Genomic DNA, 280554 nt, shown 5'->3' with positions numbered 1-280554 from the left:
TGCTGCCCTGCATAAGAACATAAGAACATAAGAATGGCCATACTGGGTCAGACCAAAGGTCCATCAAGCCCAGCATCCCATCTGCCGACGGTGGCCAATGCCAGGTGCCCCAGAGAAGGAGAACAGAAGACAATGATCAAGTGATTTATCTCCTGCCATCCATCTCCTGCCCTTGTTATGAAGGCTAGGGCACCATACTTTATCCCTGGCTAATAGCCATTTATGGACCTAACCTGCAAAAATTTATCAAGCTCTTTTTTAAACCCTAATAGAGTCCTGGCCTTCACAGCCTCCTCGGGCAAGGAGTTCCACAGGTTGACTGTGCGCTGTGTGAAGAAAAATTTCCTTTTATTAGTTTTGAACCTACTACCCATCAATTTCATTTGGTGTCCCCTAGTTCTTGTATTATGGGAAAAGGTAAATAATTTTTCTATATTCACTTTCTCCACACCATTCATGATTTTATATACCTCTATCATATCGCCCCTCAATCGCCTCTTTTCCAGACTGAAAAGTCCCAGTCTCTCTAGCCTCTCCCCATATGGAACCCTTTCCAAGCCCCTAATCATCTTAGTCGCCCTTTTCTGAACCTTTTCTAATGCCAATATATCTTTTTTGAGGTGAGGAGACCACATCTGCACGCAGTACTCAAGATGTGGGCGTACCATAGTTTTATATAGGGGAAGTATGATATCTTTTGTCTTATTATCGATCCCTTTTTTAATAATTCCTAACATCCTATTTGCCTTACTAACTGCCGCTGCACACTGCGTGGATGTCTTCAGAGAACTATCCACTATAACTCCAAGATCCCTTTCCTGATCTGTCGTAGCTAAATTTGACCCCATCATGTAGTACGTGTAATTTGGGTTATTTTTTCCAACATGCATTACCTTACACTTACCCACATTAAATTTCATTTGCCATTTTGCTGCCCAATCACTGTTTGCTGAGATCTTTTTGTAGTTCTTCACAATCCCTTTTGCTTTTGACTGTCCTGAACAACTTGGTGTCATCTGCAAACTTTGCCACCTCACTGCTTACCTCATTTTCTAGATCATTGATGAACAAGTTGAACAGGATCGGTCCCAGGACTGACCCCTGGGGAACACCACTAGTTACCCTCCTCCATTGTGAAAATTTACCATTTATTCCCACCCTTTGTCTTCTGTCTTTTAACCAATTCCCGATCCATGAAAGGACCTTTCCTCCTATCCCATGACCAACTAATTTACATAAAAGCCTTTGGTGTGGGACCGTGTCAAAGGCTTTCTGGAAATCTAGGTATATTATGTCCACTGGGTGCCCCTTGTCTGCATGTTTATTAACCCCTTCAAAGAATTCTAATAGATTAGACAGACACGACTTCCCTCTGCAGAAACCATGCTGACTTTTGCCCAACAATTCGTGCTCTTCTATGTGCCTTGCAATTTTACTCTTTACTATTGTTTCTACTAATTTGCCTGGTACTGATGTTAAACTTATCGGTCTATAATTGCCAGGATCTCCTCTAGAGCCTTTTTTAAATATTGGTGTTATATTGGCCGTCTTCCAGTCATTTGGTACCAAAGTGGATTTAAAGGATAGGTTACAAACCACTGTTAATAACTCCGCAATTTCACATTTGAGTTCTTTCAGAACCCTTGGGTGAATGCCGTCTGGTCCTGGAGACTTGTTACTATTCAGCTTATCAATTAATTCCAAAACCTCCTCTAATGTCACTTCAATCTGAGTGAGTTCCTCAGATTTGTTGCCTAAAAAGGCTGGCTCAGATTTAGGAACCTCTGTAACATCTTCAGCCGTGAAGACTGAAGCAAAGAAATCATTTAATCGCTCCGCAATGGCACTGTCTTCCTTGATCGCTCCTTTTATATCTTTATCATCCAAGGGCCCCACTGCTTTTTTAGCAGGCTTCCTGCTTCTAATGTATTTAAAAAACATTTTACTATTGTTTTTTGAATTTTTGGCTAGCTGTTCCTCAAACTCTTTTTTGGCTTTTCTTACTACATTATGACAGTTAATTTGGGAGTGTTTATGTTCCTTTCTATTTTCCTCACTAGGATTTGACTTCCACTTTTTAAAAGCTGCCCTTTTCTCTCTCACTGCCTTTTTAACATGGCTGTTTAGCCATGGTGGTTCTTTGTTAGGTCTCTTACTGTGTTTTTTTATTTGGGGTATACATTTAAGTTGGGCCTCTAGTATGGTGTCTTTAAACAGTTTCCATGCAGCTTCCAGGGATTTTAGTTTAATTACTCTACCTTTTAGTTTCTGTTTAACTAGCTTCCTCATTTTAGTGTAATTCCCCTTTTTGAAATTAAATGCCAGAGTGTTTGACCGCTGCGGTGTTCTTCCCAACACAGGAATATTAAAAGTTATTATATTGTGCATCCCACCCATGCCCCCATCCAGACCACCTCCCCACCTCCAACCCCCCCCCACGGCCCTGCATCCGACCCATGCCCCCGTCCAGACCACCCCCCCCACCTCCAACCCCCCCCACTGCCCTGCATCTGACCCATGCCCCCGCCCAGACCACCCCCACCCACCCACCTCCAACCCCCCCCACTGCCCTGCATCTGACCCATGCCCCCGCCCAGACCACCCCCACCCACCCACCTCCAACCCTCCCCGCTGCCCTGCATCCAACCCATGCCCCCATCCAGACCACCTCCCCACCTCCAACCCCGCCCACGGCCCTGCATCCGACCCATGCCCCCGTCCAGACCACCCCCCCCACCTCCAACACCCCCCACTGCCCTGCATCCGACCCATGCCCCTGTTCAGACCACCCCCACCCCCCGCCCCACCTCCAGCCCCCCCCACTGCCCTGCATCCAACCCATGCCCCCGTCCAGACCACCCCACCCCACCTCCAACCCTCCCCACTGCCCTGCATCCGACCCATGCCCCCGTCCAGACCACCCCCCCCACCTCCAACACCCCCCACTGCCCTGCATCCGACCCATGCCCCTGTTCAGACCACCCCCACCCCCCGCCCCACCTCCAGCCCCCCCCCACTGCCCTGCATCCAACCCATGCCCCCGTCCAGACCACCCCACCCCCCGCCCCACCTCCAACCCCCCCGCTGCCCTGCATCCGACCCATGCCCCCGTCCAGAACACCCCACCCCCCGCCCCACCTCCAACCCCCCCGCTGCCCTGCATCCGACCCATGCCCCCATCCAGAACACCCCACCCCACCTCCAACCCTCCCCACTGCCCTGCATCCGACCCATGCCCCCATCCAGACCACCCCCCCACCTCCAACCCCCCCCCACTGCCCTGCATCCGACCCATGCCCCTGTCCAGACCACCCCACCCCACCTCCAACCCCCCCCCACTGCCCTGCATCCGACCCATGCCCCTGTCCAGACCACCCCACCCCACCTCCAACCCCCCCCACTGCCCTGCATCCGACCCATGCCCCTGTCCAGACCACCCCACCCCCCCGCCCCACATCCAACCCCCCCCACTGCCCTGCATCTGACCCATGCCCCCGTCCAGACCACCCCGCCCCACCTCCAACCCCCACCGCCCCGCATCCGACCCATGCCCCCGTCCAGACCACCCCGCCCCCCGCCCCACCTCCAACCCCCCCCCACTGCCCTGCATCCGACCCATGCCCCTGTCCAGACCACCCCGCCCCCCCCTCCAAGCCACCCCCCACTGCCCTGCATCCGACCCATGCCCCCGTCCAGACCACCCCACCCCCACCTCCAACCCACCCCCCACTGCCTTGCATCCGACCCATGCCCCCCCACTGCCCCTGTCCAAACCACCCCTCCCCCTCCACTGCCCCACGTACAACCCCCCCCACTGCCCTGCGTCCGACCCATGCCCCCCCACTCAACCCATTGGCCCCACATCCAACCCACCCCTCTCCTACTGCCCTGCTTCCAACCCATGCCCCCCGCCATCCAAACCATCCATGACCCACTGCCCCCATCCAACCCACCCCTCCCACACTGCCCCACCTTCGACCCCCCCCCCCGCACTGCCCCCCTGTCCTAGGACTCCCCTTGGTTAGCAGCATCCCCAGGAGGCTACACACCCCACTGCTAGCCTGGCCGGAGAGGATCTGACCGGCTGGCGCTTGCGGCCAGTCAGCAAGTGGTGGGGCTTTGGCTGGGCGGGGTGGGGGTAGGGGTCTGTTCAGCCTGCGGCAGATGCAGGCCCTTGTTTTGCAGATTGCAGCCTGAGTCCGCACCTCAGCAGAAGCCACAAGGTCCCTTGGGGGTCCCCTGCAGCCAGTGCTGCTCCCAGGCAATCACTGGTGTGGAGGGGGGGGGCAGGAGAGGTCCCCAGCCCTGGTGCCCTGCAGAAGTGCCAGGCATGGTGCGGGGGGCAGAGTTTACCCAGTCTGGGGGCTGCAGTGGGGTGCAGAATGGGGGGGGGGGCAGGGTGGAGCCCAAGGGATGGGGCCGTGGGCGGCAGCGGGGCGGGGAGCAGCCCCTCGCTTGCTCCAGGCCAGGGGAGCTCACCTGGTCTCTGGGTCTGGCTGAAGCTGGTGCCCTGCTGAGCACTGTTGCACCTGGGGACGCCTGCTGCTCCCCTCAGCCCAACTCAGCACGAAGGCCACAGCTCCCCACGCAGCCTCCGAAGCACCAGGCCCGTGTCTCCCGCCGTGCCCGGCCGGGTGGGCCCCATGGCCCTTGACCCCCGGGGCCTTTTGCCCCAAAGCGCCAGGCTGACCGTGCTGCTGCAAGGCCGGCACCGGGGCCGGAGCCCTAACCTGGCCACCCACCGACCCACCCCTGCTCCTGGGGCCCAGGGCCTGCTCTCCGGCCACCTCTCCCCTGCCTCTTGCTCAGCGGCTGCAGCTCTCGCCTGGCTTGCGTCACCCCTGAAGTGCTACCCAACAGCCGGTGCCCTCAGCCATGCACAGCCCCCTTGGGGCTCTGCCCCCCACCCCATGCCTGCACCCAGCCCCACTTACAGCTCCAGGCTCTTCCCCCCGCCTGCAGCCTGCAAACACTGGGAGGTGCCCCTGTGGCCCACCGGGGGCGCGGGGGGGGGGCACGGACACCCACACTGTTCATACGCTGGCCTCCGTCACAGGCTGTGTGGCCTCCTGCCCACCCCGGCCTGGCCACTGCCCCCGCGCTGGCTGGGATCAACGGTCGGTCCTGCATTGCGGGGCTGATGTACTGTTGGGGTGTGGCCACCAGCCAGGCTGAGGGGCCAGCGTATGCCTGGCCCTGTGGCTAGGAGACACGGGGTCCATTCCCTTGTGGCGCCGAGCCCTGGGCCACCGCTACCTGATGTCATCGGACAGGACACCCCGATGTGTTTGCTCCGGCCGGCGCGGGAGAACGGGCAGCAGCCGGTGCCCAATCTCCACCTGAGACCAGTCCCTCCTGCCCCAGGCCTGGCCGGGCCAAGGCACGGCCCTCTGGGCCAGCTCAGCCGCACACGAACGGCCTGGCTGGGCCACGGGACGTCCCCTCCGCTACCCCCCAAGGCAGAAGGCCGGGCCAGGAGCGTGGCCCCCCTGCACCAGCTGGTAAACGCAGGTGCTGCTGGCAGGCGGGATAGGCGCATGCTGGTCCAGGCTGTCGCCCGTGTGGCATTGGGGGCCTGCCCCACGCCTGCACAAACCCCACAGCTGGTTCGCTGCCCCAGGCTGCAATTGGCCTCAGCCTGGGCCCGCTGGGCGACACAGCCATCATCAAAGCCCGGGACGCGGCCAGCTGGGCTGACGGCCTCCGGCCCACGGGCAGGGCTCTGGGGTGCCGAGCCGTCACCTGTGTGGCGGGAGGCGCTTCGGGCCACAGAGCCCAGAGGGAACCTGGCACCGAGGAGCTGGGGAAGGGGCGCCTGGAACAGAGCATGGTGATTTGGGTGGGGGGGGTCGGCGGTGGGGGTCACACCTATGTCCTGGGCCCCCCCCGTGCCTGCCACTGGCCGGAGCCTGTGCCCTGCTCCTGTGGCAGGCTCACCCCAGCCGCCTCAGCACCAGGTGGGGTGCCCTGCTCAGACACGAGCTCCTCCCCTGCCCACGGGGCTCCCACACGAGGCCACGGGGCTGCCCCTTGCACAGCCCCATGGCACACAGAGGCGGGGGGCAGGTGCACGCGGGGGATTTCAGCCTGGGAGACCAAGACCAGGAAGCCCAGTTGGCCCCTCTAAGCTGAGCCTCACCCAGCCCAGAGACGTGCCCCCAGTTACCTACACACCACAGAGGGGCCCAGGCTTCCCAGCGCGACCCCCGCCCCCCCAAGATGGAGACGCCTGGCGGCCCTTGGTGAGCACCTCCAGGGCTTCAGCCTCCTCCCTGCTCAACTGCTGGGCTCTGCTTCTGGCCAGCCCTGACCCTCGCACTGCCTCGGCTGAGCCTCCAGCCCCATCAGCGGGTACCCACCTCGGGGGCAGCTCTCCCGCCGCAGAGGGAGGGTGGGTACAGGTGGCTGGTGCGGCTCGGCTGACTGTGCGGCCATGCTCCGCGGCCCCCTCGCTGGCCAACGTGGCTCCCCCCTGCCCAGCTCCCTCGGCAGTTTGCCGCCGGGCCCCTTGAAGTGCACGTCAGTTGGGTACCAACGCTTGGGTGAAACCAGCGCTCTGCTCAGGGCCGGGGTGAGCTCCAGGGGCAGAGCCATGGCAATGTGCTCCAGGACAGCCTACAGCTTCCTCCAGGCCTTCAGCTGGGGCTCTGCCTGTAGGACCATGCGCTGCTTTTCCGTATGGCCACAGCAGGGACCCGCTCTTGCGGGCACGTGGCGGCGGCGGAGCACTATGGGGTGGGTGGCTCATGGAAAGCTGCAGGTTCAAATCCCACCGCTGCCTGAATCTGGGGCTGCAGTAGGTTGGTTTGAAGTGTGCTGTTGCTGGACTTTCCTGTTCAGTCTGGAAACCATTTCAAAGGCCAGTGTGGTTATTGGCCCCCAAATATTGCGCCGGGGCGGGGGGGGCCATGTGCAGTGTCAATGAAAGCTGATGATTACCTGACTCTATGTAGGCTACTGGTGGGTCTGTCTCGTGTACCTAGGTAAAGTCATAGATGTTTAGCTCTGCAGCGGTGTGAGAAATGTCTCAGTGCTGAGGTTCACAGTGGGAGGTGGGCCTCCACCCCAGCCAGGAGAAGAGACCGAGCAAAGGCCCAGATGGCCGACACTCATTTCGTGATGGTGGGTTTTCCTACTGGGACTGCAGTGAGTGGAAACTCAGCACAATGACCCTCCTGGTCAGGTGGTGGACCAAGGCCCACGGAGAAGAGAATTTTCCCTCCGCATATGGAAAAGCTGTAAGATGGGCCCTGGCAGCGACTTTCTTCATTCTTCAGTCTTCACCAGTTGAGCCTGGCTGGTCTGGGGGCCCATCCCTCACAGGGACGATGGGGATTTAGCAGTGTCCAGCTTGGCTCTTTTTTGCTCATGGTCTCCAAGGGTCCGCATCCCAGCATGTGGCCCCCGGCAGGCTGGATCTACAATGTCCCAATGACTGAATCTGTGACCTGAAATGCACTTTCAGAGCTTCTCAAGATTCAGCAAACAACACTGCCGGCTGCATCAGCCGTTATGACAGCTGCATGTGAAGTATTGCTTGACCAATTCTCTCTAACCCTGTTTTCTTTTGTATTAACAAACCCTGAGGTATTAGGGCTAAGGATCTGGCTTTTGCGTGGCTTTTTGGGTAAGATCCACGTATATATTGACCGGGATCTGGGGCTGGGCCCTTTGGTGTCTGGAAGAATCTATGTGATATTGGGTGAAACAGACTTAAAAGCCTCTCCCCTTAAGTTGGGGGTTGTTGATCTGGACGGGTACAGCAGCGGAGAAGTCTGTGGGTTTGCTCGTGTGGCTTCTGGCTGGCCATAGGGGCTGCCAGATGTGCTGTGGTGGCTGGTTACATTGGCCTTAGTGAGAAGGAAATCCCAGTCTGGGGCTGCAAGTAGCCTGGATGTTAAGCAAAGGTACCCTGGATTGATCTCTCCAGCCGTGCCCAGAAACCCCGTCCTATTACTAAGTGGCCCTGTCTTGTTCCGAGGGCCCAACCTGAATGCATTTTCCAAGTGGCCTGCACCTCTCCCGGCCTCCCCATGCCTGCACCCGGCCCAGCTCAGCAGCCCCTAGTTACTGCAGTCAGCTCTGCAGTGGGAGCTGAGGTTTGACTGCAACAGTGGCGCTCTCCCATTGTCCCCAGGGTGCAGCCCACCGGCCGCCTTGGTGCAGGGCTGCCTGGTGCTCCTGGACACAGGACCCTGCATTTGGCCCTGCTGAGACACACGCTTCTGAGTCAATGGAACCTCCCAGCTACCCTGAGCATCGTCTGCCCGCCTTGCCAGCAGCGAGCTGCCATTTCCTTCCCGCACATCCCTGGAGCTGAGCGCCCGGCCCTGAGGATTCCCACCAGACGCCCCCGGCTGGCAGGGCCGTGCTGACCGCCACTGGGGACCCGGGAGCTGCCTTTTATTTCAGGGGTGACGGAGTTTGGTGGCAGCTGGTTCAGCAGGTTTTGTGCCTTCTCTTCGCCACAAACTTCAGCTGCTCCCAGGCTGTCAGGGCCGGAGGACACCGGGAGCCGTGGGAGTCAGGGGACGAGGGACCAGCTGCATCTGCAGGAGGGTGGAGGTGGGTGGTCCCTGGCCACATGGCCTCTCCCTGCCCCTTCCACGGCAGCAACAGACGTGCTGAGAATCAGCCATGGGCTTTGCTGCTTCCTGGACCAGTCACCAGCTCCCTGCACTGGGGTGCAGGGGTGGGGGGCTGGCTATGGGATGGTGGGGGTGTGGGCAGCACCCCAGCCAGCACTGGGCTCCAGCAGGGCAGGGTGGTACCAGCCAGCCCCTTCTGCACCCTGGCACTGCCCATGGCTTTGCATTCAGAGTTGGGCTTGCAGAGGGCAGGACAGTGGCACTGGGGCAACAACAAAGAGACGCCTCCGCCCCCCCCGGTTCCCAGCATGGGGATCTGCTGCCTCCATCCGCCCTCCAATGACAGCAAGCCAGTAAATCCCCTTGTGTCTCCCAGCCCCGCAGGCTGCAGGGGAGTTGGGGGGGAGACACTCTCCAGAGCCCTGCCCCAACCGTGGAGTGTCAGCCCCAGAGCTGCTACCGCTGGGCGAGACCCTGGGGCTGGCAGGTGCCCAGGGGCCTCGGTCACTGCAGAAGTTGGGCTCTGCCGCCTGCAGCCCCAGAAGTCTCCGGCGGCCGCAGGCGGATGTCCTACATCTCCCCAGGCAGGCGGGACACGAGCCAGGTGCCCAGACCCGGGGCCCTGCCCCACGCTCAGGGGCCTGTGTGCTGGGAGAGGGCCCTGGATGCCCCAGGGCCTGCTGCGTACCGAGGGCGAGCCAGGCCTGAGAGCCTGGCGCTCTGAGCCCATGACCCTCCCTTTCGGCCAGGGGACGCTGCAGGAATAACCCCCCCAGGCTCTGGGCTATGCAGCATCGGGGCAGGGCTGCACCCCCTGGGGAGGGGCGGTCGCCTTCTCCCAGCCCAGCCCCCGGGCCACCCCCTCCCTCCCGATCCCGCCGAGCCACAGCTGCCCCGGTGGGCACAGGCAGGACCCACGCCAGCCCCTTGTCTCACAGGGCGGGCGGCTGGCAGCCGTGTGCGGCTTTATTGGGTGCTGCTCCGGCGCAGGCAGCGTGTACATCTGGCCTAGGACCAGTCCCCGCTCTGCCCCCGTCCCGTCCCATGGAGCGGTTCTCCTCCGACGGCCTCTTCCACGGCAAACCAGCCCACCGCGGCAATGCTGAGGGTCCCGTCCAGCTTCCACTGCCCCCTCCGGTACACCGGGGCCAGGAGCAGCCCCCCTGCTCTGGATCCTGCTGTGGAAGCGGCGGGTCAAGGCATATGCAGCTGCCTGGAGCGTTGGCCACGTACCTGCCTTAGCAATAAATTATCTCCCACTGGCCCCCGGGCCCATGAGACCCCACCAGAGCCCAGGCCCGTTCTCTGCCCAGCCCTGGAGCCAGCCGGGCCAAGCCTGCAGGCAGGGGGAGAGCAGAGTACGGTGGCGGTCACGCCCGGCCCTCTCCACGGGGCGTGCGCCCCAGCCGGCCCCAGAGGAGGGACGCGTCCCTTACGAAGAGCTCTCCCGTGTCGGTAAGGAGCCAGGCGCCGCCGGGCCCGGAACCAGCTGCTCCAGTGAGTCCGTCCTTGGGCAGCCGTCCGGAGCCCTTGCCTGGCTCCGCGCGAGTCAGCCGTGCGGCCGGGCACGCGTGGCCCAACGGGGTGCTCAGGGCACCTCCCTGCCGGGCAGCGGGCTATAGAGTTCGGATGGCCACTGGGTAGAGCAGGGACATGTGCTCGGCCCCCTTGATGGGCAGCTTGTGGCTGGTGTAGTGGTGGATGACCTTGGGCACGCTGTCAAACAGGGGGCTGTTCTGGCCCAGCACGTACTTGTTCTCTTGGGTGCGGGAGAGTTTCATGTGCATGAAGCCCTGGCTGCTCCTGCAGGGAGAGACAAAGCCGGGATTAGCCGGGGGGCGGTGCCACCCTCCCTGCGCTGCCCTCCACCCAGCTTAGCGCCAGCCGGGCCAGCGGGCGGCTGTAGGGCAGGGGCATGGGGCTCCGAGAGCTGTCGCATTGCACACACAGAGCTGCAGCAGAAGGCAGGGTTCAGGCAGAAGCCGCACAGCCTGGCTGCGTCCCAGCCCTCGGCGGCCAGGCAGCCGCAGGGGGCATGGGGGAGCAGGACTGCACCCGGGACCCGGGGCCAGCTGGGCTGTCCAAACCTGCCCGTTCTTGTCCGGATCCCTGGGGGTCTAAGTCTTTCTGGTACCTCCCCACAACCCGCTGCTCCCTCTGATTGGCTCACCGCAGCTGCCAGCGGCCCCACCGGCCGGAGTGCTCCTACAGGCCATTGGACGGCCCTGCAGCAAAACCCCCTGGGCCCCGCCCAGTCGCCTCTCTCAGTTTTTCCGCCCGTGTGCGGAATCAATATTGTTGCACGCGCCAAGAGGCGGGAGGATGCGCACCACCAATACAAACGCAGCTGTGGGGGCGGCGCTCGTCTGCTGGGCGGCCCCCCCACGGGCTCAGCTCACAGGGGATACTGCTCCCTACTGACAGACACACGCTCCCTTAGCACTCAGGGCGCTCCGGGGGAGCCGCCTCCCTGAGGCCCACCTACGAGGAACCCCCAGCTCCGTCCTGGGCAGGGCGGCTTTTCTCTGCACCTCACCCTGCCCCGGGATCAGGGCCTCTCCCGTCTCTGCTTCCCCTCTGCAAATTGGCAGCAGCCTCCCTCAGGCCCTGGGCCGGGGCCGGCTGAGCCGCGTGGGAAGAAAACGCCACAGCTGCCGATTCCAAGTGACGGGCTAATGGCCCTGTTGCTATTAATTTGCGTCTCCGAGGAGCGCCACAGCCTGTCTGCAGCGTCTGGAGCGCACATTACCGCCAGATATTGATAGCTTTCCAGCAGCCCCCGGCGGCTGGGCTGAGCCGGCTCTGCTCCCCAGCCCGGCACCTCCCCCAGCCGGAGGCCGTGCCCGCCCGGGATTGATGGCTGCATTAGCGGAATGGGTTTCAAATCCATTTGCCAGCTGGGGAGCGGAGCCAGGCCGGCGTGGGGGCTGGGCTGCTGCAGGGGGAAAGCTATGACCAGCAGCTCCGGAGGCTGCCGGATGGAGATAGTCCTCGTGCGTGAGGGCAGACACTGCGTGCAATACCCTCCTCCTCGCACGAGGCCCCGTGCGGTGCACTGTTGCACCAATTGCACCATGCAGCGGTTGCCGGTGCTGTTGGACTCTCTGCTCCTGCTATGGCCTCAGTGCCCGGAGCCAGGGAGGCTCCCAGCTCCCACTGAGCCAGGGCCGCATCTCCCAACTGAACGGGCAGCAATGAGCCACCCCGGCCGCCCTCCCCCGGCGCTTGGAGCCGGGCGCCAGTCAAATGGTGCGGCCGGCTCTGGTGTTGGCGTGGGCGGTGCCGCTTCCCCAGGCAGCCTGTGGTCCAGGGCCGGGGCAGTTAGATGGGGTGGGAGCTGAGCCGTGGGAAAGTTTGCACAGGGCCCAGCGCCCAGGGCCGGGCTCTCCGAACAGCCCGTTTCCGCTGATGGGAAATCCAGCTGAAGCCTCGGCAAGTGCGTCCAGTGCTTAAGCGCCCTGCTGCAGTCTGCACCTGCCCAGCCTCCGGCTCCAGCCACCCGCCCGGCGGCGGCCAAGCGGCCACTAGAGCCGAGAGCCCACTGCTGACTATTGGTTTCCCACCCCGGAGGCACTTCCAGGCTGATCAAGTCACCTCCTTACAGGGGCGACGCCTGGGGGGATGCACAGAGGGTGCCCCTCCCCTCCCCCCCCGAGCCAGCCCCCGGCACTCATTGTCAGCGCTGTGCCGAGAGCAGGAGCCCGGGGGCCTGGGCGGAACCGGGGGGGGGAAGAGGTCGGAGCAGGGCAGAGGCTTCCAGCCAGTGCTGCCGATGGAATCTCCGCACCACCCACGCCTGCTCCCGGCAAACAGACGGAGACTCTCGGGTCAGCCAAGCGCTGTCAGGCAGGTGTCTATTCCTTCGGGCACTCCTGTGACTCTCAGCGCTCTCCAGTTCATTAACCTCCCCCTCGAACAGCAGGCCCCAGCGTTCCCGCTCCCTGCTCCCAGCCACGGGTGGAACGACTTTTGTTACGTGCGCCAAGGCACATGTGATGTGCACCACCCACGGAACCACCTGCTGCCCCCTGCGGGGGCTCTGCTAGTCAGCTGGGCGGCACTTGACTCCCACCACGACCTCCGACTCCTTCGGCGAGTCGTTTCTTCCGTGCTGCAGCCTTTGCCCCTGGCTGCATCCCTTTACATGGAGACCCATTAAAAACACACCCTTTGCTCCCAGCCAATTCACCAAGCGATCCAGATCTCTGCGAATCAGTGACCCGTCCTCTTCCGTCCTTCCCCCTCTCCCAGCTTCCACGCCCTCTGCAAGCTTCACCACGGCCCCCTTCGATGGTTTTCTCCCAGGTCATCGATACAATCGTTAAAGGCACAGGGCCAAGAACTGATCCCTGCGGGATGCCACTGGAAACACACCTGCTCCACGGTAATTCCCGTTTTGAGAGCCACCAGCTATCCAGTCTTTAATCCACTTAATGAGTGGCACATCCATGTTACATTGCGCCAGTGTTTTGATCCGAAGGCTATGGGGCAATAAACCGTATCTCTCCCAGAAGCCTATGTCAGCATTAATAGCTTTATCAACCACACACAGTCTCATCAAGAAGAGATATCAAGCTAATCTGACAGGATCCCTCTTCCATAAACCCATACTGATTTGAATTAATTACATTACTTTCCCTTTGCTCATTATTAATCAAGTCCCGTATCAGTCACATCATTAGCTTGTCTGGATCTATGCCAGGCTGACAGGCCTGTAATTACACAGGTCATCCTGTTTACCCTTTTCAATACTGGGTGCAATATTAGCTTACTGCTGCCATTCTCCAAGATGTATAGCAAGTCAACATTAAACGTCCAGCAAGCCCCTAAGTCAACTCTTTTCAAACTCTTGGAAACAAGGTATCTGGACCTGCTGGTTTAAAAACGCCTAACTTTAGCAGCTGCTTTCTTACGTCCTCCAGAGATACTACTAGTGGAATGGAATGAGAGTGTTCTCACCACTGCATGAGGAGCCTAAACTGTGCTTTTCTCTTCCCAGAACAGAAAAACGTATTGAACACTTCAGCCTTTTCCGCACCATTATTGATAATTCTACCCTAATAAGGGACCAATACCACCGTCAACATTCTTTTGTTCCAACTACTGTTTTAAAACAACCACTTTCGTATTGTCCTTAACGCATTTGGCCATAGAGCTGGAGTGGGAGACCTATGGCCTGAGGGCCGGATCCAACCCGCAGCCTCTGCCTGGCAGCTCTGTCCCTTGCTCTGGCTTGCAGGCTCCGTCCCGGTGGCTCTCATTGGCTAGGAATCCCACCCAATGGGAGTGGTGATGCAGAGCCACCTGTGGGTTGCCGCCCCGGGGGAGCTGTATCAGATTGGTGCCCACATCTCCTGCCTCCTCCCACGCTGTTCCTGCACTCCCCCCTCCCACCCAGATCCTGGCACCCCCACGGGCCTCTCCCACACCGACCCCCTAATTTTGTGTCGCACCCCAGAGCCTGGAGGGGACACAAAATCTACTAGCCCCAGGCAATCCAGACATGGGGGAAGCCCTGAGCTGGACCACAAGGGGAACCCTGGCACCGTGAGTTGCATGAAGTGACTCTCTCTTTTTATTTTTCCACTGATCAGGGGCCACGTTCATGAGGGCGGTTTTCATTTTTTTCGTACTCATTGCCCAGCGGCCACAGAGCTTTTTTGCAGTGGGTCAGTGGCCCCCATCCCAGAAAAGGTTCCCCACGTCTGTTTTCCTGTCTCTCTTGGCTTCCCTTATCAATTTTCTGTCATTCCTAAGTCTGTTTTCATTTCTATCAAATGCTTTTTCTCCCCATTTTTCTTACCCCAGCCTGCTCCTTAACTTACGTCCGTTTTCTTTTTGATGTAGTCAGCTCTAAAAGTACGTTTCTTTGTTTTTCACAGCTCCCTTCTCTTCCCCTCTAAACCAGGTTGTTTTTTAAACCAGTTCAGCCTTCTTCCTCAACTGTGGGATTGTGGCTTTTGGAGCATCTAGTCGGGTGTTTTTTTTAAAAAAAAAAAAAGAGCCCCAAGTATCCGTCTTATTTTTCTGCTGAGATTCTTCCTCCCTGCTGGTTTGGCTCATAAGTGTTTTCAGCTCTGTGAAAGTATTAACACACCAAGTAAATCTGTTATTGGTCTGGACTCTGCTCTGCTTACACTTTAGAAATGGGATCAGCTCACTATCACTTACACCTAAGTTTTAGTTCTGTGATCGCTTTCTCTTTCAGTGTCAGGACGCGATTTAGCACAGAATTCCTTGTGTGGACTGCAACATTTTTTGGGTTAGGAAACTGTCACCTACCTCGTTTAAAAGCATGTTTTAGTGCCGGACCAGTGTACGTCACTCAAACTGAAGTCCCTCGGGGTGACCGAGTGTTTCCCGACTCAATGGGGATGAGGTCTAAGGAGCTGGCCATTCTGTTCCCTAGTGCAGTGATGTGGTCTGTAGCAGACACCAACTAACACCCTACTGCGTGCTTTGCCTGTCAAGGCATTACCCCAGAAGCATTCGGGGTCATTTTCTTCCAAGTTATCAGTAACTCAGAAACGGGTGTTGGGGCAGCGTGCCACTTCCCCTCCCCACGCCCGCCCCACCCTGTTGGTCAACTTGATCCCTCCTGAACAGGTTATAACCACTCAGGTTAACGTTGCTATTGGGTGACTCATCCCACTAATCAGTGATGCCAACTACTGTCAAAGCTGTGTCACCAACGAGCAATTCCAAATCCTCTCGCTCGTTTGCCCTTTGGCAGGGAAGCCCTCCCAACGGGCCAGCATCGGGTATTTCAGGTTGCTCTGCCCTGACTCCTTCAGGGTGATGGCACCAGAGACCAGCGTTCCCTGTGAGCTGAGCTTTTGGACAGCCACCCAGGAGAGATTCAGGTGCTGCCCAGCTGGTTAGCAGAGCATCCCCAGCCGGCAGCCTGGGTTTCTACTGGCGGTGCCCATCCGCACCTGCCTGCCTGCACATAAAATTTACTCCACACATGGATGTTAAAAATGAAGCGGGAACATCGTCAGAGACCCTGAGCGCATAGGACATGCCAAGCAGCCAGGCCTGACCGCCAGCAGGGAACAGGGAACACCTCCTGCAGTCCTCAGGGAGGCCAAGGGATGCACAGACCCCAAGCTGGCCGTTCTGCCCAGGGCTGCCTGCAAGGGAGGGAACTGAGCGCTTCCACGCTGGGCTATTAAAACACCGCAGCCGGCTGTCACGAGACCGCCAGACTGGGTCGGAGCAAAGCTCCTTCTAGCTCAGTGCCCTGTCTGCTAACAGCAGCTAGGGCCTGGTGCTTCAGCAGGAACAAACGGAACAGGTATCCCTTGTCCTCCACTCCGGACATCTGCCACTTAGCGGCGAGGGACACCCAGAGCACAGCATTGCATCCCAAGAGCATAAGAACAGCCACACCGGGTCAGAGCAAAGGTCCACCTAGCCCCGTCTTCCGTCTTCCAGCAGCGGGCACTGCCAGGTGCCCCCGAGGGAGCAGAACAGGGAACCAGCAAGCGAGCTCTCCCCTGGCACCTGTTCCCAGCTTCTGACGAACAGAGGCTAGAGACGCCCTCCCTGCCCGGCCTGGCTAATAGCGCCCGCGGGTTCGTTCAGCGAGCTCTTTTCTGAGCCCTGTCGAAGGCCCGATCGTCACAACCTCCTCCGGCCAGAAGTTCCACAGGCTGCCTATGCACCGCGTGAAGAAAATCTTCCTTCTGTCAGCTTCAAACCCGCTGCCCACTCACGTCATTTGGTGACCCCCCCGCCCCCCAGCTCTTACGCGACCGGAACAACTTTTCCTGATTCACGTCCTCCGCCCCAGTCATGACTTTCTAGGCCTCCATCACTTCCCCCCTTCGACGCCTCCTTGCTAAGCTGAAAAGTCCCAGCCTCACCCTGGACCACCTAGGACCCGAACCCAGTTTTACTTCACCACCTCCTGCGGCAGTGAGTTCCCCACTTCGCTTGACTCTGCTGCTTGCTTAGGCCACCGGCTGGCCCCCGGTGTGCGTGTTATGTGGAGCACCAGTAACACCCCCGTATTCTCTTCCTCCACCCCAGGCTCTAGGGGACACAAGGAAAGCCAGCAAGCCCCTTCATGAGGCAGGCTGCTCCCACTCCAGCCCTGCCCCGGGCTGCCTGAGAGAAGTTGCTGTGTGGGCCCCGTCCTGGGCAGAGCAACAAGCAGAGCAAGGAACAATGGGGCCAACTTACCAAGGGCCGTGGGGGGTTCTCCATCACTGACAACTTTACAGTCAAGACCGGATGTTTGCTAACGCTACCCGCCCTGGCTCCCTCTGCACCCAGCACAGGGCTGGTCCCTGGCACGGCTAGGGGGGTGAGGTGGTACAACTCAAAGGCCCGCAGAGGGCAGGGGGACGGTTAAAACGCTGTGTGGGTCCTTGCAGCTGTACGAGTGTTTGCACACCCTGTTTGTCTCCATGGGGACGTCTGTGCCCGTCACAACGAATCCTCTTTCGTTCCCATCACCTGCTTTACTGAGCAGCTTGTCCTCTGCCCCCTCCCTTCCCATTACACCCAAGCTGCCGCCTCCCCCGGCACCCTGTCAACGCAGCACACATGGGTCTCAGGAGCAGCCGGCCTCGCTCGGCCTGCAGCGGGCGTGCCTGGGAGCTGGACAGAGGGCCGGCGTACCCCAGGGGCGCTAGGCGCTGCTGTTGGTGTGTGTTCAGAAAGCCTCTTCCTACAGCAATGAAGCTGCAGCTCCCCCGGGAGCTCCCCGAGCCTTGTGCCGATGGCTCCCAGCCACCCAGATGGTGCCACCAGGGGACAGCTGCCTGCAAAGGGCAAGGACAAGAACACAAGAAAGGGAGAGAAGAGCACAGCCTCCCCTCCCTGCCTGCAGCCCGGAGCCTGCCGCCTCCCAGCGCAGAGGATGGACTCAGCCTGATACGCAGCAGCAGTCTGGCCAGACCCTGGCCCTGCAGCCCCCGGGCCCAGCCCCGGCACCTGAGTGGGGAAAGGCTGCTAGGCTCCCACGCTGCCTGGCTGGCCGGCCCAGCCCCACCCGATGGCCTGGCCGAGCACACTCACTTGAGGGACAGGGAGAAGTCGTTCTTGCTGGTCTCACTGTTGCGCACAAGGTAGCTGGCCTCCTTACACAGCCCCAGCAGGGTCTCAGCGTCCGTCCGGCTGATTGCCCCGTGGTACCAGCTGTCGGGGGAGAGAGAGGCCGGCTCAGGGGCACTTCCCTGGGCGCAAAGCACCAGGCTGCCACGTCTAGCCAGGGAGCAGCGGGCGGGAGGCGGGAGCCAGTGGCAATGGCAAGCAGGCCCAGCGTCTGTGGGGGGCTCCGAAGCACGCGGGCGCTGTGCCGTGAACCTGCCGCGGGGCAGGAGATCTGGGGGGGCAGCGGATGGGGGGCTCCCGGCGGCCGTGGGCCCGGCTCTGTGCTCGCACAGCTGGGAGAGGGCTCGGGGAGGCGGAAGGGGGCGGGCTGCGGCTGCGGGGCTTCCCTGGAGCAGAGAAGAGCGTGAAGCAGGGCTGGGCATAGAACGAGGGGGCTGGGCAGGGCGCCGGGATCCCAGCAGGGGCAGTATGCTGCGGGGAGGGCAGCAGCTGTACACGGGGCAGGGGAGCACCTCAAGGAACCCACTGTCAGGTCCCCTCGTGCGGGCTGGGGAGCGAAGGGAGAGCGTGACCAATGCTGGCCTGGCCTGGCGGAGCAGCAGGGGGCTGGTGGTGACCCTGCCGGGTACAGGACTCACCACTGGCTCTCCAGAGGCAGGGTGGGGTTGATCCGCTCGCCAAGGGCCAGGCTGGGCTCTGGCTTGGGGGTCGCACTGAGGTGTCTGTGCGCTGCTCGGGCTTTCTCCTCCCTGCCGGGCGAGGAACGGCCGTGCCCCAGCCCCTCACACTGGCCTGGGAGAGACAGACACAGCGTCAGGGGGCAGCTGGCGCGCCCCAGGGGCTGCTCGCCCGCACAGCCACTCGGGGGCCCTGAGCCGAGCCGAGCCGAGCCGCCGGTCCTGGGCTCCGGGGCACCCCCCTCGCCGGGTGCTGCGCTGTGCCTGGGGCGGGGTGCGGCTGGCACAAAGGGGGAAGTGGCCAGTGCATTAGGGGCCCAGCATCCCACGAGGCCTCTCCCAGGCGCCCGGCAGAGGGACGCGGGACATAGTCCCAGTGCAATCATTAAACTCTCCAGAGCTCTTCATGGAGGTTTCCTGCCCACTGCGAGGCCCCAGGCGGGCAACCGGGGCAGCGGGCAACTCTGCCCGCCTGGCTCCCCTCAGAGCATGGGCTCCGTGCCCCAGGCTGGCCAAAGCCCCACAGACAACACTGGTCTTACCCAGCCCTCCACTCCTGCGTTCCCAGGTAGCTGAGCTGAGCTGAGCAACCCCTCGGCAACGCCTGCCTGGACCCCCGGCCAGCTGAGCTCCCCACAGCCCCACAACACCACCTGCCTGGACCCCCGGCCAGCTGGGCTCCCCACAGCCCCACAGCAACACCTGCCTGGCCCCATGGCCACATGAGCTCAACACAGCCCCACACAAACACTCACCTGCCCCCCTCAGCCAGCTGGGCTCCACACAGCCCCATAGCAATCCACACCCAGGCCTCTGGCCAGCTGAGTTCCGCAAAGCCTCACAGACGAGCTCCCATGGGGAGCTGGCTCCCTCTTCTCTCCCGCTCTTCACTTTCAGGGCCCGTCACCCTCTACCCCCACCTGGCTGTACTGCTCATCCAGCTCCTGCTGCCAACGGGCCTCCATCCCCACCTGGGACACTCTCAAACAAGCCCTTTGGTGACCCTCCTTCTTTGGAGTTTGTGACAGACTCACCCTTCTCTGTCCACGCCCTGCACACACACGCCTGTGCCCGAATCTTTGCACCAGCTTCCAGGGTAGGATCATAGAATCATAGAACGCTAGGACTGGAAGGGACCTCGAGAGGCCATCGAGTCCAGCCCCCTGCCCTAACGGCAGGACCAAGCACTGTCTAGACCAACCCTGACAGACATTTATCTAACCTGTTCTTAAATATCTCCGGAGGTGGCGATTCCACAACCTCCCCAGGCAATTTATTCCAGTGTTTGACCACCCTGACAGTTAGGAACTTTTTCCTAATGTCCAACCTAAACCTCCCTTGCTGCAATTTAAGCCCATTGGCTCTTGTTCTATCCTCAGAGGCCAAGGAGAACAAGTTCCCTCCCTCTGCCTTATGACACCCTTTTAGATACCTGAAAACGGCTATCATGTGCCCCCTCAATCTTCTCTTTTCCAAACTAAACAAGCCCAATTCTTTCAGCCTTTCTTCATAGGTCATGTTCTCTAGACCTTTGATCATTCTCGTTGCTCTCCTCTGGACCCTCTCCAATTTCTCCACATCCTTCCTGAACTGCGGTGCCCAGAACTGGACACAATACTCCAGCTGAGGCCTAACCAGCGCAGAGCAGAGTGGGAGAATGACTCCTCGTGTCTTGTTCACAACACACCTGTTAATGCATCTCAGAATCACGTTTCCTTTTTTTGCAACAGCATCACACTGTTGACTCATATTTAGCTTGTGGTCCACTATAACCCCTAGATCCCTTTCTGCTGTACTCATTCCTAGGCAGTCCTTTCCCATTCTGTCTGTGTGAAACTGATTGTTCCTTCCCAAGTGGAGCACTTTGCATTTGTCTTTATTAAACTTCATCCTGTTTACTTCAGACCAATTTTCCAATTTGTCCAGATCATTTTGAATTTTGACCCTATCCTCCAAAGCAGCTGCAACCCTTCCTAGCTTGGTATCATCTGCAAACTTTGAAAACTCACCATTTCGCTGGTCAGTGTCACCTGGCTAAAACAGGCGTGTTCCCCTGCATGAGGCTGATAACTCAACTAGCACGAAACTGCTCACACAAGGCTCTCTTGACCGAAAGAGCACGTGTTTGCCTTAATTTGTATTTAAACAGAGCCATCAGATGGGAACGGGAAGCTGAAGAAGCTCAAACCAGGTGAAAAAAAAACCCCAGCAGGGAACATCCTTCCACACTGACTCTTTGTGTCCTAGTGCCCAGCAGGGGATGTTTTTCAAGAAAGGGGCTGAAACAATAAACAGCTGGGGGCAAACACCCTAAAAACGCCTCCCCCTTGCTAGCCGTTGCATTCTCTGCACCCGAGAAGACAAAGGTAATGGCCGTTTTCCTGAGGGGCGGGGGGGAGGGCGATTTCTGACCTAAAGACTTTGATCAGTAACCTGTCTGGAAGCATATGGTAAGACACGTTGCTTAAAGCTAACATAGTTTGTTAACTTAGGCACTACTAAGCATTTTATCTTTATTTTTCTTGTAATTTCCTCTTTAATTGTTATGCCTCACAACTTGTACACCCTTAAAACATCTCTTGCTAGTTAAATGGTTTGTTTTATCTCATATTGGTTGGTTAAACTGCAGTGTCTGGGTAATTATTTCCTATAATCACAGCTGGTATAGCATTTCTCTAATGGAATACAAGAGCTAAAATACACACGCAGTCCAGCAAATGGCTGGGCCACACAGGACACATCCGGGACCGTGTGCACGTTGGGCTCACCCTGCTGCATAACCAAGGCTGGTGAGAGCCCAGCTGTGGCTGGCAGGCTGCAGAGACACAGGGACATTCAGGGTGAAAGGCTGTTTGTGAATGGCCCAGCTGGAGGCCACCTCGGCAAGGCACTGCAAGGCACCCAGGTTGCAGGGTAGGAGTGACACAGCGCCCCCCCCGACCCCAATCTGGACTGAATCCTAGTATGTCACTGTAATTCCCCGTAAACATCCCCAAAGCTTCCCTGTTATCCACCTTCAAATCCCTCCTTCACTGTGACGCCTACAGAAAACTAGACAACAGCCAGGCTATGGTGTGTTAAACTCACTGCCCAATCCCGTCTTAGCGTTTCCTTGCGCTCCTGTCTGTTCTCTGCTCTGTTTCTATCCAAAGTCAGACAGAAGTGGGGGAAAGGGAGAAGATGGACAGCAATTCATTGGAATTCAGGAACGGTAGAGAAGTGGCAAAGGACGCTAAGGGTGTTAGGGAAAAATCCATGATTGACCATGCTAAAGACAGTATGTTTTTCATACTAGGCTAGTTGCAATGAAATTCTAGCACTGGTAGGGGCCCGCTGCTAGCTGGAGATGGGAACGTTCTTTACAATGAAGCAGAAGAGGCACAAAAGTGTTCAACAAATATTGCAGCTCTCTATTTAGAAAGAAACAGAATGACCGAATACTTTCTAGTCCATTAGTAACCTAGGAGGAGGTTAGGCAAAATATATATAGTCCTGTCTTGAGTGCCCAGACTGGACTAGAGACCACTTGAAGTCCTTTCCACTCCTATGATTCTACACTTTTACTAGGGATAACCATTAAATTAGCAGGTCTGGAGCACTTGAACCCAAGAGTTCGAAAAGAACTGGCCGAGGAGATCTCTAGCCAGCTGACCTTAATTTGTATTCAATTCTGGAATACTGGGGAACACCAGGAGAGTGTTCATGTTGTGCTAATATTCAAAAATGGCAAGCAGCGTGACCCATCTAATTCTGAGCTGGCTAGTACAGAAAAATGCAAAGATAGGTATCAAAGAATGAGTGGAAGCCACACCTACGAAAGGGGGGCTGTATCCTAGAAAGCAGTGATTCTGGAAAGGATTTAGAGGGTCAGAATGGACAAGAACTGAACGTGAGCTTCCAGTTGATGCCATGGTGATGAGAGCTAATGCAACCCTGGGATGTATCAACAGCGAGCTGTGAGCTGGGTATTGACTTGTGCCTTCCCGCACTGCATCAGTGAGACAGACACTGGAAGAGCACGTCCAGCTCTGGTGCCCACATCTGACAAAGGGTTTGGCAAAACGGGAGCTGGTACAGAAAAGAGCCACAGAATTGACTCAGGAGTGGAGAAAACGCTGCTCAAGGGGAGACAACGACCTCCAACTTCTTATCAGAAAGAAGACTGGGCGGCGACTGGATTATGGTGGATCAGGACCGTCCCCGGGAGACACGGCAGCGGAAGGGCACGAGAACCCAGCAGACAAAGGCAGAACGAGGCCCAAGCACATACCCACCCACCTATGACAATGCCCCTGCCTCCCCCACACCGTGCCCTCCCCAGAGCGCCGAGCCTCCCCCACCCCCGCGTCCGTGCCACGCTCCCGGGCTTCCCGCCTCCCCCGCACGCCGTCTCATTTCCAGGTCGCATCCTCACCCTCCTGCCACCCGGGTCCGGCTCAGGATCTGGGGCACCACGCATATGGTTTCCTCCAGGTTGGGCTCTGTGCCAGGCAGCACGGGGACACGCTCTGTGCTGAAGCAGGCCCCCGTCGGGCACAGCCCCACCGCAGAGCGCGGCTGCCACGCTGCCCAGGCAGGGAGCTGTCAAGCAGCATCTCAAGCTCTTGCGGGCACTGTTACGGCTGCCCTGGCAGCTCCTATCCCACACTGCTGCTGCTGCCCAGCCTGGAGAAAGCCGGGGGGCAGTCAGGGACCTGGCCTGGCTACCCATGCCCTGCACCGAGCAGCTTCTCCACTGCTCCCTGGTGGAGGAAGCGTGTGGCCCTGGGCACCGTCGAGGACAACTCACCGTTGGTGTCTTTGTGGTCGTGCTGCGGCTGGCTGGGGTGCACGGGGGCGGGGCCCTCGTCGGCGGAGGGGTTTCCACCTCCGTCGAGCTGTCCCACGGGGGGAGGCCACGGCAGGTCTTTGATCACTTTGATCTCAACTGGACAGAGGCAGCAGAGAGAGCGAGCGTGAGCCGGCGCGGAGCCGTCCCGGCACCGCGGGGGCGGGCAGGAGAAGGGTGGGGAGGGCGGGGGGCAGGGGAGGACAGCCACGTGGCCATCCTGAGGCCCCAGGTGCCCGGCCTCCAGCTCCCACCTGCAGGCTGGCGCTCCCAGGCTGGCCATCAGCAGCGCCCAGATGGAGCAGAGCGGAGGCACCTGATCTCGCTGCTGCTGCGGCAGAGGCCGGGCGCAGGGGCTAAGGAGGAGTTCTGCTGGGGTACAGGCCTCAGCACCCAGGCCTGATGCACCCTCCGGCTGGCAGCTGCAGCTGCCCTGAGACAGACCGGGGCGGGGGCTGGACTCGATGACCTCTCGAGATCCCTTCCAGTGGCCTATGATTCCCTGATGGGGTTGGTGAAACAGGCAGGACAGCCGCTAGGTTACATACTCACTTATTTACCCACCCTCGGCCCCACTTCACGAAGCACCAGCCTGAGGAGCGAGACCCCGGCCTGCGCAAGCTGTTAACTCTGGTGCCTAATGATGGCCACAGACTGCTTCACCGCTGGCCACCCGCTGCCAGGCCAGCTCCATCAGGAACTTGCACCGAGGCAGTGAGGCTGGGCCCGGCTGCCAGATGGGAAGATGGCAGGACAGGGCCGTTGAGACCACCCTGGCAGCGCTGGGGAGGGAGGAGAAGCCCAGGGCTGTGGCAGGAGGAGGCTTGGCACTGGGGTCGCAGTGAGACGCCTGCTCTGCTCGTGCCCTGGGAGTGGGCCGGCTGCAGGCTGCGGACAAGGAGCGGGTGTCCGCCAGGGAGACGGGCTGCGTGGACCCAACGGTGCCAGAGACGAGGGGACGGGGTCCTCAGCCAAACCCAGGGACGCGGAGGAGTGTCCAGCAAAGCCAAGCGCTGAATCGGTGTGGCCGGTGCTGAGCCCCGGCCCCGTACCCCGGGCGCCCTGTGACGGCGGGTGCCCTGTCGAGGTCGCCCCAGGCTCTCGCCCGGGCACAGCTGAGCGATCCGTCGCAAGCGGCCGGACGAGCTGCGAGTGCTAACGGGCCGCCCGGATCTCCCATCGCCCAGCACAACCGCGCTCCATCTCCAGCAGGGAGCTAACCGGGGGTAGGGGGGGATGACACAAAACTGAGACTCCCCAGGGCAGCGGCTGCAGGAGCAGGGCAGCCCGGGATGGAGGCTGTGGAGGTCCTGAGCCTGCGGGTCGGGAAAAAGGGACCCATGCAAGGCGCTAGCAGGGCCCCGGGGACCTGCCACTCCAGGGTCCCTGACCAGCCAGGCAGGAGTCGGTGCTTAGGGCGACCCAGAGCTGACACCCACGCACCACCGGCAGGCTTGGCTGGACCCACACGGCCCTCCCTGGGGATGGGGTTCCTGGAGCCCGAGATCCAGCGGGCTACTGGCAGGATGAGGCCTCTCCAGCCAGGCCCGGGCCCCCTCGCTCACCTGCGAAGGCCTTGGAGATGCGTTCCTTCTTCCACTCCCAGGGCTGGTCGTACTCCTCCGGGGGGCGCTCGTCGTCCTGGGGCAGCCGCGACTCCCGGGCCCGGGCGCAGGCGGGGCGCTCGCCCTCCGGGGCCGGCCCGTTGGGCACCGGCTCATAGGGGGTGTCGTACAGGGGCAGCGGCTGGGCCGGGGCCTCGAGGGAGCCCTTCTGGCGGATCTCTGGGGATGGGAGAGGGGAGAACGCCGTCAGGGCCTTCCTCAGCCCGGCCCCCGAGGGGCAGAGCCCCCCGGCCCTGGCTGTAGCCAGAGCTTGCAGTGCAGTGCCAGGCCCAGAGACTGAGACCCACATGGCGTGTGGGGCACAGGGGAAGCTCTATTGAACAAGACGGACTCTCAGAGCCTCCGAGCACACAGGGGAGTACTGGAGACGGGCCACGCTCAGGTCCCATCCTGTCCCCACGCCCACGCTCCAGCCTGCCAGGCCAGGAGCCCTGGACACCTCCCCAGTAGTACCCCAGTACAGCTGCTCTAAGCCAGCGTCTTCATCCCAGCCGGAGAGCTGCCCCCCGGGCTGAAGCAGGAAGGAGCTCAGTGGGCTGGCTACGCGGCCGGCACCGGCATAGGTCTGAGCTCGCCAGGGGCTAACCCGGCTGGCCCCCCCGAGGGGCTGCCCAGGGCTCCCTGCCAGCCGGCTGCGGGTCACTGCACCCGAAGGGAACTTGCCGGGGCTCTGCTCAGAGTGAGCACCAGGGGAAGGTGGGAGAGGGGAGATGCCCCTCACCTGCTCTGAGCGGCACTGGGCGGGTCAGGGAGGCGGATGGACACCAATGGAGAGAGCTGCTGGCACAGGGACGAGCCCCGGAGAGCCCAGAACCCCCTGTTCCCCACGGGGCCGAGCCACGGAGAGCCCAGAACCCCCTGTTCCCCACGGGGCCGAGCCACGGAGAGCCCAGAACCCCCTGTTCCCCACGGGGCCGAACCACGGAGAGCCCAGAACCCCCTGTTCCCCACGGGGCCGAGCCACGGAGAGCCCAGAACCCCTGTTCCCCACGGGGCTGAGCCACGGAGAGCCCAGAACCCCCTGTTCCCCACGGGGCCGAACCACGGAGAGCCCAGAACCCCCTGTTCCCCACGGGGCCGAGCCACGGAGAGCCCAGAACCCCCTGTTCCCCACGGGGCCGAACCACGGAGAGCCCAGAACCCCCTGTTCCCCACGGGGCCGAACCACGGAGAGCCCAGAACCCCCTGTTCCCCACGGGGCCGAACCACGGAGAGCCCAGAACCCCTGTTCCCCACGGGGCCGAGCCCCGGAGAGCCCAGGGCCCCTGCTCCCCACGGGGCTGAGCCACGGAGAGCCCAGAACCCTTGTTCCCCATGGGGCCGAACCACGGAGAGCCCAGGGCCCCTGCTCCCCATGGGGCCGAGCCACGGAGAGCCCAGAACCCCTGCTCCCCACGGGGCTGAGCCACGGAGAGCCCAGAACCCTTGTTCCCCATGGGGCCGAACCACGGAGAGCCCAGGGCCCCTGCTCCCCATGGGGCCGAGCCACGGAGAGCCCAGAACCCCCTGCTCTCCACGGGGCCGAGCCACGGAGAGCCCAGAACCCCCTGCTCCCCACGGGGCTGAGCCACGGAGAGCCCAGGGCCCCTGCTCCCCACGGGGCTGAGCCACGGAGAGCCCAGAACCCCTGCTCCCCACAGGGCCGAGCCATGGAGAGCCCAGGGCCCCTGCTCCCCACGGGGCTGAGCCACGGAGAGCCCAGAACCCCTGCTCCCCACGGGGCTGAGCCATGGAGAGCCCGGAACCCCCTGCTCCCCAGGGGGCCGAGCCCCGGAGAGCCCAGAACCCCCTGTTCCCCACAGGGCCGAGCCACGGAGAGCCCAGGGCCCCTGCTCCCCACGGGGCCGAGCCACGGAGAGCCCAGAACCCCCTGCTCCCCACGGGGCCGAGCCACGGAGAGCCCAGGGCCCCCTGCTCCCCACGGGGCTGAGCCACGGAGAGCCCAGAACCCCTGCTCCCCACGGGGCTGAGCCATGGAGAGCCCGGAACCCCTGTTCCCCACGGGGACGAGCCACGGAGAGCCCAGAACCCCCTGCTCCCCACGGGGCCGAGCCACGGAGAGCCCAGGGCCCCTGCTCCCCACGGGACCGAGCCACGGAGAGCCCAGAACCCCCTGCTCCCCACGGGGCCGAGCCACGGAGAGCCCAGGGCCCCCTGCTCCCCACGGGGCCGAGCCACGGAGAGCCCAGGGCCCCCTGCTGCCCTGGGGTACAGCAGGTTGTGTGAACAGCAGCGCCGTGCGGGGGACGCAGGCGGTAGCTGTCCTGCTCTGCCTGGCCCTGGGGAGGTCTCACCTCTTCCGGGCCACGTGTTTTAGGAACAACGAGGACAACTGCTAGCGGGTGCGGAGAAGAGCTGAGAAGCGGCCAGGCTAGAAACCCCGAGCTCTGCGGGAAGGCTCTGAGCCCGGGCCAGTTCCCTCTGCGGAGGGAAGACTGAGGGGTGGGGGACGGGCTGGCGGCAGGGGGACCTGGACCCATCGCTCCGTGTGGCCTGGAGGCAGGAGGAGCCATGGGCTGAACGTGCAGGGAGGGAGGTTCAGAGCAGCAGCCAGGGAACCCTCTCGGGGGCTAAGGAGAGGGAAGCTCTGGGAGGTGGCGGAGGGCCGGTCCCGGCGGCTTTCCCTGCTCTGCCGGGGGGACGAGGTGACCTCACGAGGTCCCTCTCAGCCGGGTGTTTAGGACTCTAGGAATAGAGGCTCAGCCTAAGAGCCTGGGCAGGCCTGGCGAGGCCACAGCCAGGGACCTGCGGCCGGAGGAAGCTCTCTGCCTCGTCTTCCCAGTCCCCAGAGAGCCGCCGCCCGAGGCAGGCGCCCACTGGAGCTGGCCGAGGGCACCCAGCCGGGAGCGCCCCCTCTTCTCTGCCGCGGCTCCTGAGCCCAGACCTGGGGGCTGGCAGCAGATTCCCTGCTCCCCTGCAGCCCAGGCCGGAGCGTGGGCAGCCCTGGCTCTGCTCCGTGCGGCACGTGCTGGTTTCCGGGGGTTCACGACGCCCGCCCGCGGCCCTCGCGCTCTCCCTGAGGTCCCGCTCTGGGCGTGGGCAGCTGTGGGGCAGGCGGGCGCAGCTGCCCCGCTGGGGCCCGAGAGGGGCTGAAGTTCACGCAGGGAGACAATCCTGGACCTGCTGACGACGCTGCCAGGAGCCAGGCTGCAGAGCAAAGCTACCCGAGTGGAGGTGGTCCCCGGCAGAGAGCCAGGCAGTGCCCGGGGCAGGGCTCTGCCAGGGAGGAGGAGGGGACCTGTTAGCCTCCCCATTGCAGGTTCCTCCAGCTGCAGGGGTGTGTCCTCAATGGCACCCCCATTTCTCCCCCTCATTGCCACAGGCTCACACCGGCACACGGCTCTGCCCCGGTGACTCCCGCCAGGAGTCCTCCAGCCACCTGCACCCCCCGGCACGACTGTCCAACCACCAGGCCACCCCTCCAGCCCACCGGGCCAGGCTCCGGGCTGGGAGCGGCAAAGCAGTGACCCAGCCCAGCAGATGGCGGAGTCCAGAGCCAAGGGACAGGCTTCGGGTCAGCGGGATGAACAGGGATGTGCCAGAAATGATGCTGGACTGGAACCAGGCAGGCCAGAGCCCACGTCCCTCTCTGCTCTGGCCCCGGTCCCCGATACAAGCCCGGTGCTACAAAGCTCCCTGAGCCGCAGGCTCCCACGATCCCGCAGGGCAGACGGTGCTCCCCATCCGGCACCCAAAACATAAGTACGCGTCACCCCCCGTGTGTCATGGCTTGCTCACAGAATCACAGAACCCTAGTGCCAGAAGGGACCTCAGGAGGTCATCTGGCCCAGCCCCCTGCTTCAAGCAGGATCTACCCCCACTGAGTTGTCCCAGCCAGGACCTTGTCAAGCCGGGACTTAAAAACCTCAAGGAATCCACCACCTCTCTAGGCAACGCATTCCAGTGCTTCACCACCCGCCTGGGGAAAGAGTTTTTCCTAACATCCAACCTACCCCTCTTCTTCTGTAACTTCAGACCAGCTCCTTGTTCTGCCATGGGACACCACTGAGAACAGCTTCTCACCCTCCTCTTTAGAGCTCCCCTGCAGGGAGTTGAAGGCTGCCATTAAATCACCCCTCAGCCTTCTCTTCCGTAAACTAAACAAGCCCAAATCCCTCAGCCTCTCCTCATAGGTCTTGTGCTCCAGACCCTTCATCATTTTTGTTGCCCTCCGCTGAACCTGCTCCAGCAAATCCACATCCTTTTTATACTGGGGGGCCCACAAGTGGACACAATATTCCAGATGTGGCCTCACCAGCGCCGCATAGAGGGGAACAACCACTTCTCTAGGTCTGCTCACAATGCTCCTCCTAATGCGCCCTAATGTGCCATTTGCCCTCTTGGCTACAAGGGCGCACTGTTTACTCATATTCAGCCTTTCATCCACCATAACCCCTAGGTCCCTTTCCGCTGTACTGCTGCTGAGCCAGTCAGTCCCCAGCCTATAACAACGCTTGGGATTCTTCCATCCCAAGTGCAGGACTCTGCACGTCTCCTTGTTGAACCACATCAGATTTCCTTTGTCCCAATCCTCCAATTTATCCAGGTCACTCTGGATTCTCTCTCTACCCTCCGACGTCTCTACCTCTCCCCTGAGTTTTGTGTCATCTGCAAACTCATGGATGGTGCAATCCAGTCCCTCATCCAGGTCATTAATAAGGATGTTGACCACCACCGGCCCCAGAACCGAGCCTTGTCGCACCCCACTTGAAACCGACCGCCATCCAGATACTGAGCCATTGACCACTACCTGTTGGGCCTGACCGTCAGCCCAGCCGGCCACACGCTCCCAGCCAGGGCATCCGTTACGCCCACCGAGCAGGAGGCATCGCGAGAGCGCTGGTTCCCCGCATGGCGCTGGGCCCGGTTTGGATGTGACCCCTGGAAACAGTCATCCATGCTGCTTTGCCAGCCTGCGTCCACACAGGCCCCACTGGCAGCCTGCTCTACCCACGAGACGCCCCAGCCTCAAGGGGTAACTGCAATCACCAGCCCTCCCGAGGAGCCAGCTCGCTGCCTGAGCTGGCACAGGCGCTCGTTTACTGAGAAACACGGGCCGACGCTTTGGAAACAGACGACGCGACCAGACGGAGGAACAGATGCTGGGCCGCTTGCCAGGACGAGAATTCGCCCTCCGGGTCCCAGCCTTGCTCTCCCACTGCAGCTCACTGGCGCTGGCACGAAATCATCCCCCTTCCAGGAGCAGCACAAATGTTCCCAGCCTGCATGGGCCAGGGACCCCCTGTGTGCAGTGCAGAGACGAAGGGTGGAACACAGGCTCACCCCAGCTGGGGCATCTCACCCACCCAGAGGCATTTCCCACCAGCTGCAGCCGGCCTAGACTGGAGCGTCTCCAGGGGCCCGGGGGCCTCCCGTGGGGGGTGGCCCCATGGCGGCGATCGACAATCCCTCCCCACGTTGCCCTACCGCGGGCGTGGCGAAGGTCTGCGTCCCAGCGCCCAGCTGGGAACCCAAGGGGCTATGGGCTGCAGCAGAAGGCACACGGGGCGTTTGTGACGGAGTCCCACACTGCACCAGCAGGTCCCCCCGCAAGGTGGGAAATCCTCCCAGAGTGCACAGAGCTTGGGAGCAGCACTTAGCAGCCTGGGACTCCCCCACCCTGCATGATCCCAGCAGTCCCCACGTGCAGCGGCTGAGCAGGGCACATCCGGTGGCCTGGACTCTACCCTTTGCAGCTCTACCCATACACCACCCCAGGGCAGCTCCCCTGCAGCTAAGGCAGCAATGTCAAGGGCCATTCTCTCATGGAGCTCCCCTACCTGCCACCGCAGGGGTTGTGCAGGGCGCGCCGGGCAGCATGGATGAGCCCCGGGCAGCGTGAAGACGGCCAGTGGGAGCAGCCGGAAGCCGGCAGAGCTCGGCAGCACCACTCCCTGGCACAAAACGCTGCTCTTACCTGCCATCATCTTCTGGGCCTCATAGGGTTCCATGTACCCATCATTTTCTGCCACCTTCTCCTGCCCCGGCTGGCCGCTGCCTGCTTGCTTGGCATCGAAGGGATCCGCGTAGTCCTCCAGGACAATCACCTGCCAGCAAGGAGCAGACAAAAGGGTTAGATGCAGAAGGATCCTGCCCGAGCCTGCCCCGCTCTGCCTGGCACGGACATTCCCCAGACAAGGCCAGGGGAGGCTACTCGGACCTTGGGCTGGAAATCTCCTTTATACCAGCACAGCAGCAGCCTTAAGACCCTCGCAGACCACAGGCCAGTGAGCTGCTGAAACGTCCGAGCCAGTTCCTGGGAGCTGGGCAGCTGCCCTACCCGGGCTGTCCTTTCTCTGCCGAAGGTCATGATCAGCCCCGGCCGCCATGGGACCCAGCCCAGAACGAGTGGGGTGTGTCGTATCGCCCCTGCTGCCGGCACAGGGCTCCAAACAGCTAGCCCACGGGGAGGTGGAGAGCCAGGGGCTGGCCTCACATGGTCAGCCTCCGGCACAGCTCCCCCAGCTGCAGGATTTCTGTGCCACGGAGGAAGCAGAAAGGCCTCGGAACCGCCTGTCTCCTGCCCAAGGGCTGGGTCCCACTGACTCCAGTACCCGGCCGGGGAGCCCTGCCGGAGAGAGGAGCTGGCCCACGTCGTCACCTCTGACCCAGCCCCCAGGGAAGTCACTGGCTGTACTCCCAAGGCCAGGATCTCCCCATGGCCCCCAGCCCCGCAGGGTGAACGTCTGGAAGTGGGTGTGGGGGCCCTGGCCGCACCGGGGCTCCTCACCATGGGTGCAGCTGAGCGGGACGGGGGGGCTAAACCCAGCCCCAGCGCAGAGCAGGGCCAGCCGGAGGCACGGCCCGGGTGGGCAGCACAGTCAGGGATGAGAGACTTGGAACGCAGCTGACTAAGTGCTCAGCACACCAGGGAGCTAATGGGCCAGGGACCAGGAACGCCCACGGGCCCCCTCCAGCCTCTGGACAGATGCCGGCGCCGGCAGTAACCAGGTGCTCGCTAAGGACACAGGCGGCACAATTGCCCCGGGGACCACCTGCCTGCCGCTGCCCCAGGGCAGCTTCCCGGCCTCCCCCGGGGACAGCTGGGAAAATCGCTCAGCGCGGTCGGCCCGGAGTCATTACACGCAGGTCTGGAAAGACGCGTGCGCACGCGTAAGCCCCACACCCCTTGCGTCCTCCTGCACAGACCGGGGGGTCCAAGCAGCCCCACGGCCAGACCACTGCAAACCCCAGTCAGGGGAGGCGGCAGATGCACACAGCAGGAGGTCACGGATCCCCCCAACGGGTGTTTTCTAGGGCTCCCCCCAGCCCCGGTTTGAATAGCCCACGCGAGCGCGTGCACCACCTGGGTCTGAATGGGCAACTCAGCACAGCAGCAGAGCCTGGGAATACGCTCTTTATTTGCACCCCCGCAGAGCGGGAAAGGCGCAGGGGTGGGAGCCGCCAGCCCCAGCGTAATGGATAAGGCAGACCAAAGGGAGCCCACGGGGGGCGGGGGGGGGGGGTCCTCAGAAAGGCAAGAGCTGGCAAGACAGCCGGGAGTCAAATTACAGAGCCGGAGCCGAGGAACCAGACAGACAGAGCCTGGCCAAGGGCTGTCCGACCCGCCCCTGAACGGCGAGAGCAGCCAGGAGAGAGGGGATTTACTCAGGGTAACGGGATGGACTTAATGCCGGGAATTAGCAGGGGCTGCTCTGTGCCGGGAGGGCGTGAAGGAACCCCCGGCTTGGGACCCCTCAACGCCCATGTCCTGCCCCGCTCTCGGCTCAGAGCGGGCCCCACCGTGCCAGCCCCTCAGGACGCACTGCGAGACCCAGGCCTGCTCCGGACACAGGAGAGGGAGGGGTGTGAGGTGGGAACTGACGGGTCTGTTCCAACCCGGGCCCTTTAGACCACCTCCAGCCTGGGAGCCGGCCCTGCCACGCAGCCAGCCCCCTTGCCCCACGGCTGCAGGGCCCACGCCAGCCCGGGCACAACGCCGACCTGGCTCGCTCCGGCGCCAGCCAGGAGGTACGTGGTCGCTTCGGGAGACTGCTTGGATTTGCCACGGGGCCAGGCAAAGCCGGACCACTCCCCAGGGTCGAAGGTGGGAGCCTCGCAGGTGGGCTGAGCCCAGGCCAGGGCTCTGAGCTAGGAGTCCGGTTTCCTGCAGAGCCTTCCTCCAGCCACACCTGGCCATCAGGACCACAGCCCCCTCGACCCAGTGACCAGGCCTTGGAGGAGCCCAACAATAAAAGTCACCATCCCTGGGGCCAAGAGACCACACAGCCCCTGAGCCTAGCAGGCCCCAGAATCAGTCTGAACCCAGCCTTGCTCCTAACCTGTCCCACCTTCCCACACCACCTCCCACTCCAGGGACTGCGCCCCCGTCCTCCCTGATAACCCCACTGCCCCCTGCAAGCTGCACAGAGCAGTGTCTCCCCTGCCCTGCCCTGCCCTGCCAGCCCCACTGACCCCCAAGCACAAGGCTCTTCATTCCCACCGCTTAGTTTCCAGTGTGCACTGGATCGCCTTTGGTACAGGCACTGCGCCGTCACCCCACCTTGCTGTGCACTCTGTATCTCATGCGATATCGGCACTGCACAGTCACCCCTTACCCATGGGGCGCACTGGATCGCCTGCGTCTGGGCACAGTGCAGTGCCCCAGCCCTGCAGCACTCGCTGGATCGCCTGCGTCTGGGCACAGTGCAGTGCCCCAGCCCTGCAGCACTCGCTGGATCGCCTGCGTCTGGGCACAGTGCAGTGCCCCAGCCCTGCAGCACTCGCTGGATCGCCTGCGTCTGGGCACAGTGCAGTGCCCCAGCCCTGCAGCACTCGCTGGATCGCCTGCGTCTGGGCACAGTGCAGTGCCCCAGCCCTGCAGCACTCGCTGGATCCCCTGCGTCTGCGCACAGTGCAGTGCTCCAGCCCTGCAGCACTCGCTGGATCGCCTGCGTCTGGGCACAGTGCAGTGCCCCAGCCCTGCAGCACTCGCTGGATCCCCTGCGTCTGGGCACAGTGCAGTGCCCCAGCCCTGCAGCACTCACTGGATCTCCTGCGTCTGCGCACAGTGCAGTGCCCCAGCCCTGCAGCACTCGCTGGATCGCCTGCGTCTGGGCACAGTGCAGTGCCCCAGCCCCGCAGCACTCGCTGGATCGCCTGCGTCTGGGCACAGTGCAGTCATCCCACACTACAGTGTGCTCCGCATCTCCCGCAATATCAGCACTGTGCAACGATCCCAGCCTCCTGGTGCACACTGGATCCCCTGCAGAACCAGCACTGCACAGTCACCCCAGCCCTGCAGTGTGCACTGGACCTCCTGTGATGTGGGCACTGCACAGTCACCCCACACAGCAGTGTGCTCTGCATCTCCTGCAATATCAGCAGCGCAGTCACCCCAGCCCTGCAGTGTGCACTGGACCTCCTCTGATACAGGCACTGCACAGTTGCCCCACCCTGCAGTGTGCACTGCGTCTCCTGCGATATCAGCACTGCACAGCCCCTTGGTCCCTGTACATAGCATCTCTTTTGTTCCAGAATTTCCACTTCGGCCTGTTCTCTCCCTAGGGACCTGTGTTCAGAGGACACCCGGGGCCGAGGCCCCTGGGGGGCTGCGGCACCGTCCCACGGCCACTTGCTGCGTGACGCAGGCCTGGGCTAGTCACAGAGTCGCATTCCTTCGTTACAATCTGCTTAAAACAAACCCATTTCCTCCCTCCTGTCCTGCAGCCAGAGTGACAACAGCCAGGGCCTAGGAACACAGCAGGAAGATGAGCCAGGCCCCGGCTGGGTAAACCTCTCACGCTGGCCACACTGAGCCAAGCAGCTCCTTGCCCTTGCCTCCCGCCCCGGCCCAGCTTCCCACGGGATTCAGCCCCCTGCCCAGAGCGCACCAGGACAATCGCCTCAGTGCAGGAAGCGTGCGACTATGCATGCGTACCGTCATGTGTCCCAGCAGCAGCGTAGCAAACCGTAACAGAAAGGGAGGTTGACAATTAACTGTTCTTACAAACGACGTCTCGCGTTCCTCCGGTGTTTTCCCCGTGGCTAAGCCCAAAGCCCTTGGCAGGGAACAATCAGCCGGCGTTCTGCTCACAGCCCCTTCTGCCGCAATGCGCCCAGGCCTGGGGAGGGGCCCGGGTGCGCTATGGCTGCACACAACAGCCCTGAGGAATGGGGCCACAGAGGAGACGCTTGCAACGCAGCCTCCCGGCCAAAAGCCGTCAACTGGAGCTGCGGCAGCGACGGGCTCCGGATCGAAAGCATCTGGGACTCACGCCGCCCTTACCCCTAGACGCGGACGTCGCCGGAACCAGCCCCCATCGGCCTCGTGGGTGAACACCTGGCAGCTTGACACTGTTTACCGATCTGTTCCCAACCCTCCTCTGACGACACCTCAATCTGGGACAGTTCCTCAGACTTGTCATCTAAAAACAACGACTCCGGTTGCGGGAGCCTGGCTCTGCGGGCAAAGAATTCACTCAGCAGCTGCAACCGCCAGGAGGGCACCTGTAGCACCTCCACCTTCCCTTGGCCCCGGGGGCTGCTGGGCCGGCTTGCTGCTTCTCATGGCCTTCAGCGTTTCTGCTCTCAGTTTTTGTCTTTTGCTAGTTACTCTTGTCCGGCTTTTCTTGTTCTTTGGCCTGCCTGACTACACATTAAACCCCCCCATTATCTGACTCCCTCTTACCCAACAGTCCGTTTCATCCCGCACCGCCCGGGACGGATAATCTCCAGCCCGGAACGGCTGGCAGCCTGCCCCGAGAAGCCAGCTCAGCAGCGGCTACCCCGTGGCAGACTGCAGTCCACCCCAGGGAGCCGGCCAGCTGCCCTGCAACTCATCCTCTGCCCCGGCTCCCCACTACCTGACGGGTTTTTTAGTGCTGCTTTTTGTTGGGTTGTTTGAGGGGCGCCTTTAATTTTCTCCCCTTTTAAATTATCTTCAAGCCGCTTCCGTGCAGCTTGGGAGCAGTGCGCCCTTGTGACTGCTCCTTTCAATTTCCATTTAACTAGCCAGGAGCCCCCACCCCCCGAAGTTAAATTGAATTACATTACGGCCGCTCTCACCTAATGGCTCAGCTCTTGTCCCTCCTCTGTCATGGCAACTTGGACCGAGATCCACGGTTTGCCTCATGCTTTTGGCATAAAACGCCCTCTGCACGCCACCTCCAAGCAGATGGGCAGAGCGAGACGGAGACAGCATTGCTAGAGTAACAGCCAGGGCGCATTGTTAGCTGCCATCAAAATAATGGGTTCTGCCTTCTGCTGCGCCCTCGCACAGTTACAGCTGACAATGCCCCCCTGGGCAGAACCGCTGTCGTTATCTTCCTCTTAATTGACTTTGCAAATTACAGCTCCCACCCAGCCCTGGCAGCAGCCTCCCTGAATGTCCAGCCAACCAATTCACCCTGTTCAAGAAGCACTTCAGGTTCCCCTGGGAGATGTGAAAAAGGACCCCCCGCGGGAAGCGAACCATTGACCCTGGGAAGGCCAAGTTGGGTTTGCAGCCAAGCACCTGGGCACAAACAGGCCACTACTCCCCCTGCGACTCTGGACCTGTCCGCAGATCAGCCTCCTCACCGTCAAACTGCAGCTCGCTCGGTGCCCGAAGACACGTCCTGCTTTCCGCGCCCTCCTTCTGAAGCCTGCTCCGGGGGATCCCTCTCCCGACTGCTGCCGCCACCAGACCGCGAGGAATAGATCGCTGTCCTCAGCTCTACGCCGCAGACAGGGAGACAGGCCTAGGGCTCTGGAAACCTGCTGCCCACATCCGTTCTCCTGACCTGGTCAAAAGGTCATCAGGCCAAACCGGGCCTGGGGTGAACCCGGGGGAAGAGCTCCTGGAAGTGGGTGAGTAAAGCAGGCGCCTGTGGGACCAGAACTCAGGTCTCTGGAGCCTGATGTTCCACCATCTCCCCTGGGTGGCCATGAAGAGTCACCTCCAAGGAGCACCCCCAAAGAGGCAGCACCCTGCGGCTTTCCCACGGGCCTGGGCTCACTACTTACAGCTGGGGCCGGCGGGGGAACTGTCCAGGCAGCCGTGCAGACTTCTGATCCCCGGCACGTGCCCAGACCCTCCCTCGCTTTCACAGCTCCAGGACTGACCCTGACTCTCGCAATCATCTGCCTGGTCACCACCACCGTGCGACGGCCTGACTTGCAGGCACCAGCCCAGCCATGCCTGCTAGGCCAGACTGCCAGCGCCCCAGTCTCTAACACGAGCGGCGCCGGGGTGGTGCAGAGTCTGACGAGGCTCCCAACGGAAGGATGCTTTGCATCAGCATTGGGGTCCCGGCAGCTGGGAGTAACAGAGCAACAGCCGTTACCGGCGCCCAGCCCACAGGCTCCATTCACCAGTGCCTGCAGAAGCCAGGCTGTCAGCCCCGGCTGCACCAGGCATCCTGGGGTGGGGACACCACAACGTCTGCTCTCTCGGGGACCCTGGAGCCGGGCCATGCAGGCAGGAGCCCGCACGGGCAGGGGGAGGGGCCCGTTGAAAGCTTGGGGAGCTGAGGCTGATCTCAAAGCCGCTCACCCCCACCCTGAGCTCCGGGCAAACACCTGCACGCTGTCTTGGACCAAGAACAGCTCTGCTGGGAGACAGGGGAAGGATACATTTCTCCTGGGCCACAGCGCACAGGGCCCACTGCAAGGGGAATGGAATATAAAAAAGCCCAGCATTTTTTAAAAATCATTTATTTTCTCATTTAAACGATAATAAGTTTTTCCTTTGAAATAGAAGTCTGTTTAAAATGAAATCGGAACTTAATACAAAATACGGTTCGGCCTGAATGTCTTATAACCTCTTAAAACGTGTAATTAAAAATATATAGAGGTATATGTGTATATATCCTGAACCCACCAGACCCTGTGAAAACACTAAGTTAAAAGCTGCTCTTCTAGCTAAAGAAAGAATCAAGCAAAAAAATATAAAACCCTAACTTTTGAGGTTGAGCTTCATAAATAGCGTGCTACAGGTCAGCCTCACTCGTATGTTTCATTTTCAAGAGATTACAGCTAGAGGAGAAATTTTAGCTCCAGTCACTTTCACTCCGCCTATCTGAACATTTCTCAAGGTTGACCTCAATTAATCAGTTTAATTCCCTGACTGCCATTAACCCCTCGGTTCCCCCAGCCCTTCTGCTGTAAACGTGAAATGTGCTTGATAAGAGATGCTGACGTAGTCAAAACCCAGAAGGTCGTGTTACTTAAAAATATATATTTGATATACTCTGCTGTGTGTTTAATGGAACTCGTTACCATCCCAACGCATAAGCGATTTACCATGTCCTAGCATATGAAACTTTTTTTTTAAAAATGCAAAATATTAAGCCATATAATTGCTTAAATCGATGGAGACGGTAACAGAGTAACTCTTCTAGCTAGTAAGAAGCTGTGTCAAACCCAGCAGAAAGGCTCTGTTTTGCTGGAAGTCGACACATTTGGACAACTACAGCGACTGAGGGGCGGGCACCCCTCTTTAGAAAATAACTTTATACCAGTAACCAGCAGGCAGATGGAAAGGATGATTTAAATCCACCCAGCCTGGCCCTCTGCCAGCGAGCTGAGCTAGCTCTCTGAGAACGGCCAGCCTCTGGCCTGCATCAGGAGCCAGGAAATTTGCTGTTATTGTTCTCTGGCAGCTCAAAGCCATCCGAGGAGCAGGCAGCCTACGGCGATGCTTCCGAAAGGCTGGGCTCCCGGCAGCTCCAAGCAGCTCAGCTCACCGCTAACTACAGGCTGGGTTTACCGCAGCTGCTGGGCTCTGGGACCGCGGCCCCAGGCTCTGGGACCATGGCCCAGGCTCACCCTCTCAGAGTTGGAGCAGGGCAGGGCAGGGTTGGGAGGCACGTTCCCCAGCCAAGCCAGAAAATGCTAGAGACAAGCAGTTTCCAGTCCCTGCAGAGGATGCATCACGGGCAGGGCAGAGCCGAGGACGCAGGGCTAGGGGAGCTGTGTGCAGAGAGAGGAGAAGGGCTGGCCGGAGGGGGAGCTGGTCCTTTTGCAGTCAGCAACACAAAACCCTGCAGATCCCTGGAGGCCCACCCCAAACCACTAGCACAGCAAGGTGGGGAGACCCACCAGCCCCAGGACACGTGTGCACAGGACATTGGGGAAGACACAGGGGCTGAACCACACTCCCACCGTTAGAAGACGGTGAGGAAATATACCGACTATGTACTATAGCATGGAAAGAAGGGAAGGCACCTAACGGCTGGACAAGATCCATGCTAGCGACGACCCACAAGAAAGGAAGTACATTGGAGTGCAAGAACTACAGAACGATTGCCCTCGTGAGTCATCTAGGCAAGGTGCTGGTGATGATACTGAGGGAGAGACTGAGATCGCCGATAGAAGAACATCTCACAGATGAGCAAGCGGATCCAGGAAAGACAGACGTGCCATGCAGCAGATCTTGGCACTAAAACGGATAGCGGAGAAAGCTCGACGACGGAACAAGAACGTATGCGCTTGTTTCCTCCATTTTCAGCAGGCATTTGACAGCATAGCTCAGAAAGCGTCTTGGGCGGTGTTGGAGTTGTACGGAGCGGATAGGATAGCAGACGGATATGGTTGTTGAAGGGTGACAACGGCAATGCGGAGGCAGCGGCGAGAACGTGCGGAGAGTTGGGAAGTTGGTTTAGAACAAGCAGCGGTACGAGACCAGGAGCTCCAACATCGCCAACGTCACACACCCGGAGAGTGCGACGGAAAAGATCAAGGAAGAGGCAGAAGGGATATCTGTGCGGGGGATGAGAATCAACAACTTGAGGTTCGTGGATGATATAGTTGTCATTGAAGAACCATGAGGAGAAGCTAGTGAGAATGGTGCAGGTGCTACATGAAGGAGGGAAGCGGCAGGGACTGATTATCAGCATCAATGAAACAAAAACAATCGTATTTTGAGATAAGGAAATAAGAAGGAAGATCAGTGTCGAAAGGATCAAACTAGAGAAGATAAAGAAGTTCAGGTATCTGAGGAGCAACTTGATGTACAATCTCGACTGTAACGAGGAAATAGCGACTAGACTAGCGAAAGCCAGAGCGAGTTTGAAGGCGATGGATAAGATCTGGAAAAGCAAAGCGATTAGCTTAGGAATGAAGCTGAGCGTCTTGAAAACATGTGTATTCAGCAGCATGTTGTACGGATGTGAGACACGGGTGATAAGGAAAGATTCAAAGAGAAGGATATTGGCGTTTAAGAGGCGTTGTTATAGAAAGATGCTGAGAATAGGATGGCTGCAGAAGGTCATCAAAGAGGAATTCTATCGGAAGATACAGCCGAAAGAGAACCTGCTGCAGAAGGTTATACAACGCAAGTTGCAGCTATTTGGGCATATTTGCAGAATGAAAGACAAATGAAAAATCAAGACCTTGGTATTCAGCATAACGGACAGTTGGAATAGGAGAGGCCGACCCCACAGAGAATGGAGAGATGATACAGTAGGTTGGTGCGGAGCTAGTCTACAGAAACTAAGCCGCTCCGCACCGGCCAGGGAAAGATGGAAGGAAATAGTGAGAGAGGCATCAGACACCCAAGGGTGCTGAGCCTACGGTTGTTGATGACAAGACAAGCACGGGGTAGATTACCTCACATCTTGTATACTCCCTGATGCCGGCCACGCAGCTATACAACCCGACTGGCAATTCCTGTACCCCCAGAACCAGGGCTCTGCAGCGTGTGCATGTGTTATATTTTATCTACACCCCATTCACGTCAGAGGTGCACACACAGAGACCCAGAAACAAACCCTCTTCCTCCGTCACACACGTGCCCGAGACCTCTAAGCACACTGTAATCGCACGCGCGCGCACACACACAGATTGCCATGTGAACGGCTCTTGCACACGCTCCGCAGGTATGGCCCTTGCTCAAACACACAGACGGGGCACGCCCTGCGGACAACACAAACAGACACCCAGACACAGAGGTTCGCACACAACCAGGGTTCCCTCTCACGTTTTCCACCCCGGGGCAGAATAAATTTCGTTCCATGCCATGAGGAAGAGTAGAAACACCAGTAGAAACACGGGCTGCTGGCTGTGGCCGCCCTGTTAGCTCATCAGCTGGGTGGCATCTGAATCCCTCCTCTCGCCCAAGCGCAGCTTACGGGCATTGCTGCCTGCAACCTTCGCTGCCTTTGCTCCAGGAGGGCAGAGACAGACCCGGCCCGGCCCAGCCTTTGGGAAGAAGCTCAGGGGCTGTGCTGCTGGCGTTTGCGCTCTGGGGCTCAAGCTGTCTGGCACGCTCAGGCCGCAGCGACAGCTTTATGGTGCCAGTAAAGTCTCCTCCAGCCTTCCAAGCCTTCCCTTTCAGGCTAGCCATAAATCGTCGCTGTGAGCTGGGCTTCGCTGTCAGCGGGGTGGAGGAGGCGCTGCAGGGCTAGACAGGCAGGCTCCAGGCTCACCTAGAACCAGCAGGGATCAGATCTCCCTGCCCCCCAGGAGCGACCGGGCAGCCGCTGTGAGCAGGCCCATCAGCCTCCAAACCACACTAAAAACCCCCGCAGTCCTGTTGCACCTTAAAGATTAACCATTTTATTCATTAGGCCATGAGCTTTCGTGGGTCTTACGACCCACGAAAGCTCATGGCCTAATGAATAAAATGGTTAATCTTTAAGGTGCAACAAGACTGCTTGGGATTTTCTTTTGTGAAGCTACAGACAAATAACATGGACCCCCCTCTGAAACTCAACACCATCCTGAGCATACTGGAAAATGCAAACCGCAGCAGGGCCTCAGGTGTGCACCGATCCGAAACCCAGAATCACTCTCCCTGCCCAAAACGCGCCTCTCATTTCCAGCCCAAAGGTCTCTGCCTCCAGCTTCCAGCTAGCGAATGGCTTGGAACCTTTCGCTGAGAAAGGGACAGCCCTTAACTCCCTCTTTGCGAACCGAAATCGATCCAGCACCCGGTATCTCTCACGAGAAGGCAGGTTTCTAGTCCCTCAATCCTTCTTGGCGCTCTTCTTTGAGGCCACTCAAATTTATCACCGCCAAACGCAGAGGTGAAATCACCTCGGTCTTGCCGTTTATACACCCCAGGATCGCGTTAGCAAGTGTCATTGGAAAAATACCGTCAACGCTGCTTCAGGAGAATCCTAACTATCTCTTGGGAGGACAGAGGTAGGAACACCAGCATCCTGGAAGAAACAAACAAGACCAACATTGAAGCCGTTCTCATTCAACAACGGCGTCGTTGGGCTGGTGACGCGGGTCAGGTGTCCGATCAGCGCCTCCCAAAACCGATTCTCTTTCCCGAGCTGGAGTACGGGTAGAGGAGCACTGGAGGCTAGTGGAAGAGATATAAGGACGCGCTGAAGGCACCCATGAAAAAGTGCAGCGTTGGTGTCGACACGTGGGAGAACCTGGCCCAAGACCATCCCCAGTGGAGAGCGGTGATCCGTGAGGGGCTGGCACCATTTGAGAGGTCCCACTGCAGTGCAGACCAGGAGAGGTGGAGAAGAAGAAAAAAGCAGCAAAAACTGCCCTGCGCCCCTCCAACAGCCACCACCACCTGCCCCTTCTGAGATCAGACCTGCAGCTCCAGAATCAGGCTGGTCAACCATCAACCAACTCACGAATTGGAGGGTGACACGCAGACACCCAACTCCTTGAGTGACCACCGAGAGGCAGGCGCCGGATTAAATTACTTTGTTTTGGTTTTGCTGTAGATGTGGCTGTTTGGTCTCTTCTATTTCGGTCTGACACCATTCTTCTTCTCCTTGGAAGAAAATCTTCAAAGGCGTTCTGCTGAAAAAATATTACTGTTTGGAACTCCGTGGTCTCAGAAAGTTTAATTAACACTGATCTTCGGTGTTTACCCCTCCCTCCGTTCCTGTGTCATCTGCCAACTTTATGAGACTGTCAGATTCTGTTAAGTTTCTTCCAGGCCAAAGACAAAAACGTTCAAGAGCCCAGAGCCAAGAACCATCCTGAGGGGACCCCACCAGAAACACACAGACTTGCTGACCATTCCCCATGCCGATTTACCTTTTGTTCCCTACCATTTGGCCGGCTTGTAACCCATTTCCTATGCGCCGTGTTAACTCTGCATCATTCAAGGTTTTTTAATTTGGACTGTCCCAGGGTGCCAAGTCACACACCTCCCAGAAGTCTCAATCTATTTCTTCAACACTTATCCTTATCAACCAAACTTAGAATCTCGTCCAAAAAGACGTGGAGCTAATCTGACAGGAACTATTTGCCATAAATCCACGTCAATTTGCATTAATGACAACACTCTCCACGAGTACATGGTTACTCATCAAGTCCCGTATCAGCTGTATCATTATCTCACCCGAGATCAGAATCAGGTTGATAGCCCAACAGTTACCTAGGCCACCCTGTTTACTCTCTTAAAACTCTGGCTCAACACCAGCATCGTCCAGGACACCCTCGTGTGCTTCATCAGCTGGGCATTGACCTCTCCACACTGAAGATCCTTTTCTTTTGAGAGATCAGTGACTCGGAAATGCTGGTGCCCTTTTTGATGCAGAGTGCTGCCCTCTTGAACCTTCATAAGAGGTTATAACCAGTGATTCTGCCCTTCCAAACGCGTGAGTCTCCCCGCCAGGTTTCAGCAACGGCGGCTTGGTTAAATTTACGCCCCTAAGTGAGCAATTCCAACCTGGCTTGCTCTGGAATCAACACTACATTGCACCTGACAAAGCGGGTCTGTGCCCACGGAAGCGTAAGCTCCAAAATGTCTGTTAGCCTATAATGTGCCACAGAACTGCTCCTTGTTTTTGCAGATACAGACTAACCCAGCCACCCCCCGATACCTGTCTTGCTCGGGTCTCAGGCTCCTGACAGCGGTATAGACACTATGCGAAATTTTCCTCCCTTCGTGCCATTTGCTTCCGTAATTAACATGGGTCTCGACATCTTGATTTTGTGCTGAGTGCTCATTTCTTCCCTCTCTTACCCGTCCCTTTTGCTTTTCGTTTAACCCACGCCTGACCACTCAAGCCAGCCTGTTCCCAAGGAGATTGGTCCCCCTCCGACCCGAGGAAGAGCCCCTCTATCTCTTACAGCCTCCTTCCTCTAGAAGGTGGACCGGTGTCCCTCAGAACCAGTGTCTTCCACCCCACACTACCTACCCGGCCAGCGGGTCACGTACGGGACCTTCAGACATGCAACTGTGGCCTCATAAGTCCCATCACTCCAAACCTCAACAGCAGGGAGACCCAAATATCAAGGGAGAAGAACAGAGCTTTCTCGCTCCCTTTGAGGGAACACTCCAGAGCTTCCACTTCTACCCCAACTGGTTCCCAACAGGCACCCAGAGCCCGTCTTCTGCAGACTGTCACCCCCACACAGAACGGTCGCGATGCTCTCAGGTGCGTGAGGGAGAATTACATCTGCGCAACACAAACCGTGGGCCACGAGGTTGATATTGCCAACCAGACAGTCCGCAAGGTCACTGATAGTTGTGTGACGAGGGGCGGGGCCATTTAACCTTCTCCCTCAGCGTCCCACAGGCAGTCCTTCCAAAGGCCTCGGGGGTCTCCACAGCTTGCAGCAGGGCTGTGAAATTTGGCTGAGGAATGGCCCTGGGGTCAGGGATGCACCCTTTGCTAAGCTCGCTGAAATCCAAGCAGGCTGGGCTGATGGATCAGCTGCTGAAAATAACCTGCCTCTCGGACAGCCAAATCGGAGCGTGGGGCTATGCCGTCCAGGAGAGAGGACACCTTGTCCCTACAACGTTCTGTGCGTCTTCCCTGAGCGGCAGCTGCGCAGAGGGTGCTGCTCGATACTGGAGTCGGGGGTGGGTACTGTTATTCTCCGGCGGTAAGAACCCTACGCAGAAGGCCCAGAAGAACCAGCCTTGCAGGACTTACGACGGCAGCAGAAATCGGTTTGGCTTCACAAAAACAAGGAAATTGCATAGAAAAATCGCCATTAAAAAGTTGTTTGAACTGCAAAGCCGAGCACTCGCCGCTAGGCAATGCTGGGACGTCGGGTGCCGTTTGCGATTTAATTCAAACAGCCTTGCGTGCCTGTGCTATGACAGGCTGTAATTACACGATCACGGGCTCGTCTTTCCAGGGCCCCCTGCCTCACCCGCTGCACAGGGAGAAGCTACGCCTCGGCAGATGTGTTGTGCAGGAGGCTGCGTCCTGTAGGGCCACAGCCATGTTTGCTGCAGGACTTAGGAGGCGTGCGGGGAAGAGGTGCGGGACGGCAGCAAGAGAAAGGACAGCCTCCTGGCTGCGGCAGAGGGATGCTGAGAACTCGATCCCATCCCTGCGGCTGCAGTGTTCCTGTGTGGCGCCGGCCAAGTCCCTTGCACCATACTTTTCACAAGTGATCACTAATTGCGCACAGAACCAGCAGGTCCCTATGATGGGAGGCCTCACCCCCTGTGCTCCATCCATCTCCAGCCCCTGCCCTCGCTCTGGCCCGCTCCCTGAGGCCCTCAACCCATGCTGCCTCCTCCCACCAAAACCCCACTCCCGCTGCGGTGCCCTGCTCTTATGACTGGTACAAAGATGTCCCTTTCCCCCTCCGCCAGTGCTCTCTGTTAGCTGGGCGCTTGTGCAGCCGCTCAGGGGAGAATCGGACACCGCCTGGCTGATTAGCAGGGCTGGTTCGTTGGTCTGTTTGTTTCTACCAGTGGTGCACGTTGGCCTGTGCCTCAGTGCGCATAAAAAATTGATTCCACGCAGCGATGACAAAATATCCGCGCCCGGATGGAAACACTGAAAGGGACCGTCACTCCCCAGCTGCTGTGCCCCTGGTTGCACGTGCCTCATTTTACGGGACATCTCGGGGGGCTGCAGGAAGGAGCGCAGAGCTTGGAGACAGGAGGCCCCACATTTTTGAGCCCCGCCTGTGACTCTTCCTACCTGCCGTTTCCCCTCCTCTGCCTCTGGGGCGTGAGGGTTAATTAGCTTCTGTCTGCACAGGATGAGAAACTGCTCACTGCTCTGACACACCAGGCCCTCGACATCACCCATGGGGCGCCCCATCACTGGGGACCTCAAAAGCAGTGAAAACTTGCCCCGAAGTTCCCTCTGCCGGTGTCCTGTCGGGAGGACTGACCCCCCCAGCCCCTCCCCACGCGCGCAGGGCTGTCGGGAAGTTACGTCCCTTAGCACCAGAGCTGCTCGCATCCCGCAGAGAGGAGCGGCAAGGCAGAAAAGCCCAGACGACAATGGAGGACAATGCCCCATTGTGCGTAGGGTCAGCGGGAGTCTTGTGCACAAAGACAGGGCCACGTGCCAGGAGCTGAAGAAAGCCTGAGCAGCTGCCTCACTCCCTGAGCCCGCCGGGTCCCACAGGATCTGCGTGACCCCTACGTTATCCGGGCACTTTCGAAACAACACGCTCAGGCGTGCAAGTGGGTTTGCCCTCAGCTCCGGTAGCACCGTGGGCAGCTGCCCCTTGCCCTCCGCCGTGCCCAAGAGCAAACCGAAGAGAACGAGGGACGGACAGGACAGGACGGAAGGCTGAATGCAAATCACAGCGGTTCCCAACCTTGCTAGGGACACGGCACGCGTCCGCGAGTCAAACAATTCCACGGCACCGCCGCTTTTCTCAGCTGACTCGACTGCTCAGCAACACCCCCTCCAGCTCCGCCTCGCCAGCCCCTTGGAGCCTGGACGTGGCATTTAAACCACATCCCAGCTCCAGCAGACTCCGGCCCTCCCTCCCTGTTGCCACGGCAGGGAGCAGGCAGCCTGGCCCCTGGAGCCTCACCTGGTGCAGGGTCGTCAGCTTCGGAGAGGGGAAACTGAAGAAGTTTCAGGGCACACTTGGGGAGTTCTCAGGGCACAGCAGTGTGTCATGGCACACCAGCTGAAAACCACGGGCACGTCTCACACACGCCCAAAGGCCCAGCCTCACACCACCACGCACACACACCAGGCCTGTGCAGGTGACACAATGCACACATCCCCCTGCCAACAGCAGGCTGGTTTGTGCAGACATGCGCAGCTCTGTGTTGTGCGATCACAGAGCGAAAGCTCATGCGAACAGCCGCTCGGGGAAGCGGGGACTGTGACCCTTCGCTTTGAGGGCTGGTGATGCTCAGCTGGGCCGGAGGCCGGCTTCCTCACTCAAGAGCAGACGGCTGAAGGCAGCACTGCTGTATCCAAGAGCCACAAGCCAGCACCCTTGGGTCCCAGGTGGGGCTCAGCTGTCAGCTGATGGTTGCATGAGCCCATCGGTTACAGGGAAGGAACTGGCTCACTGCAGGGCAAAGGGACAATAGGGGCCCTGGCCTGGTGGGTTATAGAAACACAGAATCCTAGGGCTGGAAGGGGCCTCAGGAGGTCACCGAGTCCAGCCCCCTGCTTCAGGCAGGATCAGCCCCAACTAAGTCATCCCAACCAGGACCTTGTCCAGCCAGGACTTAAAAATTTCTAGGGATGGAGATTCCACCACCCCTCTAGGCAACGCATTCCAGTGCTTCACCACCCTCCTGGGGAAGTCGTGGTTCCTAATATTCAACCTACTCCTCTTCCTCTGTAACTTCAGCTCCTTGTTCTGCCGTCTGACACCACTGAGAACAGCCTCTCTCCATCCTCTTTAGAGCTCCCCTTCAGGAAGCTGAAGGCTGTGACCAAATTGCCCCTCACCCTTCTCTTCTGCAAAGTAAATACGCCCAAGTCCCTCAGCCTCTCCCCATAGGTCACGTGCTCCAGCCCCCGAATCATTTTGGTTGCCCTCTGCTGAACCTGCTCCAGCACATCCACGTTCTTTCCATACTGGGGGGCCCAGAACTGGACACAACATTCCAGATGTGGCCTCACCAGTGCCGAGTAAAGGGGAATAATCACTTCTCGAGATCTGCTGGAAATGCTCCTCCTAATGCAGCCCACTGTGCCGTTAGCCTTCTTGGCTACAAGGGCACACGGTTGACTCATCTCCAGCCTCTCACCCACTGTGATCCCCAGGTCCCTATCACTGGGCTCTGTCTCCCCTGGGCAGGTCCCACACAGTGCTGTGTTGCTGTCCCTGCAGACCCAGAGCTAAACCCCCAGCCGTGGGGCTCCCCCCGGCTGCTCACCTCTGGCACCTGGTGCACTCCAAGCCCAGCCAGACTCTCATCCCCTCTCTTAGCCTGGCTCTTGGACTGATCCTGGCCCCTCTGCTGGGGCCTGAGCTCAGAGAGGTGACCAGGGCAAATCCAGCCAGCCAAGTTCCCCAGAAAGGGTAATGGATCCAAGGGATCAGCACCGCTGTGAGCTCCGCTCCAAGCCAAGAACGGAGGGGATGGTGCGCCCAGCCCCCGGCAGCACCAGCAGCACCAGAGCTCTACTGTAGACAGGACTCCAGCAGCCACCAGTGCGTTCTCTAAGCCCGCAAGCACCATGCAGCACTGGAGGGGTCAGCCTGGAAGAGCGTTTCTGCCTTCCCCACCTCCCGGGAGCTCCCCCAGGGGAGACCCCACAGAAACAGGGCTAGCATGGAGCCTGACGACGTGGGCCGTGTGAGGATTTCATTCCCCTGGTTAGGCTGCAGGTGTTCCCTGCTGCCCTGCAGCAACCCGAGGTGGGTGCCTCAGTTTCCCTCAATACAGCATCAGTGCATAGTGGTGAGAGGACCTTTGGTGTGATGAGTTCTCAGGTGTAGGCAATGGTCCTCCCGGCTCTTTGTAACCTAGGCAACCAGGCGACACCTTTCTTCCTTGGCCAACAGGACGGAGGCGGGCGGAGGGGCCTGGCTGGTTGGAACTGGAACTGGGCCGGTGAGTGGGGCAGCCTGGTCTGGCTGGGGAGGGAGGAAGGGGACCAGGGCCCGGCTCAGGGACCCCTCTGGGCCCCTCTCCCCGAGACGGATCGCGCTGACGGCTTCTGGTTTCCGTGCTGACAAGTCTGTTCTACGCCGTGTCCCTCTCGCCTCGGAACCTCCTGCCGAGCGAGAGTCACGTCTGCCTGCGGCTGGGGGCAGGGCTGGGGACCCCCCACCCCGTGACCTGGGGACAGGCATGGCAAGGCCCCGCTCCCCTCAGGCGGGCGTCCCGAGGGCTCAGGAGGTTCAAGACATATCTGACCCTCCAACCCCTGAGCCACCAGACCGCAAGGCGTGGAGGAAAGCAGAACAGCCCAGTGCTCGGAGGAGGAGTCAGGACTCCTGGGTGCCAGCCCCACTTCCGTCTGGGACCCAGCCCATGACCTCGGGTGGGGCACATCCCTTGCTGTGCCTCAGCTTCCTCATCTGTACAATGGAGGGATTGCAGGAACGCCTGCAAAGGGCTTGGAGATCCTTGGAGGGGTGGGGATCGGGACAGGCAGGATAAACCTGCCCCTGCAGACAGCTGTCTAATGCACCGCTCCTAGCTCCCTTCTCTCAGGTGCCGCCTCCTAGGGCCAGAGGACACCAGGACCCTCCTGCCATCCTCAGCACCACTTCCACCACAGATACCTCCTTGCACAGAGGGCCCGCCCCCAGCACCAAGCACGTTCTCCCCAGCAGGCATCACCAAGGAGCCAAGCTGCTATTCCAACCTAGCAGGACAGCTGGCATCAGCAGCTCAGCAAGCACCTGAGGAAGCCAGTATCCCACGGCCTGGGAGCAGTGTTCCTTGTAAGCTGAGTGCTTGGGTGGCCCAGCTGGTTAGCAGTGGACCCACAGCCGGCAGCCTGTGTTTCTACCGGTGGTGCGCATCCGCACATGCATCAATAAAAATTTATTCCACACATGGAAAAAAAATTAGAGGGAACCCTGGCTGTAAGCAAGGGGGATTCTGTGAGAAGCCTCCACCCGGGTTACTGGAGCAGGGCCAGGCTGGGACACCCTCTATCCCCACGGCACAGCAGACACCCTTAGCTGCTTCTGAAGAGCGGAGGGAGGGTGAAGGCCTGCTCAGAGCTGCAGAGCAGGAAGCAGCCTGAAAGCCCATCCTCCACCTCCGAGGACAGGCAGCTTCCCACGGAGCACACAGTAATGCTGGTAAGTATGCATGATGCAGGAAGGCGAGGTGGCTTGCCCAGGGCCAGGAAACCGCACCCTGCTCTCCACCGGACAGAGTGGGCGAGCCCCCATGCCCTCCGGAAAAGTGTCCTCGGCAGGGGAGCAGACAGCTGCACACCCAAGTAGCCTCCATAACCACTGCCACCCAGACACCTTCCAGCCTACCCTCGAGCACGCCCAGAACCCAGGCGGAGGGGAGTCCTGTTCTGCAGAGACAAAGGCCTGGTTCCCTGCTCACCCCGACCAGACACTTTTCCAGCTCCTTCATCATGTGGCTCCCCGGCAGCCCCTGATCAGTCTGTGCAGGGGCCGAGCCCGGCATCTCCGCCTGGCTGCATCAGCCGGGAATGTAAAAATAAAATTAAAAAAAAAAAAAGACTTGAGCCCTGGCCCCTTTCCTGACATGCTAAGCCCAGGCTGAGCCCCAGGGCTGATGGGCAGAGCTGTTGGCGAGGCACGCGCACATGCGTGGCGTCACTAGCGACACGGCATGACTCACTAGCTAGTGACACACAGAGCTCCCGGGATGTTCCGTCCCTCCCACCCCACACCCAGGGCCCTTCCGGTTCACAGCCCTGGGCAGCCACAGCCCAGCAGGTGCTGCCAAAGAGCTCCCACCAGCCTGTCCACGATGCACGAGGAAACCCCCAGGCCTCTTGAGCCTCTTCCTGCAGCTACGCTGTCAAGGCTCACATGGGCCTCTCCGCCCCGTCCCCACCCGCAGCCAGACGCCTCCTCGCATCCCTTCCCCACCTCCCCTGTCGGAGCCTCGAGGAAGATGTTAAACCAGCCCTGAGCGAGCTCCGAGTAACCTCTGCAACAGCTGGCCAGGCAAAGGCCATGTGTTGACCCCTCATCTATCAGCCTGCTCCTGCTCCTGCTCCTGCTCCTTCTCTGTTAAGCCAAGCTCCTGGAGCAGACCCTGGCACCAAGCAACACAGGCCAGGGACGGCCTAGTGATTGGTGCCCGGGAGCCCTGGGTTCGGTTTGCAGCTCCGCCACAGACACCCTACTTGACCTTGGGCAGGTCACTTAGTCCCTCTCGGTCTCGGTGCCCACCTGTGAAATGGGGACTCTAGCCCTGTCCTGCATCTCCAGGGAAACACATAGTCTGTGAGCAGCTCAGCGGCTACGGGAGCAGGGGCCAAACGCCTCCCAGGAACAGCAAGTCCAGAACCTTCACTGTACCAGGTCCAAGATGGACTCTCCCTACCCCCAAATACAGTCCCCGCCAGGCTGAGCCTGCCTGCTGAACTGAGCTCCGCCAGGCTGGGGCAAGAGCAAGCCGGTGCAGGCTGCACGCCAAGGCCCCATTGCCTGCTGACTTCCCAGTACAGATGCTCTGAGGGCGCATCACCCGCATTACCTCTGCAGCCCCCCAGTCTCGGTTACGGAGCTTCCTGCGCCGGTAACAGGTTGCCCCTGCCCCAGCTCTGGAGTCCCCGCTACCTGCGTCTGACCAAACGGGGCTTTGCCCACCAAAGCGTATGCTCCGTAACCTCTGCCTGTCTCTCAGGGGCCACAGGACTTCCTGTTAGCACAACCTGAGATACCTGCAGCCTGGGCAACGCTGCAGGCACCACCTCACGCGACACAGCCCCAAAGCGCTGGCCTCTGTGTACAGCACCGACCACTTCCAAGCTGGACAGGACCCTGCTGTTCATTCCAGCCGGCTTCCTGCATCCAGCGCCACGCCACCTCGCCGGGCGCATCCTGTACTGCGCTCAAGTGGATCGTACAACGAGGGACACCCAAAGCTGATGTGAAGGTCCAAGTGACGGAGCCTCTGCTCCAAGCCTGCTCCCGTGGGTAATTAAACCCATCACTAACAGCGTGCACCGTATTTTCAGTCTGACCTTGTCGGACTTCACCTTCCAGCCTGGCTGTGCCTCTGGCTGCTAGATTCAAGAGCCCTCTGCTAGCCAAAGTCTCCTCCTCCACCGCCTTTACAGACCAGGAATTAATCTCCCCTTAGCCTTCTCTTGGACAAGACACACCGCGCGTTAGCCTCACACGAGCAGGGCCAGAGCGTCTGTGCTCACCGCGCTCCGGTTCTTCGGCTTCCTTGGGGGAAGCGCAGCCCCAGGATCCAATAAAGGTCTCGCTAGCAGTGATCTTTTCTCCGTACTCTGCTAACAAACCCACCCCGCCTCTGCAGAGTCACTGGGATTCAGTGAAACAAACAAGCAGCCCAGCAGCACTTTAACGACTAACAAAATAATATTCAGTAGGATTCAGTGGTTTACCTACAATGACCTCGAAGTCCTTTCCGCCTGTGCAGTCCTCTCTCCTATAAGCCTGGCCTGCAGCACGACCTTACGCTGGGCTGAATTAGAACAGGTGCTGTTTGGCTGCACCCTGCTTCACTAAGTAGTCCGGATGGCCCTGTCATAGGGACAGGCCCCTTTGTCATTTACCACCCAACCGATTTTTGTATGTCCAAAGGGCACTCCCCCTGCAGCCATCACTGACAAAGAAACTGACCAGCCTGGGCCAAGAACAGGGCCCTGTAAGAAACATCCACTGGCTGCTCATTAACAGCCAATTACAGAGATCTATCAATTAGCCAGTTTCAGTCGGCATAGAAGACACCCTCTGGATGCGGCAGGGTGCTTCTTTCAGCCGAACGGCCTGCGGAGCGAGACCCAGGCACGTTCGTACATCGAGGCGCTTACCTCTACCAGCAGCACTTGTCATCCTGTCAAGGGGAGAGAGCGAGTTCAGTTGACAAAAGCTGGCTTGGACGAAGCCGCGCCGGTCGGGCTTCAGTTCCGATTACGGGGGAGTTCCCGTGTGGGCAGCCCCGTGCTGTGAAGCAGGATGGCTGGCAGGCTGTCCCAGCGTCCTGACACATTTCCCCACTGTCCTGCCAGGCTCAGCAAGCATCCGCCCGCCCTTCGCAAGGTTGAGGGTCTCTCTCCTCCAGCCTGGGATTATTTCTCCCCCACCCTGCTCTGGGCCTGGTTACATCACCGGCTGGGGTACCAGGAGACGGCTCTGCCCTGAGCTCCTGCTGAACCGCCTGGTGCAGAGCAGGGTGAAACTGACAGAGGTCCTGTCTCCATGCTCCTGGGCAGTCCCTGCGGGATCTGAGACAGGTAAGGTCGCCCTTTGTGTCCCTCTGGCTGGTGGCAACACGCTGCAGGGGAGCGGATAGAGGAGGGAGCAGCAAAAGGGCAGGACACCGGTGATGTCCTGCCTGACTCCATTCCCTGAGGAACAGGCACACAAAGTACACCACAGACCAAACTCCCCAGCAAGGCAGTGAGTGAAGTGAAGCCGTCCGTCCATTTGCACCTGACCTCCTGCCTGCACAAAGCATTAACTCACCCGCCCGGCCAGGATCCAAGCCCGGCGCCCCATTCAGTCCAGGCACGACACAGGCGACCGGGGGGAACTCTCATGCTACCAAGCAAAGCTAATAGCAAACCAAGGCGTGACAGGCAGCTTGGCAGGACAATGCTAACGGTGCCTGCTGGGTCACCGGGCTGCAAGCGTGATAATTCAGGATGGGGGAACTGGTGCTGATGTAGCAGGATTGTCCCGCTCAGTCAGGGCAGCTGGTCAGCCTTGCACTGAGCACGGTGCTGGGATCGAGGGAGAACCCCAGGATGGAAAGGTGGGGACCAACGCCTGCCAAATCAGAGCTTCATCTGCTGCTTCACTTGCCCTTCGGGGGAACCCGCCTAGCTCAGGCGAGGCGGCCAGCCCGCACGAGGAGCTGCCGTTGAGGTTTGAGTGGCATGTTCTTGCGGCCAGGACAATGGGCGAAGGCGTGACACTTCCAGCCCTGGCGAGGGCACATTGTGCTGCGAGCTGTTTCGGCACAAGTGCAGCTCTTAATGGAGCTCTCGAACAATGGGAGGCAGCGCGGGGCCCGCCCTGGAAAAGCAGCTGGCAGCTGGCCAAAAGGAACCCCGCTCTGCCAGGAGATGCCTCTCGCTGCTAGGGCAAACGGCCCTCGACTCAGCAGGGCGAAGGGCCCAAGCCACGTCCCCTTCCCCGCCGCCCCGTACGCAGGAACGGGGGACTCTGGCAGCCGGACAGTGACTCCGGCCACCGCCTGCTCTCGCCTGCACCCTTTGCCCCAAGGCGGTGGGGAAACAAGCCCCTCTGAGCCAGTCGCTGGCCAAGTCCCGGGCCACAGGATCAGCGCCAGGCTGCAGTCCTGAGGTGCCACCAATGCTTAGGGACCCGTGGGTGGGACCTGGCCCCGCCAGCCAGACTGGGGCCCTGCCGGGGCCTGGCTGCGAGGCAGAGAGGGGTATCCCCACCCGAGCGAGCTCCATGCACACCTACGGGGCACCCCCAGCGCCTTCAGCCTACTCACACCCCTGTGTCTCCCCACAAATGGCGACCTCCCTGAGCACCCCAGTGCACCCCAGTGCCTTCTGCACGCTCACACCCCGTGTGTCCCCCCATACCCCAGGACCTCCTTGCACAGCCATGGGGCACCCTAGTGCCTTCTGCACACTCACACCCCATGTGTCCCCTGACAACCCAGAACCGCCTTGTACACCCATGGGGCACCCCCAGTGCCTTCTGCACGCTCACACCCCGTGTGTCCCCCCATACCCCAGGACCTCCTTGCACAGCCATGGGGCACCCTAGTGCCTTCTGCACACTCACACCCCATGTGTCCCCTGACAACCCAGAACTGCCTTGCACACCCATGGGGCACCCCCAGTGCCTTCTGCACGCTCACACCCCGTGTCCCCCCCCATACCCCAGGACCTCCTTGCACAGCCATGGGGCACCCTAGTGCCTTCTGCACACTCACACCCCATGTGTCCCCTGACAACCCAGAACTGCCTTGCACACCCATGGGGCACCCCTAGTGCCTTCTGCACGCTCACACCCTGTGTGTCCTCCCATACCCCAGGACCTCCTCGCACACCCATGGGGCACCCCTAGTGCCTTCTGCATGCTCACACCCCGTGTGTCCCCCCATACCCCAGGACCTCCTTGCACATCCATGGGGCACCCCTAGTGTCTTCTGCACGCTCACAGCCCATGTGTCCCCCAACACCCCAGAACCTCCTCGCACACCGATGGGGCACCCCAATGCCTTCTGCACACTCACACCCTATGTGTCCCCCCACACCCCAAGACCTCCTTGCACACCCACGGTGCACCCCTCATGCCTTCTGCAGGCTCACACCCCATGTGTCCCCCCACACTCCAGGACCTCCTTGCACTGCCACGGTGCACACCAGTGCCTTCTTGCACACTCACACCCCGTGTCTCCCCCCACACCCCCATCTCCCCTGCGCCCCACACATCCCAGGGCTCTCTCCTGCCCCCATCGCGCCTCCTCCCACACACCTGGCCCCCACCGCTGACCCACGGCGCTCCCGCGGAGTTGCGCTCCGGCGGTGCCGGACCGGAGTGAGCGCCGGGAGCTGCCGGGCCGGCCGCGGAGCGCGCAACATGTGGCCTAGCCCCGGCCGCGCGGTCGGGGCCCGGCTCTTACCTGCTCCGCCGCGGGCTCCTCCGGAGCCTTCTCCGCCGCCTCCACCTTGATGAGCCGGTGCTTGGGCGAGGCGCAGCGGGCGGCGGGCGCGGCGCCCCCCGGGCCGCCCCCGGTGTAGGGGTCCTCGAAGTCCCGCTCCCGCTGCAGCCGGTAGGCGGCCAGGATGTCGGGCTGGGCCGCGGCCGGGCCGAGCGCGGCGGCGCCCCCCGGCGGCGGGGGCGGCTGGGGCAGGCCCCCGCGGTAGTCGGGCTTGGGCGGCGCGGGCGGCGGGGGCTTGGCGCTGCGGAAGCCCAGGTGCTCCCGGAGCCAGCGGGCCATGCTGCCCACGCACTGCGGGGCCCCCCCGGGCGCGGGCCCGGGCCCGCCGCGCTCCGAGCCGCCCGCCGCTCCGCTCAGCAGCATCGGGACGGGCCGAGTGAGCGCAGCGCGCCGCGGCGGAGCCGGAGCCGGAGCAGGGGCCGGGGCCGGGGCCAGCCCGCCGGCCGGCCGGGGAGGGGAGGGAGGCGGCCGGCCGAGGGGAGGCGGCCAGTGCCACCTGCCGGAGCCGCGGCGCGGCGCTGCGCCCCGAGAGCCCGCCCGGCACAGCCCTTCCTGCGCCGCCCGCCTCCTGCGCGCTCCCACCCCCGCGCCCGGGACTCCCTACGCGCCCCTCGGGCGCCTCCAGCGTCTCTGCACGCGCGTCCCGGAGCCCCCTGCGCGCCCCCTGTGCCCGGGACCTCCTGCGCGCCCCTCGTGCCTCTGCACCCGCACCCCAGGACTCGCTGCCTGCCCCTAATGTGCCCCCAGCACCTCTGCACATGCGCCCCCCCCCACGCTCCCAGAAGGCAGGGGCCTCCCTGAACATCCATGGGACACCCCCAGCATGTCCTGCACGGCCCCTCTGCATCCTGCATCCCGGAGACTCCCTTCGTGGCCTTGACACACCCCCAATGCCTCCTGCACGCTCACATGCCCCTTGCTCCCTTCACGCCTGTGGTGCACACCTGGGCTCACCTGTGCCCCAACTGCCTCCTGTGTGCTCACATCCCCAGCAACCTCCTGGGGAGCACGTCTCTGGTGCACCCCCAATGCCTCTTGCACGCTCACATCCCCGTGCTCCTTGCACATCTGTGGTGCACCCCAATGCCCCTTGCACGCTCACATCCCCGTGCTCCTTGCACATCTGTGGTGCACCCCAATGCCTCTTGCACGCTCACATCCCCATGCTCCTTGCACGTCTGTGGTGCACCCCCAATGCCTCTTGCACGCTCACATCCCCATGCTCCCCCAGACCTCGGGACCCCCCTGCACAACCCCAGGCTCGCCTGCACCCCACACTGCAGGCCACACGTCCCAACACACTCTCCTGCCCCATCACTCCTCTCTCACACGTCCGAGGGCATCCCACACACCTGCCCCCTCTGCAACCCCCATCTCACACACCCCACCTCTGCCCTATGGCCCTCCCACACCTCGGTACCCTGCCGTGCCCACCACGGCCTGGCTCCTTGTGTTCCCCACGGGCTCTGCTGTGAGACCCCTGCTTGAATACATATACCCCTGGCACTGTGGTGCTCCCCATCCGCTCTCAACCCGAAGCGCTCTGTCTTAACAGTGATTGGTCCAGCCCCATTAGAAGGGCTCCAGCTCCTCAGGGCCGTGGGGGACCAGGACAGTGTTAGGGGACCTGGAGTAGCCGGATCACCATCACCCCGTGTTAGAAATGCTCCCCCGACTCCAACCCGCCTCCCGCTGTACCGCCAAGTAGGGCAGCTGGCAGGTGAGCTGCCACCTAAGGCTCTTGGTTCTGGCTGGCCCACTCCGCTCTGTCCCCTGCCTCAGAGCTGCTCTCTGTCACTCCAGGACAGGCACTTCTGCCTTGGGAGCTGGCAGGGCCAGGGACTCAGACAAGCCATGACCTGTCCCCTGATCCTTAGGAAAACACCTGACTTGCTCAATACACTAATGAGCGAGGGACCAAGAATGTAGGTCTCTGAATCACCGGAAGCCCTCCCAGGTGCAAACTGAGTTGACGTGCTGCAGGGATGCCTGCTGACAGCCTGCAACAACAGCTCAGCTCACTCCAGCCTATTCGCCTCGCTGGGCGTTCACCCTGAACCCTAACGATGGGGAGAGCAATGTCGCAGTTCACTGCAGAACGCTGCAGCAGAATACACCTCTCCCACAACCCCAAATAGCCTCCTCCAGGCCATCCCCGTTACCCCACTGCCCATCAGGGCACAGATCTCCAGCGCTTCGAGCGGCATCGGTCCTCAAAGTGGAATCGCCCTCCCCGTCTGCAATTAGACTTCACTCTTGGCCGGCAGGTAGAGCAGATGGTTTATTATGTGACGGGGACAGCAGGGAACAGACCTGTCAGCACAGGAACCAAAAGCAGCACAAAGCCTTGGCAAGAGGCCCCCTGGCTCTGGCCCCCGGCCTCCTGACTCCCAGCAGCCTGGTCCAAACCAAAGCAGCCAAGCTCCTCCTCCCAGGCTTAGGTTACAAAGGGCACAGCCCGTGTATAACTCCCATCCCGATCTAGGTTTGTGGTATCCAACGTGCCAGCCACTATATGGCTGCTTGAGCGTGGCTGGTTGGTTTGAACAATAAATATTGTTGCAGGACACCATGACTCTAATGGCTACTTCTTCAGACCTGGATGGACCCCACGGAGCTAGGCATTGGTGGGGTGCCCAGGGAAACTGAGGCATGCACCGGGTTAGTACAGGACAGCAGAAAGCACATGCAATAGGCCAATCCCCACTTGGTCACAGCATCAAAATAATTGACCTGAATTACACCAGCGAGGTCTCCCTGCCTGCATCAGTCACTTCCCCAGGAGGGTCTGCCCCCATCTGCACCCCGATGGCTGCACCGGAGCGCCACAGAACAGAGAAGCCGGGGTCCCAGCTGCAGAAATCGCAGTGGCTGTAGCATGCAGAGGGCCCGTCTCTCCCTCGGCTTTAGAACGCAAGGACCATGACGCGTGCTCGCAGGCAATCGCTGACTGCTCTGAAATGGGTTCGGTGGCCCTGTGCCAAGGCACCAGCTCTGGCCGCCGAGCTCTGCAGAGGCGCCGGTTTGCAGCAGGACTCCCCCGGGTGCGGCTCCCTGGAGAGCGGCCTTGAAGTGCTTCCAGTTTGCCGGCAGCCTTCTGCTCCGTGTCTCTGCGCAGAGCAGAGCCCCAGGGCAGCAGGAGCATTTGGGGGGAAGCACTGGGGGGGGCTATGGGGGAAGTTCCAGAGGCACCGGCAGAGCTGAGGGAGAACCCAGTCCTGGGACAGCAGAGGGGGTGTGGGTCTGGATTGAAGGGCAGGGGCAAAGCTGGCTGGGGGGGAGCCCAGCAATGATTGGCCCAGCAATGATTGGCCCAGCAATGAAGTGATGCTCGTATACAACCCCCACCAGCGGGACCCCTGGAACCCAGCTGTTCAGCTGCCTTTGGCTCTCCGTCGCAGTGCCGCTGCCTGGTCAGCGTCCCTCTGGCAAGGGGCGCCCATCTCTCCGGGGCAGCCTGAGCTGTGGTTATGCTGCAGCTGGAGGGTGTCACAACTCGCTGGAGGTTCCGGACCTGCCCTAGCTCTGATGGCACTAGCACGCTAAAAACCAGACCGAGAGCTGCAGCAGCCTGGATGGGTCCCGCGTGCCCCGAGCCTGTGCCTGGCATCTCAGGCAGACTCACCTGCAGGCTGGCTGGCCCCTTCCCGCAGCTCCCAGAGCAGCAGCATGGCTGTTTTTAGCCTGCCAACTAGATCGAAGTGAGTGTGGGAGCTGGGTATTCCCCCTCTGCCCGGAAGCGGAGCTCTGCCGGGCTGCCCGGTGCGAGGAAATTAAGTCGGCTTAATGATCTCAGGCGGGGTGTGAAAAAGCCATACCGCTGGAGTTAATCAGGCCAGCCCAGCCCTAGTGTAGACAGCGCTTCTGTTGACCTAGTTGCTGTCACTCAGGGAGGGCCCTTAGGTATGCCAGTGCGAGGCCCCTCTCCCCTGTAGGGGTGTCTGCACTGGAGGCCTGGAGCTGTCGCATGTCAAAGTACCCAGCCCACCCTGAGCCACGCACGAGAGGTACACGGAAACCCACATGCAGGGGACACTGTCGCACTGCCGCCTTGTGGCCAGTTCTGCTCGGCCCAGAGACACCGCTTGTGTTGGCTGCACACGTTTAGTTGGGGCCTGGGTCCGGTAGCCCCTCCTGCTAGGTTGGGAGAGGGGCCTTAGCTCTGGGTGGGCTTAGACCCGCTCACTTCCCAGCACCCAAATTGTGCTCCCATTTGGTCACATGGGGTGTTATCTGGAAACCATACAATCCCAGGGCGGGAAGGGACCTCAGGAGGTCATCTAGTCCAGTCCCCTGCTTCAAGCGGGATCAACCCCCACTAAGTCATCCCAGCCAGGACCTTGTCCAGCCGGGACTTAAAAACCTCTAGGGATGGAGATTCCACCACCTCTCTAGGCAACACATTCCAGTGCTTCACCACCCGCCTGGGGAAAGAGTTTCTCCTAATATTTAACCTACACCTCCCCCTCTTCAACTTCAGACCATTGCTCCTTGTTCTGCCATCTGACACCACTGAGAACAGTTTCTCACCCTCCTCTTTAGAGCTCCCCTTCAGGAAGTTGAAGGCTGCTATTAAATCACCCCTCAGTCTTCTCTTCTGCAAACTAAACAAGCCCAAATCCCTCAGCCTCTCCTCCTAGGTCTTGTACTCCAGCCCCTTAATCATTTTTGTTGCCCTCCGCTGAACCCGCTCCAGCAAATCCACATCCTTTTTATACTGGGGGGCCCAAAACTGGACACAATATTCCAGATGTGGCCTCACCAGTGCCGAATAGAGGGGAACAACCACTATCTGTACAACGGCTTCTACTCCGCGGTAACTTGCAAGCGACGACACAACGCAGCCGCTATTTCGACATCGTTCCCCAAGAGCGGACGGCTTCTTTTGTGCGTGCGGTGTCGGACTAGGGGCCGTGGAAGGGGCTATTTGAAATAAGTCACTCCAGCATAGCTCATTCCCAAATAAAGCCGCTGCGGAGACCTAGTATTTAGCCGAGCTTCCGGGGGCTCTAATCTGAGTGAGGAGCTATTGAGCGTGGATGCACTAGTTCCAAAAAAGTTTTGCTTCTTTTGGGGCTTCCCTGTAGTGTGGACGCGTTATTCCGGAAGAGCTTATTTTGGAACAATAACTCTGGAATAAACTATTCCAGAATAACCGGGGGGTGCAGGCATACCCATGCTGCCCTGGGGGCTGATCCCTGGCCAGGCATCACCGTTCCCTCTCCCATACCTCTATCTAGTGCCTTGTGCTGCCTTGGGTCTCTGGGACAGCCTGTGCAGTGGCTTGCCTGGGCCCATGGTGTGCTTGGCGTCTCCCCGCTCCCTCCTCCGGGGTGCAGCCAGAGCCTGTATTTGAGCAGTGCCAGCCTGCATTCTGCCCGGCCCTGGGGCCGGGTCTTGGCACGATGACGCCGGGCAGGGAGCGGGTGCTCGCCCTGCTTTGGCTTCGTCCTGTGCGGACAGCTGAAGGGGTGGCCTGGCGGTGTGAGTACCGCGTGGTGTTGCCTGCTGGGTGGCTGGGGGTTGTGGGACCCAGGGTGCGGTGATGCAGAGCTGAGATGGGTCTCCTGCTGGGCTCAGTTTTGCCTTCCCGGCGGGGGGTTGTGGGGGGAGAAGATGCTGCAGCCATGCCTGAGACAGTCCCAGGAGCTGGGGGAGTGGACGTGTTGCCCCCACCCTGCTCCCGATTCCCACGTTCCCTCTCTGCTTGGTGTTTCGCTCCCTATTTCCCAGCTAGGGATCTGAGGTCCCGGGAGGGGTGGGAACAGAGCCACGGGGCTTTCTCCCTGGAGTTAATGGTTTCATCCTCTTAGTCCAGCTCCGGGAACATCTGTGACTTGTCACGCCTTGGTCGGGACTGGAGAACCTAACACCAGGAGGCTTCTGTGGTTGCTCGGGCCATGATATCACTGCAGGGTTCAGTGACCAGGAATTTGGTGTCATGATGCGCCAGGCTCTGCTCCCTCACGTGGTCTATTGTTCTAACTCCAGAGGTGCACTGGTCCCTCTGTGTCAGCTGGAGGGAGGCCCTGTCCCGTTCTCCAGGGTTCCTTCTGTTGATGTAAGCCAAGCAGCTGTCCCAGCACTCCCGCGCGACTCAGCCTACCCCACCCTGTAGAATCCAGGCAGATGTTCTTGTCAAGCCTTCAGGGGGTTTGAAGCACCATCTGGGCGATTTCTTCATTAGTCCCAGGCTCTTGCATCTGCCCGCTGCCTTCCACACCCAAACCCGCAGCTCCAGCAGCTAGGTTACTTCTCGGGACAGCGCACTCCAGCCTGCGATGTACAGACCAGTGGCTTGCCACACAATCTCGAATGTTCTCCGCGTTACAGGGCTGCTGCCGTGGACTCTAACCCCTCTTTGGACTCTTCCAGGGCTTCTTTGTGAGCATTGGGGTGATGGTAACCTGCCCGGAGCATTTCAGTCACAATGGGCATGAATGATGACATCTCTGCCTCCTTCCTCACAGCCACCCAGGGACTCTGGTCCTGGTGGGGTTAGTAGCCTGGACAAGGTGCCACTCCAGCCCAACCAGAATTCAAATGTGGAGCTCAGCCTATGAGCTAAAAGCCACGTGGCTCTGAGCCAAAGCTGAAGCAGACTCATTGATCTCTGGCCGGCATAGGTGCTGCTAGAGGGGGACAAAGTGCCACACCAAAGAGGCACAGTTTACACCTTCACCAAGAGCAACAAGAAGCCCTGTGGCACCTTGTAAACCAACAGATATTTTGGAGCATCAGCTTCCATGGGCAAAGACCCGCTTCAAAATATCCCGTCATCTATAAGGTGCCCCAGGACTTCTTGTTGGTTTTGAAGACAGAGACTCACTCGGCTACCCCTCTGACACCTTCACCGAGGCAGAACTCAAGCTTTCAGTGGCTGCCTGGCAGCCTGCATCCGAGCCCAGAGGGTTCCTCTACGCAGACCCGCCCGTGGACAGCCACTGTAACAGTACACGTGGAGGAGCTGCAGCCTGGCAAACTCCTTGATGGACTATGAGGTACCACTGCAGGTCTCAGCCAGTGGTGGCCTCCGCTGTGTTTTGATGACCTGGTTCTTCTCCAGCTGAGAGGATAACGGCTCTGTTGTCACAGCAGGGGCCAGCAGCACCACGTTCTCTGCGAGGGCCGTTCCCATTGGGTGGACGCCATGAGCAGGTGTTTGTGTGGCGGGGAGGAGATAACTGTTCCTCTTCTTGCCTGTACGTCCGGCCACTGTTGCTGTTCTTCGCTGCTCCGCATCTTGCGGCGTTCCTTGGGCTTGATGGTCTCACGGTTGTAGCTCTTTGCACAGACGTTCACCCAGCCAGTATGTCATGTCCTCTGCGGATGGGGTGCTCACTTACTGCTGTCAGGGCCTGTTTGGCTCTAGCCAGGGAGATGGTACAGAGCAGTCCAAGTCCCCCAGAGTGAGCTGTCCTCAACCCGGCCGTCTCTCCCCGCAGGACAGCTATCTGCAGCTGCGGCACGCGCTGATGAGGTGGGGAAGGTTACGCCAGCTGACTGCCCCATCCTGGATCTCCCAGTCCTGCTTTTCGGTCGTAACTGCACAATCCTGAGGGCTGCAGGCCTGGTCTTTCCCTGTCACAAACTGCCCTCTTCGGGGCGTTGGCCCCAGTTTTAGGTGTCTGAATGACGGGAAAGGACTGGCCCTATGCCATCTTCACAGAGCCCTGCAGTCTCAGGCTACAAGTTACCGGTATTGCAGGTTACAGACAGTGCTTGGTCCTGCCACGAGGGCAGGGGCCTGGACTCGATGGCCTCTCAAGGTCCCTACCAGTCCTAGCATTGTATGATTACCCCCTTATGGCTACGCACCGTGTGTTCTATCTGCAGTTCTGCAAGAAAGTCATCCCCGGGGCAGAGGCCAGGACAGATATTCCTAAGTGGAGCAAGGGTTCTGGTCCAAGAGATGCTCAGATCTTAGCCACTCAGTAATAGCAGCCATAATGTAATTAAATGGAATACCCTTGCCAAAGAAGCCCATCACAGTAGCACTTCACTTCACAATGAGGAACAGGGCCAAGATGAGGAGGCTTAGTTAAATGGCAATGAAAAGGAACGCGCACAAAGGCGAAATGCCGGCAGGTGACCCGAAAACTGTGTGAAAACCCAACAACAGAGGTTCAAACTAAATGCATAACCCAAATGAAAAAAAAAATCGGTAAGGACCAAAACAATGCGACCGTGGCTAAAGAGGAGAGTAGAGGCAAAAAGGCATCCTTTAGAAGTCCAGTCCTGCTGCAGGAACTAGACAGGAACATGAATTCTGGCAGGTCAAGTGCCCAGGTGAAGTAAGGAAGGCAGAGAAAGAATGTGACGAGCAATCAGGTGAAGACAAAGCAAATGCAAAGAACTAAAACGAATCAGAAGCAGAAAGTCTGCCGAACAGACGGGGGGGCGAACGAACAACTGAGTGACCGATCAGGGAGCAGTCGAGGATGACAAGGCCGTTGCGCAGAAGCTAAAGGAGTTCTTTGCCTTGGTCTTCACTGCAGAGGGTGCGGGAGGGATTCCCCTGCAAGCGAGTCATTCTTTCTAGGCGACAGATCTGAGTGGCTGACCCAGAACAAGAGCAGGGTTGGAACAAACGGGTGAAATTAAACAGCAGTAAGTCACCAGGACCAGCCGGAGATCACAAACAGGGCACAGGAGAACTGATGCTGTCCGCCAGCCCCCTGCCCCCCAAAAATAAATGCCTCTGGGGCTGGAGGAGCTGCCGGAGTGACTGGGGCCACGGGGGCTGTGTGCGTGGAGCATGTCGATACCTGGCCACCGCTGCCTGCCACAGCGCTGAGCAGCAGCCATGGCATCGGAGGCTGCTGCCCGCTGGCAGGCTGGGAACGGCCACGCTCTGCCTTTGCTGGATGAGCTACAGCATTGCAAGCTGCCCTCACTCCACCTTGCAGAAAAACCTGACATCATTGAGTGGGGAGGGAGAGCTCAGCGGTTTGAGCATTGCCCTGCTAAACCTGGGGTTGTGAGCTCAATCCTTGAGCAGGCCATTTAGGGACTGGGGCAATAGATGCCAGGGATGGTGCTTGGTCCTGCCAAGAGGGCAGGGGACTGGACTAGCTGACCTCCCAAGGTCCCTCTGGTTCTAGGAGATGCGTGTATCTCCCATTCTTATCCTCACAGGTTGTCCACCAGTGCCAGCCCTCCCAATGCAGGGGACAGATTTCATGATGTGTTACACCAATGCCCTTTCCTCATCCAACTTCCCACTGCTTTTGGAGTGCTCAGTTTTTCATAGACTATCTCGTTACTTCCTCTTATGCTCATTAGCATTACCATAGTACCAGGCAGTTACCGCAAGAAAATCTCGAATTTTTCACCCCATCTGCCAAAGGTCAGCCTGTGGTGTCTATTGAGCTCTAGTAGACATTATTAGCCAACCTCAGCAGCTGTCTTCAAACCATCCACATGTTGCAAACATAAACACAAGCTCAGCAGATATTAATTGCTCTTATCTTTAGAAAAATGCTAATTTACCCTAAAGCCTCAAGCTTCATTGGACTAGTTACTGGACAAGATTGAGGCCGCTAATACTTACGTTTCACCTCCATATCCTAAATCTCTTTGATCTGTTATTTTTAGCTACAATGAGACTCGCTTGGTAAGCCTACTTGACACGTCACACAACAGGAACGAGCGTAAATTGAAGTTGATTAATATATACGCCCCGCTTAGGGGGAGCAACCCTCTCCCTGTGAAGTTATCGGCTAGTGGAACGAGCTTTGTCCCGTTTACCCACGGCGACGTGGTTACATCCGCTAATACCACTGACCCCTTGATCGCACTGTTAGAGTGAGAAAAATTATTTGACCGTTGCTAGCCCTTCATGTGCAGTTGGGTCTCAACAGTCGAGAGGGCTGTGTTGAGAACCCTCGCGAACGTTGAATTTTGCAACTATGGCAGCCACTCCCCGCCCGGAGCCCCGGGAATTCGCAAACCGTAAGTTTGCGCATGTTGAGACCCTGCTGTATATGAATGGACACCTTACGGCTAATGCAATTCCATTAATCCAGCCTACAACCTTAGAGCTGCCCCATATGTTGGTTACTCGCCTGCCCCAGATCCAGCAGACTGTCCTGGGGAGCGACGTCGTGATTCTCTGAAGATGAGACCGGTGCAGCAAAGCATGTTCATGCAGGGGGCGGCTGCCACACCGCAGTTACTGAGTGTCTGAGCTGCCGGAGTTCTCGCACCAAGTCCGTTTGCTCGGCTTCCTCCACAGCAGGGGCAGATACCACAGGCTGAGAGTTGGCATTTAACTGACTCGCCAGGACAATCTGCACCAAGCTCCCCGGTTCTGCAAAGGAGGAACAACGAGGCCAGACTGTGGCTGACCAGGGCCTCCAGTGAGAACCTTGGCTTGTTGTTGGATACCTCCACAGACCTGTCCTCTTCCTGACACAGCTGCAGTTAATGAGCATGGTAGAGTTTATCTACCGTACCTTTCTTTTCCCACCCATTCTTCTGATCTACAGATTGAGGAAAATGAATCCACTGGTTACACAGACCAGTGGGTTTCAACCCGTGTGCCGCGGCACACTGGTGTGCCTTGAGAACTGTCCGAGCGTGCCAGGAAATTGTAGCAATTTTCCCTCGCCTTGCAAAGCCCCTGTGAGGTTGTTATACAGATAAAATACGCAGGATCTTTTCAGGGGACAAGGGAGTATGCCACGTTTATTTCAAGAATGTAAACAATATCTAATGCGCGCACACTCACACACACACACACAAGTATTCTGCAGCCGCTATATAGCTTCCAGTCCTGATCGCAGCTTGAGTTTGCAGCTCGTGGCAGCTAACTGGCCAGAAAAGCCGAGCACGGGGAAGAGCCGGTCTCTGTCGGGCGCGCACTGATGCTCTTGGATGTTACAAGCAGAATGTTACCCAAGTCTTCCCTTTTCCCCCCTTCTTTTATAGGCTTCAAGGCAGATGTCAGCAGATGGGTCCTGCTGTGAGGTGCTGCCTCCGTGTTCAGACACGACTTTCATCTAGTCCTTAGTGGGACTTTGCTCTGCTGTCTTCGGGGTGGATCTTTTTCTCACCTTCCGGGAGCCGTCCGCACTCTTCACCCACTGGCGTCTGATCATCAGGACGGGCTGGTGTTGGGGATCAATCACTCACAATCGCACACTCCCCATTCACACGTCTAATACAATTCACACCCTAGTCACACAGTTTAGGTAGAGTTGGTTGCAACAGGGCTTTACACAATGGAGTATGGGATCAGAATGGATCCTCGGTTACAATACGGAGTCTGGTTTTGTCCTTAATGGTGCATATGACAACATAACTTGAATTATAAATATAAATTACAAATATAAATTGATGACGTTAAACTAGTCCTGTGTTCACAGTTCCTCTTACTATTTATAATTGATACAACTTTCCAAACAGTTTCATTTTCCTTAAATACAATATTACAGTTTCCTGTGAATCTTTTTGTGATCCCGATAGGCTGGCGGGGAGGGGAGCTGCTTGCGGCAGTTAGCCCTTTACTCAATATCCCTAGCGCGGCGCCGAGCGGCTTCTGAAAATGCGTCCGTGCTCCCTGTCGAAGACGGTGTGTTCTGTGCCGGCCGTGAAACGTTGGTGCATTTGATCCTTGTTTCGCTTGCTGTCTCGCAAACCTCTCTACTAAGGCCAGAAGAAGATTAAATGGAAGCAAACGTGACATTTGGCAGCAATCGACTGGGCTGAAAAAAGTGGGCGTGCCGGGGAATTGTTGGTCTCATTGAAGCGTGCCAAGATACTGACCAGGTGGGGAACCAGTACCCTAGGGCATGTGTGGGTGCCGATATGATACAGCAGGACCAGAGCTCCAACTCCTCACTGTTTTTTTTCTTTTCGCAAATGTTAACAGCTCCCTACCAGAACACTTTGTACTCCCGCTTGCGCCAGGATTGCACGTAGGTATCCATTTGCTTAGCTTGCAAGTCACGGCACTGCCATAATTCCATTTTTCTTTTGGTCGTCACCTCGAAAGGCTAGTGCAGGCAGCAGAGGTTACTCTAAAAGCCATTAGAATGACAGGCCTTCCCACATCCCAAATTGCCATGGGCATTTACCAGCTTTCAGTCTGGTAATTGAATTGATTCTTTCGAGGATCTCTGAAAACTGGGGGTAACAAGGGGAGTGGAACTTTTGTTAAATTATATTCTAACCAGCAAAGAAGGGGAGGGCTTTTAAATTTTTGATGTTAGTTTTGATGAGAGCCCTCAGGGAAAACACATCACAGCCTTAGCGGTGGCAGGAGCTGGGTTAACCTTTAAAGGGAAAAAGCTTTTAGCCCCTTTGAAAGAGCCCCGCTATCATCTACCTTTTGTGTAAGAGATAATGGCCCTACAAAATCAATTTGGAGGGTTTAATCAGTTCCCTGGTGTTTTTCAAAAGGAACATCTACACCGAGAGTTTTAACCGCTGAATGGGTTTTACAATATTTGTTATTTTCCTTTGGCTGGGCTTTCAAATCAGGGACTAAGTCCCTCTCAGTTCCCTTAATCAGAGAAATTGAAAGGGAAGAGCCAGGCCAGCTCACAAATGTGAAGGCCAGTTTATAACACATCCCCTCCATCCCTTTGTGTGAGCTAAATTTGCTTCATTGTTTGGCCCTGTATTACAACATAAGGTAATGTTCTGTTTCACCTCTTCTGTATGCTAAATATACCTGCGCTAGCTTTTGGTCTTGTAGCCAGGGATCTTTTAGATATATCCAGCAGGGAAAACATGGGCTCGGGAAGACATAAGTTGCTCTTCTGGATGAAGGAAATCAGAGAGACAGAACTCGAAAATGGAAGTCACTGCCGGCTGGCGGGTGAACTGCGCTAGCTTGACAGGAAAAGTCTACACTCTAAATATTATTTCTCTAGACTGGTGTTTCCCAGACTGTGTTCTGGACAACACTGCTGTTCCGCACGATGTGAATACGTGTTCCATGAGAAAATTACGACACTAGCGATATTTTTCCTTCTAACATATTAAATATGAAATTACGGGAGTGGCAAAAATCTTGGGCTGGGGCTACACTACAAAAATGTCTTTGAAGTGGCTTATTTCAAAGTACAACCTCGGAGAAAGCAAATTCGAAGCTGAGCGTCTACACACCCCCTCCTTCAAAGTAGGGCACTCCTCATTCCTGGGAATGGAGTAAGGACTTCGAAGTTGGGCTCCGAAGTTGGGTAAAAATCAGGCTCAAAGGTTATTGTTAGAAAATAGATCATGATTCTTTTAATACAATAAATTTATTTTGCAAATGACCTTTTAAATTCAATGTTGACCTTTCCAGGGGAAAAATACCCAATAACTTTAAGTGGTATTTTCTTTAATTACATAAATATATATATTTCAAGCTCACAGTATTTTTTCTCCCATTCTCCCGAAGTTAGTTCCTTAGTTCGAAGTTAACTTCGAAGTCAGGGAAAAATGTGTGTAGACTCTCTACTGGCTACTTCGATGTAGTGCCTAACTTTGAAGTTAGTTCCTAGTGTAGACGCACCCTGAAGGTGTTTGAATAGTATTTAGATTGTAGGTATATTCATATTTATAACACATTCCTAAAAGCAGAGTTGTTCTTGTGCCACTTATGCCGAAACAATCAGAGTCAATTCGGATTGTTTCAGCCAAGTCGTGATGCTACACCTCACAGGAGATACAACTCCCCAGCTTCATTCCTAACATTAAGCGGATTTATGAGCAAAAGATGTAGACACTCTTCCCACTAAAAAAACTGTCCGATGCGGCTTAGTTTTATTTTCCAGTCGTCTTCTGCAAAAATAACAAATTTCTAAAAAACACAACACTTAAAAATATTTCTGCACCTAATTTGTTTTGCATTTCTTTTTCATAAAGATGTTTTTTAAACTTTGAAGGATGGTTCTTTTTTGACCAATATTGTTCTTCCTATTTTTGTACAAAAGAAGGACACCAACCAGCTTTCTTTCGGCTGTCACACTGATGGGGTTTTTCTGATGGGGAAGGGTTGTGCTTAGTTGTGAATGCTTATACTTCATTATAGGGTGGGTGACTGTCCTATCAAAAGGACATTAGTTGTTCATCCAGATGCTATTCTCTTGTTATAAAATATTTGTAAAATAAAAGACTTCTAAAACACTGAACTCTTTTAAATCAACTTTTGAGCATCACAAGCAGCAGCTTTTCAGGTATAAATTAAAACCCTCCCTCCCCTTCTCCAACAGCACGTAGGTGTTCCAGCAACACATTCCAAGCCCCTGGCCAAATTAGTCTGGAAAACGCTGCTCTGTGCTAACCTAAGGACTCCCAGCACCAAGTTACAACTGATGACGAAATCCTCCTCTCTTGAAAACAGTGTTTCACAGTCACCGCAAATACTGGAGAGGGTGCATTAATCCCAGGGCTTAATTCCTAAATGAACGCAGTGCCAGAGCTCAAGCAAGCCTTTTGCTTTTGTAACTGATGTGGCAAGGTGAGAGTTCCCAGGGCAATAAAGTGCCAAGCCTAAAGGAGCTGTGGGTAAGCCCTACCAAGCTCTGGCACAGATTACACACTGATTAGGCCCTGGAGAACGCACAAGACTGGTTCCAGGAGAGCATCTGACCTGGACTCGCCGGACAGAGCTCACGGGGTGAGGCAGGGAGGCTGGAATCTCATAGCAAAGCCTAGGAGGCAGCAAGGCCTGTCTTGAAGGAAGGGGGAGACCCCTCGGGAGTCAGGCATAATAAAGGGCTCCCTCCCCGAGACTAGCATAGTGGGTCCATGACAGTTGGTTCATGGAAGTATCAGAACAGCTCGCAGAGGACAGTCCCATCAGTGGTAAGATGGTCAGGACCACAACTCCATGCTCCAGGGTGTCCCTAAACCTCCTGCTGCCAGAAGTTGGGTCTGGACCACACGGACGGATTTCTTAAAATTATCCTGTTCTCTCCATTGGCCCTGCAAAACTCTGGCGCTGGCAGAAGATCAGATACTGAGCTAGACAGACTGCACCACTAACCCAGTATGACTGGACCTATGCATGGCCAGCCTCTGCCCACCTTGAAGAACACACCGACTTACAGCTGCCTCTAGGGGCCAGAAGACAACAAAACCCCACTGAAGTTCCAGGTGCAATCAGTTTGCACTGATGTGAAACAAGGAAAAGGATGTTTCCCACTTACACAAATCAAGCTTTTTGGTCCAAAACAAATCTGGAATTAGCCCTACCCTGGAGCAAGTGAAAGCCCTTGAGAATCGACTGCGCCAGTGAATGTACCAGCCGCCCACGAAGAAGCGTGGGTCAGGGAACAGGAGACCGCAGCCAAGCAGAGCAGGCTGCCCAGTCCCCACTGCTTGTGCCCTACCCAGATAATCTTGCCCTTGCCTGGGCATAGGACAGCTGCCGCAAGGCCCCCAAAAGCTCCGGGCCTGGGTCGGCCGCCCCCCTAGTGCTACGAATGGGATGGTGCTGGGTGGAAGGAAGAGCCTGAGCTGTGTGCAGCCCTGATCAGGCAGGAGAACAAGCGCATGGAAGGAATGGGGTTGACGGAGCCGTATTAGCTGATTTCCTCTGGGAACAAACCGTGCGGGCTTTGCTATAATTGCTGCTAAACCTGACTCATGCATGCATGGATTACTTCCCTCTGCAAACCAATGACGGAAGCTCAGTGCCATTCCTGGAGATGCAAGGTGATGCGGTTATGATTTGGATTAATTGGCAGTAAACTGAAAGCTTCGTTAATCATGCTACGTCCACAGAGGGGTGAGCCATTGCTCCTCTAACCTGCAAGCATTGCTCTCTGCTTCCCATTAGTTTCTCTCTTCGGGCACTGGCAAACAAATCCGTCTGCCACTAATCTTTCCCTGCCGAGCAACGCCGGGGGATTTGCCAGAGTCTCCTTGCTCCTGTGCTGTGACAGTTTCAAAGCCTGCACTCTGCTCCGCACTGCCGAGTAGTTACGAAAGGGTGAACCTTCCAGGCTGGTACGATTCCCAGGCTCACACCCGCCTGGAAGGAAGCAGATATCCAGGCACGTGGCTGCAATGTGCGAACACGTCAGTTAGCTGCTGTTGGGCACTCGCTTTGGGGACCCAGGGAATACAGGCTACTGCAGAGGCAGGAGCCTGGAGCTGCATCTCTAGGTGCTGTGGTCCTGGTTGATGTTGGCTGACCATGTGGGGAATGTTCAAAGACATGTAGGCCTTTCCCAGTGAGCTCCTGGCCCACGGCTAGGAGGACTGATAGGCCACGGAGCATGGGAAAGCACACATGGCGGAAGGAGCGTGACCATGAGAGCACGTGAGGAAGTTTCTAGGAGGACCAGCCTCGGGAGGCAAGTAGCAGAGGGGCAGCCGAGTTAGTCTGTATCTTCAAACACAACGAGCAGTCCTGGGGCATCTTCTGGACTAACAGATATTTTGCTGCATAAGCTGCTGGGGGCAAAGACCCGCTTTGTCAGATGCGTGGCAGGGCACACGGGGTCGAGTTTAGTGTGAGAAACCAGGCCAGGGGATCAGGAGGAAGGAGTGTGGTGGGAGCCTGGTTTGCAGCAAAGTCGGTGTCCTATGGCATGAGCCCCAGGAGGATGAATTCTAGGGCTGGGAGAGACCTCAGGAAGTCATCGAGTCCAGTCCCCCTGCCCGTAGCATGAATGGTGTGAGCCCTCTACTGCTGGGGAGCCCTGGATGCGCTGTGAAGGATGAACCCAGGCAGGGAGCTCTTCAGCATGTGTGGGGGTGAGGAGGTGAAGGCTGTAACCCAGCAGGGTCTGACAGACTTTAAGGCCAACAGGGACCATCACGATCTTCTTTTCCAAGCTCCTGCACATCACCGCCCTACGCCCAATCACCTGTAAGGGGCCCCAACCTCCGGCAAGGTCACTGGAGTCCTCAGATCACGCGTGTGTGTTTGTGGGAGGGGAAATAACCTCTCACAAGTGCCCCCTTCCTCAGCGTGTGCCTCACTCTCTGTTGGTGGTGGTGGGTCTCGGCTGCCTCGGCCCTCCGCCAAGTCACACGCAGGGAGGTCAAAGCAAAGCCAGATGCTTCTGGGGAACACATTCCATCAGGGCATTGCTCAGGGTTCTCCTCTGACAGAGGCCAATGCCTGATACCTCGGAGGGAGGGAACAGACCTGGCAATCCCTCTTCTGACATCCATCTCCAGCCTCTGACAAACAGAGGCTAGAGACGCCGTTCCTACTCACCCTGGCAAAAAGCCACTGATGGGCCGAACCTCCATGAATCCACCGAGGTCTCTTCCAAACCTCGTTAAAGTCCTGGTCCTCACAAGTGCCTCTGGCCAGGAGTCCCACAGGCCGACCATGCGCCGCATGAAGAAAAACTTCCTTTTGTTGGCGTCAAAGCCGCTGCCCATTCATTTCATTGGGTGACCCCCCCAGTTCTTGTGTTGTGTGAACAAGTCAACAACTTTTTCTTATTCGCTTTTTCCACACCAGTCATGATTTTATAGACCTCGATCACATCCCCCCTTTGACTCCTTTTATCTAAGCTGAACAGTCCCAGCCTCTGTCTCCATAGATCCAATATCTCTATCTATCCAGTCCCTGGGGGAAGGCGTGGAGCAGAGAAAGGGTGGTCCTGGGCCCCACTCCCCACCAGGCAGAGGCCCGGAGGCTGCCCATTTTTAGGTACTGACAGTAGATGCTGAGATACAAAAAGTTAAAGCTTTCTAACCGTAAGATGAATTGTTCATATCCCCTGTCCACAGAGCCGCATTTTTCCTTTTGCCTTACTGAGAACGTCAGCGATTAGCCATGGGAATATTTTGCCCTGGGTTTGCGTGTCTGGTGAAATCGATGCTCACTGACGTTGGCTGATAAAAATCGAATCCTTCGGCGCCTCCTGATGCGACGCGGAAGCTGCGAGGGGCTGACCCAGAGAGCAGGGCAAGGCCTGTTTCTCTGTCACAACCTGAGTAACGTGACGCCCCTCACCGTGCCTCCTGCCCCCGGCTCAGAAGAACCCAGGAGGAGGCTGCGGCCGTCTTGTCATCCTGACCACCCCACATGCTTGGGGTTCACGTTTCACAGCCCCGTCCCTGTGCTGAGGGCCGTTCTGGGCTTGTGTTGGGTCCGGCCCATGGTTACTGTTGTACTGGAACTATGCAGCCTCAGCATTGCTGCAGCGGAGGTTAGGCCTTTAATAAGTAGATACGTCAGCTTCAGGGGCCTCCCTCCCCTCGGGCCGGGGAAGGGCTTCCTGGTAACAAGCGCACAGCGGAGAAGTAGGCAGTGTGCCACTTTCTGTTGCGAGTGATGGAAACTGCCTCCCAGATCAGCCCAGCAGCCTCAGGTATGAGACAGACCCACAGCCCCCACAGCGTGGTGGGTAAAAGGGGCAGTTACCCCTAGGCCCGGTGTTTCAAAGGGGGCTGGAGCTCTGGCCGCTGCAGCTTCTACTTTGACAGTGGCAGCAGATGGAGCTGCAGGCCTCTTGAAATGCTGTGGCAGCGCTGGTCCATGGCTCTGTGCAGCTGAGGGGGCACCACCGCGGTCCAGGTGGCGCTAAGAGCTGACTACCTTAGGCCCCGCCCCTTCTCCCTTTGGCCTCGCCCCTTCTCAGCAGGGCCCACGGCAGCTGTCAGCCCCACGGCAGGCCTAGCACACAGAGCCACCAGCACCGCATTGGCACAGGGGCAAGTGGAGGTGGCCCCAGCTTGGGCCACACAAACACAGAAACTGCCCTGTGAGACCAGCTGCTGAGGGCCTGGAGCCCTGTCACCATCTCAGCGCCTGATGCTCCTTGGTTCCGGCCCAAGCCAAGTTTCATAAAGCCCGGGGAGGGGTCTGTCACATACCCTGCAAGCTGGAGACATTATTTCCAGCTCCCATGGACACCCAGAGGCTACACTTCCTTTTTTTAAATAACTTTTAAATTAAACATTCCTATTGGCTGACTCCTTGTGGAGCAATAAACACACACACACATACACACACACACACACAGAGCTCCGGTGGTACCTGTGACAGCTGGGCGTGCCTCTTGCCAGGAAGCATGTTGTACTATGTCCCATGCAGACACACCTGTCCTAGCCCTTACAGAACTTGTATGCTAAACAGCATGTACTCACAACAGTGCAAGCAGCAGGGTGGGCTGGTCACCCTGAGCAGCGGGTGGGTACCTGCTCAGCAGCCAGTCCTTCCCAGTGCCTGCTGTGTTCCATGGCTGCGTGCAAGGTTTTGTGCACTCTGCTCTGTGAGAGCTGATGTGAGGAGGCTCAGGAAGGGGGGCGTAGCTGTGTCCAGACCTGTGCCAGAAGTACGCAGCATGAGGCTGGGTGAGGTGCTACAAGAGGGGCAGAAATGCATCAGGGCCTGTGGGCTGTTCATCCCCTTCCAAGAACTCCTTGGTGCAAACAAATCGGAGCCTGTTCTGCCACGGCCCAGCCACGAGATTCAATAGGAGCCTTCGCAGTTAATTCCCCACCTGGCACATTTCAACCCATCTGTGTCCCCGCCCCAGGGGCTCTAATACTGTCCCAGCCGTGTGATTTCTGCAGCTGCTCAGATCTCGAGCCCAAGTAGCAGCACAGCAGGTTGGCCGCCTGGCTGGCACTCAGCTCTATCACTGCCACTCTTTGTCTGAGTCCATCTCATCGCTGCCGCGTGGATCTCCCGGGCCCCCTTCCGCAGCGAAGATCTTTTAGCTTCCAGAAGATCACCCAGAGAGACCTCTGCCCTCCACGGCCCTGCAAGGACACAGCCCCCTGGGCCCAGGAGCACATGGTAATGTTCTGGGCCCAGTATGAGGTTTGTATATCCATCAGAGCCTGCTGCCAGCCCTCCTGCCTGGAGCCTGCCACCCCCGGAAACTGCCGCCCCCGCACTGGTCCCCCAGAACACACACAGCACCCCGGAAACTGTCGCCCCCCCACTGCTCCCCCAGAACACACAGCACCCCGGAAACTGCTGCCCCACACTGCTCCCCCAGAACACACACAGCACCCCGGAAACTGTCACCCCCCTACTGCTCCCCCAGAACACACAGCACCCCGAAAACTGCCGCCCCTGCAGTGCTCCCCCAGAACACACACAGCACCCCGGAAACTGTCACCCCCCCACTGCTCCCCCAGAACACACACAGCACCCCAGAAACTGCTGCCCCACACCACACACAGCACCCCAGAAACTGCTACCCCACACTGCTCCCCCAGAACACACACAGCACCCCGGAAACTGCCGCCCCCGCACTGCTCCCCCAGAACACACACAGCACCCCGAAGCTCTGGCCAGGGCACACCCGTGGCAAGGGGCCGGCAGAGAATTGCGCAGACCGACCGTAGCCCGGGACAGCAAAAAACGAGGCCCACGTGCCGTGCGATCGCTGCGCGAGCGATGCCGTGACTCGGATTCGAACCGAGGTTGCTGCGGCCACAACGCAGAGTACTAACCACTATACGATCACGGCGAGCTACTGGGGCGCTGTGACTGCCGCCTGGCGCCCGGCCTCTTCACCGCCGCGCCCGTGACGTCACGGTACTTCTACGGCCCAAAAGCAATTACCGCGCGTGCGTACGCAATGGCTAGAGGGGAGGGGAGGCGGGAGGGCGTTATCCTGGGCGGAACTCCGTGAAGTGACTGCGCATGTGCCAAATAGAGCCAGGTACGCGGAGCCGCCTCGAGGGGGCGCCTGTTCGTTGTGCGCGCGCGCGTACCTGGGTCCGCCGTGCGGCTCCCGCGCGGCGTGGGCGGGGCTTGATGGGCCGGAGCGCGCCCCGCAGTGCTCGGGACCCGCCCCCCCAGCACACATTCTACGGTGACGCGGACTCGCGCACCCCCCCCGGGTACACGCGTGGCCCGACGTGTTCACACGCACACCTTGCACGCTCACGCCGTGCACTCCCCCTCCCCGGCTGCGCACAACCCCCGCTGAGCACACCCTCATGTTCACACGCACCCCTGTGGCCTCCCAGAGGCTCACTCACAACCCCGACATCACATGGGGTGCATTCACATCCACTCACACCGGGGCCCGCTCACCTTGGTGCACCAATTCGGTCCACACATATGCCCCACACACTCACCCATGGGCCCACTGACACACCCACATATCACCTGCATTTGCACACACTCAAGTCTGCACACACCTGCACACACCACCAACCCTTCCCAGCCATGCACCAACAGAAAGAACAAGAAGCTCATTTTTTCTCTGCAGAGCCCCTTCCTTCTTGTGCGTGCTCTTAGAGCTCTTACTCCTCCTAAGGCTGCGTCTACACTCGCATTCCTCTTTCCAAAGGTATGCAAATGAAGGAAATCGAAAATGCAAATGAGGTGCAGATTTGCATGTCTGGTGCCTCATTTGCATATTCTTTCGAAAGAAGAAAAGCAGTGTAGAGGCGGCTCTTTCAAAAGTAAACCCTGTCTTCGAAAGAACTTCCCTTTTTTAAAGAACAAGAAGTCCTGTGGCACCTTATAGACTAACATATTTTGGAGCATAAGCTTTCGTGGGCAAAGAGCCGCTTCATGAGATGCGTGAGTGGGGCTCTTTCAAAATAAGAATATTCAAATGAGGTGCCTCATATGGAAATCTGCACCTCATTTGCATTTTCAATTTCCCTCATTTGCATGCCTCCTTCGAAAGAGGCATGCAATTGTAGACCCAGCCTTACAGAAACCCCCTCCACCTGGGCTCCAAGAGGAGATGGTCATCCCCTCACCCCACCCCAGCGGAGATAACTGAGGATCAGACAGGCTGCCCCAGTTCACTCCTGGCAGAGGTGAAAACTGAAACCAACTGTTGTCTGTTTAGCGACACAGCCTTTTCAAATGAATGTGCCATATGCCTGTGCCTGGCTAGACTATGAAACTGGGCTGCTCCTGCCCACCTCCTTATCTGCATGGAGCACAGGGAGCCCACAGGAAAGAGCCCCCTCTGTAAACTCACAGTGTAACATCCACCTGAAACCCTGCTCTTCCTAGAGGCAGGACCTGAGCCCCGGTAATGGGATTCCCACCATTGTACTCTGGCCTGACAAATGGCTGCACATGAAGGAAACGTTATTGCTTATTCATTTTTCTTAGAACTGCCTAGCAAATTTTATGGGAAAATGATATTAGAAGAACACTAATAAATGCCAAGATTAAGAGAACTGCTGCATCTGACTCCCACCCCCTGTGCATAGACAGTGTGGTGTGTAGGCCTTGCTGGAGCCATAGTCATAACTGGGAGTGCGAACCAGCGTCAGCCGTGGAAAACTAGGACTGGCTGACCAAGGAAGCCCCTTCCTAACGGGAGAGGATGGTGCCAGGACAGCCAGCGTTCCCAAGTAGATACGTACAAGAATTCCCAAAAGACAGTTCAGGAATGTGCCGACCCCTTGTAGGATGAAGATAGGATAATGGTTGAGGATGTTTTGTTCAGACGAGCAGGAATAAGAGAGGAAGATGATGACTAACATCATCCCTAACGTACTAATAACTTTTTTGTGTCAATGTATAAAAGAGGCAGCAGCAGGGCCATCGCCCACTGAGGACCCTGGGCAACATGTCGGGAAGGGGCAGGGCCTCGGGTGGAGGGAGCGGGGTTGGGGCAGGCAGCCCTCAGCACTGCCCAGACTGTGACATGCCCTCTTCCCCCACCCTCCAGCACTCAGACCTGCACAGAGCATCTGACACGGTGCTCCAGCAGCGATTCGAACGGGCCCCAGGCTCTGGCCACTGATACTGCTACACTAGCAGCAGCTGTGGCTGGGAGACCTGGACCCGACTGCCCCTTTGCCCTCCTTCTGTCGGTAGGCCTGAGGAGACATCTTTGTATCAGCATCCTTTTAGTCCAGCCAAGCCTTTTCCTTGTCACGTGCACACAAGGGTTTGTGTCCCTCTGATCCTTTGGCCTGGGTACTAGTGCCATGCATTGCCGATGCTGAACCTCCATCGGGGGGCGTTGGGCCTACAGGCTGCAGGTGGAACTTCCGTGGCCCATGGGCTACTGCACCCCATTGGGATGACAGAGGACCACTCATGCAGCCAGCTCACTCTGCTTAGTTGTCCGGTGCTACTCTAGTTCCTTTATTCGGCACTGAGTGTGCTCTGAACTGAAAGCCAGGCCACTCAGCCTCTCAAACTGGGCACCTCGCCGTTAAGCAACTTAAATTAGCGATCATCCAGGAAAATGCTGGCTTAAGACGCTTTCTTAGCACCATACAGATGCTCTGGCAAAGCCCGCAGGAGACCCACGCTGGGTTCTTTGCTAACATAAGACTCTCTTCTAGCAGGCATTTGCCATGTTCACTCCACATTAGGCTCTGACAACGGGCCACATCCCCCTGTCTGATCTGATTTGTTTTTTCCTCTTTTGATACATACTAGATGCTGGGCCATTTCCACCCTGACTGAATAGACCTTGTCAGCTCTGGCCCTCCCTTTTACTGGCACCCCACTCTTTAAATACCCCTCTGAACCCACCCCTCCACTCATGCATCTGATGAAGTGGGTCTTTGCCCACGAAAGCTTATGCTCCAAAATATCTGTTAGTCTATGAGGTGCCACAGGACTTCTTGTCGTTCTCTACAGGCTATCCTAAGGCTGCCTCGCTGATTCACTTAGCTCTAAGCATGTGAATAGTTCTCCTGACTTCCTTCCATCTACTTGGCTCAAGCATGTTTGTATGGCGCCAAGAAAGCATCCCCCACTATTTCAGTGTGGTTAACTGTCCCTACCTAGTTATCCCCAAGTCATCATCATTGACTTTGTGGTGCTCCTAGGATGGATCGTCCGTGGGAGGAAAAAAAACAAAAAGCAAAACACTGGGCTGGACATCCAGCAGGCACAGCTGTGCAGCAGATGCCAATCAGCTGTTTAGTGACCCTGCCAATCAGCTACTCGATGGCTAATGGGAAGCTCTTGAGGGAAGGGGGCAGAGCAGGGGCGGGGTGAGAGAGGGACCTAAGCAAGGGCAGGAAGTGGCAGAGCATGGCTGGGCCTTAGGGAAAGGAGCGGGAGAGGGGTCTTGGCTCAGAGCACCCACCAGGAAAAATAAAGTCAGCATATAGGGCCTGCAGTGGTTCAAAAGTAGGAGTACCAGCCAAGGGGCAGGCTGCCAGGCACTAGGGCACCAGCCCCAACCTGGGTAAGAGTTTTATGCTCAGATTTCACCAGCCCAGCAAGTCAAAGGCAGTCCTTTTTGTTGCAATGCTAACAGGTAAATATTAGCTTATAACATGGGTTTGCAAACCTAGAGTTACACCCTCCACCGTACTGCACAAAACGTGTCTTGTGATACAGCCTTTAAAAACTAGTAACTCAGTGCCTGATAATATTCTAGTGTGATGTTTGTACACAAGAGGCATTGAGTTATGACTGTTCCCTGGAACTGGGTGAACCAGGTATGTCCAGGGGAGTTATTAAACACATCTATCTTAAACAAAGGAATGGGTGTTTAACTCAATTTACCGATAAGCAATAAGCACACCCATAAACAAGGGGTGGAAGCAAAGCCGACACTAACAAGCAAGTTGAATAGTAACAGAGAGGGAGCTGTTTTAGTCTATATACTATCAAAACAAAAAAGCAGTCAAGTCGCACTTTAAAGACTAACAAAATAGTATGAAGAAGTGGGTCTGTCCCCCGAAAGATCACCCAATAAATTATTTTGTTAGTCTTTAAAGTGCGACTTGACTGCTTTTTTGTTTTACCAACAAGCAAGGGAGAAGTCAGCCTGGCACCTACACCCAGTGGGAGAGAGAACTTTGGTCTGGGTTTGACTTTTCAGAAGAATCCATTTCAAAAGGTTTCCTGGTCTATAAAGATGGGTGGGGACCATGACTGACCCTCAAGGGCTAAGCAACTCCGTCAAGTCATCATCACTCAACAACAACCATGGACTCCATCAATTGTTTGCGTGCAATATTGCTGTCTTATTTATAAAGGTGGAAGGTCTTTTCTGAAAGCTAACGCCACATCAACACCATTGTGCAATGTGTGCTAACACTAGATAAGGAATTATGGGTGCTGGATAGTATGCCCAGACAGGAGAGAAGGTTACAGCCATCCCCCGGTCTCCTACATAAATTAAGCCTGGGTGTAATCAAAAACAATGGGAACCTATTTATCTAGAAATCATGCCCGTGGAAGGGAAGTCCACAGGAAGCTCAGGACATCAGGAGGTGATCCTGCGAGTCACAACACACTCACTGAACTTTGGCTGGAGCAAGCCCCAAAGCCATCTTTGGCATCCATCACAGACAGAGACCTTGCAAGCCCCAGTGCCCCCCCCCCCGCACTGTAACAGCGCGGCTGTGCCTGGCGCCCCATAAGGTGCTGGCTGTACCCCAGTACCCCCCACACCGTAACAGCGCGGCTGTGCCTGGCGCCCCATAAGGTGCTGGCTGTACCCCAGTACCCCCCACACCGTAACAGCGCGGCTGTGCCTGGCGCCCCATAAGGTGCTGGCTGTACCCCAGTACCCCCCACACCGTAACAGCGCGGCTGTGCCTGGCACCCCATAAGGTGCTGGCTGTACCCCAGTACCCCCCACACCGTAACAGCGCGGCTGTGCCTGGCGCCCCATAAGGTGCTGGCTGTACCCCAGTACCCCCCACACCGTAACAGCGCGGCTGTGCCTGGCGCCCCATAAGGTGCTGGCTGTACCCCAGTACCCCCCACACCGTAACAGCGCGGCTGTGCCTGGCACTCATAGGCTGGCTTTGCACCAGAGCCCCTCGCCAAGGTGGTGCTGTTCCAGCCCCCCGGAAAAAAGCGAGGCCCACGTGCCGTGCGATCGCTGCGCGAGCGATGCCGTGACTCGGATTCGAACCGAGGTTGCTGCGGCCACAACGCAGAGTACTAACCACTATACGATCACGGCGAGCTACTGGGGCGCTGCGACTGCCGCCTGGCGCCCGGCCTCTTCACCGCCGCGCGCGTGACGTCACCGCGGACCGGCTCCGCCCCCTGCTCTCGCGGAGCGCGGTTTCGGAGGCAGCCGCCGCGCATGCGTCCGCAACGGGAGGGAGGCGTGGGAACGGTCGCGCGCCGCGCCACAAGGCCGGGGCGGGGCGGGCGCGTGACAGGAAGTGTCGTGAGGCGCGCGCGCGCTCGCTCGCTCTGCTCGCCGCCGCGCGGGGAAAGGTCCCTCGCGAGGGCCGTGCTGCCGCATTGGCGACGGGCAGCGCCCCCTTGTGGCTGGGCGAGCCGCAGCAGCAGCGGCGCCGCGACTTTCCCGGGGAGGGCCCCGCGAGCAGCGCGTGCGGTGCCTCCGCCCGCCGAGCCTGGCCCCGCTCTGGGAGCCGCGTGTCCTGCCCTTGGGCCGAGCCTCCTCCTCGCCGTGGGTGCTGAGCGCACTGCACCCGGGAGAGCCAGAGCCAGGGCCGGGTCACTCCCCCGCCTGGGGGCGCCCCCGCCGTCAGCTTTGTCCAGCTGGCCCCCCCCAAGGGCGCTCACCCCCGGCTGGGGGAGTTGGGCTGTGCTACCTCTCTGCCTGGGGCAGTCCTCCCCCCCACGCAGCCAGTGCAGCTGGTGGGTTTGGGGGGCTGCACCCATTGCCCCCTTTCTGATCTCCTGCAGCTGAGCAAACTTCCTGTGGCCAACCTGCAGGGGCTCCCTGAACGGCTTCTAGGAGCAGCGTGGAACAGGGCTGAGGTTCTCTGCTGGGTGTCCCCTTTGGTTTCCTCCTTTTGAATCTTTGACGTGCACTCTGACCCCGTTTTCCATTAGTTGTTCACTGTCTTCTGTGGGTAGCTGGGTCCGGTGGTCCCTCCAACATGGCTTGGGGAGCGGGGACGTGCGCCTGCCTATCTCGTTCCCCATGGATTTTCCACTAAAGGCTACTTGGCCTCAGAAACAAACTATCCATGTATTAGGTCAAGAACTATAGTGGGTAGAACCCACTTCATCAGATGTGTCCATCTCTAAGGTGCCGCAGGCCTGCTTGTTGATTTTAAGGCTTGAGACTAACATAGCTACTCCTGTGATTTTTTTTTTTCCTAGGCCCCACTCTGCATCTATAGGCGGGAGCACAAGCCTCCACTTTCCATCTGCAAAGGGCGGTAATAGTGTGAACCAAAAGGGATTCTGCAGGCATAGAATTGCCTCTGTACACTGATCTGAACGGTACAGTGCAATAGAGAGGGACCATTTCTTCTGGGCATCAACTTAGGACTGGTAGCTTGTTAGCTTCTTCCCAGCTGGGTTTGATGGCTCATGGGGAGGGGTAAAAACACAGAGACAAGGGTAGAGGGGTGGCAGAGGGAAAGAACTGGTCCTTTTAGTGCACCCCTATGAAAATCACTGGGAGTTTGCTGTGCAGTGTGTTTGTGTACATGAGGCCCATCCAGAGAGATTTTAAGGCCCCTACACCATGTTCACTGAAGCCCCTAACACCTCACAGTTCAATTGATTGACAAGATGTTTGGGGGGTTATCTTGAACTCAGGGCCACGATGCCATTGTCCTTCCTTTCCCAGTTCACGAGCCCTGGGAATCGGGATCATGGGTGTAAGAGACAATGAGGAGAGTGGACTGAGAGTGACTTTTTGAGAAAGAGTGTGTGTGTTGCCTGTTTTCTCACGTGTGAGTGCAGGTGGGTGCTTTCCCACTCTTCGTCAGCACTAGAGTCCAAATTAGGTCCTGGGCATAGGCAAATCATATTCCACATGACTTTACTGCGCTTCAGCTCCAAACCAGACCTAGGTAAAGTTTTTGGTGGAGCGAAATAAGGCCATACTGTCTATGGCTGACGGAGTCATTTAAGGTAATGTTTGTTCTGAGTACTTACTTTATCGTCCGTCCTCTGAGTGTGTAAGAAACAGCACAGCAGAAAGTTCATTTATGTGGGTAAGTGGATGTATATTTGGCAATAATATGTAATGCCTCGGTTTAAATTTAAAAAAAACGCTCAGACGAATACAAATGAATTAGTAAAAGCCTATGCTCGGCTGCAGGTTTCAGAATACTTTCTAGTATTTAATTTTGGATTGCAGAAGTAGCTAGGGACTCAGCTAAGAGTGGAAGCTTGTGTTAGACTGGACAAAACACAGATGGTCCTGCACTGAAGCCAATAAAGACGTGAAGCCCCAGGGTGCTTTCTGGCCATAGCCTGTTCCTTTATCAAAGTCATGGGAAAATCTCTAAATTGGAATAGAGCTGAGTCATCCAGGATAAAGAAAGCAAATCGCTAAGCCACCTGTGATTATCTTGGAGAACCTATGAAGGACTGGGGAGATCGCAAGGGACATCAGAAGGGCAGACATAGCACCTGTCTTTAAAATGGGGGAACTAAGGGTACGTCTACTCTGCGATTAAAAACCTCCTGCTGCCCCGTGCTAGCTGAGCTGGGGCTCGGCCTGGAATAATGGGCTTTTTAATTAGGCTGTAGATAGTCAGGCCCCAGCTGAAAACCAGGCACTAGAATTCAGCAAGCGGGGAGAGCCACAGAGCTTGGGCTGCAGTGCAGACCTGGACCTCTAGCGGTGGTTCCCAACCTTTTCAGACAGACAGTTCCACGGCACGGCCACCGTTTACGTCCGAATCAATTGCTCATAAATGTGACATTGACTTATGTTTACTGTGGTTACAAAAGATGGAGACGCCTTGTCAAGGGGTGCAGGGTTGGTCAATTTCCTGCCAGCAGCAACTTTGCTAAGCCTTTGTGAGGGGAAATTAATCAACCCCGCCCCCCCAGCTGGGAATCGGGCAGCCTCCCTGTTGGAGCCCGCAGCCAGCGCAGGACTGGTCTATTTCCCCTCCCCTTGGATCTTTGCAGCGCCATGGTGGGGGAATTGATTACCCCAGTGCAACTGGGGGCTCAATCAGCAAGGCTGCCTGAGTTGGTCAATTTCCCCTCAGGGTGGCTTTCCAAAGGGGGGGAGGGAAATTGACAACCCCCCCTCCAGATGCGAATCAGGCAGCCTTGCTGATTGAGCCCCCAGTTGACAGGGGGTCACCTCAGTGTCCCATGAAATGTTATCAATTCCCTGCCAGCCTTGGCTCTGCAGAGAGCTGCTGGGGTGAACTGATGAAATTTCAGCAGCACGCCAGTGTACCATGGCACACCGGTTGAAAACCACTGATCCACAGCACTGGTAAAGCAGCCCCTTAGCCTGAGTCTGAGTCAGCAGGCAAAGGCCAACTGTGGGTGACGAACGACAGTGTCGACATATACTGTGCTGAAAGATCTGGGATACTGTAGGCCAGTCAGCCTAACTTCAATAGCTGGAAAGCCAGTGGAGCAAATTATGAGTATATAAATACTGCACTAGAGCACAATAGGGTTATAAGGACTCACCAGCATGGATTTATTAAGAGGAAAGCAAACCAATCCAGTTCCATTCTTTGACAGGGTTATTGGCTTAGTGGATAATAGGAAAGCTGCAGACCTCACATATCTTGATTTTAAGAAGGCTTTTGACATGGTTCCATGTGACAGTCTCATAAGCAAACTAGGGAAATGCAACCTAGTGAAATCACTGTGAGGCTGGTGCACCACTGCGTGAAAGATCATACTCAAAGATCCCACAGAGCCGGTTCTGGCTCTGGTACTAGTCAGTATGTTCATTCATGATTTTGGTAATGGAGTGGAGAGCACACTTCCAAAATCTGCAGATGAGAGTAAGGCGGGAGGGGTTGCAAGCACTTTGGAGGACAGGATTCAAATGCAAAATAAACTTGGTAGAGCACCCCCATCCTAGCAGGCCAATCTGCAGGACCCTTGACCCTGCACTCCTGCCCTACATGTGGCTTCCAACCAGTCATGACTTACTCAAAAGGTAAACAGCTCACAGGCAGTCCGGCCTGGACTTTGCTTTCTCATTCGTCATTCTCCGCTGCCACACTGTGGCCTTTTTGTGTCATTGAGTTGCAAAAATGGACATGGAAATGCACAAAGATTTGTGACAGAGAGAAAGCCATGTTAGCCTGTATTCTAGCGAAAGAAAAGCAGTCCAGTAGCACTTTAAAGACTAAAAAAAAATTTAGTAGGTGATGAGATTTCATGAGACAGACCCATTTCTTCAGATCAGATCAGATCTTGATGAAAGCTCACCACCTAATAAAATATTTCGTTAGTCTTTAGAGTTTTACATGGCTGCTTTTTTTTTTCCCCCCTTTACAGAAGATTTGTGTTTGTCTGTATCCATTGGAATCAACAGTCTGCAAGAGCAGAACGTTTTCCGCCTGAGGTTTAGCTAATGATGTAATCAGTTCAGTGTTTCCTGCCAGAGCTAAGGTTAGATCAGGGTTTATATTTTAATGCCAAATGGTCAGTTGCTCAAAGCTTTTAAACATTACTCCCCTTAACTATAATTGAGGATCATTCATGATCTTCCGGATTCTTATTTTTATCTCTCCTCTCACCCCTCTGCAGTTTTTTTTTATATTTCAGTTAATGTTCCTGATTTTCTTTGCCCTTTTTTTCAGAGGAAGGTCTGTTGGGCACAGGGGTGGAGCCAGACAAATTATGTTCATTTTTTACCTCGATGAACACTGTCCTACGCGTAACAAGCAAAAGTGAGTCCGGTGGAAAAGTTAAAATCAACACGATGGCAAGTTCATTACAAACTGTTTTTCAAAGGACAAAATTGGGTGGAAACACAGATTGATGAGCACAGAAACTGCTTAATGTCCTGAAAGACTGAAATGTTTGAATATTGGAGTCTGTCATAAAAAATAATGGCTGTTGAGTTCCCAGTCTGCCCAGAACTTCTGAAGAAGAAAGAACATTCAGATCCATTTCAGCTCCATGTACAGCAACTATGGCTTCACTGGGTAGAGTATATGAAGCTGCTATGATTGTCTTTAATGTCCCAGGGTGGAGTGGTAGGGATCCCTGTTGCCATGTGGCATGTTGCTGAGGACGTGGGGCGATCTCAGGTGGGTTGAGCACGTATCATACTTGTGGCTGAGGTTCTAAGTGTTGTCTTTATATCACTATTCTAAATGTCTGTCTGGGTGAAGACCTCAGCAGGAGGCGTGTCTCCCCTACCGTGAGAGGATGGCTTGGAAGAGGGTAGCAGTACTTAGCCAACTTAATGGGTGTCAATCCACAGCTGAGGAACTTGTCTGTGAACCGGCAGACAGGCAATGGCTGTTGGGCTGAAAAGGACTTGAACAGGCGACCTGCTCATGTGACAGTCTCCGTCCTGGAGCATACCGTCCCACCAAGAGAGCAATGGAATCCCCTCCACAGGGGACAGGTATAAAGAGGACTCTGAAGTTCTTTCATCTTTGTCTTCAGTTTCCTCCAACTTTAGTCTCCAGCCTGCTTTGGAAATTGCCTGATGCACCCTAAGAAGCAGAGAACTTTACTGGAGACCAGGTCAGGGTAAGATCACTCCTGACCTGAAGATTTCACCTGATATAAAGGCAGCTATTTAGGGTAAGAACTCACAAGAATAGAATGAGCTGTGTGTTTTCTCTTGTGTCTGATTTGGTAACTCATTTTGATCTGCTTGTCCTTATCTATAACTACTTGAATCCTTCTGGTTTGCTCAATAAAAAGACTTTTGTTTCTATTCCAACCCAGTGTAAATTGTATTTTGTATTTAAATTGTAAATTGTACTTTACTTATCCTAGACAAGAAATCTATAAAACACACTTCCACTTCCTACAAAAAAGAAAAGACAATACATTTTCTAAATTACTTCATACTTCAGGATACTACCACTACAACAACCACAGCTCAACTAACAATATTGTTAACCTTTCCAGCTACCAACTCAGCCCAGCAAAAGAGTCTCTCTTATCCCGAGGTCTTTCTTTCTGCCCCACTTCCTCCACACACTTAATACAATCCTGTGGTGGCCTTGAAGCCTTCTTTCGCCGCCTCCATCTAAAAGAATTCTTCCAACACACCTATGAACAGCAATCTGACTCTCTTGACCCCGGCTAGCAACACCAAAAGAAGAAGAACTCCGTATGGACTCCTCCTGACGGTCGCAGTGAAAGTCTGGATTTCTACGTACAATGCTACTGCAACCGTGCTCAGGCTGACATTATACGCAAACGATGCCAAATGAGACACAATCTCAACTATGCTGAACGCTATGCTGTCTGCAGTCTCAAAAATAACCCAGACATTATAATCAAACCAGCTGACAAAGGGGGTGCTGTTGTCATCATGAATAAGTCAGACTATGAACAGGAGGCAGCCAGACAACTTTCCAACACCACATTTTACAGACCTCTCTCCTCTGATCCCACTCTGGAATTCCAAAGGAAATTACAACAACTACGTAAGGAACTCCCTGCTGCCACTCGGGACCTGATTCACTCAGACACACCATCTGAGCCCCAGCCTGGATTATTCTATTTACTTCCCAAAATCCACAAACCTGGAAACCCCAGATGCCCTAGCATTTCAGGTATTGGCACCCTTAGCACCGGACTGTCCAGTTACGTGGACTCCCTCCTCAAACCCTACGCCACCAACACTCCCAGCTGTCTCTGAGATACCACCGACTTCCTGAGGAAATTACAAAACATCGGAAAACTTCCTGACAACACCATCCGTGCCACCGGGGATGTAGAGGCTCTGTACACTAATATTCCTCACGAAGATGGATTACAAACAATTAGGAATACCATCCCCGGTGTCACCACAGCCAATCTGGCATCTGACCCCTGTAACTTTGTTCTCACCCAAAATTATTTCCGATGTGGGGACAATTTATACCTCCAGATTAGTGGAACTGCTATGGGCACCTGCATGACCCCACAATATGCTAATATATTTATGACTGACCTGGAACAATGATTCCTCAGCTCTCATCCCCTACTACCCCTCCTCTACATTTGATACACTGATGACATCTTTATGATTTGGACCCATGGTACAGAGACTCTAGAAGAATTCCACAGAGACTTTAACAATCTGCACCCCACCATCAACTTATGCCTCAATTACTCCATGTGAGAGATACGTTTCCGGGACACTACGGTACAAATCAAGGATGGCCTGATTGGTACCACACTCTACTGGAAACCCACTGATCTCTATACTTAACCTACACGTTTCTAGCTTCCATCCTGCACACACAACTAGATCCATTGTTTGCAGTCAAGCACTAAGGTACAATCACATTTGCTCTGATCCTGTTGACAGAGACCGAAAACTACAAGATCTCTATCAAATATTTATTAACCTGAATTACCCACCAAGAGAAATTAAAAAAACCATATTGACAGGGCCATAGGAATACCCAGAGACCAGCCACTCCAAGATAGGCCCGTAAAAAACAATAACAGAACACCCCTGGTCATTACCTACAGCCCCCAACTCAGACCACTGCAACGCATTATTAAAGACCTACAAGCTATTCTTAATCAAGATGCCACACTCCAGAAGGCCCTAGGTGACAGCCCTGATATCTCCTACCAACAACCTCCCAACCTTATGAGGATTCTCACCAACAACCACAGACCATACCACAAGAATACCAATCCTGGAACTTTTCCTTGCAATGAGCCCCATTGCCAACTTTGTCCACATATCTATTCTGGAGATAACATCACTGTACCTAACCAGGTTATTCACAGAATCACGGGCACATTCTCATGTTCTGCAACTAACATCATATATGCCATCATGTGTGAACAACGCCCACAGGCTTTGTATATTGGACAGACTTCAAACTCTCTTAGACAAAGAATTAACAGGCATAAAACGACATGAAAACACTCCTGATTCACAAACCTGTCAGCCAGCACTGTACTGCAGTGGGCCATTCTGTTAATGACCTGAAAGGCTGTGTTTTACTGAAAAGGAACTTTAACAGTCATTTGGAAAGAGAAGCTGTTGAACTCTCTTTTATATTCAAATTCGACACATTAGCACATGGTTTGAGCCTGGATGGCGATTTTCTAGCTCATTATAGGGGCTCTTTTACATACTTTGCTTATCTAATTCTTGACTCTCCCCTACCTCCTTCTGCCCCTCTGCTTCTGATTTGCTCACCTTGATAATAATTTTTCTGATTTGTCAACCTTGATTACTATTTTTGGTTCTCTGTGCCTTAAACACGGAGTCTGTTCCGGTCTGGCTATGGGCTGAAGAAGTGGGTCTGTCCCACGGAAGCTCATCACCTGATACATTATTTTGTTAGTCTTTAAAGTGCTACTGGACGGCTTTTTCGTTTTGATAGAATATAGACTAGCCCGGCTCCCTCTCCGTTACTATTCACCAGTGTAAACTGGCGTTTCTCGAGGAGAGCTACCACTGCTCGTATCTCCCTTTCATTGATACAGGGGGTTTGCCTGATGAGCCCTCCCTGTGCAGATCTTTTGCAGAGAGAGAGAGAGAGAGAGAGAGAGAAATCTATTGGGGTTTTTCATCCCTTCTCGGGGTCACTTCCCTGCTCATCATGCCACTGTGATGGGGCACAGTCAGAGAAGACCCCTTGGGATGTTCCCTGATGTGCTGTTCATGCCACTGACACCCACCTTCCTGCTCTCTGGGGCTCCCCCACCACCCTGTCCTGCTGAGCCATGCCTTCTGGTCTCCCCCAGCCAAGGCCCAGAGCTGGGATTACTGCACCGCTGCAGAGCAGTGCATGCAGGCAGTCCGTCGTGTCCGACGATGACGTCTTGAGCTTGCCCAGGCTCAGGGCTTGTGGGCTTGCGTGTGGCTGAGGCGTCCAAGCTTTGACCGGCCTGGGCGTTCACGGCGGGGGCAAGGGAGTTGTCCTGGCTCTGTTGGTGCGGCTGCCGCTGTTGCTTTCTTCCTCTCGCGAGCATCAATGAGGCGCATGCGTCGCTGCTCTTCAAAGTTGTCATACGCGTGTCGTACGAGAGCACGCCAGCCTGGTCGGTCTTTTGCACGCTGCTCCAGCTGATCTGGTTTTAAACCAGCATGAGCAATGTTGGCCTTCACGCAGTCTTTATACCTCTTGGGAGGCCTGCCTGGATTCCTTGTGCCCTGGGAGAGTTCACCGTAGAGGAGTTGCTTAGGGATTCTTGACTCCTCCATTCGTACGACGTTCCCTGGGCAGCAAAGCTGGGCTTTCAGAATCATGGCTTCCATGCTGGTGGTTCCTGCTCTGTCCAAGACATCCAGGTTCGTAACTCTGTTGCAGACACTGTTTTACCACAGGTCTGGGGGGAAGCAGTTACTGACTTTCAGGTCATTAACAAAATGGCCCACTCCAGTAAAGTGCTGGCTGACAGGTTTGTGATTCAGGAGTGTTTTTATGTCATTTCATACCTGTTAATTCTTTGTCTAAGAGAGTTTGAAGTCTGTCCAATATACAAAGCATCTGGGCACTGTTGGCACATGATGGCACGTATGATGTTAGTTGAGGAACATGAGAATGTGCCCGTGATTCTGTGAATAACCTGTTTAGGTCCAGTGATGGTATCTCCAGAATAGGTATGTGGACAAAGTTAGCAACGGGGCTTTTTGCAAGGTTCTGGGGCCTGCCAACAAGGGAATCAACCCCCAGAAGGGGTCAGAAAAGAGATTCCACTGATCACTTAAGGAGCAAACACCTATTGTTAAAAGTAAACAAAGAGCAAGTAGCGGAGGGGCTACACCCCGGGCAGTGGCTCCTTTTTACACAGGATTTGTAAAGCCGGCTGCTTCAAGGCCAGGAGGCAGGCAGGCGACGTCTGTCGGGGAGATGGACAGATCAACCCTGCCGGTAGAGATTTCCATGAAGCGCAGGCTGGAAGGGTCTGCTCCACAGAGGTCAAGCTGAGGGGTTGGCCAGCTGCCTGCTGCTGCCTTACCTAAACATATTTTAGCTGCTGGGTTTTGAGTCTTTCGCTAGTTTCAATTCAAATTCTTTTTGGCCCACCTAATTAAACTTTCACCCGTGACTCGCCAGACTTTATGTTCCTTTTCTTGTTTTCCTCAGTAGAATCTGAGTTCCAATTTTAACAGCCGCCTCCAAAAGCCCCTTGTGCTCTGTTTGACCGCGGTGTCGTTTTTCTTGTCCTCTTGCTATTTTTAAATTTGTGGCATACATTTAATTGGAGACCCTTAATGATCGTGGTTTTAACAGCTTCCATGCAGTTTGCAGGCATTTCACTCTTGTGCCTGTTCCTTTTACTTTTTCTTTAACTTGCTGCCTCGTTGTTTGGTGTAGTTGCTCGTTCTGAGGCTAGATGCTACGGTGACAGACCTCTTTGGTATTTTCCTCCCCAAAGAACATTAAATGTAATTATAAACGGTCGTTACCCCTGAGTAGCTCAGCTATACGCATCTCCTGAGCCAGAGCCTTTGTCCCACTTCAGACTAAATCAAGACTTGCCTCTTCTCTTCTGAGTTTCAGGATTTACTGTTCTAAGAAGCAACTTGACTCGGCAGCACCTCCTAGTGGCCTTAACTTGCACCAGGCTGAAGAGGGAGTGCCCCTAAAAATCTCTGTGCCCGACTGCCTCTTGTACTGTCCAGCCACCCTGCCACCACGAATTGCGCTGCCCTTCACCCATGCAGAGTTATCACAGAGCGGCTGAAGAGACCTATGGGGAGTAACATTGGCCAGGTCCACATATGACCTTCAAGCTGATTGTACATACGCAATTCCAGCTCTGGCAATTGCATAGCTGGATTCGACTTATCTACGATGGACTCGCCTGGCCCATCCTCTCGCAGGGAGGCTGATGAGGAAAACTCTCTTGTCAACCTCCCTTACTCCTCGCAAGGTTGAGGAACGCAGGGTTGGCCGTTGACCAGGATGGTTTGATTCCACACATCCACACTAGGCCTGGGAATCGAACCATGAGCGGGCTGATCAATGGCGGGCTTTCCCAAATGGTGCCCAGGGAACCCTGGACCTCCAGGAAGTGAAGACAAGCGGTCTGCGAGAAAACGATCAGGGGTCGCCAGTTTACCTCTCCGGAGCCACATGCAGCTCCGCATTCTGCCGCCCGGACTCCTTTGTGTCTCCCTCCCCTGCCACCGCTGAAAGGGTAGATCGAAATTGAGTTGGTTCAATGGCTGGCAGGGCGGTGGGAGGGATCCGGCCATTAAACCAATTCAATTTAGTTCCATTATTTCAGCGGCAGCAGGGCAGGGAGCGCCCAGGCAATGGGGGCAGGGCAAGGGGAGCCAACGGTTATCCGGAAGGGGAGCCAGATGAGTCCCGCGGTTCCTGCATTGTCCTCGCCTTTCATTGGCTGTGACTGGCCTCTCGCGTTGCCGTAGGACGGCAAAAGTCATCAGGCCCTCGGGGCTAGAGTCAGAGGAGCAGCGGTGACCAAGCTAGGTTCATCTGCCATGTTGGGTGAGGTAACGGGAGGAGCTAACTCTGGCAGAGTTTGTTCTGGTGGGGTTAGGCTGGGGGGACTCTTTGGGCGATGGGTTAGTCCTGGGGGGCCAGTTTGGGGCTGAGAAGAGTTAATCCTGGGGTTGGATGGGGATGGTTTGGGGATCAGAGGGGTTAAGCCATGTATGACTGTTAACAGGGGCTCTGCAAAATCCGTTCAAGTTTAAAAGGGTCCTGTGGCCAAATAAAATTGGGAAACACTGATCTACTGGGTAGTGGAGATGTTCCCATTGTCACTGAAGAGACCTATGGGGAGTAACATTCTGTCCCGCTGGGTTTCCATCCTGAGACTGAGGCAGTTCACCAACTCACATCAGAAGGGAGCCTGGGCTCTGCAAGATGCCTCCCCAAAACTGACTGATCCTCAGTGAACTTAAGGAACTGGGAGTCAACAGAATGGACTACAGCCAGAGTCAGAGAATTTTGTCGTCGAGCCCCACTGCAAATAGCCGCCCCCTGCAACCCATCTAATGTAATCCAGGCGGAGGGGAATTTTGGTTATGTTTGTACGAAAAGAAAAGCGCAACCCTTTCAGTTTCACGGTCCGCAGAATGTGAAACCTGTATTAATCCGGACGTAAATGCGACTACACAGACGTATAGTAATGTATACGTAACATATTTCAAGATTTCTAACGAGATGGATGAGCCTGAGACCCAGCAGCCAATCGTGCTGTGCCCCTCATTAGGACATTTCATGACCGCCCCCGCCACTTTGCGCAACCCCTGTTCTACAGCATATGCCCCTTATAACATGACTTGGGAAAGTGCCAGGTCTCTGTTATCTCTGCCCCTCTCTTTAGCATGAAACATTTAATCACTGTAACCGACTTTGTTATCAGTTTTGATACTGTATGTTGGAATAAAGTCGGGATACTGTACAGTTATATAGAGAGCTGATAATCAGAGAAGAGAAGAGAAGCAAACAATAAGGACATGAGCATAATCAATGAGCGATCAATGAGCAATCCAGGTGAATTAGCGAACAATCTGGGAGTTACACAGAGTTTCCGTGCGCAGTTTACAGAACATTTTATCTACAAACAAGAAGTCCTTTGAAGAGGGCCGTCATCCAGAGCGATGTATAAAGTGATATCTCGTCTGTAATACCCTGATGTGTAGAGCAGTGATGTCTTGTCTGGCATCCTGATGCCGTCTTCGCATGGACATGACCATTTGTGTTATCTCTACAGAATCAAAGCAAGTGGGCAAAGCAGAATCAAAACAGAAGTTAGTGGAAGCATTGTGTCAGTCGCCTGTTAACTATAGTCCAATTCCCCTCCCCGCAGGGTCCCTTCCTGGAATGTGGCTGCCTAGGGACTGCCTTACACCAGCAGGGACGCCGTCCCCAGATGGCTGGGATGGCAGGGGGCGGTGCTTACCAGACTCCATTTTGCAACAGTGGTTCTTGGCAAATATCATGGCCTACTTCAAAATTTTATCCTATAGTCCCTCCTCTAACCTAAGGGTCCGTGAACCCGCTGGGTTACATGTACCAATTTGAGTGTTATCAGTTTGTTTCAGAAGTGTCTGTACAGCACTAACATCAGTAGGAATGTCAAGATGGACACTCTCCCCATGACTTGACAAGATATCACCAAATTTATCCCCCTGGTATTCTGTCGCCAGTAAAGGCGTTGACCATAATTATTGTCTTGACCTCTACTGCCTGGTTCTGTGGCCCTGAATATTTGGCTCTAGCTTGGCCCAGGGTCTCACCTATCGGTGTGTACCTCAGACAGACAATCCCAATGTGCCTTTGGGCTTCGGCCACCAGCTCCTCGATCTTCACCTGCAGGGCCATTAGACCCTCCTCAAGGTACTTACTTCCACCATGCCATTCAAGGTCTCAGGTTAGGTTACCCATCATTGCTGGAGTACGGTGGAGCCGTGTCCCATCAATGGTCAGGGTTGTTCTGTGTGGGACCGTCATGAACACGGATGGGTACGTGGAAGGGCGGGGCTTTCCATTCAATTCAATGGAGTGGTCAGTCTGGGCAGTCAAAGACCAGTAGGTACCATTTGTCTGGACCAGCTTTGTGTGCATCCGTTTCTCGGTGACCATTACTTCAAACCTAGACAAGTTCGTCAAGACATTATATGGACATGTACATAGAATCTTCTTATCGGAATGGGTGTAACGCTCACTGGGGTGCAAAGCACCGCCGGCGACCTCCAAATAGGCAATGCCTTCTACTTCAGTGATGTGGCCCTTCCTCCGCCCAGAGAGGGAGGTTACCACACTGGCCTGCTGTAAGTGGGGAATGCCTACAGTTGCTAGGAGGCTGAAGATTATGCTGTGCCCCATTCACATTGGCCATTGGACTCTCATTGATTCTCTGTGTCCCCATACCTATGGGGGAGTACTGGGGAGATGGGGGCTTACGACCTTCAAAACAGCTGGGTGGATTCGGCCATCCAGGAGGTCTGTTACAATACCCTGGGTGGTCCTGTTCTCCAGCCGTCCCTTTCCACTATCTCTTTTTAGTACCATTTAATAATAGATCAACTAACCTTCAGACTCTGCAGTCTGTTATACTCAGTGAGGTAGATGCTGAATTCGGCAGACCCTTTAAACTATTCGGGAGTAGTCGATTAGTCTGGCTGGTGTCTAGTCCTCCGTGGTCGTTGGATATCACTGCATCCGCCAGCCTTGATTCACTGCAGTCCCTTTCCTCAGCTTGTTGTGCTATGATAGGTGTTTCTGACAGTGTTCCCAATGCCAAACCAGTCTGCAATGGTATCTGCTAAGCTCCGCCTTTGCCAACTGAGGCGTTCGCTAATTTGGTTTGTTAGTCTGGTAAGATTAGCGCATTGCTGGCCTACAGCCTCTAGGACAATATGCACCTTGATCTTATAGGTGTGGGACATCACCAAGGTGAGGACTGATAACACTGGTCCCATCATTACTAGCCCTGGTTCTGGGACAGGGGTTTGCTCAGCGCATGCTACGCACTCAGGGGGTTCTACTCTATCCTTTATTATCACTTGGCTGGTGGTTTCCAGTTGTGGGCATTTCAGAGTGGGCCATCGTTTAACGAATGATTGCCATGTCTGGGGTTACTTCTGTTTGGGCTTTAAGTGGTAAACCCCAGAGGAAGTCAGTAGGACCTATTCCTATAGGCACTGTGCCAGTTTAATTGACACATGATCTGGTGCTGGTTACTGGGCTTCTGTCCTACAATATCCCACACAAACTCCAGCACTGAGGACGGTGTGTTCTTCTCAGTGCCTGTGTCATTGCAATATGCAAAGTAATTGTGTGTAAATGAGGGGTAACCCAAGGCTTTATTGTCTCCCTTAGTGTTAGTATGCACCTGCCTCTCCGTGTAAGTAATTTGGAGGCTTGATGCATTTACTGGGGCTACTGTTCCCCTTATAGGACCACAGCAGGGTTCGAGGATGTCTCTCCTTTGGAATGGAGAACCAGTGCAACCCATGACTTTTCCCAAATATATCCCTCGGGTTCCGTAACTTCTGGCACCAGCGAGTAGCTGGACACGTGGCCATTATGGAAATGGGGATGTTACTAGTTTCTCGGTATATGCGTTATGTTCATGCATGAGTGTGTGATTTCATGTGAACCTTTGTAATCTACTGGGTCATGTCCCAGCAACAGGCTGACCTTTACCTCTGGCCAGGACTTTGCAAGGATTAACGCGCAAGTTCTACAAAAGCTAAGTGTTTTGTTAGTATAACAAGTAAAACGAAGCAGCTCCGGTAGAAAGGGGCTAGGGTCCCTTTTCCAGTTCTCCCTTTTACATGGCATGCTCCTCGCTTTCTCCATCATGTACCACAGGGGCAGCAGGCGCCTCAACAGGACCGACCTTATGGTCGTTCATTGATCCTTCTTGAGTACCGGGGGAGACTGGAGAAACATTATTAGTATTTGCGGTTGCTGGTTCAAACATCTTTAATTGATTTTGGTGCCTTCAAAACGTCCCCATCTTTTCCCCAAATTTAGCATGGGTGTCTGTGGTTAATAGGACCCACCTAAGACCTTACCACCATGGTTTTAGGATTCCTTTCATGTCAGGATAAATGGAACTCATTACCAAATCTCCAACTTAAAATGCTGGTTAATCTAGGCTGAGGCTTCTGTTTTCTTGCTGGGTTTGATTCTTCTTTTATTACAATGGAGAGAATTTACTGCTTGGAGCACCACAAGGCTGAAGCAGTTTGTTTGTACTAGCTTCTTCTGATTTTCCTTTTTTTTTTCCTGAAAGACAAAAGAACGTTTTGCTTCCCCTTCTGGGGGGTGGCAGATTACATCTTAAAATATTCCTTTTACAAATATATTTTCTGATTTTTGGGTAAAAGAGAGGGATTGCATTGATTCCAGACTTATTTGCTGGGCCAGGTTTTAATGGCTTTTACCCTTTAAGCTGGGTTAGGGTGAATTAATGAGTTAAATTAAAATTGATGAGGTGGTGTGCCTCAGTTTGCTTTTTATGCACCCTGTGAAGTTTGTAATAGTTCATACTGAAAAGCATTATTACTCGAGTGACCCCTTATCATATGGGATGTTTTCAGTTACCATTTTTAACATTGCTTAAAGGTTTTTCTTTTATTAAGCAAAAATCAAGTACATTGCACCTGGTTACAGGGTCACCCATGTGAAGTGCATGCATTCTCTTCTTAACAACTCTTGCGCTACTTTCACTAATTTCACATGGCTGTACATAGCTTACGTTCCCTTTTATACACCTTGGCTGGGTCTACATGTGCCCCTTCCTTTCAAAAGGGGCATGTTAATGAGCGGGTTTGAAAGATGCTAATGAGGCGCTGCAATGAATATGCAGCGCCTCATTAGCATAATTGTGGCCGCAGCGATTCGAAGGTGTGGCTTTTCAAATCACATGCCGCCCATGGAGACAGGACCTTCCAAAAGGACCCTCCCAGTTTTTGAAAGCCCTTCTTCCGATCACCAGATAGGAAGAAGGGCTTTTGAAAACTGTGGGGGGGGGGTCCTTTCGGAAGGTCCTGTCTCCATGGGTGGTGCATGATTTGAAAAGCTGCACTTTCGAATCGCTGCGGCCGCCATTATGCTAATGAGGCGCTGCATATTCATTGCAGCACCTCATTAGCATCTTTCGAACCCACTCATTAACATGCCCCTTTCGAAAGGGAGGGGCACGTGTAGACACAGGGCTTGGCTGGGTCTACACTACCAAGTTTTGTCGACAAAAGGGGCCTCCTTCTGTCAACATAACTCAGGGAGCGTCAAAGCATTCTGCCGACACATTCTCGACAGAACTCTGCATTTTCTGCAACAGTATTATCCCTCAAAAATCTGAGGCATAACAATCTCCACCCAATAAAGGGAAGAAGTATTCTTTCAAAGACGAGGTTTACTTTCGAAAGAGCAGCGCCTACCTTGGTATTCTTCTTTTGAAAGAAGCGCCTTTGAAATAAGAATATGCAAATGAGGTGCCAAATATGCAAATATGTACCTCGTTTGCATTTTCAATTTCCCTTATTTGCCTACCTCTTTCGAAAGAGGAATGCAAGTGTGGACGCACCCTCATCGTTTAGCAAATTTCACTTAATTACAGAGATTTAAATTTGAGTATCTCATTTAAATTTTATTATCTCTTTGCCCGGCTTATTTACAGACACTTCTTTGGAAAAAGGGCTCATTTTTCCTTTAGAAAGGCTGCGAAGAAACCAAGAATTCTTTTTCTATAACACTTCCACAATGTTTAACTGCTTAGTTTCCTCCTAAGTCTGCAAATTGAATTTATTCTTCTCATAAAGTTGCTTGCTTATTCCCCCAAAATGACATTTATTACTTCAGGGATTTGAACAATTTTGCCTGGACTTACTGACTCCTTTTCTCCTGTCACTCTTGCCCTGAACTTTTAGCAAACCGTTCACTTTCTTTGATTTTTATATTCAGGGTAGAATGTTAGGCAGTAGGTGACTCCAGGAGCCATAGCAGGGGTTTCTGCATTAATTTTTTTTTCAAGAACTGGCCAAATTTGGGCTATTGAAGGGACTCTGGTTCTTAATGAGGACGCCTTCCTTTAGTAAATCTTGGATTACTCCCTCTATTCCTGCTTCTGCTATGGCAGGGTAGGGATAGCCCAGGGTTAACCTTTAAGGCTGAGAGTTGTTGGCAGATGGACAGTAAATCCTTCCTCTAGCTTTACATATTCGATTCACCAGACCCCACAGATCCCTGTGGTCCTGTTGGGCATAACACTTAGCAGGTGATTTTAAATACATTTTACTTGTTACTTCTGCATATTGAAGTTATGTTTATAAAATACTTAATTTTACAACAGAAGAGAAAATTTAATCCTTTGAGCCTATTAGATTTTACACAATATCTGTACTCTGATATTGGAAATTGTCCATATTGGAAGGCTTCCCCTCCTTATGGATCCACCGATAACACAAACAAGCAACAAACAGACAAACAAACAGAAATTGCTCCTGACCAGTCAGGGAAGCAAAGAAGCCCCGTACACATGATGAGGAGTACAAATCCTAATCGCCAGACACTTAACACCACAAAATGGAAAACAATTCCCAGTCACCACAAGGGCAAGTTGTTGGATTCTGACAACAACCACTTGTTAGCAAGACAATTAATTTAAATTAAGCTCCATGATACGTACACATACTCTACAGCTTGAATGCTTGTAAGAGTATGCACTGTACTACAAAAGAATTAGTTGAGGAAAAAGAATTTAGACAGACAACTTTCAGAGTTGAGCAGTTTCTTTAAGGTCTTGTGGTCTGGGCATTTGTCCAGCAAGCAATTTCTCAGAGCCCAGATCTAGCTGCCCAGTTAGGCTTCTGTTTGCTGCACTTGTTTTACCTTTCTCCAATCTTTATAGCATAAAATCACAAATCCTTTCTGTCCCTAAACCAGATCACTACAGCAAACTGAATCATAGTTAACCCATCACAGAGATTGTGCCCTGTTGTTATATACGCTAGTTGCAAAGCCTTAGCTTGAATTTCCAGCTTGAATTTCCTCCTCCATGTATTCTACCTCTTTTTTTAACCCCATACACATGCTTTTCCCCCACTTCATTTATCTGCTGAACTTTTGCACCAGGGACAGTCATCCCGGTACCAATTTTGCTACCTTAATTTCCAACCCCAGCATTAACTTAATTTCTTCCTCTCTCACCCCCTCCAAGTACCCTGCAGGTACATTTAGATGACTGCTTTCTGTCTCTTTGGCTCATGCCTCCTCAAACTCATCATGATCATTATCATCATCATCATCAACAATTGAGGGCTCAGTGCCCTTCGGGGTCTGATTCCTCTCTCACTATTTCCTTCCATCATTCCCTGTCCGGTGCGGAGTGGCTTAGTTTCTGTAGACTAGCTCCGCACCAATCTATGAAATCATCTATCCATTTTCTGTGGGGTCTGCCCCTCCTATTCGAACCGTCCATTATGCCGAATACTAGGGTCTTGATTTTTTGTTTGTCGTTTATACTGCAAATATGCCCAATAGTTGTAGCTTCTGTTTTATAACCTTCTGCAACAGGTTCTCTTTCGGCTGTATCTTCCTATAGAATTCCTCATTGGTGACCTTCTGCATCCATCCTATTCTCAGAATCTTTCCATAACAACTCCTTTCGAACGCCAGTATTCTTCTTTCCAAACCTTTCGTTATCACCCCGCCTCACATCCGTACAACATGCTGCTGAATACACACGTTTTCAAGACGCTCAGCTTCGTTCTTTAGCTAATCACTTTGCTTTTCCAGATCTTATCCATCGCCTTCAAACTCGCTCTTACTTTCGCTAGTCTAGTTGCTATTTCCTTCTTACAGGCTAGGTCATACATTATGTTGCTCCCCAGATATGTGATCTTCTCTACATTTTCAAGTTCAATACCATAGACACTGATCTTCCTTCCTATTTCCTGATCTCCAAATACCATTGTCTTTGTTTTATCGATGTTCAAAATCAGTCCATACCACTTTCCTTCTTCATTTAATACCTGCGCCATTTTCGCTGGCTTTTCCTCATCTTCCTCAATGATAACTATATCATCTGCAAACTTCAAGTTGTTATTTCTTTTCCCGTGCACTTATACCCTTTCTACCTCTTCCTTGATCTTGTCCGTCGCTTTCTCCAGCTGTGCGATGAAGATACCTGGTGATATGGGATCTCCTTGTCTTGTACCTCTACTTGTTTTAAACCAACTTCCCAACTCCCCGCATGTTCTCACCGCTGTCTCTGCATTGTCATTGCCGAAATCCTTTCTTGCTGCAGCATAGGTGAGTAAAACTACTGCTGTCAAACTATCCTTTGCCCTAGTCATTGTTTCCGTGCAGAATCCCTGACCAGGTGCACTGTCCTTCCCAACACTCCTTGTTCTCCTAGTTTGTGTTTAAATCGGGGCCGTACATAATCCCCTATGGTTGCTATCTTCTGTGCCTCCTTCCTGTCATTCCTGGCAGGATTTAGATGCTTCTGGCCCAGAGGGTTTGGTTCTAGGGGTTTAATTTTCTCACTCTGAGGTGGCTATTTACTTTTCAGAGTATTGTTTTTGTCTTTCAAGGTTTCAATTCTTTTCTCCTTTAATTTTAGAATGTCCAATAATAATATAACTCTGCCCTGAAGCCTCTATGAGCTCCATGCCAGTCCCAAGCCTGGATGAAGGAGGAGGGTTAGTCAGACGTGTGTTGATGCACCGACCGTCAAACAACAATACGAATGAAATCTGATGTTGCTACAATTAAATGATAAAAGATGCCAGCCCGGACGTCGCCCGGATAAACAAGGTCCGTGATACCAATCGAGCGACCGGGGTTGGGTTGATCAGTTGGCTACTGAAAGAAGATTACAGATAACACATATGCTATCCATTGGAACTGACGATGTGCCGACCTACTCCGGGTCCCGTGGGTGCGCGTGGGTTGTGATACAGCGGGGGGAGTCGGGTGGCCCAGGACCAACCACCCCACCTTTATAGCAGCCTGATATAGTGTAGCAGCAATATGTGATTCAGTGTATCCACTTTAAAACCTAGGTTTCCACAGTATTATGAGTACCAGGAACAATAACACTCTGATTGTGAACACCACAATGCCCTGTGGCTGTTCTAAGTCCCAATAATTCTCTATACAGACCCAGCTAGACCAGCTAGTGGTATTTACCAATAGTGATTTATTCATTTATTCGTAACTACAATTACTTAACACTTGTTATATATATATAGAGAGAGAGAGAGTTATTTATTTGGCATAAGCTAAATACTAGGTTACATATAACTATATATAATTACATGTGACTTACCAATAACATCCAATGCTCCCACATCTCACCAATAACTACGTTACAGCGGCCCTTCAAGTCAGAGATACGGCTTGGTTGGGACCTTTCATGGTGGTGACGTCCGGGTGATCAGGCCGGGGTCTGCTGTCTGGACTGGAAGTTGCTAGCCTCCGCCTTGTGTCCAGGAGCCCACCCCCTTATTCCTGTTAAATCACCTTTTATACTGTTTCTTACTTGGGGGTTCGATACCTGGCCAATTAAAGTGTTTGTTACCTAATTTGGGCTTTCTATCCTCCCAGCCTGTCAGAACATGTTACAAGATTTCCTCTGTCCTTGGTCTTTTTCTGAACCTCCCCTGGGACCCTCTGATGTTGTACAACCAAGATGTTCTCTTTGGGGGGGCTTCCAGCTACTAGCCCCAGCTGTTCTCTTTGGGGGCTTACTATCTGCTTGTCAGGATGTTCTCTTTGGGGACTCTCCAACTACTTGTCAACTTTCTGATTTCTTTCTCCTGGCCTGACTTCAGACCTTCCTGCCGTTGTATGATAGCGTTCCAAGATGGAGTGTATGGTCATTCTGCCTTGCGAGTGAGGCCCGGCCACCAGGTGCTCATGCTCCCACAGGAACATGGAACGTCCGAACGCTGTGGGCAACCGGAAAATTAGAGCTGCTTCGGAAGGAGATAGAGAGATACTGATGCCATATACTTGGGCTGGCAGAGATGCTTTGGACAGGGTCAGGAGAGATATGCGGTTGCGAAGTCATTTGGTCAGGAAACGAAACGAAGCACAAAGTAGGAGTTGGATTCCTTCTGAGCAAAACAGCTAGAAGCGAGTGCAAGTGAGCGAGTGCAAGAATGATGGTAGCGAGATTCGAAGCAAAACTGTTTAACATCTCAGTCATTCAGGTGTATGCACCTACGTCGGACAGTACGGAGGAAGAGATTGGGCTATTCTATAAAGACTTGACACAGGCAGTGGACGAGATACTGAAGAAAGATGTGTTGGTCATCGGAGGAGATTGGAATGCGAAGGTTGGAACAGATAACAAAGGTTGGGAGAGAGTCATGGGAAGGTTTGGATACAGAGAGAGAAATGAACGAGGTGAGAAACTACTAGAGTTTGCTCTGGAGCACGAGATGGTGATCGGCAACACGAGATTCCAACAAAAGGACTGTAGGAAGTGGACGTGACGATCGAGTGACGGGAAGCCCAAGAACATGATAGAGATGATTTTGATAAGAAGAAGATGGATAACATCAGTACAGCAGGGCCGAACTTTCCCAGGAGCGGATACAGACTCAGACCACAGGCTAGTGATCGCAAACATCAAGACAAAACTCAAAAGCAAACGTTAAGACACAGTTTAAGAAAAGAAGAGACGTGGCGAGGCTACGTGAGGAAGAAGCAGGGAACGCACACTGAGCAGCGGTCGGAGAGAAGATTAAGAATATCGCCACAGAGAAAGACCTAGATAAGAGAGTCGCAGGGATAGCCATTGCTAGAGAGGAGGCAGTTGAGCAGCCTGTTCCAGAAGAAGAAAAGATCAATAAGAAGTGGATTACCCAGGAGACACTGAAGTTGGTTCAAGAGAAGAGAGAATTGAAGATCAGAAGAGATGTTTCTGAGATGGCAGAACAGCGATATAGGATGAAATGCAATGAGGTGAGGTAAGTCCTGGGCTTAACGTACGGCTCAATTGTTCCCTGGTGGTTTGTCCAGTTCCTCTGTAACACACCCCTTACCTTAAACAGCACACAGCCCTCCTGCGCTCATCCCCCTTTTATGGGTACCCTTTCTGACCCTTCTGTTTGGATCACACACATCCAGGTTCCTTTTGGTTCAAATTTGGAAAGGGGAACCAACATGTTCTGAAGGAAGAGAGAGACCCACATCCCTAGTCTAAAGAGGTGGTAAAGTAAACATACTCACCTCTCTTGGATGTTAAGTCTCTGGCCACCATTCAGCTCATAAGCTTGGATCCCGGACGAGCCCTCAAATTGTTGGAATAAAGTCTGGACACTATATGTGAAGCAACAGAGGTTTATTGCAACCAGTGGGCAGAGTGATTCTGAACTTGGTTGAGTTTCAGAATGCACTGACAGGCACCAAGTTATGATTGGCTATATAGAGAGCTGATAGTCAGAGGGAAGAACAGAAGCAGACAATAAGGACATGAGCGTAATCAATGAGCAATCCAGATGAATTAGCGAACAATCTGGGAGTTACAAAGAGTTTCCGTGCACAGTTTACAGAACATTTTATCTACAAACAACAAGTCCTTTGAAGAGGGCAGTCGTCCAGAGCGATGTATAAAGTGATATCTCGTCTGTAATACCCTGACGCATAAAGTGGTGATGTCTCGTCTGGCATCCTGCTGTAATCTTGGCATGGACATGACCATTTGTGTTATCTCTACAGAATCAAAGCAAGTGGGCAATGCAAAACCAAAGCAGAAGTTACTGAAAGAATCATGCCAGTCACTTTTAAGTATAGCCCAATTCCCCTCCCCGCAGGGTCCCTTCCTGGAATGTGGCTGCCTAGGGACTGACTTACACCAGCAGGGACGCCCTCCCCAGATGGCTGGGGTGGCCGGGGGCGGGGCTTACCAGACTCCATTTTGGAACAGTGGTTCTTAGCAAATAGCATGGCCTACTATAAAATTTTATCCTCTACTGTATCAACAAGGAAACGATAACCCACTCTAATTGGTTGGTACCTTTACTCTTCAAGGTCTCCAGGCTTTCTGCAGTCTCAGCTTGGCACTGCAACATGCAAAGCAGATGGAAGGAACTTTAGCAGATCAATTTTTTCTCCCTGGTAGATATCCCAGGTCATAAAGATTAAATCTGTTGGTTCTGAAAGCAGATTAATATTGTCACGCCTGCACTCCAGCTACGTCTACACTGGAAGTATCTGTCGACAGAAGTTACAGTCAACAGACAGAGTAATTTCGACAGCACCTCTATTAACACATTGGCTGTGGCCACACTTGGCCAAAACATCGAAATGCCTTTATTCCCCTGAGGGGAATCTTTGAAATGGCCATTTTGAGGTGTTGGCCAAGTGTGGCCACAGCCATTGCATCTACACACACCTTGCTCTGTCGACAGAAAACTGCCAGACTGCACTGCCCTTTGGTGCCGGAAAGCGGAATGGCAGCTCGGCAAAGAGGGCTGCCCAGCGGTGGGAAGCCCTCTCTGTCGATAGAAGGGTCTATGCTGCACTTCTCTCAACAGTGCTGTGTCCAGAGAACGTTACGCCTCAAATTTTTTAGGGATAATGCTGTCGAGGAAAATGCAGAGTTCTGCTGAGACTCTGTCAACAGAATGCTTTAAGCGTGTAGGTGCTCCCTGAGTTATGTCGACAGAATGTCCCTAGTCTCTAGTGTAGACCCAGCCACTGAGCTGAAGATGCTGAGGATAATTAGATCCATCACAACAACTCAATTACATCAAATTCCTGAATCCAGGTCAGGCACAGGTTATAAACCAACGCTCTGGCCATACTGTCTGATGCATTCTTTCCTACCATGCTGAGTTTTTCTGAGAATGATTCCTCTGTGACTGTGACGTACGAAAAGGAAAGGGGGCCTAGGAGGGTTCATACTTACTAACAAGGGTGTTGAACAGAGTGAAGTGGAAATGACAGGGCTACCCCCGAAGATTACTGGGTCTGACTTTTATCTACCTGTGATTACTGTTAGCCACAGTTATTAGGAATGTAGCCAGAGGGGTGTGCAGGAGGCACCGTCATCTATGGTACCTGATGACCTAAGAAGACGGAGTCCAAATCTTGGACTCTTCTGTTAATTGATAACCTGCTCCTTTGCAAGCCAGTGGCACACAGTAATGGGAAGGAGATCGCTGTAAGTGCAAGGCAGCTGGAGAGACAGTATTCCACCCCTTCGAGAAAGTCTGTGGTGAGTCGCTAACTCCTGGGGTCTGCATAGACCTGGGGTCAATGCGGAGTGGGTCCAGCAGGGCCGAGGGTCGTACAGCAGGGCACCAGCTCTGCGAGAGCAGCAGGAGGGAAACGGGAGCAAGGAAGTCGTGGGCAGGGCGGGGTGAGGGTTAGAGCGGATGGCCAGGCTGAAGGAGCACAAGGGCAGGTCAGCACCAGGACAGAGGACATAAGGTCCAGGGCAGGTGTCCTCAGGACAGAGCTTGGATTGAACTTAGTGGACTCTTATGGGTTAGGGTGAGAGTATAGAATGTGCCAGTCTCTGGATCTGAAGAGAATTGGGGGTGAACTTGAGGCTTCTCAGGGCAAGCAGCTCTGGGAAACTCAGGGAAGAAGCCAAGTTTTCTTCGTTGTCTGGTGTCCCGTTCCACACTGACACCTCTGCTTTGGCAGCTCATTTACCCACGTCCAAAAGAGCTCACTGTGCAGAGGGGCTGGGGTGCATGGTGGCACGAGCGTGGCTTGCAGCAGAAAGAGAAGACCTGGGACTCAGAGGTAGGGCTCTCTTCCTGGCTTTTTCCTTGCAGGACCATGGGCCAGTCCCCTTCCCATGCAGGGGGGACACAGCTTCTTCACATCCTGTTAGGGCAACAACAGGGACCCTGGGGCAGCCCCCCAAACAGTCCTGTGGTTGGGGGCACTCTCCACAAGGGGACCCCTGATCAAGTCCCACCTCCAGTATAGCAAAAGCCAGAGGACCTTCTCAAACCAATCCCTAGAACTGCTCTTTGAGAACAAGTCCAACCTTGCCGGTTACGGAGAATGAGCAATGTCCCTTGATAAGTTGATCAAGTGGTTAATTACCCTCGGTCGTAAAAACCTGCTGCTTATTTCCAGCCTGAATTGGTCTTTCTTCAGCTTCCAGCCATCGGGTTGGGTTAGAGCTTTCATTTCAAAGCTGGAGAGCCAATAAGTTCCCCATGCAGGCACAAGTAGCCTGTAAGTACTCACCCCTGCACCTTCTCTTTGCTAAGTTCAATAGACTGGGCTGTTTTAGTCTATTACTATAGGGCAGGCTTTCTAAGTCTTTAATCGGTATCAAGGCTCTGCTTTGAGCCCTCTCCAATTTGTCAACATCTGTCTTGAACTATGGATGCCAGAACTAGACTGAGCGTTCCAACAATGGTCCCCTCTCTTCCCCTGCTAGAGATTCCCCCGTTAAAGCATCCCAGGCTCGCACTAGCTACAGCATCACTCTGGGAGCTCATGTACCGCCGACTATCCACCACACCCTTCAGATCTTTTCCCTGGTCCCTGCTTCTCAGGAGAGTCGCCAGTCTGTACGTGTGGCCGACATTCTTTGTTCCCAGATGGAGCCATTTACACTGAGCCGCACTGAAAGACACAGTGCTTGCTCGTTCCCAATTTACCAGCTGTTCCGGGCCACTCCATGCTGTGACCTGCTACCTTCGTTCTTTAGCACTCCCCCAGTCTGTTTTTGTTTTCTTCCAAGTCATTGGTCAAATCTTTAACTAGAGCAAGGCCAGGAACTGATCCCTGTAGGACCTCCCTGGACAAACACCTGCTCAGTGATGACTCCGCATTTAAGTTACATTTTGAGACCACCTGCCAGCCAGATTTTAATCCGTTTAACGGGTGTCATGTTAATTTTATACTGGCCTATTTTTTAAATCAAAAAACCATGCGGTGTCAAGTGAAATGCCTGGCAGAAGTCTGCTGTGGCCACACTATAATCCTCAACAACCAAATCTGCCCTGTCATCAAGGAAAGATACTGATTTTCTTTGCTTGTCTTACGTAAGCCCATACTGATTTGCATTGGCGTTGGTACCCTCCTTTACGTCATTCTTAACGGAGGCTTCTGCCACCCACTCCATTATCTTGCTAGGGACCAATGTTCGACTGCCATGGCAGGGAGACAGCATTGGCGCTAGTCAGTCCGCCCCCTGGTTCCCGTCTCTCCTGTGTGCTGTGGGTTAATCTGCTCCCTGAACCCTACCCCTCTGCACATGGGCCGACCTACTCCCTGTACCCTATCCCTGTGCACCAGGGGCTGGTCTGCTCCCTGCTCCCCCTCTCTTGTGCACATGGGCTGGTCTGCTCCCTGACCCCCCAACCCTTGTGCACATGGGCCGGTCTGCTCCCTGCTCCCCCTCTCCTGTGCACCATGGGCCGGTCTGCTCCCTGACCCCCCAACCCTTGTGCACATGGGCTGGTCTGCTCCCTGCTCCCCCTCCTGTGCACATGGGCCGGTCTGCTCCCCGCCTCCTCTTCCTGATTGCAGCACCCAGGATGTGGGGGAGCCGCCCCTTGAGGCCTGGTGTGGGGAGAATAGGACCCTGCGGCAAGTGCTCCCTCGCTGGATCTGGGGGCTGGGGGGGTGAAGTTCCCTGGGTGGTTCAGGGGAGCACAATGCCTGGTTGTGTGGGGCAGGGATGGGGTTACAATGGGTGTCTGGGGAGGGGCAGGGATGGGGTTACAATGGGTGTCTGGGGGAGGGGCGGGGATGGAGTTACAATGGGTGTCTGGGGGGTGGGGATGGGGTTACAATGGGTGTTTGGGGGAGGGGTGGGGATGGGGTTACAATGGGTGTCTGGGGAGGGGCGGGGGATGGGATTACAATGGGTGTCGGGGGGTGGGGATGGGGTTACAATGGGTGTCTGGGGAGGGGGTTACAATGGGTGTCTGGGGGAGGGGCGGGGATGGGGTTACAATGGGTGTCTGGGGGAGGGGGGGGATTGGGTTAAAATGGGTGTCTGGGGAGGGGCGGGGATGGGGTTACAATGGGTGTCTGGGGGAGGGGCGGGGATGGGGTTACAATGGGTGCCTGGGGAGGGGCGGGGCGGATGGGGCAGGGAGGGGGTTACAATGGGTGTCTGGGGGGGGCAGATGGGGCAGGGACTGACAGCACATGGCAGGGGGCAGGGCGGGGTTGCGGAAGCTGGCGGCTCAGTGGGATCCCATACAGCGGGGCCAGCTCCCTACATCTGTAGGTTGGGGGTGCTGGTGCCCGGCAGCTGCCCCATGGGATGGTTTGGGGCCAGCTCTAGCGTTGTGGGGTCTGACTGGTGATGGCTTGAGTTCTTCAAAGTGGCTGCCTGCTGTGAGTGCTGGGTGGGGGGCAGGCTCCTGCCCCCAGCCGGTTGTGTGGGCCCTGGTCACATGGAGCCTCTGGTCAGCAATGCCAGGAGTCAGGGCCCTCAGAGGAAAACTCCTTTTCTAGGGGTCAGACCAGGTCAAGTTCAATACAATCTGAGACCCCAAGGTCTGCCCCGCCCCCTTCGCAGTGGCATTGTCAGGGCGTGGTGCTGCTCCAGGGCAGGGCAGGGCAGGGCAGGGTTGTTTGGGAGCCTCCCCTGTGCATTTCCATGTGATCGTCACCTTAGCTCTGAATCCCCGCCCCTTGTCCTGCTTGTCTGGGGGATAACCCCACCGCTTCGTTTTATTCTAAGCCAGCTGAACGCCATTTTAATCAGGGCCCAGGAAATGAGCTCAGAAAGGGGCAGAGCAATGGCTGTGAGGCAGGCACAACCGCAAGGCTTTGTCCCACACCAGCTGGGAACAAGGAGGCTTCTGGGGCTCCGCTGTTGTCACGGACGGTGGGGAGAGAGCCAGATGCCCCTTAGGCGAATAAGGGCAGGAGAGCAAACAAGCCTGCCTTGTACCCCGGAGGCCATCGGCAGCACTTCCATTTGTTTTCATGGCGAGGGAACAAACTGGACAGGAGAGAAATTCAGGCCTTCTCCTCTCTCCCTCCCTCCCCGGAGGCTGAAACAGAGCTCCCGGCTTTCCCCTCCTCAGCACTTTGGGGTTTGAGCCAGACCAATGTGAGCTTGTATCATGCCGGGGGGCTCCACCGCTGCGGGTCACAGCCCCCATCAGCCAGAAAAGACGTGTGTGAGTTCCTGAATGTCTGTTCACTCTGACCCCAGCACCTGCCTGCAGCCCAGCAGCCCCAGCCTGGTCTCCACCAGCCTCGGTTACTGCTTGCAGGGTGAGCCCGCTCCCAAGCTCCCCAAAACTGACTGCCCTGCAGTGCTCAGGCCTCTCGTGCCACACTCAGGCTGTGTCTACACTTGCATTCCTCTTTCAAAAGAGGGATGTAAATGAGGGAAATTGACAATGCAAATGAGGTGTAGATTTGCATATCTGGCACCTCAATTGCATATTCTTATTTCAAAATAGCTTATTTCTAAAGAAAAACCCGGTGTAGACACTGCCCTTTCTAAAGTAAACCCCTTCTTCGAAAGAACCCTTCTTCCCTTTTTTTATGGGAAGAAGGATTCTTTCCAAGATGGGGTTTACTTTCGAAAGAGCTGTGTCTACGCTAGTTTTCTTCTTTTGAAAGAAGCTATTTTGAAATAAGAATATGCAAAAGAGGTGCCAGATATGCAAATCGGCACCTCATTTGCATTTTCAATTTCCCTCATTTACATACCTATTTCGAAAGAGGAATGCAAGTGTAGACACAGCCTCAGAGTGCTAACAAGGTTCACTGCTCCTCTAAAGGGACAAAAATACAGCTGGTCCCTTTTACTGGAATGAATAATCGCTTGAGTTTGAACACAGCACAGAGCTTGATGATAGTCAAATCTGAGAATGGTTCATACTGAAAGGGCACAGGTTACATGATAACAGGCAGAAACAAACAAGCCCCAGTGAAAATAATGACTAGAGAACTAACTTTAAAGCTACAGATTTTACTCCAGGTAATTTTCCCAACAATCTGTCTTTTTCGAGCATGGAGGACCAGGGCCCGTTACACAGAGCACAGAGGGCTCATGTCCTTTGTCTCTGCAGATGTAGGTTAACCCTGGAGTTTCTTTCTTTCCCGTATATCCCCAAAGGAATCATCTTTGTCCCAAAAGCCAGGAAGCCCTCCGGGGATTCTGCCTTCTGCGTCTCTCTGGGTACAGGAGCCATGTTCGTTCTCTGTCTTTTGACTTAGGACTCAGAATATCCCCACTGGTTTAGTCTGACGTCTTGATTTATTGGTAATACGTACAAGAAGGAAAACCCACATTCTTCTGCCTAGGATAAGCCTGTTTGTTACCTTTCCCTGGACAAGGCCGTCTGGTTTTAAGTGCGGTCTGGTTGTGTCACGCGTGGAAAATGTATAACTTCACATGCAGAAGCTCAGGGTTAGGAGGGACTGGAGAGGTCGTCTAGTCTACCCTCTGTTGAGGTGCGAGATCTGTTTAAATGTCGGCAACATATTTTACAAGAGTCTTGTTCACTGGTATGGAAACGGTTTGTAAACGATTGCTCACCAGACGCGTCTTCAGTAGTTATCGTTGCAGTAGTAGGGCAGGGGTGGGCAAAACATGCCTGGTGGGTCACATCTGGCCATCAGACATTTGTGTCTGGCTTGGAGCTGGCTGCGGTAAGTGCCTCCCAACCAAAGCCCGCACCTTGCACCCCACTCCTGCACCTTACGCCCCTACTCTGGGTTAGAACCCCCTCCTGCTCCCTAACCCCCTCCCAGGGCCCGCACCTCACACCCTGTCCTGCACCCCAAGACTCTGCACCAGCCTGGAGCTCCCTCCCGCTCCCAAACCCCCTCCCAGACACCCCACTCCCTCCTGCACCCCCATCCCCTAGCCCCGCCCAGAGCATCTTCCTGCCCCTAAACTGCCTCCCTGCCCCTGCACCCCCTGCCTTAATATAATACACATGTGCAGCCTGTGATGTCTTTCGAAAGTTGGTGGATTGATGCCCCTGCAGAAACTACTGCCTACCCCTGCTGTAGGGTGAGAATAGAGGGGTGCAGAGTCACACATTCCCAGCTCATGAACCAGGTGGACACACCTCAGAACAATTCCAGGAGGACATTGATGAACTGGAGAGGGCTCAGACAAGAGTCAGGGCAGTGACAGAGGACTGGAAAACTTTCCTTGTGGTGACAAACTCGAGCAGCTCAAGGTGTTTAGCTGATCAAAGATTCGGGTAAGGGGTAGCTCGGTCACAGCCTGCAAGTGCCACTATGGGGACCACAGATGTCATTGTGGGCTCTTCTGTCTAACAGACAACAGTCTAACATGAGCCTTGGGCTGGAAACTGAAGCTGGATACAAGACTGGCTGTCAGGTGTCTCTTTTTAACAGTCAGCGGTAGTAGCCAGTGGGTCGTGGTGGATTTTCTATCACTGACAATTTTTAACTCGGGACTGGATGTTTTTCTGAAGCGCTCTGATCTGAGAACTAGGTCAGGAAGTTCTCTGGCCTGTACTCTGCAGGTGGTCAGCCTAGCCTGGGCTCTGGGCTTCTCTGCCTTGGGTCCAGAGCGCAGAAGCAGCTCAGAGTTTCAAATGACTGCGGCCACCCAGCTCAGGAACCAAGTGGTGCTCTCTGGTGCGGGGGCATCCAACTAACTCGAGTGTTTGTGTTGTAGCTGGAGCTCATCAGGATATGGGGGATGTCAAAATTCCACTCGGGGGCCTTGAGCGGGGCTTGGACAACACAGCTTTCAACGCCACGGTAAATCTTCCCTTCTCTTCTGCACTGGCCTTTGGACCTGCTCTGAGACCACTAAAAGGGTGTTTTACAGGAAGAAGAAGGACTCCCTGAGGGAGAACAGGATCCGCCTCTGGAGAACAACAGAGAGGAGAGAGCCATACGCGGCACCTTTTGGAGGTATAGTAATCCCAGGACTCTCCCCAAACAGCTCCGTTAACCCAAACCCACTCACTGCAAATGCAACAGTAAAACAGAGGTTAGCGCACAACCACTTCAGGTATGTCTACACTGCAAGGGAAGCCCCGACTTTGACTCAAGCTCAAACCCTCCCCCTCTTCCGTCTACACAGACGGCTGTCGGCCGCACGCTCGTGGGTCTGTGACCCCATGAAGATGGAAGGTCTGAGTCGGAGTCAAGGTAGGACGTAGAATTCGAGCCTTGTTGTTTTGCAGCGTAGCAGCAATGCCCCTTGGACTCTGCTCCTTGGAATCTACCAAAAGTATCCCACAGTGCTTTGGGCTGGCTTCCTTTGTCCTCTCCCAAGAATTGTTAATGGGCTGCAGGGAGATGGAAGCACCTCCCCTTGTTCTGGTACCACAGCTTTGTGGTTAACCCCCAAGTTTTAGTCCGACTGCCAAGGGGCAAACACACCGCAGGAAAGCAGTCTGTGTTTGCAATGGATACCGCCCGGAAAGTGCACTGCATGGTCACAGCAGACAGCCAGAGATCAGCTCTGGTGCTGGGCCAGCAGAACAGGCGATTTCAGGAAAAGTCCGGGGAAGGCACACGAATATCAGCAGAGAAACTGGTAGTGTTGGAATTTCAGATGGAGGAGCTCACAAGTGACTGTTGGAGAACCAGGACTGGGGCTGTGTATCTGGCATCTCACCCATTGTGGCCTTCTTGCAATGGGTTTGATTGCGTGCTGAATACCGTGCCGTGTGCCGCTCCTCCAGTGGGGCGTGACAGCCTGCTCAGCCAGGGTGACGCCTTGGTGGCCTCAGGAGCTAGCGTAGGAATCTCTGGATGAGGCAAACAAAGTGACTCGGCTGATGAAACTGCGACCAGACTCAGAGGAGCTTTTGTCTGCCCCTGGAGGAACGGCCCACCGCAGAGCTGGCAGCGGAAACGGAAGAGGGAGAAGCTGCCCTGGAGTCTGGTAGGTTTCTGGGTTCATTTAATAGAGTGGGAATGGGTGGGGTTTCCACTCTATCAGCCCATGCCAAAAGATATTATAAGCCCTGGGCAGGGTTCCCTTTAATTTTTTGATCCATGGGCAGAATAAATTTTGTTACATGCACAAAAGCATGTACAGATGTGCACTTCCAATAGAAACACTTGCTGCTGGCGTAGGGGGCTGTGGGTGCTCTGCTAATCAGCTGAGTGCAACCAGACTTTCTCCTTGGCAGATGCCCAAGCGCTTAGCTTCCAGCAGGTAGTTCCAGAGCCCCCGACATAGAATTCCAGAGACCAGAAAATGCTGCAATTTTTCCCTACAGCTGGAACACCGTGTCTGTAGTCACATTTTGAGGAAGGGCAGATTTTTCGGAGCCATTTTGGTAGCTCACCAGCCAGCTCCAGCCACAAATGTGCTGGTCACTCATCATCCACTTAAACTCTTCCAAGGCATCACACCTGGTTTCCCACCAACACCCTGGCCACCAACCTCCTCCCTAAGTATGTTTTTAAAGCTGGGATTGTTCGCGTCAGCACATCTTTCACCGCGATTAACTTGGCTGTGTTCAGGGAGATTCTGTGGGCCGAAGGAGCCTTCTGATGATATATTGAAGTTCAGTTTCAAAAAGTAATATACTCTGTCCTTGAAATTCCAAAATGAGCACGTGTTCTCCTGCGCTGAGCTGTTGGAGACAGTAACCCTCTGTGTCTCATCCTGTTTCAGGCCCCCTCAATGGCTACAAACTGCAGCATCTCCACAGCTCACCCACGCTGCAGAAGCCTGGGCCAACGTGTCTTCCTGGAATGTTCTGAGAGGATACGTTTCCATGAGAACTTATGGCTGAAGTTCTAGGCAGGACAATAAGTAGGTCAAGTACCAAAGGGAAAAGGGGGCTGGCAACTAGAGGAAGGACATGCCAAGAGGTGAGCAGAAAGGATTGCAATGGCCACATGGCTTGGGAACAGGGTAGCAACATAGGAACAAACACTTGATTCACAGTTCCTGGAACCTGGACAGCTCCAGAGTTGGATGGCTCATGGGTTCTGCTCCGGTGAGAGGCTGAACAAAGCCAGGGTATCCCATGCAGTCCTTGGTGCTGGATCCCTTCTGTGTGGATGTCTCAAACCCTGCCCCCCCAGCACCAAGTGCCCAGCAAATATAGTAGTAGCTAGTCTGTCGTGTCCAACAATGTTGTCTTGAGCTTGCACAGGCTCAGGGGTTGTGGGCTTGCGTGTGGCTGAGTCCAAGCTTTGACCGGCATGGGCGTTCACAGCTGGGGTAAGGGAGTTGTCCTGGCTCTGTTGGTGCGGCTGCTGCTGTCGCTTTCTTCCTGTCACGAGCATCAATGAGGCGCATGCGTCGCTGCTCTTCAAAGTTGTCCTACGCATGTCGTACGAGAGCACGCCAGCCTGGTTGGTCTTTTGCACGCTGCTCCAGCTGATCTGGTTTTAAACCAGCAGGAGCAATGTTGGCCTTCACGCAGTCTTTATACCTCTTGTGAGGCCTACCTGGATTCCTTGTGCCCTGGGAGAGTTCACCGTAGAGGAGTTGCTTAGGGATTCTTGACTCCTCCATTCGTATGACGTGCCCTGTCCAGCGAAGCTGGGCTTTCAGAATCATGGCTTCCATGCTGGTGGTTCCTGCTCTGTCCAGGACCTCCAAGTTTGTAACTCTGTCCTGCCATTGAATGTGCAATATTGACCTCAGGCTGCGTGTGTGGAAGCCTCCAGCAGTTTTATATGTTTTCTGTACAAGGCCCAGGTTTCACAGCCATACAGGAGACTGGTCAGGACTACAGCCTTGTACGCTTTCAGTTTACTGGACTGTCGGATATTGTGCTGTTTCCACACTCGCGCTCTCAGACGTCCTAGTGCCCGGCTGGCCTGGCAGATTCTGGCATTGATTTCTTTGTCAAGGGAGCCGTCATTGGCTATCACACCGCCAAGGTACTTGAACTCCTCTACTGTTTTTAACTCTGTTCCTTCAATAAAGATTGAAGCGGGGAGAGCAGCAGACCCTGGAGCAGGTTGAAACAGCACCTGGGTCTTTCCTAGGCTGGTGGTCAAACCAAAGAGGCGAGTGGCATCAGCAAACTTGTTGACGATGAGCTGGAGATCAGATTCCTTGTGTGCCACAAGTGCGCAGCCCTCAGCAAAAAGGGCTTCAAAGATGAGCCTCGCAAGTGTCTTGGTTTTAGCATTCAGATGACGAAGGTCGAAAAGTGACCCCTCAAGTCTGTATTTTGTGTAGACTCCACGGTCCAGGTCCCTAACTGCGTGGCTGAGGACGCACGTGAAAAAGAGGTTGAATAACACTGGGGCCAGCACGCACCCTGGCTTCACACCATTGAATATCTCAAATAGATCTGAGGACTCGCCATTTGAAAGAACAAAGCCAGTCATGTCACTGTGGAACAAGATAACGATGAGGTTAACGAATCTTCTCGAGCAGCCAAGTTTTGACAGGATAATCCACAGGGCTTCTCTGTTGATGGTGCCAAATGCCTTGGTTGGGTCTATAAAGACAGAGTACAGATCCAAGTTCTGCTCTATGCACTTTTCCTGGACCTGACAAACAGCAAAGATCATGTCAATGGTGCCGCAGCCTGGGTAAAAACCACACCGTGCCTCTGGTAGGTTCTCCTTTGAGATGCTGGTGATCAGACGGTTGAGGATGACTTGAGCCAAGATCTTCCCAGCAGTACAGAGAAGGGAGATACCCTGGTAATTTCCGCAGTCAGCTTTGTTGCCCTTGTTCTTGAAGAGCAAGATGATTGTGGCATCCTTAAAGTCTTTGGGCATGTCTTCATCTTCCCAGATGCTGGTCAGGATGTTGTGAAAGGCTTCAAGTGACACTGGTCCTGCTGCTTTGAAAATTTCAGCAGGGATACCATCCATCCCAGGTGCTTTGCCAGAGCTGGTCTGGCTGATTGCCTTTTTGACCTCATCCATAGTAGGGGACAGGTCAAGACTGTCTATTGTGGGTTTCTGAGGGATCTGGTCTAAGGCCACAGGGTCGACAATGGAGGGTCCGGCAAATATAGATGGAAGGGAACGGAGAATAGAGAGATTTGGGAACTCACAGAAGTGTAGGAAGAGTGTCTCATACATAGTTTAACCGATTGCAGTTGTTGGTGCACTTTGTTCTTGGTCACTTCTAAAGCCTTTGGTATTGCTGATATTTTGGATAGCTCCATCCGTACTGTTTCTTTTTTTGGCTCCATTTCATAAGCACTTCTGTCCATTAAAAGTGCATCATAACCAAGCATTTCTCACACAGGAGCAATCAACACTTCCTGCCTTCCCTGCAGGGTCATAAAGATACTACCCCACCTCTTCCATTGGGTCAGGCAAGTCCATGATATGCGTGCACAGAGCAGCCCTGATTTCTGGTGCCTGGATACACTCCACTCCAGCTATCACAGGGATGCTTCCTGCCTAAGTGTTGCAGTTCATGGGTTGATTCAGGAGGAAGTGGCCTCACAACGGTCGTGAAGAGCACAGCAAGCCAGGCTAACGCAGACAGCCTTGATGACACTGGCATCTAAACATCATCTGTGGGCTTTTGATCAGCACATTCCCCCACTATTCTACACCTGCCGAGAGTATGCCTGTGGCCAGGGCCTTGGAGATCAGGAGACGTTTTCAGAAGCCAACGCAGAAAGGAGGTGCGCGTGGTCCCCCAGAATATTCATGGGGCCAGTAACTCCATTTATGACAATGTCATGTGGTGGGAATAGGGGACAAACCCATCATGAGTGGAGAATCCCATTGGCTGGAAAACCTTGGCAGCCAATGATTCCAATGCGGACAACATTGGCATTCTTAAACTGGCCTACATGAGCATCTGTCCCACTTCTCTGGGGGGGGAGTGGCAGTCCCATATTTAAGCCCCCTTGCTGATGTCCTGCCTTTTAAAAAAAATGGGCACCTTGTCCCTTATTCTCCACGCCCCGCTGGTCCGTCAGCAACGTGTCTTGTTTGTGTCTGGTCAGGGGGATCAGGTGGCAGCCTCAGGCTGAGGGGAGAAGTGGAATGAAGCTAGGTCAGGTAGGAGGAGCATCAGCACTGTGTGTGCGCCGCCCCGCCCCGTGTGTAACCTAAAGCCAGGGGTTCTCTGCCGCGGTCCACCAGCCCTTGTGGGGGGTCCATGTGGCACTGATGCTGGAACCCAGATCCTGAGCCACAGCACTGGGGGAGGAGCTGTGGGGCTGAAGCCTCCACCCCCTCAACCCCGCTGAAGCTGGGAGCAGCAGGGCAGAATCCCGGATCCCCAGGGCACCCCATGCGGCAGAAAGCCCTGTGAGCCCATATGCAGATCAAGGGGTCACCAGGGATGTGGCTCCCTCCAACGCTGCAGTGTGAGTGCAAGGCAGTCTAGGGACCAGTCCCTGTGCCTGGGCCAGTTTGGAGGCAGGGAGCTGGAGGTGGGGCAGTGCAGGGCGGCTCTTCCTCTGGCTGGTGCCCCTAACACCCCCCGACTGACCCCTAGCTACCCCATCTCTGCACACTGCCCCTAGCTACCCCCTGCCTGCACACTGCTCTGTTTTCAAACTTTTAGAGCTGAGACGTGCTCTTTGATTTATAAATTTTGGTTGCACCTCCCTCATTCCCAGTGCAGCCGGGGGGCCTGCTGAGGTGTGTTGTGGGGCAGGTGGCGCTTCCCTCCCCAGGCCCACCACTTGGGGCTGGTTTGAGCCCTGCTGGCCTCTGCCGCCCAAAATCAAATTCTTAGTACTCCTGTGCCTGAGGTCCCCCTCTGGTCTGGACCCCCCAAGGCTCCTGTTCCCCCACTGGTTCCTGGAGGTCTTATGACATTGGGGCCACTGCTGCCTAGATCTGATTGGTTGCCATTAAACTTGCCTGATTTTGAGCAATTTCACCAAGTGTCCTCAATGCAGCGGAGGGGAAAATGGCTGCCCTGCGCATAATTATCCTGTCATGCTCTTTGCCGTGCACAGTCTCCTGAGCGCCTCGGGAAGGGCAAGCTAGGGGCACGTGGGCCCTAGGGCTCTTCGGGCACAGTTTGGAACCTCTGGTCTCTCAATGCCAGCCATGACTCCAGGAATATCTTCTGTGCCTCTCGCCTTGTGGTAAACCACAGACCTCAGTTCCCCCCAGAAGCCACCAGCACTTGACCCAGTCAACTTCCCAGCACCAAACCGGTAGCGCCGACGGCTACAGGCCCGTTACGGTTCCAGCAGCTTGGTTCAGAGGAGGCCTGGTCACCGCCATGCACGCTTCTTTAGAGTCAAGACAAGGGGCTCTCAATGCTCCAGAAATGCTGGTCATCCCAGAGCTGTGTGACAATGTGGTCCTGCCGGCCTGGGCTTGTGGCTCTGCTCGCTCCAGCGTGAGTCTGTGTCGGGAGCATCAATGCTATAACGAGTGCCGTGAGCAGTGTCAGTCCGCCCCGTCTGCGTTGTCCTCTTCCTGCTGCCGTCACTAGCGCTGTCGGAGCCCATCGGTGGGGCAGCAAACACCACGGAAAGGCCTTGTGGGTCCCTCGTGGCAGCTCTGCCCACATCCTGCCACGGGAGCGAAAGCCCACGCCTGAGACATTCCTGATGGGCTGCGTCCTCCACGTTGCTGGCTCTGGCTGCAGGGAGCACCCGGACCAAAACGCCAACCCGGCAGAATGTGTGGGCAGCTGTTCAGACCTCCCGTCTGGGCAGTGTGGACTTGTGGCCTTTCCCCGGCTGTGCCAGGAACACAGGCCTAGAGCAGCCGCTGTTCAGGAGACTGCTCGGATGTCTGGGACAGGGCTGGTTGGATTTGGGGCTGAGACAACCGTGTGGACAGTGGAGCCCCAGGTTGAGGCCTGGGTTAAAGAAATTCTTAACCTAGGCTTGGCAATCAGTGTAGCTGCTCACACCTTGAGTCCACTGGCTCCGGTGCCCCTAACCTTGGGCTTCCACAGCAGTATAGACATCCCTGTGGTCTTCTGCCCAGCCAGCTTTGCAATGGAGCCATGTTCAGCCATCACCCCACGTGAAGGGCTTGTTGGCTGAGGACCACGACAGCGGCTGTAGTGCAGACACGACCTACGCTGATGAGAGCAGGTCTGCTCTTGGCGTAGTTACTCCACTGTCCAACAAGGCAGTAACTAGGCTGATGGGAGGTTAGGTTGGCTTAACAACATTGCTCACTGCTGTGGATTTTTCACGCCCCTGACCGAGGTCTCTGGGCCGACCTCACTTGGTGGTACAGACGCAACCAAGCGCTGATGGTTATTTTTTAAATGGTTTCTGAGGAGGGTGTGAAGCCACAACTTTCAGCTTTATACAGGGCTGGCCCAAAGCTGGATATGAGTCAGCAGTGTGTCCTTGTAGCCAACGAGGCTAACGACACATTGGGGTGCATTAGGAGGAGCATTTCCAGCAGATCTAGAGGAGTTATTATTCCCCTCTACTCAGCACTGGTGAGGCCACATCTGGAGTATTGCGTCCAGTTCTGGGCCTGCCCCACCCCAGTATAAAAAAGATGTGGATGTGCTGGAGTAGGTCCAGTGGAAGGCAATGAAAATGATGAAGGGGCTGGCGCACAAGACCTAGGAGGAGAGGCTGAGGGATTTGGGCTTGTTTAGTTTACAGAAGAGAAGACTGAGGGGTGATTTAATAGCAGCCTTCAGCTTCCTGAAGGGGGCTCTAAAGAGGATGGAGGGAGGCTGTTCTCAGCAGTGACAGACGGCAGAACAAGGAGCGATGGTCTGAAGTTACAGAGGGGGAGGAGTAGGTTGGATATTAGGAAAAACTCTTTCCCCAGGAGGGTGGTGAAGCATTGGAATGTGTTGCCTAGAGAGGTGGTGGATTCTCCATCCCTTGAGGTTTTTAAGTTCCGGCTGGACAAGGTCCTGGCTGGGATGACTTAGTGGGGGTTGATCCTGCTTGAAGCAGGGGGCTGGACTAGATGACCTCCTGACCTAGGTCCCTTCCCGCCCTGGGATTCTGTGATTCTAAGAGGTGGGGCAGGACCTGTGGAAATCCCCCACCAGTGCCCCAGGCCCCACCCTTCCCCTGCTCCACCTCCGCCCCGCTCCCTTAACCCTCCCCCCTGCAATGGGACCGGGGGGCCACCTGGGACTGGGGGTTGTGGGAAGCAAAGGTAGCATCCCCAGTGGGTCGCACCATGGTGAGTGGGGCCCGGGGGCAGGTGACCCCCTGAGGCTGCTACTGCCGCGGTGCGCAATCCCTAGTACCAGGTAATACCCCGTCTCAGCCCCAGCCCTAGGTAATCCTTCCCCCTCCCATCCATATGATGGCTGGGGCGGTTGCTGTGGGGCCCCCCAGAATCGCAGAGTCTGGAGCAGCCACTCCATCTCATCCTATGGATGGGAAGGTTCTTCCTTTGTAGCTGAGCCCCAGCTGCTGCTGCACCAGCGGTCTGTGCAACTGGGACGGGTGACGAGACCCCTACTTTATCCCACTGTGCCCAGCACAGCAAGGGAACCCCACCCTCGCTGGCCAGCGGCTTGCACGCGCGTTTGGAAGCTGCAGTGGAGCCTGGCTTCCATGGCCCTGGGAGAAGAGCAGGGTGCAAAGTTACACCCATGGGGTGTTGCTCTTTGTGGGTTATGTCCTCATGTGCTCCTCGAGGAGGACAGTCTGCGGGCATCCGGTCCCATCTGGGGATGTGAGTGGTTAACCAGTTAACCAGCAAGCGCCAGACTGAACAGAGCAGGCTTCCTGGTCATGGTGAAGCTGTTGGAGCTGCTGCACGTGGGGGGCACTTTAGTACAAGCAGAGCAGCCCTTATCTGCGTTTGGGCCTGGGAGCACAGAGGGTGGGGGGTTGCTCCAGCCCAGCCAGGCTAGAACGGTGCCTTCGGCTGCTCCCCCACCCCCGTTTAGTCAGTTAACTAATTACACAGGCTTTTCCAGCCCTAGTCCCATGAGTGTTCTGGCCCAGTTCGGAATCCCTGTTCTCTCCAAGCCAGCAATTCCTGCGGGAGTCTCTTCCGAGCTCGTCACCTCAGTGTAAACCACAGGCCTGATCACCTCAGAAACTACCGCCCTGGCTTTACCAGCACCAAACTGGTTGGCAGCCCAGCTGGCTCGTGCAGACCACTCCAGGCTCCTTAATCATAGAGCCACAGAACTCTAGGGACCACGAGAGGCCATCAAGCCCAGCCCCCTGTCCTCATGGCAGGACCAAGCACCCTCTAGACCATCCCCAATTGATATCTGTCTAACCTGCTCTTAAATATCTCCAGTGATGGAGATTCTGCAACCTCCCCAGGCAATTTATTCCAGTGCTTATGGTTCTAACAGCCCACTTCTGGAAAAAACACATTTCTTCACCTGGGAGAGTCACGACTAGGTGCTCCAACGCTCCAGAAACGTAGCTTCCTTTAGACAAAAGTTCCAGAGCCAGCTGGTCAGCCGAGGTCTTTTCAGGAGGGGTTCCTTGCTGTGCTGGCTACAGTGGGGCTAAGGCCTGGGTTTCTCCAGGTCTGGGTTATGTGGTCTACCGGCAAGAGGCAGCTGCAAGAGCCACCCTGTGTGCCTGTCACAGGAGCAGCTGATTTGGCATGCTCCTTCCGAGGGACTGTGGGACAAAGCAGATGGGACTTTGTTCTGTTAGGCAGCTCTGCTTGCAGAGGCCTTGCACAAGCTCCGTTATCTTATCAATGACATGGGTGGATGATAACAGTCCCCCACTCACGATGCGTGATGGACGGGAGGAGCTCGCTTAACCACCTCAGCAGCAGAGCTCTGCTGAGCTTACAGTGAAGGGCACAACAGACATCGACTTGCATTTTCCCCAGTGGAAGTCTCACCCCTTGGCTGCCCCAAGGCCTGGCTCCTACTCCGCCCCTTCCTCCAAGGCTCCACCCTCCCTGTTCTGCTCCGCCCCCTCCCATCACCAAACAGATGACCCACGGAGCCCGCCAAAGTCACGGCTGAGCACCCACCCTTTCTTTTCCAAGGGCGCTTCAGCCCCGAAGCACCCCTGGCCTCGGTGCCCGTGGAGGGTGCCGTTCCCTACACTGCAGGGCAGTAGTGGAGCGGGGACATCTTTCCCAAAATGCTGGGAAATCTGGAGATGTTCGTGTGGCAGGCCACGGCGGGGGGAAGTGGGTGTGACTAGGCTGCCCCAAGCCCCGCTGGGCACAAGCGTCTCCCGCCTGAGGGGAGGTTCGCTCAGCAGGCGCCCTGCAAGCGCACCGGGGTCTCTGCTTGCATCCCTTCAGGCGCACAACGAAGCCCGTCTCATGGGCCAGAAGGTTTTGTGAGGCTCACTCCGAGGTGCTCCGGAAGATCTTCCTGGGCTTCCTGTGTGCAGGTGAGACGGCCCAGCCCGCTCGTGGCGTGAGGGGAGACCTCCCTGGGGACCAGGGAGACTAGGACCAAGAGCCTCTGGTCCACCAACTGGCCTCCCCGACTCAGTGCATGCAGCAGGCCACAGGCCAGCCTGGATTCCCGGGCAGATCCCATCGAGGTGGCGCCAGAGTGCAGTTCCGCTCCTGGGCGTGGGCCATTCTTACCTCACGGCACCTGGTCAGACCTTCTGCTCACAGGCGTTCGGGCATCTCCAGTTCTGGGGTGGCGCAGGTCTGCCCCTGCCCCTCTTGCAGAGATCCCTTCATCTGCCTTCCCATGGGGCCCTCCAGCCCCCAGGAGTGGCTGGTCACTCCAAGCCCAGGAGTCCGCCGGCCTAACTGCTGTGGCCACGTTGGCATGGAAGGGGCTGTGTGGGGTGGGTTGGGGGAAGAAAGGCTGGAGGGGTGGTGAGAGCTGAACTGGCCCGGAAACCGCTCCCTGCCTCTGTCCTCCTTCTCCTCAGCGTACCTGGCCTATTTCATCGCAGCCTGTTGGCTGGACTTCCAGCGAGCCCTCGCCTTGGTCATTATCACTGCTCTGGTCATCTTCTTCGTGGGCTGGGACTTCGTTCAGAAGCGCTGGGGAGCCAAGCTGGTGGCGCTTCTGAGCCCCTGTCAGAAATGCTGCCTGAAGTGCTGGCCGTGGCTGAGATGGTGAGTTTGGCTGTGGACACATCCATCGGGTACGGGGCCACTGGGATGGCGCGTGCACGCTGAGGTTCCCTGTGGGCGTGCCCAAGCTGGGCCTATGCTGGACTCCAGGCCTGGGAGCTGTGCCAAAGCCGGCAGACGCAGGCTGGCACGCACGGGCACTAGAGGCCTCTCCAGGGAGGGATCTGACAGCTGCTGAGGGAGTGCGAAGAGGGGCTGTGCCTCTCCATACTGCAGTTTGCTTGTCTCAAAGAGCAAACCTCCCACCTGGGAGTGGGTGTCGGAGGCAGTCAATGCCCTGGGCTTTTCTGCCTTGCTCTGCATGCGGCCGGTGATTACGGTGAGGCTACTTGTCCTCCTGGAGGCACGTACGGTGATCACATCTCCTGTGAACCTGCCTTTTGATGAACTGCGGACTGAGTTTCCTTAATCTCTCACCGGAAGGCAGACCGTCCAGACGGCATATCATTCTTTGGCTTCTTCTTCTGGCACCTCTCCAGGTTTTCAGCCTCCCAGGGTGTAGTAATGGTCTCTGCTGTGCGGTAGAGAGAGGTCATGCCCTGTCCCAGCTCTGATTTGATGCTACCGTCTTTACCCAGCTAAGAATCCTCTTAACTCTCTTAGCCATAGGGAGCACGTGTTCAGTTGGTTTCCACCATACCTCTAAGTCCTCTTCCCGGTCCCTGACTTCCAGGACTTTAACGATTGTGACGAGGTAGGGCTGGGAGGGGACAAGAGGGAAAAGCAGGGCAGGCAAACAAGCAGAGTGTGAGCAGCTGGGGAGGAAGCTGCCCTGGGGCAAGTGGGGCCAGCTGGTCCCACTTAAGCCTGCTTTTAAAAGAACCCTTTGCCCAGTATGCAGGGGGGAGAAAGTCGTGGCGTGGCGTGGCGTGGCGTGGCGTGGCGTTTTTCTAGAGGCACCAGAGGAGGAGAGGAGAGCTCAGCTGCAAGGGGCTAAGGTCCCTACTCAGGAGGCCCTGAGATTTGGTGTAAGGCCAAGCAGGCTGATCACACAGGAGAAGCCAAACCAGGAGCGGGAATGGGCTGCCACGGCTGCCACTACCTGGAGGAGGTATGCAGGGGGGGAGGAATCGTCTGGGGAAGTGGCCTGGGAAAGAGCTGCCGTGTTCATGGTGAGGGGGACCCTCCCCCACCACTAGCAGCCACACAGGGTCTCCGGGCTGGAGCCTGGAATGAGTGAGTGAGGTCCCGTTTCCCCCCAGGCCACCATCCTCCTTCCCCTGCCCCTGTGTCAAGAAGGGCAACGGTATCCTGGCTGTGGGGTTGGTAGACTAAACAGAGGCCCGGAGCCCAGGAGCACGGCGAGCCCTGCCACACAGTGCTGTACATTCCTTGTTCTTAGATGCAGGGCTTTGCATTTAGCTGTGTTAAAACACTCGGATGTGCCAATAAACTCATCTTACCAGGCGATCCAGCACGCTCCGGAGAACTGACCAGTCTCCGTCATTCCTTTCCGCTCCGCCAAATCTTGTGTCATCTGCAAAGTCACCAGCGACGATTGTAGTAAGCACAGGCCCAGTATGAGGCCTTAGGCCTGAACCAAAGGAATGGTCAAGACTTTGCTAACAGAAAGCAAAGTGCAGCCGTGAGCTAAAGGGATGCATTGCTCACAGACATTGGCAAGAAGAGGGTTGATGTTGCATAAACATATCTACCTAGCATAGTGAAGTAGGAACATGGTACCAGAACACCCGACCCTGGAACATTCCACAGATAAGGAAGAACAGGCCGACCCATCCCAATGACAGGGGCAGAAGGGTAATATGATGGATAGAGTTGTTTTGTTCGAACCAACATGTACAAGGGGAGAGGCGGCACCTAGAAGGGGTGTACCTCAATACGTCAGGAGTGATGTGTAAATTGTTTGTACCTGTGTATAATAATGTACTTCTGGGGTGTGGTCTGGGTCCGGCCGAGGGGGCAGTGGAAAGTCCTGCCACTGACTGAGCCGAGTCCATTGACCGTGGGTGCATATTTGTAGTATGCCCTGACTTAGACTGAGAAATCTACAGGGAACTACTATTGTGTCCAATACGGCCATAAACCTGGTCGACGCGCCTTCGCACCTTACTAGACTCTGTGGTCATTGGGGGTTCTCTTCGGGTCTGCTGTGTCGGCTATCTGCAGAGCTGGGGCAGCGCACAGAGGGAACACACGCACGCAGCCGAGTGATACCAACATTGGAGAGAGCAGAGCACCGCGCTGGTAGCATCTGACAACAATGATCTTACGTTTTCTTCCCAATCATTGCTAAAATATCCCTCAGATTTTCTCTGTGTTACAATTCAATTTCAAAAGTGACCCTTTACATTTTTAATCACTTCAGTGTTGGCTACTTTTTAAATTCACAATGTCATACAGGATGTTGTCAAATGACTTATGGAAATCTAAGTCTTTTATGTCAACTCACTTCCCTTTCTGAGCTAAACTTGTGATCTCATCAGAAAATGATCTGCCCAGATCTGCTATCCGCAAGGGCATGTTGACTGGCATTAGAACAGAGGTGAAATCTGAGAATTTACAAAATCAAGACGTGAAGAACAAAATAATCCAAAGACTTCGGAGGGAAGAAGTTCTTGGATTACCTAAATACCAGTGCTAGGAGCTTGGGTGACAGACCAGAGGAATCGTAATTGCTCAGTTGGGAGCATAAATTTGATTTAATTGGTATTGCTCAGACCTGGTGGGATGGTTCCCATGACTCTGATGTGAAAAGCGGTGCTGATGGTCCGGGAGAAACACAAGGTTTGGCACGAATCACATGACTGCCTGCATGTGACTCCTCCCCATGCCACCTCTAGCTTGGGAGAAGGTTGGACCTTTTCTGTTCCCACCCCATCCCTGCTCTGCCCCTCCCCACCCCTGCACTCTTTCCATTCCACTAGTATTTAAGGCAGATGTTGAACAGTACTAGTAAAGTTAGACATTTTTAATCAGCAGGCCCAGATAATTCGTGTTCAAGAGTTTGAAAAGAAGCAGATGAGGTGGTTGCTGGACTCCTAATGTTGATTTTCAGTAGGTCTTGGAAGAATGGAAGAAAGCGAATCCTGTGCAAATATTTTCAAAGGGTTACAAGGATGATTCCCATAATAATAAGCCTGTTGGCTTGACGTTGATCTCAGGCAAGATAATGGAGTAATTGGTATGCGACCTGATCAATAAAGAATTAAAGGAGGGTAATGTAATTAATGCCAATCCACATTAGTTCACGGAAGACAGATCCCATCGAACTAACTTGATATATCTTTGATGAGATTCGAAGTTTAGTTGCTGAAGATAATAGTTGTAGATGCAATGTAATTAGATTTTTTGAGGCATTTGACTTGCTATCACGTGACATTTTGATTAAAAAAATGAGAACGATATAAAATGACCGTGGCACTCCTTAAATGAATTACAAGCTGGCTGACTGCGCAGTCTTAAAATGTTACTGTGAAGAGGGAACGACATGGGAATAAACCTAAAATCATTGCTGGTAAACATGGCAGATGGTACAAAAACTGGAGGAGTGGTATGTAAATGGAGACATCCAGGGACAAGGACCACAGGCCCTACCTAGCGTTGGAGACTCTCTCTCGTGGGAAGAAATGACTCTGAAAAAGCTGTAGCGGTTGTGGTGGATAATCAGCTGACCGTGAGCTCACCGTGTAACACTATGGCTAAAAGGGCTTTTGTGCTCCTGGGAGGTATAAACAGGGGGATCTTGAGAAGCAGAGAAGTTATTGCACCTCTGTCTTTGGCCCAGGTGTGACCGCTGCTGGAACCCTGCTTCTGAAGAAGGGTGTTGGTACATTGGGGAGAATTCGGAGAAGGGTCGTGAGTTGTGGCCCGTGTTAAAGGGTTATAAAACATTCCCAGGAGCCATAGACTCCCAGAGCTCAATCTCTTGAGCTGATCACGGAGAGGTTAAGGAGTGACTTGATCACAGTCGACAAATACCTACGTGGGGTATGAATGTTTATGGATGGGCTCTTCAAACGGTCAGAGTTCTAACAGGAGCCGGCGGCTGGAGTCTCTGGCCTGGGCTGTGCAGAAGGCCAGACTGAATGATCACTGTGGTCCCTTTTGGCCCTGGAATCTCTGACTCTATGAATGAATTAAGTGCGCTCCTGAGCACCACCTCCCAGGTCAGCTTGGGTTGACAGGAGGCAGAACTGAGTGCCATGCTCCCAGCCATTCCTGCAGCCCGGCCAACAGGCCAACTTGCTTCCCTTGCAGGGTGCTCTGTCTGGCCGTTCTGGTTGGCCTGGTCCTGTGGCTGGCTCTGGACACCTCCAGAAGGCCAGAGCAGCTCATTTCGTTCGCTGGCATCTGTGCGTTTGTCCTGTTCCTCTTCGCCTGTTCCAAGCACCACGGTGCGGTAAGTGGACGTGTTTCCTTTGGGTTCTGCACTCTCACACAGGAAAAACTGGCTTGGACTAATGGTGCAGAGGCCGCTTCTTCGTGGGAGGGTCTCCTTGGCCAGCTCTGCTCTGCCGTGTCCTAGGGCTGAGGGCCGAGATCGGCTCTGGGAGAATGCAGCCTCTTGCATGGTTTGCATGCGTTATGTCCTGGTGCCCCACAGAAGAAGCCTCTGGGGGCCCCAGAGGAAAGCGGGGAGGGAGAGCAGCCGGCGATGTTCCCTGGTGGAGATCAGAGAGGTGGCAGGGCCAGAGAACTGAGCACAGGCCTCCTGCTGTGGCTGGCGCTCCTCTGAGCTTGGGCAAGGAGAGCCCCGTTGGCCTCCACCATGGCGGGGATGAAAATACTGACCGAGGGCCAGAATTGCACGGGGGTTGGATGCCGAAAGCAGGTGGCCACCTAGGTGGGCCTGACTACCTGTGTTATCCTTCCCCCACCCGCTGCTTCTTCTGTGCAGCCAGGTGTGCTCTGGGGCCCGGCCGTTGGTGTGCAAAGGGCACTTACACAGGGGATTGGTCCCCTGGCCCCCTTAACCTCATTCCAACCATCTCAACGGCCATCTCCCTTGCCCATCTCTCTTGGCCCTTCCTCTCTCTCTCTGTCTCTCTGTGTTTTCCTCCCACTCCACCACCTCCTCCTGCTTTCTTGGAGCCACCTAGAGTTCAGGGAACCTCAGGAAGCCCCGCCTCTCAGAGGGCGGAGCCTGCTCAGAGGCGGGAGGCTCCTGTGGATTGGTGGGACCCCTGCAGGGAAGAAAGGGAGATGCATGTAAGATGCTTCCTCAGCTCAGTGCTGCAGCGTCAGTGCTCACCTGGCCCTACCCGCTGCCTATCTTGGGGTTTCTATGGCACCCATCTCCATGGCAGCGACATGCCCGCTGGCTTCTCCCACACAACGACATGGGGGCATGGAAGCTCATGTGACTAACAGAGGCTGGTAGCTGGGGTGAGAACTGGGTGGGACTCCTTCACACGCAGGGCTCTGCTTTGGTCTCGGTGCCAGGTGTCCTGGAGAGCCGTCTTGTGGGGCCTTGGCCTGCAGTTTGTTCTTGGGATCATCATCATCAGGACGAACCCTGGGTTTGAAGCGTTCCAGTGGCTTGGCAATCAGATCCAGGTACCGAGGTGCCACGGTGCTGGCCGGCTGCCAGCCGGGGTGGAGGGAGCAGGGCGGAGGCGCCAGAGTTGAGCGTGGAGCTGGGAAGTGGCGAGGTGGGGGGTGAGGCTGATATGGAGGTGGAGATGGGCAGGCAGGAGTGGAGGGTCAAGGCAGGGCTGGGGAAATGGGTGGAGGTGGGGCTGGGTGGGCAGGCATGGGGCTAGGTTTCTTGCTCAGTGATTGAAGCTTGAGCTGAGGCTGGCCCATGGCTTCAGGCCAGGCCGTCATGGGGACCTGGCATGACAAGCTGTTCCTATAATGTTCCTCTCCCATGCCACCTCTGTTCTGGGGCCTCGCAGACTCTGGCCCTCCTCTTGTCTTGGTTCCCATTAGCTCACGTGGCCCTCATTGTCCTGGCACTCAGGGGCAGCTTCCCACCCTGTTCCCTTCATCTGGGCCTGGCTCCTGGCCATGGAGAAACCCTGACAGCGCCATGAAGCCCCTGGTGACAGCACTTTACATCCCAGCTCTGCTGCAGTTGTTACGCTTAAACGACGCACACGAGATCTTTTATACGGGAAAACGCAGTACGCCGCATTTATTGAGAATACAACAGTAGCATATGTTCTTCAGTCTCTCTCTCTCTCTCTCTCTCACACAGAGAGAGAGAGACAGACAGACAGACAGACAGACAGAGTTGCTCCAAACGACGCTATAGTTACCAATCCAGAGCCTGGAGCAATCTAGTGGCTGATCGCAGAGGGGCAGCAGGGCCTTGTCAGTCCCACACTCTCCTGGAGTTGGTGGCAAGAGGAACCCAAAGTCCCGTGGCAAAGCACCCTGCTTTTATAATCCTTTCCTCCAGTGAGGTTTCTGTGTCAGTCTGTGACTGGTGTGTTCTCTTTTGATACCGGTCGTTCTCAAAACACCTCCGAAAGGCTCATCCTGGAATCGATTGTCCTTAGCGGCGCCTGCTCCGTGCTTTAGAGCTGTCTATCTACCAGTCCAATCACTTCTTGACCAGGGTATATGCTGATGGTCCTTCTCTGACATCATGAAGTCTGTCTTCACCCATGTTTTGCCCCTCCTTCCTCGGCCCTTTGGCCCTGGGTGTAACCTTCACACCTTTACCTCACCACAGACACACCACTTTCACACGAAACAGCTCTTACGAGGACTCTCAGAGAAAAGCAGAGTAAAGGCGTTGTAAATCAAACAATTAAGGCTTCAGCCTTCAACATCATCCTGTAATCTTATTAACGTAGACACAATACCAAACCGTCTCTTATTTACCAAATTCACTAAACTCTAAAACAGGAGGCAGATATTCAATTAAAGAACGTAATCAATAAAATCAGTAAGTGTTGCATGTGTTAATATGTTACCTTACCCTGCTACCTTGTTAAGTTTAAAATTCAAAGTTTAAAGGAGAGTAAAAGAGACTAAAACTTTCAGCTCCGACACAGTTGCCTCTTCTCTGCTCCGTCCAGGGCAGCCGTCTAGGCCCATGGCTTCCCCGTGCCAGGCAGTGCCCCAACACACGGGGGCAGGAGGGGTTGTTGCTGTGAAGGCGGGGGCTTGTGGGGTGTGCCCCGGGCAGTCGCAGGTGAAGAGGCCCCGTGGTATGTTCTCCAGGGCACTGCCCCCCAACCTGTGCCATCTCCCCACACAGATCTTCCTGAGTTACACCACTGCCGGCTCTAGCTTCGTCTTCGGGAACAGACTGATTGAGGAGGCCTTCGCCTTCCAGGTCAGCACGTGGGCCATAGGGCAGACTGTGGGAGACAGGAACTAGCTGGGCCACCCTGCTGCGCCTGTGAGGGGACGCCGTTGGCACCGCCCAAGGGACGAGGGGCAGAGGGGCGGGGTGGCTCTTGCTCGGCCATTCTGCGCCTGCAGCGAGAGCTGACGCTGAGCGCCCCTCCTCTGCTGGCCCGTGCTACCTTCTGAGCCAGCCCTAGCTCTGCCGGCGCCCCAGGTCCTGGGGGCTGTCGAGCACGCAGGCACTGGGGTGAGCTGTGGGGCTTCAGCCTGTGCTCTGCCACCACGGGTTCCTGGCAAGCCCCGGCTCAGCCTTGGGCTGACCCCTGCGTGGTCGTTCTGCCTGCAGGCTTTACCAATCGTCGTCTTCTTCAGCTGTGTGATGTCCGTTCTCTACTACCTCGGCCTCATGCAGTGGGTCATCCTGAAGGTAAGACCCAACCCTGGCTCCCAGGGGATCGCAGCTCAGGTCCTGGGGGGCTGCGCCCATTGCTTGGGGCTGTACAGACCTAGGTGCCCCAGGGTCCCTGTCACTCCCCATCCTGGCCCTGTGCCCCGCCCTGCATGCTTGGAGCCCTGAGGGGAGCCACCTGGCCGAGAGCCCCAGCTTTCAGTGGCCACCCACGCAAGCCCCAGGAGCTGCGGGCAGATTGGGGCAGTAGGAGTCCCTAGGGAAGGGAACCAGGTGGCTGGAAGATCTGAGCTCAGTGAGGCTGTTCTGAGCTCGTGTGAGGGCTGGTGAACGCCCTGGTGCCAGGGCACTCGCCCCGGGTCTCTGCCTCAGCCATGTGGGCCTGCAGCTGGGCAGGTCTACCACTGGGGCGGGGGGAAGGCCTGTGGATTGGTCCTGAGGCTGAGCCGTGCCTGCTGCCCTGCAGATCTCCTGGCTGATGCAAGTCACCATGGGCACCACCCCCCCCGAGACCCTCAGCGTGGCAGGAAACATCTTCGTGGGACAGGTGAGTGTTGCTGGGGGGGCAGCCCTAAGACATGGCCCCGAGCCCCACACGACCCCTGTCGGGCCAGAGAGCCCCCAGCCCTGCAGCAGGAGCAGCTCCTGGGCTGTCCTTCCCCTGAGAAAGGCGGAGACATCAGGGTCCTGCCCACGGCCTCTGGGTCTGCCCCAGTCCCTTCAGGGATGCATGGCTGTGGCCCGAGCGGGCGGCTGGGTCCCAGTTCCCCCGCCGGAGGAGAGGCTCCTTGGAGGCTGTGGCGTGCTGGTGGTGCAGTGCCCGGGGAGATGGGAGGCCACCACCGGCCAAGGGGGGTGCCCGTGATTCTGCCGCTTGCCTGGCACCTGGTTGCCTTTCCCTGTGGTGCAGACAGAGGCCCCGCTGCTCGTCCTCCCCTACCTGGAGAAGATGACGCTCTCCGAAATCCATGCCGTGATGACCGGGGGCTTCGCCACCATTGCCGGCAGCGTGATGGGAGCCTACATGTCCTTTGGGGTGAGCGCAGCAGCCAGCCGCCCGGCACCCCAGCTCGGAGCAGGCAGTGCTACCTGGGCTGGGCCACCACTGCCCCCCGCCGGCGTCACCCGGACAGGCCGGCTTGGGGGTCTGCATCCAGGTGCCAGTTGGGAACGCTGCTGCCTGGTTGTCAGGGGCCCACTTGTGCCACAGGACACCTGAACCAAAGGTCCGGGTACCCACAAGTGGGCAGGCGCTGAACCTCCTGTGCCAGCCACTGCTCAGCAATCCTGCAAGCAAGGAGGCGGGGCCTTGGGGGCGAGAGGCAGAGAAGGGGCAGGGCCTTAGGGGCGAGAGGCAGAGAAGGGGCAGGGCCTTGGGGGGCGAGAGGCAGAGAAGGGGCGGGGCCTTGGGGGCGAGAGGCAGAGAAGGGGTGGGGCCTTGGGGGCGAGAGGCGGAGAAGGGGCGGGGCCTTGGGGGGCGAGAGGCAGAGAAGGGGCGGGGCCTTGGGGGCGAGAGGCAGAGAAGGGGCGGGGCCTTGGGGGCGAGAGGCGGAGAAGGGGCGGGGCCTTGGGGGCGAGAGGCAGAGAAGGGGCGGGGCCTTGGGGGGCGAGAGGCAGAGAAGGGGCGGGGCCTTGGGGGCGAGAGGCAGAGAAGGGGCGGGGCCTTGGGGGCGAGAGGCGGAGAAGGGGCGGGGCCTTGGGGGGCGAGAGGCAGAGAAGGGGCGGGGCCTTGGGGGCGAGAGGCGGAGAAGGGGCGGGGCCTTGGGGGCGAGAGGCGGAGAAGGGGCGGGGCCTTGGGGGGCGAGAGGCAGAGAAGGGGCGGGGCCTTGGGGGCGAGAGGCGGAGAAGGGGCAGGGCCTTGGGAGGGTGAGAGGCAGAGAAGGGGCGGGGCCTTGGGAGGGTGAGAGGCAGAGAAGGGGCAGGGCCTTGTGGTGGGTGAGAGGCAGAGAAGGGGCAGGGCCTTGTGGGGGGCGAGAGGCAGAGAAGGGGCAGGGCCTTGGGGGGGGTGAGAGGCAGAGAAGGGGCAGGGCCTTGGGGGTGGTGAGAGGCAGAGAAGGGGCAGGGCCTTGGGGGGGGCGAGAGGCAGAGAAGGGGCGGGGCCTTGAGGGACGAGAGGCGGAGAAGGGGCGGGGCCTTGGGGGGCGAGAGGCAGAGAAGGGGCAGGGCCTTGGGGGGGCTAGAGGCGGAGAAGGGGCAGGGCCTTGGGGGGGCGAGAGGCGGAGAAGGGGCGGGGCCTTGGGGGGGTGAGAGGCGGAGAAGGGGCGGGGCCTGGGGGGGCGAGAGGCGGAGAAGGGGCGGGGCCTTGGGGGGGTGAGAGGCAGAGAAGGGGTGGGGCCTTGGGGGGGCGAGAGGCAGAGAAGGGGCGGGGCCTTGGGGGGGCGAGAGGCAGAGAAGGGGCGGGGCCTTGGGGGCAAGAGGCGGAGAAGGGGCGGGGCTTGGGGGTGAGCTGCTGCCATTCTTGTCCTGCAGCTGCAGCTCAGGGCGGGGTGGGCAATCATTTCTGAGGGAGGCCACCCCCAGATTTTGGTAAGAGGTCCAGGGCCGCCCTTCTCCCGGGGGGCGGGGGGAGCCCGGGCTGGAGACGGGGTGCAGCAGGGAGCTGGGGGGGGGGGGGGGCTGAGAAGCAGTGTAGGTGCAGAGGGGGAGGGGTTCGGGGGCAGGCTCTGGCTGGGAGGCCCTTACCTAAGCCGTCCCCAGCCAGCCCCCTTCCTCGCCCTGGCGGGGCCCCGTCGCTACGCCCCGGGGCTGAGCCCAGGCGCTGCCTGCTCCGGGCGCTCCCGGGCGCTGTGCCGGAGCTGGCCAGTGTGTGCTGCAGATCGACCCCGCCTCGCTCATCGCTGCCTCCGTGATGGCCGCGCCCTGTGCCCTCGCCATGGCCAAGCTGGTCTACCCCGAAGTGGAAGAGTCCAAGTTCAGGAGCAAGGAAGGGGTGAAGCTCAGCAGAGGGTGAGCGGGGCCGTGCCAGGGCTGGGGGAGGGGCGCGAACCCCAGCGGGCACGGGCAGGGCGCCGTGGGTCGACAGGCAGGGGGCAACGTGTGACTCCCAGCCCTGTGTGCCCGGAGAGGTGCCACAGTCCCACACTGCGTCGCCTGGTCCTGCCATGCCCACCCCACCCACCTGTCCCCTCCCAGCCTGGCCCTGCCACGCCCAGCCTGACCTCGCCCCGCCCACGCTTCCCCCGCCCAGCCTGACCCCACCCACCTGTCCCCGCCCAGCCTGGCCCTGCCCCGCTCACCTGTCCCCACCCAGCCTAGCCCAGCCCTGCCCACCCTGCCCAGGCAGCCTGGCCCTGCCCTGCCCTTCCCCGCCCAGCCTGGCCCTGCCCCGCCCAGCCTGGCCTCACCCACCTGTTCCCACCCAACCTGGCCCTACCCCTGCCCCACCCAGCCTGGTCCCGCCCTGCCCACCCTGCCCCGCCCTTGCATTTGATGCTTGGTGCCGTAGTTGTGGCCTGGATGGGGCATCTCCGACCGGGCTGGCACAGGGCAACTTGTTCCCTGCCAGACCCTGGGGCGGGCGGGGGTTCGTTTCACCCACGGGAGCTCATGACCTGTGCACCGGTTAGTCTGTGAGGTGCCACGGGCCTGCTCGTTGGTAGCGTAGGGTTAGGTACAGGGCTGCTGGCTCCCCTGAGCGCTCCCCTTCTGCCGCCAGCACGGAGCAGAACATCCTCGAAGCCGCCAGCAACGGTGCCACCACCGCGGTGGGGCTGGTCGCTAACATTGCAGCCAACCTGATCGCCTTCCTGGCCGTGCTGGAGTTCATCAACGCCGCGCTGGCCTGGGGCGGGCAGCTGGTGAACATCCAGGCGCTCTCCTTCCAGGTACCGCCCCTCCCCGCCCGGGCGCCCCCGCTCTGCCCTCTCGCCCCCTGCGCCACAGCCCCGGCCCCTCGTGCCCCCCGAACGCCGCCTGGCTCAAAGGGGTGGAGCAAGAAGCTGCCCCTCCCCCTCCTCCTGCCCTTGTCCCAGCCAAGGGCGCTCACCTCCCCAAGGCCCCGCCCTGGCTCCGCCTCTTCCCTCCTCTGCCCCTCCCCCTCCCCAAGGCCCCGCCCTCACACCTCCTCCTGCCTCTGCCCCTCCCCCTCCCCAAGGCCCCGCCCTCACAACACCTGCCTCTGCCTCTGCCCCTCCCCAAGGCCCAGCCCTGGCTCCGCCTCTTCTTTCCTCTGCATTCCCCCTCCCCAAGGCCCCGCCCTCACGCCTCCTCCTGCCTCTGCTCCTCCCCCTCCCGAAGGCCCTGCCCTCACAATGCCTCTTCCTGTCTCTGCTCCTCCTCCTCTCCAAGGCCCTGCCCTGGATCCGCCTCTTCCTGTCTCTGCTCCTCCTCCTCCTCTCCAAGGCCCTGCCCTGGATCCGCCTCTTCCTGTCTCTGCTCCTCCTTCTCCTCTCCAAGGCCGTGCCCTGGATCCGCCTCTTCCTGTCTCTGCTCCTCCTCCTCCTCTCCAAGGCCCTGCCCTGGATCCGCCTCTTCCTGTCTCTGCTCCTCCTCCTCCCCAAGGCCCCGCCCTCACTCTTGTTCACCCTCTTGCACTCCCCTGCCCGCTCCCTGGGCTCTGCGCTGGTCAGGCCTGTGCAGGGGCCGTCCAGTTCAGCCGGGGTCCTCCAGACCGGTACAAATTCGACTCCGTTCCCCTCCAGGATGCTCCCACCCCACCCTGCTGGCGCTCACCGCCGCCCCCGCCTGGCCGGGTCGCAGGCCTTCAGCCGCCTGCCTCCGCCTGGCTGGGGCGCTCCTGCCCCAGAAGTGCTGCTCCCTCCGCCTGCCCCGGCCTCCCGCCCCGCGCCGAGGACTTGCATTGCCACCTCTCCTCCCCTGCCCGGCTCCCCCAGGCCCACTCCTGAGACCTCCTGCTGCCACATCCTGCGCTTCTGCCCATGGGGAGGGGCCTTCGTCTCCCTTCTCCCTCGAGTCCAGCCGGGGTTTGCCGGCTGCGGAAAACCACACACCCTTCTTGTGCCCCTTCCCTGGGCACCGGCTTCTCTCTGCACCGACTGGGCCACCAGCGGGGCGGGGCACTGCCGGTTGTGGGCCCAGCACCCGCCGGGTGTTAACCAGCCCCCCGGGGGCTCTGCCCCAGATCATCTGCTCCTACGTCCTGATGCCGGTGGCTTTCCTCATGGGGGCAGAGTGGGAAGACGCGCCCCTGGTGGCGGAGCTGCTTGGCATCAAAATCTTCCTGAACGAGTTTGTGGCGTATGAGCAGCTGTCCCGGTACAAGAAGAACCGGCTGGCGGGGCTGGAGGAGTGGAACGGAGCTCAAAAGCAGTGGATGTCGGTGAGTGCCACGAGCGGCCACTCAGCGGACCAGGCCCAGCAGCACCAGGTGCGAAGGGCCAGGAGCTGAGCTGAGGGGACTCCGAGTCCGGGCAGAGGGAAAGCCTGGGGTGGCTGCAGGCTCAGAAGCCATCTCCCCGGTGTCTCAGACGTCCCTGCGTCCGGCCTGAGGCAGAGCACGCCGTGGCCAAGTGTCCAGCGAGGGCTGCAGGCTGCCGGAGAGAGCCAGCCGCCGCCCAGCAGGGACGGGTGTGTCTCAATGCAGCACCGTGCGCCGGCTTGGCAGGTCCAGGGGCCAGGCAGGCAGCACAAAGGCTGAGCCCGCCCGTGCTGGGCAGCACCAGCGTTGGTACAGCGGCCAGGGAGAGCGGGCCCCTGGCCCAGGGAGGGCACTGCCTCATGCTCTGGCTATTCAGCGCCCTGGGATGGCTCAGGGTCAGCTCGTCACTGCCCCACTCTGTGTGTGTGTGTGTGTGTCTTGGCTGCCTCTCACCAGCTGAGGCTGGCAGGGTCGGGGGAGGCCCTGGTCCCTGGGGAGACACAGCTCCACGGTGATACTCCCCTGCTGTTGTGCGGTCTAGGTGCGAGCTGAAACCATCACGACCTTCGCCCTCTGCGGATTCGCCAATCTCAGCTCCATCGGGATCATGCTGGGAGGCCTGAGTGAGTTGGACAGGGCCGGGGTGCCGCCTGCCGTGGCGTGGCTGGGGGAAGATCCCCTGGCCGAGATCGGGGCCCCAGGCTTAACCGCTCCCTACCAAGAAAGAGGCCCCCCCGTGGGCCAGCGCAGTGCAGAGCTGGGGGTGGAGCATTCCAGCCACGCTGAGTTTCTACCGCCACGAGCTCACCATCTTCATGGACGAGACAGTGCTGGGAGGAGACGCGCACCCAGAGGGGCCGTGGTGGGCCTGGTCCCCCGGCCGCAGAGCTGGAATTGAGCAAAGTGTCCTGACGCCCTGCGCCCAGGCCGTTTGTCATCACTCTGGACGGACAGTACGGTGCCGGTCCGTCCTGCCGCGGGGAGGGCGCTCTGCACCCCAGCCCCTGGGGGAGGGAGAAGGTTTCAGCTGTTGAACACCAATTGATGGTCTCACTCGGGCACTCACCAGCTAATCTAGAGAAACAAGAAATGGGAGCCAGCCCTTTGCCCTTTGTTCTCCCTGCTGCGCAGGGCTGGGACGCCTACCCCCAGCGTGGGGGGCCTCTTCAATGAGGGGTGAGCAAACTTTTTTATGTCAAGCCCCCTTTTTGTCCCTGCAGTTAGCAGCCCCTCCCCGCCCAGCCTGTCTAACGCCATCCACAAACAGACGGGAGTTGTGGTTAGGTTTGTATGAAAACAACCCCCTTTCGGCACGTGGGAGCCCACGAGCCCGTAGAATCGGTGTTCAGCGGGGTATAGATGTGACTAGACAGACATTAAAACTCGAGCAGATTTCAACATGTTTAATGAGACGGTGAACCTGAGAGCCAGCAGCCTGTTGTGCTGTTTCCCCTTTGGAAATTTCAGGCCCCCTAAGGGAGCCTACCCCCCCCCGGCTTGGAGCACCCCAAAACCCCCGGTGAAACTAGACGCAAACCTGCCACTTATTCAGCAGGGTGGGTCTGTTCTTACGGACGGGGAAAGAGAGAGTTAAGCAGTGCAAAGCAAACACGAATGATAAGTACAGGGTCGTGCTCCGCTCTGGAGCAGCCAGGAGCTACTGGGTCCGCTGCAGCTGTGCAGACACAGCTCTGAACCAGCCGCACAACGAGTGACGTCGGCATGGAGGGGTTTGGGGATTTTGTTTCTCGTTTCTGCGGCCCCCGACCCAAAAAAGGTTCCACCCGCCCCTGGCCTAAATGGTGCTTCCTTGGCGGCACTGATGGCTGCTGGCCTGGCAAGGTGCCTGGGGAATGTTCCACAATCACAGCCAGGTACCTGCCCCCATCCTGCCACTCGCAGACCCGAAGCAAATCACACGGGCTAGCAGACAAAGCCCAGGGCACCTACCCACGACGCTGGCTCCCTTGAGGCTTGGCTGGGCTCTGAGGGGCAAACAGCAGGAACCTCCTGTGATTCCTTTGAGTCGGTTGAACTTCTCACCCCACGACGGCTACCGTAAGTGGGAGGCGTAGGTGAGATATTAGGGAAAGCAAATTCCCCAGGAGGGTGGGGAGGCGCTGGAATGCGTTACCGAGAGAGGCGGTGGAATCTCCATCCCTAGAGGTTTGTAGGTCCCGGCTGGACACAGCCCCGGCTGGGATGACTTAGTTGGGGTTGGTCCTGCTTTAGGCAGGGGGCTGGACTGGATGACCTCCTGAGGTCCCTTCCCGCCTTAGGATTCTGTGATAACGCAGTAGCAATTACACCCTTTTCTGCAAAAACAACAGGATACCCTGTGGCACCTTCTAGACTAACCTCCCACGTCTGTCCCCTGCAGCGTCCATGGTCCCTCACCGGAGGAGCGAGTTTGCCAACGTTGTCCTGCGCGCACTGCTCACCGGGGCGTGCGTCTCCATGCTCAACGCTTGTGTCGCAGGTACGGCCCCGCTCCGGTTCGCTGCCCCGGCACCGGCGGGGACTGGGTGAGAGCGAGGGGCCGAGTGAACGGAGAAACCGCCATGGGCGGGGGCTAGTCTGAGCACCCCAGGCCGGCCCCTGGGGAGAGGGCGGGGAGTCTGATTGCGCTGCACCCTCACGCCTCTCCCTGGTCCCAGCCTCCCGGGGACTCTTCAGCCAGGCCAGGCTGAGACCTGGCAAACTCGCTCTGCCCACCGGGCCCTGGAGACGCCCGTCCAAAAGGGGAGCGGGCAGCGTCTGGTTCCCACAAGTGTGTGTGTGGGGGGGGGGGTGCTAGGCCATGGCCCTTTGTCAGCTCCTGCTCCGCCGCCTCCCTGTCTTGCAGGCGCCAGCTCAGCGTCTAGCTCCTGGCAAGGGGGGGGCGAGAACAGCGGGCGATGCGGGGGGAGGGAGGGAAGAGGCAGAGCAGGTGCAGGGCCTTTGCGGGAGGGGCAGCACATCGCAGGGTGGGGGAGCATGTGGGGAGATGGGGGCACAGGGCGGGGGGGCAGAGGGGGGCAGGGCACTGGGGGGGAAGGGGAGTGGGGCAGGGCACTGGGAGAGGAGGTGGGGCTGGGCAGGGCACCGGGGGGAGGAGGCGAGTAGGGCAGAGCCCTGCCCCGCTCAGAGCCCTGCTCGATGCGCAGGTGGGCAGGCGCCAGCACGCCATGTGCCCTGGGGGCGGCACTGAGCGTCCGGGCAGGGGGCTGGGCCGGCTCCCTGAGCCCCACAGCTGTGGGTGGGACCTGCCCAGCCCTGGCTCCAGGAACGCCCTGGTGGCAGGGAGGATCCTGCCGCCAGCTGGGAGCGGGCCCTGGCACAGTGGGGCGGGAGTGTCTGGGGCTGTGGGCTGCAGCAGACGCCAGGTCCCACACGCTCGGCGAGAGCTGCCTCCCCCCTGCCACTGCCAGCCCGAGTGAGTGCCCCGGTGTAAGGGGGAGGGCCCCGGCACGGCATGGGCGGGGCTATGCTGATTGCCAGGAGCGCTCCCGGCGCGGGACGTGCACAGAGGCCTGGGGCTGACTCGGCCCGAGCCGGGCGCTGGGTGAGGGTGCTGAGCCCCTGAGCTCCTGGCACAGAGCGGGGTTGTGCTGGGGACAAACAGCCGGGCCCCGTTGCAGTCGTGGGGAACAGCCCCCACCTGTGCCCTGTGCTCCCAGCTCTGTGTGTGCCTCTCCCTGCCCTACGCACGTGGTGCCCCAGGAGAGCGGAAACTCCAGGCAGCTAAGTGAGCCCAGCTGGGAGTCGCTCAGAGCCAGGGCTGGGCTGCTGGAGGCTGGGCCAGGTGCCCTTAGAGGGTGTCAAGCTGCTTCCGAGCAGACCCTGCCCGCTGGTGAGTCCAGCCACACCCCGTAACCGCCTCCTTCCCCTGCCCCAGGCATCCTGTACGTGCCCCGTGGGGAAGTGACCGACTGTTTGGCATTCCTGGGCACAGCGACCTTCAACACCACCAGCTACAACATCTACCTGTGCTGCCGGGAGCTCTTTGCCAAGTGAGTGCTTTGGGCTGCAGCCAGGCCACGCCGGTTGCAGAGCTGTAGCCTGCCTGGCCCGGGCCGCATCTGCACCGGGGGCAGCCGGTCCTTCAGGAGCGAAGGGGGCTTGCACCCAGCCACCCCAGCGCATGCCACGGATCCCCTGCCCCCAGGGGGCCCTACCCACTGCTGCCGCCGGAGGCACCCTGGGACGAAAAGGAAAAAAACGGCACCGGGCTGTGGACCAAAGGGCAGCAGCCGGAGCCCTGGTACGAGGAGGGCAGAGGTGGGAGCTAGGCGTGCCCCACAGGAGCGGGGCTGGCCCTGGCAGTGGATGTCTGGGGGCAGAGGGCGCAGGCTCTGCATGCAGGCACAGGGCGGAGCTGAGGAGTGGCTGGGTAGAGTGTGGAGGGGGGGAAGTGGTGGGGCAGGTGGGGTTTGGGGCAGGAGGCAGCGGTGTTCCTGGGGCGTGTGGGAGGGGGCAGGGCCGAGCTGGATGGGCGTGGGCAAGGGTGGGCCTAGAAGCCCGTGTCCCCAGCCCCCACCTTTCCAACATCGTGAGGTGGGCTGAAGACCTGCGATTTACCCACTCAGACCACATGTGTTTGCTGGCAGAACAGTCCCCAGTCACAGCCTGGACACAGCCTTTAACCCAGTGATCTCTGAGAGGCTCCTGTAATCACCTGACTCCAGGAGCTGGGGCTTGTGATGGGGTTCAGGGGTCCCCCTGCACTGCACCCCGTCGCCGGCAGGAGTGACTCTCACTCAGCAGGTACAACAGGAGGTTTATTAGGCAACAGATGCCCAGTTTCTCACAGAAGCGTCAGTGCAGCAGTCAGAGACAGTCCTTCCAACCTGTCCTGGGGAGAGGAGCCTGAGGGGTGCCCCTCTGGGGTGTAGCTTTCCCCCTCCTCAGGCTGGCTGCCTTCCAGCTCCCTCTCCCCAGCCTCTAACTGCCATCCCCAATTCAAAACCAGCTCGGCTCCACCCTCCTCTTTGTTCAGGGCTGAGGTGTTACCTGCCAGCTTAGGTTATAGCCCCAGGGTCACCCGTAGCTGCTGGGAGCTGCTCTGCTTGTCTCACACATGCACTCCCCCCAGTCCATCGCATCTCTCCCCGCTTCCAGACCGAACTGAGCGGGGTCACTTAGCCAGTGACCTGGGGAAGTTCGGGGCCCTCCCTGCGTGACAGGGCATCGGCTATGGTGTTGTTGTTCCCCTTGACATGGACCACCTCCATGTCGTAGTCCTGCAGGAGCAGACTCCACCGCAGGAGCTTGGTGTTGGCCCCGTTCATGTGCTGCAGCCAGGTCAGGGGTGAGTGATCGGTGTACACGGTGAAACGCCGTCCAAACAGGTACGGCTGCAGCTTCCCCAGTGCCCGCACCATGGCCAGACATTCCTTCTCTATGGCCGCACAGTTCTGCTCCCGGGGCAGCAGCTTCTTGCCCAGGTACACAACGGGGTGTTTCTCCCCCTTGTCTTTCACCTGCATTAGCACAGCGCCCAGCCCCACGTCTGAGGCATCGGTGAACACCAGGAAGGGTTTGTCGAAGTCTGGATTTGCCAGCACTCGGGCCCTGACCAGAGCCTCCTTCAGCGCACAGGGGGCCTCTTGGCACTGCTCAGTCCAGACCACCTTGTCAGGCTTTCCCTTCTTACACAGCTCTGTGATGGGGGCTGCGATGGAGCTAAAGTGGGGCACAAACCTCCGGTAGTACCCTGCCATCCCAATGAAAGCCTGGACCTGTTTCTTAGTTTGGGGTGTTGGCCAATCTCTGACAGCCTCCACTTTAGCTGGCTCTGGCTTTAAGCAGCCGCTGCCCACCTTGCGGCCCAGGTAGGTCACCTCAGCCATCCCCACCTTGCACTTCGCTGTCTTGATAGTCAGACCAGCCTTCTGGAGTCGGTCCAGCACCCGCTTGACCTGGGACACATGGTCCTCCCACGTCTGGCTGAAGATGCAAATGTCGCCCATGTAAGCCAGGGCAAAGCTCTCCATCCCTTTCAGTAGCTGGTCCACCAGACGCTGGAAGGTAGCGGGTGCCCCCTTGAGGCCGAAGGGCAGGACCAGGAACTTGTAGAGCCCCACAGGGGTGATGAAAGCCGACTTGAGCCGGGCATCTTGGTCTAATGGCACTTGCCAGTACCCCTTGGTGAGGTCTGTGGTGGTGAGGTAACGGGCTCCCCCCCAGCTTGTCTATAAGGTCATCAGGCCTGGGCATGGGGTAGGCATCCGATACACTGATGGCGTTAAGCTTGCGATAGTCCACACAAAACCGAACAGACCCATCTTTTTTAGGGACTAACACCACGGGAGAGGCCCAGGGGCTGGAGGAGGGTTGGATCACCCTCAGAGCCAGCATGTCTTCAACCTCCCACTCTATGTCCTGAGCCGTCTTCCCTGTGGCTCTGAATGGCACACACTTGATAGGGGCGTGGGTGCCTGTCTCTATTTGGTGGACAGCTAGGTCAGTGCATCTGGATTTGTCAGAGAACAGCTGTTGGTGCGAATGCAGCACCTCCTTGATCTCCGTCCACTGGTCAGGGGTCAGCTGGTCTGAGAGGGGAACAGACTCCAGCAAGGAGCCGGCTCCAGTTCCTGTGAGCAAATCCACCAAGGGGTCATCCCCCTGCCCCTCCCAGTGCCTGCACACGGCCAGCACCAAGTTCTCTCTGTCCCAGGAAGGTTTCATCATGTTCACATGATAGACCCGGTGGCTGTGGGCCCAGTTCAACAGTTCCACCACGTAGTTCACCTCATTCAGCTGTTTGACAACCTTGAAGGGGCCATCCCAGGCCGCTTGCAGCTTGTTCTGCCGCACAGGCACAAGAACCATCACTTGGTCCCCGGTGGCATAGGCTGGGGCCCGGGCGTTACGGTCATACCAGACCTTTTGCTTCCTTTGGGCCATGGAGAGGTTCTCCCTGGCCAGGCCCATGAGCTCGGTGAGTTTTTCCCGGAAGGTCAGTACATACTGTACCACTGACTCCCCTTCAGGAGAGGCCGTCCCCTCCCACTCTTCTCTGAGCAAGTCCAAGGGTCCCCGTACCCTCCTTCCATACAGCAGTTCAGATGGGGAGAACCCCGTGGATTCCTGGGGCACCTCCCTGTATGCAAACAGCAGGTGGGGTAAGTACTTGTCCCAGTCATGGGGGTATTGATTCATGAAGGTTCTCAGCATCTGCTTCAGAGTCCCATTGAACCTCTCCACCAGCCCATTGGTCTGCGGGTGGTAGGCTGTGGCCCAGGTGTGCCGGACCCCACACTTGTCCCACAAGCTTTGCAGCAGGGCTGACATGAAGTTGGACCCTTGATCTGTGAGGACCTCCTTGGGGAACCCCACTCTGCTGAAAATGGACAGCAGTGCATCCGCCACGGTGTCAGCATCGACAGAGGTCAAGGCCACTGCTTCTGGGTATCGCGTGGCAAAATCTACCACTACCAAAATATATTTCTTCCCCGAACGCGTCGCCTTGCTGAAGGGGCCCACTATGTCTATAGCCACTTTCTGGAAAGGCTCCTCTATGATGGGCAGTGGCCTCAGAGCAGCTTTCCCCTTGTCCCGGCTCTTCCCCACCCTCTGGCAGGGATCACAGGACAGGCAATACAGACGGACAGCTGCAAAGATCCCTGGCCAAAAAAAGTTCTGTAACAACCTTCTCCTGGTGCGGTGGATCCCCTGGTGTCCTGCGAGCAGGACATCATGGGCTAGGTACAGCAACCTGCGCCGGTACTTTTGGGGGACCACCAGTTGCCTCTGGACCTTCCATGGCTCCGCTTTGCGTCTGGGAACCCATTCCCGGTACAGGAATCCCTTCTCCCACAGGAATCTCTCCCTGCAGCCCTCCCCTAGCTGTAGAGCTTGGCTGAGACTGGCCAGTTCCCTCAGCTTCTGCAAGGAGGGGTCTCTCTGCCGCTCTGCTTGGAACTCTTTGGCCAGGGCAGGGGCGGAAGCCACTTCCCCTTCCCTGCTTGGCTCCAGCACCACTGGCCTGTGAGATCTGGTTTTTGAGGGCCGCCTTTCTCTCAGGGTTGGCCCCGGTGGCTTCTGTAGCTTTGGCTGGGCATGTACCCCCAAATCTGGGGAACACACCCCTCGTTTTCTTTGGCTACGGGTCAGGACCAGGGCACAGGGGCATTCACCTGGCCAGTTCTCCAGGTCACCCCCACATCAGTACATCCACCGGCAAATGGCTGTGTACGCCCACCTCCTTGGGGCCTTCCTTATCCCCCCATTTCAGGTGCACCCTCGCCATGGGCACCTTGAAAGGGGTCCCATCAATTCCTGTTACAGTCTGGTGGGAATTGGGTATCATGTGGCCCGGTGCCACCACCCCGGGTCGGGCCAGCGTCACGTCAGCGCCTGTGTCCCAGAACCCCGTGACCTTTCTCCAGTCTACCTCGAGGTGTGTGAGACACTCACTCTGCAGAGGCATTGCTGCCCCCACTCTGTAAACTGACCTCTGAGCATTTGGTCCCCCTGAGGAGCTGGTCTGTGGGGCGGACTCAGCCCAATCCAAGTACCCACTGTCAGCACCACCCGCCTTGGCCGCCAGCCCCTCTGGCTTCTGGGACTCCACCCAGTTGACTCCATGACCCCCCGGCCTGCTCAACCTGTCTGGGAGCTTGGGGCACTGGGCTGATCTATGCCCCTTTCGCCCACAGCGATAACAGCCCGGGTCTTGTTGTGTCCCTCGGGCCGGCTGCTCTGTCCAGGCTCTTCTTGGCTCTCTGGGGGGGGGGGGTGGCCGGCCCCTCTTTCCTGGGCTCGCCCAAGAGGTGGTCCCCTCTGTCGTACAGTTAGGAACCGGTCTCTCTGAGATTCTCAGTCTCTCTGGGACTCCCTCTCTCTCCGGGACTCCCTCTCTTTGTGGGGCTCACTTTCAAACATGGCCCGGCTGTTTGTGAAGTCATCTGCCAGTTTCCCTGCATTGTGTGAATCCCCTGGCCTCCGGTCCATGAGCCACACCCTCAGGTCAGGTGAGCACATCTTGTAGAATCGCTCCAGGACTGACAGCTCGACCAGGTCCTTTATGGACTGGGCTCCCATCCCGAACACCCACTTCTGGTAGTATTGCCTCAGGCGGGAGGTCGTATCTACAAAGATTTCCTCTGGCCTCTTCTGCGCCTCCTGGAACCTCCTCTTGTACATCTCCGGAGTCAGCCTGAACTTATGCAGCAGGGCCTGTTTGACCCAGTCATAGTCCCCAGGCTGCAGCCCCTCCAGGTGGCTGAGCACCGCTGCGGCCTTCTGGCCCAGCAAGGGGGTGAGGTGTCGGAGCCATTTGGCTGGGGAAACCTCGTACAACTCACAGGCTCGCTCAAAGGCGGTAAGGAACTCGTCCCTGTCCCCTGGGTCCTGACACTGGGCCAGCACGCGCGTCTCCAAGTGACTGGCCACCCCAAGCCGCCTGGCCCTCTCCCCGCTTACCGCAGCTGGGGCCTCTTGGCGTCTCGCCTCCGCCATGGCCCGCTCATGCTCCCGCTCTCACTCTCTCTCCTCTCACTTTCACTCTCTCTCCTCCCGCTGCCTCTCTTGTAGCTGGCGCTCGTGTTCACGCTCCCTGTCCTGTTCCTGGCGCTCATGTTCCCTCTGCCGTTCCTGGGCTTCCAGTTCCTTTAATCTTACCTCGAGCTCCAGCCGTCGCAGCTCTGCGGCGGGGGACTCTGCCCGCGATGGACCACCGCTAGCTGAGCGCGACCTGGCGGGCACCGCGTCTGTCTGACGGCGTCAAGCCCCGGCTCCTGTCAGAGAATCCGAAATGCTTCCCGAGGGTGACTGGCCACTTCCTGCCGGGACAGGCTCTGGCCCCCTGGATCGGTCATTCTCTTCCAGCTGGGCAATCAGGTGGGCCTTGGTTGCCTTCCCCGTGGTCAGGCCCCTCGCTCTGCACAGCCCCGCTAGCTCTGCCTTCAGGAGTCGGGTATAATCCATCTCCCCACCGTCTTCCGGGGTATCCACTCACCAGCAGCAGCTGCAGGAATTGCTTTGTTCCGCCTCTGGCTCTTGTGGGGCCCCTTCCTTCTCCTGCGCTCAGTCAGCCATTGCCGGGAGCTCATCCGTGGGTGCAGTGCATCCCACTTCTGACACCAGTGTGATGGGGTTCAGAGGTCCCCATGTACTGCACCCCGTCCGCTGGCAGGAGTGACTCTCACTCAGCAGGTACAACAGGAGGTTTATTAGGCAATAGGTGCCCAGTTTCTCACAGAAGCGTCAGTACAGCAGTCAGAGACAGTCATTCCAACCCGTCCTGGGGAGAAGAGCCCGAGGGGTGCCCCTCTGGGGTGTAGCTTTCCCCCTCCTCAGGCTGGCTGCCTTCCAGCTCCCTCTCCCCCTAGCCTCTAACTGCCGCCCCCGATTCAAAACCAGCTCGGCTCCACCCTCCTCTTTGTTCAGGGCTGAGGTGTTACCTGCCAGCCTAGGTTATAGCGCCAGGGTCATCCTTAGCTGCTGGGAGCTGCTCTGCTTGTCTCACACATGTACTCCCCCCACTCCATCACAGGGCTTTAATACGCCCCCCCCACATACATGATCATGAGGCTCATAATAAACTCCCTGACTGCGCAGCACAGAGGTCAGGGAGGGCATTAGGGGAGCCAGGCCATCCCAGCCAGCCGCAAGGGGCTTTGCAGCTCCGGGCTGTGGGGAGCGGAGAGCCTGTGGCCTGGCAGGTCAGTGGGCCTGGAGAGAGGGTGGCAGGCCCTGGCCCTGCCAGAGCGTGGTTCCATGGCGAGGGGTCTGGCTGAGCACCCTCTGCCTTTCAGCACCGTGGTCAGCAGCAACGGCACCCTGTCCTTCACCGGCAGCTGGGCGGGCCTGGAGCTGAGCCCAGCATTGCTCAGCCAGTGCTGCGGGCATTACAACAGCACCGTCTGCCCTGGGCAGCCCTAGAGGAGACGGCCCTGCTCCCCCAGCCGGCGCTCGCCCTTGCATCAGCTGCCAGAGCCCAATCGCCGGCAAGGTGCTGGCCAGGTGCTGCTGGTTCATCGCTAACCCTGCAGGAGCACGGCGAGCACAGCCCCATCGGCCTCTCCTCCGCCTCTCGGGTGCCGCTGTGCCTTGGGCTGGGCATTCTGCCTCCCTCCAGCCCCGTGAACCTCTCCGACAACCGTCCAGGAGCTCCTCTGCCGCTCTCCTGCGGCTGCAGCAGCCTGCGTGGATCACAGCACCTGCCCCACGTCGGGCCTTGCTGACGAGCCAGGCCTTACGTAGCAGCAATCTGGGACCCTTTCTTCTTGGACTCCCTGTGGTTCCGGTGTGTGCCAGGACGGCTAACGCCCTGCAGACCCTTCCAGCTCTTGGCTGGCTCTGCTCCCGCAGCGGGGCAGGCTGGGGGCTTGGCCCACGCACCCACGGGGGCTGTATTCACACCACTTCCTAATAAAACCACGAGAGCCCCAGGGGACTACTAGCTGGATGATGCGTCTCCCACTCAGTGGGACTCTGACCCGGGGCAGGGCCGTCTAGCCTTGCCTGGGGCATTCAGGCCACGCGTTCAGAAGGGCTGAGAGCTCAGCAACCATAGCTGGGGCCCGATCTTCAAATCCCCCCGCAGACAAAACAACCAGGGGCTGGACATCCAAGAGCGAGAGCACACAGCTGCGAGGGCCAGAGCCACCGGCTCGAGCTACCGAGGGGAGAATGTGGCCACCTGGCCACGTCCCCGACTCCAGCCTCCGTGGGCGACGCGCCTTCGCCAGCCGCCGCTGTTGTCTTGCCATGGGGCTGTGGCACACAAGCGGCCAGGTGAGCTGCTGGCGGGCCGGGAACGTGAGGGGTTGCACTTCTTAGGCACCGGCTCCATAGACGGCCCTTCCTCCCCGGCTCCCATCCCCGGCTGCACTGTGACCGCGGTCCCTGTGTTCCCCAGGCCGAGGAGTCTGCCCACAGCCCCGTGGGGCGTGCGCAGGCTTAGTGCCCTCCCATTGGGTCCACCCCCTGCCTGCACCTTCTCCATTCAGGCAGCTCAGTGCATTATGGCTCGGGGTGCTGCAGCCAGGCACAGCTGGGTTTGCACCGCCCCCCACCCCAGGCAGGTGCCTCCGCTCGCAGAGCGCCGCAAGGCAGCAGACGGGCTCGGCATTAGTGGGCGGCCGCTGCCGGGATGTGGGCCTGGGGCTGTGGGCAGAGCGGACAAGGCCCACGTCGGGCTAGGGAAGCGGTGAAAGCGACCCTGGCTCAGGGCCAGCGTGGCAAGAGAAGGGGCCCGGGCTCACGCGGTGACGTGGTTAGCGGGGCGTGTTCGGCAGGCACGGCGTTAGCTACGCCCGTTCAGCTGAGCACATGGGCCAGTAGCGAGTCAGGCGCTGCACAGCGGATTAGCAGCGCGCCTGCAGCCTGCGTGTGGGTGGGTGGTGCCCAGCTGAGCGTGCTTAACAATGTTCATTCCGCCCATGGCTGGAGCAAACGAGCAGGACCCTGCCAGCCAGGGCCGCACGGCACCTCTCTGGGGCCTGCTCCAGGAAGGGGCACGGGCAGGGCCGTGGCTAAGGCGCTGTGGCGTACAGGAGAGGGCCTGCTCCGCAGACCCTGCCCACAGGCCGGGTCCCTGCGTGGCCCCAGGAAAGGCGCTACCGGCTGTACAACAGGCCAGGAGACGTGCCAGTCCCGGGGTTGGCTGCATGAGGCGGTTGGACCAGCTCAGCCATACGGCCCTTACGGAGGACGGGGAGGTGGCGAGCTGGTCGTTTGGGGCGCGTTCCCCTCCCGGGTGAGTGGCCCCCGAGAAGCCCCTGAAATTAAAACCCAGCAACGCTGGCGCCGGAGTGGGGCTGCTTTGAGACACGCCGGCGTTCAGAAAGGGCCCCAGGGCCGAGGCCAGAGCGCCCGGCGTGGGCCCATTGAGCCCTGGCTTTCAGGTGGGCGGCACTGAGGGCCCATCTCCGGCCTGCGCTCCCCAGCTGGGCTCGACGCAACGGGCTGTGGCGCCGCAGAGCCGAGCCCAGCAGGGCCAAAGGGCTCCAGCCGGGCGGCTGGCAGCCCTCTGCTCGGCTCAGGAAGCAAACCTCGGCCAGGCCTGGCCTGGGGCCCCTCTGCTACACACTGAAGCTCCCCAGCTCCAGGGAGCTCCTGGCCCTTCCAGGCCAGTCCCTGCCCATCTATTGCATGTGCACCCCTGGCGCCAGGCCAGGCCGGGCTGTAAGTACCTCATGACACCAGCAGGCGCTGGCCCTGCAGAGGGGCAGTGTGCCAGCCTGGCAGCCCCCCTGCATGCACAGCCAGGCCCACAGCTGGGTTGGTAACCCCCCCGCTGTGCCCCAGGCCAAGGCCCCCGGTCCCAGCTCCTCTCCCTCGGCCCAACAGGACAGGGAATCCCAGCTCCCTTCCCTCCATGGGCGGTGCTAGCCAGGCGGCCCGGTTTGGTCCCTGCCCAAAGGGGGGCTTTGGGGTTCCCAGGCCTGAGCAGAGACCAGGGGAGAAGTGCAGCCGGGCCCACCCCGGCCTTGGGGCCCAAGCTGCCTTTCTTCAGGCCCAGGACCCCCTGCCCCCACAATTTGCAACCTGGTTGGTCCCAGGGCCTGTCTGTCCCCCCCCCCGCCCCCGAGCAAGCGGGGAAGCAATGCAGCTGCGTGTGACGGCTCAGGCGCCTGTGGCGCACGGGCCGGAGAGCAGCCATGCCTCGGCCTCGCCTGCGTGAGTGCCATGCTCCCCCAGGGCAGCCAGGCAGCGGGCGGCTGTCGCACAAGGGAGCACTTGTGAAAACAACACCCAGCTGTGGCTACACGAGTGCCCCCCTGGTGTTAGCTCATGTGACGCGTGCCCCTCCCCCGCCCATCCCGGGGAGAGGCTGGGTGGGGGATTGCAAAGCCAGGCTCTCCGCACCCTTGTGCAGCGGGGGCGGTTTGGTCGCACGGCCGGCTCTGCTTGCGCTTTCCCTGGAGGACCAGCCAGAGGCTGTGGCTCGTCCCAGGGCCGTTGGGATGACTCAGGCCAGCTCCCAGCGCCAGCCACATGGCCGTACCAGCACATGCGCCGAAGGGCAGAGGTACCGGCCCAGGCTGGTCCCCCCCGGTGTTGCGCTTCCTCTGGGCTGAGCCACCAGCATCTGCAGGGTCATCATAACCCCAGGGAATAAGCCGCTAGTTTGCCCAGGCTGCTCCACCGACTGCTGGGCTTGGCCCGGACCAGGCCGTAGGGCTTTGTCAGGCCCCCTGCTCGGTCCTGCAGAAGCGCCTACGGCCCCTTTCAACAATGCCACAGCCCCACTGCCGGCCATGCTGGGAGGCAGCAGCCGAGAGGGCTTGTGCCTGAGTCGGTCTGGCAGTTGAGGGCTGGGGGCATGTCCTGCTCCATCCCCAGCACTGCAAACCAGGAGCCCTAGGGACCAACCAGCACCGAGGCAGGGACCAGATGCCTCTGGGGGCAGAGGAGATAGGCGGGGCAGAGGGGAGAGTCCAGCAGGGCTGGGGCTGTCTAGAGGAGGCAAAACCACTCACCTCTTGCTCCCAAGGGTGAGGGTGGGGGTAGAGGTAAGGCAGAGCCAACAGGGCACAGCTGGGATGTGCGGTTGGGGTCCCCCAGGGATCCAAACTGGGGACGAACCAGCTGAATGCTCATTACCAGGCTAGACCCTGCCGTGCACCAGAGCAGCATTTGGGTATGCTCCGTATTTCCACCGCTGAGCCGGGGGGCTGAACGGCAGCAGGTTAGAACAGCGCCGAGGCTGCTCTGGTTTGCACCAGCTCCCAAGAAGTCGCTGCCGGCCAGGAATGCTCTTCCCCCACCCCCCACGCTGACCCAGGGAGAAGGAGCAGAGCTGGGGGTAGGACTTGCACACAGTGCGGAAGCCGGAGGGCAGCTTTAAATCCCATTTGTGCCGTGAGCGCGCCGGGGGGTGGGGAATCGGCACCACCCCCAGGGCTGCCGTGTTGGGCCGGCAGAGCAGAGGCCTGGTACCTGCGCTCCGCCGCAAGGGGCTGGCTGCCAGCACGCACCCCTGCCTCTTCTCTGAAAGGTTGTCTTGGGGAGCAGGAGGCTGCCCGCCCCCCAACCCAGCCCTCCCCCAGGCCCTGCCCCACGGGGCCTGGCACAGCCCAGGACGGCCACGAGCCCAGCCCGGCAGCGGGAGCCTGCCACTGCGACCGGCAGCGGGGAATGAACGGTGACACTTTAATGGCGCCCGAGAGGCTCTGAGGTGAACAGTCCCGGCCGGGAAGCCCCAGGCGCCGCGGCCAAGGCTGCGTCGGTGACAGGAGGCGGAAGCATCTCTCCCGGGGAGGTGGCGACTGCTGCCTGGTTCCGTAGGGAGGGCCGGAGGCTGCCAGAGTTCTGGGCCCAGGGCGCCCCAGCCAACAGAGGGCCATGGCCCCGGGCAAAGGGGGAGCAGGTAACGGATGGAGAGGGGGAAGCTACGCCAGAGGGCCCAGCCGGGAGCTGGGGGTCAGGAACTGTCTTGGGGGCACCAGGAGGTGCTGGGAGGACCCAAGAGCTACTAGGCCTTGGTGCCACGCCTGGCCCAGTGGGCAGGGTCCTGGAGCCAGCGGCAGGCTGGGCTGGGCTGGCCTGGCTGCGCTGCAGCTTTGCAGCGGTAACAGACGAGCCCCGGCGCTCCCTGTCCTGGCTGTGCAGGCCCTGCTGTGTGCCGAGCCGCCTCCGGGCCGCCAGGGCCCCCTGCCCGCGCTGGCGCCAGCCGTCACGGCTTCACTCGCACACCACACAGAGCGCCGCGCGGGGGCGCTGGGGGCCCGGGGAGGGGCAGCGGCAGGGGGCCCTGTCCCGGCGTGTGCGGCAGCGCGCTGCTTTCCCAGCTGTGCCAGGCTCCCGGCCCCCCTGGGCTCTGGCTACTGCTGCTGGCTGGACCTGCTGCCCTCCGGCGCTTTGTGCTTCAGGTTCGGCTGGGCCTCCCCGGCGTCGGCCGCTTTCCGAGAGGCCTTGGGGCTCACGGCGCCCTTGCGGGGGCCCTGGGGGCTCGCCAGGCCTTTCTTCGGCAGCTGGGGGCTGGACTGGGCCGAGGGCGCCTTCCTGCCCTGCGAGGGGCTCTTGGAGCCTTTGCCTTTGGCCGGCTGCTGTGGGCCCTCCAGGCTTCTCAGGCCCAGCATCTCACAGTAGCGGTTACACTGGTGGGCGGCAGCGAACTGGTCCAGCAGGGCCGGGAAGCAGCTCTCCTTCAGCCCCTGGTACCTGCCAAGACAGCCACGCTCAGCGCCAGGGACCGGCCATGGGGCACCTGGTCTGCCAAGCCCCAGCCTCCTTCTCGCAGCCCCCACCCCCAGGAGGTGGCCCCCGGCTGACCCGTGCAGGACAGAGGGCCAGGTCTGCGTCCCGCCGAGGGCAGGGGGACGGTCGCTCGGGCGCACTCGGACCACAAGCCCCCTAGCACGGCCCTGCCCCGGCCGAGGGCGGCACCCCACAGCCCCTCGCAGGGGCTCTCCCGGCTCCCTGCCTCCGCCCCGCGGCCGCTCACCCCTTCAGCTTCGTCGCGATCCTCACGTTTGTGATCCTCCAGCCGACACCTGCAAGGGATGGGAACGTCCACCAGCCTCAGGGCAAGCCCCAGCCGGCTCCCACCCCAGGCAGCAGCAGCCTGGCCGCCGGCAGGGCCGTAACAAGGGGCACCGGCGCGTGCCTCATTCACCCTCAGCCTTGTTACCGCCCTGAGCCCCAGCCATGGGGCCGCAGCGCAGGGAGTGGGGAACGGGGCCAGGTGCAGCCTGAGCCTGGGCCGGGCAGCCATACGCTGCCCAGCTGTTCACCGGCCCCCTCCCTTCCTTTCCCCCAGAGCCAGGCCCCCAGCCCCTCTCTCACCCCAGCCAGCAGCAGCGGTGGGCTCTTGTTATTAAGTCTTGTACTCTCCCCTCTTCCACCAAGCTACGACCAGGAGGCCGAGGGCACCACTTTATACTCTCGCCTCGGGCGCAAGATGAGCCAGTTACGGCCCTGGCCGCTGGGTCTGTCCGCAGCAGGCCTGGGCCCAGGAAAGCTCCCGCCTGGGGCGCGCTCCAGCATGCAGCCTGGGGGCCGAGTCCCCTCCGCATGGGCTGGCAGGGCAGCGGGGCGCAGGTGTGGGGTCCCAGGCAGCCCTCCACTGTGATCCCCCCGCCCCGGCCCTGTCGCGCCCACCCCCTGTGGAGCAGAGGTGGAACGTTTCCCCTCTCTCCGCTGGGCACGGCCTGGCTCGGGGAGACCCCAGGCCAGGGCTGGGTGCTGCAGTCGGGCACCCTGTGGCCACAGCTTCGGCAGCTCCAGCTGCCCCTGGGCATCCTCTGCTAATCAGGCCCCCGGTCCCAAAGGGAGGCCCCCGCCCCAACCCCGTGAGCCTGAGGCCAAGGCCCCCAGCCAGCAGCTGGCAGAGGGCGAAGCTGAGCCCAGACCTGGGCCCCCCTCCAGCTGCCAAGGCAGGGCAGCCTAGTGCGAGGAAAAGGCCCTGCCGGCTCAGCGGGCAGCAGCAGAGTCCCCCAGCCTGAGAGCTGGCTGGAGGTCTCCTTTCCCCAGCAGCCTCCGGCGCCTGGCTCTCCCACGGGGGCGGCCGCGGGGCTGAGGGGCGCTGTAGCCGCCCGCCTCGGCCTGTACCTTCCATGTCTGTCACCAGGATGTTTCCGTTCGTCCACTGGTACAGCCAGTGCTGGAAGGAGCAGCATTTCTGCGCCACCTCCGAGCTGCTCCTCGCGGCCAGGCTGCCGTCCCGCTCCTTCACGCAGTACCGCTCAAAGGGCCCCGCCAGGTCCTCCTCCAGCGTGGCGTACGGGACCGTGTTGGCAGGCCGGTAAATGAGATACAGGGGGATGATCCTGCACAAGGGCGAAAAGCCGGGTCACAGGCTCAGAATCCCAGGGCGGGAAGGGACCTCAGGAGGTCACCGAGTCCAGCCCCCTCTAAGTCATCCCAGCCACGACCTTGTCCAGCCGGGACTTAAAAACCTCCAGAGATGGAGAATCCACCACCTCTCTAGGCAACGCATTCCAGCGCTTCACCACCCGCCCGGGGAAACAGTTCGTCCTCATATCCAACCTAGACCTCCCCCTCTGTAACTTCAGCCCATTGCTCCTTGTTCTGCCGTCCGTCACCTCTGAGAACAGTTTCTCACCCTCCTCTTTAGAGCTCCCCTTCAGGAAGTTGAAGGCTGCTATTAAATCACCCCTCAGTCTTCTCTTCTGCAAACTAAACAAGCCCAAATCCCTCAGCCCCTCCTCCTAGGTCTTGTGCGCCAGCCCCTTCATCATTTTTGTTGCCCTCCGCTGGACCCGCTCCAGCGCATGGTAATGGGACCCCAGAACTGGCCAGAGTGTTCCAGATGTGGGTCAGTGCAGGGCAAGGCTGGACGTTGCCGGCTCTCCGACTCGCTTGTAAACCCCACACCTACACCCCCCTGCCCTGGGCACCGTCCCCTGGAGCTGCTCCCATGCGCCTCAGGCACCGGGGCCCTTCCCGCACTGTGCTGCCGGGCACCTGGCTGGGGCAGAGGCGGCCGTCCCAGCCGCATTCACTGCAGGGCGCGGAAGGAGGCCACGTTGCCCTGCGGCCCCCGCAGGCCCAGGACGACGGGGAGCCACCCAACTCACTCGGGCACTGGTCCGAAGTCCGGGCTGGCCCGCGCTTCCGCAGCGAAGATCTTGCAGTACTCCCGGCTGGAGTTCTGGATTCGGCACTCCTGGGGACGGAAGCGGAGTCACTCGCCGGCGCTCGCAGGGCACCCCCGGGCGCGTGCTGCATGGCGACGCAGAGGGGGACGGGCCCCAGCGCCGGCAGGCAGGTGAGAGCGGCAAGGGGCTGGGCAGGCAGCGCGAGGGGCAGCTCAGAGGAGCAGGCAGTGGCAGACGGGCGAAGGTGCTGCCAGCCAGGAGCCTGTGCCCAGACTGGGGGGGCGAACGGGGAGGAGAGGCCAGGGCCGGCGGCAGACAGGCCGAGGGGAGCAGGGAGGTGCGGAGGAGCAGCAGAGCGAGTGGGGAGCAGGCCAGGCGGGGGGGAGGGCAGCAGGCTGGGCAGGAGCCCTGTGCCAGACGGGGGAGGGCCAGGCATGGGGGGGAGGGGTGTGCAAGGCAGGCAGCAGCCCTCAAAGCACTGAGCCCAGCCAGGGGTTTCAGGCTGGCCCTGCGCTGCAGGAGCAAGGGGGCGTGGCCTGGGCGTGCCCGCCGGGGGGTGCGGGAGCAAGGGGGCGTGGCCTGGGCGTGCCCGCCGGGGGGTGCGGGAGCAAGGGGGCGTGGCCTGGGGCGGAGCTTGGGCCCACCTGGATGGTGATGTCGTAGTTCTTCTCGACGAGCGTGTTCTCGTTCTTGGTCCCGAAGCTGATGAGGTTGCGCACTTTGATGACGCAGGTGTGGCCGGACTCGAAGACGGGCTCCAGGCCGTAGATGGCCCGGGCGCGGCAGGCTTTGCGCGGGAACCCGGCGCTCACCTCCATCTCCTCGCTCACGATGCGCCCGAAGAACTTGTCCCCCCAGTAGCCTGAGTCGGCCAGGCCCTTGGCGAACACCATGGGGGTCATTTCGATCTCCTCGCCGACTGGCGGAAGGAAAGCAGCGAGCAGTGGGACCGGGGGCTGGGCAGGAGACCGGCTCCCCTGCCGGGGCGTGCGGCGGGGCAGGGCTGGGCTCCCCGTGCCTAGGGGGCAGCGAGGGCAGCACGCTCAGCCCCACAGCGAGCTCCTGCTGTGCGCTAGCAGCACCGGCGGGGGGAAGCAGTTCCAGTTTGTTTGGGTGCAATGGCTGGCTCCAGCCACGCCGGGCTGTGCCATCACCCCTCCCACGGGCACCCTGCCCACGCCGGGCACAGCAGCACCGCCTGCCGCAGCCAGCGCCAGGGCAGCGCCCACCGTACCTTCAATTTCTTCTCGGGAGATGAAGCTGGACAGCACTAGAGGAGAAAGCAAGGGCTGGTCGTTAGTGCCCCCAGCGGGCCGGACCGCTCTGCCCCAGCCTCAGCCCCAGCCCCGGCCCCGGCCCCAGCTCCGCCCAGCCCAGGGCTCTGGCGCTCCCCAGGCACCCCGGGACACCTGGGGCCACCTTGGCAGAGCCCGGCAGGTAGGTCAGCCCCGCCCTTTCCGGAGAAGGAGCCAGGGCCGCCCTGATTCCCTGCCCCGGCCGGATCGCTGGGGCGGAGCGTGGAGAGTCACTCGCTCCCCCAGCTCCAGCCCACGTAGCCAGGTACCCCTGCTCCCTGCCACCCCACTGCTATATTCGCCCCGCCCCCCCTCCCTCACCCCCATCTGCCCTCCGCGGCCCGCTCTCCTGTCCCCACCTCGTTGGCACCCCACCCCCTCACTGGGTACCCGCCCGGTCCCCTGCCCCCACTGCCTGTCCCCCCCATCACGGGGCACCCCCCCACTGCCCCCACCGCCTGCCCCCCCCCATCACGGGGTACCCAGCCGGTCCCCGCCCCCCCGCCTACCCCCCATCACTGGTTACCCAACCCCTACCCCCCATCACACAGCACCCAATGGTCACCACCCACTCCCGATCTCCTGCCCCTATCCCTCAGCATTCAGTTCACTCCTCTCCCCCGGCATCCGGTACGCCTCCCCCTCCCCCGTACTCACCCCCCCTCACCTTCTGGGCTGAGCAGGAAGTCGGTGGAGTCGGTGCCGTACTCGTTCTCGATGGTGCACTGGTAGACGCCACAGTCCTTCCGGGATGCCTGCACAATGGCCAGGGCTGCCTGCCCCTCATCCCCAGAGCTGGAAGAGAACAGAGCCGAACCTCCCTAATCCGGCACCCTCGGCGCCGGCCGGGAGCATTTGCCGGACCACGGGAGGTCAATATTGTGTAGCACGTTACCAACACGTCCACTGCTGACTGGGCCCTTAGGAGACATTGAGGGGTAAATTACGGCTAAATAACAACGCAGAAGACAGAGCCAGGACTGGTGGTTGGAAACCAACTTCAGGGGACTGCAGGAAACTTGGCCCCACCCGTGATAAGTGGCCGTCCGGCTAACTCCGATCACGCCGGACTGGGGATGTTGCCGGATTAGAGAGGCTCCACCTGCACTAGCGGGTCGGGAACATGGGTTGTGGACACAGTGCAGGGCCTGCTTCTGAGCAGGCTTATTGCTGGCCACGCACGGCCGCAGAAGGACGCGCCATTGCTGCAGGCTGGGCAGACGTTCCCTCAGCCAGGTGCTTTGCCGAGGGCCTGGTCTTCTCACCCCCTCCGCCCCTGGAGCCGGCTCACATCGGTAGCACCCGCTGTGGCCAACAACCAACCCACCCTGGTTCCTTTGGTCTCACCAGGGCGCTCCAGAGCCAGGGCCCTGCGTTAATGTGCTGGGGTATCAGTCTGATACCAAGGGATCCTTGCTGGGACGCGTGAGCTGGGGGCACCTCCACCCCCAAATCATCTATGGCGGAGGCACCACATGTGTGGACAGAGCTAGCTGCAGTAACAGCAGCAGCAGGCACAGGCGGCCAGTGCTGGGCTGAACTCCAGCCGCGCCTGCTCTGTGCTGACCGGTGCTAGGCCTGGGGGGTGAAGTCACAGCTAGTTTGAGTAGCGCAGTGGGGGCAATTACACCTCCCGGTCGCAGACACCTCCTCAGAGCCTGATAAAGGCAAGCCAGACTTCGCGCCTCAGCCCTCGGCCAAGCACAAGCGAGCTGGCAGATTACCTCCGCCTGGCTTCTGCCACAGGGAACTCGTCCTTGTACCAGGTCAGCTTCGAGTCACTCAAAATATTGAAGAACTGGCACCAAAGTTTCAGGTTTCCTGACGCGTCGGAGAACTGCTCTGCACGGATCTTCCGAATCAGCTGGGGGGCTAGGGACAGAGAAGAGAGCTGCCTGAGACAACCAGGGACCGGTCAGTTCCCAGCCTGAGGGGTGCAGGGAGTTCTCAGCCAGCCGCTCCCAAGGGCTTAGCCAGTTAGCCCTGGTAGGGCTTTGTGATGGAGTGGGAGGGGGTGCGTGTGACAGCCAGAGCAGCTCCCAGCGGCTAAGGATGACCCCTGGGGCTGTAACCTGTGCTGGCAGGTAACACCTCTGACCTGAGCAAAGAGCAGGGAGGAGCCGAGCTGGGTTTGAATGGGAGGCGGCAGTTAGAAGCTGGGGGGAGAGAGCTGGCGGGCAGCCAGCCTGGCTGAGGGGAAGCTACCCCCCAGAGGGGCACCCCTCGAGCTCCTCTCCCCAGGACGGGTTGGAATGACCGTCTCGGCCAGCCGTGCTGACACCTCTGTCGCCTAAGAAACTTCCAGCTCTACCTGCTGAGTGAGAGCCACTCCTGCCTGCGGACGGGGTGCAGAGCTTGGGGACCCCTGAGCCCCGTCACAGGCTTGCACCAGCCTGGCTCTCCAAGTGCGCAACAAAGCGAGACACAAACTACACCAGAGCGGCAGCAGCTCGCGGCAATGGGAAAGGCAGGAAAGACCAGGTCCATCCTGAAGGGCGGCAGGAACTCGGGGAGGGCAGAATGCACCGCCAGAATGGGGGTGGAGGCGCCCGCTTTTGCCCTGGGATGTCAAGTAACCCCAAGGAGATACCTGGAGTTGTACTGCTCATCTGAACGCTCAGCTCCCCTGGCCCCCCCGGGTCCCCAGACACCCCAGCAGCCCTGACTGCAGAGTGCCACCACCACGCCCTGCTACACCTCCCATCCCTGCCCTCGCCGGGTAGCTGATCTTGCAACTGGCCGGCCAGTCGGGGGTGGGGGCCATTCGGCCTTGGCTGAGAGCTTAAAGGGGGCCTCAGGTTTAGACCTGGGTTGATTTCTTGGCATTTGCTAAGTTCCACAGCTTGTTCCCCTGCATGTCTCCAATGCTGGGGGTTAGCTGGGCAGCATACAGGGGCCTGACCCAAGAGTGTCCACCTTTCGCCTACCTGGGGGCATCCCATGCTGCCCTCACCTTTAAACGGGTTGTTTGTCTTCCTCGAATCCCCTGCCTGTGCATCCTGCTTGGGGTCCTCGGGGCCTGTGGGGGTCCCGCTGCCTTCCTCAGGGGGCTCCTCGTACGCCTTGGGAACTTCCAGCGTCGCCATCTTTCTGGTGAGGGTCGGGGAGTGTCGGTCCCCTGCAGGCGACGGGGCTGGGACAGGGGCTTGTAACAGAGTGAGGCTCTTCCTGGCATGTCGGGGAGGCACAGTGGGGCTGTCCCTCTTCAGAGGCACTTGGCTCTCCGAGGCCACAGCCTCGGCCTCCTCCGCCGGCTGGCTTCTGGGCAGGTATATTTTGCGCCGAGCCCCGGAGGCGAGCTCCTCTGGCGTGGCGCAGGGCAGTGCCGCGGCCGCCTCGCCGGAGTTCTCCTTCGCACGGCCCTCGCGAGGCGGATCGGAAAGCCCGTCGTCTCTGCTCTCCAGGGGCACGTCCCCCACCACGATGGAAGGGACGGGGAGCGGGGCAGAGCCCTCTGACTCAGAGACCTCCCGGGCTGGCAGCGGCCTGCATGCCAACGGACTGATCCCCAGGGCCTCTTGGCTGGTGACTAACTCTTGGTTAATCATTCCCGTCAGCCTCCTGGACGTCCTGGGGCTTAAGCACAAGCTCTCGGCGCTTTGGAAGAGCTGGTTGTTTTGCACCCGTGCTAAGATTTTCCTGGAGGTGCTGGGGCTCAGCCCTGCAATGCCCACTTCTGGCAGGGCTGTCTTCTCCTCAGCAGGGTGGCTCCCCTCCTCCCCAGCCTCGGCCGCTTTCTCCGGGGCGCCCCGAGTTTCATCCGGCTCCGGCGAGGACATTTTGAGAAGCAGAAGTAAGTAGCTCTTCAAGGAGGACACTAGGTTTCTGTGCTGTACTTTGTGCTCTAAGGACTCCTCTTCGGCTGGAGTTCTCTCCTCCGCCCTTGGAACTAGCAGCACCTCCGTTTTCCGGTCAGACCTACCTGGAGAGGCTGAGCTGCTTCTAGCCACTGGCTCCTTGCCTGGAATTACAGCCCTCTGCTCACGTTCCTCCCCACGCTCAGTGGCCAGTGACACCGCCACCGGCTCGGTACCGTCCTCTTCAGCAGTGCTGGCTGGAAACCGCTTGTCGGTTGATTCATTTGTTTTCCCCGTCTCCGTTTCTCCTTCCTCCTCACCTGGAGGCTGGGCAGCCAGCTGGTTCCCAGCAGCAAGGCCTTCGTGGACTGGGGAGGGGGTAGCCAAGCCTGGGGCTTCCATAGACGCAGAGATCTCTGCGATGGAAGTGAGACACGGCTCTTCCTTCCTCACTTGAGCGGAAACCGAAGCTGCCTGGCTAGGCACCCAGGGCCTCCCACCCACCAGTTCGGCCGCTTGCCGAGAGGTCTCATGGTAGGGCTCCGCAGGGCTGTCCCCTGATTCTGTGTGGGACAAGCTCTCCCCCGCCCAGCTTCCAGCTGGCTGTGCTTCAGCAGTGAATGGCTGAGCTCTCTCTGCGCCCTTCCCTAGTCCACTCCGACAGGCACCTGGTTTCAGGCCGGCTTTGCCACCAGGCACGCGACTTGCTTCCTCCAGTGCTGACCCAGCTGCAGCTGGCTCCTCGTTCCTGTCACTGAGGGCTGGCCTTTGCTGGGTCTCCTTGCCTGGGGGACCCAGGGAAGGCCCTGCCCCCTCCTCTTTCAAAGGGGGACGTTCCTCCCAGCTTGGCAGCGTGAGGCCAGGAGAACCGGCTGGAGGCATCTGAGAGCTCTCTTGGCCTATTTTCAGCACCCGTCTTCCTCGCGGCCTTGGGCTGGGTGGCAATTCAGACTTCTCCGTCTCTCTTCCCATGCAGGTGGGCTTCCCTCCTGTGAGCTCCTTTAATTGGCCGGCCTTAGAACCAGCATCCTCCACCGGCTCCGATGCTGAAGGTGTCAGAAGGTCGCTGGCAGAGGACAACACCGGCTTTGCTGTCTCCTGAGCCTAGGAACAAAAGGGAAACCATGATTAGGTTACTACCTGGATGCACTTGGCGTTAACTTAGCACCTTGGAGCCCATCTACACTAACCTGGGACTGGCTACAGTACTGGCTCGTGAGCTGGTCTTACCACTGTGGAGAAGGACCACACTGGGGAGGGCTCTGAGTTACTACAGGCAATTCTTTCCCAGGTGGATCTTACTCGCATGCTCAGGCTCTAACAAATGGCCACCCTTGGGGTGGGGAAGGAATTTTCCCCAGGGTCAGACCGATGGACACCCTGGGTTTGTGGAGGGTGTTTTTGGCCTTCCTCGGCAGCGTGGGGCACGGGTCGCCCCACCGGTGGAGTCTGCGTAACTTGGAGTCTTTCCATCAGGATTTGAGGACTTGAGTAACTCAGCCCGAGGTCAGTGGGCCCGTTACCGGAGCGGGTGGGTGAGGCTCCCTGGCTTTCGACATGCAGGAGGTCAGACGAGACGTTCACAATGGTCCAGGCTGAGCTTAAGAGCCTATGAGTGCTCCATGCTCCTACCCCTCCGAAAAATCAGGCCCTCGCTTGTTCACTGCGCTCCCGCCTCGCACAGACCATGGCTGCAACGCAGCTCCATCGCATCCCATCCCATCCTCTTCCCGCAAGGTTCCCGAACGACGCGCCCCATAGCACCGGCCAGCAGCCGATAAAGCGGCGGGATTGCACGGTGTCTTGTCAGAGCCGGGCTGTGGCGGAGTTACGGTGGTTGTTCTAAACCTCCGTGCGGACGTTAGCGAAGACAAGAGCCAGGAAAGGTGCCTGGCCCTTGGGGCTGAAGGCCGGGTGGGCGGACGGCACAGAATTCACTCCGCAGAGGGAGCCGTGTAGCCCACACTGAGGAGCTTCGCTCTGATTACAAAGTGCTCCGTGTGTTGAAGGAGCAGAGCCGCTGGCTCACGTCTTCACGCAGCGCAGGGTAAGAGTGTGGAACTCCTGGCCAGAGGAGGGTGTGAGGGCCAGGACTTTAACGGGGTTCAGAAAAGAGCTAGACCAATTCATGACGGACAGGTCCCTCAGCGGCCCTCAGCCAGGACGGGCAGGAATGGCCTCCCTAACCTCCGTCAGAGGCTGGAAATGGATGTCAGAGGAGGGACCACTCAGTCACTCCCTGGTCTGTTCACTCCCCCTTGGGCATCGGCATTGGCCACTGCTGGAAGACAGGACGCTGGCCAAGATGGGCTTAGGTCTGACCCGGTGCAGCCGTCCTTATGTTCTTAGGTCTTTATGCCAGAACTTCTCCTTGGTGTTGTACAGCTGTAGCACCTCGGGAAACGGCCCACACAACGCGCACAGGCCTGGGGCAGCCGCCTCATAGCCCAGAATGTCGACAGCACGAGGAACCAATGGGAGAATCCCAGCGTCCCAGCTCTCCCTTAGAAGCGGTAACGTTTACGAGCCTAGGGCGTGGGAACGACAGATCAGACCGGCGGTTCTGCTACACCAGCGTTACGCCTCCAGCAGATGCTCCAGTGGAAGCAAACGGGGGATAATCCGTCCCCTGTGGAGGTCTTGTCCTTGTCTCTCATAGTGAGGGAACAGGCAAACCTCCTGCTTCAGTCTTCAGCGCCTTCCCCAAAGTTTTTTAAGTGTTCTCTATTATCACAGAACCACAGGGCTGGAAGGGGCCTCAGGAGGTCATCTAGTCCAGCCCCCTGCTTCAAGCAGGATCAACCCCATCTGAGTCATCCCAGCCAGGACCTTGTCCAGCCGGGACTTAAACACCTCAAGGGATGGAGATGAACCTCTCTAACCCGGCGCTCTCTCATCAGGCAACACCCGTAATCTGGCCCAGTTTTAGTTAGCAGGGCAGCCACTTATCATGGGCATGGCCAAGTTTCCCACGGTCCCATTAAATTTGTTTCCAGCCACCAGTCCTGGCTCTCGGTGTTCTGGGCTGCGATTCAGCTGTAATTTCCTCCTAAACGTCTTCTGAGAGTCTGTCTTCCACTCAGTAAGCCGTGGAAGTGTTGGTGATGTGCTAGACAATATGGCCCTCCTGTGGGCCGGCAAATTCTCTGGTTCGGCACCAGTCAGGTCCCGAGGGTGCCGGGCAACAGAGGTTCAGCCTGTAGAATGAGACGTTCTGGCCCCTCATGGAAACACCCAGTCCCCCCTCTGAATCGTGCTACGCTCTTGGCCTCGTGGCCATCCTGAGGCAACGCGATGTGCTGTCGAATTACAGGTTGTGGAAATGAGTATTTCCATTTATCGACAGTGACTTTGCCCCCTTTCCAACCTCTCCCTGTGCCTTGTGTTAGGAGACGGGGGAACTGGAGACATTCCCCATCTACCTTCCCTGGACTCGTCGTTATTTTAAACACTTGTATCTCCTCTCCCTGGTAACGATCCCAATCCTTGTGAGAGTTTTTCTAGGCCCCAATTCATTCCTGTCAGACTTCTCTGAATCCCTCTAGTTCCATGAGATCTGTCTCGCCCTGCGGCCAGAGCTACCCGCAGCGTCCAGATGAGGGAACGTCGCTGAGACTTTCGTGTACCTTCCGTGTCGTTCACCACCCGAGCCTGAGCAGCACCTGGAGCAGAGGTTTCACCGAGTTGCCTGCAATGAGGCCCAGAGCTTTTTCCTGAGCTGACCATTTGTTCAGGCCCCTGTAAGCATTGCACAACTCATTCCCTCCAATGGAGGTCACCTCCCCTTCGCCCTGGGGGACCGCTGCCATCCCTGGTTCTTCCATTCGGGCAAGAAGTTTGAGGTCAGAGCAGCCTCACTGCCAACGTGCCATGGGGCCACGCGAGCCTCAGCTATCACTCCTCCCGACTGGCTGAATCTCCCCCTGGCATTAGCAGTGGAGTTTGGCTCCCACGGCCATGAATTCTTGATGGAAGGATGTCGCTTCTCACAAGGGAAGTTCCCCTCCCCGTGCAAAACAAGACCCTCACTTGTGCGCCGCTCCGTCTCACCTAATATAGTCAAGTGACGAGCAGCCTCCATTCCACAGCAGCCTCGCTGAGGCAGAGACCATGTGCTTTAGAGTGCTGAAACCTCTTGAAAAACCTGATAAACTGCTCAAGTGGCACCCGACTGCTGGCAGTGAGGGGCTCTGACAGGGTCTGTTAGCTGAACAAAAGAGGAGCAGATCATTTCCCCACGTGGCCCCTGGCCAACCATCTGCCCCTGCAGGGCGCTGTTCTGAGGAACCCAAACCAGCAATCCACGTTCCCATGAGCTTCCCCCGTGAAAAAAGGAGCCGAAAGCGGAAAATCCCCAAGGAGCCCTTAAGAAAACATTTCTTGCAGAAGAGGTCGGAGAGAACTGGCCTCTTCAGCCGTCGTATTAACCCACGAGTGCTTGGTACCCAGGGCAGGCTGGTTGCAGCTCCTACCCCACGCTTCTCCAGTTGCAGAGTTGAGGTTGGAACCCCAGGAAACCCAGAGCTCGGGTCCCTCACACCTGCCTTACCAGGGCCTTCGAGAGCCCCCGAAAGCACAATACAAATGCTGGAGAACCTGGAGACACAGAGCTGAGGTGACTTTTCTCACAAAAGCCCAGCTCTGCCCGGGGGGCACTGTCCGGAACAGAGAGTACCGGGTTAACGCACGCCCACAAGCTCTGTCCTACAGAATGGCACAGCAGCTCTCGGCTTCACACAGCTCGGCGGGCAGCTGGTGCGGCCCAATTTACCGCCGCTGGGTGGGGGGCTGCTGGACAGGCATTGCGGGAAACGCCTGGCCCGGCCTCAAAAGAGGCTCTCGGAACAGAACAAGATTTCCTGTGTGTTTCTTTTCTGGACTTCCCACCGGAGCTTTCTCAACGGCCAAAGGGGAGAGCCGGCAGGGGAGGTCGCAGCACAGGGCAGGGCCTGCGTGGCCGGGGAGAGAGTGAAGCGTGGACACCCGAGAACCACGCCATCACCTGGGCAGCCACAGCCCTGTTCCCTGTAAGGTGAGCGCATGGGTGGCTGCCCGCAGGTCTGCCAATGCGGATGGGGGGCAAATGGGACAACTGCCCCTGGGCCCAGAATTTCAAAGGGGCCTGGAGCTCCGGCTCCTGCCACGGCCAAAGCTCCAGGCCCCTTTGAAACACGGCGGGGCGTTGCGTGCTGCCCCACGGGTGGCTGAGAGGGACTATCGAGAGGGGCAATGGCTGATTGCTCGAAGCTCTGCCCCTTTTGCCCGTGGCCCCGCCCCTTTTGGGTCGGAGAGATGGTCCCACACGCCTGGGGTAGATCCGGGCGCTGCCCAGGAAGCAGAGCACCCACACCCGGCAGCCACTCTCTATGGGTGGTGCACATCCACAATGCACAGAACAAAATTTATTCCACCCACGATGGAAAAAAAATTCACGGGACCCCTGATCCACATACTTATCCCCAGTGCTGATGCTGCAGCCCAGTCTCGGCCACTGGCCCCAGTCCAGCACCTTTGGAGCTGGGCAGTGATTCCTGGCAAGGTCACGGACTTGGACGAGCGCTCGCTGGGCCAGCCCATAAAACACAGACCGTAGCCACAGCGGCACAAGTGACTCTGAAGGGGCAGGCGCGCAGGGTGGTGAGCCGCTCCCGCGGCTCATGCGGCACGAGGAGAACTAGCCTTGGGATGTTTCCTCCAGCTGGGATTCACATCCCCAGCTCCAAGCGCGGCCGTGGCCCTCCGCCGTTACAAAAGGGGAGCGAGGGAGCTCGAACTGAAGCCGTGGGCAACAAGAATGGCAGGCAGGCTGCCCCAGTGTCGGGGGGACTGGTCAGATTCCAAATGTGTGACCAGGCAACACCCACGCCCTTTCCGTCGCAATCCCCCATGAGGAGCTGTCCAGCAGGGGCCACAGGATACCAGGGAGGACCCTGCCTGTTTCTGGAGGACACCTGGGCCTGAAGGTGAGATACTTACATCTGCCGACAGTGGTATTATCACAGGTCTTAGGCAACAGCACTGTCGTCTCTGCCTACTCTTCTAGTTTTGGTGGAGGACTGAAGTCACCGGAGAACGTTCGGCGGTAAATGTGTCGCCTTTATACTTCTAGACACAATAAAGCAACCCCCGCCAGACTGATCACAGCCCATCGATCCAGCAGGTAGTGAAGACGGGCCCTACGAGAACGCGTTTTCCCCATAGATAAAGCCCTACAATGGAAGCACGACTGGATCCAGAAACCCTCTCGCCGGGGAGCAAGCGGTACAAAGCCAGGCGGCCGGTGGTGAAGCTCAAAAGCCGTATTTTTGCGGAACAGCGGGGTCTTACGCAGAGCTTGGTAAGATAAGTGGTCTGGCTCCTGGAGGCTGAGCAGTCAGGGTACGGAAGGGTCTGGAGGACCATGCTGGAATAACCGCAGATGACTCCAGGATATAGAGCCTCAATTCTTTGCAAAGGTTGTGTCCAGAAGAGTAACTTGACCAATCCCTTAACATTACACGTCTGTTCTCCTGGCTACAGCTGCACTTCTGCAAGGAAATCTAGGCTTGGTCTACACTAGGGGATTAATTCAAATTTCAGGGACTTAGGTCGATTTTATAAATCATCAGTCTTCGCCGCAGGCATATTAGGCTGATTTTAAGGGGCTCTTGTGGTTGACTTTTGTGAACCTCCCTTTCACGAGGAGTAATACCGAAACTGAATTTGCAATGGGCTGGTGCAGACACAACTTTATTAAAATTGATTTTATTAGCCTCCAGCAGGATCCCCCAATGCGTCCTTTCTGGTCATCACTTTCACCCCTGCTGCTCTCCAGGTGAGCAGGAAGGAGGTAACAGGGAGTCAGCTTGGGAAGTTAGAATTCATTTCCTTTCCGGTCAGCGTGGCCACCAGACATCATCAGGAGCGCACCTGACCATTAGTTCACAAGGTGGCAAAAGAGCCCCAGCATCCAGCAATCGGGAGCTCCAGGACCTCGTCGCTGTGGGCTGGGGGGGGAGAATCTGTTCCGATGCACTCAGAAACAGCAGAATTGTGGACAAGTATGCCAAGCCTTAGGAAACACCTGGCCGTTCCAACTTCCCCTCGATTTCAGCGTACGTATTGTATTGCGTTGTGGTTCTGTGATGGAGTGGGGGATACCTGTGTGTGTGTGGGGCTCACATAGGGTGTGGGGCTCCTGCTGAGGGAAACCTTGATGACCAGGTAACACCTTTGCACTGCAGACAAAGGAGGAGGTGGAGCCTGACGGGTTTGAATTGGAACTGGGAGTTGGAAGCAGTGAGTCTGGGCTGGGAGAGAGAGAGAGACAAAGGAGGGGGCCAGACCCCAGCTCCGGGGGCCCCTCGGGGCCTCCTCTCCCCAACATGGATGGGACTGGCTGTCTCTGCCGGCTGTACTGACTCCTCTGTACGATGCTGTGTCCTGTCGGCTAATAAACCTGCTGTTTTCCTGCTAAGTGAGAGACTCTCCTGCCTGCGGACGGGGTGCAGAGCTTGGGGAACCCCAGAACCCCATCACACTGGTGTCAGGAGTGGGATGTTCTGCACCCCGAGGATGGAGCATCCAGCAGTAAGTGACCGGGGCCCCGGAAGAAGTGGGGCCTGCGAGACCCAGGTGTGCTGAAGGGCAGTGAGGTGCAGCTCCCCAAGGCGGAGGGGCCTGCGGCCGAACCCAAGCAACTGCGGTTGTGGTCCTCGAGAGGGGGTGTCACACCCGAGGAGGGGTTACTCCTGGGAATCTGTTGGAGTCGGTCCCAGAAGGTGGAGGGGCCGAGAGCCCAACCCCCAGGAACAAGTGACCCCTGAGGAGGCTGACGCTGAATGAGTCCTTCCCAAGACAGGGTGCTCATGGTCCCTGAGAGCGGGTGTCACACTGAAGAAGGGGTTCCGCTGGGAGTCTGTTGGAGTCAGTCCCAGAGGGCAGAGGGGCCTACGGCCTAACCCCGGGCAGCTTGTGACCCGTAAGAAGCCTGGCACACTGAAGGGATTCTTCCAGGAATCGTGGGGTGCAGAGGGCATCAGCCTGAGAGCCTGCAACCACGCTGAGCAACTCCGCTGTGAAGTGGCAGCACCTGGAAACCGAATCGAGATTAAAGAAGCTGGACAAGGCAGCGTGGATGTGCAGTGGCAGAGCTGAGGGTTAAGGAAAATCCTGCAGAGGTGAGCCCGGATCGGGGCAGGGAACCCTGGACTGCATGGAGCTCTGAACCGAGTGGCCTGCCACAGCTCAAGGAGGGAAGGAGCGATTCCAACCCATCATCTACTAGTGGCCAAGACAGACCTGCGGAGTTTTCCAGGCCTGGGCCGAGGAAGGTCCCTGTGTGTCTGTGCAGGAAAGCAGCTGATCCACTGGGAATGGCAAGTTGTCTGTGAGAGAAGCTGCTCCACCTTCTGTGTGTGTGTGGAGACCAGCCGGGGGGCTGGGACAAAGGAGAGAGTGTCTCCCATTGTCTGTCTGTGTTGAACAGCAGCAGCAGCCTGGGGAGAGAGCAGAGCCTGGGTTTGGAAAAGGTGCCAATGAGGAAACTAGCCCATTGTCTGAGGAGGATTCCTCAGCCTAGGGTGGCTGGAGAAGAAACCACCAGAAAAGAGCATTCCAGGTGTGTCTCTGAATCCAGCCATGGGGGCTGGAGCAGAGGGAATGGCTCTGGGATGGGCAGTGGTGTCCCTGCTAAGGACACTGGTCCTTGGTGCAAGAAAAGTGCTTCTGCTTCTGGGGAAGTGAATCCTTTGCCTGAGCCTGTGGGGGCTCGAGATGGAGCCAAGATCCCAGAGCTGGATCTGAGGGCAGCTGAAGCCCAGATGGGAAGTGGGCCTGCCTCTGTGTCTCTCAGGGGGGATGATGCTTTAACTCGGTCTGATCCAGTTAGTATCATCAGGGAATCCCAGAGACCAGACGATTCTGGTACTTGTTCTTTGCCTGATGCTGAGGTGTTACTGGGAGGGGGTGAGAGGACTCTGTCCTACCAGAGTCATCCTCTCGCCAGGACACAAGAACAGACGGGCAATGGAGTTACGCTGACTGATGAAGATAAAGGAGCTGGTAGCAGAAGGGAGGAAAGGGACCCTGACCTTCTGTCTGGTGGTACTGGCTGTCTGCCTGGAGGGGGATTACGTGGGAATCTGCCTAACAGGCCAGAAGTGATCCTGGGTGTAGGTGAAACCCAGGAGCTGGTTGTGGCTCAAGGGAGCAGTTCCCCTGTGGAGCCAGACAGGGTCTTGCAACCTCTCACATGAGAAGGAACATTCCAAACCTATTGTGTGGCATGGAAGGGGAAACTGAGGCACACAACCATTGTGGTGGTCTGGCTAAATGCCAAGGACGGAAGCATTTGTACCTTCCGTTACTGGACTGTAACTGAATTCCAGACATTGGCTGGAGCAGCTGTATGGACTGGTGGTCAGATGGGGCAGGACCCAGACCACAAAAGACCTGTTTGATCTGTTGGTGCTGCAGCATCTGTATGGGCTCTGCCCGCCCGACTTGAGAACGTCGCTGACGGACCGGGGCCGAAGCAGCGAGACCAACCAACCCAAGGGAACTAAAGGAACTTGCCTGGCTGCATCACATGAAAAGGGCCAAGACCAAGCTCCTGACTTGGAGCCTCCCCCAGCAGGACTATGACGTGGAGGTGGTGCACATCGAGGGGAGAACAGAGGGTACAGCTGATGCCCTGTCACAAGGGGAGAGCCCCGAACTTCCCCAGGTCACCAGTTGAGTGACCCCGCTCAGTTCGGTCTGGAAGGGGGGAGAGATGTGATGGAGTGGGGGATACCTGTGTGTGTGTGGGGCTCACATAGGGTGTGGGGCTCCTGCTGAGGGAAACCTTGATGACCAGGTAACACCTTTGCACTGCAGACAAAGGAGGAGGTGGAGCCTGACGGGTTTGAATTGGAACTGGGAGTTGGAAGCAGTGAGTCTGGGCTGGGAGAGAGAGAGAGACAAAGGAGGGGGCCAGACCCCAGCTCCGGGGGCCCCTCGGGGCCTCCTCTCCCCAACATGGATGGGACTGGCTGTCTCTGCCGGCTGTACTGACTCCTCTGTACGATGCTGTGTCCTGTCGGCTAATAAACCTGCTGTTTTCCTGCTAAGTGAGAGACTCTCCTGCCTGCGGACGGGGTGCAGAGCTTGGGGAACCCCAGAACCCCATCACAGGTTCATTACCTGCCAAGGAGGCAATGTGAAAGACAGCCAAATGCACGGGGCTTGGCAGAGCTCTGCCCAGGAAGGAGCACCCTGCTCTCAGGAACACGGCACTTCTCTGTGCCGGTGACGTAACAGCGGTGTACAAGAGAGGCTTTAAGAGATGAGAAGCAAGTGCCAACTGGCCGACCCAGCCATCCCAGTGCTCTCCAGGTGGGGAGTCTGGGCTTCCTCCAACCTTCTGGGGAAACTGGAGCAGGCAACTGAATCCACCTGCACCTGCAGCCCTCTGTTCTCCTGGCAGTGGGAGCCTCAGCTCCATCTCTTAATTGGTGTAGGTCTGTGCTGTCGTGTCCCTCCCCTCCGCCCCACATCCATGTCATCGTGCAGGTGCCACCTCAGAACTGGGCCCTGAAATCAGCACCACAGGGCCTCGGGCCGTGAAACGCGTTAAAAAGGAACCACACGACTTCCAGCCCAACACGGCGTTTCGCGGAAAACGCTTCAGATTAAGGGACAAAAATAGACCCAGACTGAAAAGAACCAGTGACGGTCAGGAACAGATGCAGAGCCCCGACTCGGCAGCCAGATCCGCTCACCTACTGTGCTCTCCCAGCAGGGCGGAGGAGGCAAACGACCGGCCAGATCGACTCTCTGTATGCTTCACCATAAACAAAATTCCAACGGCTGCACAGTGAAGTACACAAAGCCTACCTGGCCTGGCCGTTTCGCGCTTACATAATGACTTACTAAATACGTCGCTTATGAGGCTAGGCTCACTGCTAAAAGGAACAGATGTCATCGCACTCTCTGCCAGTCACACGCATTCAGCATTCCCAGTTGCCGTTTATAGCTAAGAGCGATCTGCGTTCGCTTCTAAGCTGGGTTGGAAACATTTGCCTGAGGTCAGCCTCCCAAAAAAAAAGAAGAAAGAAATAGAACTTACAGTACCTCACACAGCACTTTGAAGACCACCTGTTCTTCCAAGGAGCCCCCAAGTGAGCTTCCTCCTGCCTCTTGTCTGCGCTGGGACAACTCCAGACACGGGGACGCTTGGCTCAGAGATGGGGCAGCACGCGGAAGGGGCTGCTCGGTGTTCGGCTCTACAGAGTCCAGCAAGTCTGGCTCCTGGGCGTCTTTGCCTGAGGAGACGTAAGAAGTCCCGGGTGTGCTTCTCACCGGGAGGGAGTGCCGTGTCTCAGAGCTCGGCTCCACGGTCCAGCTGGGAGGCTCGACGCTTTCCTTGTTCGAATCCCCAGGTGCGACACTTTCCTCTTTGGTTACCTTGGTATCTCTGGCCTCGTTCCTCTCCAGTTCCTGTGGCACAGGTTGGCCTTTCAGCGCCACGCCTGCCACAACCCCTCCCAGGAAGACCTCGGACACTGGTGGAGGGGTCTCTCTTTGTCGGTTAATGCTCTCAGCCAGAGACTGAAGCTCAGCTACATCCTCAGCTTCTTGTGGGGCTTGTGGCTTCTCCTCCAGGGCATACTTTGCTGTGCTCTCAAGATACATATCTGTCAAAGAGAAGTAAGCGTCCCCCTCCGAAGGCAGGGAGCGTGGCTGAGTTTTGACGGTTTCAGCATCCCGTCTGCTGGGTGTTCGAAGCTCTTTGACTCCGGGAACATCTCCCACTAACCGGCCGGCGGCAGCTACTGGGGGGCCACGAGGTGCCTTTCTCAGCATTTGGGAGAGGTTCTGGCTCTCTGTCAGTCCATTTTCCTGACTTGGAACATCCTGTTTTGCTGCTGAGAGGGCTGCAGGCTCCTCCCCTTTCTTCTGCTTTTTAGCAAAGGACTCTCTGGTTGTGGGCTTGTTAGTTATCTCCTCCACGGTCTCATAGATGTATGTGAAAAAGCTATGTCCGTTTTCATCACCACTTTCCATAGAGGAGTCTCCATTGGTGGTGACCTCTGCTTCCAGAGGTCTTGTTATGAAGTTGTTTGGAAGTCCAGGTGTTGCATTTAAAGGCATCTCCTTGAGCTCAGCAACATCTTCCCATAATCTCGATTTAGCTTCTGCAACGTGCACCTTTGCTCCATCTTCCTTCTCCCAGAGGGAGGCTCCAGACCGCATGTTCAGGTCCCCAGTCAGCCGGCGCTTTCGCTGGAACCTGTCCGGGCTTATCCTTCTCAGATTCTCCAGCTCCATGTTTTCCTTCCCTCGTTTCCTGCTCTGCTCTATTTCGCGCAACTTGGCTTCAGCCTTTCGCTTGAGTTTGGCAAACCACCTCTGGTGTATTTTATACTCGGTCATGGTTCCCACTTCCAGGACACCGGAACAGGACACAATGCCTTTGGCATTGCTAGCAGAGGCCTGGTAAATGGCCGCGTCATCCTCTCTGCACCTGGGGACCAAAAAACCATACCCCTGGTGAGACACAGCTGTCTCCATCAAGCCACTTTTCTGCAGATGACCCTCCCCTACCCCACATCCGAGTCCCTGCTTCCCTTCCACCCACCCCCAGGCTCCTGCTTCCCCTGCCTAAATAAACATGTGCCCTCCCACTGCCACCCCCAAATAAATCCATCGGCCTCACTCCAAAGAAACCCAAACCGCCCAAAGCCTTCTATGAAACTTGCCCCCGCCTTGCAAAACCTTGGGCCGGATTTGAGTGGTGGTGTGAGCTGCTGCACAGGCTGGCGGGCTGTGTCTCACTGCTCTTGGGAGGGAGGCAGGGAGAGGCGTCTGGTTAAAACATATGCCTAGGTGGGGGAGAAATTTAAAAAAATAATGTTGCAAACGCTCGTTCTAAAACGAGCAGATTTCTGCCAGCATCTGCCAGGTCCCAGAGCAGCTGGTCAGACAGTTTTTTCTCCATGAGTGAAGCTACAAGTACAAGCCGGGCCTAGAGCCAGAAGCTGCGCTCTCTTGCTTGGCTATTCTCTCGCTGCTTGTGTTTGTGTATTGTTTTGTCTTCTAGGAGGTAAGCTCAGACTAACCACAACAGCTGGCGCAGCTCCAGCCACTCATAGAATCACGCAACACTAGAACTGGAAGGGACCTCGAGAGGTCACTGAGGTCCTCCTGGCAGGACCAAGCACCATCTCGACCACCCCCGTTACTAACTTCTCCCCAAAAAGGACAGTTATTACCGACTTCAATACCGTCAGCGGTGCCGGGGCACTGGAGCAGGAGCTCAGCCCAATCTGTCTCCAACCTGGGGACGGCCCATGGGCAGACTGGGAGCAGGGCAGACAGGGGAGCTGACTGCCAGCTAAAAGCATCAGATAGGGAGCTCGGACTGAGGCCCTTGCGGGGAGCAGAAGAAATGGTATTTCCAATTGTCCCTCGTAGCAAATGGGTTGAGCATCAGGCTGCTCTGAGTTACAGAAGAACGGCCATCCCGGGCGAGACCGAAGGTCCGTCTAGCCCCGTATCCGGTCTTCCAACAATGCCAGATGCCCCAGACGGAGTGAACAGAAAAGGGAGCCATCCAGTGATCCCTCCCCTGTCATCCGTTTCCAGCCTCTGACAAACAGAGGGTGCAGCCACCGTTCCCACCCTTCCTGGCTAAGAGCCATTGATGGACTGAACCTCCATGAAGGTACCTAAACCCTGCCAAAGTCCTGATCTTCACATCTTTCCCCTGGCGAGGAGTTCCACAGGCCAACCTTGTGCTCCATGAAGAAAAACTTCCTTCAGCTATTTTTAAACCTGCTGCCCATTCATTCCATTCGGTGTCCCCTATTTCTTATGGGAACAAGTAAATAACTTGTCCTTATTCACTTTCTCCAGACCGACCATCATTTTATACACCTCTCTGATACCCCACTTTAAGTTTATAAGTTGCGAAGGTGACCTGCAGGATGCTAGTTTTGGGAGACCTCTCCCCTGAACTCCTGCCGGGGTGGCCCACAAAATGGTGCCGGGTCCCTGGCAAATCATCAGCTATGGCAGTAACTGTTCTCCTCGATGCAGAAGTGCCACCATCTGATCACTGCCAGGAACAGCATCCTGCAGTGTGTTCCCTCTTGCTCGTCCACATAATACATCCCTGTGGTACTACCGGCAAGTATGTGAACCGCTCTCTGATGCGTCCACAAAAGCATGACATGTATTGTAGTTGGTCCAAAGCTCCAGCACACTGAAATGAAGTGAGGACTCCTACTCTGACCAAACCTTGGATTTTCAGTGACCCCAGCTGTGCTACACACACCCATCAGGAAGAGATCACTGATGACAACCCTGGAAGATGTTGTCTGGACAAATCCCTCACTGCCAGGAGTCCAGGCTGAGGTGATAAAGACGGACCAACCTGTCCAAGGAACGAAGAGTCAGACGATACAGCACCTGCAACAACATCTGAAGCAGGTGAAGGTGCAACTTGGCAAACCGGACCCAGCCTGCAAGCAGACATGTGGCCCACGAGCCTGAGGCATATCCAAATGGTTGCGGGAGGCGGAGATTGTAGGCTGAAGTGAAGGTGGCAAATAGCTGGCAAGCATCTGAACGAGTTCTCTCTATTTAGGCTGAGGCCAAAACGGTCAAGCAAGAGCGATGGGGTGTTGACGTGAGCAAGAATTTCCTCTCTGGACCTGTTCCACAGGGGACGCTGGCCAATGGTCGTCAATAGGCAGTAGTGGATTCTCCACCCCTAGAGGTTTTTAAGTCCCGGCTTGACAAGCTCCTGGCTGGGATGACTTAGTTGGGGTTGATCCTGCTTGAAGCAGGGGGCTGGACTAGATGACCTCCTGAGGTCCCTTCCAGCCCTAGGATTCTATGATTCTATGAATAGGCTCTGCTCCGAGATGTAGGAATGGAAGAGGCTTACTCCTGTTATATGCCAGTGCCATGATCTCCCTGATTCCCTCTGGTCCCAAAAACTAGGCCTCGAATTGGGCTGGGATGTACTGAATGGTGGAGGCGGCTACCCAGAATTTCAGCTTTCAGGTAGTTAGTTCCTAGCCCAGTGGCTGGGATGCAAACCTTGGAAGCGTGACCCCAGCGTAACCAATGGAGGATCAGCTGCCGGAGTACACAGGGAGCCCGAAACGATGGCTCCGAGAGGCCTGACCTGCCCCGTGCATCGCGGTAAGTGATTGACTCACATCTAGTTACAGTGATCTGCATGCCCATGGTGAGAGTTCTTTCACTGCTGATGGCAGTATGGCAGGAAGGATACAGGCAGCCATCGTCTGAAGAGCCGCGCAATCTGCTCATATTGTCGTTTCAGTTTGGTGCCATGAATGGGTGGCCCCTGAGAGAATACCAGCACTTACCTCCACCCAGCCTGCTCTATGGAGTAAAAAGAGTTAAATCACCCTGCGAGTGCGCACACTTATGTGTGCGCCCAAGTTTCCCACGGGCTCTCAAAGTTGGTTTCCAGCCCCCAGTCCTGGCTCTCTGCGTTCTGGGCTGTTATTGAGCTGTAATTTACCCCTAAATATCTTCTCAGAGCCCAGTCAGCAGTGGAAGTGTGGGTAAGGCGCTAGACAACAGTGACCTCCCACGATGTGGCAAATTCTCTTGCCCGGTACTGCTCAGGTGTCAAGGATACCAGCCTAGAGAGGTTCAACCTGTACTGTCATCCAGCCCTGGCCATGGGCATAGCAGACTTCACATGCCCATGATCTGACTATGTAGAATCTACTTGGAGCAGCATCACACACTGCATCGACCAGGCGGAGCTTGGTTTGTGGGCAGAGCTTAGGGAAACCTGTCTTTTTATTCTAATGGCCCGAACCTCCTCTGGCCTAGCTCTCCTCCTGACTCCTTCCCATCTGGATTCAATCCTCACTGCGCCACTGACCGTGGCTTCACCCCGGTGGCCAAAAGCCACCGTAGGACGCTGCAAAGGGGAGGTCCCAGCCTCGTGATCAGTCTGCTGCCTTCACCTCTATCGTTCACAATCAGCTCCTCCGCCTTTTTGTCTCACGGCTCCCGTCATTCGGTAGGGTCTGCTCCTACCATGCAGACTGAGGCGATGCCTACACTTTCCAGGAAGATCGACCTGGTCAGGGCCGATCTTCCAGAGTTCGATAGAGACACGTGAAATCAAACTGCCAGGGGTCAGCCATTGACCCCTGTAATCCTCGAGACGGTGAGGAGTAAGGGAGGTCGATGGCAGCAACTCTCCTGTTGACCTCCCTCTATGTGGACAGCCAGGTAAGTTGACTGCAGGGAAGTCCATTCTACCTACACAATTGCTGTGGCTAGAATTGCATATCTGCAGCCACCTTACCTGCCTCACATAGACCAAGCAAGAGACACGTGCTGCTACCAGAGTTTATCTGTGTAGAATATATTAATCCCCCGGCCATTCTCCCACCAGCGCCCGAGAATGGTTGCCGCCGTGGGGGATGTGGCGGATGCCTGGGGCTGGCAGGGTGGGGGTCAGATGAGTCCCGTGATGACCATCACCGGAATGGGGCAGCATTCGGGAGAAGGTGATGGAAAGTTAGAGAGTGATGCAAGCTGCTGGCTATCACCTGATAGCAGTGGCCATTGCAGGCGCTCAAACTGGAGGACTATCGCAGGCTGTTCTGAATAACCCATAATCTCTCTGTTAAAGCCAATTATACGGAGAGGATTCCTCCATCAAGCCCCCTCTGGCTGGCTTCCTTACTTGTACAGCTGCAGAGTGTGACGGTTTCCGTGGCGGAAGATCTCATACTTCGGTAAGCCGCAGTATCGGTCCATCTCCTCATCATCCTTATACCAGGTCACTTCGGGCTGGGGGTATCCTGGAGGGGAAACCACATATCAGCATATGGGGGATTACAATGAATGAGAAAGGAGAGCTGCAGATCTCAGGCCCCGCAAACGTACAGAATCAATAGTAAGTTAAACCTCGGCCAGCGTTGTTTGGTAACCTCCCTGGGTCTTTCGTGATCTGCAGGTCACACTGCGAGAGTACAGGTTGAACCTCTCTCATCCGGCACCCTCGGGACCTGATTGGTGCTGGACGAGAGAATTTGCCAGACCACGGGAGGTCAATATTGTCTAGCACATTACCAACACTTCCACTGCTGACTGGGCTCTTAGAAGACACATAGGAATAAATTACAGCTAAATAACAGCACAGAAGACCGAGAGCCAAGACAGGTGGCTGGAAACAAACTTTATGGGACCGCAGGAAACTTGGCCACACCTGTGATAAGTGGTCGCCCGGCTAACTCCAATCACGCCGGATTACGGATGTTGCCAGATGAGAGAGTTCTGCGTTAGAGAGGTTCAACCTGTCCCGCCTTTTTTTTAAGTGTTGTATCCTTGCTTGTCACTTACACAATTAGGAATCCAGCTATTTACAAGCAAAACTCTGAGCCCTTCCTTCCTGAGCAGGGAGAGGGGATCATTAGACCCCATTCAGCCACACTGGCAGTAAGAACGTGGACACTTTAAAGCAGGCATGTTTGGACTGGATTAAGCCGAAGGTTAAAAAACAGACGCTTGGTTCTCCATGGAGCTCCCAGCTCTACACAGTGCATCACATTCAGTAAGATGAACCCAAAGTTTCCATTGAACAGAAACAACCTCGATTGCATCACAGTTGGTTTGGGTCCCACAAACGCTATTTGACAACAGATGTTTCCTGCCTTTTCAGTACAGTGACATCATGATACGGGTGACTGGCTGGTCTCTGAGCCATACATTCCTATCATGATCAGCTGCGGCAAAGAGATCAGCCGTCAACAGGGCTGCCCTGGGCAAAGCCAGCTGCTTGCTCTACAAGGCAGCTTCCTGTTCAGGCTACTTTCATGCAGGGATCTCTCTACTGGGAGCTCCCATGAGGAGGGTGGTGGTAGATTTAGGATTAGCCATTCTCTGCTGCAGAAACTAGACAAACAGTTTTGCAGAATGCTAGATATTCTTCTCGGGATGCACAGGGGAGCACGTCCCAGTCCACGCGCTACTCCTTTAAATTAAACCTCTGCTTCTCTTCTGGCTAGTATGGGGCTGAATTGCCTCTGGGCAATTGTTATCACCTGCAGGGTCTCCTTACCTATGGTGCTTTGGGATAGGCGCTTTCATCCATCAAATCAACTCCCAGGTGGGTTAAAAAAATGGCTTTTTTAAATTAAAAATTGGATTTTTTTATTTAACTTGGATTTTTTATTTGTTTCAATCATCCAGGAAATACTAAATTTCTCATTTAAAAAGAAAAATTATACTTAAATCTCATCCCGAACATGCTACATCTACACTTCCGGTCACTTCAAAATGAATCAATGGCTCTAGTCTGTCCAGCCTAATGACCAGCTCTTGCTTCTTGAAGGTTCTGGGCTTTCAATTGCTGTTTCTCAGGAGACTAAAAAGTAACGTGCAAAGAAAGACACACGCTGGATCGGGTTGTTTTTGTTCTGTGCTTATGGAGTGCCGGACCTGGGCCAAGCAGGGCAGAGGAGTTCCGTTAAGGCATTGTCTTAAAGACAAAGAGACAACGTATAGGGAAGGACAAAGGCAGGATAGAAAGGAAAAGTGGAGCAGACTGTAAAGAAAAAGGAGAGACACTATTCTGCACACACCGCTTCCTATGTCCCCCCACTCTTTTGCCACAGAAAACTGTCCTGACTTCTGGGCACGAGAGACACTATCTGGGAATTTTTTGAAGAAATTAGTTCTCTGGGTAAATAGGGAAAACGTGCCAAGTGTGAGCAGGGCAAGACAGAGACGCCGAGCTAAGCTGCAAGAATGAAACATCACCAGGAAAACTGCTGACTGGGAGAACATGATGCGGATGAAGATGTGGATATGGCTGAGTGGATGGGCTAGTCAGTAACTGAAACAATTCACTTTGCAAGGAATGATTCTTCAAGACTCTCTGGGTGCCTGTTGGTAGAAGTGTGATTTGACAACTAAATTCCCAAGCTGTTTGCTGCCTTGGATGTCGCTTGAAAAAAAAAAAAAAGTTTAGCTGAGCTAATCCTTGTGGCTTGTTTAATTAGTTAACGAGGTTTAGAATCTATCACTCAAGTTTACAATACAGCAAGCTGCACTCAGAGAAACCTAGAGTTGCCAATTGCCCCTGAGTGCCATTTTCTTATTTTAAATTGCTTAATACGTGCCCATGATTTTGGAACCTCACGGCCACAGAGCTTAATGGTGAGGCCACGGAAGTCTGTTCCCTGTTTCTCTTCACGTAACTCGGCTTTCCCAAGGGAAGCCCATTCTGTACTTGCACGGTGACGAGTATCAGAGAGGCAGCCGTGTTAGTCTGTAGCTTTGAGAACAACAAGAAGTCTTGTGGCACCTTAGAGACTAACAGATATTTTGGAGCATAAGCTTTCCTGGGCAACGACCCGCTTCATCAGATGCGCCTGAGATAGGGCAGAGTTAAGGTGACTTTGTTGTACTGTATCAGAGAAGCCGCCATGTTAGTCTGTAGCTTCGAGAACCACCAGAACTCCTGTGGCACTTACAGACTAACATATTTTGGAGCATAAGCTTTCGTGGACAAAGACCCGCTTCGTCTTTGCCCACGAAAACTTATGCTCCAAAATATCTGCGAGTCTCTAAGGTGCCACAGGACTTCTTGTCGTTCTGTACTTGTTCTCCCAAAAAGCAGATGCGCCAGTGAGTTCAGTGGGGCTTATTCCAAAATGAAGCGCGCGCTCAGGGCAGTCACTCTTTGCTGTTACAGTGTTCTGATTTAAAACAAAACGAACTTTTCGATGATTTCGATCACTGATTTAAGTCAATCCACCCTCAGCAGCTCTAACTCGGGCTGGGCTTAGCCTCATCCCCAAGGGGAACAGCTTTGTCAAGTGCAACCTTTAGCTGAGTCGAGCACCTGCTTCTGCAAGCTGCGCATGGGATTTCAGGCACAGCCAGGCAGACACACAGCCAAGCCTCAGCGTGCAAGTCCCCTCCCACCTTGAAGGGGTTTTGCATCTGACAGTCACAGCGATAACTGCAGCTCTAAATCCCAAGCTGTGAATCTAAAACTCATTTCCTTCAAACATTCCCATCTGTTTCACACGCTGCACTTCTGTAGCAGAGGCCAATTCCGGTACAATATCAACCCTTCAAGAGCCCCAATGCACGTGAATACCAGACGGTCCTTAATAAGTAACGTCAAACCGTGCTTTGTGTCACCCCGATTTTCGCACACACAATGATTTGTATCAGTCAGAAGGTTAAGTTAACCCCCAGGCGTAATGCCTGAGCTCCAACCTCCCCCAGGTCTAACCCCTCTGAAACCCAACCTGAGAGTAGTTGAAATTTCTTACAGTTACTGTGCTATTGCAAGCACACCTTGAGGGGGCTCGGGGCAGGAGGCTGGGGGGGGTGGGTTGTAATGCAGAAAACGTGTAAGAAATTCAAGTGTGGGATGGAGTGCGGGGTGCTCAGGGCAGGGGGTGGAGGCTGCATGATTCAAGGCAGGAGACTGGGGATCGAAGGGCTGAGGAGACGGGGTGGGGGGGAAGCTCAGGGCTGGGAGAGCAGCCAAGGGATGGGAGGTGGCCAGGGTGGTGGCCACGACCAGGGGAGGGAGGCTGGAGCTCGTAGAGGGGACGGACATTCCAGTCCGGAGCCAGCCAGGCCCTTGCACATCTATTGGCTCTGCTGGAGCCAGTCCCGGTCACTCCATGGGGTCCGAGAGCAGCCAAGCAGAGAGGTCAGCAAGTCTGAGTGATGGGAGGCAGGGAAAAGGCAGAAGTGGAGAGGGGTGTGGCCAGTATTGTCTCTCGGGAGCCTTAAGCGCCCCGGGGAGGCTGTGGCCAGCACCTCCCGGGATAATTACGCCGCTTGTTCCCCCTGGACATCGTGCCAGCCCCAGGTCCACCAGCCAGGCTGTACCCTGCTATGACACAGGCTGCAGGCAGCGACACCGTGGAGGTTTTGCCAGCACCCTTTCCTCCCTCAGCCGCCGCCGTCCTGCCCAGGCAGCAGTGACTACCAAGGCCCTGGGCTTTGATGCTGGGGTCACGCCCTTCCCTTCCCCCGCACTCCCAGGCTCCCATTAAAGCCTCGACCTTGTTCCTCTACATCAGCACCGCAAACCAGCCGTCTCCCTCCTGCCCCGGCTTCCACCTCTCCGCTGGCAAATCCCCCTCCTTGGCCTCCAGCCGCCTCCCTTTGCCCTCCAGCCGGCTGCCAAGGCCCCCTCTGTCTGCACATTTCCACCCGTCCTCTTTTTCTGGGGAAAGCTCCAGGGTGAACTCACCTACCGAACCCCAGCCGTCCCCTTGAGCCCTCCGCTGCCCTGCCTTCGTGGCAGCTCCCACAATGGGAACAGCTCCCCCAGGCCGGTTCCTTTCTCCAAATCACTTGCCCCCACTCCACAAGGCCTCCTGTGCTACTCCCTCCGAGCCAGGGCACCTCCCCGGCCATCCGAACTCCCAGGCTCTCAGCTCCAGCCACCCACATTCAGACAGCAAGGCAGCGAGCTTCACGTCCCCACTCCCTCTGCTCCTCCAGGTGGGCAGCGTCAGGGCAGGCAGCCGACCAAATCGGCACCCATTGGTCAGTTTGCGCCTCCAACCCAGCCAGAGCTTTCTCCTCACAGCCACAGGAGAGACAATGACCTCCCAGGGCAGGGGGAAACCACACATTCCCGGCAGCCGCCCAAGGGCAGCCAGAAAGCTGGAGACAGTGTGGAGGGGCCTCCAGCCAGCCAAATCTGGGCACTCCTCATGCAGTGTCTGGTCTGGGCCCACGTCACCAGCACAGGCTGGTCCTTCCAGGAGCCCAGGGCTTTCTCTAGACTCCCTTCAACATCCCCAAGCACGGGCCTGCCCCTCAGAGGTGCCCCCCTTTGGCAATAGCACCTGCTGGCAGGAAGCTGGCGTGGACAGTCCGCGTCAGTTCTCTGAGCCTCACCCCTTCGCGTCCAGCAAAGCCCCCCGCACGCGGCTCTTCTCAGCCCTTTCTCGCCCCGTCCCTGCTGCTCCGCACGTGGCCGCGAAGAGCCACGTGCTGGTTTGCTGCTGAAGTTTATCAAAGATCAAAAAAAAAAAAAAAAAAAAAAAACCCTTGCATAGATTTTCGGATGCAGTCTGAGCACTCAACTCTAGCCTAAAACGCACGGCGCATCGGACGGATTTTTATCACCACCTGTGTCTCAAACCCGCCGTGCCGGAGCGTACCAACCCCGCACTGAGCAGGGGGGTGAGAGCCAGGCCTATTGGATGGAAAAGGCCCCGCCCCCAGGCCCTGCTGGGCATGCTCCAACGGAAGGCCAGGTATAAAGGCTGGGGAAGCCTGGCAGTGGGGGCTGACCAGCGGCAGGGAAGGAGCTCCTGCTGAAGCCCGGGAGCCACGACCGCCTGAGAAGCAGCCACGGCGACGGACCAGGCGGTGGCAGCGGCGGCGGCGACAGTGGTGGCAGCCGCCAGCGGAGCAGCACCTGCCGTGGGAGGGGGCGCGACCTGAGCGGCGGCGAGGGACTAGGCCAGGAACGGGGTAGGAAGCAGCCCAGGGCGGGGGAACCGGGAAGGGAACCCGGGTTCTCGGCCTGTAGCGGTGACGTCCCAGCTGAGCTGGGGCCTGGGGTCCCACGCCCACCACCCACCGGGCCCTGGGCTGGAGCTCCCCTCCCCTCACCTCCCTGGGAGCCTAAGGCAGGGAGGACTGAGGCCTGACCGGGCTGTAAACCCACAAACTGGGACTAGGCCGCCGAGGCCTGCGGAGCCCTGAGGGCGATTCCGGGCCCCTGGGAGCAAGGCAGGGCGGGAGACCCCGCCACAGCCCCATCGAATGGCTCTCGGGCAAAACCGGGCTGCCAGCGTGTTCCTGTTCTTCCTGGCCATCGCTACTCTCCCTTCGGGGACAGGCGCCCCGTTGAGGGGAGCCCTTAAAGGGACGGCACTCCTGTGCTCCCAGATAACTGGGCAAACGAACGGTCACCGAGAGGTCGCTGTGTTAGTCTGCATCTTCACCCAACAAAAAGGCAGTCCTGGGGCACCTTAGGGGTTAACAAAATAACGTGCCAGATGAGGAGCTGCTGGGGGACAGACCTGCTTCTTCAGAGCTGGAAAAGTCCGATTACTAGGACAGGAGATAGTAATCGACAGAGTAACAGCGAGAAAGCCGGGCTAGTCCACATACTAGCAAAACAAAGAAGCAGTCAACTAGCACTTTAAAGACGAACAATGTAATTTATTAGGAGCTTTCATGGGACAGGCCTGTCTGAAGAAGTGGGTCTGTCCCACGAAAGCACCTAATAAATTACGTTGTCTTTAAAGTGCTAGTTGACTGCTTGTTAGCTTCGATAAGATACTGTTATGCCTAAAGCCTATTTTTAACAAAAAGATGGTGAAACTTGATACACATGACTATTGTTGTAGCGACCACACACACAATAACGCAGTGTTCCCTTTTTCTAAAAGCGATGAACTGTGTCGTGGACACACCACACTGCTCTGACTTATTTAAAAGAATGCCTTTGTTTCGGCGTGTTAACTAGGTCGTCATCTGGAAAGGTTACTTCTTGAAAGTCTCTTCCAAATACAAAATCCGTGCGGAAACACTGATCGAGATAACGTCAAACGCAAGAGTGTACTGTAATTTTTCGTGTTGCATTCTGCAGGACAGCTGACGTGACAAAGTTTTTGCAAATACAGCGCTGACAAACTTCAGCGTCTGGGCGAGGCCACAGGCTGGGGAGCTTCCCTCCCCAGGCAGCAGCTTCACCCACAGACCATAAACACCAGCCTCGCCTCTCTCCTCCTGCCACAGGGCCCTGGCTGCTGTGGGAGGCTCTGAGCTGGGAAGCAGCAGGCGGCTGTAACTGGAGCTCCCACCGCACCTCCCCTGCTCCCAGCACAGAAGTAGAGGGAAGGAGAGATTACTGAATCCTGTACAGATGTCCAAGAACTAGACTAGCGCCTTCTCCCCAGTCCCCCACGGCTAGAGGCCGCAGGCTGCCTCCAGAGGCCGCAGGAAGACCTTGCGGTGGGGTGAGGGTGGGACTGAAGGGAGCACAGAGCTCGACGTGCCACGGTTGTACGTGCCTTGAAAGGACCGAGCAGCCCCAGGGCTTGTGCCACCCAGCTTGGGCTGGCTTTTAATACACTCCCAGTCCCGGGTGTGGGAGCGTTGCAAGGGCAGGCTGTCCTTCACCCGCCCCCGGCTCTGCCGCCCGCCCCTCTCCTCCCCTGGCTAGAACAGCCGCTGCCGAGTGCCCGCGGCTGCTCAGCAGGTTTCGAAAGGAACCAGGCCAACTGGCTGGCTTTGCAGATAAGGCCCCGAAGGCTGGGGCAGGCAGCCTGCCCGGGTAGGCAGCACAGCGCACACAAAGCGGCCACCTGTGCTTCCTGCGGTCGGCCTTGTGCGACTTGGTAGCCGCCCACCCAGGTGCACAGCCAGAGCTCTGCCGGCAGGGGATGCTGTGTCTCCGGCAGGCAGTGCCCCATGGTTCGCAGTGCGGCGCCTGCGCAGGGGCTCGTCCTCCTGCCCCCCGCGTCTCATAGAGCACGAACTCCCCTTCTTGAGTCACTGCCAGGCGCACAGGGCCCTTCCTTGGCTGGCTTCATCTGCCCTCCGACAAGCGTGGGCTGGGCTTGGCTACCCCCCAGCACAGCCCTGGGGCTGGTCATGGGGTGTGGGGCTCTGTGCAGCACCTCACCCCGGAAACCTGGGCCAAATCTACCCGCTTCTTTCTGTGAGGCAAAGTTAGAGCCTGGCTGTCCTGTCTATCAAGGGGATGGGGAGGGAGCCTGGCACAGGGTGGCAGGAGCTGGAGTGATGGTTGGGCTGAATCGCTCCAGCTCCTGCCACCCTGTGCCACACAGCAGAGCCCCAGTAATCCACTGGCTCACGTTGCTTGGCGGCAGGGAGACGCTCGGGCACAGGAGTCGGAGTGGGCAGAGCAGGGGGTTCCTCCAGGCCCCACAGCTGAGGCACTGTGGGTGGGGAGAGCTGCCCTGGGCCCTCCTAGGGACACCCTCCTCTGAGGAGAAATCCTGCTCTCTGGGGCAGGGGCCGCAGGCATACGGGGCTCACCAGCCAACCCGAGGCGGGAGAAGGGCCCAGCTCGTACGACATTGCACCCAATAAGGCTGAAGGGAACCCTAGCGGGAAGCCCCTGCTTCTTCCTGGGCTTCCCATGGCAATCCCATGAGTCACGTCCTGCCTAACCAGAGCAGCCCAGCCTGGGAAACTGGCCACTGGTGGCAGCAGGAGAGACTAGGACCCACCTGCTGCTGGCATGCAACGTGGCCGGTACCATTCACCCCTCCATCGCTCACCCCATGTGTTCCCACGCTACTGTATCCCCACTTTGATCTGCAGGCCCAACTATCCGGTGGCAGGGGGGAAGGGGGCCGTTACCCTGTGGCCTGGGGCTCCTGGCAGCTGCTGCCGTCCCTGCGCCACGTGCCACTTGCAGCTCACAGGGGAGTACCACACTCCAGGTAGCACTGAGGGCTGGATGCTCTGGCCCCGCCCCTTCTGCCCAAGCCCCCGCCCCTTCCAGGGACGCAGAGCTAGGTCCTTCTGTCCCCCACCTCATCCCTTGCCCAGGGGGAGCCGTCGGGCCCCTGTATACCAGCCCCCCACCAGCCAACTCGGGCAAATCTTCCCCGGCTCGGTGCATCAGGCGGGCAGGGCCCAGCTAACGGGTGGAGGTGCTGTGCCCAGAGCAGCAGGCAGGAAGTGGCCCACGCATTCCTCCTCAGAAATGGGCAAAAGTCGGGGGGAGGAGCGAGGGCACAGGAGTTCTGAGTCATCGCTCCAGGAGACAGCCCGAGTCAATCGGCTCCTGCAGACGTCCTCTGGGACCCTGACCACGGCACCTCGCCCAGCGATGCCTCGATTACAGCCTAGGAGCCCTGGCTGACCACTGAGGGACTGACTCCTCCGCTGCCATTAAAAGACTGTTACTTCCTGGGCTATTTTCCCCATGCGTACGACGGTGACCAGGATGTTACACAATCCTCTTGGGGCACCTGCGATATCTGGAAGAACGCGCTCTGGACCACAGGCAGGTTTGGGAAGCCCTGTTTTAAGCAAGGGCCATCTGTGAAGCCCACTTAGAGAAGACCTCGGAACCAGCTGGTGCAGAGGCATTGAGCCAAGTCCATCCAAACAAGCTTGCCGCAAGAAAACAGGACCACTTGCCACCACGTAACACAACCGCCAGATCGGCCGAGGGGACAGGGCAAAGACGCAGGGGGAGGTGTGCCCACTGCCTGCTCCGTTCCTACTGGAAGGACAATGAAAAAAAGAGGCCTAAGATGTTGGTCTAACTCGGTGGGCGGGGGAGCGTGTGAATTGTACATTCCAAACTCGGATCCAGTCATGTTCCAGGGCAAAGCGGTCGGTGCCTGGGAAATTAGCGTGTGTTGGGAGAACGGGAAATGACCGTCTATGAAGGAGCCCTGCAGAAAGGGAGCTAGGGATCATATTGGACCACAAGCTAAATGTGAGTCAACAGCATGATACGGTTTGGGGGAAGGGAAAAAAAAAAAAGGCAAACAGGAATGCGGTGAGCTCTGCCTCGGTGGGAGTGTCATGTCTAGCCCTGGGCACCACATTTCAGGAAAGAGGTGGAGAAATTGGAGGAGGTCCAGAGAAGAGCAACAAGAATAATTAAAGGTCTAGAGAACAGTGGGTTTGTTCAGCTTAGAAAAGAGAAGAGTGACATGATAGCGGTTTTCAAGTGCCTAAAAGAGGGTTGACAAAGAGGAGAGAGAAAAATCATTCTTCTCGGCCTCTGAGGACAGGACCAGGAGCAATGGCCTTCAATTGCAGCAAGGGAGGTTTAGGTTAGACATTAGGAAAAGCTTCCTCAGGGTCAGGGTGGTTAAACACGGGAATAAGTTGCCTGGGGAGGCTGTGGAATCTCCATCACTGGAGATATTTAAGAGCAGGTTAGACATCAAACAGGGATGGTTTAGAGACTCTGGATGGTGCTTGGTTTGGCCGTGAGGGTGGGGGACTAGACTCGATGACCTCATGAGGTCCCTCCCCGTTCTAGTGCGCTACGATTTTAACGGCGAAGAAGAGGACTCTGCAGGGAAACCGCATGCCACAGTGTGATCTGGCCGTGGACGCGCTAGGCCTCCTGTGAGCTGTCCGTCCACCGCAAGTGACTCAGAGGATGGCACACCAGGGACCGTGTTCAAGCGGTAAATTAAATAGATTAGCCTGCCCAGCCTGTTCCCGTGCAAGGGAGCCCAGGCCCTGGAAGCTGGACGATAATATTCCAACGCGTGGGAGCTTTCGTCCACGTGGAAGGGTGAAGCCACCACAAAAGCTTGTGCAAACACAGTCCTCCGAGACTGACCACAGCGGCACACCAGCCTGGCCTAAGCTGCCTGGCAGGGAGATTCCAGGCCGGGATTCTCACCCCCCCCCCATTTTGTGGGGCAGGCTAGCTTAGCTGCCAGGAGTCTTGCCAGACTGTAGCAGTCTACATTTAAGAGATACTGATGTTAATACAGGTTGCACCTCCCTTGTCTGGCGTAGGGAAGTGCAGGGCTTCTGCCCCCACATAGCCCTGTGCTCCCAGGGCTGCTGCAGCCTCAGCCTCCAGCTTCTCTCCCTAGGGACTCCAGCCAGGCTCACAGGGTGGCTCAGAGGCTCTCAAGGGAGAAAAGTTGGATTCTGGACCCGCCCATGGCAGCAATGGCCCCAGCGAGGGAAGTCATGATGAGAGGAAGGAATAGGAGACCGGGCTTGTGGGAGAAGCCTCTCACTGGAGTCAGGCCCTTGCTTGTGAGGGACGGAGACACAGGACCCGGGGCAATGAAAACATCCTAGGAGCGTGTAAGGCTTGGCTCTTTCCAGAGCGCAAGGGGTCCCCCCAGCTGGAACCAACGGAGCTGGAGCGATAACAGTGCGTATCACACTCGAGCAAGACAGACTCCTTGTTCCAGCGGTAGCCAACACCTGCCTTTTATCAGCACCCCGGGATCACAGGCCGGGTTTAGCTACTTCCGAGCGGCACCACTGTCTTAGGCCACGGTCGGTGCTGCCGGAGCCGCAGACTTGTGGGGTTTTTTGTCATGCGCCTGAGACGTAGGACATCCCCTGCCCTCTTGGGTTGACCCGAAGCCCTGCTTGACTGCAAAGGGGACTGGCGGGAGGATTTGCTCTCATGTTAATGAGAACGCGCCCTGTTGTCCTGAGGGGACCCTAACAAGGAATCGCAGGGGGCAGAGTCAGTGCTCATGGCAGGCGGTACACTCCTGGCTCAGTCAGCCCGATAGACGGGGCTGGGGGAGGACCCCCAGCCTGAGTCTGACTGCAGCCTCCTGGCCTGCCCCACTGGATCTTTAAAAACAAAAAGCAGTCAAGTAGCACTTTAAAGACTAGCCAAATAATTTATTAGGTGAGCTTTCGTGGGACAGACCCACTGCTTCAGACCATAGCCTGCTGGGTCTGTCCCACGAAAGCTCACCTAATAAATTATTTTGCTAGTCCTTAAAGTGCTACTTGACCGCTTTTTGTTTTGCTAGTGTATGGACTAGCACGGCTTCCTCTCTGGACCTTTAAAGGTGAAGCTCAAACGGGAGGCGGAGGTACTGCTCCTTGTCACGGCGTGGGAGCTGTCCTTGCCTGAGAAGGCCGAGGCAAAAAAAGCATTGAGTATTCCAGCTTTTCTTACATCATCTGCCACGAGGTGACATCCCTCGTCCAGTAACAGCCCCCCACCTTTCCCGATCTCCTTCTCACTGTTCACACGCCTGTAGAACCCCTTCTTGTTACCCTTCTCATCCCTTGCCAGCTGCCGGTCCAACTGTGCCTTTACTGTCCAGCCATCAGGGGAGGGATAGCTGAACCCAACCTGCTAAACCCCGGGTTGTGAGTTCAGCCCTTGAGGGGGCCAGTTAGAGCTCGGGGCAAATAGATTGGGGGGAAAAAAAACATAGGGGGCCGTTGCTTCACCCTGCTAAGAGGGCAGGGGACTGGACCTGATGACCTCCTAAGGTCCCTTCTGGCTGTAGGAGATGTATGTAATGTAGCTTCCCCAAGGCAGCACGTCGGTGGCCATCACCGGTTGGGCGAAATGAGAGCAGAACTTGTACATGTTAAGGCCTGGAGCTGTGTGGTATGGGAGGCGGGAGGGCAAGGCGTACCCAGGCAGGCAAGCGAACCTATCAAAGCGCAAAAAGTTAAAGGAAAACCGCTGAATAAACGTTAACATGCTGATGTTTCTGAAAGCTATTTACAAATATACGGATCTTTTACAGATAAAGAAATGGGACAAAGCTCTGGACGCTGGAGATTCCAACCTGGGACGTGTGGAAATAAGAAAACTGGAGAGAGAGTCAGTCCCCTCCACCCTTTATCTCCGCGGTTGGAGGCACGCAAAGAGCAAGGGCACCTGTGCAAACCAACACGACTCTCCATCTCCAGGCTCACGGAGCACACGCGCTCCCACCCTGGAGGACACACAGTGACCAGCACGTTGAGCAGCACGGGTGTCCCATGGTCATGCCAACCCCATCTGTGCTCTCCGCGGGAGCATGTCTCCACACAGAAGAGAAGTCCATGGCAGGCCCCCGCCAGAGCACTTGAGCTCCCGGATTTCAGGCTGAGGGACTGCGGTGCAAACTTCTAGGCTCAGATCTCTGGGGCCTTGTGAGGTAGGCAAGTCCCGGACTTTGGGCTGAAGCCCTAAATTTCCAGACCACACAGCAATAAAGCAGCCAGCCAGTCTAAAGCCCTCAAGTCTGTGGCTCTGGGCTTTTCTTTGCTGCGCAACCACATCCTTTGCGAGATCAAAAGCAAAGCTCAAAAAACCGGCTCTCTCACCGAGCCCTGTTCAGCAGCACGTTCCTGAGATAGCAAACCTCCAAGAGGCTGCTCGAGGAAATTAACCCGGCTTCATTCTGGGGGAGCTTTTGGGCTGTAACTGATCAGTGAGGAAGCTGCAATGGACAGAACTCCAAACATCCAACCCCCTGGAATCACCCCAACTGTGATTTTTTTCTTAGCCAATCAACTTTAAAGTTATTTTCATTTGCCTTTTGCTCCCACTTAGGACACATTTGCAAGCATTCGTCATGCGAGCCCTTGTGTCCGGCAGCTGGAGGGCTAGCACAGACACTGCAGAGAGAACGTCAGGTTTCAAGGCCAGAAGGGACCACGCCTGTGACCATCTTGCAAAAGCCAGAGAACTTGCAACCCTACCTAATTCCTACAGCAGATCTTTTCAAAAACATCTAGTCTGGATTTTTAACGTCGCCAGTGACGGAGACTTCACCACAGCTCCAGGTAAGTTAACCCAACGATGAATCACTCCGTTAAAAACTTTACCCCTTACTTCCAGGCTGAAATACCTAGCATCAATTTCCAGCCAGTCAACGAGAACGCATTGTATTCTCACCCCGCCCCAGCCCCTTTCTTTGAGGATTACTAACCAGGAGCAGCAATGGATGGGACAGGGGTGGGTCAGGTCACTTCACTGCCAGCATCATTACCTGTTACTATGCATGTGAACTTGGCATCAGAGTCCTCAGACACCGCGCGAGATGTGAGGGTAGTTTCGAACTGTGGCTGGGTCTCCTCAGTCAGCTGAGCAATGATTGTGCAGAAGGTGCTCCTAAAAGAATCGAGAAGGGCTTCTTAGAGCACGGATTAGGTTTCTCGCAGCACAGTGAAGGCTTCCCGCTTGTTGGCTGGCGGGTTCGTGCCTGCAGGTGAGGGTCTACGTCATCTCCATACATGAGGCTGGGAACAAATCACACCACCCCTCCGGTTCAGACTGGCAATAAGCTTCTTTTGCAGCATGTGGGCGTGGGTCAGTTGCCAGGATTATCTGGGTCTGACTCCCTAATTCCCTGCCCTTGGGGGGCTCCAGGCATCGGTACCTCTCCATCCCTGCTAGTCTCTGGCTGTGGCACATAACAGTTATTGCCTGTGGGCCAGAACAGTTACGCTTTCATCTAATTTTGGTCGCAGGGTTTAAATGTGCAGGTGCTGGCAGCCTGTGATTTACAGGAGATCAGATCGGATGGTCTGATCTTCCCCTCTGGCCTTAAATCTGTAACAACCCCACACCTGCCTGCAGACGTCCCTCTTGGCCTCTCTCTGGATTCTAACGCTCTCCTTTTAAATTCCCTCCCCAGCATTCACACCCGGGGTTCAGACTTTGCTTCACTGCTGGAGCTGGGGACAGCTAATACAGCCAACTAGTTCCTCGCACGGACAAGGCCAGTTGAGACTTGGAATGAGAGCGTCTCTCGTGCTGCACGGGGAGTCGTCGCCTTTTTGTTCGAATTGCATTTGAACGCTGGGCATTTTCCCACTGGTTTAGGATTTACGGGAGAGGAAGTCTGGGGACAAGTTGGAATGGATGGGGTCCCTTTGACAAGCCCCTTATTCCAAAGGCCCTTAGGGCATCATGCTCCCACGACAGCTCTTTATTCGTACACACCCTCCTGCCTCCAGGAGGTTCTGAGTGGGTTGCACCTCCAGGGTGCCTGGGTGAAACTGGCATGACTTCCTGCCCCAGCACCTAGGCTAGGGGAGGCCCAGCCCCCAGATCTCGAGCCACATGCAGCTCTTTGAGCAATGAGATGCAGCTCCTGCTCAGAGCCACGGGCCGGGACTGTTCACCCGGAGGGAGAAGCGAGCTGCAGCCGCCCCAGTGAGTTGCCAGCATTGGGTTAGCGCTGGAGGCAGGAGAGGGAGGCCGGGGGTGCCTGGCTCTGGGAAAGGGGTGGATGACTGCATTAGAGTCAGGGCTCAGGAGGGCATTGAGCCACGTATGACATAGAGATGTAGCAAATAACTATACAATACATGGCTCTTTGCACTCTATCCCCAGCTATTTGGGCTCTTCGTTTCTAAGTGCTTGGCTACCCCTGACCTAGGCATATGGGGCCCTACTTCATGTAAGCTCACGTGCGGCCACAGCGAGTTCAGACTGACGTACTAGCCTGAATTGTCCAAGGAGCCACAGAGCACCTCAGAGCTATTCATGGGTAGCACTGAATGGATGCTGGCTGTGTTGATTCAGTGGTGCTAGGCTCATACGGACTAAGGAGTTTTAAGTCAGGCCCCAGGTTGTCTGAGATTTGCTTCAATAGTTTGTAAAATTTCCTGGCGTTTTTAAAATTAAGCTCTTTGCCTTCTGGCCTGCAGTGGCCTTTAGGGACCAGATTATCAGGTTTATCCTCTGAAACCAGGAAGGGTAGAAATTTATTCTCTTAAAATGCGAAATCCTCAGGACTCCAGGAGCTCGGGCTCTGAGAAAAAGACCAAGACAGTTAGCAACACCCATTCATGCAGCAGCACCACCACCTTCAAAACAGTGCTCAGCTTCCACAACCATGCAGGAGAGGTTCCCGACAGCTCTGTGACTGGTGCTAGCTGGTCTCTGGGGGACGGGGGACAGTCTCAGCATTGGGGGCAAATGGAAGGGCTCAGGAGCCTGTACTCCCCTGAATCTTCGGGGGTCCCCCTAGGTCACAGGCAGGAAGCTGGCTCCGCCGCTGACCTGTTCACAGTGAGCGAAGTTCAGCCCCAAGGGCTGAACATGTCATGTCTTTCATCACCTGCCCTCACGTCATGACATTCTTAAAGAATAAAGGGATACACCAAGTTTGGAGACGCAGCTGAGCCCTCCGTCAGGCCCCCGAGCCGTGACAGCTGCCTAAGGAGCTCGCACAGCAAGAGAGACCGACATCACCTTCAGATTTAGCAGCTGATTCCCTAAGGCCAGGGCCAGATGGGGACCACTGTGAACAGCTAGTCTGGCATCCTGCGTAACTCCGGCCATAGGACTTCCCCAAAGCAGATCTCTCCCACAGACGTCCAGCCAGATTTAAAAATGGTCCGTGACGGACACCCTACCAGGCCCATCAGGAAATTGTCCGAGGGACTAACAATGCTGTTAAAAAGTCAGACCCTGCTTCCTGATGGAACACGTCTAGCTACAGTTTCCAGCCACTCGATCACATTACACCTTTGTCTGCTCGACTGAGAGCCCATTGGTAGCTAGCTGTGCCCCCTACCGGTCCTCACAGATCAGCATCGCATCACCCCTTAACCTTCTTTCTGTTGAGCTAAATATAGGGAGCTCATTGAATGTATCACTACAAGGAACAAGGTCTACTCCTCTAAGTAATTTAATCAATCATATTCCTAGGTTATCTCTGAACCCTCTCCAGTTTTTCCCCCAACATCCTTCTTCAGCTGTGGACATAGAATCATAGAACACTCGAACCTCAAGAGGGACCTTGAGACCTCAAGGGGGAAGGGACCTCAAGAGGTCATAGAGTCCAGTCCCTGCCCCCACAGCAGGACCATGCACTGTCTAGACTGCCCCCGTTAAATATTTATCTGACCTGCTCTTAAATATTTTCAGTGATGGAAATTCTACAACCTCCGCAGGTAATTTATTCCAGTGCTTAGTCACCTGGCAGTTAGGAAGTTTTTCCTAATGTCCAACCTAAACCTCCCTTGCTGCAGTTTTTGTCCAATCATCAGAGACTAAGGAGAATAACTTTTCTCCATCCTCCTCGGAATACCATTTTAGGTACTTGAAAGCTGCTATCATGTCCCCTCTCAGCCTTCTCTTTTCCAAACCTCACCAAACCCAGTTCTTTTAATCTTCTCTCCTAGGTCACATTTTCTGAACCCTTAATCCTATTAGTTGCTCTTCTCTGGACCCTCTCCTGTTTCTCCACCTCCTTCCTAAAATGTGGGTCCCAGACCTGGCCACAATCTTCCACCTGAGGCCCAATCAGCGCAGAGCAGAGCAGAAGAATGACTTATCCTGTCTTGCTCACAGCACTCCTGTTAATGCAGCCCAGAATCCTGTTTGCTTTTTTTGCAACAGCGTCACACTGCTGACTCATACTCAGCTTGTGGTCCACTATGCCCCCTTCTGCAGTATTCCAGCAGCCGTTGCAGGACTACCAAGTACAGAGCTCCAACGCCCTCTGCTCCTTTTCAAGATTCCCCTGTTCATTCACTGAAAAATAATCTCATTAGTACTTTGGGCTGCAGTGTCAGACTCAGGGCTCAAATTCTGTTGATCATCCACCCTAAGCCCCAAATGGTTTGCAGAGTCACAGCTTCGCAGGACAGACTCCTCTGTCCTACAAGGATGGCTTACGTGGTTAGTCCCAAAGTTTGTATACTTCTCCATTTAGCCATGTTAAAAAGCACCGCATGCTTGTCCCCTTGGCAGACTGTGGGGGACAGTGAAGAAAGCGGGTGAAAGCCGGAATCCAAGTTTCACAGCTGGCCCCTCTCTAGAGAAAAGCAACTCCTTGAATCAAATATTCCAACACCAGTGGGAAGAAACAGGTTCTAGTCTGGGCCCGTGCGTCTGCTCAGCATGTTCATGTTAATCATGCTGAGCCAGGCTGTTCCTGGGATCGTGGCCCTAGCAGGCAGCGCCCTGCGTACAGTCATGGGGCAGCTACTGAAATCTGCGCATAGCTCTGACCACACGCAGCTGTCTCTATCCCATCAAACCAAGAGCAAGAGCTTCTGACCACAAGGTACGGCGGGTGAGCCCCATGAAGCAGTCGGGGTGGAGGGCAGAGTTTAGTGGCCTTATTAGGAATTCGTGAGAGTGCAGGGCTAGTCCCAGTAGATGTTTTCTACTTCCGTGGACATGAAGACCAAAGAACTTTCCAACTTTCCACATCCCCAGCAACTCCATGGAGGAGAAGCAGCTATGCCGGGCCTGGGCCAGCATCCCTCAGCAGCCTCACGGGGCTGGAGCTGCAACCCAGGCACTCCCATGGAGGGGGCAACATCGGGAGGAACCCCAGCAGCAGCTCAGGCCAGAGTGCCCAATGAGCAACCAATGGGGGGTGGGAGGGGGGCGGCTTAGGGGCCAGTGGCAGGGAACCTCCCCAGGCAGCGAAGCAGACACCGCAGCCCATGGCCAAGTTTAAACCTTGCGGAACTCCACTGAGGTGGAGTGGATGGCACTAGGGATAAACTTGGCCCTCCACTGCCAGCGGTGAGACTCCAAAGACAGCTGAATCAAAGCCAGAGCACCAGAGGCTGGGCCTCTGCAAGTGGAAGGGGCTAATCAGACAGAGTGTGCTGCTACCCCTGCGGCCTTGGGGGCCCATTTAATCTTCTTCAAAGGAGCAAGACCTGCAGTAGCTGCTGGGCAAGGCTGGAGATTTGTTTTTTTTAGAGGCTTCCAAGTTTTAGGTCATTTCTCCAGCTGCTCCTTGAATCTCTGACAGAGCCACATGATCCCCTTACCCTTTGGCCACAGCAATGCCTTCCTGATTCGAGCTGCTTCATACACTGATGTACCTGTTTGCTGAGTGTTCCTGAAATTTCTCGGTGCATCAATGGGAGCTGTTAGCTTTTGGTCCTTCCCATACCTGCCCATGGTTTGCACTGGCAGATCAGGAGCACGTGAACTGAGCTGATGCTGGAAGGAAGTTCAAAAGGACGGCAGTTCAATAGCCTTTTTGCATTAAAAAGGGACTTGGATATTAGGGAACCCTCTGAACAAAGCAGACTTGGAAAATCTCTTCCCCTTTCCAGGAGGTGTCTCTTGGTGTTTCTCTTTCCTTACCCCTTTTGGCAGCAATCCTAGAGTCTAGGAGGACACCCCCCGTACCCCCGCATCCTCTCCTATTTGGTTTCACAGGGGAACAATAGTGCCAGCTTTGACCTCACAACAGTTTCATTGATAACAGATCTACAGCTTCACTGCAGAGTCCAGCCCAGGAGAATCTGAGTTGCAGAGGCAGCTTGTGGGGAAAGGAGAGCTCTTATTTGAGCAAGGTGGCACGTCTGTTTTCCAAGGTGTATCCCTGTGGGAAAGTCTCTCTTTAATACTAAGAAATAGGGGAACAGCTCTCCTCCTCCGCCCTATCAGCCGGGCGGACAGACAGTCCTCGCGTCTCCCAGAACTGTGCAGCAAACACAAGTCTTACTGGTTGCACTTTGAGCAATATGACACTCATGCATGCAGAATCTGACGGGTGAGTATTATGTAAGTACCCGGCTCTTTTCAGCCAGCACCAAAGGTTAGTCATGCCAAGTCACAGATCCAGGAAAGGGGTGGGTCAGAGAAGTTTAGCGGAATACTGGTTTACCTTCCAAAGCTGAAGGGAGATAATCTGTTGCCTGATAAGCTAAGCAGAAACAGCAAACAAAACCATTAGACCAAAAGGCATGGGAGAAAAGCAGGAATTAAACTGTTATGGAGACATATTAATGAGACGTCACCTTGCCTGCCGGGACACGCAAGCCAGGCTGTAAATTGTAACCGCGGCTGTGAAATAAAATGGTCGTTAACGGCAGGGTAAAGGTAAGAATATTTTATGCGAGTCCGAGGGGCTAGAACCCCCACAAGCACCAGAGCAGCCCCTGCCCACTCCACAGCTGGGCGTGCACAGCAGGAAACCGCGTTCCCCAAAGGTACTCTGGGCAATGGACCCGACCGCCAGCCGGAGCAGCCAACGTACTGAGAGCCAACGAGCGGCTGAGCGGCGGTGCTTGACCCAACCTGCACGTCCAAGCTCAGGGCCGGGACTGGCCCGTCGAAGGAAGCAGAAAAGCTCACGGTGAGCGGGTTTCACAGACACTTCCCTGGTTTCCATTCCCGCCACGGCTAACTGGTTCCCAAAACACGCCGCACGCGGACCCCGGCACCTGCGGGGTGCAGCAGAGTTACTTACCAGGAGCAGAGCCTGTTCTCCAAATGCTTTGTCTCCAGGCAGTCACGCCCTGCCCACAGAACCATTTCGGAGCAGCACTTGGCAGTTATGGGGCCTGTGCCCTTCCCTGGAGCCCAACACCCCACACAGGCTGAAGGTGTGAATGCCCCCTCCCAACCTTCCCTCTGCCACTCCAGCTGCAGAAACATAGGGGCGGGAGGGGAGCTTAGCTCGGAGGCAGCCACATACTTGAGAACTACAGCTACTATCAGTACCTGCTTCTTCCTCCCCTGCCATCTTCTCCGCTGCTTCCACAGAGCTTCGCTACAGGCACCTGGCCGCCAGTGTTCCCTGCCAGCTGACCGCTCGGGCAGCCACCCAGGAGAGATTCAAATGCTGACCAGCTTATTAGCAGAGGGCCCACAGCCGGCAGCACGTTTCTATTGGTGGTGCACATCCTCATATGCCTTGGCGCACGGAACAAAAATTATTCCATCCACAGAAGAAAAAAAAAAATGAGCTGGAACCCTCCTGGCCACCAGGACCTCCCCGAGCAGGCAAGCAGAGGAGCTTTGCATGTTAAACAGTGGCCAACCCTCTCCCCTCCAGTACCGTCCTTGCTGCACTATCTGGAGAGCCATGATTTGTGAAGGTACTCACTCAGCCCCAGGCAGCAAGCTTACGACTTGCAAAACCCCACCACCCCTTCAGCCAAGTGATCCCGGAGAGGTTCAGAAACAGGCCAACAGCTGGTGCGGAGCATCAGTAGGGAAGTCTGTTTCTGGGCGGGGAGAGCCATCAGTCTTCAAACTGACATCCGGGGTTCTCCCCGAAGGGCACACAACTGTTTATAAAACACGGCACAAGGGGGAGGCTGGCTCTGCAACCACTGGCAGAGGAACTGAAGGACAGTCGATTGGTAGATGCAGGGGCTTCTTCCCTGGATGTTCGGAGCTCCGAGAAGTTACGCCGAAATGTTCCGCAGCTCCCTGTCCGGGCACACCACTCTTATGGGGACTGCCAAGGCGCACCTCGAACCAGAGATCCCTTGCTCTCAGGGCAGAGTAGCCTAATAGCCAGAGTCCATTGCTACCCTCTCTCTCAGCATCGTGTGGCCTAACAGCTAAAGCCCCCTGCTCTTCCCCCTGTGGTCAGGGTAGTACAGCCTAGCAGCCACGAGCCATACAATAGGTGTAGAGCCACATATATGAGGAGGGCGTAGGGAGGGCCCAGGCCCTCCCTCTCCATTGGGTCCCAGGCCAGGACCCTGGCAGCAGTGGAGTGGTCCAGTACCAGCTCAGCGGGGAATCCCAGCACAACACACCGAACTCCCGGGGGAGGGGGGGGGGTCACAATTCCCAGTCCCGGGCTTCCTCCTAGCAGTCTCCGTCCCTTCGCTGTGGTCTGGGGGCTTCCCCTGCAGTCCCTTGCGGACTGACCATCGTGACTTCCTCCCCCAGAGCTCCTGTGGCACCTCCTTCTCCAGTGATAGTCAGCGCTGGCTGAGCAGGTCCACCAGCCTTTATAGCCGGCCTCCAGCTGGAGCATGCTCAGTAGGGCTCTGGGGCGGGGCTTCCTCAGCCAGGTGAGCCTGGGTAACCGCTTCAGGCCTTTGGGCAGGGTTGATACATCCCGCCACTGGGATTCTGTCATGAAGCAGGACAGGGATAGCCCACCGGGACTTGGGGGTCTCCCATTGGGAAACTTCCCGCTCATCCTACACAGGGGTGAGCAGGCTGCCCGGATACCATCATTTTACGCAGGAACATCGCCCATAGAGCAAGAAACCAAGAGGAGCAGAAGCTTTGTTCTACTCTCAGCTGCAAACAAAGGATCCTGTGCCAGCTATTTTCTCAGGGGAATTGGGAGATAAATTACTTCGCATGCTAAAAATAAACTAGTTTGGCCTCTGACCCTTTCCCGCCACCAGCTTTTCTCATTTCCAAAAGATAATCAGCAGAAAACAGGACAGGAGGAGATGTCAGATTCTGCAGTGCCCAAATAGATGGGAACATGTAAATGAGCAAACAAGGTACTAAGCCAGAGATGGATTGGCTGGGGTTGGGGAGTCGGCTGTTTTACAGGCAGAAGGACCAACATCATCTAATCTGAAGTCCTGCACAAGAAAATCTCACCCTGCGAGTCCTGCGTTGAGCCTGATGACTTCTGGCTGAACTAGAACCATGGTTCTCAGCTGGGGTAGGTGTATCCATGGGGATACCCAGTGCAGCCGTCTTCCACGGGCCACATCAACTCATCTAGATACTTGCCTAGTTTTACAACAGGCATATAAACCACCAGAGAAGTCAGTACACACTAACATTTCAGAGCAGTATCGACAAGCCATATATTTACTGTACTCTGAAATGTAAGTATGCTATCCATATTCCAACTCATTTCTTTTATAATTCTATGGGTAAAATGAGAAAGTCAACCATTTGGCGGTGATAGCATAGCGTGATGCTTTTGTATTTTCACATCTGATTTCACAAGCAAGGAGTTTAAGTGAGGTGAAGCTTGGCCATACAGGAGACAGATACGGGGTCTATGGAAAGATGGGCGAGAGTACGTATTTTAGATAGATTCCTAATCTTGCGTCAGAGTATTTGCCAAACCCCTAGGTCAGGGGGTCCCAACCTCTTCACCAGTGCAGACCCCCAATCACCCCCCGAAAAACTATTTGCGGACCCCCCCCCTTCAAAGCCATTTCTAGCTGCTATGTCCACTTCATTAAACGAAAAAGGAAACCCCAACCTAGATTTTTGGGCAGCCATTAATAACATTGTTGGAAGACATTTAATTGAAAAATAATAATTATAATTTTGCAATTTATTTAAAACTTATTTTCTATGATCATTTTTATTTATCTTATTTTTTTTCCATGGACCTCCTGCAAATACCCCAGCGGCCACCAGCAACCCGCAGACCCCAAGTTGGGAGACACTGCTCTAGCTGAATTTCACCAATCTACCTTAGTACGCACTTTATTTCCAGTCTGAATTCATCTAGCTTCCTCTTCCAACCACTGGACCCTGTTCTGCCTTTGTTTGCCAGGCTAAGGAGGCCTCTACCATCAGAAATAGTTTCTCACTCTAGGCGTTTGTTAACTGATCGAATCAACTCTTAACCTTGCATACTTGGATTGGAAAATGCAATGGGGTGTCTGCTCCACTACTGCAAGGAAGGGGTTAAGGCAGGCTGGAGGGAGCCTGCACATCTCCACCAGCCAATGAGGGAAGGGCTCCTGGGAGGGAGCCAATCAGAGAGCAGCTTGCTGGAGCAGCCTGGCATAAAAACAGCTGCTCCAGCAGAGATGGGCGAGTGGGGTCCTAGCTAGGGAAAGTGCAAGACCAGCTCCCTGAGTGAGTGATAGCATCTAAGGGAGGGCAGTGCTGGGCAGAATAAGGGTGCTTGGAGAAGATTCCAGCCTGACTCCTGCCAGATTGCAAGCCCTGAGGTAGAGGCCCAGAAAGTGCATGGTGTCACAGGGGAAGTGCCCCAGGGAGTCAGGCAATGACTGTGAGTGCCTAGGCAGCTGAGGCCTGAGTGACCAAGCTGCTGAGCCCGACCTTTAAGGGTTAGGGCAGAGCGGCTACGAGGCGGGACCCCGTGGAAGAAGGGCAGAGCAGGAGGCCCCACCACAGGACGAAAGAGCCAGAAAAGCTCCCTCTTCATTTTGGGAAGCCGTTACGAGGGAAGAATGCAACTAAGGACAAATGTTCAAAACCATCAGTCCTCCCCCTGAGCTTCTAAAATCACGCCGGAGCCTTTCCACCCTGAGTCGCGAGGAAACGGGCACTCAAAGGCTAGTGCTCAGAAAGTGGTACAAGACAGCCTCCGAAAGCAGCCTCTGCCAAGTATGCCAGCGTTCCCATTTGTGGAGGCAGAGCCCCGTTGTTGCCACCTGCAAAAAGAGGAACAAAACCCCCTTTGACTTAGAGGTCATTTGCTTTTGCAAACGGCTTCACTGGGACTTGTTAAGTGTGGTGACGTCCCCTCGTGAGCATCCGCCGAAGACTAGGGAGGGCAAAAAGGTCATTCGCAACTTGAAAATAAGTTTGCGACTAGAAATTCTGGACCTTCCAGCAGCCAAGAGCCTCGTCAGCAATAAAAGCAGATGGGGGAAAATGTTTTCGGTTGTTCCCTTCAAGTGTTTGGCAGCATTCCGTGTAGTGTCCAGTTCTCTGGTTTTGCTGATGTCATTGGCACTTCCTGTCTCATGCATTAGCTTGACAGCTCCCTCCAGGGCAGAAGACAACAGATTTCCATGCCACGGAACTGTGAAAATATTGGTCTCACCTAGCAACATGTTCAAACTGTAGCAGAGGCAGAAATGGGAAGGCTTCCTCTGTGGCATTCACCAGTCTTAGGTGCAAGACAATCCTGTTTCTTCCTGCACCCTCCTGTCACCTGCTTTCCAACTTCTGCAACCAAATCAAGCAAGAGTCTTGACAACAGCCTCCTTCCCGCTATAAACCTGATTTATCCATAAGCACCATCTGTCGTGTAGAAGGTGGGGGATTTCTCGCATTTAAGGTGCAGGAGAAGCCTTCTGTTATGTGCAAGTGTACCACCTGCCAAGGAGGCTGAGTCATTGAAGGCACTCCGTTTTTATAAACACAGCACTGAACAACCTATTGCTACCTGTTGACGCTACTGCCCAGGTATGTGAAAATACAAGTTTTTTTTGTTTAAAATGCAATCAATTGCAGTGGGTACTTTTAAGTCTGCTGGTAGAACAGAATTTCTCCCTCCATCCAAAAATATCTGCTTCAGCTAGTCCCCACCATTTAGTTACATATTTAAGCTCATTCTTCTTCCTGGTCAATCTTACATAGAAGAATAGACGGAAGCTGGGGAGGGGAAAACCTTGATACACCGCTCTGTAGATTGGCTTCATGCTACATGTGCCTTTAGACACTACTGCTGGTTAGCAAGTTGCCTGGGCTGCAGCGAACACAGCAGCACCAACAAATTTCACCCCAGCCAGCAGCTCATCTAAGTGGCCTCGGCTGCCTGAGTGGAAGGAGGAAGGGAGCAAGTCGCTGGGTGGTGAGGACAAGATTCAGAGCTCCCGAACACGTTGTCTACGGGAGGGCCACTGGCCGCCAGGTCGGAAGATCTGAGTAGGGCCCACACAACGTGAAGCTAGGATTTCGTTCTCTGGAGGGAGAAGGTGGGAATCTCCTGGATGATTACTTTAACACTAGACATAGTTGGGTCTGCTTGACTGCACTCTGATACGTGATCCTGCTTGGCACATGCAGACTGCACGGTTTAAGATTACATTTGAACTTCTCTGCCTGCAAGGTTAACGCTACTGGAAACAGACAAGCATAGGATCATAGAAAGGTAGGAGTGGAAGGGATAGACCCAGCAGCCAGAACAAACATTTACTGATCTCTCTACTGTCCTGGAACTACCCTCGATTTTGTTAAGAGACACAGGGTGGGTGAGGGAATATCTTTTGCTGGGTCAACTTCTGTTGGTGAGAGAGACGTGCTTTCAACTCACAGGGCTCTTCTTCAGCTGCGGGAAAGGTACCCCACAGAGCTAAACATAAGGTAAAAGAGGCTGTTTAGCTGAAGCAGTTACCATATACAGGCTGAACCTCTCTAGTCTGGCACCCTTGGGACCTGACGTGCCAGGCAAGAGAATGTGCCGCACCACAGGAGGTCAATATTGTCTCGCAGTGTTACCAACACCTCCACAGCTTACTGGGCTATTAGAAGACACTTGGGGGTAAATGAGAGTTAAATACCAGCCCAGAACAGAGAGTCAGGACTGGTGGCTGTAAACGGACTTTATGGAACCACGGGAAACTTGGCCACCCATGATAAGTGTTCGTCCACCAGTGAGTTTGTGTGCCGGACTAGAGAGGTTCACCCTGCATACCAAAGCTGTAGTTCTCAACCAGTGGTCTGAGGCCCCCTGGCGGTGCCTTCAGCAGGCTTCAGGGGATCTGCCGAGCAAGGCAGCATTGACTTTGTTTTGGGCCCAAGTTAGAAAAGTGAAGCTCCACTATACGGAGCTGAAGCCTGGGCCCTGCCCCACCACCCACAGCTGAAGCCAAAGCCTGAGCAATGTAGCATCTTGGGGGCCCCCTGTGGTGTGGGCCCCAGGCAGTTGCCCTGTCTGCTACACCCTAATGCCGGCCCAGGCTTTTAGATGGGGAAAAGCAGTTGTGACACAGGCGAGCAGTGGAGGAGTTATGGCATGCTGGGGTCGGGGTGGGGGCTCAAGGAAAAGGAAAGAACCTCCGTTCTAAGGCATCATTCAAGGTAGAGTTGCCCTTTGCAGTCATAAAACAAGGGGTTAAGTTACAGATTACTGTAATCTACCATATAGCTGAGAGCGTTTGTGTGTCTGTCTGTCTGTCCGTGAGCCTGTTTGTTCAAGAGCTCCTCCTAAACAATAAGAGCGAAGACCACCAAATTTGGTACGCAGCCTCCTCCTATCACAACTTCAAGCAAGGTCTGGGCCTGGTTGTGCTGGGACAATGGGATGTGCATGGAATGAGACTGTTATCACACAGAAAGCGACGGGTCTGATAGCCGGGAGAGTTATACTCGAGATTAGCCATGGGAGAAGCAGCAAGCCGGCATGTGCTGACCTGGGAAAGCAGCCACCAGCCAGCCAGTGTGGCCCCCACCATCCCTGGGAAGCAGCCGCTGGCCAGGCAGCATGGACCCTGCCATCCTGGCAGGCTCCCCACACCTCCAAACCCCCTCATGCCCTGCCCTGCAACCCCCAGCATCTCCCACCCCTTGCCCTGTGCCCACAGGGACCAGAGCAATGCCAGCTACCTGCTCTACTAAGCCATGAATCCAGTGTCTGTTCAGTCCCTTATGTTTAGTGTCTAGCAGAGCTCTGAATTTAAGCTCCCAGGCTCCTGTTTTACACTACTGACCAGGTTCCCTTTGAGGATGAGGTCGGCTAGATCAGAGTGACTGCTTCATGAAAGGTGTTCACACTCAAGTGATGAGGTGTTGGCTCTTATTTTCCTGGGTGAGTTTAACGATTGTCCGGTTTTACCCACATAGTTGTGCTCGGGGGGCTTAGGGCATCGGATGTGGTGCATCCCCTGACGTGATAGGCATGCACAGCAGGACCCACCCCTCTCAAAAGGTGTGTTGAGCATTATAGCAATGGAGATCTGTCTGAAGGTTTTACCTCTGCTGTTCTGACGCGACCTGGTGCTGCACTGCGAGGATGTGTCCTAGTCTGTGGGTGTTGCTTCTGATGAACTTGGAGGCTGGGGGCTCTTTGCAGGGGTTCAAGAAAGATTTCTTTCAGGATAGGGTCCTTGCTGAAAATGGGTAGTAGTTGTTTCACACCCTTCATGGTTTCCAGTGTCGGGTGGTAGGTGACTCATGCGTCTGATGAAGTGGGTCTCTGCCCACAAAAGCTTATGCTCCAAAATGTCCGTTAGTCTATAAGGCGCCTCAGAACTTCTTGTTGTTCTACGTTATCAGTAGAGCTTTACAGAATGTTTTTCCGGGAGTATCGCTTGCCATTTTATGGATTGGAAAATGGAGACACAAATGGGTTGAGAGACTTGTCTGAGGTCACAAAAGGAATGTCAGAATTAGAACTCAATGAGGAGTAGAAGACGTTTTCTGCAGACGTTATTTTCAATTCAGAGCGCGCATGGTGTTTGGTTTGCATCCCACAATTCAAAGTTAAGGGTTCAACGTCACCAGTGCGCTGAAAAGTCTTCAGCCAAACAGCTAAGGTTGCCTGTGGCACCCAAACTCAGCCCTGTGACATCTTTCCTGATCATATATCCAGCCTGTAACACAGCCATAACCCATCTCCACAGGATTATGGAGACTAAAGCAGAGGGTAGTGTTTTCTTGCTCCCAGTTAACCTGATGGTAAAAATTGGGTAAAACTGTCCCAGAACCCAAAACTGTTAACTAAATATCGCACGAACAGGGTGAGACAAACTGACAGGCTTGTGGTGGAGTTCACCACTGCGTTGGGCACGTGTCCTAGCCCCGAATTAGGACGTGAAGTGCGAGGAATCAATTATTGTTAAGGTGGGGGTCAACCCCATGCCGCAATATACACCCCTTCCAACTGCTGCGCCTGTGCGGGAAGAGGCTGGCAGCGACGACAAACTCTCCTCTGTCCAGTTACAGAATGTCCTTGTACTGCAAGGGCTGGGACAGAACACTCCATTGATACATTTCCGAGACCGTCCAGCACCCCTCCATCAGACAGGAGAGGTCCAGGTGCTGGACGGGTTGGATGGGGTTAACAATTCAGAGTCTCTGTGGCCATTGCTGCTTATCACAATCCCACAGGAAGGCTAAAATTCAGAGGTTTTGACACTTGAACAATTCCAGAAGGAAGATGCACGACCAATTTAGAATACCTAGTGCTTATATAGAGCCTTCCATCTCTAGATCTCGGAGCTTTATAAACGAGGTCAGTTTCTGTCTCTTCCCACAGATGGATTCAACACCCGTTCTCAGGCTCACAGCACTTAACCATTCCAGATGTAGCTGCTGGATATTGGCAGGTCTTTTTTTTGGAAGAGCCCTGAAAACACAACCCGGTCAGAGACCAGGACCTCCTTGTGCTACGCACAGGGCAGAATAAAAAGAGGTCTCTGCTCCAGAAACCTACAATCTAGAGACCATCTCTTGAAGCACTATTTATGCTTTTGGAGTGAAGAATGGTCCACCTACTTTTCCGAGCTTGGGATGTTTTCCAGACAATGGCAACACACTGAAATCCTCACATCCCTAATTGCAAGGATGTTAAGTTCCTTCTGCAGCTGGTTCCTTAACCAACCAAACTCCCTCAGGAGCTTATAAAAGCCAAACTGTTGAAGAAGGAACTTCTCTAAATAAGGAAGCTGTGTTTGCTTTTCAGGAACTACATGGACACCTGGATTCTCAGCCTGTTGAATTACAACCAGGTCTTTCACCTTCATTTTACAGTCTCTTCCTCACTCTGAGTGGTCTGGGTGACACTGCTCCCCAGCAGGTGGGTCGGTTACACTAGCACTGGGCTCTTGGCTTCATGAGCACACAGTGGGGTGGAAGGGGTACCCCTTCTGGCTCTCCATGAGAATGACACCTAAGCCAGGTTAGCGGTGGGAGAGGGTTAACAGCTAGGAATCCTGGACAGAGATCGGATTCTCCCTCAAGCCTGTGAGCCAGGCGCCTCAGCACCTTTGTGGATCTGGGACCGACGTGCCCAGCCTCTTCTTTGCATTTCCCGCTTGGCTGGCTTGTGCTAATGGTGCCAACAGTCTGACGTTTGGCTATTTGCTCACCTAACTTTTTAGATCGTTCTGAAGTTCCTTAGTCTCATCTAGATTGGACTTCCCTGAGTAACTGTCACTGACGAGCGACACGGTATCACGGTTCACTTCCTTTTCCATACTGTGCGGAAATGGTCTTTAATGACATGATCACATACTATTTTCCTCCCCGCTCCGCCCACATGTACGCAATACTTTGCTTTATTCAGACTCTGATCCCACCCTATAGAAGACGAGGGAATGTTGCCATCAGCTTTGATGGGAACAGGAGCGATCCCTCATGATGGGCAGCACTTAAGGCCTAAATCACAGCAGGATAGTGCTTGTACACCTGCTGGCTGTAGGACCCTGCCCCATTTGATACAGAAATAAGGGGAGCCACGAATGAGGCAGGTGAATGCCGGGAGAAAGAGAATGTTGTGCGTTCTCTCTCCACCTCTGCCAAAGAACTGTCCAGTCTAAGCTCGTGACGTTCCCCCCTTCCCTCCATGTGAGGAGGAAACAAACAGCTTTTTTGCCCCAAGTTATGACTTCTGCACACTGGTTTCTAGAGGAGACAAAACAAGTTGATTAACTACAAAAGAGACATATGGAATGATTATAAGTGGTAGCAATCAGATCAAAGCAGATTACCTAGCAAATAAAACAAATGCAACTTAAGTTTAATATACTAAAGAAATTGGATCCGAGCTGCAAATTAAGATGCTAAATGATGATGCAAACAATCTGCAGATTCTTGAGGAGTCAGCTGCCCTTGTTTGAACCTAAAAAACCTCAAGTATTCCTTTCATAGGCTAGAAACCCTCTAGGCTGCGTCTGATGCTTCCCCCCAGGTCAGTTCTTGTTCCTCAGGTGTTTCCAGGAGTTTTCCTACGTTGAAAGTCAGTGAAGAACCATAATGTTGTCACTCGCGTGCCTGAAAGAGATTTTGCATGTTGTGAGAACTCTTTGTCTCCATGCCTTTCAGTGACCAAACACTGGTATTACTCCAGCATGGAGTCCCGTACCAAGGGATTTGGTTACATGCCCTGGTAACCATGATGCAAAAGCTGTTTGTATGTCCTCAGGAAGATTTCCCGGTGGGAGATTACTGCAAGACCAATTGTTTTTCAAACAGCCTGTCTCACCAGGCATCTGGGCTGACTGTGTTCTGCCTACTGGCCATTCTCCAGGCATAGAACACACTTGAATACATAGTCAATATTCCTAATTTCAGATACAAAAATAATGCCCACATGCAAACAGGATAAGCATATTCAGGACATCATAATCCTCTACGTGATCTCACCTGCATTATCTTGCACAGAACACCCCAAAATTATGCCACACTCATACACAGTAATACTACTATAGAGAATAGGGATATAGTATCACAAACACCACTGTCTCATGGGGGTGGTGTGAAAAAAGGATTAACGAATGATCATGAGGCATTCAGCCACTCCAGCGGACACCATAAAAGTGAAGACATTCATATTTCTGTATTCAGGACTGGTTTTGGAGCGTGTGCAGCAGCCATCCTGCAGTATCACACTGAATGATGAGAATAACCACTCTTGAATAGCCATCTGTGCGATGCCCTGGGTGAGGTGGCAGTTTCGTGGAAATAACAGCATGTGATCATGTAATTAGAGCCCGTACCGTAACACAAACTATGTGCAGTAAGGGGCCCAAGCAACTCTGGAGCTCTCGACTTTCCAACCTTTATGCGCTTTTGACTACTTTTGTTTGTAATTAATAAATATTTACTGCCACCAACCCCAGAATCGTCATGGGGGAAAACAGTTAGCCTTTTGCCAGGCAGGAAGGTGGCGCACCAATGGTGTCTCTTTGCTAGAAAATAGGGGTGTTCTTACTCACATTACTACCCCAATGAAAGCAAAGCAGTCTGCATTAAAGTTTACCTTGACCAGCCACTGTGTGAAAACTATCAACCACCTTGTCTTCACTAAGAATTACTTTAAGTTAGTGATCCTGGGTTAACTAGCATGAGTTACACACCCTTTTCTCGAGTGAAAAAAAATGATCTTATTCCTAATGTTTTAGCCCGTTTCTCATCCAGCAGAATAGGGGTGTGTCTACGCAGCAAAGTTATTTCAGAATAACGGCCGCTGTTCTGAAATAACTTTGCGAGTGTCAGCAGAATGCTTATTTTGAATTTGTTAAACCTTGTTCTATGAGGAATAGCGCCTGTTCGGAAAGAGATCTTTCAGAATAGGGGCTGTGTAGACTGTGAGTAGGGGTATTTGGAAATAAGCTATAACGCAGTCAAGGGCTGTAAGCTGATATAGGCTGCTTCTATATTTGCCCCCTCCTGTTGGAGGGGGCATGGTAATGAGACAAGTCAAAGCAGGCTAATGAGGCGCTTATGTGCATATTCAGTGTCTCATTAGCATAAGGACGGCCGCACGAATTTCAAAAGAAGCTATTTCAGAAAATCCCTTCCGGAATCGCTTATTTCAAAATAGTCCTGCTGTGTAGAAATACTAGAGACCCCCCGCCCCCCCCCCCCACACACCGTCTTCACTACAGAGAAGGTCAACCATGTTGCAGTTGATCTTCCAGAATACGATTTAGCGCACCTAGTAAGGACTCACTAAATTGAACTTATAGGGGGCCTGCATTGGTGCAGATTCTCCTGCCCTTCACTCGGAGCCCGGGAAGTCAACCACCCTTAGCTGAGATGGTGCAGAAGCCCAAATTACGGACGTCGATCCTGGCTACGTAATTAACATAGCTGGAATTGCGTACCTTAATTCGACCTTCTGCTGCAACGTAGCCCTGCCCAGAGAGACAGATACCAACTCCCTGGGAAATCTTTGTAGAGACCCCACACCAGATGTTTTTACCGCAATGTAGCTAACCGAAGTCAATGCTCCACGCATAGCTGAGCTCACCTACCGACACTGCAAAATGCACAAGACCTTATTAGGGAGTTGACAGCAAGATAGCCATCTCAGATCAGCTCACCCTATACAAAACCACACCTTTCCCAACAGTGAAGTCCTAACCCTGGTCGTCTTGCTAGCTCTTGTGGAGAAGAGTCTGTCAGACTTTCACAGCCCAGAGAAAATATAGCTCTTTGTTATCCAGTGAAGATAAAGTGGGAAGAATTCCAGCATGTTGCAAAGGCACGATTTTCCTTATCAAAACTACGTTGCTGTGTCCTTGTTCTAACCCGATCTAGGTTTCTTTGCAATTCTACTTTAGAGATCACACCCAGAAAACCTCGCAGATCTGTAATTCTCAGGTCACCCCCAAGCCAAAAGTGTAAGTTTGAGGTAAGGACCTCTAGCATCCTCTGTGGTGAAGACTGATTGCAACAATATGCCTTGCCTTCTCTACGCTGTTCTTATCCCACCTAAATGCTTCTTCACTTCCTGTGATCTGCCTTCAAATTCTCACAAGCTTTCTGCTTCTAATGCACATTTGTTTTATACATAAAAAAACCAGCTCTTCAAATTCCCTCATCACCTAATTTCCCAGCTCATCATTTCACTCCTGTAAGATGGAGCGAACAACTATTTTCATTCTTGTGAATTAAAACAATTTTTTTGCCAGGTAGTATTCTCTGCGTAGGTGGCAAAGATGAGATTTAATACATAAATTGGCCTGCCGAATATTTATTTTGGTGTGGACGTATGAAGAGCAGGGAACTCAGTGTCAGCCTCAGAGCTCAGGCTGAAAGTGTAAGGACAGCAGCTAGCTTATCTGTAAAAAAGAGCATTTCTGACTGTCATTGAGAGACAAAGGACCAGAACTTACGATTCTTTAATTGCTCCTCAACTGCTCTTGTCAGAAGACTACGTGATACAGCCAGACTTGCATCTATCACCGAGTGTCCAGCCTTGCTAATAAAACACCAGCTTAAAGACACTTCTAAAGAGTCATCTCCAGCAGTAGCTACCTTTGACCCACGTATGGGAGCCCTCTCCCACCGGCTGTAAAGTGGCACACAGCTCTTTGGTCACGCTGATCTCAGCCATGGGCAGCAGACAGGTCTTTAAGCTTATGACTGGACAATATGTAATACTACTGAGCAATCTTTGTACCACTCCACCATCTAGTGGGCCCAAGAAGCCTCCTCCATCACAGAAGCCATGTGAGAAAACCGTAGCCCTCTGGGCCAACACAGCTGTCATAACAAAAGTGAGATTTCAGAGGTTTCGGGCGAGTTTTGTTCCCGATATAAATGCAAGACTCCTGCTCCTCAGCTTTCCAAACACCTCGCACAGGAGTTACGCCTCCCAACCTGACACTGGAGAAGACGACGGCAACAATGCACTGGTTTCTCTTCCCACAAGCAGAGCAGATCCCATTATGTGTGTGCTCAGACAGGGCTGACTTTGCAAGCCTAGGTACGCGCAGTTTGTGTAAGCAGGCGGCCCAGTTATGCAGCAAAGATTGTCGCACCAAATACAAGTGCCCTCTTCCTCTTGAGCATACTGCTAGCCAATGCCCTCCCATCCCCAAAATACTCCGAAGGACTATCCTAGCATTCAGAAACAGGTGCCATGTTGGGACAATGAGCGACTCCTCGCTGTGAGTCCTAGAGTGTCATTCTGGGGATCTATTTATAAGCCATCCCTCCAACTGTGTTAGCTGGTGCTTCTACTAGAGTTACAACAAAGCTTCCCAACTTCCACGCGAACGCAGGAGCCGGGGAAAGGTGCCCACGGTAGATAGAAACGAGCACTGGACTGCATCAGAGTGCCAGGATTACCCATTCCCAGAAAGGGCCCTGGCACTGGCACGAGATACCAGGCCCACTCGCCTCAGCCAGGTGTGCCCCAACCCTGCACCCGGGACAGGCCCCAGCAGAACGGGAGCCTGGGCTGGGCCAGGCAGCAGACAAGACGCTTGGGCTTGGGCCACCCAGCGCTGACCCCGCTGGATCGGACCTGGCACTCGGTGCTTTTGCAAGGGGCTCTCTCCTCCCCAGGAGCCTGCGCTACCGCCCCTGGCGCCAGGGACCAGCCCAGCGTCCTCCAGGCCCCAGCTGCACCAAGCTGCTCCTGCTGGGTGCCGGGAGCTTCGGGGTCAACCCCGAGGCCTCCCCCGGCAACACCTGCCCCTGGGACTCCCGAACCTCCCTTAGCCCCCACTGGCCTGGCCTCCAGCCCCCCCCGGAGACACCCCGGCTCCCCTGCGCGCACCCAGCCCCACCTGTGCTCCGGCCGGACGCTGAGCAGGTAGCTGCGGCCCTCGGGCCGGGCGCCCCAGCCGGGGCCCTCGCCCTGCTCGCTCTCGCCGGGCTGGGGGCCGCCGGGCGGGCTGGGCAGCGCGTAGCGCCCGTTGCCCGAGTAGGAGCGTCCCAGGGGCCTCCGGCGGGAGCCCATCGCGGCGCGGAGCCGGGCGCACTGGGGCAGCGGCTGGCGCGGGGCGGACCCCGCCTGTGCTGCGCCCCCGCCCCCGGCCTCGGCGGCTATTTATGGGCACCAGCGCCTCGGTCAGCACTTCCAGCGCCCGCCCCGCCGCACATGGGGCTGTCACTCAGCAGCCGCCCCGGGGCGCGGCGCACCGGTACCCCCCGCAGCGCACCGCAGCGCAGCGCACCCCGCACCGGCACCCCCCACCCCGCACCGCAGCGCAGCGCACCCCGCACCGCACCGGCACCCCCCGCCCCGCACCGCAGCGCACCCCGCATCGGCACCCCCCGCCCCGCCCCGCCCCGCACCGCAGCGCACTCCGCATCGGCACCCCCCGCACCGCAGCGCAGCGCACCCCGCATCGGCACCCCCCGCACCCGCACCGGGACCCCACACCGGCACTCCCCCCACCGCACCGCAGCGCACCCCGCACCCCGCATCGGCACCCCCCGCACCGGCACCCCCTGCACCAGCACCCCCCTGCACCGCAGCGCAGCTCACCCCGCATCGGCACCCCCCGCACCTCAGCGCACCCTGCACCCCGCATCGGCACCCCACACCAGTGCCCCCCGCACCGCAGTGCAGCACAGCGCAGCCCGCACCGGCACCCCCCGCACCGCAGCTCAGCGCAGCACAGCACACCCCGCACCGGCACCCCCCGCACCGAAGCGCAGCGCAGCGCACCCCGCATCAGCACCCCCCCGCACCCGCACCGGGACCCCACACCGGCACTCCCCGCACCGGACCGCACCGCACCGCAGCGCACCCCGCACCGGCACCCCCTGTACGGCAGCGCAGCGCACCCCACACCGGCAGCCCCCGCACCGCAGCGCCCCCCGCACCCCACATCAGCACCCCCCACATCGGCGCCCCGCTGTTTGAGATGGGTGGGAGCAGCAGAGGACTCCTGGGAGGGTGACTGTGTGTGGTGGGAGCTAGTGGCAGGACAGGTACAATGACAAGTGGCTGTTATTGCTCCTTTAAGAAGCGCTGATTTCTGGAAGGAAATCCGACGGCTGATTCATAGCAGCCTCCTCCTGCTGCCGGGAAGTCCCTTTCCAGGGAGGCCTTTAACAGGAGGGTTTGTTGCCTTTGCCTCTGCGGAGGTCTGAGATTATCTCCTAGGGCCGGAGTTTGGCCTGTCTCCTGAGTTAACATGTCTCCAAGTCGCCCCCGGGGGGAGGAGACTCACGCAGAGATTTTTTGGGCTTTTTTTTCCCCCAGTTTCACTTTCAGCCCTTGGCCATGTTTTGGGATTGGCCAGTGACTCAGCCCGCTGTGCTGCTGTAGGACTCCTCACCAAACTACTGCAGCAATGAGGAAGTACTGGAGCAGTGTACAGCCAGGAGCTCGCCGAGCAGCAGGTTGCAAAGTGGCTCTCCTGCAAGCCCAGCACCTGGTAAGTTCCCTGGTGGTTTCCCCAGGGGAAATCACTGTCCTTTCTGACATCTGTGGCTGCTTTTATTTTCCTTTGCGGTGGAGGCAGAAGGAGGCACCCGGGAGGCCTCTGTGACAACCCCCTCCCCAGTGCAGCCTGCCAGCCTGGAAATGGTCTGCCAAGCCAGAGTTTGCTTTGTTTCGCCTTCGTAATGGTCACAAGACTCGGTCTTTCTGCCAAGGGGCTCCGTGGGGCCTCTGGGTTCCTCTATCAGAGTTTTGAAGCTGCCGGTCTGTCAGGAGGCTGAAGAACGCTGGCATCATCTGAGTTTTAAAGGGGATGTGAAAGCATTAATAGATGAGAAACGATACTTTCGTTGACGGGGTGGAACCCGTGTGGCAAATGTTCTGCTCCTCCCTGGGGCAGGAGCCGGAGGCAGGGGGAAACCGACGAGCCTGATTTGAAATATTCTTATTTTAAAACCAGCTCAAGTGATCACAAAAACACAAGCCGTCCTGTAGCACCTTAAAGACTAACAATTTTATTGATTAGGTAATGAGCTTTCATGGGTTACCTGGGTTAAAGTTGTTAGTCTCTAAGGTGCTACAGGACGGCTTATTTTTTTTTAATTTGTGACACTACAGAATGACACAGCTACCTCTCTGAAACTAAAGCAATGCTACATTCAGCTACCCTGATGCTTAGCCCTGTCTAGACCAGTGTTTCTTAAACTTTTCAAGCCCAGGGAACACCAAATACTAATATTCTTTTAGGCGCAGTACCTATGAAAATTTCCTTCAAGAAAAAAAAAATGGTCAGAGCAAAAACACTCAGCAAGATAGCCCACAAAATGAAAATGAAGCAATTTCCTCAGGAATCATAGCAATGAAGAAGTAAGGTTGTATCTGGTTTTAATAACAGAAAGATTAGACCATCAGTGGATGAGACCAGAAAAGTTTCAGACACCTGCAAAGGGGTTCATGGTACGCGCAGGCTCTACAGAACACAGTTTAAGGAACGTGGGCGTAGAGCAAGTGGCAGGTGTTGGTAAAGTCAGGTTCCTACAGATTAGAAGAACCTGAAACATCTGCTGTTGAAACAAAAGATTTTAGTTTTCCAGCATAGGCAAAAGGCTTGTAGAGAGTCCAGAACAGAGCGTGAACAGACCGCAGTCCAGCAAAGCCTTAGGTGTGTCAGCATGAATGTAGTCGCTATGAGTTCATTGAGGGCTCTTCTTGAGCGTTCAGTTATTCATGTGTCTTAATATTTGTTGTTTGTTTCGGGTGCCTGTGTGATCGGGCTGCCTGCCTTGGGCCTATCACCCTGGCGTGGGAGAGCCTTAAGGCAGTGATGTCCATGGCAAGCCTTACCATACAGTGGAGCTTACGGCCCTCCTGGGAAGTTCATGTTTTAAAAGCCACCGTGCCCGGGGCAGAGGATTTGCTTGCTATGGAGATACAGGCGGGGACTGGGTTTTAGTAAGATGCTGATGGGAATGTGAGCCTGGGGCCCAGAGGCTATGCTGTGGCCTCCGCCCTGTGTCTCTGGGTTAGAGGTGAAACAGGTCCACCAGGTGATCGGCAGGAGAACTCAGACTTTACACCTGCCTCTGGGAGGGGATTTGAAAGATGCTCCCAAATCATCAACGGACGGGAGTATTTCTGTGTGTTCCTGTGCCTGGGACACGCCGCATGGCTCTGCGGCCCTGCCAGCCACGATCTCCGTTATGGTCACATCACACTGGGCCCCACTATGGGCAGGCCCCTGAAGCGAGGGCGTTCCTGAGCCCTCCTGGTGCCTTTCTCGCTGGGGTGCTGCCGTCGGAGGCCAGGCCTCGCCTGCCACGCAGACTGTGCCCTTGTGGCTGTGTGTGTTGTGGGTCAACCGGGAGATCTGCCGGGGGAGCTGCACCTGGGGCCTTTGCGCCCCGCCGTCCCTCTCAGCTGGAGGCTGACCCCGTATTGCAGGGCAGAGGGGACGAGGGGGAAGGAGTGGATCAGGAGGACAGCAAAGCTGGAGGCGGAGGGCTGGAGCTGGGGAGCAGAGCGTAGCTCGCGGGGAGGGAGAAGCAAGCCTGCGGGGTCGGCAGGGGGAAGGAAGCCCTGACTGTTTGACTCCCTTCTTTCACGGGCTCCTTCATTCCTCCGGGAAGGACCACAGCTCTGGTGGCCCCTCCGCCTCCTAGCCTGGCACAGTTCTGAGGAGCCCTGGCTGCTCTCAGCCCCCTTTTTGGGTTCCCCACGTCCCCTGCCCCGGCACATTTCAGACTCGTTCCCAGTGCCCCATCCTTCTAGCCTAGTCCCACCCAGGAGAGCTAAGACCTCTCCCCGCCCGCCCCTGCCCTACCGCCTCCCTCCTCCGTACGTGTGCTGCTTCTGCTCCCCAGCACAAAGGGACCGTGGGCCAACTCCGCACCACGGACCCCGCACTGCCGGGCACATGGATCGCTCCTTTGGTGGCTTGGGGCTGCTGCAGCCTGCTGGAGTCGCACAGCCACCGCCAGCAGCCTCTCTGCTTCGTCGCGCGGGCGTGCGGGCCGGCCGTGTTCTGTCTCACCAAAACCCGCCGCCTCTTTGCAGGGAGGCGCCGTTTCCGAGCCAGGAGAGCGGCCAGGGAGGAAAGCCGGCGGTTGCTGACGCCAGCCCCTGGCTTATGCCTGTGGAAGAGCCAGCTGCTAAGTGAACAATGCCAAAAGGTGAGCGGCACCTCGAAAGGCAGCAGAAAAGGCCCTGGGGAGCACAGCGGATGAGAGGCTGGATATGAGCCAACAGTGCGCCCTTGTAGCCCAGAAGGCTAACGGCATACGAGGGTGCATGAGGAGGGGCACTGCGAGCAGATCTCGGGAAGTGGTTGTTCCCCTCTACTCGGCACTGGTGTGGCCACATCTGGAGTATGGCATCCAGTTCTGCCCCCCAACCCCAGTAGAGGAAGGAGGTGGATGCATTGGAGCAGGTCCAGTGGAGGGCAACAAAAATGGTTCGGGGGCTGGAGCACGTGAGCTACGAGGAGAGGCTGAGGGATTTGGTCTTGTTTAGTTTGCAGAAGAGAAGACTGAGGCGGGATTTGATAGCAGCCTTCAGCTTCCTGTAGGGGGGGTCTAAAGAGGATGGAGAGAGGCTGTTCTCAGTGGCGAGGGATGACAGAACAAGGAGCAAAGGTCTGAAGTTACAGAGGGGGAGGGGTAGGTTGGATATTAGGACAAACTGTTTCCCCAGGAGGGTGGTGAAGCACTGGAATGCGTTGCCGAGACGGGTGGTGGAATCTCCATCCCTAGAGGATTTTAAGTCCTGGCTTGACAAAGTCCTGGCTGGGATGATTTGGTTGGGGTTGGTCCTGCTTTGAGCAGGGGCTGGACTCGATGACCTCCTGAGATCCCTTCCAGCCCTCGGTTTTTATGATTCTGTGTTCAATGCCCCCTTCTCTGTGATCATTTTTCTCTTCTGTCCCCCAAGCCCCAGCTCAGCAGAAGTGTGCAAATACACATCTGTGTTGCTGTGCTGTCAGTGTGACGCACAAATATGAGTCACAATATTTGGGGCTTTGAGAAAAGCCCCAGCTGCTGGAGTCATGGGATGGTTGGGGACTATCCTCTCCCATTTAAAATATATTTTAAAATTTCCTACCCCCTTGGTTTGCAGAGAAATGCTGGGAAATGCGAACCCAGAGCGCTCCAGCGGCGGAAGGCAAAGAAAATGAGCACGGGATGGGTTGTGGTTAAAAATCTTCCTCACAATGTTTAAAATAATCTCCTGTTTTCTGGGGCCTGACTTGTGGTTAGAATAAATTTTGTTATATGCACCAAGGCCAGCGGGGATGTGCACCCGTAACCCACACGCCTACAGGTGTGAGAAGGAGCCCGTTCTGCAGCCTTTGCTGAGAAACAGCTGCCTTCTAGCCTCCATGATCGAGACTCCTGCAGTAACCCCCCTCTTCGTCCCAGGTTCAGTTCCGCCTGTTGGCGTTACACACCACCAATAGAAATGTGCTGCCAGCTGTACCCGCTCTGCTAATCATCTGTATGGCAGCTCAGTCTCTCCTGGGTGGCTGCCCAAGTGCTCAGCTTATGGGGAGCACTGGTGAGGATCTCAGCTCCTTCCAGAGCTTCTCAGTGCATGGCAGGAGCAGCCTGCATCATGTGCCTGACTGGCTGAGGGGCTCAGTCCAGGGCCTCGCCTGGTGGAATTTGCAGCCAGGAGTCTGTGGTAAATCAGGCTTAAGGATCTCATGGGAGAAGCTCTGGTCAGCACCATTCTGGGATGAATTAACAGGCGTGTGGTGAGCAGGACACAAGAACTCCTCTTTCCTCTCTGCTCTGCACCGATTAGGCCTCAGCTGGAGTGTTGTGTCCAGTTCTGGGCACCACATTTCCGGGAAGATGTAGAGATTGGGGAAGGTCCAGGGAAGAGCAACAAGGATGATTAAAGGTCTAGAGAAGAGGAGCTCTGAGGGGAGACTGAAAGCACTGGCCTTGTTCAGTTTAGAAAAGAGAAGGCTGAGAGGGGATGTGACAGCGCTTTACAAGCACCTAACAGATTATTACAAAGAGGAGGGAGAAAAATGGTTCTCTCCTAGGCATCTGAGGACAGGACGAGGAGCAATGGGCTTAAACTGCAGCCAGGGAGGTTTAGGCTGGACATGAGGAAAAGCTTCCTAATGGTCAGGGTGGTTAAACACGGGAATAATTGCCTGGGGCCGGGGGTGGGGGGGTTGTAAAGTCTCCATCGCTGGAGGTATTTTAGAGCAGGTTAGAGAGACACCTGCCAGGGGTGGTCTAGATGGCGCTTGGTCCTGCGGTGAGGGCAAGGAGCTGGGCTGGATGGCCTCGTGGGGTCCCTTCCAGTTCTCGTGTTCTATGATTCTGACAGTCTGTGAGTCCATGCAGGGCCAGGGCTCAACCCAGCGCCACAGACTGGCCTGTCTCAAGAGCACCTTGCATCATGCTGGGGCATCTGTTGCCTCCACCTCCGGGGCAGTTTGGCTGCATAAGGCAGGGCCCTGAGCATCAGGTCTCTTTCTCACGCCTCTCGCTGTCCCCTGGGCTGCCATTCCCACGCTGCTTGTGCTTCTCTCTAGCCGTTGTGATCACCGAGCAGCCGACCTCCGCCTCCGTCCCCGCCGGTTACTCCCTCACGCTGCGGTGTCGGGCCACAGCCTGCACCAACCTCCGGTACCAGTGGTTCTCCCAGCGCCAGGTAAGGGTGGGGACTGCAGGCCAGAGGGTTCCCTCCCCATCCTTTCCCCTCGCCGTGCATCTGTTGCAGGGATGGGCGGAGAACCCTCCTTAGGCCCCCTCAGCGCAAAGCCTCCAAGGGCTGGGGTAGGTTGGGTCTGGGCCCAGCCCTGAGGGAAGAGGGTGGGAGCGGCAGCTGCTACTCAGCCAGGGATGTGGTGGGCCGTTTGCTGATGGCTGGCGCTCATGGTGTCTCTGAGGAGCTGCTGGAGCACAGAGCGGGCTGGAGGGCTGCAGGGGAGCAGCAGGAGCGGTTCAGTGAGAAACAGATTGGTTTAGCAAGGAAGGCAGCAGAACTGGAGGAAGAAAGAGCAGCTTTGCCAGGAGGGGGAAATCCCCAGCAGCCGGCTGGGTGCATGAGAGGCACAGGCCTGGCACGGTGGAAGCCTGAGGGGGCAGGGGAAGAAGCTGGAACCGGGCTGGGTGAGGCGTGGCTGCTGAAGAGGGACGAGGGCCGGGGAGAGGAGAGAGCAGGGCTGGGAGCGGGAGGGAGACATGCACTGGCACAGCAGTTGTGGGCAGACGAGGAAGGGAGGCGCGGAGCTGCAAAGGCCACGGTGCGGCCAGTGAGTCGTGCAGCCAGGGGGAGGAGGAGGAGGAGACCCGGCACCGCGAGGTCCGCTGGCGAGCCGAGTCCCTGCTCTCGGGGCCAGCTTCTCCACTGCCTGGCATCCCGCCGCCTCAGGACCCCGAGCCTGCCCCGAGGGCGCAGGGCCCAGCACGAACAGGTGAACAGCGACACTGCGGCCCTTGGGCCGGGGGCTGCTGCAACGCTGCCCTCTAGCGCCTGACACACCCCTCTCCCCGCCAGCCGTCCCCTTCTGCGGCGTTGGCAAACGCCGCAGGCCCTGCTCCCCCCGACGGCTCCTCTCGGGGTGGGGAACGGACGCCGCTAAATGGAGCATTCAGGCTCAGCCCTCTTTGCTAGGGTAGGTCTGACAAATGCCACTGGGGATTGGGAATAGGGGGCCTAGCTCCACACGCACAGCCGTGTAAGCGGGCTGCGTTCGTGCAGGCTGGGAATCTCCAGCTCCGTTAGGGCTGATCCTGCCTTGGGCAGAGGGCTGGACCTGTGACCACCTGAGGTCCCTTCCAGGCCTGGAAGTCTACGATTCTGTGATTTCCCCACCTGGCCATACCCGACCCCTTGCTGCGGCTTCCTGGCTTATTCTGTGCCCTGGAGAGGGCTGCAGCAGCCTGCCCTGCAACTTACCGTGCTGGGGCTGTTCTGGAGCTGGCCTGATTTGGAGCCAGGAGGTTAGAAAATGCAAACCACAGGGAAGGAGGGACAAGATCACTCACCCAGACCCTCGGTGCTTCAGTGCCAGCGTGTTGCTTGGAGCAGTCGGATGAAATTCTCTCTCCTGCTCTCATCTCTGCATCGTCCATCTGTCCGGCTGATGGGACTTGAATTAGAGAGGTTCTGCCACATCTCTGCTCCAGCGTCTCTCGCTGGGAGCCAGCTGGTGCCTCCGGGTTACAAGCAGCCCGGGGAAAAGGTGGGACGTCGTGCCACGCCCGGGGTTGTCTTTTCGTTTCAGGCTGCTTGCTGCCCGATCGCTGGGGCCACAGAGCCAGATTTGCTCCTCACCGCCAGGGAAACCCAGGTGTACGTCTGCCGAATCAACGACCTGTACAGGAATGTCGCCTTCTCCAACTGGGTGAGAGCAGAGGTCCATCAGCATGTTGCCAAAGGTACCAGCCCTTCCTCCCTCCACATACACAGCCTGCGTCCCCGTAGAGACACGCCTCCCCAAGAGCACAGAGACTCCAGAGGGTGTCTGCCAGGGCAGCAGGCAAGGCCAGCCCAGCAACATGCCACCAAGGGAGAGCAGGCTGCAGCGATGGGGGGTCCCGCCAACCTCTCCCGGCCACACAACTCCGTCCGTGCTCCCAAGACATTTAGTTCCCTGCCCTTATCTCCCAAGTGTGTGGCTCTGGATCCGTGTCTCCTGTTAACAACACTCGCTCCAGAACTCCCAGAGAGTGTTACACTAGACCAGTGTCAGAGAGGTGGCCGTGTCAGTCTCTATCTTCGAGAACAAGAAGAAGCCCTGTGGCACCTTGTAGACTAACAGGTGTTTTGGAGCATCAGCTTTCGTGGGCAAAGACCCACATGTGTGGGCCCGTTCTGACGAAGTGGGTCTTTTCCCACGCAAGTTTATGCTCCAAAATATCTGTTAGTCTAGAAGGAGCCACAGGACTCCTTGTTGTTACACTAGACCAGTGTTTCTGAACCAGGGGTACGTGTTCTCTTGGGCGTACGCCGAGCTCTTCCAGGAGGTAGAGCAACTGATCTAGAGATTTGCCTAGTTTTACAAGAGGCTACATCAAAACCACTCGTAAAGTCAGCGCAATCTAAGGCTATGGTTACGCTAGCAAGTTTTGCTGGCAAAATGCTGGTTTTGTCGACCAAACTCATGGAGCACGCGCGTGCAAAATGGGATTTGTCGACCGTAGCTTGCCAAAACCCCGCACTTTTGCTGGAGGCGTTCTGCCTTAAAGCTCTGAGGCAGAACACGGCTGTCGACAGATTCTGTTGAGAAAAAAGCTGTGTGGATACCCTGGGGCCCGGGGTCAGCCTTCGGACGACAGACAGGGCATCCACAACAGTGGATCCTGCTGCTGTCTGTGGTGCTTCCGGGTGACTGTTTTGTTGAGAGAGCAGCCAAGCTGTCCAGCTGCTCTGTCGCCAGAGCGGAGCACTGTCCCGATTGGGTTTTGTCTGTGGCTGCACTCGGTCAACAGTTTTCTTGGGAAATCGCATACGACAGTGACTTCTGTTGGCAGAACGCTGTAGTGTAACTGTAGCCTAAAAGTTCATTCAGACAATGACTTGTTCCGACTGTTTCAAGTGCGTTACGCTGAAACGTAAGGACGATATTTCTATTCCAATTCATTTATTTGAGAATAAGATGATAGAAAGTCAGCACATTTTCAGCAGTCGCCTTCTGTGGTATTTTTGGCATGTTTTCATAAGGTTTTAAGTGAGGTGTAGCTTGGTAACTCCTGAAATGGGGATAGTAATATGGAAAGGTTGCCTGGCACTGGGTTCAAGACCTGAGATGAACGTAGGAGCTTGTTTCTCAGCCGGTGGTACGCGTGGCCTTAGCGGTACGCAAGAGAAGCCTGAGGATACTTGTAATTTTTTTCAAAAATAGGTGCTTTATAAAAGAGGTTGAGAAACACTGATCCAGACTGTGAGCACATATTCAACCAAGGGACATGGATGATAGAAAGTCTCTGAAGCTACGAGACGGAGAGCAAACCTAACGCCCTGATTCAGCAGTTAAAGCACAAATGACCTGGTATTGTCAGCCAGACCAGGCAGTCATGCCATGGAACAGGGTGGCCAGCTCCTTACACGCCTATCTACCATGTGTAGGAAAACGCTCTGGGTGTGTCTTCGCTGTGTGGAAAATTGACCCCGGTCAGGGTCAGTCTTCCAGGGTTTGATTTTGCGTACCTAGTGGGGACGTGCGAAATCAAACTATCTGGGGTTGACTGTCAACCCCATTCTCCTCAATATCGCGAGGAGTAAGGGAGGTCATAGAATCATAGAATCCTAGGGCCGGAAGAGGCCTCAGGAGGTCATCTAGTCCAGCCCTCTGCCCAAAGTAGGACCAACCCCAACTAAGTCATCCCAGCCAGGACTTTGTCAAGTTGGGACTTAAAGACCTCTAGGGATGGAGATTCCACCCTCTCTCTCGCTAACGCATTCCAGTGCTTCACCGCCCTCCTGGGGAAATAGCTTTTCCAAATGTTCAACCTACACCTCTGCCTCTGTAACTTCAGACTATTGCTCCTTGTTCTGTCGTCCGTCACTACTGAGAACAGCCTCTCTCTATCCTCGTTAGACTGAGCGTTTCTCCCATTGCGCTCCCTCTGCCAGGTAAGGCATTTGGAGATAAGTCGATTCTAGGTACACAATTGCCGTACCTACAATTACAATCGACTTAAATGTCTTATGTAGTCCTGGCCTTCGTGACTGCAAGGGACTTCAATTTCAGGGACATATGCTGGAGGTCTCCTTCTGCCAGTACTGAACACCCTTGGAATTCCAAAACGTAAGAGAGGACAAATTCCTAACAAAAAAATTGTTGCAGCCAACACCGGGGGAGCTGTGTGTTACAACAAGGTCCTATGAGGAAAGAGGAGATGATCCCAGAACTAAAAAAGAGAATGGTGTTCATGTCTTGTTCACATTTGTCATGTGCAGGTAGAATAAAAGTTGAGACCAGTAAGATATAGACTTGGGGTTTTGGTCAGTTTCCCAGAGCCGAAAGCAAGTAAGAGCCAAGCTACCTGGGAAGAAGAAATTAACCAGAGAATATGTGAATAATGGTGGGGAAACTTTACTAAATCCCCCCAGAGCTATAATCCCACAAATGAGGAACAAAGCCATATTGGCTAAAAAAAGCAACCTGCTTTAGGGGGGAAGTGAAGGCAGCTGTAAAAAATTAGTTAATACATAATGAATGGAAGAAAGAGGAAATTGATAGTAATGAATATAAATCAGGCATCAGGAAGTGTGGAAAACCAGTAAGGAAGCAAGAGCAGCAAGAGAATGCTGTGCTAGGAAGAGGAAGAAGGCATTGTTCAAATGCATTTTGAACAAAAGAACCCTGCCAGTAGAATGCTGGTAGAACAATCCATAATGACGCTGAGATTCCAGGAGTGTTCAGTAAATACTTTCATTTGAGGAGAGAGGAAAGAAAAACAAACAGGCGGTACGGTCTCATCATATGGTGGTGTGAACACTCTTTCCATTCCACTAGTACCTCTGGAGAATGCTGGACAGCAGCTATCTCTGGAGAACGTTGGTCCGGTGCGGGACAAGAGACTTTGTTGGACTACAGGAGGCCAATACTGTCTAGCATATTACCGACACTTCCACTGCTTACTGGGCTCTGGTGGCTGTAAACAAACTTTATGGGACCATGGGAAACTTGGCCACGCCCAGGGTAATCCAGGTGACTAAAATCATGCTGGATTATGGGTGTTGCTGTACGAGAGCGTTACGGATTAGAGAAGGTCGACCTGTGTTAAAATTAGGCATTTTACAGTTAGCACATCCGGATCAGTTCCACCGGAGAGCTAGCTGAGGAGCTGGCCAGCCTCGTAATGATGATCTTCCCTGTCCTGGAGCAGTGGGGAAATTCCCTCAGACTGGAAGTGAGCAAAAGCCATGCCAATTTTTATAAAGGATAGAGAGGCTGCTGTGGGTAACCACTGGCTAATCAGCCTGGCTTAGAGCCTGGCCAAGATGATGGAATGACTGATAGGAGATTTGATTAAGAGGAACTACTGGAAGATGATGGAATTAATGGCCATTAACATGGTCTGTTTTCCATAAACACCTTTCCAACTAACTTGATGTATTTCTTGAGGAGCTGAGCGGCTGAGTTGCTAAAGAGAATAATGCTGATATGCTAGGTGTCTGTAAGGCATTTGGCTTGGCACTGCCTGACATTATGATTAAAAAATTAGAATAGGAAATTAACACGGCACACCTTAAATGGCTGAAAACCTGGTCAACGGTGAGGTCTCCAAAGGCAACAGTAAATGGGACACTATCGTTGGAGGACTGTGCTTTGGGTCCTGTAGCAGTGGTCCTGGCCCTACCCTCTTTACTGGTTTTATCAATGACCGGGAAGCATACCTAAAATCATCAGTGATGAGGTTTGCAGATGACACCAACGTTGGGGACGAGGTAAATAAAGAAGCGACAGGTCAGTGATTTAGGCCAGGTCTACGCTAGACATTAAAGTCGATTGTAGATTCGTAATTCTAGCGACAGCAGTTGCGTAGCTAGAACCCACTGATCTACAATCAACTTGTCTAGCGTTGAAACTCCCCCACCGACCTCCCTTACTCCTCCCGATATAGAGGGGTACAGCAGTCGTCTGCCGACCTGGGTTTGATTTCATGTGTCCCTCTTAGACACGCAAAATGGAAGCCCCGGGAGGTGGGCGCTGACCAGGTCGACCTTCCGCGGAGTGAATGCAGATCCTTCGAGGGACCTCGCTCGCTCAGCAAAAGGGGTGCGAGCGAGCACTGTGGAATTTAACCAGGCTGAATGTAAACGCAGGCGTCCAGGCCGGGGTGCCATTTCGGGAGCCTGGGGGAGGGAAGCAGCCATGTGATGGGACTCTGCTGCTCTTTTTCCCCTTCCCCTGGCTAGCAGGCGGCGAGGGGGGAGTACACAGCTTACATGCCTTCCTCAGTGCTGGCCAGCGAGGGGAGGGGAGCTGACGAGCTGCGTACTTTCCTCACGCTCCCTGATAATCAGGGGAACTGGAAGAAGAGCGGCAGCACCCCAGAACACATGGCTGCTGCCCCCCCAATGTGGTGCCCTCGCACCTAGGAGCAAACAACATAGGCCCTGCTTGCCAGGTGGGGGCCCGGCCTGGGGAGCAGTCACTCGGGAAAAGACTAGAGGGGCAATAGCTGAGCCTGAGCTCCCCGTGTGAGGCTGTGGCCCAAGAGCTGACGTGCTCCGGGGAGGCGTAAACGGGGCAGTCTCACGCCGGGGAGGGTCTCGCTCCTCCGCGTACGGCACTGGCGTGGCTGCTGCTGGCGTCGCAAGTCTGGTTCTGGTGCCCGCCGCGAAAGGAGGATGCGGCGTAGGGGGAGAGAGTTTGACGGCGAGCCGTGGGAATGGGTAAATTATTAGCAAACACACCTCGTAGGGGTGGAGCTGCAGGAGCCGGGTCTATTCAGCTTAAGCAAGAGGCGGTTAAGGGGCGACTTGGTCACTGGGGTGGGACGGGGGTGTTATGAGGCCACAGCAGCCCCCTGCACCACCACAGTGGTGAGAACTGCAGCAACTCATCATCCTGCTCTGCTGTGCCACCCATCTCCCACCCCTCTGCGCTCCGCTTCACCGTGGTGGGGCAGCCCTCCTGGACTGCCCTGCGGACGGGACCGCTCTGTCGATGACATTGGATATTAGGAAACACGACTTCCCCGGGAGGGTGGTGAAGCACTGGAATGCGTTGCCCAGAGAGGTGGTGGAATCTCCGTCCCTGGAGGTTTTTAAGTCCTGGCTGGACAGGGTCCTGGCTGGGATGACTTAGTGGGGGTTGATCCTGCTTGAAGCAGGGGGCTGGATTAGATGACCTCCTGAGGTCCCTTCCAGCCCTCGGCTTCTGTGATGCTGTGCTTCTCAGAGTCCACACGGGGAACAAATATTTGTGAATGAGCTTGCGGTTTATCAAAGAAACTTCTAACACCGTTCAATGGCTGGGAGTTTAAACCAGCCAAATTCAGACTGGAAATAAGGATCACATTTTAGGGCTGTCAATCAGTTAAAAATGAATCAGGAGATTTAAAGAACTGTAATTAATCCCAGTTTTAATGGCACTGTTAAACAACAGACTAGCCTTTACGTAAATGGTTTGGGATATTTTCTGGTTTTTTCCAATATTGTTTTCAACGGCACAGACTACAAAATGTACCCAGCTCACTTTGTTTTATTGCAAATATTTACACCGTAAAAACAGCAAGGAGTATTTCCGTTCAACTTACCCAAGCAGTGCAGTGCACCCACTTTTACAAAAAGTATCGGGGGGCAGCCGTGTTAGTCTGTGTCCACAAAAACAACAAGAAGTCCTGTAACATCTTAGAGACGAACAAATTTATTGGAGCATAAGTTTTTGTGGGCAAAGACCCGCTTCGTCAGCTGCGTCGTCAGATGTTCGTCCATGAAGTGCCATGGGATTTCTTGTTACTTTCACAGAAGCTGAGTTTACAACTGTAGAGTGATTATTATGGCTTTGATGTAACATCCTTCAGCAGAACAAGAAGTCGTCCTGTGGCACCTTATAGACTAAGAGATATTTTGGAGCATCAGCTTTCGCGGACAAAGACCTGCTCCGTTGAACACCCGGCCTTTGCCCATGAAAGTTTGTGCTCCAGAATATCTGTTAGATGCCACAGGACTTCTTCTTGTTCTCGAAGTTACAGACTGGCACGGCTACCCCTCTAATCCTACAGCAGAGTGAGCCCTGGTTTGTGAGGAAGGGTTGACTTTCCCTCAGGGCCTGTGTGTGTGGCAGGGCCCAGGGAGGCATCCTCAGGCCTCTGTTTTCTGTGGAAGTGTTTCTCAAACTTTTTGCGCTGTCCATTTAGACTTAAAAAAAAAGGTTTCTGCCTCCCTACTTTACCTCAGGGCTTCAAGCTCTCACCACCTGAGCCACTCCCAGCCTCCCTACTGGCTCCCACCTCCCGACACGCCCTCCCCAAAAAACCTCCCGCTTCCTGTGGGGCACAGTGTGCCTGGCTTCTGCCCCCGCAGGAGCTCCTGGCTGGTGCTTCAGCTCCCACACTACAACGCCTCCCCTCACGCGGCCCCTTGCAATTCACCCGTTCAAAAAATTAAAATGCTAATTTTGGTTTCCTTTAATCCAGGGTGTTAATGAGATTAATTGGATTTTCAACAGTGAGGGTAATTAACCGCTGGAGCAATTTATCAAGGCTCGTGGTGGATTTTCTCTCACGGACAATTTTGCCGCAAGACAGGAGGCGTTTCTCTAAGAGCTGCGCTAGGGATTACTGCGGGCTAGGTCTGTGGCCTGTACGCCATAGAAGGTCAGAGTAGGTCACCACAGCTCTGAGCTCCGGGCAGCAGCGCCTTTATGACGAATAGCGTGAGTTCGGGCTGGGGGCACCACTGAGGTGCCAGGCGTGGTCACCTCCGTGGAAGGCAGATGCTGAGGACTGGGCTGTTCTGGGCAGGCCGGGTGGGGCAGAACTGCCTGGGGCACGGCGAGGGTTTGCTTTGGGGCTAGCCGTAGCTCTTTGAGAGGCACGACATGCCTTAGGGCGAGGCACGGGGGAGAATTTATACTTCTGGGGGTGTAGCGCAGGCTCCCGGGCGTTGATCCTCTCATCGCGCCGTGCCCGCGAAACGCTCTAACGCCGCGGTGATGTTGCTTGCCAGGCCTTCTCCCCAAGCCGTGGCATGGAGAGCCGGTCGTCGTCCTGAATCCCACCGCCCCGGAGGTGAAGGTGGGCCAGCCGCTGCAGCTGGTCTGCGCCGCTCTGGGGGTGCCAGCCCCACACTACCAGTGGTACCACAACGGCAACCCCATGAAGCATCAGAAGAAGAAGAAACTCTTGGTAAGGTCGGATTTAGCCAGTCCCTAAGTTGGGCTCCGTGCGGTGGCCCTGGGAGGGGAAGGGTGTAATTACACCTGCGTTGCGAGCTGTCCCCATCCCTGTCAGTCACAAGGAGACCAAGGTGGGTCTTGGAGTTTCATCGACTGCTGGCCGGGGGTAGGCGTGGAGGACCTGCTGCTTGTCGTCATCAGCCTGGTTCCTAGAGCCCCCGTGCCGAATGCACGTGATGGGGTACCTCGGACATCCCTCAGAGCTTCCAGGCCTTGGGAGGAACCCCCCTGAGTTCACTCCCGCTTCCCTGCCAAGCAGGGCGCTAGCTGTGTGCACAGCCTGGGGTTGGGTCAGCACAGGCAGGCATCTCCCTGTCCCTTGCGGGGCTGGGTCTCCCCAGAGTCCGTGCGCAGAAGGAGCCTAGAAGCGGATGAAGGACTCTGCCAGACCCAGAGGGGCCAAAGCTGAGCCCGGCCCCCCCAGCAACAGTCACATCTCATGGGACCCATTGGAGCTAACTCGCCCTGGAGCTGGAGAAGCTGAGCGTGGGCGGGGTGGAGGGCTGTGCCGGGGGCATGTCTCACGGCTAGCACACCGCTGCCCGGCCACTCTGGAGGGTCCGGGTCCGGGGTCTCCGTTCCACCCTGCCGTCTCCTCCAGGCGCCCGGCCAGGCAAGATGCTGTAGGTTTGTGGTTCAGCCCTCCGGAGAAATCACGTGTCTTCCCCTGCTGGGCTGGGAGCGGCTCTTTTTATGAATGGGTGCGGGAAGTCTGCCCTTTCACTGCCAGCCAGGGTCACTTCCCCAGTGACGGGTAGGGGAATCCCGGCCTGCCCGCTACGCCAGCTTCCAGCTCTTCAGCAGCCCAGGCCTGTGCCTTTCTGGCCCTGACCGCTTCTTGCCTGAGCTTTTCCCGACTGCCTGACTCTCCTGCCAGCTCCCAGCCCTCAAATTCCCTCCTGCGGGGAATGACGGTGGCTGCCCAGGCTACGAGCTCCGGAACACCCCCAGCCTCCTCGCAGGAAATGACAGCAGCTCCTCTCCATTGCTCGCTTCCTGTCTTTAGAAACCCCACCCAGCTCATTCCTCCTCCCCAGGCTCCCTCCTTAGTCAGCCAGGGGATTACCTCAACCACCCGATTCCCCTCAGCTGTGCCCTGTCCGGTCAATCAGGCCCCTCGGCTTATATTAACTCCTTCACCCAAGCCCGGGATGAGTCCCTCATCGCGGGGCAGGACCCCACTGGTTTGTCTTTTAACCCTTTTCTGACCAGGCTGCCTTGACAGGTAAGAGGAGCAGCCGCTATTTGGGGTTGACTCGCTGGGTGCCCAAATTAAGAGATGTCTTGGGCCTGGTGTTAGGAGGTCCTGAACAGCCAGCAGCTGTGGGCTTTCAGCACCTCTGTCTTGGAGACCGATCTCCTGCCGGTTGTGTCTGGTCCATGTAATACAGGCTTAGCATCAGGTCATTAATGCGCCTCCTTATCCTTCTAGTCCGAGCAGGATACATTTATACGTATACATTTACTGGCACTGGAGCTTACGCATGAATCTCCCCACCAGCTGTGCCGGATGCTTTGTATCGGGGGATGCTGAAAGTCGGCAAAACCTTTGTCCTTGTGCCCCCAGCCCTGTCCGTGCCCCCTCTGGCCCTAGAGCTGGGGCTGGGCACAGGGCTATGGCTCTGGAGGTGGGGGGATGCTGAACAGGTAGAGGAGCCCCAGCTTGGGGTATGGATGGAGCCCCCAGCATAGGCTGGCTGCCGTGCGACCCTGTGTGTGGGGCCGGAAGCAGAGTCCCGTTTAAAGCCTGGAGGGGCTGCAGCACCCCAGGTGTGCCTCGTTCTGGTGGCTGTGCGGCAGAATGAGGCTGTGATCAGGGGTCTTGGTGAGGCAGGGTGGGCTTCAAGCACGGGACCCGGGGACCCTGATTCTGCCGGAAACGCCCCGTCCGGCTGTGGTGGAGTCTCTCTGGGATGCTGTCTTATCTATGGAGACTGCAAGCTACACAAGGAGGCCGGGTAAACGGAGGGGTGAACAAACGTGCTGGACCCTTGGCATGTCTGGGGGAGTCCCTGGCTCTGGCCTCTGACAGAAGGGGGGCGGTGGAGCTATGCTCCCACAGCCGGCCCTTCAGTGCTGTCTGGACCGTGCTGCCTGGGGCCCCGGCTGCTGTCGCAGCAGCAGCAGTATCAGGGAGCCCTGGGCCCTTTCGAATTGCTAAGACTGGGGCAGCTGCCCCTTCCCCCAGCTGTCCCCCCTCGGCAGGCCTGCTGGTAAATAACAGCGAGAGGCTCTGGGACAGCTTGTAACGTGGGGACGCAACCCCCGGTGACAGCCCTTTGATGGTCCTGTCTGTCTCCTCAGATCAGCTCTGCGAAGCTCAGCGACTCTGGCACGTACCTTTGCTGTGCAGCCAACGAGCATGGAGAACACTGGACCGAGGCCGTGGAGCTCCGCGTAGGTGAGCAGAGCTGAGTCATGCCCAGCTCTACCACACGGGGGGCCTGGGGGTGAGCAGCACTAGAAGGCGATACTAGACTGGGTTTCCATGCGTGCCCTGGAGGGGCCGGTGTCAGGGTGTAATCTCGGAGCCGGCAACCACGTGGCCTGTGAGAGTAAGGACGGAGCACCGTGGGGTTGGGTGGGCTCTGGCATGGACGACCTCTCTGGCCATGGGTGAGCCGTGGTAGCCACCATGAGCAAAAGGGGCCAGTCATTCAGGAACCAGCTGTAGACTTCCTCAGCACCCCAGACAATGGACTCGTCCCAGCCGCTCACCGGCCACTCTCAAAAACTTCCGCTTCTGTCTCCTCTCCATACCCGATCTGAGAAATGGGTTGATGTGTACGTGGGGGCCCTGGCCAGGGGAGACGGGCTCAGAGTAATGCTGGGACAACTCTGTCTGTGTAACTGTGACCCCTCAAGATCCCCTGGGCCCCAGAGAATTCAGGAAAGCCCTGGCCATGCTTGTCACAGGCCATCTGTGCTGTGGTCACTCACACCCACTGAATCCCTAGCCTCCAAGCGTGCGAAGCAGAGCTGAGGAAGTGGCCGTCTACCCGGCTGCCGACAAGCCGCTGGGAGCAGCGCTAATGGCATTCCTGGCATTCCAGGAGGAGGGGAGTGTTTTAAATTTAGCCCAGGAAGTGGAATCTGTAATTATAACATTTTCCCTGCCTGGCTGGGCTGCATTCAGACGGGGAGGGGCCTTTTAGTGCAGGAGCCAAAAGAGCAAAACACCATCCTCCATGGCTAAGTTCACCCAGCAATCACCTGGGTCTCCGTGGCGGCCCCGCCGGAGCTTGTCTCAGAGGGGCAGCCGTGTTAGTCCACTTCAGCACAGGCGGTGAGGAGCCCTGGGGCGCTTTAAAGGCTGTCGCACTCGTTCAGCCCTAAGACTGCGTGGGCTGCAGCCCGTGCCTGGGGAATCTGTATCGAGCCTGTTCAGCGAGATTTACAGCCCCGGAGAGAAGCGCGTTCCAGCTGGGCGGCCTGCCCCAGGCTGCAGGCACCTGCCTGCGAGATCCAGGCTGCCAGAGAGGGAAGGGGGCAAATGGACGATTTCAGAGGAAAGGGGCTGGTGTGAGACCCCCGTGCGTAGAATTAGAAGAGACATCCCCCCCCCGCCCCCACATATGCTCAAACTCAGGAATCAGCCCCCTGACCCTGACCCCACTTATGAGATGGGCTTAAAAATCCTGAGACCTAGTCAATAATTTTACAAATGTGGCGGGGAGCCAACCCACCCCTGTATTCTCACCCGGCACACGCTGGTCATAGTCTCCGCAACGAATGCTGCGGGAGGGGGTATCGTTTCAAAATGGGTAACTCGCTGGCCTGAGGCAGCGAGGGAGGCGTGCTTTCCTGCTGGGCCTATCCGAAAGCACAGGGCAGGTAAATAGCTAATGTGATATCCGTCACCAGGGGATCACGCCCCAGGTCAGTGACCAAAGGCCATTTAAAAGGGCACAAGTTAAAAGCAGAGGAAATCTCTTGTTCCTGCTCCCTGCCCTCCCTTTTGAGCGGTTGGGTGCATTCCACGAGCCCCCAGAACACACACAGCTCAGTTATCCAGGCTGCCTCTCATTAGCACCGGCCCCCCTTTGGCTCTGACTTTGTGATAAGCGCGAGAAGGTCGTGCACATTTTGAACTTTGCATGAGGGGTCACCAGCCCGCCAGGGCTGAGAGCCACTGGCCGGAGCCGTTCAGGCTGCGGCTGATATGGCTGGGTTTGTTTTTCTCTCCCTCGGGGTCTGGCTCAGTCTCAGCTTCAGGGAGTGGCTGGTGGCAGAGGCCGAGAGCGGCAGCCCAGGGGCAGGGCTGGGTCCCAGCAGGATGCCCCAGTTATGCAAAACCTGCACCAGGAAGGAGAAGAGACAGACAGGATCATTAGGCTCCTCCCTTCATCCTGCCTCCAGCATTCCCTGTAAGCTGAGCACGTGGGCGGCCGCAGGAGGGGTTCAGGTGCCCCCCGGCTGTTGGCAGAGCGCCCGCGCCCAGCAGCCTGTGTGCCTATGGGTGGTGCGCATCCGCGCTGGGCTTGGCGCTCATAGCAAAATTTATTCTGCATGCGGATGGGAAGAATTAGCGGGAGCCCTGCTGCCACCTGCCCCTCTCATTTCCAGCCTGCCCCTCCCGTGACCTTCATTCCACCGCCCGCCCCTGGATTCCTCCCCTGCAGAGCCTGACTCCCATTCCCTGCCTCTGCCCTCAATCCGTCCCTGACCTTTGTCTTGGGGGGAATTCAGCTGCCGGGCACCCACCTTCCCGGCCTCAGCCCTGGCTTTGCCTCAGATGCCACAGGGCGAGGCTGGTTTTCACGGGTGGGGGCCCAGCCCTTGCTCTGGACCGAGCCCCTTTCAAAGATCCCCCGTCACTTCTGAGACAGGCTGGCTTGCTCCAGGGCCTGAGCCGCGCAGGGGAGGGCTGGGGGTAGTTAAGTTCAGCGTTCCCAGCATCTTGGAGCTATCGGGGGGGCAGGGATGGGCCCTGCCACGCCCGCCCCTTCCTGGCAGAGTACAAGGAATGGCTGATTTACTCCTGCACACCCGTCTCCAAGGCAGGTGACCTACACAGGGTGGGAGTTGGGGGGCTCACACCTGTGGCCGTGCGCCCGGGCCTGCTCTGGCCCTGCGAGGAGCTAGTGCAAGTGCTTGTTGTGGCGCAGTGATTCAGGCCTGAACCGAGCCCCTGGTCTGCAACAAGGGAACTCAGTGCCTCCATCGTAGCCTCTACTTCCCCTTGCCCCCGGCTGGTCTGTGTGGGAGTCAAGTGCTGAGCCGGCAGAGCCAGCGCTCTATCGGTGGGGCCCGTTGGTGTCAGACCCGTGACCGGCGTTGGCCCTGGGGATCCAGGCTGTGTGCTTGGCGCTGATGTCCTCCCTGTCTCTTTGCAGGTACGTGCCTGGCAGATCAGTTTTTTGGTAAGTGCCGTGTTCGTGCCTGTCTGTGAAAACAAACCCCTGTCCAAAGCAGGATGAACCTGGGAGTGCCTGGGGCTGGCAAACCCCAGCCTCTGCCCTCTGCTCTAACGGGGCCGTGGCACGGTTCTGAGATAGAGCTGTACAAACAGACAGGGCCGGGCACCCCATGGTGAGCGTGGACCGTCTCACGCCACAGCCTGGCAGCTAAAGCAGGAAGCATCGGTTCTTCTTTGAGTGACACCACATGTCCACTGCACTTCCGGTGTGCGCGTACCCACGGCCCCAGGGCTGGTGACTTTCCCCTGAGTGGTCCCCATTGACGTGGTGTACAGGCCCTCAGCAATCTGCTGCTGCATCTCGTAAAGGACGGCTCTTAGGGCTGCCGTATTTGAACATTCGAAGACGAGAACAGCCCTGTGAGGGAGCGTGTGCCAGTGTCCACCAGCTTGCGTTGTATTCAGGTGCTGCGTGTACTATCGCGTGAGTTGGTACGCCCTGATACGGACACGCTCCCTCTCGGGGGCACCTCGTTTTTGAGCGTTCAGATATGGTAACCCTAATGGACCTACCTCCGACGCTTTTAAATTCCCCACCCCTCATCCTCGTCACAGCGCACGGGCTTACTACTGCAGGTTCCTCTCCGCACCAGCTAGTGGTATTCATCAGTGCTAGGCTGGCGTCGGCTTTCTGAGCAATATTTTTTTTTTGAACCCCGGGCTCCCCCCTGGAATGCTCAAGAGGAAGACCTCAGAGAACGTGGAGAAGATCGACTGAGATTGAAGGACAACAACTGGGGCACTCCTGGGGTCCGCTGGAAGTTTCGGTCTGAGACAGACTGAAGTGGAGGAGAGTTGTGGATGACCTAAGGCTCCGTCTGGAGTACAAGGGTTTAAGTAAGTAAGTAAGATGGGTTCCCACTTACTCACCAGGTACTGGTGGCTTGGTACTTGGGCATGCCTCAGTCTCCAGATGGGAAGCCTAGCCCCAGCTGCTAAGCAATCTGTGCTGGTGAGTGACCTTTAGCACCCCCTGCCAGAAGGGTTGCATTCAAGACCACTGCCAAATCTACAGGGACTTCAAGCCCTGCACACAGACAAGGGCAGAGCGATGGGACTGCATTCCACCCTCCTGCAGGACAGCTGGTGGCCACGCTCTGAAGCTGCCACTCGTGGCCGGCTCTGAGTCCACCAACGTTGGCGAGGAACTCCCCTGGACATTGCACTGAAAGTTGGCACCAATCCCCAGCTCTGGGGCTGAGAGGGAAGCGCAAGCGTTCAGCGAAGGTGCCAAGAGTTGTCTCAGCTGGAGAATCGAGGTCTCCGGGAGTGTCCACCAGTAAACAAGGCACAGTGTCCTCGGGGAAGAGATGGTTCCCAGGACTGGCCTCGTCTCCTCCAGGGTTGTTGGCGTCAGCACGGGTAGCCAGGCCATTGAGACTGAGCCCCACTGCAGTGCTGACTCCTCCGGCCAACAAGAACCACTCGAGGAACAACCGCTGTTGGTACCAGCGATCCGGGAGGCCTAGACGGCAGCATGGGACCGACTCTGCATCTCAGTTCTGGCCTCTCCGATTGTACAGGAGACAGGTTGGCAGGAACTGGCGGATCCTCAGCCTGCAGCTATGGACTTACCCCACAGACCTCTGTAGTGGGGGTGGGCCCAGGGGCCTCTTTGGAGTCTGGGGTGGGCCCCCTCACTCCAGAGAGAGATGACAATCCAGGCTCTCCCTTGCAAAGCTCTCCCCCTCTCCTCACAGAAGACAGGTGGGATGCTCCTCAGCCTGACAGACTTGAGGGCCATGTTGATATCATCACGGGGAGCTGACGCACCTTTCCCTAAAAATACAACCGGTAGCTCAATCTCTGCAGCGATACCTGGTTTCCCCACCTAGGCAGCCTGAGCAATCTAGAAAGCAAGAGGAAAACCACAGACGAAAATCACTTCCTCTTCAGTTTCCTTCTTCTCAGTGTGTGCGTCAAGGCCTTTAGGAAGCCGGTTTGATGTCTGTGTGTGGGACACCCCACCAGATTGTGACGTGCCAGTTTCTCCCCATCTTATTTTTTCCAACTTCAATGGACCATAAGGGCTGTGGAACAAGGATACGCTCTGTGGTTAACTTCCACTCACCCCTCTATGTCCCACCCCTGTTTAGGGACAAATCGCATCAGGATGTCTACCTCTAACCCTGCGGTTGTGGGAGCTACAGGAGGTTCCCCCTTCATGTCAAGAAAAGGGTTTCCAATCTTGTTACTTCTGGTTTCCAGAAGCAAAAGGATGTCTCAGACACATCCTAGACTCGTGGGATTTGAACGAGCATATAAAGAAAGTAAGGATTTGTGTGGCCTCGCTGGGCTCCCTTATGCCTCCTCTGGCCGAGGGTGACCGAGCCATACCCGGTTTGTGGCCTTTGACTTGAAGGACGCGTATTTGCATGTGCCAATAGATGAGAGCCACTGGAGAGTCCTCAGATTTCTGGTCCTCAACACCCATTATCAGTTTACGGTCTTATCCTTTGGGCTGTTTGCTGCCCCAAGAGTATTCGAAAAATGCCTGGTGGCGGCGGCGGCAGCTGCATTCTTAAGAAAAGCCGGGATGGATGAGCGTCCTTGTCTGGATGACTAACTCATACAAAACCAATCCAAGCTCAAAGAGGTGATCCGTCTGTTCAGGATCCGGTCCCTTTACAACACTGAGGACCTGTTGATCAACAAGGACAGGTCAGGCTTTCCCACCTTGATTGCAGATTCCAGACAACGTTGAATGTTCCCACAATCTCAGAACTCTTCCGCTCACGATGGTAAGAAACGGCCTGGGACTGCCGGGGGCAAGTGGCCTCCTGCAGGTATGTGATTTGGCACGCCAGACTGTCTCAGAAAGTTGCAGAGCTAGTTAAAGTCCTTGTGCTTCCTGGCACTCATTGGATGTGCTGCTTGGAGTGGGGGATGGATCCTGCCAACTGGGGCGCATGAGTTCCCTGGGCCTCCTCGTTGCCCAAGTGACTCTGGTTATGGACGTTTCTCTGCGGTGGGGAGCTCACCAGGTGGGCCTTTGGGACGCCAGGTCTCTGGTCACATTAAGACTTTGCTTTCCACACACCTGCTTGGAAGCTGTGGGCTGTTCATCTGGCCTGTCCAGCTTTTCTCCCTCACATCCTGGGAGAGAGACTGCAAGTTCTCGCAGACCACGCTGGCAACGCTCTGTGCGAACAGGTGGGGAGGGACCAGGGCAGGCAGACTGTCGAGAGGCATCTGTGGGAGTGTTGTAACTGCAAGGGGGGCATCTCCGTCTCTCACCTCTCTGGTGTTCTGAGCACTTTGGAAGACCTCCCGAGCAGGTCATTCAGCAGGAATAACGAGTGGTCTCACTAGGGCCATCCTCAGAGGACTCCTGGGGCCCAGAGCAGTACTATTGAATGGGTGCCCTCTTCCAGCTGGGGTCTGTGATATTTTTAGAGATGTGTTTTTTACGCTCTTCAGAAATACTGAGGAAATGTTTTTAACTAAGGTCCTGTCGACTAACACAGTCAGTTCAGAAGCTGACAGTATATACCTGGGGCTGGTAAATGCCTGTTAAATGGAGTCCTCACCGCTTGAATGGCCCTTTCCCAGGTTGAGCATTCTGCGAAGAGCTCTGGCAGCTTTGTCACTTTTAAGTTAACTAGATCCTCTCTGGAGAAACCAGAGCCACAGAACAGGGACAGGAAGAGGCAGATAGGTGGACACTAAGACCCAGCAGTGCCTCAAACTTTCAGGGGTTCTGCACAGCTGAATATTCTGTACACGGGCAAGGATGGCCCCTGGGTCCCTCAGGCTGGATATCAAGAAGTTCGTGTTTCAAACCTGGGGTCCTAAACCCAGATCTGTTGGCTACTTGTCTCCGCAGCAAGGGACAGCCCCTTTGTTCCCGTGTAGGTCAGAGTCAGGGCTCCCTGGTGGCTGCTTTCCTACCTGCTTGGACAGACACCTTACTGTACGCATACCTCCCCATTCCACTCCTTCGGGGGTGTGGTACCAGCTCAAGCAGGGGCGTGCTCTCACGAGCCTCGTAGCTTTGCCTGGCCGGCGTTGTCTCCAGTCCGCTGTCCTCCCTCCCGAGGCTCCTGTGACACGCCCCATCAATCCCAACCTGACGTACTACATCCCAGCCCAGCCGCTCTCCGGGCTACCGCCGGGGAGTTCTGTGGGTAGCGCCTCAGGAGGCGGCGTGTTTGTGGACCGTGCAGAACGTTCTAAGCATGAGGAAGCCATCGACGAGCTACGCTCACCTCTTCCAGTGGAAATGAACCGCCTTTTGGTCAAAGCAGAGGGGTGTGTCTCCAGTCCTGGCCCCTCACCATCGGGGTTGCGACTGTTTGTTCCACTTGAAACACAACACAACCGATCAGCTAGTTCCACCTGGAGTGCACCAGGCAGCAGCGTCCCCTTTCCACCCACCAACTACTGACCACCAGTGTCCTCTAGTCCCAAGTCAGTTGGATCCTTCGAGTCTGGACGGGTGATACCCCCACGTCCTGGGGACCACTCCTGCCTGGGACCGAGAGCTGGTTCTAACAAGGCCGCTGGGTCTGCTCTTTGAGCCAACGGCTGTGCCCTCCTTCCTGGATCTTCCTATGAAAGCAGCATTTTGGTCGCTGTTCCTCCCCTGAGAGAGGTGATGGGACTCTGAGCATTGGCACCTGACGCTGCGTATGAGGATTTCTAACGGGGATACATTATGCACGTGTCCACACTTGAATTTCCTGGTGAAGTTGTGTCAAAATTTGACCTCCGCCAAGCCACGTCGCTTTGTTTCCTAAGGCCTGTCCTCAGAAAGATGAGAAGAGGCTCCACAGCTTGAGGGTTAGAAGAGCGTGAGCATTTTACGTGGATAGAACTAGGCCTTTTAGATCATTATCCCAGCTGCTTGTAGCCGGGGGAAGGGCCTTCCAGGCTCCGCACAGAGAATTTCATCCTGCATGCCTCTGTGCTCTGACATGGGCCAGCTGCCCTCTCCGTGCAGTGTGGCGGCACTTGCCGCGGAAGCTGCTTGAGGTTTTACAGCTTTTTTTTTTTTTTAACCGAGTACCTAGAGCAGTAGAGCTGCGTCTTGGCCACTGGTAGGTATCTTTAGTACTTAGTGCGCTAGATTGCAGCAGTCCAGGCACGATGCCAGGACGCACAGCTCTTCAGACATCAATCAGGTGGATTCCGGAGCTCAGCTCTAGACTGAACTGTCGTGGGTCACCAGCAGTGGAATGGGCCGATGCAGTCACTCAAGGGAAGAAGGAGTTGTTCTTGGAGATGTGTCCGTGTCCATTCCTTGATCTGCAGAGAGGGGAAGGGGAACAGGAGTCTGTGTGGTAAAAAAGAGCTGGGGCGGGTCAGGGGGTGGCTCCACCAGCAAATCATTGAGGCGGTGTGCACCACCCCGACAGAGGCTGCTAAGGGAAAGAATCTCTGATTCGGGCACTCTGGGCATGGGCCCATCGGAAGTGAAATGGACACGTGCGACACCTCCGAAGAACAGCAATTACAGCAGTTGCAGAAGAGGTTCTTAACAGTTATTAATGCCCCTGTGGGACAAATCTGGAACACAGGGGCCAGCCAGGCTAGCTGGGGCCAGCCATGGGGGAGATGCGTAGGGCAGGGTGCAGGAGTCTTTCCCTAGCAGAACCCAGTCTGTAGTTTTTGTGCCCTGCCCTTTTTGTGAGACGGGTGGGGCGAAACACGTTCCCAGCTAGCCGTCTGGCTTCTGCCTTCCCCGCCACCCTCTTGGGCTGCTTTCTGCCTCCTGACCAAACAGCCTCAAAGAGTTAGTTATGTGTCATTTTGAATGACCAGCAGAAACGCGTTCCAGAAGCTTGGGACGCTTGTCGATGAATCACTAGGTCCTTGCTCCGGGCTTAGACGCTTACATCTCTGCTTGTCGCTTGGTATTTCTGCCAGCCACAGACAAGGTCGCACTTCTGGTGGGCAACAACCATTATAGGCATCACCCTCACCTGATGGCTCCCGTCACGGATGTGTTTGAGCTCAGCCTTCTCCTCGAGCAGCTGGGCTTCCGGGTGGTCTCCCTCCTGGACCTGAACAAGGCGGAGATGCTGATAGCTGTCCATCAGTTCCTGCTGCTCCTGGGGAAAGGGGTCTATGGTAAGTTGCAACTTGAGAAGCTCTCCAAAGCCCCCTTCGCCAGTGTACAGGCCAAGCAGGTTGGCCAGCAAATCAGAGAAGAGAGAGTAGTGATGTGCAGGGGGCGTGGCGGTGATCCCTGTGTTCTGGTCGCCTCCTGTTTTCCCTTGGTGCACATTGTTCCGATTGCTGGGTGGTTTTTGTTCTAGATCCCCTGTGGCTTGCAGCAGGCCTTTGGCCTAGGAGAAGATGCCCTGGGCTGAGAAGCAAGAGAGTAAGAAATGACACTTCTACAGATGGGTGTAAGTCACTGGGCCAGTGCTAGGGGCTAACAGGCCTTGTGCTGTCTCGGCTTTGCACGGCCCGTGGGAGGAAGCCCCTTTGCTGTGACAGCCCTTCCTGGGGATTAAGCCCTGGGCTCCACCGCCTCTTGAAGCTGCACTTCTGAGCCTTCAGCATGCCTGTCTCTGTGAGCCTCCTTGGACCGGCCGCTGGGGTGTCCACACCGTGAGGGGGTGATGCCACCTCCGTCTCTAGAGTGTAGTGACCCTCAGCTAGCGTAAAACGAGAGTTTATTGCGTAGTGAATGCAGACGAGGTATAACGTGCAGAAGAACGGGGACCTCTCGCCAGCTCTGCCACAGAACTTAGGGGTGGTGCTTGGGACTCATTTAAACCACAGTTTTCCCCAGTGAATAGACACTAACAGTCAGTTCCTCCTTTTCTGGTGCCCAGCTCGAGACACCTGGCATTTGGTTTGCAGAAGTGCTGGGTAGGACTGTTCCCTGGGAGCTGAGCATTTGGGTGGCCGCCCAGGAGGAAGACAGGTGCTGCTGAGCTGATTAGCACAGCGCCCACAGGCCGCACCATGGGTGTCTACTGGTGGTGCACATCGGCCCATGCTTTGGTGCACATAACAAAATTTATTCTGCACACGGATGGGAAAATTAGAGGAACACTGGGAAGTCAGCTGGAGCGGCCTTTTTAGAAAGGCTAGGGCCTCGGGAACTGCAGCCCTGCCATGTCCCAGTCTGGGAATCCAGAGTTCGTGGACACTTTTGGCAGTTGTGGCTTGAATCCTTCTGCACCTCATTCCCTCCTCTGCAAATTCATACTGTGTTATCTCCTACGGGGGGCAGCGGAGATGAATTTCTTCCTGCTTGAGAGGCTGGAACAATGGTGACACACACCGTAGAAAGGCCCATGGAGCCACTTACCACTCCATGTTCAGTGCAGGGTGTGCAATAAATAAAGCTGAGGGAAAAGGACTATGAAACTGCTGCCTTTGTTCCCGGAGCCCCATCTATCTTGTGGGCTGAAGGAAGCAGCTGTTGTGTGGAATAGTTAGTATGGGATTGTCAGAGGTACAGAGGTAGCTGCTCCACTGTCCCCTGCCACCTGTCCCTGAGTGCAGCCCATCCTCAGTCAGGCCTCACGCCTGCACCTCTCTTGGGGCAGTTCTCCCACTGTGGCTCGGGCCTGGGCTACAGCCCCCTGGGGATTCACAGTGCTCACCCAGACAGTTGGACTGGGTTTGGGACCTGCAGTCTGTGTTTGCCCAGGGGCAAGGATCAATGCAAAAATGGACTTCCCTCCAAAAGCCAGCAGTGTGTCAGTCACCACCGGGTAGGTCACAGAGTTACCTCTGGTAGACAGCCTGATTTCTGGGAAGAAAACATCCAAACCAAATTTTATGTGTTAACTAAACTAAATAGCTTAGTAAATAGCTATATATATACATATATAAACAAATCAAATTATGAGAGAGCCTGTTAATTCCTGTAACTGATTGCATCTAACCACCAGGTTGCTGAAAACATGTGAAAGAAGCAATTCCTTGGGAACTCTGTGCTGGGATTTGGGTAGGCCGCAGTCCTGCTTAACTCAGCTCACAAGGAACAGGGCATTATCGGGCTTAGTGCCAATCAATGCATTTCGGTTCCAGCCAGATACAGAGAGGGTAAAATCACTGCCGTTGTCTGTTCAGATCAGCTAGGTGACAGCCAATCCCCACCTTGCTGTGAAATGTACCAATGGCATTTGAGAGGACACAGCTTGTTACATTTCATGTTCAGATGACAAATTTAGGTGAAAATGAAATGATTTCTCAGGATTAAACCTGCAACTGCTAACCCCTGAAATATACGGACGTGAGGTTGTTTAACCTACGGCTGATGGACATTTGAGGAACTGCTCAACAGGCCCTATTCTCAAACAGATTCTGAGAGTCCACAACACTCACTGCTAACTACGTGCTGGAGTTTGAAAACAAGTCCAAGAAGACTGAGGTAGAAGCATCTCGCTACTGAAAATGTGCAGCAAAACCACACACAGAAGGCTGAGGCTTATGCAGGATGGTTTCATGACCTGTGGTTACAATCAGGCTCAGGGAGCTGGTGCATGGTTCAAAAGATCAGCTGGTGGATTTACTGGCCCCGGTGTTGAAGGCCTGCTGGCTTGTTGGATGTAAGTGGTCATCTGATTGTAGTTGTCAGATCTGTTGAATGTTGCTGGACTCGCATCCCTGGGTGGCCCACCAGGAGGAGTAGAGAAAGCACAGGTGTCTTTGTAAGGTGCATAGCTGGAGACCAGCGCCCAACAGAGGCCAGCAGCAGGGCTTCCTCCTTCCATTCAGCTTTTGAAGATGGAGGCTTGAATGGTTCCTTCCCATTGAAACTCCTCTGAGAAGCTTACTTGGAGAATCAGAATGGGGCCGTCTCTTCTGTGGTGATTGGCATCACCCGGTGGGGTCTGATCAGGTCCTTTTCTGGCAAATCTCCCAGTTCTAGTAACTCTGGGCTTGGAAAACCCACAGACCAAGAATCTAGCTGGTCAGCCGGTGTGTAGATATTCTGAGGTGTTTGAGGTCATAGGCCAATCCATGGGCTTTTAACTCAGCCACCCCAAAGACAATGTCAGCAATGCAAAGACAGCAAAATGTCACAAGTGGTAATGCTGGAAACTCAGCCCTGGCCATATCCTGTCTTACAGGCAGATGCCTGGAGCTTCCCCTTTATATTTTGGTACTCAGCAGTGCATCTCTGAAGAGTGATGTTTTGCCACACTAAATCAGGGAGAGAGGCTAGACTTTAATTTGGGCAGGGCGAAAGGTATTTTCTTCCTAAAAAATCACAATGTTGGGGTTCAGTTTTACATGCAGGCAGTTCTGCCTCACGTAATCCATATGCACGAGGGGGCTGAATTACAGTCACAGGGGCAACCGAAATCTGACCTCAGGTGGACTTTGAAACGTTAATACCATGGTTTTCATGCCGTTTATGTTTACTAGCAGATGTACCTGGCTTTGCTCAGGTCCGTAACTGAAGTGTTTTTTCTATTCCTGGCCCCACCCAGCTTGGGGTGGGGGTGGGGGGGAATCAGGCTGTAAATCTCAGCCCTCCGTGCCTGCCCTCGGAGGTGGGGGGACCTGTTTTGGCTGCAGCTCCTGACCCCCCAGCCTGTCCTTGGATGCAGTGGCGGGGATCCAGGACAGGCCCAGGCACCTGGCCCTGACCTGAGATCTGGGACAGTGGTAGTGCAGGGCCAGACCACAACAGCTCCAGCATGAGGTGGAGGCGAGGGCTGGGCTGCTTTCTAGAGGGGTGTGGAGGCCATGGGGGCCAGGACCAGGCCACAGCTCTGGGTCCAGCTTAAGCTCTTGGACCATCTGCTCTGAGGCGTCACAGCGCCTGTGAGGTGGGGAGCCGGTTGTGGTGGAACACACCTGTCGTGAGGCGTCACAGCGCCTGTGAGGGTAGGAGCCGGTTGTGGCGGAACACACCTGCTCTGAGGCGTCACAGCACCTGTGAGGGGAGGAGCCGGTTGTGGCGGAACACACCTGCTCTGAGGCGTCACAGCGCCTGTGAGGGGAGGAGCCGGTTGTGGCGGAACACACCTGCTCTGAGGCGTCACAGCGCCTGTGAGGGGAGGAGCCGGTTGTGGCGGAACACACCTGCTCTGAGGCGTCACAGCGCCTGTGAGGGGAGGAGCCGGTTGTGGCAGAACACACCTGCTCTGAGGCGTCACAGCGCCTGTTAGGGGAGGAGCCGGTTGTGGCGGAACACACCTGCTCTGAGGCGTCACAGCGCCTGTGAGGGGAGGAGCCGGTTGTGGTGGAACACACCTGCCGTGAGGCGTCACAGCGCCTGTGAGGGGAGGAGCCAGTTGTGGAGGAACACACCTGCCGTGAGGCGTCACAGCGCCTGTGAGGGGAGGAGCCGGTTGTGGTGGAACACACCTGCTCTGAGGCGTCACAGCGCCTGTGAGGGGAGGAGCCGGTTGTGGTGGAACACACCTGCCGTGAGGCGTCACAGCGCCTGTGAGGGGAGGAGCCGGTTGTGGCGGAACACACCTGCCGTGAGGTGTCACAGCGCCTGTGAGGGGAGGAGCCGGTTGTGGCGGAACACACCTGCCGTGAGGCGTCACAGCGCCCCGGGAAGGTGTGAGCTGTGTGTAACACATCGGCTACCTGGGGGAAGGGAGATATGCAGGGCGCTGAAGCAGTCGCCCTGGTGACGAATATTTCTCTGCACCTTTCTCCCCCTCCAAGCTAAGCACGTCCCCCTCTTGTAACTCTCCCTTCTCCTCCGTGGCTTGCAGCCGTATTCTACTACGCCGGGCACGGCTACGAGCACTCTGGGAGGAACTACATGGTCCCCATCGACGCCCCGCAGCCCTACGCCCCCGAGAACTGCCTCAGCGTGCAGCGGATCCTGCAGAAGATGCAGCAGAGGCGGACGGCCCTCAACCTCATCCTGCTGGACACCTGCCGGAAATGGTAGGCGCCGGTCCTCTCCCTCGTGCCCTTGAAGTAGCTGACATTCCATCCGGACTCTCCGGTTGGTGCAACAGCTGTTAGCTACACACACACACACACACACACACACACACACACACACACACACACACACACACACACACACACACACACACTATAAAAATTGCTCCAGCCCCCCCCACCCCACCACTGGTTCTCCATCCAGAGGGGAGAATCCCTGACGTGACCCAGGTCAGCCGGGTCCTTCGCACGGACCAAGCTCCTCGTGTGAGACGTGGCTGTAGTTCTCCTGTGCCCTGCGCGTGCTATTAAAGTAACGCACGCAACTACTGTGCCGAATCAGGGCCTTAATTACGAGGTGATGACAGTGAGCTGAACTCCCGGCCCGGGGGGGAGCTCATGGAGGCTTCCTCCCTGCTGGGTTCGCAGCCAGAGAAGCAGCTGTACAGAGCCTCGTCAGAGCAGGTGTTGTGGGGGAGCCATACCCTTCCCATGGCTGCCACAGGCCTTAGCACCCTCCCTAGGTCTGGGACACCTGGCAGAAGGCCATTGAGGCCGGCAGGGTGAAACGCCCCTGGCAGGCTCCCCTGTGCATACACCAATAACTCCCGTAAGTCTCCCCTCATTCAACAACCATAAAAATGCGTGGTCTGTTGGAAGACGCACTTGTCGGGGCCTTTGAGGGCCTGTGGCAACCGTAACTTCTACAGCACCAGGTAGCAACTGGGCTGGCTAGGTCCAGTACAGCCCCAAGGGCTCCCCAGGGGAATAAGGTAACAAAATCCCCAGCCGGAGGATGCAATTCAGGGACATGGGGGTCTCCAGAACAATGCCCTGACCCTCTAAGGGAGGGCCAGTGTGCATACAACTCTGCAAGCGCTCCCCAGGATCAGGGAGGGCTCCCCGGGGGGCTGGTCTCCAGGCAGGAGTCGGGCGCCTGGTTGTCCTGGGATTTGCCCTCACCGCAGAGGGGGACTGGGCTTGAGAGGCAGGTGACAATAACGCCACTAAAATGCTAACACTAGCGTCCTACCCGAGTGCCTGGGTGCACTCACAGCAGGCAGGCGGCCTGGGCCAGCAGCAGCGCCATGGGGCCATATGACGGCTGGTGGGTTAGCTCAGCCTGGATGGGGAGACGGGGGGAGAGAGGTTTACCAACAAAACTCTTGAACAGCTGGTGCAGGGGGCGGGGGGGGGCACTACCTATGTAACCCTGCCCCCTCCCCACCGGGGCAGATTTAGGTGAGCTACCGTGAAAGCTGGTGAGGTGAGACTCGGGCCCAGGGGCTGGGCGCTAACCCTGCCCTGCACCTCCATTTGCCAAGGCTGCCTCCCTTCCATCGTTCTCTGGAAACATGCCCCAGCTTAGCCTCGTCCTCAGCCAGGGCAAACAAACCCCGATGGCTTTTTCCACTCCCTGTGCTAGGCCAGCTCTCCCCCGTGCCAGCTGCAAGCTGCTGCGCCCCAATCATCCAAGCCTGGCCCGCGGATGAGACGCATGAGGCGAGCTGTGCAGGGCCAGCAAGGGCTTTGGTCTATTCCGGGAGATGACGTCCCACTCCTTGAGTCTGGAATTCTCTAGCTGCTCATGTGTTTGTCTGGAGCAGCGGGGGCAGATAAATCCAGCCATTCATTGATTTTATTTAGAAACGTACCTCATGCTTGCCATTGTCACTGCTGGGTGTGTTTGAAAGGTGGATGCAAGCCAGGCAAACAGTGCCACCCAGTGGCTTCTGGTTCCTGGGCACCGCTTACAGGCAAACAGCTGGCGGCTCTATGAAACCAGGACACCCTGTCCATATCTCCTCTTGAGGGGGCCAGACCCCACAGCGCAGACAATACCGGGAGCTGGCTCTGGCGGATGAATTGGAATGTCGATAAATGCAAAATGATGCAAATTAGAACACGTAATCCCGACTAGATGGGCAAAGTGACGGGGACGAAATTAGCTGTTACCACTCGAGAGAGCGCTCCGGGAGTCATTGGGGAGAATCCTTTGAAAACATCCGCATGTGCAGTCGCAGGGAAAAAAGTAAACAGGGTGTTAGGAATCATTAAAAAGGGGACGGTAAATAAGACAGAACTCCTGGCCAGAGCATGCTGCAAAGGCCAGGGACTGTAACAGGGCTCAAAAGAGAACTAGACAAATTAATGGAGAATGGGTCCCTCGGTGGCTGTTACCCAGGACAGGGAGGGATGGTGTCCCTGGCCTCTGTCTGTCAGGTGCTGGGAGCGGGTGACGGGAGGGGTCACTCGATGGCTCCCTGTTCTGTTCACTCCACCTGAAGCACCTGGCATTGGCCTCCGTCGGAAGCCAGGACACTGAGCTGGACAGACCTTTTCTCTGGCCCTGTGTGATCGTTCTTACGGTCTGACCTCAGCTCCACACTTGCCAACTGAGAGTGAGTCCGCTCCACCGGTTTAAACATGGTGTATGGGAGAGAGACCCAGTCCCGCCCTACGCACAGCTAGCGTCGCTGCCCTAAGATACTGCGCTGTGCTAATCCTCCCCCAGCAGGCAGCAGTCAGCCGCATCCAGTGCAGATCCTGCAACTAAAGCCATGCACAAAGGACCCCTCGGGTGCGTTGCGGGCAAGCCAGGCCTCTGGCCCCACGTCAGCCCAGATGCCCTTTACCTGGAACGTACGGTCTGCCTCCTCGGCCACATCAGGGCTGCTTTGCCCCCCGGGGGTGGCGGTGGCAAAGCAGCCCTGACAGAGCAGCGCGGGATTCTTGCAGCATGGGTGGACTGGCCAGCCTAAGCGGCTCCCTGGGAAAGGGCAGAGGTGTCCTCAGCAGTTCAGTAGCCCCTGAGAGGCCCATGTGAACCAGGGACTGAGCTCTTTGAGTGCTGATGAAGCCCTATACTCTGCTGGTGGAAAACCAGCCTCAGGATCAGAGCCCCAGTGGCTCCTCTCCTGCTGCAGCCCCAGCTCCACCCCGGAGCGGGCCCTGCAGATGTCAGATCTTTTCCCTTTGTTCAGGCCCGTTAGCACAAAGAACCTAGAGTCTGGTTGGAATGGAGGAGTTTGCAGCTGTTGAGAAGACCCTGGGGTGTTGCTACACCATCTCCCATGACTTGGGGGTCGATGGGATAGCCAGATGCTTTGCTGTCACTCGGCAAATGCCGTTGCTGTGGGTAGGTGGGGTCTGTGCGTGCATGGGGATGGGGCTACGCGCTGCCTGTGTGCAGGTGACTCCCTCTTCACCCAGTTCACACCTGTCCACCCTTCCATCTCCAGGTACAACCCGCAGTGTGCGCTGTCGCAGGTGCAGCCGTTGGAGCCCTGGGGGAATATTGTTTACGGCTACGCCACGTAAGTATCCCTGCTTCTCGGTCCTGGCTGGAGCTCTTTGGTGCTTCCCAATGCCGTGCCACCTGCCGGGCTGAGACACCGGCTGTCACCCGGGCGGCATTGACGGGGGAGGTGCTGAGGATGCCAAAAGCTGCCCTCGCCCAGCTGCCAATTGCCAGCGAGTTCTCCTGCAGCCAGACACCCCAGTGCAGACTCCGCCTCTCTGGCTTTCCTGAGCTGTACCCTCGTCTGCTCTACAGTCAGGATTGCAACGCCCCTTTGGGCTCTGATATAGTCTCCGCCTGGAACCCAGGACGCATCCAGCCTGAGCTGCAGGGCCCTGAAGACAGGCACAGAGCTGGCTGTCCCAGCTGGCAGTACCTCCCCCCAGGACTACAATTGGATAATTCAATTGACACACCATGGGGCAGTGCATGGGACTCCCCATGAGTCATAGTCCCCGCAGTGCTCCATCCCCGCTCCCCCTGTGGCCCTGCCCCCCATGCACCACCTCCTCTCACCCCTGTTCTGCCCTCTCCCCTGAGCAGGGCTCCCTCTAAGCTGAGCACTGGGGTGGCCGCCCAGGAGAGGTTCAGGTGACAAGCAGAGCACCCACAGACGACAGCCTGTGTTTCTGTTGGTGGTGCACATCTTGAAATGCCTTGTGCACATAACCAAATGTATTCCGCACCTGACTGGAAACCAGAGAGACTCGCGCCCCTGAGGTCTTGTCCTCACTCCACCTCCTCCTGTCGCCACTTCATCCCCTTCCCAGAGGCCTCCCCGCTGCTCTCTGCCCTCTCCCAAGGGCTTCCCGCCAGCCCCCAAGCAGCTGATCTGTGGTGCCTCTGAACAGCCCGGAGGGTGCTGAGTACCCGCTGGCATTTTTCCGTGGGCGCTGGAGCATGCTCGGGTCTGTGCCAGGAGTCACAGGCCTTTTCCCCAGCCCAGACGACCCTGCTGGGGGCGTTTTGCAGGAGGGCTGAGTGCGCCCACTAAAATGAAGCCATGCAGGGCCATTCCATTTCCAGTCCAACAAGCTGCGGGTTGTGTGCTTGCCTCTGCAGGAGCGAAGATGCCGAAGCCTATGAAGTGCAGGACGGGGAGTTCAGCGCAGGAATCTTCATGAAGTATCTGAAAAAGCACATTCTGCAGGAAAAGAAAGTGACCCATATGCTGGAGGATGTATTGGAAGGTAAAGGCTGCGCCAGAGGTGTTTAATTAAAGCTGGAAACTACTGATTCTGGGTAGGAGTGGTGGGGGACGATCATGGATCAAGGACCCAGAGAAAGAGGGGATGGAACAAACAGACAAATGAAAGTCCCCAGGTTCAGGCAGTCTGGCCCAGGGCATCAGAGGGAAGAGACTAAGCTGATACGGGTTGAGCTTCTCTAACCTGGCACTCTCAAGTCCTGAGCGGTGCCGGCTGAGAGAATTTGCCAAACCATGGGAGGTCAACATCATTGTGCACTGTCACCAACACCTGCACTGCTTACTGGGCTTGGGGAAGAGGTTGAGGGATAAATCACAGTCAAATAACAGCAAAGACCACTGAGAGCTGGGACAGGTGGCTGGAAACAAACTTTATGGGACCACAGGAGACTTGGCCACAGCCGTGACAAGCGGTTCTCCAACGAACTAAAATCACACTGGATTATGGGTGGTGCCAGGCAAGCGAGTGCCAGATTAGAGAGCTTCAACCTGTACCAAAATCCATCTCTCTGTAAGGTCAGTGGATAAGCAGGGGTAGGCAACGTGTCTCTCCTTGCAAAGGGCTGTAAAGGTGATCCTGGGTGGCAGAGGCCAGAAGGTCTCACATCCAAATGAAGGACGCTGGTTTCATTCTAGTAACCAAACCCCAGCGTGAACATGACGTGCGGGGGACAAACCAGCACAGCTTCTGCAAACGGAAATTCTGCCTCTGCACTGCACCTCTTATCACAGCAACACAAAACCGGGGTGAGAAGCGAGCCAGCTGGTAGCATTTGCTCAGTCCTTCAAAGGTGCTTGGCAAGGCACTCGTAGGAGACTGTTAAGAACCTTCTGATGTGTCGAGGGGCCGAGACGCACGCAACGCACAGGCGAGAATGGCGAGTTCTCCTCCAGGCACAAGGGGAGCAGTGGGATACTGTAACAGGGTCCACCCACTTATGAGCGCCCCTCTGTGGCCACAGGGTGCCACGTACGCTCCTTGCCTGGTCGTTGAGCAGTTTCGTTGCTCTCTGGGTCGCTTCCCCTGGACGCTACCTTGCCTGGTCATCCAGGTGCTGGGGCTAGGATCTGACTAGCTCTGGCCATGGTGCTGTCAGGTGTGTGTTCAGCTCATACTTGGAGCTGTCCCTAGTGCTGCTGGGCCTCCCAGTCAGCGTAGAAACCTGCCTGAGTCAAGCTCCTGTAAGGCGTGCCAGTCCCTACCCCAGCAGCTTCTTTTATACTGGCCAGCTGGACCTGATTGGCTGCGGCAGAGACAGTCACTCTATCCTGCCTGGAGGACCTCTTTTCTGCTCGTTGCTGGGGTGGGGATGTGGCAAAGCCTCTGGCCACCTGTCGGGTGCCGGGGCTTCGTCCACCCATCCCAGGTCCCCACATTATGGCTGCTGCTGTTTGTCATATTGGTGACTAACGGAGTGGTGAGGCGGCAGCATTTGCTGATGCCTCCGTGGTGGTTAAAATCCCGCGTGACAGGTGTGAGGTGAGGAACAATCTGCGCTCTTCATACACGTTGCTGGATTCTTGGCGCAAGGTCGCTGCAGCAGGCAGCTCAGTGAAACCTCTGCTCAGCGTTCGGGGGTTTGGTGCATGTGGAGTGGGATGGAGCATATTCCTGCCTGTGTTCCCTGTAAGCTGAGCATGTGGGTGGCTGCCCATAAGAGATTCAGGTACCGTCCGGCCGCTTAGCAGAGGCGACCCAGCCGTGTTTCTATCGGGGGTGCGCATGCCTCGGTGCATGTAATAAATTTTTTCTGCCCTTGGGTGGAAAAAATTAGCTGGAACCCTGATTGCAATCCCCTAGCAGTCCCCCGGTCGCTTGCAGTGCGGCTCAGGGGCTCCCGGAGTAGGGTGGGTGTTCCAGGCTGGGCCGCGGGTGTGACAGGGCACCGCAGGAGCTGTGGACGTGGGGGGACTGAACAGGCTGCAGGAGCACTGTGAACCAGGCCTCCAGTTTCAGGAGAGAAGGAGGACGTGGCTGCCCACGCCCAGTGACTCTCAGCGGGTGCTGGCTGCCTCAGCCCCCACTGTGGGTCCTCCCTTTGAGCCATTACTCAGGTGGCTGTTTCTCCCCCAGACATCGGCCGGGACCCCTTGGTAACTGGGAAGCAGGTGATGGAGATCAAGCACACCCTGAAGGAAGCTCGCGCGCTGACAGACCCCATCTGCACCTCCAGGCCGATTGCGGAGCTCTGGGGTCACAGCCGTGGTAAGCAGCCAGTGCAGCGCTCTCAGCCGCGCTGTCACAGCCCCAGCCCTGGAGACCCAGGCAAGGTACATTAGTGCCTGGGCTTTTAACTAGGGCTGGCAGCAGTCGTGCCAAAGGCAGAGTAGGGACTTTGTTATCTGGCACGGTGAGGGAATGTGGGGCTCCAGGTCGTCAACTATTCTGGTTAGTGAAGAGTTCAGAAGCTGGCAGAGGGCTCTGGGTTGGGGTGTGGGGGGGGAGTATGGGCTCTGGGTTGGGGTGTGGGGAGGGGGTATGGGCTCTGGGTTGGGGTGTGGGGGGGGAGTATGGGCTCTGGGTTGGGGTGTGGGGAGGGGGTATGGGCTCTGGGTTGGGGTGTGGGGAGGGGGTATGGGCTCTGGGTTGGGGTGTGGGAGGGTATGGGCTCTGGGTTGGGGTGTGGGGATGGGGTATGGGCTCTGGGTTGGGGTGTGGGGATGGGGTATGGGCTCTGGGCTGAGGTGTGGGGAGCGGGTATGGGCTCTAGGCTGAGGTGTGAGAAGGGGGTATGGGCTCTGGGTTGGGGTGTGGGGAGGGGGTATGGGCTCTGGGTTGGGGTGTGGGAGGGTATGGGCTCTGGGTTGGGGTGTGGGGATGGGGTATGGGCTCTGGGCTGAGGTGTGGGGAGCGGGTATGGGCTCTAGGCTGAGGTGTGAGAAGGGGGTATGGGCTTTGGGTTGGGGTGTGGGGAGGGGGTATGGGCTCTGGGTTGGGGGTGGGGGGGTATGGGCTCTGGGTTGGGGATGGGGGAGTATGGGCTCTGGGCTGAGGTGTGAGGAGCGGGTATGGGCTTTGGGTTGGGGTGTGGGGAGGGGGTATGGGCTCTGGGCTGAGGTGTGAGAAGCGGGTATGGGCTCTGGGTTGGGGTGTGGGGAGGGGGTATGGGCTCTGGGTTGGGGGTAGGGGGGTATGGGCTCTGGGTTGGGGGTGGGGGGGTATGGGCTCTGGGCTGAGGTGTGAGGAGCGGGTATGGGCTCTGGGTTGGGGTGTGGGGAGGGGGTACGGGCTCTGGGTTGCGGGTGGGGGAGTATGGGCTTTGGGCTGAGGTGTGAGGAGCGGGTATGGGCTCTGGGTTGGGATGTGGGGAGGGGGTATGGGCTCTGGGTTGAGGTGTGGGGAGGGGGTATGGGCTCTGGGTTGGGGTGTGGGGAGGGGGTATGGGCTCTGGGTTGGGGGTGGGGGGGTATGGGCTCTGGGCTGAGGTGTGAGGAGCGGGTATGGGCTCTGGGTTGGGGTGTGGGGAGGGGGTACGGGCTCTGGGTTGGGGTGTGGGGAGGGGGTACGGGCTCTGGGTTGGGGGTGGGGGGAGGGGGTACGGGCTCTGGGTTGGGGTGTGGGGAGGGGGTATGGGCTCTGGGTTGGGGGTGGGAGGGTATGGGCTCTGGGCTGAGGTGTGAGGAGCAGGTATGAGCTCTGGGTTGGGGTGTGGGGAGGGGGTATGGGCTCTGGGTTGGGGGTGGGGGGGAGGGGGTATGGGCTCTGGGTTGGGGTGTGGGGAGGGGGTACGGGCTCTGGGTTGGGGGTGGGGGGGTATGGGCTCTGGGCTGAGGTGTGAGGAGCGGGTATGAGCTCTGGGTTGGGATGTGGGGAGGCAGAACAAGGGTTCGGGGGCCAGAGGGGGATCCAGGCTGGGGCGGAGGGTTGGATGTGGGAGAGGGTGAGGGCTCTGGCTAGGGGCTGGGGCTAAGGGGTTTGGGTTTGGGATGTGGGAGGGGCTGAGAGTTGGGGTGTAGGAAAGGGAGCAGGGCAGCGCTCTGGGAGGGAGTTGGGATGCAGCAGGGGATGCAGACAGGATTTGGGGCGTAGGAGGGGTTGGGGGGCAGATCTGGGGGTGCTGATTTCCACAGCTCCCCACAAGCAACAACATGTCCCTGCTGTTCCTGGGTGATTCCGCGCATTGCCTCTGCACTTCTCATTGGCTGCTGTATCTAGGCAGGATGGAGGCAGCACATGGAGGCCCCAAGGCCGTCCCTTCGCTCAGGAGCAGCAGGGACATGTCAACACTTCTGGCGAGCCGCACAGACCCAGGCTGGGAGCCTGCCAGCTCCCTGCCAACTGGTCTGTAAACCCAGCTTCCAATGAAGGTCAGAAATGCTGGCGTCTACCACTCTCCAGCTGGTACAGGGTCAGCTAACACACCTTTCACTGAACTTGGGTTTCCCTGGTCCTGTGCCATGCAGCACCCTGTTCACAACCACACTGGGGGCATCTCTGGGCTCTGCTCTTCTTGCAGACCCTGGAGACAGCTGGCAGAGCAGTGGGTCAATCCAGAGGGGGCTGCGGTTAGGCTGTGGGCATACGGCACTCAGTGGGGTGGGAGCAGGGCTCCCTCTTCTTCTCCCATCCAGGGGCAGCATAAATGTTATGTGCACCGAGGAAGGTGCGGATGTGTACCACCAACAGAAATGCACGCTGCCGGCTGTGGTCGCTCTGCTAATCAGCAGGGAGCACTGGGTGGGGACCTGAGGGTCCCTTGCTGTTAGAGCCAGATAGGGAAGAAGCAGTAGCTGCAGCCAAGGAAGCAGCAAAGCCACGGTGGGGCTAGAGGCTTTTCCCAGGCAGGCTGAGGCTCTGATGAGAGTGGAGCAGGCCGCAGTGGGGCTGGAGAGGCGGTGACTCGGATGCTGACTTAACGCTGGCAAGATTCCTGCCCAGGGAAACAACTGGCTGCAGAAAAAGAGAAAGCAGCCACAGTGGGGGGAGTTTGCAGAACGGCAGTGCCGGGCTCGACAAGGAGCGCTCCATCCGCTGACACCCAGTGGAGCAGGCTGGGCGAGGGCAGGACAGGGCACAAGGAGTATCCAGGGTCCCTGCCCAGCCATGGCCTGGGGCCGGCAATTTACACTGACTGCACTGTAGGGGTAACTCAGGAGCTGCCAGCAGAGGAGACAAGCCTCGCTGCATGGGAATGGGAATGGAATCTGGCCCAGCGGGTCCCAGGCGGATCAGTTCTTGGCCCTCCCGTATGTGACTGTCTGATTAACGACCCAGGAGGAGACACTGCTAACATTTGCAGGTGACACGGAAATCCGGGGAGTGAACGTATATTGTGACGTTACCAGTACAATCCAGTCTAATGAGCAGCTGCACCATCGCTGCCCTGCACCCTGGGGTGCCTTACAATGACTTGCTGGGCTATCTGCTGCTGGAGCTGCTCATAAACACACACCCCCAGTCACAAGTTTTGCCCCAGAAATGTGTGTTGTGTTTCGCTGGTGTGACTAGCCGGACGCCTGCTTAAGTGTGCAGCCAGGTTTTCCGCAGTCTCTTAAAGCCTGTTCCAACCTGGCTCTCCATGTTCTGTGCTGTTATTTAGCTGTAATTTACCCCTAAATGTCTTCTCAGAGCTCAGTCAGCAGTGGAAGTGTTGATAATGTGCTAGACCTGGGGTGTCCAGCAGGCAGCCCCCGGCCAGAATCCAGCCCACAGAGCCTTTTTATCCAGCCCATGGGGCCAGCTGCTGTGGTGGAACCAGCTTCCGTGGGTCACAGAGCTGCCGCAGAGCCCAGGGGGCAGAGCCCTGGGTGGGACTTGGGGCTGGTGGCACAGCAGTTTGTGGTTGCAAGGGGGGTTAATCCTGGGGGTTGCCATGGGGCAATTTAGGGTTGCAGGGGGTCTAAGGCTGGGGGTAAGGAGTGGTTTGAGGGTTGTAGGGGGTCTAAAACAGGGGGTTTAAGGCGGGGGGTGGTCTAAGCCTGGGGATGCGGGGTGGTTTGGCACTGCAAGGGGTTTAAGGCTGGGGGTGGTTTGGGCTGGGGGAGGTTTTAGGCTATGGGGTGGTTTGGGGCTGGGGGAGGGGGTCTAAGCCTGGGGGCTAGGGTCTGGTTTGTGCTGCAAGGGGTTTAAGCCTGGGGGAGCGGTTTGGGGCTATTTTGTGTTCAGTCCCCATAACATGTACAAAATTCATGTACAAAAAAGGTTGGACACCCCTGTGCTAGGCGATAATGACCTTCCATGGGCCAGCAGATTCTCTCCTCTGGCACCGGTCAGGTCCCGAGGGTGCTGGACGAGAGAGGTTCAACCTGTAGCAGGCAAAGGCTAACACGAGCCAATGGCTGGAGACTGAAGCTAGAGAAGTGCAGACGGCAAAGGGGACATGTTTTTTAATTCACCCTGGAACAGCTTTTCAAAGGTCAGGGCGGATTCTCCATCCCGGACAGTTTCCAGCCCAGGGTGGAAGTTGGGTCTGCTCCCGGGATTCCTATGAGACAGTTCTCCAGCCAGTGTTACACAGGAGGCCAGGCTCACGGATCACAGCGGTAGAACTGATGAACCCTTCCCTGTGGGCCCTGTGCGGTCTGGCCTCTGCAACGGCCCTGCTCTGATTTTGTTTCCAGAGCTGCTGAAGGAGACGCTGACTTTTCCATGCGGCATCCAAGTGGAGCTCCGCTTCCGGGTGGTTTTCTCGAACGTGATGCACGTGAGCGCAAAGCTGCAGGCTCCCCCTCCACACATCGCTGATGTCCGTCTCCTGCTCTGCAGGCCCACGGTGAGCTCCCTCCCGTCCTCGGGCCAGGGTCCTGGACTTCCTTCCAGGGGAATGCTACGGACCTAGCAATGCCAGTGGCAGGGCAGGAAAGAGGAACAGAGCATGGCTGGGGCTGGGACTGGGGCTGGGTCCAGGAGAGGCTGTGGGACCCAGTAGGTAGAGAGGGTGGGATGGAGACAGGGAGCGTTTGGATGGGTGGCAGCGCAGGGCGGTGCTGTCGGGTTAGGGATGAGCTGCAGGCAGGGTCTCTCACTCTGTTTCTGGGGACTCTGCCTGGCAGCCCCGGGAAGCTGCGTGTCTGACCACCGTAAAGTGGAGGATCTGGGTGTCCTTGTTCTGCCCAAGCGGCAGAGACCTCTCTGAGGCCCAGTAGCCAGCAGGTGCCCTGCCGATGTCAAGTCCTGTGCTGAGGGGGCCCTACCTGGACCCCACCTGCTTCCTTCTGCCGTTAAGCTGGCTGCTGTGGTTGGGACGAGCCAGCAGAGGGCCTCGTTTTCCCGCGCAGCCGGCCGGCACGTTACAATTACAGACACCCGGCTGCACCAGCGCAGAAATGCTGCATGTAGGCACAAGGGTTCGCTGGCTGCTCAGGAACTCACCGGTCCGTCCGGCGGCACCAGAAAGACTAACGCTTCTGTTATGGCGCAAGCTGCCATGAGCTGCCACTCGCTTCGTCGGCCGTCCCTGTGCTCGGACAGTGCCCCGTTGTAGAAGTGCAGGGCTCTCCGCGAGCAGGCCAGGCCAGGCCCAGGTGCTTTTGGGTTTGGCTCGCCAGGTGTGCCTGTGGGTTATGAGGCCTTGGCCTGTGCTTAGAGGCTCTTTTTATTCTTGTCCATCTGCTCCAGGAGGTGCAAGAACTGGCCATGCTGAGTGACAGCCAGTCCAACCAGGTGGTGTCACTGCTTGCATCCCTATATGAGCAAGAGGACCTGGACTGTGTGCTCCGGCTCTGTGGCCTGCAGAAAATTCAGGTAAAAAGCCAGGCCCTGAGAGCAGCTGGAGCCTCCCAGACCATCCCTACAGGAGGCTTTTGAAACCCTACCACGCTTCTGAGCCGTCTTCCCAGGCATGGGAGGGAACAATGGGCCAGGATGCCGCAGCCTCTCCTGGGGCTTTGGACTCTCCAGGGGCAGATTAGTGACCAAGCCAAAACTGCAGTTCTCTGCTAGGGCACCCAACGCCAGTCCCCTTGGGCCATGTTTCCATGCTGGCCTCTACCATCCGTTCAGTTTCAGGCAGAGGCCAGGGCCCCAAGCACAGGGCAGACCCATCTCCGCCGCCTTACAAAAGGTTTTAACTCCATCCAGAGACACTTCCCTCACCCCCATGTGGAGGAGGCTGCTCCTTCACAGTGGCCAAGTGACAGGTTGCAAGGCCGGAATGAGGGGTCCTTGTGGTCCTCTCCTCTGATCTGCTGTCCAGCACAGCCGAGACCCTCTGCCAGGGAGCCCAGCCAGGGTTCCTTCCTGAGGGCCCTACACCTTCCAGCTGTCCCACTGCACAGCCCCACAAAAGCAGCCAGGCACGGGGGGAAGCCCCGGAGCTGGAGAGTCCAGGAAATCTCTTCCTGACCTGGTCCTGACAGCGAATTGCTTCAGTGTTACCAAATTGCACCTGATTTCATACTGGAACTTTTCTAACCCAACTTGCAGTCACAGGAGCTTCTTATTCCCTGTCTGGCTGGAGTGAAAGGCCCCCGACCTCACACGTCCGTTCTCTGGGAATGCAAGTGAGAGAGGGGCATGTCCCCCCATCCCGGCTCACTACGAACACTGCTCGGTCTCTCTGTTTCTGAGGGTGCGTTCCTCATCATTTGCTCAAGTCCCCTCCTGCAACACCTGTGCCAGGCAATACAGCTGTTCCAATGCTCGCTCACCGTCAGCTCCTGCAGAGCAGGGCCCCGGAGTGGAGGGAATAAAGCGCTCCCTTCTTTGGGGTTGTCTTCAGCCTGAGCACGGCTAGCTCTGCCCTCCCCCTTGCCCTGCTCACTCTGCCTTTCCTCAGGCTAGTTGACTGGTGGGGCAATGAGTTCCTTCACTCGCCCATCTCCCCCGTCTGCTTAGCTATTTCCTCTGGATGCATCCGCCCTGGGGAAACGCGCAGAGGCTGCAGTGAGCAGGGTTGATGCATCTGTTGGCTCTTGGCACCCTGGGCTCGGAGGGGTTGTGCTTCCCTCCTTCGTAGGAGGTGCTTGTCTCTTTACAGGCCTGTTTGCCCCAGGTTGGTCTCGTAGGGTCTCCCCTTCTCGGCTGCACCGGCTGAAATCGCTCCTGGGATTCGGTTGCGGCCCACAAATCTCTGCACCGACAGGCCCACGCTCCTTATCGTCTTTCTCCTTGTCTCAGGGTAGGGGCTGGTGTTGTCCCCACTCCCACAAACTGGCCCCAGCGCTCCTCCCTCTCCCTCTCTGCCAAGCAGGCCCCTGGGACTGTCCCACTCTTGGGGCTTGAGCTGTTCTCCACTGCAGTGATCTCCAGCTTTTCCCGCTTCTCTTCGGCGCTGTGCTGTGCGTTCCTGGACTTGCAGCAGCCGACCTCGGCTGGCCTGACTCTGTGAACTCAGGTTCTTCTGTTTTTCCTACGCCCTGGGGCCATGGCAGCCTGCTTCCTTTTCCTGGGGGTAGTGGCTCCAGTCCGTCCCCTCTGCAGCCAAAGGGGGTAACCTCTCCTTTACTCAGGGTACCTCTGCCGTTGGACAGAGTTTCTTCTCCGTGTGAAGGCAGCCAACTCTACCTTCTCCCCGAGCCCAGAGCCCACTGACCACCCCCAGATCTGGGAGCATCTTGAGGCAGTGCCCCAGTCCCTTCCTGCCCCGTCTCTCGGGATGGCAGATGTAGCTCTTTGCCTCCCGCCTGGACAGATGCAATCCACCTGTAGGTGTACCCCGTCGCTGCTGTGTTTAATACGCCCTGGCCGTGGACACCGGTCTCCCATTCCCTGAAAGAATTCCTTTGGCTTCCTCCCATTTCTGCTTGGAGCTTTTCAATTCCCCCACCCCACTGCCCTCAGCATCAGACCCAGGGATAGCCCGTCCTCACTGTCGGGGAAAGCAGCCAGTAAGAACTCTGGAAAGTTAAACTGTGAACTCCACAGCACCGGGCTGGAGAAATTACAGCCCTGATGGAAGTGGACCGATTTGCCCCCAGCCATTCATACGCGTGGCTTCCGCCAGCCGGCATCCCAGTCGCTCAGCTTTTGTGCAGGTGCCTTGGGTCCGACCCCTCCAGCCTGGCTCGTGGCCCCAGATTTCTGCTGGCACATGTCAACAGACAGCCCCACCCATCTGAAATGGGCCTTTATAACTGCTTCGTCCTGGGCCTGTTCCTTGCCCAGGGTCTGGAAGCCACCGAGCTGCCCCAGCGAGACACAGGGCCTGCGGGAGGGCCCGTACTTCCTTCCCCTGGGCTCCTGGGACTCCCCTCCCCAGTGTTACTGGGCATGAGTCCCACTCATCAGCTGGGGCGGGACTCCTGGGCGGTCGGTGTGGCTTTCTGTAGCTCTTCCTGCTCCTCAGCCAATCCTGGCAGCATGTGGGAGTGAAGCAGGTGCGCTGACCTGGCAAACGCTGGCCAGGAGTGCGGTGTAAGCAGCTGGTGGGGCGCGAAGCTCTGAGCCTGCTGGGACACAACTCCCAGTGCGCTCTCCCGGCTGGGCTCTTGCACTGGGGGCCAGGCACGCGCAGCCCAGTGAGGCAGCAGGCAGGTTAGGAAGAAGCCGGGGGTCTCTCTCACAGCTGCCAGCGGTGCCCCCATGCAGACGGCCCACAGCTCCGCCGTGGCCAGGTAATATTGCCTGGTCCCAGGGACCCACATGCTCCCCTCCTGCCCCAGCTCTGTCCTGCCCCTGCCACACACACCCAGTCCCCTGCCCCCCGCCCCGAGCCTCCTGCACTCTCCTGCCCCCTCCCCGAGCCTCCGGCACCTGCCCTGGTACCTCCCCCGCCCCAGCAGCCCTCTGCACCCTCACCCCCTGCTCTGAAACCCTGGTACCCGCTGCTCACATCCCCCACCTTTAGCCTCCTGCACCCCATCCCACTGCAACCCCTGCCCTAAACCTCCAGCAAAACCAACCTTGTACCCTGACTTCTGCACCCCCCACCCACCCCAGACCCCTGCCCTGAGCCTGGCCACACCCGCACACACTCCAGTGGGAATGAACCTGAGTTCATGCCAGGAAATCAGTGGTATTGCTTTAATTACATCTATTTTACATGACAAATCCTCTTCAGGTTCCAGTTTTTGCTTCCCGTCAGGTGGAATACCCTCAGCTGTGGTCTGGTGCGCCACAGCAGTGCTGGTAGGACTGTGAGTTGCTTGCAGCCTGCTCTAGGCGTTCGTCTCTGGTTCACTCTGTGTCCTCTGCTCTTCTCGCAGACCGACGTGCGGCTGCAGCTGGATTTGCATTACACCCAGCTGGGCACCAAGCAAAGGGCTTGCGAGAGCCTGCAGAAAACCCTCCAGAAATCTCTGTTTGCAAAACTGTTCAGCCAGAAAAGTTGGGCATACCCGCCCTGCTTGTCCAGCCAAGGGGCTGCTGCCACCACAGGCCCCCTGGATGCCCCTGCCGTGAATGCAGCCCAGGAGGGGCCCTGCTCCCTGAGAGCGAAGCCCAGACACAGTGGGCACTGTAACAGCCAGTCGAACACATCCAGCGAGCCAGAGGAAAACGACGAGAGCGACCTGAGCAGCCTCTACTCAGCGCTGGAAAGGGCTGGCTTGAGGCAGGATTGTCCTTGACGTGTGGGGGAGTTCATCTCACCCCAGGCAGACTGGATTTCAAGTTACAAGAGAGACAGCTCCCAATATCTGCATCGTAGTCTGAGCTCCCCTCTGGTCTGGCAGAGATCCCGTCCAGATGGTCAGAGCTGCTGTGGGAAGGGTTTCTCCCTGCTGGTGGGAGGCGAGATGTCCTGAGCGTTCTCTGTTTCACAGGCAAAGCTCTAAGCTGTTTACACCAAGGCCCTTCTGCAGAGGGGAGATTTTACTGCCCACTAGACAGCGTGACTGACATGAGTCATCACGCTCCCCAACAACAAGATCCACAGCCAGTGGTGGTATCTGGGATGCTTTGAGAGTCGCACTTCCGTACGTCTGTGGCTACTTCAAGCACTGAAAAAATTCTAGGACAGGGTAAGTGAAAAGATCCAAGAAAAGTTTCAGGAACTATAGGAGATGGTTACATGAAGAGACCCAAGAACCTGGTTGGCACATTTGACACCACAGACGCCGTTAAAAAAGCAAACCGTTCCCTCCACTCCGTGAAAGAATGACAAAGAATTAATCAGCGGTGAATGTAAAAGGGTATGAATGTGCACCTGGGGTCAGTAGATGGTACCAAAATTGTTCTTGTGCTTTGCTAGATAATGGGAACTTACAGCACACAATCGTACAATAAGGTATGTTTGTGTTTCCGAAGGATCGGATCAATGCCTGTGTCTGGAATTATGTTCGTTTTCTCCAGTCCACTGATATCATTGTGGAACTGCATGTCATTTTAATATATTTTCATGTATTTATTACATTTTTTCTTGTTTTTAACATGGGTCAGAGTTGCAAGTTTTTTTTACTGTGGTACTTAGAGGTCACTGGTGGGGTGTCCTGATGGGTCTCCTGCTCCGTTAGTGATGATAATCTCTTGGCTGCATGTGTATACTCCCTTGGTCTATCACATTAGCCCTGCCCAGGTGGCTAATGTAGTAGATGCCAAGGGGAGACCCCCAAAGACCACCAGGTTAGATTAAAAGATGGAAGGCACCAGGCCAGGCTGATGGTAAACCAAGCACTGCAATAGCTTCCCCGGATCAGATGTCCGCAAAGAATTGGTACCTGTGACAATGGACACAATTTGGCAACATGGGCTCCATCACTAGGCTGGACAAAGACAACTCTTAGGGGTAGACTTTCATACAGAGGTGCAACCAACCCACACGTGACTCCTAATGCGCCAGGTTGCCACCCTCTGATGCGCCTAGATCCAGCCATGCCTGTGTACGTGGTGGCTTAGGTAAAAGGTGGCTGTCCGTCATGGTGTCATCCTGAGCCTCTCCTCCGCATGGGTCGCCATTGTGTTCCGGCACCGGAGTGTTCTGATACTAACGTTAATGTATTTATCCATCTCTGCTGTCAGTTTAGACGGGGTGGAGACCCCCCCCCAGCCTGTGATCCAGATCTAGACCTCAACTTGCCTGGATCCAGACCCCAAGGTTTGGGGCTGCCCTCCACAGCATCCAGCCCATTGTGTGGGGAGCCCCGAGCTATTTATTCCCCTGCGTGATGCCTGCCCTGTGTGCTGGGATGTGGATTTTTTTGTCTAGTACTTAGATAATGTGACTGCAGCCTTAACTTTAAATCGCCTGTTTTCCAGGCAGGGGAATTGCCTGGGGTTTTCTTTTGGAAGAAATGAAGTACCTGGGCGGTGCTGCGGTAAGAAATGATTCACTTCACGGAACGCTCCCCTGCATGGTGGCTCTCAACACCAGTTAACTTCCGTTCAAGTCCTGTTTTGGAGGCTGAAGCCTCCAGAAGGCCTTTTGCTGCCTGTGCAGAAGAACGCGGGGTGGGTTTTCCGCTGCTGTATAGCTCCGCTGAAGTCTGTGCTGGGAAGACAGACCAGAACCCGCTGAGCAGGAAAGGGCAGGGAGGGAGCTGTCCTGGAGCGCGCACCCCGAGCTGCAGGCGCAGAGCCTGACTCAGTGCAGAGATGCAGCCTAGCAGAGTGGTGGCAGCCACCGGTTCACCCCTCCCTACCCCTGTGCAAAGTGCTGTCTCCTGCAGCAGGAGCCAGTGACCTTGCAAAGTGTGGGCGGTGCCCTGGAAAGCAGCTCAGCAGAGCGCCATACCAGTGGGTGAGCGGGCAGGTTTTCTGTCCATCTGGTGGAGCGCCTTAGGCTCTGAAGACTGATCACGTAAGCTGGGTCACAGAAGCTCAGGGCCTGCTTCTCATGCTGCTCACATACTGGGGCATAAATGGCACATGGATTTGCTGGGTAGGGTTGCAGGGTGTTGTGAGTCACATGACATTACTGGTAACTGGGATCTCCTGTCAGTGACTCAGTTTTGCTTGTCAGACACCAAACTAACGGTAGCTTTAAAATGTTCATTAAACCCCTTAATGAAAATTAACTGCACCTGGTCCTATGATGCTCTGCTAAAGGTGAAGTGTTTCCCAGGGTTGGGAAAGTCTGAATTATGGTTGATGTTGCCTGACACAGACAGTTTTCATTTCTCGCCTTGCCAAGCTAACTTCTTTAACTAAAATTTTCTATGCTGAGTTTCTGCGTCGGGGTGATTTTTTTTTTTCTTTTAACTTTAAGCTAAACCAGTGCAGCCATTTCCCCGAAAGAAAGTAGGAGGAAAATGCAAAGTTTGGTCCTCCCAAGTGTCTCTTTACTTGAGAAATGCTGGTGCATCTGAGTCTAAGAAACCAGAGACTACAAATTTGGTAGGTGGGTCTCCCCTAGTGCCAGGGATGTGCCACCTTTTTGCCTTTTGCCATCCCTGTCATCTGGCTAAGTTGCAAACCTCTGAAAAGCTCTTTTCACGCATGCTCAGTTGAGACTTTTTAGAGTTTTCTAGCTAAAGTCTGAAGATCCCACCTGTGGGTGGCCAGATAGCATGTACCTCATCACCAGAGCTCTGGTGCTGGTGGGAGGGTTTGGAATACCCACTGGAGCTGGGGAGAGGGGGATTTTTTTGAATTCATCCCAAATCGAAGCTTACTATAGTTTTAGGAAAAAGGGGGAAAGGTCAGGAACTCTAGGATGGTTAGAAAAGTGAAGGAACCAAAATTCAATCCTACCAAAACAGGCTCCTGCAAGCAGCGCCTACAAAGTTGAGGGCCATACGGCAGTTAAAACACAGATCCAAAGCAGTGTTCGTGCCATGTTGAATCATGTAACTTGTGCTTTCTTAATTAACGGAAATTAAATTATTGATAGAGCCGTCTCTTAGTCGGCTCCAGGATTCTTAACGTCTTTCAACAATTATTTCACCTCCCGTCCTGCTGAAGTGTTTAATCGCTTGAAATTAGCCCGTGATGTCATGTCTCTGAAGAGAAAAGCGTGTCGCAAAAAGATGAAACATCATGGAACACTTGGGATTTTTTCTCTCATCTTCTGAAATTTAGGGAGTTTTATTCCTTCTCAATGACACTTTCCAACATAACGGTCATCTTACATCTTGACGAAGGATGAAGATGCCCTTTGAAGTTATTGAGTAAATTTTATATGCGCCAAAAGCCCTGGTGTACCATCACACACAATGACTCAGAGCTACAATCTCTTTGATAGTTCCACCTTTGCTGGCTTTGAGGTGCTTGCCACAGTGCCAAGTGGAGGAAACAGAGGTGGTTTTAAACTTTACAGATAAACAGGCACTGAAGAGGCACAGTAGGGATTTTGGCTATGACTTTCCAGAACCTCGAATCAAAGAACAGACTAATAAATTACATTTCTGCAGCAGCCCATTGGGGCTGCTCTCTGCCCTCTACAGCCCATGGAGGCAGATCAGCATTTTGAAGCCACATGATCCGGCCCCGCGCCTGCTGGCATCTAGAGTACAGATGGTGAGTTTTGTAGCTCCCGTCTTCATATTTGCCTCAATTTGGGGCCTTGGTGAGCAGTGATGTTCTTCTCATCCCTCCTTCCAGGCACGACAGAGCAAACTAAAAAGTACGGCATGAAAGCCAAAGGTCGTTCCCTCTGTGAGGCTGCCCACCTAGGTTCAACACTCAGCCTTTCCCCACTGACTGTGTTAGGTCCTGGAGCAAAGAGTTGGACAGGCACGTGGGATTTGCTAGCCATCAAAACAGCTGAAACTCCAGTGCCAGGAAAAATGAACCAGCAGAGCCAGGCGAGGCTGCAAGGACAAAGAGAACCCCGTCAGCTCACTCAGGGAAGGTCCCAAGGGGGCCCTGGAGAACAGAGTTGGCACACTTGTGGGTCCCCACAAGTCCTAAAATGGGTCCTGAGCACCGGGGAGTAAGAAGCAGAGATCACAAGCCCACCCATGTCCCTTTCCAAATTGGGCAGCTGGGCCCTAAATGTACTTCCCCTCCCCAGTCCCATGGGGAATGACACCCAGCCAGCACGGCCTCAGAAAGAGGTCACACAAGAGGTACTCGGCAAGGTACTCAGGTACTCAGCAAGGCCAGCCACAGCAGACCTCCTCAGAGTCACCACGGAGCCTGCACGCTGCCTAAGTGGCCAAAAAATCCCACCCTAAAAAATCATCAAAGAAAGCAAAACCAGGGTCTGCTGGGTTGTGGCATGTGTGGTCATCTTGGTCATCTTACGCCTGGAGAAAAGATGAAGATGCCCTTTGAAGTTATTGAGTAAAGTTTATATGTGCCAAAAGCCCTGGTGCAGGCAAATTTGGCATGGCGAACAAGTGCCAGTCAACCAATCGTCCGGGCAGTAATTTAGGAACCATTGTAGATACGGCTCCAGAAGCTGACGGATCCTCTCTGCCTGACCATTGATGCTAGGATGGTAAGCAATAAGAGGCACAGAAATTCCCTCTAAAGTGGGAAGCACACTGGGGCCTCCCGTTGGCTAATGTGCTTGTGGGAAACCCATGAAAGTGACAGACATGGTAACTGAGCAGGAAACAAGCTGGTTTGGGGACATCAAGTACCATTGGTGTCACAGTGTGCCCTTGAGAAGCTAGGTCCTGCTGTGAGGGCAGCGGGCTGGACTCAATGACTCTGGAGGCCCCTTCCAAATATAGTGTTCTGCGATTCAGTGAAGTCCAGTGGCACAATGGCCCAAGGCTGAAGTGGAGAGGGCAAGGGCTGAAAGAGGCCAAGCAGTCTCACCAGGAGGGTTTTGGCCTGGGCACAGAGGTCACAGGGCCAGATGCAAGTTGCAGCCAAAGCATAGAATACCGACCCCCAGAAACTCCTCAACACCAGCATCTGGGTCTTGGATCAACCAGTGACCAGCCAACGGAGCATCATGGAAGCTGCTGGGGGGACAAGACCAGACCATAAAGCTGCAAAACTCTGATCCACCTCCTTGAGCTGCAGGGACAGGAGAGCAGCCCAGAGGCTGAGAACTGTGGTTGGGGCAGCTAGCGGAAATGAAACGGTCAAGAAGAAATTTTCCATTGTGGCCGGAGGTGAAAAAATGAGCTGCAGATGGCAGCTGATTCAACGCCTTTCAGCGCACGCTCAGGAGCAGGCCCACGGAGAGGCTGCCGGAGATAGTGGCAGTGGGTTAGGGGGCCAGTTAAAGTTTATGACACTTCGGGAGACGCAGTGGGGCTGGGAACGTGGTAACTGGATGTAAAATGTTGTGTACAGTACAGGTGTCGCCACGTCAGTCCCAGGACACCAGAGACAAGGGGGGGGTGAGGTAAAAAAGCTTCTCTCTCACACCACCTGAAGCTGATCCCATGCAAGGCATTGTCCTACCCACCTCATCTCGCTGATAAAATGAGCCGCCTGAAATGGCTAACAAGGGTGATATGTCTCTTTGTTTTGCAGAGCTCACCCATTGTTCCAGGCTTTCTGCAAACTCAGGCAGATGAGGCTGGGTCTTTTACACGCCACTCATATTTTTAAGGTTTTCTTCACCTGGGGCGCTCTCACTACAGGTCGGACCTCCGTGGTCTGGCGCCCTCGGGACCTGACTGGGCTGGTACAAGGGAATTTGATGGACTGGGGAGGTCCCTTTTCATTCCCTGCCTCCCCTCCCCTCCCCAGCCTGCTGCCCCTCCCTGCTGCTGGCTCCACTTCTGACCCCAGCCAGCCCCTTGCCTCTGGCCTGTCTGAGCTACTGGCCCCGGCTGGGTTGCTGTACGTCGGCCTCCTACAACCAGACTGGCTGGGCTGCCGGCCCCAGCTTGGCTGGTGGATGCTGGCCCTTGGCTCACTGTTGCCAGTTCGAATGCCGCTGCCACAGGGCTCCCAGCTGCTGACCTGGGGCTCTCTCGACCAGGAACAGCTGTAGTCCAACCAGACCAGAGACTCCCAACTTAGGGAACAACAGGAAGTCCTGTGGCACCTCATAGACTAACAGCTACTTTGGAGCATCAGCTTTTGTGGGCAAAGACCCACTTCATCAGATGTGTGAGTGGGGGGTTCCAGAGGAGGGTGACTGAGGGAGGTGCAGCCTCGAGTGTTATTTCTGGCTGTGCATTGCTGGTGGTGGGTGAGAAGGGGAGAGTGTGAGCAATTTCCCACCACCTTTAAATCACAAGACTTCTGGGCAGGGATTGTCACTCCCATGGGACATGGACACACACTGCGTCCAGATACACCTCCACCGATTGTGTGACATACAGTCACACAGATAGGCACACACTGCACAGATACAGACACACACACACAATCACGCTCATCTCTTCCAGCGTCCCAAGAGCTCAGTGCCATCCACCCTTCTGCAACCTCACTGATTCCCCAGCACTCAACTTTTAAATGCGGAGCTGAGGACGGATCTGTCTTTCCTGAAGGAAAGGACCCTAATCTCTGGGCCTGTTCTTGGGCTATGCAAACGGAGCTGATAAAGCACAAAGCAACTTCAGGGAGAAGAACCTTGCTAACTCATAAAGGAGTTGCCAGCTGCTTCCAGAAGCTCATTAACATCTATTATAGCCTCACGAAAGGCTACTTGATAAGACTGAATGCGAAGCCTGAAGTGAGAGGCTTTGAAGAGGCAAAGAGGCAGAGTCTGTAAGTGAGGCCTCAGATTCCCAGAGATAAAAGCTGTCATTAAAAAGACATAAACAAAGGGCATCGCAACTGTGTCACTATATCTTCAGGCTCAGGAGAAGGATGAAATAACCTTTTACATAATCTCATTAGCATTTCCAGGGAAAACAACAGCACCGGAGGAGGTAGAAAAGAGGGTATTTGCTTATCATCCAGAAAGGCCAAAGGTATTTATCTGATTTAATATTTTACAATTGCTGTTTAGCAAGCCCTAAGAACAGACAGCAAGTCTGAAGTTGGCTTTGAGCTCGAGTGAGATGGGAGTGTCCTCCATATCCTACCCCTGCGGGCTCACCAATAACACAGTGGCTATGTCTACACTAGCACACTACGTCGAAGTAGCCGATTTCGATGTAAGAACATCGAAATAGGCTACTTCGACGCGTATCGTCTACACGTCCTCCAGGGCTGCTGCCATCAACGTTCAATGTCGAAGTAGCGACGGAGAACGTCAAAAGGAGCTGCCCCAGAAGGAAATGCAGTGTGTCTACACACACAAGCACTCCCCATCAAAATCAGGGGCCAGCAAAGCCCCAAGCCACTCCCTCAAAGGCCCCCTCCCAGACACACTTGGACTGCACAGCACAAGATCCACAGAGCCGACAACCGGTTGCAGACCCCGTGCACGCAGCATGGACCCCCATCTGCAGCAGCTGCAGCCAGAAGCCCTGGGCTAAGGGCTGCTGCACGCAGCGACCATAGAGCCCCGCAGGAGCTGGACAGAGCGTCTCTCAACCCCTCAGCTGATGGCCGCCATGGAGGACCCCACTATTTCGACGTAGCGGGACGCAGATCGTCTACACACGCCCTACTTCGACGTTGAATGTCGAAGTAGGGTGCTATTCCCATCTTTGGATAGGAATAGCGATTTCAACATCTCGCTGCCTAACGTCGATTTCAATGTCGAAATAGCGCACAGTGCGTGTAGAGGCGACGCGTACTATTTCAGTGTTGTGCCAGCTACTTCGAAGTAGCCGGCTAATGTAGACGCACCCAGTATGTGGAGCCCTCCTCAAGGCCTGTGGGGAAAGGGCTTTGCTTCACTGCCTATCACATCCCCGGCTCCAGGGCTTTCAGAGAGGCTCCTTCACCATCCTTAACATATCCCACAACAACTCCTGCACAGTGACATTCCTGCTGTCCATGGCTACGCTTAGGCAGCCTTGCAAACAGAAGAGAACTCTCCACTTCTGGTGGGTCTGTCCCCAGAGCTCTTGAGGACGGATGTCTCTCCATTGCTTTCAGCTGCCTGCGGATCAAGCCGGCAAGGACCCCTGGGGTTTGTAAACTCCTCTTCTGCGTTCCACAGACTCATAGGGCTGCTCTGTCTAGCCCTACGCCCACAGGTCCTACCACACCCATCCTAGTCTGTCAGAACCGAGCAGCTGCCAACGCCTGACTCTGCGTCATTGTCTCTGTGGGTGGTGAGTCTCATGTAGGACTGCGAGGGGGGAGAGACACATACAATCTTCTTTACCATCAGAAAAAAGCACAGGGCGAATAGTGACTGTTATTTCAAAAATGGAGAGAAGGGCCCCTCAGTACGCTGACTGGGAGGGCAACTGACCTTCACCTTCCTGCTTTGCCACAGAAGCATGAGTCTTGTGCAAGGTGGGTGCCAGAATCACTGGGCTGTAGCATGTATCCCCGTTTCTCTCTCTCTCTCTCTCTCTGTCTGGCTCGATGAATATGTAAATAGATACAAAGTGGAACAGCCTCAGTAGGAGAAATTGAGAACGCCCCATCCCATAATATCGATGGTTAGGGCGCTCTGCCGGAAAGTGGGGAACCCAAGCTCCAGCCCCTGGTCTGAATTAGGCAGCAGGGGATCTACACGGAGGTCGTCTACAGGCCAGTTAAATGCCCCGCCCTGGGCATTACATGAGACTTTGGCACCTCTCTCTTTTGGCGATCACTCAAGAACGAGTAGGATGTCTTCGTGTAACCTTCCTATTTGTGAGGCCATTGATGGCTCACCAGCCTGATTCTGGAGCCAAAGGCCTTCTCACAGAAGGGGCAGGTGCTGGTAGCTGTTGGAGGTGCGTTGGGCAGTTTTCAATGTTCTTTTCTTCTTCTCCACCTCTCCTCCTCTGCACTGCGGTGGGACCTCTCAAATGGCACCAGCCCCTCACAGATTAGTGCCCTCCACTGGGGACCGGCCTGGCCAAGGCTCTACCAAGTGACATCATCAATGCCATGCCTTTTTTCATGGATGCCTTCAGCACATCCCTATATCACTTTCTCCAGCCCCCAACGCTCCTCTGTCCTTCCTCCAACTCGAAAAACGGAATCTGTTTGGGGCAGACACCGAACCACGTCCAGCGAAGTTGCTGGTGAGGGACAATGGGAAGTGGAGAACCCAAGCTCCAGCCCCTGATCTGAATTAGACAGCTGAGGATCTGAAGCTAGTTATTCTATAGGCCAGTTAAGTGCCCTGCCCAGTGGATTACACGTGACTTAGACATCTAACTGCAGGAGAAGGCACAGAGCTGTGAATCTGGCACGGAGCTAGGTGCTGGGCCCTTTGAGGAGTTGGGCTTAGTTCCTACCCCTCTCCTTGACATTTCCTGTTGGCTAGTTTAGATGATTCACTGCACCACTTGCTGGCTTTTGAGGCTCCGATTCTTACGTGCCTATCTTCCCCGGTATGTTTTCCAGGGAGCCGGTGTGCCTACACAAGGCTGCGGATTCCACTTGCTGGCAAAGCGCCTACAGGAGTTATTGCAATGCAGGGGGTTTGTCAACCACCTTCCAAGGAGTTTAAGTTTTTCTGAAGGTCAACAGGCTGTTGGTGCCTAAGGGACTGGGACACTTTTGTCCTTAACTTGGTATTTTCAGAAGAGCCTTGTTAGGTGCCCAACTCCCAGAGAATAGCAATAGGATCCTAGCCTTAGGGGAAGTGTTTGCACCTTGTAAAGTGGCTGGCCTAGATTTGCCCTTTGCGCCACAAGGCTGGGGTAAATAAATGGCACTTAACACCCATTTGATACCTATTTGGTATTTAATTTAAAGAGAAACAAAATAGACAGTAGCTTAGCAGAATCCAATGATAGTACTGTGTTTCCAGAGCAGGAAGCTTGGACTCATTAAAGCTAACAAGAACGTCAAGAGGCATCCGGAGTCACCTGTCCTCCAGAAACTCTCAATGATAGCTGCTAATGGTTTTGCAGCTGCTTTAGCTAGGTCCGTAAGTACCATTGGACGGATTTCATCAGGCCCTACCACCTTGAACACATCTAATTTATCTAAGCATTCCTTAATGTCGTTGTTCCCTAGCTTGGCTTGCACTCCCTCCCCCTTCTTGTTAATTATGTCTACGTCTACACGTGCACGCTACATCGAAATAGGTTATTTCGATGAATAACGTCTACACGTCCTCCAGGGCTGGTGCCATCGACGTTCAACGTCGACGTTGGGCAGCACCACATAGAAGTAGGAGCTGCGAGGGAACGTCTACACGCCAGAGTAGCACACATCGAAATAAGGGTGCCAGGAACAGCTGCAGACAGGGTCACAGGGCGGACTAGCGCTTCCGGGGCAACAGCTAGCCGCTCCCTTAAAGGGCCCCTCCCAAACACACGCAGCCTGCACAGCACGCGGTCTGCAGAGCCATAGGCACGCACACCTCGAGCGACGCAGTCATGGACCCCCAGCAGCAGCAGCAGCAGCAGCAGCAGCAGCCAGAGGTCCACCCAGCCGCCCCTGTAGGAGCAGTGCTCGCCCTGCTCCATGCCATGCAGGAGGCAGCTGAGCACCTCCTTGCCACAGAGGAGGAGCTGCCCGCAGGGGAGGAGGACGCAACCCCCAACCCTGCAGCACGCCCCCCCCGAGCCACACACGCCGCCGGCTGTGGAGCTACCCCACGAGCACCGACTGGTGGGAGCGGCTGGTGCTCGGAGAGTGGGACGACGACCGCTGGCTCCAGAACTTTCGCATGAGCTGGCAGACATTTCTGGAGCTGTGCCAGTGGCTCACTCCCACACTCAGGCACCAGGACACTGCGATGCGGCGTGCCCTCAGTGTGGAGAAACGGGTCGGCATCACTGTCTGGAAGCTGGCTACTCCAGACAGCTACCGATCCGTGGGGCAGCAGTTTGGCATGCGCAAGGCCACCGTCAGGACTGTCCTCTTGGAGGTAAGAGGACCCACGGGGGGAGCAGGAGGCAGCCCTGGCAGGGGAGGGGAGGGGTGGGGGGCCCTGGCAGGGGAGGGCCACACACACCCTGCACACCCCTCATTGGTGCTCTCCCATGTGCTTCCCCTGCAGCTCGTCCGCACCATCAACGCCCTGCTCCTCCACAGGCTCGTGCGGCTTGGGGACCCGGATGCCGCCATCGCAGAGTTTGCCACTCTGGGCTTCCCCAATTGCTTCGGGGCTCTGGATGGGACCCATATCCCCATCCGTGCCCCGGAGCACAGTGGAGGACGCTACATAAACAGGAAGGGCTACCACTCAGTGGTCCTCCAGGCCTTGGTGGACAGCCGGGGCCGCTTCCTGGACATATATGTGGGCTGGCCTGGCAGCACCCACGATGCCTGGGTATTCTGGAACTCGGGCCTGTGCTGCCGGCTGGAGGCGGGGACCTACATCCCCCAGCGGGAGATCCCTGTGGGGGACACCACCATGCCCCTCTGCGTCATCGCAGATGCGGCGTACCCGCTCCGGCCCTGGCTCATGCACCCTTACATGGGCCACCTGTCAGCCAGCCAGGAGCGCTTCAACCAGCGCCTGAACCACGCGTGCCAGGTGGTGGAGCGCACATTTGGGCGCCTCAAAGGGCGCTGGAGGTGCCTCCTCACCCGCCTGGATGCGGGCCCCACCAACATCCCCCAGATTGTGGGCGCGTGCAGCGCCCTCCACAACCTCGTCGAGAGCAAGGGGGAGGCCTTCTTTCAGGGCTGGGCTGTGGAGGCCGGCAGGGCCGATGAGCAGCCACCCGCCGCCCCCAGTCGCCAGGTGGACCCCGAAGGGACCCGGCTCCGGGAGGCCCTGCGGGCCTAGTTCGATGAGGCCGCGGGGTGAACGCTGGCAGGCCCCCCACTGCACTCCCCCATCCTCCACAACACTCCCTGCCCCTACACCCACACCACAGAGCACCCAAGAGCACCCCCCCCCCACCATTCTTGAAAATAAATAAAAACAGACATTTGTTTGTAAAACCAGATCTCTGTTGAACTCTCCTTATTATTAATCTCTTAACTAACTATTTACAGGCTGAATAAATATTATATATATATATATATATATATATATATATATTATAACTCCAATAAGATGAAAGAAAAAATGGGGAAGACAAGGAAGGGGAGAACTATGTACATGGGGGGGCAGGTATCAGCATCCATAACAACAACAATATAACAACGGGTCTAATAGAAACTATTTACAAACAAACATAAAACTGAGGGGAATATATACAAAGGGGGAGGGGGGGGCCACGTCCTGGGCCCCACACCCCCTAATGTCCAGCGCTGGGGGCGGGCGGCCGTGATCCGTGCCTCGGCCTCAGCCCTGGCTGGGGCTGGCTGGGGGCCGGGCGGACCGGGAGATAAGGCCGGCGGCTGTCAGCTGGCCCCAGGTCCCCCTCGGCAGAAGGGCCTCCGGTGGCGGTGCGACGGCAGATGGAGCAGCGGGTGGAGCGGCCAGGGTGGGCAGAGCGGCAGCCGGCACAGCATGGGGGGCCAGGTAGTCCGCTATGCGCTCAAATATCTGCATAAAGGCCCCCCATGCCTCCTGGCGCCAGGCCAGCGCCCGCTCTTGGAGTTGGAGGCGCCGCTCCTCCACCCGCATCCGCTGCTCGTCGACCTCCAGCTGCTGACGATGGATGGCCAGCAGCTGGGGGTCCGTCGCCATCTGGTGGTGGTGCTGGCTCCGCTGTCGTCCCCGCTGTGGGGCTGGTCGGTCCTCCGCCGAGGGGCTGGCCTGGAGTGATGGCCCCGGTGGGCTGTCCGGGACCACTGACACCTCGCCAGCGCTCTCCGGTCCTTCCGATGGTGCAGCTGCAGAACATGGGTGGGGAGAAGAGTGGAGACAGCCGTTAGTGTGGGCCCCGAGCTGTGGCCCTTGTCCCCCCACCCCTCTGCTGCTGGTTCCCCATCCACATCCCCGGGAGATGCTGCTGCTGATGATGATGGCTGTCCCACCCCCTCCCCCAGCCCTGGGGATGGGGCATGGCACTGTCGTGCTGGGGGGGCAGGGGCTGATGCACTCTTCTGAGGGACATGCCACTGCTGTCCTTGGGGCCATGGTCATCTGGGCATGTGGAGGTCCCTGGTCATATCTGTTTCCCCCGCCCCTCAACCCCTGGGGTGCGCACCGGGGGGGGTACATACCTGATGGTTCGCTCCCATGGTCAGGGGACACCCGGTGGGCGGACGCCCAGCTGGAGCTCCTTGAGGGCATGATGATGTGCAGCCCCACGTCACTCAAGGAGGACTCCCCCTCCTCCTCCGGTGCCCCGGGGGTGGGCTCCTGGGGGGGCCCCCAGGGTGCGGGGCTTACCTCCTGGGCAGACTCCGCCTCCGGGGCCTGCTGGGGCTCGTCGGCCGATGTATCAAGCGTGGCCGGAGGGGAGGAGGTGTGCCGGGGGCCCAGGATGTCCCTGAGCTCCCTGTAAAAGGGGCAAGTGACGGGGGCAGCCCCATATCGGCTGGTCGCATCCCGGGCCCGGGCGTAACCCTGCCGCAGCTCCTTCACTTTACTGTGTACATGATCCGGAGTGCGGGCAGGGTGACCCCGGGTGGCCAGGCCCTTGGCCAGCCAAGCGAACGCATCCGCATTCCTCCTCTTGCTCCCCATTACCTGGAGCACCTCCTCCTCGCTCCAGAGCCCCAGCAGGTCCCGAAGCTCGGCTTCCGTCCAGGAGGGGCCCCGCTGCCACTTCCCGGCCTGGCTGCCAGCCTGGGAGCCCTGGCTCCCCTTGGGGGGGGGGTGCCCTAGGGGCGCTTAGGGGGCTGGGGGGCGGCCATCACAGCGCTGGGGGGTTTTTCTGGCTGCAGAAGAGCGTGCAGGCTGGCCGCGTGGCTGGGCTGCCACCTGCACGCTCTCTCAGCTTCCTGCACAGGAAGGCAGGGGGCGGGGAGCTTTAAGGGGCCGCTGCACGCGGCGACCATCGAGCTCAGGGGCTGGGCAGAGCATCTCTCAACCCCTCAGCTGATGGCTGCCATGGTGGACCCCGCTATTTCGATGTTGCAGGACGCGCAACGACTACATGTTCCCTACTTCGACGTTCAACGTCGAAGTAGGGCGCTATTCCCATCTCCTGATGGGGGTAGCGACTTCGACGTCTCGCCGCCTTATGTCGATGTCAACTTCGAAATAGCGCCCAACACGTGTAGCCATGACGGGCGCTATTTCGAAGTTGGCGCTGCTACTTCGAAGTAGCTGGCACGTGTAGACGCGGCCTACTTGTGTTGAGCGTCTGATCACCGTTAACCTTTGTCTTGTGTCTTGCTCTCAGCACTCCTGTTAATGCATCCCAGAGTCACCTGTGCTTTTTTTTGCAACAGCATCCCTGTTGACTCACATTTTGCTCCTGGTTCCCTATGACTCCCTTCCGTAGCACACCTTCCTTTTTAAACGAAGACTAAAGCCACCGAGGCAGCAAACACCCCATCTCATTCCTAATCTCTGTATTATTTCTCTGTCAGCAACGGTATTCACAGCTCTGCACAATTTGGTGTTGTGGAATTTTTTGATGTCTGGTTTTCTCCCTCTTGCAGATCATTAATCAAAAGGTTTGATACCCAAACAGCCACCTGGGTGCAACATGTCCTTAGCCACCTACCACCCGTCAGGAGACTGCAAGCCTTGCAGTCAGATTCATTCTCTGCGAGACTGGCCCACGTGCTTGTCAGTGACGTTCTGCCCCTTCCGCTACCTCCCACTGAGTATCTGCTCAAGTTGAAGGATTTGATCCTGATCTTCAAAGTTGTCTGTGCCCAGGTTCACCAAATGTTGGGCTTCTCTGGCATAATTATGACCTCCCAGGGCAGCCAGCAAGGGAGCCTTGGGGGTGTGGGGCAGCAGCTGGGCAGACCAGGGTGCTGCTTGTTCTTCTTTCCCTTCCTATGATTATCAGGGAGCCAGGGGAAAGTGCACAACTTGTGTGAATTTCCCCTCTGCCCCCTCCCCGCACCAGCCAGGAGAAAGCTTGCAAGCTGTGTACTTTCCCCTCGCTCCCAGATAGTCAGGGGGCTAAGAAGCAGAAGCTGTGTCCTGGCACACATGGCTGCACACACACCTTGGCCCTCCTGAAACGGTGCCCTTGGTAGCAACATTCCATGAGAACAATGCAAATGTCACCCTCCAGACCGAGACCTGAGCGTGCAAGAGACAATGATGCCTTGAGATGGAGCCTAGAATTCGTGAGCTCACTCCCGGAGAAGAGCAGGATGACCGTGCGCCTCAGCACCTTCAGAACAGTGACAGTGGTGGGTATCTTGTGGGTCTGTTGGGGATCCATTTTAGATCTATCTAGATTACACAGTGCTCAGTGAGAGATGCCTCACAAATTCCAGATGTAAAAAGGAAGTTCCCTGCGTCTCTCTCCCTCTCTTCTCCCCATTCCGTCGTCAGGACTTATTGCTGTTTCATTGTGTTGGGGGTTTTGTTATGTGAGAAGGCAGGTCAATGGCACGAGAACAGATGGGTATAAATTGGCCATGAACAAAGTGAGGCTTGATATTAAGAGAACATTTTTAATCATCATAGGGTTGAGCCTCCCAATAGAAGATACTCAATTAGGGCTGGACAGAATATGACGTGCTTAGCATGGATTCTGCTTGCTTGGCAGTTGTAAGTAAATAGGGAATAATAATATTACTGTGTCTGGCTTTTTCAGTGGCACAGATCCAGCACGCCTGCAGGGAATTACGCCCTGAGCCCTAGGAATTGGGTAAGGGTGGGAGTTTAAATGAACAGGGTCATGCCTTGAGCCCTACGTACTGGGCAAAGGTGTGTGTGTCCCTGAAGTGCGGAACGGATAAAGAAGTTTGTACTGGTAACTGGAGGTTGTGTTCCCCGTCACTGGAAACATTTAAGAGCAGGTTAGACAAGAGCCCGGGGTTGTTGCTTGGCCCTGGCGTGAGAGCAGGGGACTGGACTCGATGACCTCTCTATGTCCCTACCAGTTCTAGGGTTCTATGATTGGGTGCTTGTGAGAGTCGGGAGCCCAGTTTGTGTCCTGTGTTCCTAAAACTCCTGCTAAAGGGTCTTAGAGAGCCAGCAACAGCGGTCAGGGAGGGACTATCTCCTCTCCCTCCCCTGCACGTTCTGGGAAGGAGTTTTATCTCCTCGCAGTGAAGCATCAGGGCTGGAGATGAGCCACTGGCAAGGTGGGCGAGGTCTCTGTCATGGCTCTGAGCATTCTCTGTGCTTGCCGGCTGGTTCTTGCTCACATACCCCAGCTCTAACGGATTGCCTTAGACGTCCTGGGAAAGAACTGTCCCCCAGGCCAGACTGGCTGCGACTTTGGGGAGTTTTCACCTTCCTTTTCAGCATAAGTATTATCTGGGTGCATCTCATTTAAATGTTTGCCTGTTATTGGAGGGGATCTGAGCACTGGTTCATCTTGATGTGACCCTGCACCAGTGTGCTTGGGTGGCTGCCCAGGAGAGATTCAGGTGCTGCCCAGCTGATTAGCAGAGCGCCCCCAGCTGGCAGTGTGTGTTTCTACTGGTGGTGCGCATCCCCATATGCCTTGTTACATATAACAAACTTTATGCCACCCATGGATGGAAAAAATTAGGTGAAATTCTGTCCTGCACCCACATAGTTGATAGCAATGCTTTTCAATATGCACAACTCAAATATGTTATATGTAAAAGGGGGGCTGTGACCTATCTCTCACGAGCTGGTAATCCCCAAATGGGTATATTTGGCTTTCGAGTGCATTTACAAAGACATGCGACTATGCCACTGGGTGGTGGAGTCCATCTTGAATTTGATATTATTCCACAGGGATGGGGGCAACTGAACAAAGGCTTTCTTGCCTGGGAAAAATTCTAATTAAGGAATTGGAAACAAACAATGATTGTCTTCAGCCAGCTTCACAAACTGCTCCCCATTGTAAGAGGACATGTGAGAAGACCTGGAAAGAAAAGAACTCTAACGAGGGAAGAAGCTGTTAGACCCAGGTCAATCAAAAACAGCGGTTCTGGCTTGAGAACTTCACCAGATCATGCATTAAGGTGAGAAATGTATGCTTTGTAACAAGTTCTCCTAGCGTTTGAGGCTTAGCCGGTGCGTTTTGTTTACAGCTTAGTAACTTACTTTGATTTCTCTGCTTTCACTTCACTGCTTTCACAATCCTGCTTGCATACGTAAGAAAATCCCCTTTGCTTATTAGCAAACCCAGTGTAAATAGCTGTTACCTGGGGCAGAGGGGGCTACCGCTGAGCATGCCTCTCTTTCATTGATAAAGGGAGGGAACTTTATGAGCTTTCTCAGTGTAACTCTTCTGTAAAGAGTAAGATGGATTTATCTGGGGTTTTGGTCCCACTGGGACTGTGCATCAGGATATTGTGTCAAGGCCGAGTGACTGAATGTTCCCAGAACCGAGCTGTTCTCAGTGGCTCGGTTACTCTGCTGTGGGCTGTTATTCTGACTCTCTGCTTTGCTGGGGGAGACCGGACCTTCCAGTTCAGCAGGGCGAGGTGACGGGGCCCCGCAGAGGGCAGGTAAGCGGGCTCAGTGGGCATGATCAGCTGAGCAAGTGACAGTCTCAAGATCTGTGTGACCAATCCGTCACACTTGGTTCCTCCTAGTCTCTGCCTTTGGCACAAAAGGGTCTAATTTCTCCTGGGTCTTATTTGGTCTCATTTTGGTTGTTGGAGTATAGCTGGCAAGTGGTGCTGGTGACCTGTGAGGTACAGGAGGTAAGACTAGTGCTCCAGGGGTACTTTCTGGCCTCAAACTCTGTGACTGGGTTGCTTGTTGCTATGATGGTGATGCACCATGAGGGACGTGTCATGGGGCATGGCCTAGAACGTCGCGGTAAATATCACATGGCATCTTGTCATTGGATGCTTTCGCTTCACCAGGTTTTCTTCACTTTGTGATGCGCGAGAGCTTGAATCAGGCAGTTTGTTTTGTTACCCATTTTAATCACAGGGTTCCCCAGGGCATGCTTAGACACCAAGAGCAGTGTGGGATTTGAGTGAAACAGGATTACTGCAAGTATTTATAATCAAGTGCACAATAACTGAGAGCAAGGTAGCCCTATGCTGAATATGCGACTTCCCTATAGGCCCAACGCCACTGCCAGCAGGTGTCTCTAAATTCCCACTGTTTTAATTCTGCTGCATTATAGTGGCCACCCTGAGAAAAACAATTTTAACATGTGTAGAAAGCTTAGTTTATGACAGGGTTAAATGCCATGAAGATGGCCAGAGCGTGTTACTACCTTCATGAAATGGGAACAACAGCTGCCATATCTTCTGGTTCATACACTGAAACAGAACGCTGATTATTGTACCCTACCTCGTGTGACTTTGGGTGTTATAGAGACAAACAGCTCGTGCTTTCTGGACCCTACCTGTACGACGCTCTTGAACTCAGTGATCTGGTAATCAGCCTCTTTACTGTCACTGACACTTTTTGTGTGAAAGTTTCTCTCAACAGTGAAGTGAGTGGCAAATGACTTCCTGTTGCTCGCTCTGTCTCTATGACGTGGCTCTTCCAACAGCTGCTCTTCTCTGAAAATGACACTTGCTTATTTCCTTACACACAGCCTGGAAAGCCCAGGGGTTTTTTTTTTTTTTCTCAAGCAGTTTGCTTGAGGGAAAAATATTTTGGGACACCTGCTAAATCACTAATTAAAATAGGCATGTATGTCTGAGTCAGGAAGCATGCAGCATTAAAAAGCTCGTATTTGTTTGTCTTATAGTTTAATACCTTCAGACCAGCTGCAGCACAACGCAGTAGTTCCAGGAATGGTAGGACCTGATGGTGCAGGGGGTGTCTCGCAGTATGAAGGACAAGAGGCAAATCACCGTTAGTGGTGACCAGTGGGCACACTGTGAAATACCGTTTTTTCCAAAGGCTTTTGATTCCCCTCCTGCAGCACTTTCATGTTCTCCCCATCACATCCCCAAACGTTTTTACGAGGGAAAAGTTTTCTTCATAATAAACCTTGTATTTTCCTACAGCCCTTGTCATCTCTTTCCTTTCTTCCTTTTAGCCTAGACTTTGATACGAAAAAAGGAATTTCTCCCTCCCCCCGCCAGTGCCTTTTACTGAGACTGAGTGATTCTCTGGGTATGTCTATACTTACAGGGGGTCAACGTGCTGTGGCTGTCCTTCCAGGGATCGATTTTTGCCACATAAAATTGATCTCTCTGGGCTTGGCCATTGACTGTGGTACTCCATGTATTGCATGGAGTAAGGGATTGTAGGGTGCGAGAAGACATTGTAATGGTCGAGAGTGCAGTCCGACCCCTCTGTGAATCCTCAGGAGAATTCCAAACAGACAAGTCTGTGCAAGGTGAAAAGCTGCAAAACAACTAACCCTGCCATGGCAACAACTGCAAACAAGGCTTGCTTGCCAAGACTGCAAGGCTACGCTGGCAGTAGGCCACAAGAGATAGTGATAAGGAATGCATAGGCAATTTTAGGCAATCTTATGTTAATGAGTTGAGTTTTATCAGCTAGTGTTAGGAGGCCTGTTACAGAGCCTCTACCCGAGCGAAGCTCCGACGCGTCGGGTTTTCCCCCACTGGTGACTGCGGCATCTCCGGGGCTCCCGTCACGGGTGTCACGTGCTTTCAATAAACCAAATATAGCACTCGCCTTCTGGGTGCAGCCTCGTTTCTGGGGAACCGGAGCCTGGTTGGATACAGGGATGTTGGCACAAGTCCCAACAGCCCTGATCGACACCAGGGAAGAGCAGGGTGACCATCCAGCCCCTTCTGGGCAGCACAGCCCTGTATTTCAGGCGCCATCCTGCTGTCCCGATTTATTTTGCCAAAGGGGCTAATTGCCCCGTATTCCATTTTTTAAGCAGATGCCAGCCCCCGGTTCTGGCTCCCCACAGCTAAGGGACCTGGGAGCTGGACCTGCACAGTGGCTGTCTGGCTTCCCCCATTCGGGAGAACCAGGAGCTGGACCTGCAGGGATGCCGCCCGGCTTCCCCAGCTTGTGGGGGAGCTGGGAGCCGATCAGTGCAGCTCCCACCTCACTTCCCACAGCTGGTGGAAGCTGGGAGCTTTGCTGGTGGGGCAGCAGCCCCGTTCCTGGTGCCCTAAGTTATGGGGCAGCCGAGAACCACAGCTTCGCTGCAGCTGCCCCCCTCCACTCGCTCCCAGCAGGGCGGCAGCCCCCACAGGGCAGCCACCGCCTGACTCCCAGGTAGGGTGACCATGCCGCCCGTTTTGGCCGCAGGAGATATGGTCACCCTACGGAAGAGTCAATCCTGATACGCCATTAACATAGCTAGAATTGACTTAACTGGGATTGACTTTGTCCCCTGGGGTAGACCAGGCCTAGTTCCATTCCTCCTCACTCCCAACACGACCAGCCAGCCAGTTGTGTGGGCTAGCGATATAATGAAACATAGTCTGCTCTAAGGGGAGGAAGGGTTTTTTGACACAAGGCTATTTGCATGTTTCACCAGAAGTAAATGCAAGCTTTGCCCAGCGTAGGGAAATGTAGGGTTAAATGAGTTCTCTAGGGTTAAATGAGTTCTCCTCCACAGAGCCATCTCAAAGTTACAAGAGTCAAAAGGAGTCTGAAAATCCCACAAAGTGTGTTTAGCCATTCTGATACTTAAAACTAGGGTAAATGTTATCAAATGCAGATGCCCAAAGGTAGATGTTGAATTCCAGAGTTAGGCTTCTACTGAAAGGCTTTTGTTTAGGTACTTGTGACTTCGCACCTGTATTCCTTATGGCTGCATCTACATGGCCCCTCCCTTTTGGAAGGGGCATGCAAATGAGCAAAATCAGAAATGCAAATGAGGCACCGATTTAAATATTTCATGCCTCATTTGCATATTCCCACATGATCTGGCTTCCAGCAGAGCCATTTCTGGAAGCCAAAGCAGCCCTGTGGAAGGGATTCCTCTGAAAGCAAACCTCCCTTTCCAAAGCACTCTGCTTCCTGAAATAAAATAGGAAGAAGTGTGCTTTTGAAAGGAGGAGTTTCTTTTGAAGGAACCCCATCCACAAGGCCACTTTGGCTTCCGGAAATGGCTCTTCCGGAAGCCAGATCAGGTGGGAATATGCAAACGAAGTGAGATATTTAAATGTGCCTCATTTGCTTTTCTGATTTCACTCATTTGCATGCCCCTTCCAAAAGGGAGGGGCTGTGTCTACACAGCTTATGGGAACGTGCCTATGAATGACATAATTTAAATACGCTGTATGCAAAAAAAGCAATATTTGGAAAGCTTGTAATCCACTAAATATACGCTGTATGTATGTCTAATTTGTGTCTGAAATTAGCAATACTGACTGTAGGTTTAGTATCAATGTGTTTGTGTTGGAGGAAAGCCCATTTCCAACCCATCAGGAACAACAAGGAAGAAGCCACATGCAGTCATTAGCAAGGGACAACTGAGTCGGGGGAGAACTGTCTTCTTCCGGATGTGCTTCTCACAGACATGCGGCCACAGCG

The 280554-nt window shown here is 56.3% G+C and overlaps 4 protein-coding genes, 1 long non-coding RNA gene and 2 other non-coding genes across 12 annotated transcripts; 3 read left to right on the top strand and 4 right to left on the bottom strand.

The window, feature by feature from the left end:
- Window positions 1-9526: 9526 nt before the first annotated feature.
- SHF (Src homology 2 domain containing F) lies at window positions 9527-55698 on the bottom strand. The gene is made up of 7 exons (XM_075006696.1): window positions 55119-55698; window positions 30699-30828; window positions 24722-24940; window positions 23118-23255; window positions 18290-18443; window positions 17616-17735; window positions 9527-10391 (listed from the first exon to the last, which is right to left on the bottom strand). The coding sequence occupies exons 1-7, from the start codon at window positions 55518-55520 to the stop codon at window positions 10205-10207; spliced, it is 1350 nt and encodes a 449-aa protein (XP_074862797.1). The 5' UTR covers window positions 55521-55698; the 3' UTR covers window positions 9527-10204.
- A 19780-nt stretch (window positions 55699-75478) lies between these two features.
- On the bottom strand, window positions 75479-75550 carry TRNAH-GUG (transfer RNA histidin (anticodon GUG)). Its single transcript has one exon. It is a non-coding gene; the product is annotated as a tRNA-His (tRNA).
- Window positions 75551-80878: 5328 nt separating this feature from the next.
- On the bottom strand, window positions 80879-80950 carry TRNAH-GUG (transfer RNA histidin (anticodon GUG)). Its single transcript has one exon. It is a non-coding gene; the product is annotated as a tRNA-His (tRNA).
- Window positions 80951-111917: 30967 nt separating this feature from the next.
- SLC28A1 (solute carrier family 28 member 1) lies at window positions 111918-148858 on the top strand. Its single transcript, XM_075007185.1, has 17 exons — window positions 111918-111986; window positions 112057-112142; window positions 122334-122425; window positions 122927-123116; window positions 127353-127494; window positions 128538-128651; window positions 130306-130383; window positions 130744-130824; window positions 131273-131353; window positions 131717-131842; window positions 133622-133752; window positions 134462-134630; window positions 135887-136084; window positions 136665-136746; window positions 138504-138602; window positions 140001-140115; window positions 146866-148858. The coding sequence occupies exons 1-17, from the start codon at window positions 111918-111920 to the stop codon at window positions 146990-146992; spliced, it is 1980 nt and encodes a 659-aa protein (XP_074863286.1). The 3' UTR covers window positions 146993-148858.
- A 2337-nt stretch (window positions 148859-151195) lies between these two features.
- ALPK3 (alpha kinase 3) lies at window positions 151196-211017 on the bottom strand. Of its 3 annotated transcripts, XM_075006457.1 has the most exons (14): window positions 210782-211017; window positions 195775-195813; window positions 190168-190289; window positions 176421-176538; window positions 170807-172199; window positions 158869-160816; window positions 157640-157787; window positions 156583-156710; window positions 155855-155890; window positions 155265-155539; window positions 154600-154688; window positions 153611-153828; window positions 152505-152553; window positions 151196-152221 (listed from the first exon to the last, which is right to left on the bottom strand). In XM_075006457.1, the coding sequence occupies exons 1-14, from the start codon at window positions 210952-210954 to the stop codon at window positions 151882-151884; spliced, it is 5076 nt and encodes a 1691-aa protein (XP_074862558.1). In that variant the 5' UTR covers window positions 210955-211017; the 3' UTR covers window positions 151196-151881. The 3 variants fall into 3 exon arrangements, with proteins under 3 accessions (XP_074862558.1, XP_074862559.1, XP_074862561.1); XM_075006458.1 differs by lacking the exon at window positions 195775-195813; XM_075006460.1 differs by lacking the exons at window positions 190168-190289; window positions 195775-195813 and having other exon boundaries at window positions 210782-210914.
- LOC142019484 (uncharacterized) lies at window positions 189093-195744 on the top strand. Its single transcript, XR_012647097.1, has 3 exons — window positions 189093-189330; window positions 189729-189961; window positions 190816-195744. It is a non-coding gene; the product is annotated as an uncharacterized LOC142019484 (long non-coding RNA).
- A 521-nt stretch (window positions 211018-211538) lies between the features above and the next one.
- On the top strand, window positions 211539-262000 carry LOC142019483 (mucosa-associated lymphoid tissue lymphoma translocation protein 1-like). Of its 4 annotated transcripts, none has more exons than XM_075006462.1 (16): window positions 211541-211934; window positions 212275-212383; window positions 214942-215057; window positions 217436-217554; window positions 219134-219287; window positions 226537-226715; window positions 229070-229166; window positions 232102-232128; window positions 238053-238256; window positions 242834-243011; window positions 246254-246328; window positions 247375-247502; window positions 249594-249725; window positions 254081-254232; window positions 255078-255203; window positions 258605-262000. In XM_075006462.1, the coding sequence occupies exons 3-16, from the start codon at window positions 215048-215050 to the stop codon at window positions 258965-258967; spliced, it is 1944 nt and encodes a 647-aa protein (XP_074862563.1). In that variant the 5' UTR covers window positions 211541-211934; window positions 212275-212383; window positions 214942-215047; the 3' UTR covers window positions 258968-262000. The 4 variants fall into 4 exon arrangements, with proteins under 4 accessions (XP_074862564.1, XP_074862563.1, XP_074862562.1 ...); XM_075006461.1 differs by having other exon boundaries at window positions 211541-212090; window positions 212209-212383; XM_075006463.1 differs by lacking the exons at window positions 232102-232128; window positions 238053-238256 and having other exon boundaries at window positions 211539-212383.
- The last annotated feature ends 18554 nt before the right edge of the window (window positions 262001-280554 follow it).

Source organism: Carettochelys insculpta, chromosome 12 (genome assembly GCF_033958435.1).
Source record: "Carettochelys insculpta isolate YL-2023 chromosome 12, ASM3395843v1, whole genome shotgun sequence".
Taxonomy (NCBI): domain Eukaryota; kingdom Metazoa; phylum Chordata; order Testudines; family Carettochelyidae; genus Carettochelys; species Carettochelys insculpta.
This window is presented reverse-complemented; position numbering and strand designations above follow the sequence as displayed.

What these genes read in the sequence shown, in the direction of transcription:
- SHF (XM_075006696.1), bottom strand. Translation starts at nt 55,520, where the DNA reads ATGCTGCTGAGCGGAGCGGCGGGCGGCTCGGAGCGCGGCGGGCCCGGG. An exon ending in AGGAGCCCGCGGCGGAGCAG is followed by an intron (nt 30,829 to 55,118) that starts GTAAGAGCCGGG and finishes CCTTGCTGGCAG; the next exon opens with GTGATTGTCCTGGAGGACTA. An exon ending in GGCCCAGAAGATGATGGCAG is followed by an intron (nt 24,941 to 30,698) that starts GTAAGAGCAGCG and finishes TCCCATCCCCAG; the next exon opens with AGATCCGCCAGAAGGGCTCC.
- ALPK3 (XM_075006457.1), bottom strand. Translation starts at nt 210,954, where the DNA reads ATGGGCTCCCGCCGGAGGCCCCTGGGACGCTCCTACTCGGGCAACGGG. An exon ending in AGCGTCCGGCCGGAGCACAG is followed by an intron (nt 195,814 to 210,781) that starts GTGGGGCTGGGT and finishes GTTTCTGCTTAG; the next exon opens with CTTATCAGGCAACAGATTAT. An exon ending in TCTCCCTTCAGCTTTGGAAG is followed by an intron (nt 190,290 to 195,774) that starts GTAAACCAGTAT and finishes CGATTCTTTTAG; the next exon opens with GAGCACCTTCTGCACAATCA.
- SLC28A1 (XM_075007185.1), top strand. Translation starts at nt 111,918, where the DNA reads ATGGGGGATGTCAAAATTCCACTCGGGGGCCTTGAGCGGGGCTTGGAC. An exon ending in GGGGTGAAGCTCAGCAGAGG is followed by an intron (nt 133,753 to 134,461) that starts GTGAGCGGGGCC and finishes TTCTGCCGCCAG; the next exon opens with CACGGAGCAGAACATCCTCG. An exon ending in TCCAGGCGCTCTCCTTCCAG is followed by an intron (nt 134,631 to 135,886) that starts GTACCGCCCCTC and finishes GCTCTGCCCCAG; the next exon opens with ATCATCTGCTCCTACGTCCT.
- LOC142019483 (XM_075006462.1), top strand. An exon ending in CCATCAGCATGTTGCCAAAG is followed by an intron (nt 219,288 to 226,536) that starts GTACCAGCCCTT and finishes GTTGCTTGCCAG; the next exon opens with GCCTTCTCCCCAAGCCGTGG. An exon ending in GCTCTGGGGTCACAGCCGTG is followed by an intron (nt 249,726 to 254,080) that starts GTAAGCAGCCAG and finishes TTTTGTTTCCAG; the next exon opens with AGCTGCTGAAGGAGACGCTG.